Below are 271935 nucleotides of genomic sequence, written 5' to 3' on the forward strand. Positions count from 1 at the left end.
TAAGGAGACGCTTGTTTTTATCGTGAGAACAAGTGAAACATCCTTCGCGTCTCATCGCTCATCTAAATCACTCAGGACTTGTCATATGTTACATTTACATGCGCACGGTCTTTCGAGCCAATTTTTACGACTTACCGATCTCTCAACGTTCACGTACGTACGTACTGGAATGCTGATTCAGCCCGCAGCGTCACTACCGATCGGCCATTAAAGGGACTCGATCTTTGCAAGCTAACACATGACCCATGACCGTCGAATCTAACGCAAAACTAACAGAAATGGTCACGGGTTATGTTACTTTTACAAAGATGTAATCTGTATCGAAAATAAATAATTTGACGGACATGGGTTACATTATGATTAAAGAGATAACCTAACCCAACAACACAAAATTTGACGGTTACGAGTATGTCCCGGATTAATATGTAAATTCATATTTTTTATTTAACCCTTCTTTGACATGCTTCTGACAACGAATTTAGGGATGTACCTTAAACATTCCTTAATATGTCAGCAATATTGGAATTCGGAAAATGTAAAGTTGAATGGTTTTCAAAATTTATTGAAAATTATTAATTATGGAAAAGTGAGCATTCAATGAATAATTTCTCCGCGTCAAAATGACTCGAGGTGTCAACGAAGGGTCGAATCATTTTCATTCCTTATCAGGTACTCCATATTTTAGTTTTTTAAGTCTATATTATACGAGTTTTTTTAACGTGAAAATAGCGGTCCCTCTCAGTTCTAAGATGAGTATTTAATGACCATTTGCAATTTTTTTCGTAATTTTCTACACCTACCTAATTTTTTTATCTTCGTTAATTCTTATTCATCTACCTCATCGCCGTCTTGTACAGCCGGGTACATGCATGTTATTATGATTTACCGCAAGCACATTTTCCATTAGTATACAGAATACCTTTTTCAGCTTGATGAGGAAACGAGCGACATGTTCTTGTATTTAAAAGAAGAATTTTCACTGTACTGTTTTAATCTCCCCCCCCCCCGTAAAAGTACACAATTTTATTCTGTCTCATCGAATAGAAAAATTATGCAGGTTTGGGTTACAAAAAAAAAAAAGAAAGGGTGAAAAAATGAAGGAATTAAGAAAGTAACAAGAAATACAATCGAACATATTAATTTTCATATTATGTTCAGCCAAAATAATTGGTCAAGTTGTAAACAGGGGTGACTTCAAAAAATAGGAGATAAATAGGTATACATTATACATATACATATATTTATTGTGGGTACATCATCATTATGTACAATGTATTGATATTTTACAAGGATCGTCGTCTCGCGTAAATTATCAGGTAAAATTTCTCTTTCATTCACTGCGTAACGTTCGCAATCCCTCCCCAACTGCTCCTTTCTATTTTCTGTTTCATATTTTTTATTTGATTCTTCTTCAAATTTTCCTCACCTCTGACTCATTTGCGATGATGTTCACAGCCTTGACGCTATCTAATTACTCCCTTCAATCTTGTTGAACTTTTCCTTTCACGTAAGGTATACAGGCACGATATGATATCTGCATGTTTGCGGACGATCTTTGTTTTCCCCGTTGCGAGCGACATTATTCGTTCCCTTTGTTCTCCGTTTCTTCTTTCTTTTTGTGTTTTTTTCTTTATTTTTATTTTTCTTTTTTTTTTTTTTTTACATGTATAAAATTATTTTTCTTTACTTCGCTGTTTGCTTCTTGCACGAGTTTGATTGAACGAAAGATTCTAGTCGTATTCAATATTACACGGGATTTATTCATGCGTCGTCTTATACAAGTTACAAAACTAATATCGAAGTTGGATGTACACACGTAGGTATAGGTATAATATTACGGTAAACGAGGGACTTTTGAAGGCGGCAGAATTTCGAAGTTTGTCCCTTCGGAAAGCCCTGTACGTTAGGCAACGACGTAAAATTAGTCTCTTAGTGGCCCCCGGGAAAATTTCAGGTGGGAATGATGAAGAGGGGAAAGCACGCGATTAGGGAATTGAAAGTATCGCGGGAAGAGACGGGACCTGGATATTTAGGAGAATTTATACACTCACCCGTTTACCTTAAATCTGCACCAATTTTACTCCCTGAATCTACTCCAAACTCGGTTTGCTTTATCGAATGATCGCGTTTCATTAGAAAAGTGGTCAAACTTTGTTTGAAATAATATACCTTGTAAACTGGTTTACATCTTGAGATCAGAATTAATGAACACAAGCGTATAAATATCAAATCGAATCGGTCTAATTTTTGCACGTCCAATCAAATCACTCACGAAGAAAGGAAAATAAATTTTTAAATTTTTTTGAAATATATTTTTAACGGTCTTTTCGAAACGTGGTTTTCTTAAAACGGTGGACACTGTAAAAGGAAAAGCTTTCCAAACCATCTGTCTCAAATTCGCACACGACATTCTTCACGCCGTTCTTTATCTTGCTATGGAAGCTGTTTTTATTTTTTGAAATCGTCATATTTTTTTTTTTTTTTAACGAAAAACTGTCGAAAAAATAGGATAAATTCGATACTTTTTTTTCAAACTACTGCCATTTTGCCAAAAGGAAAAAATATCGTGTTACAACAACTTCTTTTTGTTATGACTATCGAATAAATATTCTTCTAATTTCCCGAAGAGGGCAGCCTTCAGGGCTGAAACGTTAAATTTTGACTTTCCCCCTTTGCTTGGCCTTCGCCACCGAGAATATTTATACATTCCATACAACCACTCCAAAGGCTACACGTTCAATCCCAATGTTACCAGACAGTTTTTTAATTTTCGCTCATTCTTTCATTTCAGTCTATTCTACTCGTGTGGGTAGAAACGTAATTCCCGACGTTCGCACTAACCTGGATTTGGATTGTTTGAATCCTTTCTCCTTGTTTCTTTTTGCGCTTTCGTTTGTTTTTGATTTTGATGATGTTTTATTTTTTGCCGACTTATTCTCATTTCTTTTCCCAAACCACAACCTGGCATTTTATCCTTGGCTACAACGGAGCTCGGTATTACAGCTCGTTGCTTGGTCGTCGAGTGATTAATCCGAGCGAGTAACGAGATAATTAGTACGCCTTGTGGGTGAGGAGTGTATTTTTACAGAGCATGATGTTGACTGTCTTTTTGTCCTTTTTCTCTTCTTCTGTGATAACGGGGCCGGCATTATTACCAAGTATAACATTTTACTTTACGTTGTAGAGTCCGGTTTGTGGTCTCGATGTTTTCGAAATTTCTCAAACTTCTGTGAAATAAATACCCCGCCGATTACACTTGAAACATTCAGAAGCGCGGAGAATGAATCTTACCTACCTTTTCGGTAACGCGACTTACGTTGAGCAAAAAAGAAATAACAATTTTTCACCAAGAATTAGGAGAGAGGATCCTTTTCGTATCGCTGTTTCTATTTTTATATAATTTTTTTTTTTCTTTTTTGTTTCGTTTGGTAATTCATTCATTATCCGAATGCCAGACTATTCGTGTCACCATTTGTCAAAGTTTACTAAAACGAGCCTCTGCAAGTGAAAAAACAGAGAGAGTGAGAGAGAGAGAGAGAGAGAGAGAGAGGATGAGCAAATTAAGAATAATAGAAGAAACGCGTTTGTCCTCCATCGTGGAATAGCTTGAGGGGTGACCTCTGTCAGCATCGTTACAACAGCTGCAGAGACCTTTGACCTTCTCTTTTTATTCACGATCGTATATACTTCAAGAGAACAGAGTTGTAATATAACCGGAATTCGAGTATTAGTTTGAACGATTTAAACGTGGATGGTTGCGTTGTTTCGGTGAAACGGTGGCCAAGATTGTGCTTCTATACGCATAAGGAATGCCTTTGGTGAACGGACAAACGGTGGAAACATAGTGAGTCGCGAGGTTACCGTAAAGGGGGGGTTACGACTTGGACTATCATACCTATTTTCAGGAGATTTTTTTTTTTTAATGAAAACACTTGGAGCAATTTGAGGGGTTCGAGGGTTTTTATTATTTACAGTTTCGAGAACATTGTAGAATTTTTTCATTGAAATTGATAACAAAATGGTGGCACGAAGGATACGAGTAGCGAACGACTCCGAACCCGAGGACTTTTGCGGTGGCGCATCTCCTGACGTCACTGTTTAACTTGTAACGGATAGTAAAAGTTTTTACAGTTAAAAACATCTTTTCGAATTCGAGCTCGTGACTCACATGTTAAAACAAAAATTTATTTCAAATATATACGATTATGATAAAAAAAATTTCATTTTTCGACTAAAAAATTGTTAGCAAAATGTGTATGAAAAAAAATGTTGGGATCAAAATTCAAAAATCTAACTACGAGTTCGAGTCGATAAACAGGTTTTAAGAATTCTACAAAATTCTTGAAAGTATATACATATAATAAAGCCCTCAAACTCGAATCGCTCAAATTGGTTTCGTTCTCTTTGAAAAAAAAAAGTAAAGAAAAAAACTCCAGAACGCTACGCGACGCGTTTTCCTTTATCCATCCGTCTCGCTCTTCATTCGATCGCCTTGCCCCAGTTAGCCGATCTGTGAATGAGCCAGACCCTTCCATAACACCATACGCGTCGAGGAGCCGGGCCTGAGCCCTCTGTTTCCGTCTCCATCGTTTATACAGCGATTTTATTGCGGACGAGCTTTTACGATCGCCGATCAATTACACCCTTAGCCAGTTGCCGCCACCGGGCTGATTGACCGAAAAGTGGGCATGGCTCTTCTCCGTCCGGAGGGATATATTCGTTAAACCCTATAATTGGCCCGATCGCTGCAGGAGGACGGATACGTGCAGACCTGTCGGAGCCGTTGACTGTGGGCGTGGGTGGAAGATTCGTGACGTTGAAACGCAGTGACTGTTGAATTTATTTGTCGGAGAAAAGTAAATATTTTTTTACGCCGCGAGGAGGAAGAAGAATAAGACGTCATCGTGTGCGAGAATCCGCTGCTTCACGTATCTTCCACACCCTCGCAACATGTGCCATCCGCATATTACGTCACTTCGTAGTTTCGCGATCGCGTTGGCGTCCGGAGAGAGACATCGTGGCGTCGGTAGCGCCGTCAATGGAATCTACTCCGATATTGCGGGGGTTCCACTCATAGCAGTCGGTCTCTCAGCCAGTTTCTTCGTAATTCTATCGGTGCCAGACCAGTCAGGTCGGATATCGCCTAGTCATCGGGGGAGAACACCACCACCACCGCGACCAATCAGCGAAATCCGTGGCGCTGAGTCTCGTGGTTGAAAAATACCAAACCGAGCAACACGAAATGACTCGGAATGTATCGTACCACCCCCGTTTCTATATCGTTCTACTAATGGACCCATCGCCCACTCTCTTGTCTCTCCATCGCGATGCACGAAAGCTCCGGGAAGACCATGTATACCAATGTCGTAACGTAAACTAGCCGAAGGCTAGCCAGGGATCTCTTTGATGCTTCCCAATTTCCGGTCCGAAACGTTCTCGTTATCACTCCGTGTACCTACCGTCATCCGCTCGGGACCACGACTCGGGGCTTGTCTTAACGGACCGAGAAAATTTCTGGCAACCTAGACTCAAAGGGAACGCTAACCTCGAGGCACGGTCGCTTGTACCCCGCGCTGGCGCACGAAACCCCTTAGGGGTCACGGACGTCGCGATAGCAGCAGCGGAAAAGTCCATGACCAGTAACGAGACCGTGAACCTCATCCGGAACGACGGGGGTCGGGGAGGGGGGAGGATCGGTGAGCAAAGCAGCTGCAGGCTACAGTAACGACGGAGAATATTCGCGTGTGTTGGTGGAGAGCGTTGTTTTTTCTTTTCGTACTTCTCGCAAGCTTTTGACGGAGATTCCCTCTTCCGACACTCCGCGAAGGCTGGACCTTGCGGCCGTGACACGTGCCGTCGTCGAGACGATTCTGAACTCTCGGTGTTTGCAAGAAGAACGAAGTACGAATCAGAGGAGTAACGGCAGCGGCATGAATCGTATTTTTTTACAACCCCTGACATTTGACTTTCGGTGATATCTCTCTGTGCCTATCGGGAATTTTTGATTATATGGACGAGGGGAGGAAATTTCCAAGATGTTGAGAGAGAGAGAGGGAGAAGGAGAGAGAGAGAGAGAGAAGAGTTAACTCGCCCTCGGACAGGAATCCGGATGGTACATACAGACGGAATGGAAAAGAAATTAATAACTTGTAAGGCGAATAGTCAGAAAGCAACATAATTGAAATAGGCACCGGACAAAGATAGTAGGATGAAAGAAAAAACAGAACGATAAGTGAAACGAGTAGATATATAAAAAAAAAATAAATAAACATCGTAACATTTATTGTGACCGAAACTCGCAGAAATTAAAAGATTGGAGAAATGCGAAAGAGAACTGTTTTTGCGCTATTACTGGTCAATTTTATAACACACGAGAGCTCTTATATGTCTTTTATCTATGATGACTAGTGGATCGTTAGAAAGTGGGTTAAAACGAGTGACATCACACATTGTAAGAACGATAAAAATGCAGAAATGTTGAAATAGATATAATTAAACGTAAAATATAGAAGTAAAGAAAAATATAAATAAGCAGGGATGGACACGTGAATAAAGTAAAATAAGAGAGAAAGAGAGAATAGAATGCTATGGAATGTAGATGTATCACGTCCGTGACAATGTTGGACAATGGGTATAATTAAGAAAGATACAGAGTTCTTAAAGCTACTTACAGGCTACCTGCGCAAGTACAGGGCTCGGAGCGAGATAGCGCGGGAGAGAGGAACGACCTAGCAGGCAAATTAGAGAACTCGGAGCTATTGTATATCTACAGAGAGAGAGAGAGAGAGAGAGAGAGAGAGGATGAATCGAAGGAAAGCTCGACAGGCAGGCCGGCAAGGGTGCAAAATTCGTCTTGACGGAGTGATCGTGAAACGGCGAATAGCAACAATAACGATCGCTCGCGGCCTTGAGCCAGGAGGTGACGTCAGCGCCGGAGAGCCCCAGGTCCCGCTCATCCCTTGGACGCCCCGCACCCCCCGCATCCCCCGCAACCCCCTCTTCAACCGACAACCACCACGACCACTACCCAGGAGGCTGGAGCAGCGCCAAAACCCAGGCTTCATTCATCGTTCGCGCTCGCCGCCCCCCAAACGACCCCTATTTCCCTGGCATCCCTACCCTACGGCTACCCCCTATATCACCTTCCCCGCCGTCTAATCCTGCCCTGCTGTGTAACCTGCGAAAACCTTTTTCGCCGGATAATGGTCGGGATAGATGAATGGACGGATGGACGGACGGACGTGGCGAAGCAGAGGAGGAAGGCGGAATCAATTTGTTATTGCTTGTAGGATGGAACCGTACTGACGACGATACTGATTCGCACAACGGAAGTCTCGCGGAGATTTTTTGAGAACGTTACGATTTATGTATCCGATTTGAAAGCGATATTGTACCGCAGGCGGTGGACGAACGGTCGAGTCTTTCTGAGGGTAGGTGAGGTGAGGTAGGACTGAAGGGTCCGATCGGAAAACTGTCTGCTCACGACATTTGAACGTCGACTGGATGTGAAAAATTTCGAACCGATCGACCTGCGTTTCCGCTTGACGCTCGCCGAGCTGGGAATTACTAACAATTAATCATCGTGCAAAACTGTTTATTCCAGAGTCGTAAGCGTCTTTTTTTCGCGCCGCGTTATGAGGGGCGACACCACTGTAAAAACAAAAGGAAAACAATTGTTTGACCCGTTTTTTTTCTTTTTTGGGTGGAGAAAAAGATATTGACACAATAATATCCAAGGAAGTCATTTGGTACGTATTTAAGTGTGGTAAAAAAAATTATTGTAAACAAATATTCAAAAATGGCGACACCGGAGCCATTCTTGCGAGACATGTTGAATTCTGCGGCACGCGTTGTAACTGGTGCAAATTTAAATCTGGAAAATAATGTTTTAAAATCATTTAATTCGCGTATTAATAGCTACAGAAATACGTAGAGGATGTTTAAATTATCGATTGTTGTGTGATTGACGTGTATTTCAATGAAAATGGTTAAAATTCGATAAAAAAAAGGGCACTCATTTGTTAATAAATAGTGTTTGAATCAACTTATCGAGAACCCCATACGCATATCTGTAGCTATATTAATACGTAGCTGAGGTGATTTGTTTTTATCTTCTTATTTTCAGATTCAAATATGCGCCACCACGCGTTGATGATAATTTTTTGCATCATACTTAAACGCATGCCCGATAACTTCTTTAAATATTATTATGTAATTACAATTTCATCCTAGAAAAAACGAAATGGTCAAATTTTTAGATTCTTACAGCAGAGTAGCTCCTCAACCCGAAACTTATTACTTCCAACCGCGTAACAAGAAGGTAGAGTTCCCACGACTCCTACGCTGAAACCTGCCTACCTACAATCTGTGGATTAACAACAAGACAAAGAAAGTTAATGCAATTTCAAGGACGGCGTAGGTATCTTAATGCAATCTCAGGGGTATCCTTCCTACCGTATTACACGGTTATACTCATTATCTCTCGGGGTGAAGGTCTGGGCGTAGGGAGCCGCATGGCACGCCGGGAAAAGCGGAAATGATGAAGCGCTGGGTCGTCGGAGAAGGATGGGCAGGATACTGACACCCCGTGTGACGCAACGCCAATGGAAAAACGTCCCGTCATTTATAATCCTACGCGGTGTGCGTATATGCACGCGGGTGTGAACCTGTACAGTAGCGACGTGACGAATGTTAATGTTTAAGTATTTTAAGTAAATTTTTAAACCTGGCGCCGTTTCTCTGCATGACTAGACGAGCGCCGTTTGCATCTTGTTGCGGAAATTGCCGAGCTGATCCGAACCAAGCCGATTGTTTGTTTGATTATTTAACGACAAATTGATAACGAAAAGAAAATTCATTTTTAGCCTAGAGTGTGATTCAAACGTAAGGACAAACTCTTGTAACAAAAGTTCGTTATCAAACTAATGTTTTTTTGTCTCATTTAATATTGTTCTCACAATTTTGTATAAGCAAAATATAAAGTACTCGTCACAATCACGTTCGAAAAATATTCGCACGATTTTTGCGAATGCGAATACGAATATTCTTTACCTACATCGCTACAGTGTATAATAGATATTGAATGTCCGTCAATCGTCAGGTCTAGAGGACGATAGATGCATACACCGCACTCTCGCTTACACTTTTCATGCGCGTACACGTATGTAAGCACATACGTACGTGGTACGTATTATATGTACCTACGTACATACCTACCACTACACTATGTCTCCCTCCGTCTCTCTCTCTCTGTCTCTCTCTCTCTCTCTCTGTACAAAAAGATCGATATTGCTGGATATTATCGCCCGCGTTCCTGGGCTCGCCTCCAGGACTTATACGCGCGTGTACCTCTAAACCTCCACCTCCACCTCTCTGCCTACGTGCGTTGTCACGAACGACCGGAAAATCGCGCTGTATGCGCGCGGGTGCTACACCCCGATGCGATACGAGGCGAGGCGAGCCGACATGACGTTCACTTCACGTTTATTATATGGCAACCGAGTGGGATTATCCCCCGGTAAAATAAAGGCATCCTAGATTTTTTGCCCCATTTTTTATTCTTTGTTTGTTTGTTTGTTGGGTTTTTTTTTTTTTTTTTTTTTTTACAACGTCTTCGTTCGCTTTTTCGTCTTCTTTGAAAAATTTTGGTACGCTGATGCGAAGTCTCAGCTAATGCGATTACATCGTAATACCCAAGCCAACAAGTTGGAGGATGGTTGTCTGTTTGTCCGAAGGATGTACATACACGTATTGGCGCAGTCCGCCACATCGTCGGATTCAAGTCACCTGATCCGTCGACTTGATCGATCGACTACCGATCGGCTGATCAGATACACGCAGGAATCGTCGGTTGATTGGTACGGGTGTACTTGATTCGCTGTACTACACGGATTTCTTACAGTCTTGATTGGAAAATACCGGTACTGTTTTCTACTCTACGCGTTGTTTGACTCGGCAAAGTGACGTTTGTGGAAACTTGCGGGAAATGGTAACTATTAATACGACCAAACCGTCACGCTGACTCAGAAACGAGCAACGATCTTTGCTGGTTGGGACTCGTCGGGTGATGAGATACCGACTATCGGCCCGATTGGAGGAGAGATTAAGAAAAACCAGAAGAGAAAACAGCGCAGGTGCCGTTTGATCGGAAGGCACTTGACCTGTTATACGTGTATAACCATCCGGAGATTCGTTTCGCAAGCTTTTTTCCCACCGGGATCCGCTATCCGTTTAACAGGAAATATTATGAGCACATTTTTCTGCCCACGTGGTAAGAGTGACGGTCGTAAGGGTGGGTCCAGGAAATGAGTCAAGACTACCGGGTTTGAAATTTTCGGGATGTAGGTTAATACGACGATAGAATTATCTCCGAGTTCTTGGACTTGATCCCCGATTACGAGAATAATATCTCGCGGAGAGAAAGTTGAAAGAGGGAAATAAAAAGAAATTCGACGTAGCGAGGGTGGCATCTGAACTGCGCGGTGACGTCATATGTTTACTCTTTCCAATTTCTTGATCGTTTTGCGCTGACGCCGCGTGCGTCGTAGGGTGGTAAACAGAAAAAGGTTGAAGGGTTGCGACCGATTCCGCGTGACGCATCGTCTGAAAATAGTTGCAGGGGAAACGGAGTTGTCGCGCCTCGCGTCGTCGAATCACCCTACATATCCGTTCCTCTTCGCATCCACTGCCGCCGCCTAGTCTTCGCAGTTATGTTTTTCGTCTTGTACAAAGCGCTGCATTTCGTAACAGCAGTAAATTATTGCACAGTCGTCTTTATCTCCTAGGTTGACGTAATCGCACGGATTAATACCGAGCGTACATTCGCTTTATCACCTAGGACACGCGTCGGTTCAAAGGTTACATATACCCGGGACGATTAAACTAGGCTTATGGTTTAAGAATTTTTTTACCCTACCATTGTACGTCTTTTAAAGCACGACAATTTTATCTATACTGTGTGATGTCCCGATCGGTCCGTTAGTGGCGAAGATTTTTCTGGTACCGATTTTAGAAACACTGTTTCGAGAAAAACGCGTTTAAAGTTATTAGATACAGTAGTCTACACTGACGATGAAATAACCGATTTATTTCAAACTTGCATGAAATCGTAGATTCCTGGACCATATGACGGATCTTCTTGAGCTGTCGACCCTTCCGTTCGATCTTTCTTTGGTTGCCTCAACCTTGTTCTTCCTTCTTTCGATGCCCATGTCGCTGCTCACTCGGTCGGTTGCAAATCATGACTGCGAATTTCTTTAGGAAATTTTTCAGTTTGACACTCTGAGGATCGTATCGAACTGAAATCACGTAACTCGGTACAAATGTACATACAAACCGAGTTGCGTATTTAGTCGGCCGGAAACCGACCTCGTAACCATGAAGATAAGCGGTCTAAGAATTTTTCATCCGCCGCATAGATATGGTATACCCACGGCGAAGTTAGAATGTGACATAGCCCCGTCTATTACGATTAGCTGTCTCGCACAACCCTGCAATTGTACATGTTGAACCCGCGCTGTAAATTAGCGGCATTCTTGTTCACGTTTTACAGTCGTTAATCCTAATCTCTGCGTGGACATTTTAGTCACGTTTTAAGGTCATAAACTATTCAACTGCTGGAAGTTCCCATCTCTTATGGACGAATTGCGTCGACTGATTTGCAAAAAAGGATACTCCTTACGCCGGTCTGCCACATCTGGCAGCCAGTCTTGCAATCTCGACAAATTCTCTACTTTCTACTCGTAAATACCTTTGCCTACCTACCAATCCTCTAATCTTCACTTTTCGTTCCTTGTTTTTTTTATGACGTGTATCCTAAAACGCCCGCACGTGCATCGCACATTGGGAATGTACGTTTTTGCTTCTGGCTCACGTGCTCACTCCCACTCCCAAGCAAAATTCATCCCTTCTCTCAAGGGACAATCCTACCCCTTCCAGTAGTTTTTTGGCCATCGGAACTTAGCTAATTTTTAAAACCTACCTTTAAGATCAGATTCGTTTCGACCAACGCGAAGAGAAGACCAACTTACTCTACTGCCACAACTTCTTCTCACTACCCCGCGTGAATCTCATACAACCGAACTCAACAGTGTAAACAAATTATTTCAAGTCTGTTAATAAATCTATTCGTTGACTAAACCTTACAACATTGAATCATCTTTGAGTCAAACCCGATTGTCTCAAGGAAGCCAGTGCATCGAAAATCTTTCCCGATTGGTTTGACGAGGATTTACAACCCTCGTTGGTAAAAAATCTCTTACCGCCATCGATGCCGAGCGCAAACAGTACACGAGCGTCGTTATTTCACTCAACGACATAACAAGACAATAATACCGAGTTGCGTATTCGGCTTATTGAGAGGAACTTGACTCGTAACTCGGCCTTCCTCATGTACGGCATAATCGTCTACATTTAGAATTTATACCCGGCTACCGATCGCCGATGACTGGACGAGTCGATCGTTTCGTTACGAAATCCTCATTGTCACGATTTCCATCAAATCTAGTCTAGCGGTTACTTTTCTCTTACTTCTCGCGTCTCACATTTCTGTCAACGATTGAGAGATTTTTGCAAGATTTTCGTTAAATCTAAAATTTCCCCAATCGAGTGTATAACGGACATTGAATCGTGTCCCGAATCGGAGCAAATCACAGACGTTAGCTTTACCATTTTTTTCCTTTCCCTCGCTTCTTTTTTCGCTCCTCTTCTTCTTCTGGCATGTTCTTTCTTTCATTCTCTTTATTTTCATTCTTCATCCACCTTCTTTTTTTCTTTTTTTTTTTTCTTCTTCTCTTCATCATCGGGTTTCTTGAGGTAGGGGCTGGGGGCAAGGCCGCGAATTTCACTCGGGGCTGGAAGGGTGGTGGGGAATCCTGTAAGGGCTGCAGCGACGGCGGGGCACGTGTTTGTGAATGGAACTGAGGCCGGTGGCTGGGTGGGGGTAGAATCAATATGGCGGGCCGCACCCCTTACGGATTTGGTGACGTCAGCCCCCGAGGGGAAGTGGTAAGGGGCCACCGCCGCCACCGCCGCCACCGCCGCCGCCACCGCCGCTGCCGAATTCTCGCCACCCCCGGGGGCTGAGCGTGGGGAAAAAGATGACGACGCCTCGCCTCGCTCACTCGCTTGGCTTGTTAAAATCCTCTCAAGGATGGCCACTTAGACTTTACCCCTCGCGCCGCTGAATCGTATTCAAGTGCGCTCTGCCACTTCTTTCCAGGCGTCTTTGTAGTTTTTAGTCACCTCTAATCTCATCAACTCCTTGTCGAAACCGCGTAATTGACGGCGAGCAGAGGAAAACGGAAAGAGAGAGAAAGAGGCGAGGGTGGGGTGAGGGAGGGATGAGAAACACCTAGTTACAACGTTTCGTGAAAAGTTGTGGCAGAACTCGGCGGTGGGCGTTTATGCCGCCCAAATGCAAATGCATATATATATATATATATGTGTGTATGTATATATATGTATATATATATTTCCAATTTGCCCGAGACGCGTGATATTGTGTAGGCAGCATCCATTCCGATGAGCCACATCCCTCGAAGCTTCCCCCGCGCAGGATATCTCGAAACGTCGATTTTTCACGGTTTCCACCGCGGTCATTTCTTATTTTTCTCTTTCTCCTGTTCTTTTTCCTTCGTTTTATTTTTCCCTCACGCCCTGGATATTCGTTTGAAAAACTTTTTATTCCTCGAACCAATGCCGAGCCTTGTCATGTCCCAAGTGAGCAACGTGTGGAATTTGACAGATTAGGTCCATTGTATGACCTCTGATGTTTTCCTCGTCGTTAACCCTCTTCAGAACTCGAAATCTTGTTGAATTTTCATTCTGACCCGTGGATTCGTGGCCAAGCTTTCCCCTTTCGTCTTTAGTACCGATATACCAGAATTTTCCAGTTCTTACGACTCGTCGAACATCGCCTGACGGGAAATCGTGCCTTCTGGAGCTAAAGATATATTATCGATTTTTAAGCCGGGGGCTAATTAAACATCCCCGCACGCAGAGTCGATTCTCTATCGATCGATAAAAATATCATTATCTTATATTGCGCGAGCTTTGCTCACCTTCGGCTTACTTACGTCACTAGATTTCTACGCAGGTAATTGCAGCTTACCATCTACGGTAAGCGTACCAAATTGCAAATTGGGAATTTCTCGATGGTTGAAACCAGTTGCTACATAGGGTTAGATGGTGCAAATTAATTTTTTTGGCCATTTCGGAACCGAGCATCAAACAGATAGAACCAAAAAAGGTCAGCGATTGGGACAGGGTCGATATGTAACCGGTACGCTTGCCTTAAACCTCTCGCGTAATGTCGCGATGAGATAAATTCGAAGCCAGGTAAATGCTGATCCCGACATTCTCTCTTGGTCTCTTCTTTTAGTTACAGTTTCAAAGCTTTCATACATCCGCAGCTCTGTGACAGTGGCACGATTATGGTTTGTTATTGCCCCGCAGTTAGTCAGCCAGCAACGCGTCGGTGACTAACCGAGTGACACAAACCGGGTTGCACTTGAAGTCGCGGTATCGGATTACCTCCTCCCTCCTCGCAACGAGCAATTGCTGATTCTCTCATATCGTAGAGCAGACCAGCCGATTGTATGTTTCATCGTTTATAATCCTCTGCGAATTGATTGAGCATGCTGGAACAGGAGGGGAATGACCAACTCGTTTGATATTACGTATGCTTATACCTATATCGGGATTCTTGTTGTTCTGACTCACTAAAACGTTTCGTTATGCATACGGCTGTGCGATACACTTTGTAGCGCCGCTTAAACTCGTGTTAAAGTAAAATCACGGTTCCTGGTAATACGGCTATGACGATGGATGACGCGGAGGATTGACGTGGGATCTTCCACTCTGAACGTTAATTTCTAGTTTGAGGTACCATTTCGTTCTTGTCATTGGGATCGCAACGCCACATTTCAAACACCATCTACCGGTGCTGTGCGATCAATCGGTTTTTCGATTCATTGTTTTTCCGATTAATCGATTAAACGACGATTTTGGCTAGTCGTTTTTCCAATTAATCGATTAGTCGACGGTTTCGATTAATCGTATTTTCGGTTAAAGACGGAAAAATTTATATAGTCGCACAATTCTCCCATAAAAAGAATCTTAAAGAGACTGTCTTAAACCCTGATAATTAACATAAAAAAAAATCCATCCGTTGGCTGTCTGGTTGGTTGGTTACTGTCAAAAAAAGCTCGCGAGTTCCGGGAAATTCCTGGTATCGGTTAGATAAAGCACCTGTGAACGACCATTTGTAACCGCTTGGGACATACACACACACACACCGATTTAAAGAGCGATAAGGAGGGAGGAGAGCCAAATAAACGACACGATATTTCGAACGTATGCACGTGTCGTGTGTATGTACGCAGACTTGCACTATTAGCAATCCAATTAACGCAAAACGTTAGAGATATGCGAATGCTGGTATCTGTAGCACGATATTAGCGGGCTGCTAAAAGCTTGCGTTGCATGTCACATGTACGTATGTATGCATGCACGTACGTGTGTCTGCGCGTGTGTCGTACCTGCATAAATGAAAGGGCGAAAGGCCGCCAGCCTCGATGGACTAAATATAAACATTACCTACCCACCTTACTCCGACCGTTGGATAATACCTATGGTTTTCGAATGTCGCGCGTGTCATGACGCGTATGTCTAAAACCGAGTAGGCGGAGTATAAGGGGTAGGTGGGTACCGGGATTTCTGAGAACTCGTGCCGACTGACCTTATTACATTATTTCATTCATTACCATTTCCCATTTCGCACCGTCGCACGATTTAAACCCTCTTGTAAACTTCTGTCGATAATACTCGCTTCAAACGGAACTCGCATCCGAGGGCAGAAAAAATAATTCAAGCGAAAGCGGAACCCTGTCCCTTTCCGTTCGAATTTATTCGCGAATCGATACGGTACGGATGGAGAAGAAGAGGTAAACGACACGACGAGGAGAGACGGTATATGCTTTTCAAACAAACGAGACAGGCCTCGCGGTATTTTTACGAGGATAATCACTGAAACGAGATTGCATGTAATTCCTCTCGACGTGACAAGCCAGCTAAACAATTACGTGTCAACGAATTGTTCGTCCGAGTTCCTCGCATACCTGATCACACGCGGTGTCTCGAGTCTACGAAGCTGATGCAACGACTGCCTACCTACGAATCCAGTATTGGTTTTTCGAGCTGACGCGGTCCTTCCTGCAATCGTGTATTTCGTCCAAATGAACGGAAAGGAAGGAAGTGGACGAGCGGAGGTAGGGATGGAGATGGATCGTGTCCGATTGCAGGAGCCGGGTAGCTGCCGTGGATTCCCTCGTGGGGAACGACTCGCAACTGACATGTGGAAGCGGCCAATTTTTACGGGTACGTACACCTGCCTGTACCCATCCTCGTACCTACTTCGCGAACAAACGATGCCACGGATTTGCGCTCCGGAAATAACCTCGGGGCTTAAACTCACACTCGGCCACGTTTTTCCTTATTCCGGCAGATCCGTCACCCGGCTCCCTCCGCCATCTGGTTTTTGAATCTTTCTTTTTTTCTCTCCGAATCGTACGTTACGCGCGAAAGAAAGTCGCGTTGTTTCCCGGATCAGTGTCGTTCATCGGATACTTTCGGTATTCTTTTCGTTTTCACTCTTCATCGCCGTTGGTGATGTAAGAGAAGTATCGGTTTCGGTCGAACGTTACGTCCTCCGGACTTCGTATTCCTTTCCCATAGTCTTACAGTCACTTTACACCCTGCATACTCTCCTCATTTTCACCGAGTCAGCAAGTTCATCTCTGAACTGCAACTAGCGAGTCTTCTACCTTCTCTGAACCCGTCACTCCCATCCCAGCTTTCTCGCGATTTACTCGTAATTACATCTTTTCATCCCCATCCAAGCCCTTTCCCCAAGACGACTTCTGATAAACTATAAGTGCAAAAGAATTGATAAAAAAATGTTTAAAAATTAATATTATTCGCACTTATTCTATTTTCGTACGGACCTTCTCGTATCAAACCCCAAACGTAGTCACCCATCACGCTCACATTATACTGCAGATGATAACGTTAATAACGATAAAGTAAAAATATCAACGTAAAATAGAGAAAAAAGAAACTTTATAAGTAATAAATACAGGGTTTCGGTTATCACTCGATGTGTAGAATCGAAATTTATTTATCTCGATAGAAACTCGAGAGAAATTTTTCATTTATTTTTTGTTAACCTGTGCAATTTAACAAATACTCAATGCACGACTATCGCGTAATAAAGTCGATCATCGGTAAAGACATTTCGGCCAACGACAACCTCCTTGAGAAATCTTTATCAATATCCTCGACACTCTCGCATCCTTTGACGTATCCGGTGGCTGGCTCACCCAGGTGCAGCCGACGCCTTGAGCAAGGACATCGATCGGCCATAGGCGTTACACACGCGCCTTATACGCGCAGGTACACACGACGATGGCAGTGTCAGTGTGCCAAAGGATTTGCCGAACTCAAAAGGGACGATGACGACCGGAAATTGGAAGAAGTTGGTTCGGATATTAAAGGTGAAGGAAATAAAATCGTATAAATATAAATAATATACGCTCACTTTACCAAGATGTGTTTAGAAGAATGACGTGGACTCGCGATGTTCTTTCCTTTTTATAAATCCATCCCGCTCCAATCGTTTCACCGTCAATTACATCGCCTAAAGCGATATGTCAGTTCTACTAACCGCAGTGGGTACGCAATATCAAACGATCGGAGCGAAACTTCGGACTTTGATATGTGGCGGTGAATGCAACAGTTATTTCCTCTTTTTTTTTTTACCCACTTTCCTTTCATCCTCGCATCAACCATTGACGCACGGTGTTGCTCGCCGTTGAGCGCGCTTGTAGTCGATGCATGTACGGATATTCACTGGACTCTGGATTATGTATGGCATGTAGATGCGTGATACGTGTGTGTGTGTGTGTGTGTGTGTGCGTATAATGCAAAGTGGTTAACGACGATGTGCGGAATAATTCATCGAGCCTCACATCGTGCATGTGTGACACAGGTAGGGGTCCTTAGGGACGGTCGCGTATCAAGCTGCTCCTCCTCCTTTCGACGGTGTAACGCCGCTAAAACCTTCTATAAAATAACGGAATAATTTCGCTTCGTCGATACTTTGTCCCGCATACCCAGGTGTGAAACATCTGGTACACGTACGTACCTATACGCAAATCGCCTTCTCTTTGGAAAATATCGAGGAGATGATACTCTTATCCAATTGTAAGTCTTACTCGTGCAGTCGATTTAATGACGATCAATTTGCTGCACCCCTCTTTAGCAGCGGAGACTGCACGACGTGTTTATTTATCTTTTTTTCCATTTTCATAAATAAATTGCAAAACGATGGGGAAGAAAAGTGAGAGAGAATGCCGATCGGTCAGGTTACACAGCGGTAGCTCTTTCCAGGGTGGCGTAACACCGGATCGACGGCAGGCCGCAGAGGCGTAACGGGTAACCTGAACGGGGTCGAAGCGGGTATCCGCTGCACGGCGCCGGGCATCAGGGATCGACGAGGGACAAGCGGCAAGAACCTCGGGAGCCAAGAGCCAAGAGGCGAGAAACAACGGTCAAGGGAACACGCCGCCGCCACCACCACCACCACCACCACCACCACCACCGGCACCGCGAAGGGGGAAGGTTGGAAACACCTCGCCAGTGGAGGTTCCACAGGTTGCAGCCACCCGATCGATAAGCAAACCAAACCGTCCTATCTCTCTCTCTCTCTCTCTCTCTCTCTCTCTCTCCTTCTCCCTCTCCTGCCATCCCCTTCCCCGTCTCTCTCCTCGCGTCTCTTCTCCTCTCCTTCGTTGGGCCCCGGCTATCCATGACCCCACCTGTCCACTTCCACCCGCCTGGCTCTGACCTTCACGCACGTCACCAGGTGTGAGGCAGCGAGACGCGGGTATAACGCCCTGCGACCAAATCCCCGAATTTCACCACTCAGCCCCATGGGGCGGTTTCACTCGGCTCTGATTCTCTTCCTCCTCTTCTCCCGATGTACCTCGGAAGAACTGAAAACTTGGGATTTTTATCCTAACAGCAAACCTGCAAGGCAACGCGTTCGCCGATTCGCATCGAAGGCAACATTTAACAACATGACAGTTTCAATGATTCTCTGACGATAAGGAAACTAACGTCGCTTGAAATGGTGGAAATGAATTATTGATATCGCGTGTCTAATGGTATAAGGACGTATGTGCGAAAAAGGCGAATTTAGTCGTGAAAGGGCGTGTAATTTTTTTTTTTTTTCTTTCTTATTTATCGCGGCTTTTGCTACGTAAGCACTCAAAAGGCGTATCTACTCTAAAATTAGTCGAAAAAATAAATAAAGGTAACAGGCCTAATTTTTAGTGGATACGCCCTTTCGGCACTAAAATATATTTTTATTCATCACATTTGTCAATGGTATAAGGTCACATTTGCCATTTTTCTGTTTTTTTCGCAAATGAAGCCCACCCTCCAAATCAACTTCAGATAATTAAAAAACAATTGCCTATATTTTTCAGATTTTTACCTCAACTCTAAGAATAAGATCGTTCGCTTTGTGATCGAAAATTCTTGTGCGAACAACATGGGAAAAACATTTTTTCTCATTATATATATTTTATCGTAAGAGTAACAATGCTTCAAAAAATCTGTACCTCACTGCGAGATTTTAGTGGGCATTGGTGCTTCTATCTGAAAAAAATATACATCATCCTACCGGGCATTCTAGGCACACGCGTCCTTATACCATTACAAACGCGATACACCGAATCTTATTGTTAGATAGTAACAACGTTTAAAGTCTACGCAAGTGAATCGTAAGATTTCTAGTCTCTCGAGCGTGAGCTGAATATCATTTTGACAGATGAATAGGTATCTGACGAACCTATTATACCTCTTGTCGGAAATTGATTACGGATGCAAAGCTTCGCGTTACTGAAACCAACCGTCGACGATTAGATGAAGCAAGTTTCGCACTCTCGGAGCAAGTGTGGATCTAGAGGTTAACCTGCAGCCCGATTGAAACTTCCTTTGAAAACATTCGAAATTCGTAGAGAAAATATCCCGCAGGAAGTCGTTGCTAAATCGAGAGTTCTTCAAATCTGGTAATCAACACAAAGACCGAACTGTGCGGTGAAAGCTACTTGACGCTGAAGGTACCAGTGCTTTTGCGATTAATCGATCAATTAATCGATCGTCTTACCGATTAATCAATTAATCAAAGCCGTCCCATAATAATTCTGCGGGTCAATTATTTACTCGTATCTGACCGACGTAAACAGAATCTGAGTCAGGACTCACATATGTATACGGAATTCGTTTACGTGGGTCAGATACGAGTACAGTTCGAAATAGAGTCCCTACAAGACAGAGTCCCGTTAATCGCTTCCACCTTGGTCGCCATCTTCCTGCGAACCGAAATTTTGAGAAGTTTTAAACACGTTATAAGTAGCTAAAAACGCTGATGTTAAACGACGAGCATATTACAATATTAGCTTATAATATGTTCAGTCATCAACATCAAAGTCTCTGCATACTTACGTGTGCTTGAAACTTGCCACAATTTCGGCTCGTCGGAAAATGGCGGCCAAGATGGAGGCGATTGGCCGGACTACGTATCGTAGGGGCTCTAGTTCGAACGTGGTAAACGAGCTGCGAATCGCGTACCGATTGACCTGCAGAGTTATTAGGAGAGAACTTGGACGAACCGATTGGTCGAAAAAGCGATTAATCGGTTAATCGATTGATTGATTGGAAAGCGGACAAAATTCGAGATGGTGAACGAAAATGAACCAAGAACGTGTAATTCCGGTTTTTCGACTTACAATTAGGTAAACTGCATATGCCGCCGCCGCCTTCGCTGCGTGGGCCGGAATGACAATGTTGAAACGGCTGGTTATGTACGGGGCGGAAAATGGGCCACCGGGTGAAGGTCGTCGGCATGGTTGCCCGGGAGGCAGCCACCCTGTAATACCCAAGGGCTTTCGCAGGGTTGGACCACGGGTAGGTGTATCACCTTATACCTTACCTCGGTGGAAAACAAGTTGTCGGGGGCTCGGCTGGGCAATCCGTCCGCATCTTCGGCCACGACTTACCGGCCTCTTTTTATCTCATCTTCCTTTTCCTTCATCCCTTTAGCCCGAAGTTCGCCTCTACAGCCGCCCTCTACCTCCCCCTTGGCTCCGCCGCGATGTCTCTTTTTCTCCTTAGCGACGACAACCCGGATGACCCGGGCGAAGAAGCTTAGCCGGGACCCTGCACCGCTGATTCAATTCAACGCCCGTTTCATCCCCGAGGACAAAAAAAAAAAAAAAAAACAAAAGAAAAAATAATCACCCGACCATCCAACGTCCGGGATGATTTTTTTTAAATTTAGTTACCAACAGGTCCTCGGGGATATAAATTTTTATACATACAAATACGAGCTCTTCTCTTTTCAACCGTCTTCGTATTATATGTGACGAACTGGTACTTGCAATTATCAAATACTACGTACTTGAAAGCGAGAGGTAATTCGAAAAGTTAAAATTCTCAAGATTCTCGCTATGTTGGGATGTGTGAGGAAAAATTTGCGAAATTATATATTGTGAGTTTGGTAAAACAGGTCTCTCGCTCCCTTTCTCTCGCTCTCCTCTCTCTCCATCTCTTTCTCTCTCTCTCTACACGTTGACTGAGAAAAAAAAACCAAACAATCAGCGGTAGGTGTGACTACAATTTGTACCAATTCTCCCCGTGCAATGTATTTCATTTCATCCCCGGAGCGATGCACGCCCTACGCTCACGTTTTTCACCAAATAAATCCTCGCGCTTGACATACAACCGAGGATATTATTATAAACGTACGAGATATATATATATATATATTGATTGTATTACTTTACCTTTTCATTTCTCTCTACCGAGATTTCAAAGTGTTTTTACCCTCACGATAGTTAAAATTTCAATCCTATTATCGTAAGACAACCCAGTTATTTTTTATTTTTATTTTTATTAAATTTATTTCACACACTTCTTCGTACAGTAAAATCATCGGACGGTATTTTATTTGACAAGTGTATTATGAACAGTTTCGAAATTTGTCTAACAAAACAACGAGTTCAACCGTATGGAATTGTTTAAGTTTGTTTCAAATGTCTTCGCCATAACTTCCGCCGACTGCGAACGAGCAATTGAATTAGGTTTACGAACTGCACACAGTGAAAATAATATATCCATTACAAGCACAGAGACGTACGTCTAATCATCGATTGTCAGGGATGTCAGTTGTATTCCTCTGTACGCTCTGTTGATCCTTTGAATCGTGCGGCTTCCGTTCATCCATTCATCCATCAATCCATCCCTCGCTCGCTTATCGTTTCCCTTTCCCATCACTGTTTCCAATTACAGGACTGAGTCTATTACTGCGTTACATAATTTCCACCGCACAATATCCAGCTTATGTTAGAAAAGGGCGAGGGTTAGGTATACTGCTGAAGCGGGATATGTGTAATAAGCCCCTTACGCGGCGTTGTCATTTTTTTATCACAAATTTCAGAGAAAAAAGTGACGCAACGATTCGGAAAATTCAACGTTGCGCACGCAACTGATCGTTTCTCGTTCATTCCGTGATGTCATTTCGATTGCGAATTACTTTTTCATCGCTACGACTCTTGCTTTTCAGTTTTCTTTTTGTCTTTTTCAATTTCCTTTCTTTTCCTTTGCAATATAGAGACTGGAACGCGTCACCCAACCGCGAACGAGGCAAAAGGATAATTACGCGAAGGGGCGGGGGTGCAGGGAAAGGGCAATTATGAACCGCCGAGCACGACACACCCTCGAGACTGCTGCATGCACCCGTTGTATTAATCATATCTTTTTTAAAAATCGGCCGCTCGTTATAATTTATACACGTATATGTATACTCCTACGTCTCCGTGTATTATAAGCTATTTTATCCAGGGTATGCATGACGTATCGTAGCGCGGGTCTAATGGCGTAAGGTCGTAACCACCAGAAACGCGATCTTAGTGGCAGAAGGGCGGATAATTTGTTTATTTTTTATATATATATATATTTTTTTTTGTTTTTTTGTGATTCTTTTTTACCATTCGCTCTCAAAATGGCCAAAACGTATGATTCAATTAAAACCAAGCGTTTGAGAATATACAGGGAAAAGGTTGTAGGATAGGCAGACACAACTTTTTTCCGTTAATCGTACGTGACAAAAAAAAAAATATATCAAACAGTTACAGCAGTTTTTTGTTTTACTTTTGCAAACGCTTTGAAAACCATTGAGACGAGTACGTCGATTTTCTGAGTGTCGATTATCCGAATCGTCAATTATCAAAATGATAGGAATAACATTAGTAATTTTTGTCGGTTACGCCCTTATGCAATTATCGTAGTAGACCATTTTTTCGATTTTTATCAGGACCAATAAGTCGTATCTACCAGCACATGCGACCCTTTGCTCCTAGTTGAAATTTTATTCAATTTCAACGTTCCTGACCATATTTTTATGTATTAAGCCTAGATACGATCAACAAAAAAAAAAAAGGAAAGAAAAGTATAAGCCCTTTTCCCTTTTTTCAACAGCGAAAGGTGGTAAGATAGCGCTTACGACCTTACGCCATTGGACACGCAAGAGTATACGTGTTAAAAGCAATACAATTTTCGAGAACAGTAATTAATTTTCGTTTTTTCATCATGGTATATTATATAAATTATGTATCTTTCTTTCAACAAAAACACGGACAGTCAAGTTTTAATACAGTGTTTAGTAAACGGAGAAGCAACGGAACAGGGCTTTCTCGAATTCTGGGATAATTATTTTGTACAACGATACGACAGCTGCAATTATACAATGTGCGTATTGTGATTTATAAAACGGCCGTTAATTCAAAAATTGACCGAGAATACGCGGTGCGGGTAATATTATCACGCGTTAACTTCTCTCAAAATGTTTTCTCTTTCATTATATATTGCGCCTCAGCCCCAGCCGTCAAAGATTTGGTACGACGAAAGAAAAACGTAAAAGAAAATGAGTAAATAAAAATAAACTAAAATCACAACAACGCGAAAGCTTTGCGAGGATGATGAGGTGAAAGCATGAAAATGTAATCCGTTTACCCGTCGGAGGATATATACGGTTTTCTTTCATCCATTTTTTTTCCCCCTTCTCTTTTGGTGGAAAAAGTACGTACATGTACGTACAGGCTAGAATAGCGAAAGTATTTTAAAAATCCCTGTCACATCCCTCGCACGCAACAATTTTCTCATTTTACCGTTCACAGCATCTTTGTGTATTATATACAAATTTTCAGGATTCGTTCCTACCGTTATAAGCAAAAACTCTGCCACATTTCAAATCGGTCTCTCAATTTATACCAAAGTCATGCAAAACGAAATAACTGATTATAAAAACTACGCGTACCTTACGTTTAAGACTTTCGGAGCTTTGAGGCACGTGTTCCAATTGACGCAGAGGCTTGAAACTTGGCACAAATTTTCTTTGAATGGTTTGGAACAGATCTGAGAGGCGCCGTCGAAATGAAAATTTTTCCAACCCCCAACTAAGGACCACCCTAAATTGTGTAAATGTTTAACGTACGCACGTGTGCGAGTCTACCCGCCAGCCGCAGGTTTTACCGTTCAAAAATCTCATTTCCCAACTCCTCGCTCTCTGCTCTAACGTCATCCCTTTACGCTGTAAGAGCATCGGTGAAAATCCACTTATGCATACACACGTGAATACGCCATAGCGAAGATGTTATTACAGCTGTGCGTTGCAGTACGACGCATGGGAGATGAATTTTTGACGCGTCTCACGGCGAAGTTCCGATGAAAATTTCAATCCTTTGTTATTTACACTCAATTATTCAATATTCCACGGACGATGCGGGGGGCGAGGCATAAATACGCTATGTATTATATACCTTATACAAGAAATTGGAAGAAGAAAAACTTTACCGTTCAACTATTACGGACTGTTACATCTACGGTATATACCTATAATAATATTTGCGAATTGCGTGGGATATTTATGGAAAATGTTGGTATACAATTGTAGTCAGAAATAGAGAACCTCCCCTTCCCGTCCCCGCCAGAGTTTCGGGAGGGTCGCGAAAACGAGGCTCGGTGGAAAACACGCGAGAATGACGTCAGTCGTAGGGTTCGAAAGTTTTCCTCTTTTCCTCATCTACCCATATACGACAGTCGTTGTTGCTGTTGTTATTATTAATAACGCAATAATCAAGTAGTGACAATAATCAACACGATCGCGAACCCGTTTTGTGTCTCTGACACGATTATAAAATTCGTCGACTTTTTTTTTCCAACAACTTTGTCACGTCACGTGCACCTTATACGTATTATATCCAAGTACGATTTGATTTGTTCCTCTAATTTTTATTTTTCATACACTTACGCTTCTACCGTTTTATCATTTTTCCTGGTAATTATTTAAGCCGAGCAGGAATGTTGAGGTCGTGCCTCAGGCTCGTTAATTTAACCTTTCCTCCCTCCCTTTACTCCGTATAACAACTACATATACATAAACGTGCCGTTTTACTTACTGTATTGTACCGTTATACCGTCAAAGCAGAACGAGTGAAACGACCGTCGTCGGTGCTTCTTTCCTTATTTTTCCGTTGTTCGGTAAGCGGAAAGAGTAAACATTTTTTTTTTTTTTTTCTTCTTCATCACCATTCATATTTGTCATTTTCGTTTCTCGTTTCGGTTTTCATTTTTCTCCCCACGACCGACTCGACTCGACGAGAAAAATAAAAAATAAACATAACAGGAAAATCATTATTAACTTACGATATTGATATGAGTATGAGGAATTCCACGCGAATCCAACCAACGTCTGACCCTTGCCATTTTTTATATTTTTTCAAAGATATTTATTTTTCACCAATTGTTCCAATTCCGACACCGTACCCCGAGGTTCTTCCGATTTTTTATTCAACCGGCTAATTATTTATAAATATTGAGAGTCTTGTAAAAAATCTATTTCTCAAAATCACTCAGAGTATTTATAAATAATTGAGCGGTTGAAAAAAAAATTGTGAAAAAATTCAGGCTACTGTTTCACAGTTGTGACAATTGCATAAAAAATTTTAATCGATAACAGAAACGGCGAGGATCAGACGTTCCTCGGATTCGCACGGAATCCCCCATACGTATTAATTTTTTATTCTTCTCAGGTCCCATCCTACGTGTATAATTGCGTTATTTTTCGTTCAACTTTACTCGCAATTTAGAACTTGACGCGTCGAAGATCTCTCGACAATTCGAAAGAAAAATATGGAATCACAAGTTGTTATAACGCGTGGCCGAGCACGCGCCGTCGGAGTTGATAACACGCGGCGTATTTAACGAGCAGCCAGCAAGTAGACCGAGTCGACGCACGGTCAGCCCCGTTAGCTTCCTCTTATCACGTAAAGGCGTCGAGGGTGCCACCGAGGCTGGTGCTACGCGCTCTGCGCTTCGGTAAATCTGTCGCGGTCCAGGTTGCAGAAATTATACACCACCGGGGGACGTGCGCGAATTTACACTCACCCTATTCTCCTCTCACCCTCGAATACGTCATCGTTAACCGTCATTAGCCACTACTTCGTCCTTAGACTGACCTCGAAACGAGCAACCATATACATATATATATGTGTATACATGTATACCCTCGTTTCACGCGGCAAGCGGCAGGGATATATGTGTATCGTTGCAATCATTTTCTTCCCCATTTTCGCGATATCCTTAACAATAAAAAAAACAACAACAACAACGATACCGTATCGGTTTCGAGTTGTTCTTATTATACACCCAGGTTTTGCGTTGCGAAGAGAAAGAAGAAAACACGTATATTACTCGATTCGATATTCAAAAATTGTATATGCATGTACAGTAAATGCGTTACAAGGTGATAAATTATCGAAGAAGAAAACCTCCGGAGAACCTTCTCCATTATCCATGGTACATGTGTATACGATTGTGTGTACGTATATACTTATGCATGTATATAAGGTCTGTGTTACTGCACTGTGTGCGGGAACGTATATTTATGTAAGTGTGTGCGTATAGCCTTACAAATGGACCGCGAAGAAGAGGATATCACCATTCAACTCTAGGTCTTCGTACACCTGCAGAGCGGTTGTGCGCACGGCGTCGGATGATTAAGATAATTGATGACGCGCGTCATTATAGGCCCCGCTGGCCCGTGGACAAACATATTAATAACCACCCCCGCGGGGCGTCGCGACGCGCCGGGAGCGATGCTGTACCTGGTGTGTGTGCGTTTATATACGTATACATGTATACATATGTATATATAGGCGCACCTACGCAGGTATACCGAACCGCAAGCATTATGCGATATGCGTTGCCCGATGCCTGCGTGGGTGGCACGGAGGCGAGGACGCGAGGAAGATGGGGTTTTCCTAAACCTGAAAGATGGAGCCTGCTCGGTGCGAGGGCGAATTGTAGATGAGGGGGATTAAGGTGGCCGAGGGGGGGGAGATATAAAACCTAATTCTCTTATCTATTTTTCACAATTTTTATGCCAATGCTATATCCCGACCACGTCGCCCACCCGCTTTCTTCCTTGGCTTTATACTCTCTGAAGCTTTACGGGTATTTCCCTGTATACCGCGAGAATTCCATGTAATATATACGTTATAACAATAATGACTAAAGTAATTTTAGAGCTCCGCGTCTCAGGTCTTTTCGTTACAGTTGCAGCACTTTTGTCTATCCGTATGCGTTATAGTACCGAAGAAACGACATACATGTATACCTGTATATACTTAATCCACAATGAAAAATGAGTTTGGGTATATAAATTATATGCACACACAGAGTGTTTCGCAAGACAAGAATTGCGTGGTGAAGAAAATGGCCAGCTGCAAGTTTTATAGTGCGTAGCAGATGGTGGTTATTTATCTAGGCTTCTATGTTTTACTTTATTTCCCACTGTTTTTATTTATTTTCTTTTCTTTTTTTTTCATGGCACTTTGATCGTTGAACAAGAAATACAGCAATGATAATACATAAGCTTTTGAAAATTCGTTGGCGAAAATGGCATCCGAGAGACAATACAATAATATATTATGTGTAGTACTTCATATTTGGGTATGTATACGTATACATATAAGCGGGTAAAACTCTGCAGTCACGCGAGAAGTTTTCTCCTTCATTTCCATACGTATGTACGTATTATGCGTAGGATTATATACATATTGCGTAGTTTTCCGCGATTCGTTGCAAAAAGATTCGAGAACCGAGAATAGAGGTACTTTATAATGCTTACGAGACGCCTCTTCTACACAGCCGAAAATATATTCTTCGTTTGTGCCGCGGATGCAAGGTGTACCTACGTTTAAAAGAGATTTTTCTCTTCATTGTTTGAAATTTGTTTATACATTTTGTGCTGCTTGTAAGAAGCTTGCAATTCAGCGAGGTAAGAATTTAGTTGCGATAAATTGAAAGAAACATCTATATTTTTCATTTTTCGTACAAATTTCATTCACCTTTCATCAAATCAATATCACATGGTGCGATTCCTATTTTTCCTTTGATTCGTTGTACGTATTCGTATTGCCTTATTTCCTCAGGAAATTCGGCTCTTTCCTTTCCTCAATGGTCTAAAATCATACCTATTTTTAGGAGTTTTATTTAAAGAAAATGAAAACACTTGGAGCAATTTGAGTCTGAGGGCTTCATTGTTTATAGTTTCAAGAACATTTTAAAATTTTTTCATTGAAATTAATAACAAAATGGCGGTATGGCGCACATAAGTAACGAACGACTCCGAACTCGAGGGCTTTTGAGGTGGCGCATTCTAACAGATGGAAAGAACTTTTTCAGTTAAAAATCCCCTTTCGGGTTGCAGCTCGTAGTCCAAATGTTGAAATTTTTTTTTTCTCAAACACACAACTAAGGACAAATATTTATTCAAAAAATTTGCATAAAAAAATTTCAGGATTGAAATTCAAAAATCTAGCAGCCACAAGCTCGAATCAATAGACAAGTTTTAAAGTTTGTGTCAAAATTTCGAGTCAATCGGATAGAAAATGAACTTGCGTCACCGGATTGAAAACGTGGTCGTTCGCTACTTATACGCCCCATGCCGCCATTTTGTTATTAATTTCAATAAAAAATTTCTGTAATGTTCTCTTGAAACTATAAATAATAAAGTCATAAAATTCAAATTGCTCCAAATATTTTCGTTTTCTTTATAAACAAAAAAAACTCTCAAAAGTAGGTATCGTTTTAGAGCGTCGAAGTTGCGACCCCTCCTTCCCCCCCCCAATAAATTTTTTGTTATCAAAAAATCTTATTGGATCGCGTGTCAAACGGCTCCGCCGACAAAGAAGCTACCGGACTGCTATCACGGCTTCTCACACGACCCCGGATCCAAACGTGGGACTCCGGCAAGCCTCCCGCTGCCTTTGTAAAATACTGATCGGCGGGTGTCGGGTCGTTGAGCGCCATCTGTCGATGTAATCGAGTACCACTCGGAGATCTGGTAGATAGAGGAGAGCCCAGCTGATCGCAGTTAAATGGCGTTTTGTAAATAGAAGACGGGAGGTCCTGCCGACGCGTCCATTACATCAAAAATAAAGAAGGACAACGGGGGAACGAAAACGGACGCAAAAAACAGGAAAAAATGGTTTGACAGTATTTCGAGTTGAAAAATTTGTGTTTATGTTACTCCCGGTTTATTCCTTGACAATTATACTTACGAACACCCGGCCTCCTCTCATCAATTATTGCGATCAACATGAACTGTTGACGAGTTTTCGATACAGCAGCTATTATTTCAACTCACGCACACCACGCATCCGTCAAGTCAACAACGGCGACGTCGAGTGCCTCCCGTCTTCTAAAATCACCTATTTCCACGACGCGCATTTCAACCAACCGTCCCCTCAATCCTTTGACGACACGTAGCTCTTTGGCTTTGTCGCAACGCAAACCCTCAACGCGGATCCGTCGCCTCCTCTGCGCCCTCTTCGATGGCCATTCTACCTCCGGACCCAGTTTTCCTTCTGCGGGGACCCGACACCGGACCCGTCCACTGTCTCCTCTTTCGGGTATCGCCCTACGTCGAGCATCTCTACGCCGGTGCCGAGTCCGGAACCGTACACATCTGGGATCTCAGGGTAACATTGTCGCCTTACTCACCTTTTGTTTGGACAATCGTCTCTTCTTTTTTGTTTTTTTCTACTCTCCGACATTCATCATTGCCGATGTTTTCACACTTGCCGCCAAGTGGCAAGACGAAACACTTGAATCTATCGCGTTACATCTTTTTTTTTATATACAATGTTGGACCGCTTACAGAAAAGCAGAGAAACGTCGAGGCTAGTTGTCGGACCCGAGCCATGTCTGGCTCTTCGCTCTATTCTCGACGAAACTCTGGTTACGCAAGGGAAGAATGGGACTTACAAAGTATGGAAGGCCGATGGTTCTAATTGGATCCATGAGGAGACTTTGGATAGCGGGCATATTAGCTTTTGCCGGTATTTGTTAATTGATTAGCTTCGTTTTTTATTGTTGAACAAAAAAGTCCCCAAGATGCAAAATAATGTGCTTTGTTTGTATTCCAATTTTATTTGGCAGGTGTCAAACGCTCTCGTCGGATCAAATATTAATACCTCTTGAAAATTCTGTGATTGGTGCTCTCTCTCTGAAGACCTTGGATGTAGCGTACAAGCTCGATCCTCATCAAGTTTCTTCTCCGAAAGCACTAGGCGAAGTGATGTCCTTCAAGCCTCTCGATGTTCAGGGAAAAAAATTAGTTATCGTCGCCTATGAAAGTGGACAGATAGCCGTGTGGGATTTGAACGCGAGAAACATTCTCAGCTGGTTTTCTATCGAAGAATGTCCACTCACCGTGGATTTCGACGTTAACCTAATGCGAGGAATAGTCGGTAGCGTTACCGACAAATTACAGGTAGACAAGAAATGGGGATGTTGAAAAGAATTGTAGCTTTAGCAGTAGCTTGCCAAATGAAAATTTTTTGTTGACCAGGGATCAGAGTTCACTCGTTCCGTATCAATGTCAACAAGTAATAATTCTCCCTTCCTCGTAACAGGCTTTTAATTTAACCAAGGCTCACACTATGAGTCTGAAATCAACAATTCCACTGAAGAACGCTGGAACCTCGGTAGCAGTTATAAGGCCGGATACAAAGGTGTTTGCAGCTGGTGGATGGGACGGCCGTCTGAGAATCTTCTCGTTCAAAACGTTGCGGCCCCTCGCGGTGCTGGATCAGCACAAAACGTCGGTCCACGACATCGCATATTCGGACTGTAAAGTCGAGGCATGGGGTAGTAAATGCCTCATGGCTGCGGCCGGGAAAGACGGCGCTGTGTCTCTCTGGGATCTCTATAACAATTGAAGGAAATTCGCCTGTATAATTTGCGAGTGTAATTGTTTCTATACAATTAAAATAATGAACGAAAAAGGAAAGAATATAGTTTTTCTTGAAGAATGTTTAGATATCACGGCAAAGGCATGACTGCATCGTTAATATCGAACTACTGACGACTATTTGAATATCTCGACAAAATACCTCCAATAATCCTAAGTACCTAATTGATGAAAGTTGTGAAGAGAGGAAAAAATTCAAAATTTATATTATCAATGCGATTTTTTCGAAAAATATATTAATCTTTCCTGATGGCATGTGTTTTCAATTTTGCTTTTTCTTCGTCGTCTAAATCTAATAATGCACTTTACGCTTTAAGGTTTTGAAAAATGAGGATCCCTGTTATTGCTACTATAAGTTTTTTAAATTTTCAAGATCCAAAGCTGCTGTTCGAAATCCGGTCAGTAAAACAGGGTCGCTCACTCGATAACCGTGAGGGCACAGCGATAACAGGGATAACAGTAAGGCAAACAGCTCGAAACTTAACCTCAATGCGTTATTCCTCGATCTATGGTGCTTTGCAAAATAATCGCACGTGATAATCTTTCACATATCTTATTCCCTAAGGCTTATCGTGGAGGATCGTGGAATTATTAAATATTGAAAAATGTCATCTCTACTCGAAAGTCAGACGCAACTTGCCAGAGAAAGTGATGAGTCTCTTAACGAAGCTGACGTAAATATTCTTATACTGTTAAAAAGCTGTTAAAAGTACACATATGTCAAATCCATTGCAATTTTACTGACTTATCACATTATGAAATCGATTATGTATTGCAGGATTTCGCATTATCCAGAAAACTGAAAAGCAAAATTGAGGCATTTGCGGTGCTCAGTCAAGAATTAGATAAATGCAGAAAGCAGCGTGATCAATTCAAACTGATGGCTGAACAGATACAGGACAGATTTTTAAAACTCAAAACAGAATCCTTGTCTAAGACTGAGACTGCATCGAATGGGTTGGTATTAATTTAAAAAACAAGACAAGCCTACACTAAGAGCACGTGTTTAATGAAGACGACAGTATTGAATCTTGTGAAAAAAAAAAAAGTAAATTGGAAACTCATCGATCCACAGTAAAGTTCAGTTAAAATTATACAGTTTCTATTTCTAATCCTAGAACATTTAGAATTGATGACGATTCACGAGCAATCGAACTCTTGGCAGAAGTCAGAGAGCAAAACAAATGTCTGCGTGTTCAGGTGAAGACCTTACGACAAAAACTGGGGGATGCGCAAGGGGATATTAAAGTATTAAGAACAACTTCTCACTGCAGCATTGATCAGCCAGAGACGCAACTCGCCCCTGCCGTTCATCAGAGAGAAGAGATGATAGAGCAATTAGAAAAACTTAACATTAAAGTAAATCCTGCAAATTTTATAGTTACGATTTAGTAGGCTGGTAGCAAATCGCTTTTTGGCAATTCAGATGGTCTTTAGTTTTTGCTTCAACTCAGAGGCCGAATTATTTTTTCACTTATCGCGAATAACTCGAACGTTACCAGCCTGGAATTAAACACAAAATTGTAAAAGTCCCTCCTATGATCAAGTACCTACGTACCTAACATGACTTTGCAGCAACACGTTAAATATCTACTCGATGATCATATTTTTTCTATTCCCCGTAGTGCGCTCAACTACAGACTGATCTTCAAACTCTGCTCGACGAAAAGCATGAATTAGAAATAGAACGAGACGCGTTTAAATGCAAGTCACATCGCCTGAATCACGAATTGTCCAAAGCTCTGAATGCTACAAAGCCAGTCGATCTGGATTCTTTGATCAACGAGAATAGGTATATAGATGAAAAGTTATCGAAACATATTAAACGCTGATAAGACAATAGTGTTGGCACATTTCTTACAATAACACAGCAGTCACAAAATGTATAAAATATATAATTGTGGCAGGTATTTGCAAGAGAGATCGCAACAATTGCTAGAAGAAAGAGAACTTGCTCAACAATCTCTTGCCAAATATAAGGTACATCTTTTTGCAAATATAGCATTACATACTTTGTGCCTTATATATTTTCTGTTTCTAAAATCATTAGCTAATGTTCGCAATATTTTTTAATTACTATTTTCAGAGCATGTTGGATAGTAAAAGAATAAAAGGAACAATAAAACTGGGAGGAAATTCAGCTGCTGGAACTATCATGACTCACAAGCAAGGTGATTCGTGTTCCGTAAATAGACTAACCGCCCATACTGTTCTAATAACTGAATATCTCTTGTTAGTTGAACAATTACTGCAACAGGGATCTCAGCTACCCGCTCAAGCTTCGGCAGCAGCCGTGAACGATCTTCGACGGCTTTGCACAGCCTTACTCGAAGCCTTGAATGACAAAACGTTGGCTCTGGCTCATCAGAAGAAAGCAAACAAGTGAGTGACTAAAATTACAGTTCAGATAACTGTTGTTATCGGTTTACAACCACCAAATCGAATTCTTATCGTGTTACTTGAAAATCGTTGATATTGTTTAGGATTTTGGCGCTAAGAATATGCGAATTGGAAAATACAGTTCAATCGCCAACATCAAAATTGCTCGAAGGATACGCTGGCTCAGACGTGGATACAAGATTAGGTAGATAAATTATTTCGTGAATATTATTGGGCAAAAGAAATGTTTGCCAAAGTTGAAAAACTTGAAAGTACATCAAAGTCGATTTCGTGCATTTGAATGAAGAAATTCTATAACCCTTTGTAATATTATGCTTCGAATATTGCCACATTGTTTCTGAAATTTTTCAGGATTCGAGGGCTATGATGAATACAGTGAATGTACCAAAACGATGAGTTCAAAGATAGGAAAAGGCAGAGACGAAGAGCAAGATTTAGAAAGAAGCAATAACATACCAAAAGATAAGTTATCATACACAGAAACTCATTTTCCGTCTATAGACAGTCCGAGGGGAATAGAATTGCCAAAAAACCTAGATGCGCTGGTTCAGAAAGCTTTGATGAATTTAAATGGAGACACTAAAACGAATCTTGGTTCATGAAAACTATGGAAAGTTGACTGAAATTTTATGGAAAGTTTGAGATTGTTACAAAACCCATTCCATGCCAATTATTATCGATTCAATTTTATACGAAATTTGGTGCACTGGTTCGGAATTAGCATTCATCTCTTACGTCGTAAAGAGTGGAATTAACACTTTGACCATTCCGGGACTAGAGCCAGGAAAATTAGGTTTAGTTGAGAGAAATCGGGTGAGACAAACATTCATGAACTTTATTTACCACATCATCGATGAAGCGTTGCAACATTGCACATTTCAAAGCTGATTTGTATGTTTGTATTTCATTTGCTAGTCTGTTTTTTTTTTTTTTTTTAAAGTACTGTGTTACTTTACCAAAGATTTATGATTAGTTATAAAAGTGTAAATGAAACCAATGTTTTATCAAGATAGAAATAAAATAGGTGCGTCTTATTACAACTAGCAATGTCTGTCGGGTACATAAAGGTTTCTTCTTTATTAGTGGTGTGGATAGATTATCTCGTGCATAACGCCGCAGTGCCAAAATAAGCCGGCTGGCAGTAGAACGATCGAACAAGATAACGTCGTTCTCGCAAATACTTTTGATGCAACACACAGTCCAATTGATCCAACCACATATTGAAAGCAATATGAGCACCTGGCTTAGGTTTTTGGGGCTTTATCTGCTGTTCCGGCGTGTGTTGTTGACCATACGCCCTTGAGTGAGAAATTAAACGCGACTGAGCGAAGCTATTCTTTACTTACACCTTAGGCATGTCTGATTAACAAGCTCATACATAGAAAAACTACTTACATCATGTACGTTTTTCTTTCCCTCAGTTTGATGTCCTTCTGCCTTTTCCAGACTTTAAAAGCTTGGGAATTGGCAGAACGTTTCTCATTTGACTGAATTTTTTTGGATTCTATATGCGCCAACACCCGTTTCTTTGCATTAATCAATCGCCTCTGTCGAGCATCTTGCTGTCTTCGCCAGTATAGGTATGCCTGGGGGATGAAAAATTGAGAAATATCATTCGTACCTAGGCGAATAAAACAAAAATTTATCTGTGTTCAATTTTTACTCTAGATAAAGAGATTTCACCTGACTCGCAGCCTCCCTTTTTTCCATTTGCCTAGCCTCAGCGGCTTGCTTGAGCTGTTTTACCTTCTGTTCTTCTCTGATGATTTGCTGATAAGTGTTGGTCTTTGCTTTTTTCCAATTTTCGAAAGTTATTTCCCCCTTGCTTTTCAACTGCACCAGAGTTTCCCTAAATTGATGAACGAGAATCAAACCGCTGGTAGAAAAATATCTCAAAGCATCTTAAAACCAGTTTGAGAATTAATTTAAATGGATTCGCTTTAGCTTACCTTGTTTTCTCTACTTTCTTCTCCATTTCACGTGGAACTTTTTTGCTCGGTGAGCTGTTCGGACGTTTGATTATTTCAATTATTTCTACGTTATTCCATGCGTCTCTCTTGGTGTTTATTTCTTCTTTGCTCTTTGTTTCAACACTGACAACTCTGCTCGAGGCTCGAGTTAGATCTGTCGTGGTATGATGATTGGTCAACCTCAGAGCGATATCTGATAAGCTGCCGATGTCTGATGATCGTTTGACTGCTTGTGAAACTGTCCGACTAGTGCATTTTGGCCTCCTCACAACACGTACCACTGGGGCCTCCAGAATCTGCAGTGTAAAGTTCAACATCGTGAAATGTAGATTATCACAGAGTGTTTTCAAAAGCCATGGATTACAGCAGATCAATTAAGTGCAAAAGATACACATACATCACTAGAATCCTCTCCATGGGATTTGCGATCGACAATTTCATCCTGAACACTGTTTGCAGCTGTTTCGTGACCTTCATCTTCAATACCTGCAGCGCCAGACTCTAACGAGTGTGCAACGACGAATTCGTCATCCTGACATGTCTCTTCTGATTCAGAAACATCAAGTGTGCAAGAACACGTTTTGTAAGAACTTGTTTTTTTACACAAATCACTCTTGCAGAGAAAAGGATCGACAACATCGTCATTCGCAGAAATATTGACAGATTCAGTCTGTGGAATGAAATTTTGCCCGTAAGACTTGGTCCATGGTATACAGTTCTGCATCCTGTAAATAGTCGTACACTCATGGCTAAAACGAACCTGGGAAACCTTTGCTTCTTGGACAAGTTTATCAGTATCAATTTCAGCCTTTTCATCCTTCAAGTCTTCCATTCTCTTGCGATAATACTCCTCGAATACGGCTTGATGCAGTTTTGCGACGTGGTCTGAAATATAGAACCACCTGTAAAATGTATCTTCTTTCGAAGTTAGGGAAGAGGAAAGTTTTACCGCTGTCTTCCAGGACTCCATCGATCATTTGCTTCACAATTTTTCCCAAATTTTCAACAGATACACTTCTCACTTTTTTCTTAATCGCCGGCATGCTTGCTATTGCTGGACTTGATCTACAATGGATCACCAAATAATGTACATAAAACGATTTACTCTACTTTGTTCCCATACCGCAACAATGTTCGAGTAGTCGATTTAATACACACACGGATTTCCTGACTGACTGACGTATCAGAGGTTTTTCTTTATTGGCTTTTCTTCTGACAAAGAGTGCGAAGCTCTTCCCTATAAGTTTTAACCGTCGCCTACACTTAACAAATCGAGACGTTTCTCCTTCAGATTTTAAGCGGCTTGTAGAACGGCGTCCCTGTACGTTACCCTGGATTACAGCAATAGAATAATATTTGACTAAAATGTTTGGGAAACTTCAAAAGCTTGCTTGGTTTCTCAATCTCTTGATGCAATTTGAGACGAAAAGCGTAACGGAGAATACCTCAAAAGTAATAAATGGTTAAAATAATCAAGACTTGAGGGTTTCATTGAGATTACTATACTGTACCTTATCTAATCGCTTGAGGCGGGTTTTATCCATGTGACCTACACCACATCTATCCAATAAGTTTTAGTTTGCTCATAATATTTGTCTATTTTCTACAGTTTTTCGTTTTTTATTTTTCTCAAATCCTTTTACTCATAATTATTTTATTGCGAGATTTAAATACTGTATTTGATTTCCTTACTTCAAAACTACTAACTTTAATTATGGGAATGTAAGTATATGCATGTAGATACGCGTCGAATGTAAACAACATCATTCTGCGTAATTCAATTTTTTTCAACTACTCGTTTGTTTAAAATTTTAATGATATATTCAGTTCGGCTAGTTGTATGTATATCAAATCAATAACTAAATGGAATAAATTAGATAACAGTATGTACTATATCGCTATGCGTGTCAAGTTGCAGCGTTGTAAATTTATATGGCGCACACTGAACTTTCGAATCAGCCTTATGTTACTTTCAAAAACCACCCTGCAGTTAGGATTAATATTACAGTAAAAAGTATTCATATATTACTCAAATTAACTTCTATGAAACATTTGAAACACTTCATCAAACACGTTTTATCGAGAGCACGAAAAACGATGCCTAATCCTATATATATGTACATATAATTAGTTACAGTACTTTCATGTGATTGTTTAGCCAGCATCAAATTAAATCAGCTGTACTTTACACGGTTGTCAAAAATGCAGGCTGCTTCTACTTGCGATCATTATTATAAAATCACATCGAAGCCGAATTATATTGTTGTCGATTGTTTAACGGATATAAAAATTAACTACAGTAGCGACACGTTTGATAATCGAAGCAATAAATTATATCTTCATTAATTTTCCGCAAGCACGATATTTCGTGGATAGAAGAGATCTTAAGTTTATTTCTCATCACGTCGCTTCGGCAAAACATAATTCTTCAACCAGAAAAATCTAATTCGCCATGGAGACTCTCTGACGAGGTTCAGAATATCCAACGATACTCAGAACATAGTAGATTTCAATAAATATTTTCCTTTATCCAGTCAATGTATTCGGTAACACGGGTATATACTCCTGGATATCCGGGCTCCCCGCATTTATTTCCAAATGAAACAATACCGACTTGCATCCAACGACCTTCGGTCCTGAGCATAAGTGGACCGCCAGAATCTCCCTGGCAAGCGTCTTTGCCTCCCTGACTGAATCCCGCGCAAAGAAAGTTGCTGGTTATCGGCTGGAAGTAGGCGGCATTGCAATCCTCGTTTCTCCAAACAGGCAACACAGCTTGACGCTGGACCGTGCTCTCCTTACCACCTGCCGAATGTTTTAGTGTTATTTCGAACAGTGGCAAAGTTTCTTTGAAAATTACCGTAATACGTTGTCCCCCAGCCCACCACGGTTGGTCTGGCACCGGCGAAAGGCTCTCCTTTGAATCGCGCAGGAGGCAGACAGAGCGGTGTTATATATGGAGTTTTCCTAACGGGTCTGTTCAGCTCCAGTATCGCTATGTCGTTGTAGAATCCAACCCTAGAGAATTTCGGGTGCGCTCGAATTTCCTTCACCTTGTAAGTCTCCGGTGTGGAGGGTTCGTCGTCACGTTCCAAGTCAATGTCACCGAGACGAACCGTAAATTGTCTCGCCGCAAACCTGTGGGAGGTAAAAAGTTATTCAGTTCCATACTTGTCGCGGACTTATACTTACAATCGGTCGAACATGAGGAATAATTGTAATTACGGTCGCTGCCGCTGATCCCTTGTGCAATGGGCGGCGGTCAAAATGTGTCGAGGACCCACCAACGACCCTCCGCACCAGAATTCTGTGCGCCTCGCACCGTGTAGGAATATGGCAGCCATCCATGGCCACCGCCCCGGCAGAGCTTCCTCTCCACCCACGACTCTGTACTTGCCGGCATTTCGTACTCCGCATTCTGAAAATATTGTCTAGTGAAGTAGGATCCTCGAGGAATTAATCACAAAGATTGCGTCTCCGTTGAAATATCAAACTTTGCAACTTTCTTCTATTCATCAATTTTTTATCGATTAGTCAGGGGTTTTCACTGTTCAACTACTACCTTCGTCGTCTTGGATATAGTTGTTATCTATTGTATCTATAATCTCAGAGCCAGTTGTATTACTCGACGGAAATGATTCGGGAGTAGAATCCGTTGTCAAAGGGGCCTCGGAAGTTACTGGGAGAAGAGGGATCGGCCTGGGAGTCGACGGTCTGGTTGGACGTTGATACGGTGGCCTCGTGGGGCGCGTACCACTACCGCTGCCAGGATAGGTGCCGTCGGTACTTGTAGGTCTGAAAATACGAAGCGGCGAATCAGTAACGGGGCAAGTTCAACGGATACAGTATCGAGAAAAACTTTGTTCCCAACTTGCAGAGTATATTTTTACTTACCTTTCATCAGGCTGGGATCCGCCGTTCATAGGACAGCAGACTCCGGGCACAAATAAGCTTTTGAAGCACAAAGATTGCCTGAGTTTAGTGAGGTCCAAAAGAAGCTGAGGACAGTTACTCAAATCCTGACATTTCCCTGGCCCTCCCTCCGCAGTCGTGCATTCGGACGGATTCGAGGACGAGTCTTTGTTGGCGAGTTCTTCGCTTAGCGGGTGTAGCTGTGTAGTTGAGGAACCGCCAAGTCTTATAGGCATCGTCACACCACGAACCAGAGGAGCTATGCTGTCAGTTACGTTTCTGCCAAGAATGTTTTTCGATATCGTGTATATGGCTGACGGCAGCTCCTTGGGTGGATTGTCCGACGATTCTACCCCACGTGTCATGTTCACTATATAACTTCCTACTGTGTTTAGCGCGCCCAGAGTTTCAGATATCGTCACTAGGGGATCGCTCTGCTCCGTTTCTCTCGTCGCCTGGATGTAGTACGTAGACGGCGGACGATCCTGCGTGTCTCTTCGCAGGATTACTCCCCTCCTCGGTCCGCCGTCCCAGCCCGGAGAGTCTGGTGCCCATCGTCTGACCGGTGTCAAGTATCGGGATTCTTGAAATCTGTAGCCACCAGGTGCTGTTTATTGAAATTTATACACGCATTGGTCATTTTTCATCGATTGTCAGGTATTCGAAGGGTTGTTACAAATAACTTGTCGTTAACGAGAAGGATATTCTGAAAATAATGCTTGAAGTTGAAATCGTACAACCGTGTGAAATGTTCTTAAAGTACAAAATTTTTAAGAGAACATTTGAAAAAAAGTTTGAAAATGGCAAGATCTGTGCAGTATGTGATTGTTCGAATATTGTTGAAAGATTTTTCTCAATTTCTTTGAACAACTCTGATCTAATAGCGAATATTTTTTACTCACGTTGATTATAATAGTAGTTTAGATTTTCCTGAGCGTGTGTAATCGTCCCTGCAGTTACTACATTCCATATAATAAACAAATCTGAAATAGAAATACAAGCTTATTGTTAGATACACAGAAAAATTGCATTTCAAGATGATTCAACCACATACTAAGAATTTTTATAGAAATTGGGCCATTTCATGTTATTTCGTAAAAAAAAGATATTGAAACGTTACGTATTTTCATAAAAAATTATAAAAATACATAATTTTTTTATAAGAAAATGTAGATATTCATAAAAAATTATAGACTTCCATAAAAACTAGTATTTTTTTAGTAAAATATGTACGATGTACTAAAATTTTTTAGGAGAATCTATGAAAAACTATGCGTATCTGCGATATTATACGAAAGGAAAAAAAAAATACGAAACTGTTCCAATTTCTGTAAGAATTCGTTGTCATAGCAACTTTCATCGACATGAATGTGAGAATTATAGCCTGGTATAAAAGTTAAACAGATCGTTCGGTTCATTTTCGATTTAAACGAAAGGGAACGAAACTAAACAGCGATCCGAAATTGAAAATAGTCAGTTTTGCTTGAAAATCTGCAATTCGACCTTTCACTTCGAAATCTGAATATTTCCATCCGATTAATTCTGTTCAGTTTTAATTAATTGCGTACGAGGATCGTGAGGATTGATCAGCTGTGCGTGGAGAGAAAAAGTAGCGGCAACAAATAACTTATCGCTGTATTTATAATAATAATTACAGGCGGTTTCATACTACTTTCACGTTCGTTGTTGTTGTTGTTATTGTTGTTGGCTTACTGAACATACACGCGTTACGATATGATATTATAATACCGTGACCGTTTGAAATTGGAGCATTTTAGAAAACCAACTGATCTACCACTGCACCAGCTGTACAACCATGTTACAGGGTAAAAGTCTTTGTATGAATAAAAATAGGTAATGTATATTTTATTTAAAAATTTTTCTAACGCACGCCATGCCGCGTGACAATTGTGTACAGACGCTAATCATATTTCCCTCGGGAAGTGGTATCGGCGAAAATAGGTCCGACACCGTGAATGGATCTTTTTTAAAATAAAAAAAAACGACGAGTTCGTTCTGCTTAATTCTTTCAAGTCTTTCGATACAGTCTCGGGAAGAAAGAGAATAAAGGCGTTTCGGTATACGAGCACTTATTCGCGTGCACGCGTTTTATTATATTACAATCTATGCATCTATGTATATATTGATTCAGCGACGAGAAACTTCGCCTTTGCGAATTGTGTAGCGAAACCGCAACTTTCCAGTCTTCCGAGCATTCATCGTCGAGCGTTACATTTGCTTCAATGAAAAACCCTTACGATTAGCTACAGGCATATTGTAATAATTCTTAGTACTGGAATAAATCGGTATATTTCTCAGGGACTCGTTTCGTGCCCGAAACCTCACTCGTATCATTGATATTGCGTATAAACATCTTTTTTACAGATCCGCGTTTGCATACGGATATAATAAGAAGTGATCGGAATGACAGCGAGTTTCATTGAAAGAATTAATAAAGTACACAGAATTTAATCGTCGGTGACGGGTGACGCATCATGCTTATTTTCGATCCGATGCACGGCATATAACGAGTAAACAGAAACACACGTACAGATACGTATGTACATAGATCGTACGACTTCATCGACGGTGAAAGTCCTGTGCCACGCTCGAGAAAGTGTGCCTCACGGTTCACTGTCGATGCCACGTTACTACCGTCATTGACCATGCGAGGTACATCAGCGTAAGGCAGAAGCGACGAGAAACTATTGCTTTTTAACCGAGTGGCAAAAGATAACGAATAATTACTACCGAGTTGTACGTTGGGAGAGATGGATGTCGGGATAAGACTTTCAGAGGCGTTGTGAAAATTAAAGAGAGGAAAGAGAAACGCGGTGAAGCAAAAATCACACGCCTAAATGATAAAAATGCAGTGGTAAATAAGCGTTCGAGGAGATTCCGATGCGCCGAGAGCTTGCGGAAGGCACGATCGTGCTTGTAATTTTTAAATTTGTCACGCATTTGCATAAGTAACGATAATTGATCCGCAGCTCAAGGATCCGGCTGTAGCACTTACGTTGATTTATTTATTTGTTCATGCTTTCGTTTCTCTTTTTTTATTTTTATTTTTTTTTTTTTCTTATCTTTATTATTACGAACCGCGCCATGAAACGCATCCTGTCGAAATTTTATACTCGGAACCGATTCAGATTGGTCAACGATCCGTGGTAATTTACAAGGATCCACGAACGTTGAAGTTGCTGTAAATGAGAATAATTCTCCAACCCGTCCGGATCTCTGACCTGATTATCGTATCCGGACACGGAACTACCGGGCTAAGAAATTTCGAACCCGGATGCACCGCATTGGCCGAAGCGTCTGCAGTATAGGTATAAGAATCGCCTTCGAATGACATCATCGCGGGAATGTGTCTTCTTACGCTCTCGTATACTTTTTACGTTCGAAGAAAATACTTTTCTTTCATCTTTTCAATCAGTTCAGCTCCGGTTCAATGGAATTCTTACGTTATTGGGAGTAGTCTCACATCTCAATGACTTTTTCTTATCGTAATAAAATTTGTTAGATAATTTCAAATTTTTTACACATAAGAAAGGGGTTTACAAAGTAGGAGGGAAAATTTTTTTATTCGTTTTTCATAGTAAATCTCGCTGTTATGGCCGCCCGAACTTTTACCCTATCTAGCTGACACGATACCTCAACTTTCATGCATCAGAAACAAAAACAAAGAGATTGTCAAAAAGTACGCTTTGCGCCGTCGCCTGAAGCAAAATTATGCAAATTTGATTTTTTTTTTATTAAGAAAAGGGAATTTTAATACTGCTTCGGACGATAGCGACAAGTGTACGTTCTTCGAACGAACAAAGAAAATTTTCCGCGTTACTTTATGGATTCCTCTTTAATGTTGAAAAAATTTAAAATTATCGAATGAATTTTTCTACGCAGAAAAAAAATTATCAACAAAAGTTATCGAATGCATTGGGCTTACGGCTGGCGATCCAACCAACGTGAGAGATCGGTAGTCATTATCACATTATTCGCATGGAATCGAACTCGCGTTTAATTTCGGTCCGAGAACAAGTTAGCCGGGGGTCCAAGGCATTAGTGAACTTATCCTACGTAAGCACGTACATACATGCGCGAACTGCGTTTACGCAATGATTGCGATCAACGCGGCTCATGCGTTAATCATGAGGCCAACAAGAATTTGACGTATTATTATAGTATACTCACGCCGGTTGTATAACGTCAGCTCAAACCGTTACGAATAACCGGAATCATTGTTTCAGAATTGAAAGAAACGAGGAACTGCAACTGGGTATTAAAACTATGAGCATCTCTTCTTTTCAACGTTACGTGACGAATTCATCGTCTCGTTGCTGCGGTAGATAAAATTAATAAAATCCTTAGAAGCTATTGAAACCGTTCTTTTTTTTTTTATTCATACATGAAACGTCGTTTAAGTTATACGTTTACGCTGTTATGTTCTATTCAAACCGTTCGCGGAGTGTCTTACATAGAAAGTCTCGGGGCCTCGCCCCTAGATTGCGGAGAGAAAGATTACAACAGAGGACGCGTGAACCGCTCGATGAACTCCGAACTGCCCTGTTTTATTTTCTCCGTTTTAGTTTTTTACTCGTCACTTTTTCAAGTCTTTTTTATCCCTCGAGTTTAACGTTTCATGTGTTCTCAGAGGCCAGAGAGCCAATCTCAAACCAGAAGAGCACATTCCCAGAGAGAAATCCGAGTCTCTGGTTCAACCTCACTGGTGCAGGTACATCAGAACCACGGTTAACCGCGACTCGGTGAAGTTTGTACGGTACAATAGAATTTAGGTTTAATTAACCCAATTAACTCGCTTCTATTCTCATTTCTTTACCGATGTACGCGTACGATTTTCCTACGCGTGCAGCATGCGCGTGTGTAGAAAATGACCCGTCAAAGTTGAAACTCTTGTACACATTATACGTACACGACCACGTGTTTCGTTCGCTGTCTTTTTAAGATGGAACAAGTGTACGGGTGTATATATACGTATAACAATTAGTAACAATCGATCGATCGCAGGTTGTAATTATAAGTGAAATTTTAAATTAATGCAAAGTTCCGGGCTGCTGGTTTTTGCATATACGCGCGGAGAAAGTATTTTCACTGATAATTAATTATGTACGGTAACGGTATCGTAATATCGTGAGTAATAAAAGGAAATTAAGAGATAATTACATCCCGGTGATGAAAGACTAATCGGTCCAGCTGGATTCCTCTAACATTTTGGCCGATAAATAAACGATTCGTTTCAGATCGCGGTCTTAACGTTGTTACGTTAAAAGAGAACTTTGAATCAAATATTTACTTACCGATTATCACTGACGGTAAATCCTTCATTATTTCAAATTAACAACGATGATATCTCGTCACTGACATTCCCAGATCGATATCAAATAACGCACTTTTGTCACCGGTGAACCGCTCACTGTATCCTCCAGCAACGCGTGTGTTGTGCGTGTCTATTCGTATCGCACCAGTTGGACGTTTGATTAGATATATTGTATAACCCGGCTAGGTCTAATCTGTGAATGGATAGAAAATATCGTTCATAGTCGAATTACCTTTCGCGAATTTATTCTTAATCTTATATCGATATTGTCACCTTGCGTAGAAAAAAAAAAAAATGAAAAGAAACAGGTTTAATATACCGACTATTCGCGTAACACCGTTGCATGCGGGAAATAATTAATAATTTTAACGTAATAAAGGCCTGCAGCAAAGCTCAATGCGATTTATAAATAAATATCCCACGGATGATCCTTACGTGCTAGGTACTATGCGACTATGACGACTGTCCGTGAAGAGACCTCGACATACTTACCAGTTTTACCACGGTTACTCTCTCTCCTTTCCTTCGAGCATCGAGGAGGTGCCATCCCTCACCTCTCTCGTTCAAATTTACCAAGGGAAAGTGTTCCCTTCTCCTCCTCCTCCTCCACCACCTTTGCTAGCATGCTTTTCGGATCGTCTGGCGATCGAAACTACTCTTCTTCAAAGAAGGGGGAGAACCCGCCGATTTGTCATACAGGCAAATATGCACTTCGACTATCGTTCTCTTTGTGAGTTGCAGAGGCAAACATCCTGCTGCTCGACGATTTTTCGCAATTGATATCCTCTTTCTTTCTTTCTTTCTTTAGTCCTTCTTGTAGTCGGTTTAGTACACAAGTATAGAATCAACTCTGTACCAATCACCTGTAAGCAAACTTCAGTTACAGAGATCGAGAACTCGTAAATCTTCACTTTCGAATTGGATCCTACAAGTTCCTGTGGATATAAGACCCTGAAGCTTTGCTTTAGCTTATCGCATCGGGTACGAGTGCGTAGCACAGATTATAACTTCGGAGATTTCACTCGTATGTTTTTTTTTTTTGTCTTTTATTGACTACATTTAAATTCCGGACGAGACGTTTCACCGTGTTACGGGGTAGAATGCGTAGGCTCCGATGAGCGGTAATCGGACCTTACTCCACGCCCAGCCAAGGTGTTATTTGGCTATTACAGGGTCCGTTCGCGTCGACTAAGCACTCGCGTGCTACTACTACTCCCAATGCAGGAAGTGAATGGAATAGGAAGGGATCGGTTTTAAGGGAAGGCAAACGATTTGAAGTATATGATTGTTTTTTATTATCAAGTAGTTAACGCAAAGGAGTCGGCCGAGGGAAAAAGGTGTGGTTTTGGTTTAGAGGGACAGGTGTCTTGCTTGAGCGCTAGGATGGATCTGCGGAGTTTAGCGGGATGTAGAAAGCAAGCTAGCGGACGATAAGGGCAGACTACAGAGCGTAAGGTAACTAAGAGTGTGGGAAAGGAATATGAAGTCTGGAGGACGTAACAACCGTTTCGAACTCTGGCGAATGGTAGTTAAAAAAAAAAGTTTAGAAAAACTCGGAAATCATCTATTTCCTTGGAAATTTCATGATATAGGATCTATTCGCTGTATAAGCGGTTTTACAAAAATATCTCATCCTAATTTGTTGGTCCTCGTTTCGTCGGAATTGAACACGCTAAATTGTTTAATGCGCATTATGCGCATATAACAAATATGAGGAAGGGTAGTTTTGTTGTTCAATTAAACAATATTTCGAAGGAATGTCGGATTTGTCATTAATTTAGGGAGAGACAAGTTATGCGTAATTTTAGTCTCAAATTATACCGTTGCATAACCACTGCAATGGCTCAAGAGAGAAAGAGGGAGGGGAAGAAATAATGAATGGAATGATAATCATGAGCTTGAAATCATTCGCTTCGGGTCGTTGAAGATTCCCCGAGACGGTGTGAAAGCAGGAAACGTGCTATATTAACGCGTTGAATAGAAATCCGCTAGCAATTGTATTGTGGGTGAAGGTCGCGGTTTAAAGAGAGTGAGACTCAAGTGCGTGAACGAGACCCTGTAAAGGAAAGGCAAATAAGGTACCCATTGACCTTTTAACGGCGGGGAAATATCAGTTCAAATCAACCTTTTATTAGACGGGAAATTTATAACTACGTTCAACGTGGTATTTCTTACGTGGAGTCCCCAGCCTGACTGCTGGGGAATATATCGACCAGCCCCACCGTTAACAGGTTAAAATGGGTAAGGAATTGAGCGTTATTGCTACAATCAGTGCATGTTCGAATTTCACCAAGAAAAGGAAATATAAATAAATCAATGCTTCAATCAATCGCTTGTTAGACAGCTCTACGTACTATAGATTTATTGAAGTTGTTTAATCTTAGTTATATATGTTTATAGGTACTTTGCACGATTGATTCACACTGTAATGTGCCATCATCCGTTGCGTAAGTTCGTAACTCGATGGATTTCTTCTCTCTCTTATTCACTTAATTGCATATGATATACACTATTTTAAATCGATATCTAGATTTACCTATTATTATTGATATTATAGTGTTGTTATCATTATTATTCACAATTAATTAATCAATTAGGAGGTCGGTAGCGAGACTATGATTTTCTTTTCAGTGTTTAGTAGAGTTATTTCATTTTCACTTCTTTACCTTCGTTCGCGTCTTCATTGCTCTTTTCTTTTCTTTTTAATTTTCAGTTTTCGACTCAATGCCAACTGTATTGCCCTAATTATTATTATTCGACTAATAATTGCATTTTGCGATCCCTGAGTACGTATCCATTATCGCGTGAAACATTTCTAACCACGTAACGATACCGATAATGGATGCAGACGACGGATACGCGTTCGTTAGCTTTTTCATCTTATAAAAAAAAAAAAAAAAAAAAAAAAAGACAAATAGTCGGTAACACACTCTCGTATTCTAGGAATTTCGATAACTCCATCAGTTTGATAATTCGATGACTAGCTCAGCCGATTTCACATTTTATGAGTAAACGAGAATTAGATGTTAGCCTCGAAAACATAAAGTAAAATTAATTTGACGGCAGATGACATCGAAGTAAATACTGAAAAAAATAATAAAAACAAAAGAAAAGAAAAAAGAAAGTATTTTTTACTCTTCCCCACTGATAAACTATATTAGCATGACGATAACTCAAAGTTTGAAAACAAATGTGTATATCATGCCAATTAAACTGTGTCGTTCCGGGTTATCGTTTTAAAATGTTTCAATTCACTTAGGGTACGTGTACTATTATTATAGTATGTGTACACATGTATACTACTATTATTAATATTTTCGCATGCTTGGCATCGACGATTTGTAGGGATCAAATCTATCGTAGGATGGACCTGTTCCTGGGGGAGCCAAAGTCATTGACGGCATTGGCCCGCCACCCTGGTAGAGAGGCGGACCTGGGTGTCGCATTGTGCTGCTGATGCTTCCGGAGCTGCTCCATCTGTGAAAAGATTTGAAAGATGCTTTGGAAGAAGTGAATGGCAGAAAACGAAAAAAAAAAAAACAAAAAATAAATAAACAAAAATATCAAAGCGATACTACGAGATCGTGTTTTACATGAATATTTCAAGTCATCTTTTTACACAGCATACCTGTTTACATTTTCCGAAGAACGGCTACTCCAACCTGATATTTCGTTACGAGGATCGCGAGGTCCACTGCTTGGTACAGAATTGAAAGACTTAGTCGACGGGGGTCCTGCGTGCCATCCGGCAGCAGATCGACTACTTTCTGCATACCGACTCTCACCTATGGACAGGACGATAATTTTTCAATCAATCAATGTTACTGACCTAGACCGGTGCTAAATTCTACAGTTGTTTAGTAGGAATTACTATTCCAATTTTAGCTTACAATCTGTCGAGCAAAAACGATGATTGATTTATCTTAATTATACCGATATAAACGCCAGTATGCTTTATTATATGCGTATGAATGTCAGGAAAAAAAATTACGGATCGCAATAACACGGAAGAAAAAGAGAATAGATGTGTGGCAAAGTGTAAGCTAACGGGACTCAAAAATGTATTCATCCGTAAATTGAACTTGGAAATTGGAAAAGGAGAAATGAGATATTGAGCGTGAATTTGTCGCCGGATCAATAATGAGAACTTGATTATTGAAACAATTCCAACGGAAAAGAGCTGAATCTTTTTTTCTTTGGCTATAGTTAATTTTCGATAATCTCCTTCTTTGCCATAGGTAATTATCGCAAATCTAGACTGATGATGGGTGCAACATACTACAAGAAAAAGCAAAGCGTCACAGTATGAATGAGTTTTTTCTTTTCTTTTATTATTAATAAAGCATACATGGTCGTAATAATCCTGACACAACACGTCATCGTCGATTCAAAATAATCTTATGATGAGATTTCTTGTAAGGAGGTGAATTCCTCAGGATATAACCTGCGGTAAAAGAATTGTATTTTTTTTTTTTTCGTTTGTTCAAGTTTTTACATTTACGATGTATAATTCGACGACGATTTGACAGCGAAATTCTATCGTTATCTCTAATATATAATGTATGAATATATTTCACATATGTATATACGCTGTATGGATGATCAGCAAAAGTTTAAGACTTCTGTTTGTACAAATTGTATCAATGACTGCGTTAATCGATATCACAGGTACTGTAAATTTTTGAATTTGAAAAGTAGCCAATTATATTTTACCTGCAACTCACACAACAGATATTAATCAAAATTTGAGAAAGCATCGACAGGTAAAACTGCATCAAACATATTCAAATTACAAAAAAAAGAAAAAAAAAAAATCGTATAATTAATAATTTCGTATGCTTTGCGACGAAAATAAACAGTACACAATGTTAATAGACGTCTGGTGAAAGAGATCAAACGCAGTTTGATGTATTTTGCGAAAGGCGAATGCACGGAACTCTTTTAGATATACAAATCCGAAAACTTACGAGGAGCGGTGGATCCGGGCGGTTTTGTACTCTCGGTGTAGCGTGTGTGACCGTCCCGGGTACTTCGGTGGGATTCTGTTTCAGACCTTCGAACCTCTCGCTCTCTGCCGTACGTGGTCGAAGTAGTTCTTTCATACCTATGAGAATTCATTGAAACTTAACCGAGTATAGCAGCTTCGTGTACTCAGGCTATTTTTGAAAAAGAGTCCGTGTTCTTTGATTAACGCCCGCATGAGACTGAAGAAGTTAGAGTTGACGCTTTTCTAACATATTCTCACATATTCACCTGTCTTTATTCACTTGTCGAGGATCAATGGATGATGACGGTGCAGGAATCGTTTCGCGACGCACGATTACTTCCCTCCCTCTCGTTACCTCAGGGAATACGTCTGGCCTGCTACTGCGGGACGGGAACTCGCTACTTCTCTTAAAATCCTTCTTCAACCCCAGATCCTGAGTTGATCTACTGCAACAGGAGCACAAGATTGAGCTTTGATCAACATGTCCGAACTAGGATATGTAATTTCCTGCTACATATCCCAAGAAATATTTTCACCTGTTCGATTCGTATCTAGAAGGCGGCGAGGGATCTAATCGTCTATCTGAGACTCTTTCCAAGATCTCTGTGCGTCTGTCGGAAACTCTCTGGGGGCTGTGACGTCGGCTGTGTTCGGTAGTGATGCGTTTTCGTTCCGGTTCCGGGTACAGGTCTCTCGGATCCCTTCTATCGCTCGATGTTCTTTTGATAGAAGGTGGCGGCGGAGGTCTTCGGCTCTCTTCTAACCGCATCTGCTGCCTCTTCAGTTCCAGTCGTTCACGCTCTAGTTTTTCCCTCTCCAACTTTTGCCGCTCTCTTTCCAATCTAAGCAGCTCCGCCTTCTCTTGCTCGATCCTCTCTCTCTCCCTGCGTAGCTTTTCACGCTCTCTTTCGAGCCGTGCAGCCTCTTCTCTCTGCCTACGCTCGATCTCCCGCTGCCTTTCCATATCCTCTCGTCGCCTCCGTTCCTCCTCGCGTAATATTCTCTCCCTCTCTCGCAACCTCTGACGTTCCCGTTCTTCCTGTAGAATAAATCGATTGTCAATTAAATCAAGTCCAGGAAATTGGACCGTCTCTTTCCACTGTCGCAGGTCACTTTAACGCGGAGTTTGTAATGAAGCGAAACCCTAGAGTTTAATAACTCGAATAAACCAATTCCTATATCCGCGAAATCCGCCCTGCGTTATAATCTCTAGACTAACCCGAATCTTAGCAAATGTTAGTACATCGTCGCGCCTGCGCCGCTCCCTGCTCCGGGAGCGTGTATGAGATCTATGATGTTCCCAAGACCGAACGCGTTTGTCACTGCTGCGCTTCCCTCTTTCGCTCTCTGGCTTCTTGCTTGTAGATTTGGTCGAACGAGCGTCCGAGTCCTTGACAGGTTCATCCTTTTTCTCTGCCGCATCGCTTTTCTTTTCCTCTGTGGCGTCTGACTTTTCCTCTGCCTTCTTGGTAGCTGCAGAAACGAAAGAAGAATGGCTCGATGAAAGTGTTGTAAGTACAGAAGAATCGTTTTAAATTTTTTTCCAAGATCTGTATATAAAGATTTAGATAGAATACAACTCACTTGGATCAACAGTTTTCTCCTCGGAATCTTTTTTAACGTCCTTATTGTCATTCTTCTCGCAGATTTCAGAATTTTCCTTCGATGATTTCTCCTTGTCGTCTTTCTTATCGGACTTAACGCTGTTGGAGTCCCGTTTCCGCATATGGCTTTGTTGCGAGTCCCCCTTTGCCTGTTGAGGATAAAATTTCAAGTTTAACACAAGAATGTGTCAAGTTTCCGATTCTAACATGTAGCTCGTGGCAGCGCGTGATAGAACAATTGAGCTATAAACGATGTCAACCATTTTTCTCCAATTATCTTACCTTCTCAACGGAAATGACGCGGCCGTGAAGCTCCGTCCTGTGTAAATGTTGAATACATTTAGCCGCGTCTTCGCTAGTGGACATGGTAACATAGCCGTAACAACGAGCTCCAGGAGTCCTCGCATTAGTAACGACTTTAGCTCCAATAACTTTTCCATACTTAGAAAATACTTGCTTCAAGTCTGTGGCACGAGTAGTAGACGATAATCCGGAGACCCACAAGTTCCTACTGCTGGCGTTGATTGAACTAGAGGGTGATGTCTTCTTGTCTGAAAACGACCAACAGACATTTTACATTTAAAGAATATTCTTACATTTTTATTTGCAAGCAAACGATAGTAAAACTTCTGAGATTTTCGAGTAGGAAATTTTTTTATGTAAACAAAAATGTAAGAGTACCTTTGTCGTCCCTTTTCTGACCCTTGGCTGTAGAATCAGTACTGAAAATTAAGACCATATTTAAACATAATATAAACTAGTTACATGGTGTATTACGTAAGTTGAAAAAAATTTGAAAACGCGGTAGTGTTTTGCTTAGGCTTAATAAGTATCTCTGCAACTATGTTAAGTGAAAAAAATTTGGCTAGCAACTTTTATTTTAAAAACACTTTTCGCCATTACACAATGTCAATTAATCGGTGTCAAAGACTTTGTTTTCTTTTAATCTTCTGTTTTTACACCAGTATTATCACACATGTTCCGGATTTCGTTACGCCACCATCTTGGGTGCTCGATTGAGTACGACATTGTTGTTTATAGATTTATATTTGACACTGTGATTTTTAAATGCAGCAATAGTGGTGCAATCTTCCGCAGGCATATCAATTTGTACTCGCGCAACCGAGCACAATGCGAAATGTTTAGAGAGTCGATATCTCTTCTCAATTATTCTTTAGAGATATTTCTGGGCTGTTATTAAACATTTATCCAGAAAGCACAATGTCGCTTTGTGCAAATGCAATTTACACAAGATACCGTTACATGACGAAGCGTCATCTGCGGGCAGCATGGTAATAGTCTTCAATTGTCTTTCGATTATCACCTTCAGCGATTCTACCTTTGAGGGGTAAAATTCCACTTTTGGGATGCTGGCGAAGCTTATTTGGCGCAATTCAACACACGCACTGCACACATATTATAGGCAAGTTTTTAGTCGTATTTTGTTTTACTTTTTTTTTTTTCTTTTACTTAAGAAAGTAAAAAATAACTTTTCGAAGCTTGCTAGCCAATTTCCAAATATCTTAACATATTTCCCAGAGCTAAGCATCAGCCTAATTATAAACTAAATTATACGTACGATAATATTACGGTCGATTGTAATAGGGAATATATTATATGTATATATGTATAGTAATTAATATTCTTGCGTGCGTGATACTGTCGGTATATTGAATATCTTGAAATAAATCATCGTGCGAATGCGGGTTGCGTAGCGGCATATCCAGCAGCAGATGAACACCAACGATAATATAGTCGTGTGTAACTTTAAGAGTGTCGAACCAATCCGAAGTTTTTTTTTAACCAATGCGAGACCAACCTCTTGCTTCCTCCTTCGCCTCCGTCTCCCTGCTTGCTCTTGAGCCCGTTGGCACTGGCTGCACCTTCCTTGCCGGCTCCACCTTCTGTTCTGCCACTCCCTTTAGAGTCTCCCTTCTTGTTCTCTTCGGTTCTCTTCTCACCTCCATCTGCAGGGACAATCAAGGTAGCAATGTGGTCACTCTATGACGCCCGACAATTCTCCTTCCCTCCCTAACGCGATCTCGTAGATAATCGCACACAATCCATTTCTCCTGTTTTTTGGGGTGGTTTTTTTTCCGCATCACTGTCAAATACTTTACACGAAACGTAGTGAGGTCAGGAAGCGCGAAAATTAGCAAAGACTTTGAGACTCGTTCTCTGCAACTTGACGTTACTGGTAAACCAACTTCAACTTGGAGCTTGGGTAACAAGAAGAGACACTAAAAAGGGCAAAGCAGCACTGCAGAATGCGTTTTTTTTTTTTTTTATATACGAAACGTAGGCGGGTATGTAGGCATTATTCCAGATATCTCAATGATCGTAAAAAATTTGCTCGACCAGAATTTCTAAGTTGTTGGCGGCTCCTTTGCACCATTTCACAGTAAATATCGTCCGATCGGCTTGAAGGATGCAAAATGTCGTTCTTCTTGAATTCCGTGTAGCAAAGAGAATTAGCTGATAAATATCCAACGATGCTCTATGCGGCAGGGTATAAATAATGTAATTGTGTAAAATACTTAAAAGACTAGGGCAAACTTAGTTGCTATCACCTGCAGAGTAGGCAGAAAAAAAAAAAATATTCGACTTCATATGCTAGATCATGATCCATATTATGAAAGCTGGTCGTTGGTTGATTTCCCATCAATAGAAGTTTCTTCTTTGCTGATCGGCTTGCAGGCGAAGAGTTCTTGCCAGCATCCCGTTGAGACAGTCTCAACCACCCAGATGATCGAAAGAACGTATGTATCCTCTCCAAATCCATAGGGCAATGTTGCAGGTTGTGCCATAAGCTTTTGCATCTCATGATGCTCGTCGCAGTTCCAGTAAGTTTCGGTGCAGGAATCTCAGTAACGAGATTTAGAGGGTTGGAAGAACGTCCGAATGATTTGATGATCGTAATTTTCTACGTCTTCGGAAGACTTATAACTAGTTCTCTTTACATTACAACTACTTAAATGTTACAACTGTGAATAAGACTTACCCTTGCGCCTGTCGTGAGTTTCCGTCTGAAAATAGAGCATGTCAAAATTTAGACTAGTCGATTGGAAATGTCAAAGAATTTGGATACAATTGTAAATGAATAACTACAGAAATCAACGAGGAGTAAACAGTAATCATACCTCTTCGGCAAGGAGATTCTCTTCGTCTTCGCCAATTGTCAGATTAATCGAGTCCTCGTTATCAATTCCGTTTGCTTCGACAGCGGTAGGATTGGACAGAACTGGTGGTGGGCTTGATTCAGTCTTAACAGTATTATCGACATCATTTTGATCATTCTGATCCTCATCTGCTTCGTTTTCGATTTCTTCTTTTGGCTCTTCTTTTTTGACCTCTTCATTTTCAATATCTTCCTTCTTAGTAACCACTTTCGTCATATCCTCCATCTTGATATCCTCTTTTTTGATATCTTCCTTCTTAATATCCACAGCCTTGACTCCTTCATTCACCTTGTCTTCTTCTTGTTCCTATTGAGTAAAATTGGTTATGCCAGTTTGCAGATGCATTGAGGACTAAGATTGGCCAAAAATTATTTAAAGCATCAGTTTGAAAAATTCTATCTTGATTTCTATATCACCTTCTTAACTTCCTTCTTGACTACATTCTCAGAGATTTCTTCACTAGATGGGGGTGACGTCTCTTCTTTGATCTTCATTTCTGAGTTTGCTTGATTTTCCAAACTTTCATCTTTTCGATTATCAGACCCTTCCAAAGCTTCTTCTTGGCCAGGTATGCCGGTTACTAAAAGTGCAAAGTGATCCCATGCAATAGTTACTTGAAATAAGGAAATAGACTGCAACAGCAGACATCAGGGCTAAAAATCTCACCACTGTTTTTTCTTGGTATAACCTTGTTAGGTCCACCACTCGGTACAATTAAATACTCGTCAGGTTTGCCTCCTTCCTCTGTGATCGCCTGTCAAAAATATCAAAGATACGTGATACAAACTATTTTGAAAAAAGGATAAACACCATTGTGTATCAACTTCGTCTCGAGGAGTGGGAAAATATTCAAGATAAACAGCACGTCGGGCCACGTGATGAGCAAAATAATGACTCAACGAAGAGTGGGTAACAATCGTTGTTATTCAAATACGCGCTCATCGAGTGAAGAAACTGAGAAATCGAGGAGAAACACCGGGAACCATGGGAAAGTGGTTTATCTCTATAGGCGAAGACAGAAGTCCTGAGCAGAGGGAGTAAACGCCGGCTGTTATCGCGTTACGGCTGAAAATAGTTGAGGCAACACGAAAGGCGATAACGCATAATAACGAGACCGAGGTGACAAAAAAATCAATAGCATAAAAATGGCGTCTCACGCGTAACGTTTGCCGGACGATTCGTCATCCCACGCCCGATTTGATAATCGGTGTAGAGATTGGGGATCTTTATAATTTAATAGCAACTGTTCTTTTACCTTCGACAAGCGTTCGAGAAGAGCAGCTTTATTGCCGGTCTTGTCAAGCCCGCGTCTCTCCAGCTCGGTTTTCAGATCGATCACGCGTAGCTCGACCAACTTTTTCCCCTCTGTTTCGGCCATTGCTTGCAGCTATCCGTACAACTTTTAAAACGTACGCGGATGCTGATCTATACCGGAGTTTGATTAATGACGTGTCACGGTCTCGGATGTTGACGTTTCAACTTTTCTCTGTTATATCACCTAATTAATACTCTGTGCGGCATATCAATCTTGGCATATTACAATGGTGAGACACTTGTCGTTAACCCAAGATTGACACTGGCGGGCAGCGGTCACTAGTTCACGTAGTTCAGTGACAAACCGGAAACGGTGCCGTCGCCATTTAATACCTCGCGTTACGAACACGAGGCGTCACTAGTGCAGTGGAGTAGTATTTAACCTTGGAGCATGTACTATCTAGAGAGAGCAATCCATTCTCTCGACATCGCGAAAAATGCAGCCGAAGTGATGAGAGAGAGAGAAATATATATTAGGGTTACTCCGTCTCTTTCACTCTGCATTTGATGACTGAGAGAAAATGTATCGAGCAAACAAGAGTGGAGCAGGAGAAACAGATTGACATGTATGTCCACTGTATGTATGTAGAACCAGAGATGAGTAGGGAGATCTCCAACGCTCGGCTTTTCGTGATACCAGCTAAGTTGGAGCGTCGACGTGACACCTAGGCGGCCACGCACCGAAGGTGGCCCATTTCCGACCTGACACCAGGCGGCCATGCACCGAAGGTGGCCCACAATCGTGTATATATAGATACACTCGGTTGCTCGAGCAAGTGGTTGCCAATCGCATCCTTGTCCCCGCTCGCACAGATGTTTCCAGGAATGCAAGAATTGGGATTTTTTTTGTTTCAGTTATGAATGTCAGCGAATAAAAGTATCTGCAGATTTGATGAATCTTGGATTCAATTAGCGGACGCTGAACCAAATTAATTAACTATTCCCAGTCCGAATACTTTTTTTTTTTTTTTTCTTAATATATATTATTTTTTTACTGATATGAAAATATGTGACGCCTGGTGTTCTTGAATATTTGTACACGCAGTCTATGGAAAAATATACGAAGCCAGCTCGATAACATTTATGCAAAATGTGCAATGGGCAAGTGGTTGGGGGAAATTTTTTTTTCTCGAACTGAATCTTCCAGAGAAGCATCAGCGAGTTCCAAGCAAGCTCCATAAACATACCGAGCAAACGCGCGCTCACGGACGTAGCTGTGGTGTGGCTGAGTGGATACCACATGAGGATGAATTTTCAATCACAGGTTTTTGCGCGAAGTTTCCCTGTATTTAAGTTAATTACTGCTGCCTTTGCTATAATACTGCATTCAAGTCTTAAACAAAACACTAAAAAATAAGTTAACCACTTAATGTAAAATAAAATGTTAGATTGAGCTTAAAATTTAAGCCGGAGTTACATAAACTAAGATAATTACAAGTGCAACATTGTAAATATTGTACATTTATTGTTCATCTAAATGAATATGGTTTCCTCCTCAAAAAAAAAAAAAAAAAACATGAGGATGGAGTGATGCGGGACACGGGTTCGATCGCAGTTCACTCTTTTTATTTTTTTTTTTTTTAAATTCATTCCCGGCTTTTGTTTTTGTAGTTTCGGAGAGAAAAAACAAATGAAAGAAAGAAAATTTCCAGAGCCGGTCGATTTTTTCCTTCTTTCCTTTTGCTTTTTTTTTACTCAACCCACCCTTTTTGTAATGGGGGTAACCCAGAAGAGAACAAATAATTGAAACAATAAAATTCCGAGAGTGAATCGATTTGTTCCCCGTTTTTGGCGCCTCTTTTTTAATAAGGAAAAGTTTTGACAGTAATGAAAAATAGAGATTACTAAAAACAATTGTATTGTTTTTTAATAACACCGGTTCACAAAAAAAAAAAAAAGAGGTCTCTACTTTTGACCGGACCTTTATGTATTTTGACGCACTGAATCCGAATCTGAAGTCAGTTTTGCCCGTACACCCTCAAAATTTTGAGTAAATTGCAAAAAACCATAAAAATCGCCAAAAATTAGCAGTTTTGGTAAGAAAAAAATTTGTGGAACTGTAGACCAAGTATGATTTTTATGCATTTTGGTCCACTAAACCCAAATCTGAAGTTTATTCAACCATAAGCCTTTTAAAATTTAATTGGGCCGGTGTTATTAAAAAACGATACATTTGTTTTTAGTAATCTCTATTTTCCATTACTGTCAAAACTTTTCCTTATTAAAAAAAAACGTCCATTTTATATCAGTCTTGACGAGCATTTCTTAAGAATTTTGAGAGATGCGAGATCGGAACGACAAAATTATTTCAGTAGCAACAATGTATAGACCCCTCTCCTTTTCCGATATCGGCAGCCAGTTAAGAGGCTTCACAGTGTTCAGTTTAGTGCCAGCAGCTCTCGAGGTATCAAGATGCTAAGTGAATTACATAATTATTTTACAATTATGGAAAAACCGGCAGGTTTGACGATCATCTATTTACTTTATAGATTAAGAAGAGAAAAAAAGGGAAGGAGCTGTAGTCGTATTTTATACTTTATTTAATTTTCCTTGAATTGTCAGACGTTTTTATTTTTGATTGTATAGGAAGAAGATGTGTGGGGAATTCCATTCTAGTGCCCAAGAATATAGTACGCATTTTCGATCATTTTTTCTTTTTTCTTTTTTTTTTTGGGAAACATTTTCCTCAATTTTCAAATTTCCTTAATTTTTTGGTATTCAAATCGATTCTTAACAATTTTGCGCACAGGTGGGATTTCTTTAATTATTTTTTCCCTAATCCTGAGGATATTTCCTATCGGAGACCACTGTCAATAGGCGAGATTCCGGAAATCGTAAAATTACCTTTTTTTCTAATTAAAAAGAAAATCACATAAGGCCACTAAGAGCTCGAAATAAAAATCTGAAAAAATTAGAGATGTTTTTTTATATTCGAAGCCATTAACGTAAAAAATCCGTTTAACGACCATCCTAATAGATATACATCGTATATGGGGCATTCCGCGTCAAATTTGCAACCCATGTACCTTACCCTCTTCGATTTTGATAGTTCTTTAGTATGATGTTGCAACCACGGTTTCAATCGACTTAAAACAGTGTCGGAATTTTTTGCAGATTTCTTTAGCCACCACTGAAATAGAAAAAAATTGTAAAACCAATTCCGAAAAAGCTTCTTTTAAAATTCTGAAAAAATTCACACTGATTTTATAATTAGGAATATGATTTGCAAGCACGACACGGTAATGGGATCTCAACATTTACTACTTTTCTAGCAAGTTTTTTTTTCTCATGCCGGAATTGGAGTTTCTATTTATTTGTTCGGTCACAAATTTCTCTATTATTAATGGATTTCAATTTTTCTGAAATTTAGAGGAATGCCAGAAGGCCTGAATACAGTTCATACCATTTTATTCTTTTTTTTTAAGTTATCCAAAGATCCAAGAAAACTAAAAACTTGCGAAAACAATAGTAAATGTTGAGATCCCATTACCGTGTCGTGCTTGCAAATCATATTCCTAATTATAAAATCAGTGTGAATTTTTTTCAGAATTTTAAAAGAAGCTTTTTCGGAATTGGTTTTACAATTTTTTTCTATTTCAGTGGTGGCTAAAGAAATCTGCAAAAAATTCCGACACTGTTTTAAGTCGATTGAAACCGTGGTTGCAACATCATACTAAAGAACTATCAAAATCGAAGAGGGTAAGGTACATGGGTTGCAAATTTGACGCGGAATGCCCCATATACGATGTATATCTATTAGGATGGTCGTTAAACGGATTTTTTACGTTAATGGCTTCGAATATAAAAAAACATCTCTAATTTTTTCAGATTTTTATTTCGAGCTCTTAGTGGCCTTATGTGATTTTCTTTTTAATTAGAAAAAAAGGTAATTTTACGATTTCCGGAATCTCGCCTATTGACAGTGGTCTCCGATAGGAAATATCCTCAGGATTAGGGAAAAAATAATTAAAGAAATCCCACCTGTGCGCAAAATTGTTAAGAATCGATTTGAATACCAAAAAATTAAGGAAATTTGAAAATTGAGGAAAATGTTTCCCAAAAAAAAAAAGAAAAAAGAAAAAATGATCGAAAATGCGTACTATATTCTTGGGCACTAGAATGGAATTCCCCACACATCTTCTTCCTATACAATCAAAAATAAAAACGTCTGACAATTCAAGGAAAATTAAATAAAGTATAAAATACGACTACAGCTCCTTCCCTTTTTTTCTCTTCTTAATCTATAAAGTAAATAGATGATCGTCAAACCTGCCGGTTTTTCCATAATTGTAAAATAATTATGTAATTCACTTAGCATCTTGATACCTCGAGAGCTGCTGGCACTAAACTGAACACTGTGAAGCCTCTTAACTGGCTGCCGATATCGGAAAAGGAGAGGGGTCTATACATTGTTGCTACTGAAATAATTTTGTCGTTCCGATCTCGCATCTCTCAAAATTCTTAAGAAATGCTCGTCAAGACTGATATAAAATGGACGTTTTTTTTTAATAAGGAAAAGTTTTGACAGTAATGGAAAATAGAGATTACTAAAAACAAATGTATCGTTTTTTAATAACACCGGCCCAATTAAATTTTAAAAGGCTTATGGTTGAATAAACTTCAGATTTGGGTTTAGTGGACCAAAATGCATAAAAATCATACTTGGTCTACAGTTCCACAAATTTTTTTCTTACCAAAACTGCTAATTTTTGGCGATTTTTATGGTTTTTTGCAATTTACTCAAAATTTTGAGGGTGTACGGGCAAAACTGACTTCAGATTCGGATTCAGTGCGTCAAAATACATAAAGGTCCGGTCAAAAGTAGAGACCTCTTTTTTTTTTTTTTGTGAACCGGTGTTATTAAAAAACAATACAATTGTTTTTAGTAATCTCTATTTTTCATTACTGTCAAAACTTTTCCTTATTAAAAAAGAGGCGCCAAAAACGGGGAACAAATCGATTCACTCTCGGAATTTTATTGTTTCAATTATTTGTTCTCTTCTGGGTTACCCCCATTACAAAAAGGGTGGGTTGAGTAAAAAAAAAGCAAAAGGAAAGAAGGAAAAAATCGACCGGCTCTGGAAATTTTCTTTCTTTCATTTGTTTTTTCTCTCCGAAACTACAAAAACAAAAGCCGGGAATGAATTTAAAAAAAAAAAAAATAAAAAGAGTGAACTGCGATCGAACCCGTGTCCCGCATCACTCCATCCTCATGTTTTTTTTTTTTTTTTTTGAGGAGGAAACCATATTCATTTAGATGAACAATAAATGTACAATATTTACAATGTTGCACTTGTAATTATCTTAGTTTATGTAACTCCGGCTTAAATTTTAAGCTCAATCTAACATTTTATTTTACATTAAGTGGTTAACTTATTTTTTAGTGTTTTGTTTAAGACTTGAATGCAGTATTATAGCAAAGGCAGCAGTAATTAACTTAAATACAGGGAAACTTCGCGCAAAAACCTGTGATTGAAAATTCATCCTCATGTGGTATCCACTCAGCCACACCACAGCTACGTCCGTGAGCGCGCGTTTGCTCGGTATGTTTATGGAGCTTGCTTGGAACTCGCTGATGCTTCTCTGGAAGATTCAGTTCGAGAAAAAAAAATTTCCCCCAACCACTTGCCCATTGCACATTTTGCATAAATGTTATCGAGCTGGCTTCGTATATTTTTCCATAGACTGCGTGTACAAATATTCAAGAACACCAGGCGTCACATATTTTCATATCAGTAAAAAAATAATATATATTAAGAAAAAAAAAAAAAAAAGTATTCGGACTGGGAATAGTTAATTAATTTGGTTCAGCGTCCGCTAATTGAATCCAAGATTCATCAAATCTGCAGATACTTTTATTCGCTGACATTCATAACTGAAACAAAAAAAATCCCAATTCTTGCATTCCTGGAAACATCTGTGCGAGCGGGGACAAGGATGCGATTGGCAACCACTTGCTCGAGCAACCGAGTGTATCTATATATACACGATTGTGGGCCACCTTCGGTGCATGGCCGCCTGGTGTCAGGTCGGAAATGGGCCACCTTCGGTGCGTGGCCGCCTAGGTGTCACGTCGACGCTCCAACTTAGCTGGTATCACGAAAAGCCGAGCGTTGGAGATCTCCCTACTCATCTCTGGTAGAACTACATTTCAGTGAAAGCAACACATACCTCTTTTTCTCACTTCTCCGCTGCACTTTCTGTACACGCGAAGCTACCTCCAGCAGCTCTAAAAGTAACGAAACAAAGTTTTTTGCTCGCTATTGGCATCCAATTTTCCAAACTGACATATAATCAATCTTTGAAAAAAGATAAGGAGAATTTCTCTTTACGTAATAAGATTAATTTATTGTACATACATACACAAAAAATATCGTACATTACGCAATAGAGGATATAATAATATAGGGTTCACAATGTAGATTTCACAATTCTAAATCAAGAAATCTGACTACATCTGTATTTTGATTTTCGTAACAATGTACAAGATAGAACGTAAGTAAAAAAAGGGAATAGTGAGTGCTTCTTTCTGACGTTTATTAATTTATTTATCAAAAGTTTAATTTCTCTCGAATTGAATTTACTTCGCATATTGTGCGTGAAAAAAAGAAGAAAACACTTTTTGAAGAAATACAATATATCATGCATGCTGATCTCTTACATCTGGTAATCGTCTTCGGGTTATCGAAGCGTTTCATCCATTATTCATATTATTGGTACTAGTGCCCAGAGTTGCTTACTGGACGAACCAACACATGTTAAATATGTGAAGTAAAACTGAAACCTTATATTTTTTCGATGTATAAATCTAGGGTTGATTATCCTTTTGAAATTGTTTTTGACATTCTTATTATGATGCATGCTTTAAGCAACATGCGAGATGGTGTAAGTACAAATTCCTGTTCTTGCGATGCATTCAGCTATATCATTCCCATTGTCTCGTCTCGTTCCGCTTTTCTGCGATTGTCTGAAAAAAAAAAAAAAACATTCTTTCACCTCCAGATTTAATTAAAAGAAATTTCAAAACTTTCCATTAAAATCTAAGGTTGAAAACTGTTTTGCTGTATTAAAAATACCTCGTGATTGATTCAGTGGCGGCAATAGCAGCAGCATGCTCAAGACGTGAAAGCGAATTATCTAGTTTGATTTTTTGTCATCCAGAGCTTCTAGTCGCTCAAGTAACGGGGGATGAGAGTGATGCCATCCTGAATAGAGCTTGTCAAATACAGGAAAACCCAGATTGTCTTTGTGCAATTTAACTAGTGCACTTTTCAGGGGGACAGTGTGTCCTAAGGTCTTTGCAAAATTATCTGCTTGAAATTCAAACTTCCGGCTGATCACAACGGAGACAAAGCCCATTAACTGAAAAAAGTACATTTGGACCAGGTGTGAATGAAGTCGGAAAAGAAAAAGGATTACGAGAGAGGTTAATGAGATTAATATCAAACGACAGAAAATAATCGAATTAGTTACCGTATTTAGCGGGATCAGGATGTACATCATTACGATAATTAATCCAATGAATATTGGCTGCGAATCGCTGAATCCAAATGCAGTGTACATTGGTTGATAGTTGAGCAGTTTAGCAAAGATAATGAATATTAATAGAATGTTGACCTGTAATCAAAGAATGCACGATCAAAATTAGAGCGAGCTGTGAAAGAGAAATACCTAAATACACTTTAGTCTTACCTGAGACAGTACAAGACACTTGAAGGTGTGATTCAACTTCCAGTGACCAAGTTCGTGGGCTAAAACGGCCACGACTTCGTCAGTTTCACAACCTTTGTCTTTATCGGTGTCATTGGCGTCTGGTTTATAATATTCTTTGACCAGGGTGTCGAATAGGACAATTCTCTTGTGCTTGTGAAAACCGTAAAGGTACGCATTGCTGTGAGAGGATCGTTTGGATCCTTCAACAATGTACAATTTGTACAAGGGAAAACCAAGGGATGATGCGAGCTCTTCAATTTTTGTTCTAAGCTCTCCTTCGGGCAACGGAGAGTACTTGTCAAACAATGGAGCTATAACCTCTGGGTATATAATCAGCATAAACAGAGTTACGATGCCGGTAAAGACCCACAGATATACAAAGAAATAATCTCCTCCTATTTGAACTATCCAAACTACTCCGCATTTCAGCGGAATCACAATTATTTGTAGCACGATAAATTTCTTTATCTGGTCCTTTATATAGAATGAAACAGTCTGAAACAGGATAAATATTTTTATTGCTTGTGAATTCAGATGAAACGTAGCACAGCTTTTGGAGCACATTTGTCAAGCTTGACTAGTTATTTTATAAACATTCTTACCTGCTTATTGAACCCGTGCTTGTTTTCAAGCCAAAATGTATTGTAGACAGAAAATGGCAGGTCAACGATAGTGCTAAGGATGTTCATGATCAGCATGCAAGTACCGCCAATCAGTATTTCGTTATGCTTGCTAATTCCGCACACGGTAGAAATTTTCACCGCCCAATCCCAAAAATGACGGAAGGCAAAAAACAGTATCATCCCCTGAAGATGATGAGTTTTAGATGCATGAACAACCAGAAGACAAATTAAAATTGCTTGCTTATACCCACCGTGGTGACGAATGTCGAAAACAGACTTTGGATGTTTGAAAAATAATTGCAATCGATGGCGTAGAGGCGTGCCTTATTATAAACCTCCGGCGTGATGAGGTCCTTCAGTTCGCCAGGGACGTCAACAAGTTTGTTCATTAACTTTGTCTGCAGGGAATAATCATGCAAATCATTTTAAGAGACTGAGGATCCAGTCACCCTTGGAATGCTTTGAAAAAACTGTTCCTAAGGGTGATGAATTTAATTTGAGGGTGGTACCGCATTGCGTGTCACTTAATAAGTCGAAAAATTGGGAGGTATAAACAGGGACTGAAAGCTAACCTGGCGAAGACTGAGATAAAACTTCCAGGACCAGAGAATCCATATTAACGCGAGCAGCTCGCATCTCAGGTTTTCTCCAACGAATTGTTCAATGGAAGATGACATGGCTGTTGTAGTCGTCTAAAAAATCTCTCCGAATTACTCTTGGCGTAAAAAGGACGACACACTGTGTTTCGCTGGTCTCATGTGTGTTCCCGGCCTATAGTCTCAAACACTAATATATATCAGTGTCAGTGGTCTCAAATCACAAATTGGAACGAATGATGCGACAGTAGACAGACTTGAAGTTGTCTCTCTCGATTTTCGATATATCCAACGTCTTGATCCAAAGATGTCGCGGGAAATTTGAATTCGACGTAGTCGCAACGTTTGGGCGGTCTGAATTCGATAATCTCGACATATTACAGGAAGTTAATGAACAAAAAAAACTGTAATGATGTTGTCTTTGTTTTTTTTTTAATTCGATGCAAAACACTTATCATAATATCATCCAAAATATACAATAGTACACATCTTTTCTTCTTTCATCGATTCATGATTGTTCAACCGGCGTTTCGTGTTGCACGTTAAACTTTTTTTGTTTACCTGGAAGCAAACGATCGGAAGCTGAGAATGTGGTCTGTGAAACACATCATACATGAAAACATTGGCTGCTTTAGTGTGAAGTGATTGAAAGAAAAATTGGTTTTTACCGCGCTTTGTGTCGACGTGGTTAATGCCTGTGGAACGCTCGATTGCAGCACTCTGCAAAGTCCTTCCACGGCCTGGCAAACCTCCTCTTCCGCGACCTCGTGCACGGCCCTTTCCACGTCCTCTTGGATAGTTAGACGCGGAGATTGAGACATGTTTTGAAGGATAATACGTAGCAGGCATTCTTTCGCTGAATGCGAAGGCCGGAGTTACAACCATTGTGTCAATGGGAGGCCAGGAGGGTTTGGGTATTATTTGAGCGTAATTCTGGGAGTAGACCGAGTGCAAGTCGAAGACATTTTTTCTGCAAGTAATTCAAAGTTAAAATCAAAAAACTGCAAAATGCAATGAGGAGCGGTAACAACATGTTTTGATGATGCAACAGTAACAGCTTACGCGGAAAATTCTGCTTCTTGGTAAATTGTTGCGAATGCACCATTACTCGGAGTATGCCTGAGAAGATAATTTCCAGGTTTAAGCTTTTTTAACTCATGAACAACGTTATGCAAAATGACTAGGCTATCTTCGCCGTTAAGTCCGTAGAGCCTTTTCATTTCGTTGTTTATCGATCCTATTGTTCTCCTTTCTACTTGGATAATATCCGAGGATTTCGCAGATATTCTGACTGCAGACAATACCTGATTAGTTTCCTGAGAGAAGGGCTGCTTCAATTGCGTCCTTTAATTGAAATTTATTTCAAGTTCAAATTGCAACATACCTCGAACGAGTGATGTATTCGGTCTGTAGGTCAGCATTGTCCACTGTTTCAATGCTTCTTCTGCTGTAACAGCCTCAGCACCAAGACTGACTTGGTGCTCCAGTTTAGGCACCAACATTATGGGGTGAAGTAAATTTTTATTCATTCTCTGGAATTGTGTAAATCTAAAATTATGAAAGACGTATGCGCAGGCAGGTTTTCTGCCAACAAGCTACAATTACCTCAACCCCATCTATTTTAGCGCGAACCAATATTTTATACTTCTCAACCATAGTCTTTGAGGAATCGATATCGCAGTTTTCAGGTGGACAAAGTGAAAATATTTTGTACGTGACATTATTTCCAACAGGTGGAGATGCAGTAGCCGAAATATTTGTTTTCGTCCAATTTTGAGTATGTGTTTCTGTATCTGGTGCATCATGCTGAACGCTTTCTACATTCATTTCATTTTCCTTATCGTCGTTATCGTTTATTGAGTCCAGTTTCATAGACTGGGCAATAGAAATAGCAGAGTGATCCTTTTCCTCTACACAAAAGTCACCAGAAGTGTATTGTTGCGATAATTCTTTACTTGTGAAAAGGTCAAATTCATCTTCCATTTCGTGACTACTTGGACCACCCATCGCTTGCTCATTTTTTATCACAGCTTTGTTTTCCATGGCTGTATTTTCGGATGTTTGAAACATATCTGATTTTGGACCTGCACTATAGATGTCACTGTTTTCGTCTTCTAATTTCAATAGATCGTCAGAATATATATCCCCAAAAAGACTGTGATCAGTCACCTCCTCCTCAGTTCCTTGTTTGGAAAAGCTGAAATTTAGGAATGAAATTCTCTTAATTAAAATTCAAAATCCGTTGAAACAACGGACCGAAGGAGTTTGGCCTTTTCAGGATCAATAATTACTTGACCGAAGTATGATGTTTTGGGTGAAGAATTTGTGACCGTAGAATATACTTGTAAATCCAAGAGTTTCTTTGAGGTATAGTCATACTTGTAGGTGGTAATGGCTTGTCGATGTAAATAATGTTTCCTTCCTCGCTCCCTTTCACAACAATTGGCAGAATCCAAGAACTTGTATAATGCGGGCCAAAATTAGTAGCCAAACAATTGAGTCCTCCTGACGAAATTACCACATCTACCCCATTAGACGTGGCAAGCTTCTCGCAGTTTGGATCCTGACTCACCGTTAATTTTTGAGATGTTTCATTGCTGTTGTCCAAATTGGTGAACACCGGATATAGGGCATAGAGTTTGTGCAATTCAGTTGATAAATAATTTCGCTTGTTGCAAACTGGTATGAATGCCCTGGGAAGTTGACCCTGCAGAATAATTTTGACCCAGTAAAACGATAGCAATAATGCATCGACAACTCAGATATAAATTACCTTTTCCAAGAGTGTGGCCTCTAGTTCAGCAACAATTTTTTTCTTTTCCTTGAAAGCTATATTTCCTCCTGCTACGTAGTATCTAGGAAGCTTTCGAGCGTTTAAAAATTTAGATTTCCACCGTGCGTTAATGTATTCTTTTCCAATAACTTTTATTTCAGAACCATTCCAATTAGCCTTTGCTAAAGCTAAAAATTCCTCCTGCTCTTTGCGTATCACTGGTAACAGTTTCTGTAAGTAATTCAACACAGTTACAAAACACTAGTTAAACACTATAGAATTTGGATGTGTTTTTTATTTATTAATACCATATACTGTTCCAGTTCGCTTCTATTTTGTTGATTCATTTGCGGTTTTTCTGATCCTGAAAATTGCTTTAAAACTTTCAGACAGATGGCATGTTCTTCTTTGGTCAAGACTGACAATCTGGGAAATTGGAACGGAGGTTTTTCAAGGCCAGGTACCCATTCCCATTTTTTTACAGTCAGCGGTGGCCGCTTAGATTCTTTGCCAGCTACCCGAACTCCATCGGAGTCGTTGTCACTTGAACTTCCATCGTCTTTATCCCTATCATCGTCATCGTCGCTTTCAAAGTCTGTAAAAGGGTCGGTGAAAACACCCTGCATTATTCTATACATCGCACTTTCGTTCTTCAGTCTTTCTTCGTGGATGAACACGTCGTCTATCATATCTTCCAGTGGAGGGTACCTGAGAAATTTAAGGATGGTGAAAAGAAATCGAGCTATTCATCATTTCATTAAAAAACATAAAGCCCTTATATCAAGTGAGATTCTTTCGACACGTTGCAAATTCACCGGAAAGATGGAACTTGGAGGTTATCTCCATTATTTGCATGAATTCTACCTACCAATCAATGTTGAGAAATTCCTCCATGCTGATAGCTTTTGCGTAAAGACGACGTTGCGAAATTCTTGCAATATAGTTCCAAATTTTGTCTCCTCAACAACGGCTGACAGTGAGAGTCTTTCAACATTTTCAAATTCGGAGCCTAAAAAAACCTGTGAGAGAAAGAGAGAGAGAGAGCAACTTTTATCGTGTTCCCGATTTTGTAGCGGCCTCTGCCACTGAAATAGGTCTTTGGAACTAGGCAACACTGATTTACTTATAGTTAATTGTAACAGTTATTATAGTCAGAGAATTTTCGTTATCCATATTTTCATATTAATAATTAATCTTATGACGCCCTTACGACGGCACATGGTCATAACGTTTACGTAAGGATAAATAGTTAGATTCGCTGTGATGCCAGAAGTTAGGTGGAAAATTGGGCAAATTGTAAATTACGGAGCGTTTTGGAACACTTGGGATAGTATTTGAAATCCCGCTTTATGCACTAACTGACAGAATTTGTGTCAGTTCTAAGGCCTGGAGTATCGTAATAAGTGATATGAAATTTTTTTCGAATTGTAAAGATTAAAATTCGGCTCTAGCTTGACTGGTTTACTTGACAGGGGCTGGAATACAGCAGCATCAACTAAACGTAGGTAATCACCCGCAAAGTATATCAAGTAACGCATTCGTCAGCATTCTTTAAATTAACACCGCAAGCAGAGAGATGGTTCGGCAAAATTCGTCCGAGTAGATTCTCAGTTATTTTCTACTCAATATAAACATCGGCGGAAGCTCACTATGCTTAACAGAATCATACACATTTATTCGTGAAATTTGCAGGCAACAGTCATGGCACGCCGTAAGACGATCAATGCAGTTAGAATGGACGAATCATTCTCGTTACCTGCAGTCTCATCTCCGCTGCGACGAAGGTCACTTGCAGCTTCAGAATTCTCTAATACACCGAAGCCCTTCACTCAAAATGACGACGAGAGTGAAAGATTGGCTCGTCGCGCGGTTCCTGTGTCGATGGACAGCTCGTCGCAGATCGATAACTCTGAAATACGTGCTTCTATAGGACTTGGCTCAGGGATCGGGGAGTTGTCAACCAATGCACTGATGGATCATTATAACAAGTGTATAAAACTATGCGCAGAGAACAAAATCACGACGAAAAATGCTTTTGCTCTTTCTGTCATCGACTACATGACTGTGCTCAATAAGCGAGATATAAATTCAAACAACATGCAGAGTGCTGGGACAACCCTGGATGTCAGTACAAAGATATATGGGGTTAGAGTAGATTGTGTTCACACAGACGTTTTTAAGATGGCAGGCGATCCTGGCAAACAGAATAAGGGCGAGGAGCAGAATCAGGGGGTAAACGACGCCAATGCCAGTACCGTTCAGGAGCCTGAATCTAAGAGAAAGAAAAAACCTCGCTCTCAGAAGATCCTCTGTTCATTGGAAAGTCTCGAAGGCACCCCTGAAACTATTAATCTGTGCTCGACTACTAACACCAGCGATTCTCAGACCACAGACATGCTCTTTCAAGTCACATTTCCCATTCATGCTACTAGTGGGCACAGATTGCACCTGCAAGAAGATGTTATACTTGAATTTGCCGCTAAGAAAAAAGCTGGGGCTGACACTGTCTATACAGGTATTAACGTTTTGGATATCGAAGATTTGGCCGACTCGAATATGTGTCCAATATTAGCTGATTTTCACATTCTTGGTTGGTCTGAGACTGATATACCTGATTCCCCACCTCCTGCATTCGGTCAGGAAGACAACAACTTGAGATTCGATTTGAATGCATCTGTAGGTGACCTCTGTGACAATGAAAATGTGGGAATGAATTACTTTGATCTGGACGAGGCTAGTCAGGAGAATATTGATCGCTGTACAAGGAAGCCTGAGCATGTTGAACACATCGTAGATTTCAGCCAAGCGGTCTCAACCACAAACACAAACAAGAGTAACACTTTGGAGTACTCATACTTGCAAAAGAGCGTTCACAACTTGCATTGGGCAGGCCCGATTCATTGGAAACCAAAGATATTCTCTGGCAGAGTTGTTGGAGCTTGCGGTCAGGAGGCAGTCAGAAAAAAAAAGGAGGTGAATTTGAAGTTCACAGTCAAAGCGTCGGAAGATAATGTTGAGAAACTAGAAGGTAAAATTTCCCACAGACTTCAAACCAAAACCATGAGGCAGACCTGGCAGGATGATAAACTCACTTTACCGGAGGATATTCATTACGAGAGCACTAATCCTACCAAGTTTTATTATCATTCGTCAATGACTAAGCAACTACTCCCACTGGACAAACCTAACGGCGAAGCTGCGGGAGAGGAGGGCAATCTTGATGCTACAGTACTCGACGATGACGTGGACTATGATTATGACAATCAAAACGATACTCAGAATTATTGCTCACAGAATGATGATGGGGGCAGAGGGGATGCCAACTGTAACAGCAGTCCGGATATGTTTCACGATGAAGACGGAGACCCACATCCTGACGGGGAATTATGCACTCAGGCATTGACCGGCGAGAATCTTGTCATTGCTCCAAAATCAACCACTCAAGTTCAAATCAATTATTCGACTCGTGCCAAAAAGATAAACATGCGCCAATTGAAGAACAGTATTTGGAAGACGTTGTCGCATAAAAATACCTTGTACGAGAATGGCAATGGTGACACGAACGAAGAGGCATCAAAATTGAAAGACGAGCGTAGCTTTGGCAGTGTTTACAAAATATTACCAAACACCTTGGGCAAGGATAACGCTGCAGCTCTTAGCCCTGCTCTAGCTTTCGTATCTCTTCTTCATTTGGCCAATGAGAAAACACTTTGTATTACTACCACTCCGGATATGTCAGATCTCAAAATATCTCAGGGTTAACAGAGCGATTGCAATATTCGTAATCATCTTTTTATCCATGTGCATTCACACATTAATATAAATAAATACTTTATAATATTTTCTTTTTGTACTGAAAGAGTTTATTAATTTGTTGGACCATCGTCTTCACCGCTCCTCCCCTGTCTTCTTATCTTATATCTAATTTTATCGGAGGATATCTGATTTCACAGATATTATTTTATGATTTATAACTTATTTTTAAATATTTTTCGTCTATGCGAATTATATAAAATAACAATGACATGATCTTCACAGTCCCATGTGGTCTAGTGGCTAGGATAGCTGGCTTTCACCCAGCAGGCCCGGGTTCGATTCCCGGCATGGGAAACTTTTTGCCTTATTTCTTTTTGTAGCTACCGCTACTCTATGTTTTAATAGTATCCGGATAATATGAATACATATTATATACTAGTGTCTATTGGGTCAAGTTATTGAAACAATCAATTAATAATATCAATGTTTGGCATATTTTAAAATGAAGTGATATAATTTACAAATGTGGAACGAACGGTTTCGCCGAAAAGTCCGATAGACACATAAAATATTGAAATGCAAGATAAATTTTTACTTTATAAGCTAAAAAATTCTAATAAATGGCTTGCATTAATAAAAGCAACATTTTAACGACATGATTATGAAAGGCAACTAAATGAACAAAGAGCAGCATTGCTCTAAACGTCTGTCCAGGCCTCCTCCACGTCTGTACGCAATGAGGGATTGTCTTCCTCACGCGGTAAAGCAGTTTCTTCCCTTATCCCCGTTCTGTCAAGAGAGCGGAGCAGCGTGAAGCTGCGCGCACGTGGTTCGCGCACACCACACTCAAAACAAATCAGCTGATTGACTTTGCCTAGTCAATTAGAAAATGGACGTTAGTGTGATATCAACGTAGAGAACAGCGTACGGCTCTGTGGGATAAGTGGGCTGTACTCGAGGCGTAACAGTATTCCCGAGGTTCGCTGTTCGCGGTAAGTTGATCGATAATAGTGCCGATCGTCCGACGATAATCGCGGCTCGCTAAAAGAGCCTCGCTGACTCGTGATTCGGAACGATAACATACCCGAGGAACAAAAAAGAGCGAACGTATTTCTCCTGGATCGCGGGGGAGCGGCGGAGCCAGCAGACGTGTTTGCTAAATTGATTTTAATCAGTTCGTGCCAATTGCTGCGACCACGAGCGTTGAAACAGTTTACTACCAGCCTGCGTCAACGTAATTCGGATCTGGAAAGTTGAAAAGATCAGGGAACGTCAGGCTTCGTTCGTCTCGGGATGCGTGAAACGCGACTCTGTGGCAGTGCAGCGGATCGTTTGACAGTTCTATTCTTGTTACGACTCGACTCGTATCGAAACTTCGTATAATTTGCCAATAGCGTATAACGATTATCTTTGCTCGTGACGTCTGACTCTCGTTTTATTATCATAACACTCCGAATGGATTAATAAACGATTCGATTCGTGACGTTCGCTTGACGGGCTCAACTTTACACAGTCGCAATTCCGCCAATTATTCAGGCTAGTTTTATCTGCTGCTTAATTTAGTCACGTCGGCGGTTAAATAGTTAATTACTTTTTATTATTCGCTCCCACGTTTAGGACGTTTCAAGATGACGGCAGGCAACAGTTTGGTCGTACCGATTGTGCTGTGGGGAAGGGTAGCTCCGACTCATTGTATCTCCTGCATATACTTGTCGAGGGATCAGAAAACTCTCGTGACAGGATGCTACGACGGGCAGATATGCTTGTGGCAAGTCGACCCCGAAACTCTGAAGGTAAAATCGAATCTCCGAGTATTGCGTCTTATCATTTTATCCCGGGCCAGTATCAATAATAGTTGTAAATCAGGCCCCTTAGGTGAGTCGTAAATTTTTGCACGCATCCTCCCGACCGTCCTTCATATTCTGTCCCAGTGATGCTGATTAAGACTGTTTGTTCTAACGTAATAATTGATAAGATGGGTAATCATTAAAATCGCAAACAATTTCTCAGGGTTCGGCTGTATTTTTTTCCTGAGACTTGTAGTTTATTAACATTACAACTCATTCGTAACACCAAGAATTTAGAATATTCACCTCGCTATTCAATCCGCGGCTCGATGTGGTGACAGATAACGACGCAGGATTAATGATGATGCTTTTTGATTTATCAAGATGACTCCACGTTGTCTGCTTGTTGGACATACGGCACCGATAATGTGTCTGAGCCGAGCAAGCGTGATAATGGAGCAAAACTATATAGTCAGCAGCAGCGAGAGCGGGGAAATGTGCACCTGGGATTTGATCGATGGAAAGTGTAGGGAAGCTGTCAAGCTCAATAACATTCACACTCAGATGCTTCCTTATGTTTCGGCTGGAGGCGAAGACATCAGGCTATTTTGCTCTGGGTGAGAGACAGAGCGATACCTACTAAGTGTCATAAGATTTCACAACTTTGCAGCTAGTCGTGCGAGTTTTATCTAGAAACCGTTGATCACGCTCTTGCTTCGATGTTTCAGTTATTATCCAGAAGTTTTGGTCATGGATCCCTTCAGCCTGGAAGTTTTGTTCACTCTAAGCTCCCGCGTTAATCCAGATTGGATTAGCGCTTTGCACGTCCTGCGACCGGCCAAACGGAAAGGTCGGTTCCTCGTGCATACAAGTTAGTTACACTTCATCACACATCTATGCTTACCATCCTAACCCGTATTATACTTTACCGATACCTATTTTTGTCTCTATCGGCCTTAGAGGATCTATTTGTTTTCTCAAACTTTCTCGCTGACCTGAGTTACCTGAGGTATAATTTTTCATTGATTTTCCCATGTAACAATCGATCGGCACTTCCTCTATTGTTTTAGTATTTCATCGAGCTTTCCAAGTTTGTCACTCCACGGTCTGATATTTTCGTTTTGTATATCGCTATCAAATCTGTAAATAGTTTTTAAACATTAGAAATATTAATAACTTGTGAATTTAATTTTCTGGTGATATCTTCTTTTTATTTGCAATAAACGTATTTGAGATTATGTATCTTGTTTGAGATAATAGTGCACTCAGCATTTTAGAATCTTGCAGATTATCTGCGGTCAACTTTTTTTGGTAGCACTGCAATACTTAAATCACGAGAAGGTTTGTTAGAAAATTTCATTCACATTGGGAATATCAGACGGAGGCTTGTTCAGTTATATATTTAATGATTTTTCGTTTTGGGTTTCAATTTATTAATTTTTGTATTCTCTTTTGCCTCTTTGAATAACTCGGTTTTAACTGAAAATTTTTTGCAACTTTTAACTTTTTGTTATTTTAAATAATACTACCAGAATATCTTCTTGGGAATTACTTGAAAGCTCTGTTTTTTGTTCAGTGTCAATTTGTTAAACAGGATCTTTGAATTTTATTTTGCTCTGGAAGAGCCGTGCAAACTCATAAATTAATGACTCACGTTCACGTTAATTAATTAGTTTTCAATGAATTAAGGTCAATGTAACAATATTTTACTTATACCGTGCATGTTCTTAATATTATAAATTCTACTGAAGGTTCGATTTAATTGTGTTGTCATGTTACAGCACGTAGAAAATCTGGATACAGGGTGGTTATAGCACATTGGTAGAGACTGTAGTACTTCTTTCATTTTAGCGTCACCGAAGTTTCGGAAGACAAAACAGAAAAGAACGTACACTTCTGTCGCTCTGTTTCTTATCAGTTTGTTGTATCGGTAGTTGTTGATCTTTGATTTACCAATTACTTTACTTTGTTCCTACTTTTATCGATGAGTCTCTTTCAACATCAAGTCTGCTGAATCCTTTTACCCACTAACGCTCTAATCCTCTGTTCATACATCTATCATTTGTGCGATATCTCTAAGCTGTATACGCTCTAACGTAAGTATAAATATTAAACTACATATTATCCTAGGATCAGATTTTTCGTAATAAAATTATCTAATTAGGTATCCCTTGTTTGAACGCATGTTTTACATTTAAAAATTAACTAGGGCAATGTTTATTGCTAAATTTATTAACAACGATTTTAATGCTTTCAAATTAACAAAAAGCCTAGCTAAGATTTCGTAAAAAGTTGTTCAGTTTAACTTCAATTTCATAGGCATGCAAAAATTTTACCATCTCATTATACGCTGCTAATTTGTCACTGCAGAGTTTTAATCTGTGTATTCTTGAGCTTACTCTGCAGCGAGGAGAAATTTTCAATGCGCAGTAAAAAGACTTTATCTATTACCGTAACAGAATAATTGTATTTGGGATGAAAAGCTTTTTAGTTCGTGGTGTTATTTCAGTTAACAGAAATTGCGCGTAATTGGTAATCACTAACTTTTGGACAATAGCATTGTTCCGGAATTTGTACAGTTTTACAGTTGTGTGAATATTAATTGTCTGTAAAACATAAAAGAGCTGACGCTGATCGATCGTTGTGCGTATTTTAAATACATCAATGTTAATTTTCAAGACTGAGAAACGGAATTTGACAAAGTAATTCAAGTCCAGATGTGTCGATAAATGAAATTATCTATACATTTATTCGGCTTTGTTTAATATGCTGCTTTGAATGCTATTTTGTAAAATCTACTATTATCTTACAACAGCTAATTCGTTTTTATTAAAGACGACGTAGTCTTGGCATTGACTACAACGGGGACAGTGAAAGTCTGGACTCTACTGGGCCATGAGAACCGCCACAGCGAGCCGTTGTACGAGCACGAAAGCAAACAAATTCGCTGCCTCAACGCATTGGCGATGACGTGCTGCCCCTATAATCAGAGAACAGTACTGATAGTATGCTCCAAGTATTGGCAGGTGAGACGATCTTACGACTCATTTTATCATCGTATCAATATTGAAGTTGTAACTATAGGATATTACGGTTTGGTTTGATACCACTTAGAGAAATCAGAATGTAATAACAGTAACATAAAAACATCTTACTATGCGTTAGATATTTGACGCCGGAGATTTCTCAGTTCTCTGTTCTGTAACGGCGCCTCGCGGCGAACGCTGGATGGCGGGAGATTTTTTGGCCGCTGACAGGGTCGTTCTTTGGAGTGACGAAGGTCATGGTTATCTCTACAAATTACCCGCCAAGTACGTTTTTCCCATGTAGACGTAAATTATGGTCCAAAAGAAATAGCATCGAGCCAGTTTCTATAAAAATTCTGCTGAAATTAGTTAAATTTCACATTTCATTAGCAATTTCACAGGGTTTAGTGATTGTCTGATATCACATTGCCAGGTAATAATGATTTTCAAATTATTTTCTTCAAAAAATGTATGCAACGTTATTTTCAAAATACTTAAATTTATTCTTTATAACAAATTATACGAAATGGGAATAATTTTAGTCATTTTTAAGACGTCGACTGCAATTTAGATCTTTGAGTTAAAGTGTGAAATGCAGATTTGATGAAATGTGTGAGAGTAAATTATAAAATCAGCGATATAGACTATCTATGTAAGATGTGCACTAAATTTTCGTTAGATAAAAATCGTGTCATTCAGTATGGCCTGCGACACCGTGATAGATGATTACAATTGCATTTGATTTACTGTGTTATTTACAGCAAGACGAATCCCAGAATTTAATGTTACCTTCAAATTTTGACTTTTCATTAAATTCGGTACCGCTGTCGAGTAGTAAGAAATATACACCATATGTGACGTTCAATCAAATTGTTTTCTACAGTTTTAATCTTTTACCAATAAGGTGCATCGCGCATGAATGTTTTTAAGATATGTATATCTTATGGTCCTGCAACTTATTTATTTATTTCATACCACTGGAACAAATATATAGGACACACGGTTCAAAGTATACTTCCTGACGGGAGTACTATAAGAAAGCTCTCGAATTCAGGAGTGGACTTAGAAACTAGTTTATTGCTAAAATTTACCTAGCTAAACATAAAAGTATTTATTCACTATAAAATTATTTAACAGTTTATCTTTTCGCGAACAGCAAAGTCATAGAAAAAACAAAATATGCCGTTTCAATTGATTCAAAAAAAATTTATAGCAATTTTTTTTTTCCTCTACTTATATTTAGTTCATTCCGTGTAATATTTTATAATCCATTGTTTCGGTTTTTCCTTAATAGTATGCAATTTTCTACTTTGGAAAATCTTAAATTTTTCTTCCTTCTCCGCCAACAAATTAAAAAACCCTTATTGTTATGTACTTATAACTTATTTTTGAGTGCGTATATTAAAACTCTTGGCATCAAAGTCACAAGTGCATGTTGATTGACTGAGATATGGTAACATTCATTCATTTATTTATTTATTTATTTATTTTCTCTATTTCACACATACGTAGAGAATCGCAATTTTTATACAATGTAAGACTATGCAAATTATACCAGATTTGTTGTGTGGAATGTTCCAAAAACTAGTATAGCGCTTTAATTAGAAAGTTTGTCATATCATATCAGCATTTCTGATTACAGTATGATTCCAATCATGTAGTCAACAGTTATTTATATCACTATTGTATCGCAATCCTGGATTGGACTGTCCAAATGGAAATAGCATGTAGCTTAAATTTACCTTCGTGTATCAATATATATTTTAGTGCATTTACTCTACAGTTCCACATTTTACATTTTACTCTTTACACGTTACATTGAAATATATATTCCACATTCAAGTAACAAGGTCTAATTTGCTGTTGCTACTTTATTTATTTTATTTACAGCTAGGATACAATAATAATAATATTAATAATAATACATGAATGAAAAATTTACGGTATAATTGATTGGTTACATTTATATTTAAGGAGTTGAAATAGTTTCAAATCACACACAACTAGCTGAAATTAGTTTGCAGTTTTTTTTCCTTTATTGGTTTTATTTTTGGTCTCAAAAAATAGCAACACTTTACAGGCACCTGCAAGCAAAGCACTGTTTTACGTTATCTTTTTTCAATGAATTCATTCGATACAGTTTGTGGCAGGTATTGCGAACCTTGTAAAAGATACAATTTCTCCTTTCTTGCTACAAATTTTCACGGGTTAACGAGCTCTCAAAACGGCCGAAGACAGTTCATTCGCAGAGTCCGTAGAGTACGCATTTGTTGGAAAGCAAGTAGTTTTTGGACACGGTTTAGACAAACTGAGTGAGATTCGGCTCTTGTACTAACAGTTTTTATTTGATTCTCACTTAAATGAAGCTACATCTTGACAGTACTATCGCGTTTTAACGAGGAATTGTCAACGAAACATAAGCAAATTACAGTTTATCAATCATAATTAATCTCTAAGCGAGCTTTCGTTTTGCGTAAAAACGTTCACGATTTGTTATATTTGTGCAGATTATGTGGCGACAAATTTCGTCAATGTCATTTTTATTTTTTTTTTCGAAGCGTTACTATCTATACCCTAACTTTATTTTTGTTTATATTGTCGAATATCTTTTATCTCTGGATTTTTTTTTTCTTCTTCGACAATTGTTTTCACAAATTTATCAATTCACCGTTTACAAATCGTTACTGCACATTGATTAACACATTTATCTGTTTGATGGTGATGTTTCGTCTTACATAACATACCCTCTACCACATACTACGAGAGATCCGGTCTGTTCTAGCAAGCTGAAGGGCAAGGCTCTCAGCAGGTAACGCGAAAATATATTTTACCTTATTCATATTCATATACGTATATCTCAATTTTTTTTTTTTTTTAATTCTTTATATTTATTCATATTCATCACGCTTAGATATATTTTCTATATCACAATCATACAGACTTCAGTGTGCCTTTTGTTCATCATTTCTGCCTATACGTACAATACATATTTGTATTTATATGTATACTAACGAGCGGCTATACAATAATTTGAATTCCATCTTACAAGCCTCATTAACTTCAACTTCTTGCGTCCTGATAATTTTTTATAAGTGTTCAAACAATCCAGGTAACGCATGAGTTATTATACTTGTCATATAATATCATTCATATCGATAACGATCATAGACAGCACGTTAACTGCAGTTGCCTACAGTGCGAAATCAGCAGTTGGAAGGCATATGTTACTTGCTACCTTCAATTAGTAATCAATTCAGCTTTTTATTAACAAATTTTCATACGCCAGCTCTGTACATGGTTCACGAACCGTAGATTAGTGGCAGATTAGGCAATTCCATTGACTTATCTCATCACAATTTCACTTTATTTACTTCTCAGTACCGCAAGTCATGCTTGCTAATATATTGCTTTTGCTTAAAACTGCTTTCTAGCTATTGAACACAATTCAATCGGTGTAAAAAGTTACATTGATGAAAAATACAAAGTGGTACATTACTACGCACACACGTTGAAAGGTACAGACATCGTTAGCTCTTATTACATTGCCTGGTCTTCTTTCTTACATTCTTAGATATGACAAGAAATTCGTAGCTGCAGCAACCGATTGGATCAGAATGATAAATCCTTTTGAATTTCTAATTCAAAGTTGAATTAGAATTTAAAATACGTCTCAAATCGATAGTTGAGTCTTCTCCTAATTTAATACAATTATTATATCTTATACATAGCCCGATGATATTTGTAGAATATGACTAAGTAAAGTCGGATTGTTTTCAGAATAGAGCTGTTTTGGTAAAATTGTTAATTTCGAAGAAATAAGTACTTTGTGCGTCTGTTGTTATTTTTATCAAACAATAGATCGAGCTTTCAGCTATGACGAAATACTGTTCCCAGAACTGGTAGCAACTTCTCGTTCATTACATTCTCATTTCGAGTGAAAAACTGTACACCTTTCAGTCATAAACTTTTTCCGCAGCTTGAAATACAATTTAACTGTAATTAACACATGCAATTGACATTAGGTTTGAGATTTGATTATTTTCACTAATTCTAAGACGATTTGATGCTACTAGCTCTGTATTCTTCGCTTTAATGAAATCGATGTTCATACTTTATTTATGACTTCAGCATTTCTTAGCATTAATTTTGGCACATCTGTGTCTTTGCTCTCACACATAAATGTGTATGCAATACAAAGTTATTACGTCTTAATTATAATACTTATGGAATATTTGCAGTAATTGATAATGTTTAAAAATCATGATGTAGGGAATTAAATGCATCTTGCACACATCAATGATTCTAGCAATTGACCAGTAGCTTCGTGAACAGTAATACTTGACTCTGTTCAACGCAAATATTAATCTGATATCCAGTTAAATGAAAGACGATAGAAAAACAGTATTCCATAATTATTGAGTATATGAAAGCAAATAATCTTATATTTGAATTGGAATTTGCGTTGTCGTAATACGTTTTTTTTCTCGGATCCATAGTAGCGTAGCTGACAACAAGGAGTTTCATACCCCTGCAGCTGAGTGTGATCAACCATATTTGTACTACACTCTGACGCAGCCAGGCGATAAGGTATAAAATTATTCGAACTGTTAATAAGGCAAGAAGGTTCTTATGCCAGAAAATTCATTTCAGCCATTATCGTGTCCTCCGGCGATGCGACTGGTCACAGTTCAGAAGCACAATAAAACTTCGAAATATTTACTCCGAGGCGATAGCGAAGGTGTCGTTGTCTTATGGACACTGCCCGAGATCTCATCGCAACAACTTACGCAAATCAATCAAAACGATTATAAACCTACCAGTCTACCGCCGACTATAAAGACCAGTCTAACGGCTGCCTGGGAAGCAATGAAACCACCCCCAGTCGGAATTCTTGATCAGTTAGACTCCGGCGATGGTCACGGAATTAAATTGACTTCCAGCATTTACTTGCCGCAGCAAAGTCGGCTTGTTTTGGGCAGAGAAGACGGTAGCATAATCATTGTTCCTGCTACCCAAACCGTTATGCTGCAACTTTTGCACGGCAATCATCAGCAGTACGACGGTTAGTCGCCAAAATCCATTGTCAACGCTACACTGCAGGAAGTATCCTCGATTTACGTCGTTCAAACAATGCATTTTGGTTTTAGACTGGCCACCTCATCAAGTTTTACTCGGACATTCTGGCAGAGTAAATTGCCTGCTGTATCCGCACGGGGCTGCGCCGAGATACGATCGGACGCATTTGGTGTCCGGAGCAGTTGACTTTGCCGTATGCTTGTGGGATTTGTACGCGGGTACACTGATCCATCGCTTCTGTGTTCATGCTGGAGAAATTACTCAGCTAATGGTGCCTCCCGACAACTGCAGTGTGCGTAATTCAGCCGTTCACAATGTATTTCTTAATCAACGGACGGCATAATACCTTTCGACTAATCGAACCAACTTATTCTGTAGCCTCGACTACAAAAATGTGTCTGCAGCGTTGCCTCGGACCACAGCGTTACGCTGCTCTCCCTGGCTGAGAGGAAATGCGTTGTTCTAGCTTCAAGGCACTTGTTCCCTGTCGTTACGATAAAGTGGCGTCCACTCGACGACTTCATGATCGTCGGGTGTTCCGACGGTGCCGTTTACGTCTGGCAAATGGAAACTGGACATTTGGACAGAGTTTTACATGGTAAGACTGGTAGTGTCGTACTACACTCGTGAGACAAATTAACGCCCCCTGTTTTTGACCGAAAAAAGGTCCAATTTTGAAACACCATAACTTTGCATAAATTGCTATTAGATGGTTGAATCAAAAACAATTTTGAAGCTAAGAATTTTTATATGTACTTTTTCTCGAGTAATCCTACATCCTATCTTTAAATCCACTCATGTCAAATTTGTAAATTGAACCTTCAACTTTGCGCGATCATATTCGATGAACAGAATTTTTGTTTAGATTTTTAAGACAGCCATTTTGTAGCTTGGAATTTTCCCTTCGACATTTTTTTTCTTAAAATTCTGTCTGCGATTTTTTCTTGTCAAGTAGTCCAATATCAATAGAAATAGTGTCTGAAAAAGTTTTATTCTGTGTAACAAGTGAATTTTGATTTAACCTTCTACTTGCAATCCACGCAAAGTTACAGCGTTTCAAGATTGGACCTTATTTAGTCAAAAACGTGAAAGCCCATTCATTTCTTTTTCCACAAGAGTATACAGATATGAAAAAAGATGGTATACATTATTTGGAAAATGATAAAAAAAAATTTTTAAAAAACATTCTATCAGGTATAATTGCCGAGGAGGTCCTTTATGCTTGCGACGAAAATACCATAGCAGCTACCGGAGGCACTGCAGCTGGAGGTGAACTGGGACTGGCAAATCCAGCCGTGCATTTCTTCCGGTAAATACAAAACGTCTCGTCGTTAAATTTACTTTCACCTATACCCATTCGCGCTAAACTGAATCGAAACGGCTTATTACTACAGGGGTCTGCGGCACCGAAATCTTTCGGCAATTAGACACGCTACTCAACGTGGATTACATCAGTTGCAACAACTTCACGGAGGCGCTGGAAGCGATCATGGTAATCAGATAAAGGCAAAGGGTGCGCCGCTGATGATACAGGGACTCAGGACGAACCCAAAGGATCCTGAGAGCCACATACTCTTCTTTGACATCGAGGCACTCATTGGTGAGAAATTTCTTCCCTTAATCAATGTTGTTCATTCCGATCACGTGGTTGTCTACTAATTATTATCAAAGAAATATCTTTACCATCGTTCAGTGCAACTGTTGAGCGACGAGTACGGATCCATGTCACCCGGATCACTCGAGGCTCAGGGTCTGATATCTGCGGCTGAATACCACAAGGTTGCCGCTCTTACGCAGTCAGCTAGTCCAGATGCTCACAAAAAAATAGCTGGTATGTCTTCCAAGAGTTCGATAAATTCTCGTTTCTGTCCTGGCGTTGTGTAATTAATCATTATTGAATGGTAGTGGGTTATTAAAAATAACACTTGATGAAGGTCCAATTTGCGAATTTCGAACAACAGTAGAGACCGGTGTATATTATTTCACAGTTGTGTATATAAAAATTATGAATAACAATACGAATTTTCTCAAATCTTTATGAACGTTGAAACTAATGGTTTGTAGATTTTTTCGGCCGTGTCAAGGATAAGGCCGGAGACGTTGAAAGAATTCTCAAGGAAAAGGATCGACACGGTACCGTTTACTGTTGTGTACTTTTTTTTAGCATTTGTCAATGAATCACTTATTTTTTTATTTCATATTATTATCGCTATTATTGTTTCTCTTGTTGTTGTTGTTATTATTACTATCATCATTGATATAGCACCGCTTTTGAACTACAATAGTTATTATTTGCACGGCCTTTAATCATTTTTTGTTTGTCGCTTTTATCAAACAGCTTGTGCAATCGTTGTCGTTGATTAAATATCTAATATTGTTTGAAAAATCAACGATATTAATGTCAATGAACAATTTTCACTTAGTTATATCTTCTCTATTTCAGCAAGACTGAACATGAAAATAGAGATCACTAATCTGCAGCTACTTGCGCTCGTTATTCACCCGCTTTTATTTACGTCAACTGTGTGTGCGCGCGATAGACTATAAAACGAGCAACTTTACTAAAGGACGGCAGCAATTTTAATCTTAATTTTTTTTTCAGAACTAATGAAATATTGCAAAGTACACACGTTTACGAACACCCCAACACAGAGTGATGAAACAATTCGTTGTCTGCCTAATAATAATCATTTCACCTTTATTTAGCAGTAATGATTTTTCTATCCGTTTCTTTGAGATCGCTACTTTGATTTATGTGAGCAAACTAGATGTGATTGTCTGATGTATTTGATACCGATGTTTGTCATATTTATTTCCACTAAATAGTTTTATTTTAATGCTTTCTCTAGGTTGATACGTAGATCTTGCGTAGGCTCGTTTTGTCGCCGTTTGATATCTAGCTCCAGTTCACTTGGCAATGCGCTTGCACCAAATAAATGTACATATTTATAATACGACAATGTTGTCTACAGAATAAGTATCTCTTTCTCTAGGTATATTGGCTAAAATGAAGGAGGGCGCCGAAAACGTCCAGACTAAGTTGCAGGCCAAGGTTGAAAGCGTTGGTTTAAAGCCGTCCACTCTTGACGGCAAAGGTTAGCGCAAACCTCCCCAGCGTAAACTGCAAGATTATTCGTTACTGCGCATGGATTTTTACTTTATTATTATTATTCCTTTTTTTTCTCTTATTTCGGACTTTACATTTGCGAGTTTTAATCTATCCACATAAATTCCATTTCTCACAGCTTTTAATCGAGTGTAATTTTATAATTTTTCTACCTTTCTGCTCTACCACTTCACCTTGTATTATAGCTCCAGATCCACGGTTTCCATTGAGCTGATTTTTTTTTCAACTAATGTGCGATTGCGAGAACATTGCGACCGATAAATGAAAAGACATATTTTTATTTTATTACGCTATGCACTATTGGTAATTCGAACCACGCATCATATGTTTTTCTCATTATTTTCATGCTTCACTCCAGTCAGCAATGAGTTTGACGAAAAACTGATAATGTTCAGCCATTCATTTTTTCTTTTTATTCTCTCTAAAACATTGTTTTCTTATTTAGTATTTATTTATTTATTTATTTGTAATTTTTCAATTACACCGTAAAGAAATATTTTCTGCTGATATTTTATTAAAGAATCAATGTTTTTGCTCAGGTGAGGGTTGGAATAACAATGATTTACCGAAAAACAGTTTGAAGAGAAATGGAGCTTTCAGCGAGCCAAACGCTGCAATGGAAGTAGCTCAGTTACTGCTCAGCCTTCTTCACGCTTGGGGAATGGATCCTGATCTGGACAGAGTGTGCGAAGGAAAATTGGGTCTGCTCAGGCCCATGGTACCTGTTTCATTCGGCGTTTTATCCAAAGGAGGTTTGTAATGGTCGATAACTCAATTACGCAATATTCGCAGATTTGAAACACCGTGCAATTTAAACCACCATCATTATATTCCACAGGATACATGTCTCTGCTACTTCCAACCTGGCAAACTCAGTTGGAGCCAGCTGGTGAGCCTGCGACTCAATTAGAACAACGTTTGCCGGTTGAATTGGTGAGGCAAGAGCGCCTCACAAGAGCTTTCACCGCTCGAGCTCACTGGGAATTGTCTACAACTTTGACGAGTAATCATCTGCTCGCTGTCGTATCACTGGCAAACACCCTAATGTCCATGAACAATGCTACGTTTGTTCCCGAACAGGAAAGAAATCGTAAATTGCATAGGTGAATAACAGTACTTGATTCTGCATAACGATACTTGGTGAATGGTTAACTCATTGTCCACCATTTGCCAATCTTCCTTTTATTACAGACCGGGAAACAGAGTTGCAGTGAGCTGGAACAAAGCGGAGGAGGAAAACGAAGAAATGTACACCGTTCAGCAGGCTCAAATCAAACAAGGCTGGTCGCTTCTTGCTACTCTACATTGCGTTCTTTTACCTGATAAAGTTGCAGCCCAGGGAGGAGCGAAGAGCTTCAAGCGACCCCAAGTCGAAATGATGGCTAGACGATGGCAACACCAATGTCTGGAGGTGTGTAGATTGTATATTTACACTTACAATTCCGCTTGGGTTCAGGAATTAATTTTATTGTTTTCTTATAATCTTCAATTATTCTTCAGGTCAGAGAAGCGGCTCAGGCTCTTTTATTGGCAGAACTTGGCAGGATGGGGCCAAAAGGCAGAAAGGCACTCGTGGACAATTGGTCACAATATTTACCCCAGTACAGTACACAAGAACCCATTGCCCCACAGTCCCAAAACCACAGCCCTCCACCAGGCAGCCCAGTTCCTACGATAGAACAACAACAGGAAGAGGAAGAAGAGGATGAAGAAGGTGCGGAAGGTACAATTTACACCCAACTTGCTACAGTACAGACATATTTGTACCGTGTATTAGAATGTGTCAGACTTTTTAAGAACGGATATTTGTTCAGAAGTACCAAAAATATGAATATCCGAATTACTTCTTTTTCCAGAATTAAGTATAGCGAGAAAACCGTCGAGCATAGCGGAGCTGAAGCAAAAACAGACAACGGCAGTTGTACTGCTCGGTGTGATTGGGGCGGAGTTCGGACAGGATGTGACTAACGCCAGAGAACGAAGAGACAGTGAGCAAAGACGAAAGAGTTCTGTGGTCGAGGGATTCGGAATTGGGAATAACAATCTTGCCCGGCATACAAGCATGGCTCTGACGCATTTACTCCACGCGCCTCATTCCTCGAAACTACCGATGCACACAGCCTTGCGCAGAGCTGCGATAGACCTCATCGGCCGCGGCTTCACGGTCTGGGAGCCATACCTCGATGTTTCGAAGGTGAATTTCAGCGTGAGATAAAAGTTTCTTGTTAAGATCGTCGAAGGATGAAGTGCAATAGTTTGTTATGCGTTTTTTAATTTTCGTCAGGTCCTGCTTGGGCTCCTCGAAATGTGTTGCGATGCTGACAAGCTAGTGCCCAGCATGACTTACGGCTTACCGCTAACGCCTCAAGCTGACAGCTGCAGAACCGCGAGGCACGCTTTGATGCTGATAGCAACGGCCAGACCAGCCGCATTTATCACAACTATGGCGAGAGAAGTTGCGCGATTTAATACTCTCCAGCAAAACGCACAGACGTTGAATGTCAATCTCGCTGCAAGCGTACTCGCCAGAGCCAAGCCTGAAATACTGAGAATAGTTGAACAATTGATTGACAAAATGCAGAGTGAAATGAGCGATTTACTCGTTGAGGTGAGATATTTAACCTTTCAATTATAGCTATTATACGAAACATTGTGTTTTTTTAAAATCATATTTCATCGCTACTTGGTTCTTCATATTATCTTCAGGTCATGGACATCATACTCCATTGTCTCGATCCTGGTCATCTTAAAATGAAACCACTGAACGACGTATTTCCTGCTGTCTGTAGGTTTAATCAAGTGAGTGTGGAAAAAAAGGTTTCATTTGCTCCAATTGATAAGTAAAATTTGTAAGTTGTACTTACCGGATGAAAATATTTATTAAAAGGTAAGCCATTGTCCGACGACTCGGCGGATAGCAGTCGGAGGTCGAGGAGGGCAATTGGCGCTCTATGAACTACGAGGAAATGTAAAATGCCAAACGGTTACTGCTCATCAAGCCCCTGTAACTGCGCTGGCATTTTCGCCCGAGGGGAAATTTTTAGTTAGTTATTCATGTTCGGAAAACAAGCTGTGCTTTTGGCAGGTAACTGTCTTAAAATAAATTGTGTATATTATTCTTAAACTTATTTCACCGACTTCAACTGACTTTGTTTGTCTTTATCTAGCAGACAAGCAGCGGGATGTTCGGACTAGGAAATTCTCAAACCCGTTGCATCAAGTCGTACAGCACAGCACCTATCAATGATGTTTCACGTTTGAATCCAATGCGGCTGGCCCGTTTAATATGGATAAATAATCGTACCGTCACGTTGATGTTAGCCGATGGCTCGGAAACACGATTCAATGTTTAATTGATTGGAATTTTTCGTTGAGGTTGAGATCGAAATGCGACCATGCAGTAGTTACTCAAGCCGGAGGTATTAATCAGACCTTTCTTGTAAGTAGCATGCTTCGACACATCACTGCTGATTATCGCTGTAAGTTACATTGCGCCGTTACATATTCAACGATCATAATACGCGGTTTTGTTCCGTTTTTAAACGCACCCGATCAATTCCAATCCGCATTTTAATTGTTAATTAATTATTTAAATAAGCAGTATGAGTTGCACAAATCGTTTATTTTTTTCTATGTTTTAAACAAAAGAAATCCTACCATGCATGTTGTTATTTATTTTGTATTGAGCTTCAACATCCTCCGGCTTGATACATTGAGCCTAAACTGAGGTGAGTTATATTCGAAAATGAAGAGATAAACTATAAATTATTATCAGTTCAAGGTTTTTGAGAAAGTATCTCCTCGTTTCACAAAAGTAGCTGGGTAACAGTATTACTATCGTCTTCATAGTTCAACTTTTTGATTATCGCACATTCGTGGCTAACAATAAAATGCAAATAAAAAATAAAAAAAAAGAATGGAGAAAATTGACTAATGAATGATACGGTGAGACCTCGTTAGGGTATAGTAATTGAAACTAAATAGTCAAGACTGAAATCAAACGCTTACCCGCCTGAGAATTGTAAAATGATGTGTATAAATCAATAGAAATCTTTCCACAAACTTTGAAACGACAATAGTTCTTCATTTTTAATCATTTGTAATAAAAGTATTAATCAGCCTCATCGTGAAAGTATATACCAAAATAACCGCCCAAGGATATAAATGTATATATTATATATTTCATAATCTAATTAGTTAATTAAATTTACCTATTTATTTCGGTGATTATAGTTCATGTCTTAAGCTATAATTTGGAATAGAATAATTGAAATCCCAGATTCTTAACGCAAGGTCGTCGATTAATAAGGCTAAAAGCAACATTAAGAAAAAAAGAAAAATTTGAAAAAAAAAAAAAATTTGTTCAGGATCAAACTACTAATATTAGAGAACAGATACTGATAGCGATATTTTTTTTTCATAAAGGATTTAATTCGCAACCGATATACAACAATATGATAACACTGTACATAGTGATACTTAACTTATAGAAAGAGTTGAAATTTCTGCAATCACTAGTCTATTTCTTTTCTGTTCTATTTCTTCAGTTCCATACGTCTTTGTTGAGAATTACGAAAAAAAAAGTAATCACCTAATAATTTTTTATATTCACGTTATCGTTATATTTAATCTTGAGTCAGGATTGTATTTGAATGTTTTCAAATATGCTAAATATACTATAAAAATTATTCTGAAATAATCAGATCCAAACGCCGACATTGCAGAGCATCTAAACACACACACACACACACATATACACAGAGTAAAAGCGTACAAATCCCAACAATATTCAGTTTTTAATATGGTAAATCATGTGGTTCAGTATCACATCCAGGTTGTAACTTATACGCTAAGTATAATTACGCAGCGGAAAGTCCCCTATAATACTGGCATAAGTTTTCTAAAATTTGTGCGCATTTTGTTTGGCCAACTTTCTGTAAAAGTACTTATTAGCAATTAATTGCACGTCATTCTATGCGTATTGAATTTAACGGCGAGAACAATGTATAGGGTAATTAAATCGCCTTTAAAAATGTTGGCGGTGTATCGCGTAGTGCAAATTTACAGACCGTTGAATAGTCTTTTATAAGATTTTTTCGTTAATTTATTGATAGCTTTATTTAATCCATCTCACCTGGAGCCCCATGCATGAAATAGTATTACATTTCAAAACTCTTAAATTAATTGCCATGAATAACAATTTATTGTTTATAATAAATGTAACGACGAAAGCTAATATGTTAGTACATTGCGGTAATCAATTCAAATGCATAGATATTCTTTGTCTTCGATGGTTACATTTATTAAATCAATAATAGATATGAAATGAAATTTGTTACATATTATTCCATGTTCTAACATTTTTTTCTTGCGAATCGTATGGTTTTTAAATCGCAGATTATTTGAAGTGCGTATAATATTGTGATAATCTCCGAAACCGTACGCCAGATTCTTATGATTGTTGCTGCAGTAATAATAAGTATACGCACTTTAATTGTAGAGAACAGAAATACGAAGAAAAGAATGAGAGAACAAAAATTTCCGGAATAATATATCATAGAACAAACTGTATTGTTGATATCATAATATATTGAATGTATTTGATGAGTCGATTTATTATCACTGTAATTCTATATGAAATAATATTCTTAATTATATTGAAAGGAAGAAAAGTTGAAAAAAAATACGTAATATTGATGGAATTATAAATGTATGTATGCTCAGAGAAGGTGTTATGTATGATATATTTCAATCTTGTTATTGTCAAAAAATGAAGGAAAGAAAACAGCCGACTGAGGTAACTTAATTAATTTATCGTTCATCCATCGTTCCATCTTCCTTGGTCATACCAATAATATTATTTTAGTTGTTTCACAATTCTAGAAATTTAATTTATAGACACTTTTATTGATTATTTTATAAAATTATTAAACATTAAGTATACCAATTACTTCTAAATTAACCGCGAGAAAACGGTAAAGAAGATTTCATATTGTACTTCTTCACCGTCTGTTGTTCAAAAATGGCGGCATAACTTTTCCACGTATGGTATGTAATTTTAGTTAACAATCACAGATGGCGTTTCCGACACGAATGTGGAAATCACCCATGAAGCACGTGCGGCTGCGAAGTTAGCCACTTGACAATCGCAACGTGAAAAAAAAACCTCGTTCGCGTCGGTGGCTACTATTCTGATGATTGTGTGTATTTTAGGATAAGAATATTGTTCAAAAACGATCATAAGCCGTTTCAGTATTCGGCTTTTAATCCAACGAGGAGATTAACGCTCAGAGCGTGGGTAATTATAGGTTTATAACAGATTATGTACCAGACAAAATGCATGAGAGCATCCTTGACGAGCATTCAAATCAATTGTTTACTCCTGCAGTCGATCTGAATGATCTTACGAGTATTATTTATTTAGTTTTCAGTTCGTTAGAACATCTTTTGAAAGTTGTCGAACTATCTGAAAACCTAGCTGCTCATTCATGTGCAACGCAATCGACGTCTGAAAATGTGTAACGGCATATAAGATTGGACAATTGCATGGTATAACGTAGTATTTTTTTTTCTATATTGCCGATAAAGGCGTGAAGTTGGAAAAAATTTTCACTCATCAGCGACAGATTAAACCAGTCGAAGGCCTGTCCGATACACGGCAGAGTTCAGAGCCGATGTTGATTCTCAGATGTTTGGTTGTGTTTGCACGATAAAGTAAGTGGACAAAGTTTCGACAACAGTTTTCGTTGTCAAAGTCCTCGCCACTCATGAATCGGTCAAAACCGTCGCGATATCCGATTCTTAGCGCAGTTCAGATTAGATCCGGTCGTGAACGGATCGTAATCGCATAAACTTCGGTCCTATGAACGTGGATTCAGTCTAATTTTGCCGGCCCAAAGCGGGGAACCGTTTACGTAGCTTGTGCGATCAAACAGCAGCTGTGTTTTCGTTCGAGTTAAGGAGTTGTAAACATCCGACTAATTATTACGCGAGCAGTTGTGTTCGGTATTCGACGATCTTTGCAATAGATTGAATTTGTTTTCTTTTGATCGTGCAAATTCCAAAATCGGGTATCATAGCTTTCGAATTAATCTTGTTTGGAACGCGATCGTTTTGTGTGGAAGTATTTTCCAGGTATTGTGACGTCACGTGATAAACAAGTGACGGACTATCGTCGTTGGACCAGCGGCCATCTTGAGAACATATCGCGAGTTAATCAGTTTTTCGCGACGCGACAATCAATGTGCGGCTTTAAAATTGAACGAATGTGCAAAGTGTACGTGGATACGTCGGTTCGTGTTAGTGTTTGTAACGTGTAGAGACAGTGACGCGTTCCAGTCGACTTAAATCACCGGATTTCGGCGTCGTCCCGTTCGATTTTCTGTTTTCATCACAATTGCGTGATGGACGCGAGTGAATTCGGGGAAGATCGTGTCAGTGTGGCAAACGTCGTTGATTCGAAGTTACAGGTTAGAGTCTTTTCACTTTATTATATACATTTATATCCATGTAACAACGGCAAACGTATATAAACTAGCCCTGTGAAAACTTTCACGACTTCATTTATACAACAATGTGTTTACTAAATTACAGTGAACAGTGAAACGCGGAAGAATTCGCGGAAGGATTCACGGAAGATTCTCGAAGCCGACGATCAGCCGAAGCCGAGGGGATGCAACGATGGGTGAGTCGCATAATTTTGAAAAATTGCCGTCTAACATTCTCTCTTCTTTTCTGTCGTGGGTGGCGTGACGACAAAATTTCCGTATGTAATATGTACAACATTTTATGATAGCGTTTGTTGAAATCATAAGATTAAACTGCAGAGGGCATCGCTTACGATCTCCTCCCCTAATTGTAAGTTCTTCCGCAGACGCGAGATAATTGCAGTTTTATTGTTATTTTCTTTGTTCCAAAAAAGGGGAAAAAATATATCTATAGAAATCGGTGAGTTTAGTTAGCGATGTTCAATTGAACGGTGCGCATAAATGTATATCTTAGAAATTCATAGAGGCTAAAAACGTGCTTCATAGTCAACTTGCGAAAAAATGTCGTGCGCTTAGATATTTTGCGAGTTGTTCATTTCGGATTCATCTACCGCGATTCGGTGACTATTTAAACGTATTCTGAATTACGCTGCATGCAATTCATGCACTTGCTACACTTTATCTACAGCTGCGTCGAACAATCGCAGTCCGTTTATATTCACACTTGGGTACGTTTTACTTTTAAATTTTCTCATCAAAGTTTTAAAATTGATTATACACGGGATGTGATTATCGCTCTTAATTGCTTATAAATGGATTCGTTTTATACATTGAATATTATTTTAAATCGCAAATCGAGGGGGTAGTTGCGTCCAAAGACGTAACGTCGAAGACAATTACCGGCAATCAGCTTTACTCCTTTTTACTCCACTTTTTCTATCTTGTACGGCTATCAGGACCATTCTGCTCTTTGCATTTTCCTCTTGAAACACTTTTTCCGTTTTTTTCGTTGTCCTTAGAGTATCAGTTTTACAGCTTCATTTCGCGACGCGTTGGAACATAACAAAATAGAATCCACACCAATTTCGTCACGGACTTCACCGTTTATCAATTCCAAAGTATGAAAAGGTACTAATTTAACCTTGTTCAATCATTTCTTACGCGGGTTGTTTTCTTTTCTTTTCTTTTTTTTTTTGTTTTATTTTCTAGCTGCTGTATTATTTTATAATACATGTTGCCTGGGTGTGCGTATATAACGTATACATGTTGGTATACCTATACATATATGCCTATACGTCCGAAGTGACGTACAATGAAGCGACGAGAGATAGTTTTTTCAATGAATTTACGGTAAAGCAAAGTTATTCCGGATTCAACGTGTTATTCGTTCCGCGCGTCAATATTTGACTCATACTGCATTAATGTGAATGGGAAGCGATACAGACGCTGACGAATAGACGCCGCCCGCGGCGCCAAGAGAGCGACCCGCGTACCTGCGTAACGCGAGGAACAAAACACAAGCGCGGTTTAAGAAAATAATACAATTTCCGAAACCGATTTATTCTTCGATATATATATACGACTCACGATCCTCGTATTTAGGTTTTTTTTTTTTTTTTTATCTTCCTTTCCTCATTTCGATTCATTCTTCTCTATCGGCATTCTCCACGCGCGGATTAAACGTTCAATTTGATACCCACGACGCCGTATATGTATAATACATGTATACATGGAAAAGGATAAAAATATCCGAACGTAAAGATCGACAAGTTAATTTTGTCTCATCTTATTCGATTTACTGTTTACAATTATTCGATCTAGATTAGAGTCGGGTCGTTGGTAATTTCACAGTTAAAAATCACCGCGAGAATTATGACGTTTTATCCTAATAATCACAACAATATTACAATAATAATAATAAGAATGCAATTTGAATAACTTCGTTATATTCAAATACGCGTATAACATACTTCAACACCGGTATAATATAGAGACGGGCACGGACGCGGAGAAAAATCTGTTTATAACTAGGCAACAATAATTCGGCGTGGGCGGGTGACTCGCCGCGATGTTTATCGCTTGTTTGCTTAGATAATGGAATATATCCCTGCGCATAGGAGACGGATTGACCTATCTCCATAGCGGCATCTACGTCTATACACTTTTATATATATATATATATGGATATATAAAAACTCCCAGGCAATATGTATGATAATTTTAACATGCCCACACCTTATAATAACCCCCCCACTCTATCGTTTGTCTCTTCTTTTAAACTATGCGAGAATGCTTATATAATATTTTAATGTGATTTCTACTACTCGAAGAATGTATCGCGCGATAGATATACACATAGAAGAAACGATCTGTAGATATCCTAAATTGAACTCCGATTGATATTCGGAAATTCGTATACCGCGTAATTATACAAGGCGCTTTTCTTATTTACCGTATCATTTCGTTATTATTACTATCATTATTATACGGGTTCGGATTGCCTAATATCGTTCATGCAAGGGGCGAAGGGGGCTAACTGTGAAGTAACCATCAAGGGCTATTATTAACGATACAAGTGCGCATAATCGCCCTGTCCTCAGGCCCGATGTGCACTCTGCACTCCTCTGTGACCCTTCTCACACGATGCACGCCACCCCGTCTATCTCTTTCTCTCTTGGCCTTTTCATTATTCACGTGTGAATGAAAGCCCGAGTTTCGATTACCCTTCGTGTCGTTTTGCTTCCCCACCGTATGCGTACTATGATTGTAACCCCTTTTAACGTGCAGGTAATAACGCCATTGCCTGCGCATTCACGTAATACGCTGTAATATATCCGTAATGTAATCGGCGTTTGAATTACCACGGAAGGAGTACGTAAGAATAACAGAGAATGTAAGATAGCGAAAATAATGTGTCAGTTTATTTGCTCGAAAATGTGTGGTAAAATAAATGGTCGAAGATGCGAATTTGAAAACTTTTTTCCAATGCAAATGCAGGGATGTAAATTGAATTTCGTCGACGTATATTGCAGACAAAGTCTCCGTTTGACAATTTTTAGCTTTTCCGAGTCTCTCTTGATTATAATTTATAAATTCGAGTTACGACCGCGTGTATGTAACGTATACGCCTCGCAATATGACTATTCGTTTGCTGCGCGCCGCCGCGGGACACCCGAAACGCACTCCGTCTGCATACAAAAATATATCATGTAGGTAGGTAGGTAGGTAGGTAGGTACTCGTGATCACCGCAGTCCGCAGCTGAGATGATCGTTTAATGTCTTTATACGGATGTTAGAGATATATGCACTGCGTTTATTATAGGCCCTGAGGGATGCATCGCGCGTACTTACGTGCAATTGATTGTACTCGGTATACGATAACCGGTTGGGTGGTTTATTCAGAGAATGCAAGATAACTCACCGAATCATCGTATATCTGTCAACAAAAGTTGAAACAGGTATACAGTGTCGCGTTTGGATGCAGATTCCGTTACCGACGCCTCGATGCGCGAACGTTCTGGAAAAAGGTTTGTCTCTTGGCTAATTGTGGATGAATCGTCGGTAACGGAATCTGTAATCAAAACCGGTACCGTATTTCCAACAACAAATGTCATATTCGCGGTCTTTAAGTACAACGGAAAGTCTCAAGCGTAGGTATTACAGTATTAAAAATTCTCGAAAGTAACGAGGTTGTGAAGTTCCTAATTTTTCTTATTCCAACACTACCGGCAAATAGTCATAAACGAATCGCTAGCTCTCGGCCTTTGCCTCGTATCGTTGTGTGGGTAGGTTGTAGATGCATTTACGCCAGGTCACGGCGTTTCATTAAAAGGGAAACGCGATTATACCACCAGATAAAAAACCGTCCCGAGGACCTTATCGAAAGTTGGGTGGGCGGCCTGGCACCGGAGGGTCGATAGGGGGATGAATTCTTGGCAAATTGGAGTAACGCCCACCCGATGCTTACTTATGTACATGCGCATACGTAATGTTGTATATCCGATTCCGCTCGATATCGATGGATAAATATTTATGGCTAATGGGACGCTGTCTGCACGTACTACGCGTTGCATTATATTATTTAAAATACAGTTGCCAATGATTTTCATAGATTTTTTTCTTTGCACACCGTCGTACAGAATTTGTTTGATCGTTCGTTTGCCTGGACTTTAGATATATGTATTTGCAAAAATATGTATCTTACGATGCATAATTGTTTAACTTGAAGGCGTTTAACGAGTTTATTTACCAACGACATCGGGTGAGGTCATAATTCCGAGAAATATCTTCAATCTTGTATCTCGAACATAAGTTGTAAGGTTTATACGCATGCGGTATATTTATATATCTATATACACAATCATGAATAACCATTCGCAACGTCTGCTGCGCAGTTCGAAAATTTATATACGTATATATATGTGTGTGTATGTCTACATAGGTATGTACACGTCAATTAATTATTCACTGCATAATGTTATCATTGCCAACGTCTCGTCTGCGTGCAGAAATTATCATTAGGATGCAAATTATCGAACCTCGGTACAATCGTATTATAAACACAGTTGTTGGTTAATCAAATTTTTTACAATACCCAATGTTATACCGCCAAGCGTATTTTCACGATTAGTTCGTTTCAAAATTAAAACGCGTACTTTCGTTGCAAAAAGTTAATTTCAAGTTTCGCTGAAACATTTGGTAGGAAGTTGGAGACATCGTTTCGCGTATAAAAAAAGGTTTCATTAATTGGATCGCCGATCGTGAGAGTCGCGACGATTAGAGACGACGAATTGTTGGCTCGGGTTGTTTGGGCTTGTTCAAATAGCTCGTGAATCGGTAATGGGTCGGGTCCGTTAAACGCTGGCTTCTCTCGTAATTCCAACCCACAAAAACGGGTGGTACTAAACAAGTGAACAGCTTTTTAACGAGGAAATAATCGCTGCTTACGTCTATCCGAACTGCTCTAATTACCGCAAAGTCGGTTCGACACAATTTTCGAGGTATAAATCTATTATGAAAAATATAAGCGAGCATGCTTGAGCCAATTAGAAACGAAGTTAAAACCCCGATCGTTTTGTCACTTCGAAATGAAACTCGGGTTGCTTGGAAATAAACTTTTTCGAAGCATTAGTCAATTTCACGTGGTTCAAAGTTGGGTAGAAAATATGATAGAAAATTCATACCACCTACAGGGACGTCGAATCCGAATGAAAAAGCTCTTCCGACTTTACTCCCTTAATTCGATCTTATCCCTCGCAGCTACCGAAAGCTCACAACTTTTGGGCCGCAACAATTTACCCTGCGGAGTAAAATCACCGAGTGTCCGATTCCCCCGTCGATTGCCATGCCATGCCATGCCGTGATTACAGTGGCAAGGTAAAACATTCCGGCTTCTCCGTCGGCGTCGGTTGGTCGACGCCCCGCTGACTGGACTCTTTTTTTATTACGTTTCGCGGGTTAAAATCGACGGAGATGAAATCGTCTCCGTTTTACGATAAGACCGTCATTTATCGAAGGTGACTATAGTTTCTCGGCACCAAATTGCGGTTGGTCTCATGTCACGTATATACGTATATATACATACATCCATACATACACACATGTATATAGATCAGGGAAGCACGCGGAGGAAGGAGGAGGATACTCGCCTCCTACGTTCCTTCGTCCTGCGGCTCGCGGACATCCCGCAAAGCTTGACTCAGCATCGCTCGCGGGATACGGCAAAATTGCTATCGGACCACGCCGGATAAATGTCGCATAAAGAGTTGTGCTGCACGGCAGTATTTTTTCGCCTATTTCTCGTTTTTTTCCACTCTTCTTCTTTTTCTTATCCTTCGTCTCGTCGCGTTAGCGCTTTGCGTTTTCATTCCCCAACTATCATTTCCGCCTGGTCGTTAAATTTTAAATTGGGTTCCTCGTTCTTTTTCAATATTACTTTCCCCCGGTGTGAACCGATTTTTCAGGGTTTACGTATGTAACGTATCAGGGTACTGTATTTAGTCAAATTTCGGAGTTACGATTTATGTATGTAAAAAAAAACAAAAAACAAAAGCAAATTAAAGAAATCTTCGTCGCGTGCAGGGATGACGGATGGGATCGCGCCTATGACTGTGAAATTTGATTATCAAGAGGCAAGACATTCACGGACATCGCACCCTCCGTTGCACTATTTTGTGTATATATATATATATATAAATAGTTTCCGGTCTTGTCGACGGGCTGTGGTATAGTATAATATGTATAGCTCCCCCTTTGCCATATACGAGCTGCTGATCAAATTTATCTTGTAAGTATATGTATTATACGTCGTATTTGGGGTTGTTACTCGACTTATGCGGGTGTCAAGACAATTTAATCAGACTTGATCCTAAATTAAATCAACGATCTTCTACAGTTGTCGCAAGTGTTCCTTTTTTTTTTTTTTTTTTCTTTCTTTCTAAATTCTTCCATAACTGCAAGCTGTCAATTTTTGAAAAAGAAAAAAAAAACGTACAGATGCGGAAGTAGCGTGCGAGAGATATTTTGCAAAAATGTTATACCGGCGATACTTAAATTCAGGCTGAAATTTTCTTTCTGTCGGAAAATAACCCCGCGGAGAAAGAATTACATGTTTTATTTTCGAGATAGTGGAAAATATGTGCAAAGAATATTGTATAAAACTATTTCGGAGAAGAAAAAACACTTCGTACGGATAAATCTTCTTTTCGCGGTTAGAAAAAAAATGTCCCAGCAGGTCGGCTAAAATTTTTGGGTCGACTCGATCATTTTTAAATGTATTGAGTGGGAAAAAAAAGTACAAAGTACAAATTAAATGCTTACACGACGATTCAAACGTTAAAGTTACAATAATTTGTGTCATATATATATACTAAAAGAAATTTAACAAGTAACCTAAACATAAATTGTACCCGCCGGTACCTTGTTGTTTAGTTAAACGTTTCTAACAGCGTAAATTTGCATATGAAAACACGATCGTCGTTACAGTTACATGCATACGTAAATATCGTAGTTTTGCCTACCTGCGGTAAAAAATTATCGCGATCGTGACTAGCAGACGACGTGATTCTGAAATCTTTTTCATCGCGCGGACTCGTGCAAATTGCGCCGTATCCTTCCTCCGTTTCGTCGAGGATCGAAGTCCCACCGTCATTGGTATAACAATAATATTAGGGTTAGGTTGGATTCGTCGCGGCGGCGGCGGCGGCGGCGGCGGCGGGGGAGGAGGAGGAGGGTTGGTTAGCGGCCGGGTCGTCGTTCTTGATCGTCGAGTTGGCCAACTCTGCTGTTTCAGCTTCGCGGACAGCTTATGTAGCACAGCGGCAGCGGCAGCGGCAGCGGCACTAGGCGGCAGGATATTCGGCACCGCGGGCAGGCACAGCGTAGCAGATATCACCGCGGTATAATCAGACAACCACGCCTCTCGGCACGAAGCTTTGCCCGGGTCCGCCTACCGCGGCAATTACATCCAGGGTTCCTCCCTCCCTCCCCCGCCGAAACTCGTCCCTCGTCCATCCACCAGACCTGCGCCTTCCTCTTCCTCCGTTATCCCTTCACCTCCACCTCCACCTCCCACTTTCATCTCCTCGGCTCAGCTCCGTTATACCCTCGACTCTGTCGGGTCCAACCTCTGTAATCTCCCTTCTTTCTCTTATACTCACTCGTACGTCTCTAATAACACCACGGATCCCCTTTCTCAATTAGAACTCGGCGACACCGATTAGACCCGAATCTCGATTAGTTCCGAAACCTGATGAAATACTCATCGTTTTCGTTGAGGTTTTTAGTTACATCGAATATTGGGTGATTTTATGAATACGGTAGGAATCGAGGACATTGTTTTTTTTTTTTTTTTTTTCTTTGCCACTTAGATTAAGTATCGCGACGGTTTGCGTGGGCGGGACACGAGATCCGGAGGCATTACCTTACGGTGTATGGATTTTCGTAGGCTTAATTTTGTATGTAGGTATAGTCCAGCGGGCTGTTGCTTTCAGAATTTGGAGTTCGCGTGTGTACATATATATATACAATATATATCGGTTCGTGCAGACGATGCGGAGTGGCGAATAGCGGAGGACTTTAATTAATATTCAGCAAGTGGCGCGGAACGATCATTCCAGTGTGTACGCGAGTGTGGCGGTATTATTCTGTAGCAACTTGGATACTAAGGGAGTCGGTGTCTGTGTGTGCAGCGAGTCCAGGATCCTTCTTTGCGTTTTAACTAACCGAGCGACCCGTTTACCACTCTCCGTTGCGTCGATACGCATGCAGGACGCGTGCGTGCAGATATTGCACGATAGCGAATGCCCGATACTCACCTGCTGCTGCTGCTGCTGCTGCTGCTTTGCCTCTCGCACGATGATATTGCGATGATGCGTGATGCGTGATGCCAATGTGCGATATAGAGGCCCGACAAATCATCGCTGAACGGATTCCCGTGAGGACACGTCGGGACTCGAATCGTTCGGTATTCGAATAACAAACGAGCGAATATTATACATCCCAATCATGCCTGTACACACGTAATTTTTTTTAATTATGCGATCGGGAGAAGGAATAAAAAAATTATAACATTCATTAGTAACGCGAAACTGCGTCGCGATGTCGAGGCTGCTCCTTTTATTATGTTTTTTTTTTTCTTTTTTTATTCTTCCTTGGTTTTTTTGTTCCTCCTCATCGTGTATCTTATATGTCGCGGTACGTTATATATACATACTGTGATATTAATGACGAGACTGGACTGTGAGAATATATATCTTATGTATCTACCGTTAACGCGCTGCGAGGATCGGGAGGTCCAGAAGTTATTACGGCTCTTCCGACCACAAAGCCACGCTAAGTGGAAAAACTAGCCGCGTATATAGTTTGAGAGTCACGTGACCTTTATAGGTCCGGAGGGATGTTTCCGGGGTTAACCGTTAACCCCTCATTTTCCGTACATATGTGACGCTAAGTAACGTATATGTACTCTGCGGATCGTTCCGTCCCGCGTCGATCCCGCCGACGATCCCTGACATACCTACTTTTTACAATGTATAATATAATAACGTGTCTCGGCGGGTGAAGCGTAAGGGGTGTCTGATTGTGGTTTAATCTTTTAATAAAATTAAACAACGTCCTCTTTTCAATCTCACCCCCAATCCGCACCATCGGGGCCAAGTCTAGAGAAGATTGAATCACGGTCTAAGCGTTATACTCTTGTAACCATAGTCATTTTAGGTATAAACTTTTTGGGTGGGGGTGAAATTTACGAAAGACGAAAAAGTCGATTGGACGAGAACTAAAAATTTTTTAAGATACGAACTCTAAAATAACCCAAGATCGGCGAGATGAAAATTTTACTTTTCATAAATTACTAACAACAAGTCGAGTAACTGTTTTACCGAACGGTCGTTTATCCGAAAAAGGTTTTTCAGAATAGTTTGCATACCGAATGAACGATATTTATGAATTTGAAGTTAAGAACGGACAATACTTTGAAAAGACAGTGAACCTAAAAAAATGTGCCGAAAATAAATGTTCGAAAGAAGTAGAACGACCAAAATCCCCGAGTGCCATAGCTCCGAATGACAGGGTGTACTTGTCCCTGGTACAGTGCTAATAGTCATCAAAGCCGTGAATGAATTTTCTTAAAAAGTACGACTCTGAAAGTTGAATGCTCGACTTTTCCAGCCCACTCGATACTTGTGTCAAATCGATATTTTGCCCTTCGCAATCTTGCTTATTCTTAAGAGTTATATTCGGTATGAATTTACTTCTACATACCTGTTCGCGTTCTCAATTTTTATTCTTTTACAATGCAGCTTTGCCTATTGAGCTTTCGGACATTTTACCTCCACCCAATTTCTTGACAGAAACGCCTCTCGTGACTGCGTCGGCTTATAATCAGAGACGTGAGCATAAGCTGATGATCGTACATCAGTCTCTCGGTGAAAGTATGTACAGCCGGTAGTATATGTATAATAGTTATGATATTATATGTGTAGCATACGTAATACCGCACGTGACGTTTGTCCGTAAAACATGAATTGGGTGGTCGTCTGGAGGAGATGTACCGGGAATCGGATATATATATATATATATCAGCAGCAACGTACATAAGTGATTTAGCTAAACGATCATGCAGGGGACGGATATCTGCACTTTGCGTTATACTTGGGAATAATAAGTTGAGGTCGATTTCAGTCGGCGGTTGTCGACGTGCGGATGCTGCGAACAATGCACAGCGTTGTGTCACTCGGCTGAAAATGTATCCGGGATTTTGGTGGGGAGGGCGAGGAAGAGTAGCGGAAAGTTTACACCGAGTATTGTAGCCGCTTCTTCCTCTTCCGTTTGCAACTTCCACTCGCTTCGATTCTTGAATTATAATACTTAATGTATTATACAACAGTCGGCGGTTTCAGCCAACCATTCGTCATCCAAGGTTTTCGGGTGCCGACAATGAATTTGGCCAGATTTCTCTTCCTCAGACGTCGCCAAGAACCCTTCTTCGGATCGTTGGTTCTTCGCTTTTCCAAGTTCGTCTTTTATGCATGGCACGCTCTCGTTTCATCCCGGTGTGGAAAATTTATTTTCACGTAATGTCGGACAGTCGAGAACAATCCCGAACTAGTTGTTACATGTACTTGTAACATCGCGTCTTTGCGTTCTCAATATGAGATGTTAATCGAACTTGTCGCGCAGGGTTGAAAACAATGTTTTCTCGTTACACGTGTAACCTATCTTATGTCACAACGGCTGAAAAGTTTTTCACCGAAATTTGTCGGAGGTTTTTTAGTGGACACCGTGAATTTGGGACGGTTAATTCATCGTCGATCGATCATCTCGACGTAACGTAGGTACGCGTGTATGGTCACTGTACGCGAATACAGACGGTGAAGAAGAGAAGGGTTAGAAAGAGAAGAAGTTGAGGTTGCTCGCCGCGGGATGTACGGAATATTCGATGCTGCACATGTGTGTGAAGAAGACGAAGAAGACGACAAAGTCACGCGATGCTTGCTTGCGTCTATATATCTATAATAAGTGTACACGGAATATATACGCGCGGTATTGTTTTATTCATTAATTGTAAGAAGGCTGGGTTGAGTAGGTGCCCATACAGCACATAACGAAACGGCGCGAGTCTAGGCACGCCTCGTAAATCACGGCTTGATGGTGCTGGGATATCGTACACGGGTACATGTAGTGTGGGCAAGGCAGTAAGGCAGACAGTTGTGCCCGGAGGTTACGAATTCGTCGTGCTCTTGAACCGTTTGCCCGATTTCACGGCCACTAGAAAGCAAATCGGGGGAAAAATTTTCATCCTCCTTCTCCTTCTCCTTCTCCTTCTCCTTCTCGCGACGATCGTTACGAAAGCCCTCTCAAATCCAAACACTCGCGCTTCGTATCGTTGTCAGTCACGGTCAACAATCTGCAATTTCGGATCTGGAACCGCCTATACCTATATGTATAATGGATACAACTGTGGGAAAGACTCGACGATGTGTCGCGAATCGAAACATTTTCGCGTGTCGATATGCTTGTACGTGTATTAGCGATGTGCTTGTAGAATGTAAAGTTTTTAAGCATTCTCGAATGCGGATAAACATTTTCAAATCTGGCGCCATTTCTCTGTACGGCTAAATGCTGACGATCGATCGAGACAGACAGAGAGGGTACACCGTGTTCGAACCAAGCAGATTGTTTGTTTGACTATTTAACGACAGATTGACAAAGGAATTGACAGAGATTCGAACGTGAAGACAAACTTTTATCTAATAAAAGTTCATGGTCGAGCTAATGTTTTGTTCATAAGGAAAATGTCGCATGATTTTTGCGAATGCGAATATTCGTCACACACACACACTAATTACAGGTATACCAACTCACATTTCCTTACCAGTGTAAAAATTTGATAATCTTGTATAATCGTCCATCCTTGATACCCGAGTGTTGTTTCGTCCTTTGGAGCTTTACGTTACATCATAGACACGACATCACAGCAGAGTAGTTCATGTTACGTTTTTGTGCAGCTTCGGCCGTATATGCTCTGTCGGTATATGTATAACCGGAGGTATATATGCAATACATCCCTACGTATAACGCACAATGGATCCGCAGTGCATTATGATCAATCCGCAACCGTGGTCGTTTACAGTAGATCTCAGCAGTTACGACTCCCGGTAAGAAATAAATCATCTCCTCGTTCTGCCACGCCCACTAGGGGACACCGAACGAATCTGCCCCCTGGTTCTTCTTCTCCCTCTCTCCCTCCCTCCCTCCCTCCTCGAACCCCTCTACTCTTCGCTCTCTGCTTCCTCCTTCTCTATCTCCTTCTACTCGTCGTTCCGTCACGCTTTCATCCCTCGTTCTCTGGTACCAACAAGCCAAGTTATACGCGTACAAGTTATTCGGGCTACAACTAAATGTTTCAGAGATTTTTCACTCACTCTTGCAGTATGTTTGTGCATTTTATTATCAGAGGTGATTTTTTTCTCGAGACGATATTAACTTGTATCGGTTGCAACAAATGTTTGTGGATTGTTTAATTGAAATTATTGAGCTACAGATATTGTGTAGCGTAGGTTCTTCTGTTACGCAGGTCAGGGAATTTTACGGTAATGATATAGCGAACGGACAGTTTTCTGGCTGATTCGTTGGTAAACGGATACTTTCGAAAATGATCGTAAGATTATATTTTTGCGAGTAATCGAAGCATCGGTAATGATAAAATCGACAAGTTGTTTAGCTACGGTTTGACGTTCGGTTCTTCACTGTATTATTGTGTACAGGGTGTCTCTGCTACTCCTTAAATATCCTTATATCCTGGAATTATCCTGGAAAACAAAAATTTCTCCTCAAGTCCTGGGAAAGTTGACACGATACATTTTTTTAATTACAAACAGCGATATTTCCATTTTTAAAACGACGGACCGTGCAGTCGTTAGCGATTCACTCCGTGTATAAACTCCTGTATAAATTTTTGAATTCAACATCCAACCAACTTATCCTATCGTTGAAAACTCATAGGAAAACGAAATTAAGGTCCTAGAATTTTTCAACCAAGTGTCTCGGAAATTCCTGGAATAGTCGTGGAATCGAAATTCTCGATTGCAGTAGGACACCCTGTATGTAACAGATGCACATTAACTTTTGTCGCATATCATGCCGACTTGCTCCGCGACGTGGAAGTGACGACACGTTAACAGTCGTATGCACGGCTTTTCGGGACGCGAGTGCAATGAGAATAAATCGAGGACACCTTTGCGAAGATTAATGAACGGGATTTCATATTATTGGTAAATCGATCATCGAAATCTTGGAATGCATACGTTTAACGCACCTGATGTAAAAACATTTCTAATCACAGAACCGTACAAAATTAGTTGGAGGAAGAATATATCGAGTTTCTAGAAAATTCATCAGGACTATTATTATTCGAAGTTTATTGTTAGGTCAATAACAATCTGGCGTCAAATCGTGTTTGCATCTTCTTACAGTCACGCTTGTTTTTATTTATTTATTTTTTTTGGTTTTCGTTTTCAAAGGAAAGGGTTAAGTTTCAATGCCCGCATCTCATCTCACGTGAAGTTAAACTTACCGTTCCAACGACTTGGATAACAGTATATATAATGTATAACCGTTGTGCGGCAGCATTGCAGCAACAGCAACGGATTGCAGGGTATAAAATTTCTGCGTGGATACCCTTTTGTGCACCGTTTAGGCGGAACAGTAGCGTGCGTACAAACCTAATTCGGGCCTAGCCGAGCTGCGCGATGGTTCCTAAGCGACTGATTGTGAGTGCGGCTGCAAATTTTCACTCCGACTAACCGCACCTGGCGTTCATTTTGCGTGAATGCAAACCAGCGAACTGCCGTGCACAGTGCGATAATGCAGGGTTACCAGCTTCCACGAGCCTCTCCCCCCCCTCTTACGTGAGTATATCGCTTCGGAAGCTTTGTTATTATACGTATTAGATGAATTAGGCATTGCACGTCATCACGCTTCAACCCGCAGTCAGCCCTTATTATTTATTATGCACACATTGCACGTATGTAGGTACATGCAGGTTCGTGCGTATCTGCACGCATCGCGTAGCTACTACACAAACCCGTAACTATAATCTATACCGGCTAGCGAGGGCGGATCGCTTCCATCGGGTACCCCGCAGTCAAGGGGTCCCATGGTGGCGCGGTATGGAAAGCATGGAAAATAACGGGGAACGAAAAGATCACTCACTGCGCGATTCACGAATTCAATTGATATCTTTGAGCAGGAATTTGGAATTAATCATTTTTACCACGAATATCGGGGTGTCTCTGTAGAATCTTGATGACCCGGAATAAACCTTGGAATTTTTTTTCACAGCCTTGAGAACTTGTATGTAGCCTGGAATTTCAATACTGACCTTGTATTTTTTTCTATAAATGTTTGAAACGACAAGAAAAAAAAAAAAAAAATCACGAATGAAAATTGTTTGGCACGAAAATTCTTCAATTCCTTATTGTTAACGCGACTGTAAAATTTTAATTTCTATGTCACGTGTCATCTGGGATCAGACCGCGAATTTTTTTCTTCGTTACACTTACGATTAGTCGTGTATTTTATGGGGTGCACCGTGAGACACACAGGGTAGGTGTATACATACGCTTGTATCGTAGGTATACCTATAAGCTCGGTGTCAGGCGCGCATTGCGCGCATAAAGTGGCATATGGGTGTCACGCCCACGGTGCATTGGATAGCTGAGAGAAGGCCTTATGTCAGGGAGCCAGCCCGAATAGTTTTTTTTTTTTTCTCCTTCGGTACGATCCCTTTGAAACGGGACACGGATGGACCCGTGCGCCTTTTTTGGGAGGGGGGGCATTATATACCACTGGCGGGAAAAGGTGCGTCGGGCCCCGAAGAGAAAGAGAGAAAGAGAGAAAGAGAGAGAGAGAGAGGGATTCCCCGGGGAATTACGAAAGTGCGACGCGATCCACGCGCTCGAAACAGAGAGAAAAGTTAAGGGAGGAGGGAGTCCGGCAAAGTCGAAAGTCAAAATTGACGGCACGACAAAAGTCGCCTATGCACCGTTGAACCCTGCACAATTGGGATTTGAGGGATCGACGGCGATGCTTTCGTTCGTAGAAGAGGATCCGTTTTGTACCTTCCTTTCTATGATCTATGATAGTTGCCTGGCTCTCGCCGATGTATCTATGTATACAATTACACCCTTACCTTATTCGGACAAATTGTCAAAATATACGAATTGTTTGGCCCGATTTGAAAACGGCCGATGCGCCGCCCACTTCACGCCCCGTGCAGTTCTTCTTCTTATACTCCTTGCGCCTTACCGTAAACCGATTTTTCGTCGCACTTTTCACTTCACGTTCGACCGTTTTTTTTTTTTTGCTATTTTCAGATTTGCCTCTTTTTTATTTTTTTTTATTTTCTTTTTTTTTTTTTACTCACATCGTCGGTCCTAAATAGAGAATTATTCAACAGCCCTCTCTTTCCGATCTGATACAAGTTCAGAGTTTATAGTTCGGGTTGTACTGAACAAGGGAGGAGTGATTGATCATTAAATAAACACCGCTATACATATATAAGCATTATTTATATGTAGTAACATAGTGTTTTATTGCATGTATACATAATATCACGTAAGGTATTTTTCGGTTTCTTATTACAATACTAATGTAGGTAATAATAATTATCATCGTCGATATAATGGTAATAATAATAGTAATAATAATAATAATAATAATAGCAATGATGATTATTATTATTTATTATTACATTAATCAATAGAAATATATTAAATCAATTATATCGTACATAAACTCGTTCGTTATAACAAATTATTACCACTATTATTCGCCATTCGTTAATATCTATTTTAGAAATTATTACATATAACTGTACAATAATATTGTTTGATTGCGTTATCATTTGCCAGTATACGATTGGCTGTAACGGTTATTGTACATACGTTTCAAATTTTTACCTCTGCAGTAATTTTCAAGCGCAGACTCGAAATGTTCGGACAATTTACTGACTGATAGTTTCTTTAATTTTTCAAGGATTATAAACGGCCGGAATTGTTTTTATCATTATATGCAAGCTCGTGCATGTATAATAGGCAGGTTATGTACAGTCTCGGCTTGAGGATATATATATATAAGTTCTCTTTTCTCCAGCTCGCGTCAAATCTAAATTGGTTTTTTTCTAAATCCTCTTACCGCGTGGAGAGATTATATCGGACACCGATCTTTGGGTGTGTCTTCCTTTGAATATATTCATGTTCTTCCCTTTGTTCATCATCGTCTAATACCTTTGAGGTAACAATAGTACCTTTAATATACAATGTTCGGATTATATTATATGTATAATATACATACTTTGTTTATTTAATTAACTTTAGACGGGCTCGCGTACAATATCGTACGTGTATAATAGAGGTAAATTAATCCGTCTCTTGGTAATGTGTTGTACCTAAAGCTTTCCACGCTGTAAATTCTCAGCGATTATAGAAAGACATTTTTTCAATCCCTGTTACGTTCAACTCGCTGCAAGCAGATAATCATTTTCGTCGTTGAATTTACCGCATTATAGGTTTACAAACAATTTTATTTCAGACTGTAGTTGACAAAAATTTCTGTCTATATCGTGCAACAAACGTCATTCTTTGCCAACATCTGCGTTCAGGATTATATACATTATAATGATCGTAATAATTGCGCAACAAATTTGATCGTACCAATTTTATTACATATTTTCGCGAGACGAGTTATCATTTATCGTAATATTTATTATATCGTCGCGGATGTAAATTTATTTTTTATTATTGTACCGGGATTTTTCTTTTTCTACAGTAATATATATATATATATAATTATAAGAAATTGTAGTATTGTCCCCCGAGATATGTACAAAGGTTATATACACGTACACATGATACTGTACGCACGATAATTTGAGAGTGTCTGTACAACGGAACAACGTCTTGCGTTAAAGGATTTGAATTTGTAAAATGAGAATAAAAAAAACCTATACACGATCGTACGATCGATTAATTGGCACAACGCTATTATTAATTGGCCATGATTCAATTATACGATAAGTCGGAAAGCTATAAATTATAATCGGCTTCTCAGTTATTCCTCTCCGCAGATTCAGTAGAAAAGCAACGCCGGTTCTGCTCCGAGGGATACGTCCGACCCTCGATCATTTTAGATAAAAGGTTTGCGTCTCGGCTGAGGGTCGGTAATATGTCGGTAAGGGAATCTCTCTCCAGAACCGGTATCGCTAGTCTACCGGATTGTAACAATACGAAGGAAAAAAATGGGATAACCGTGGTAGGTATACATCATTTTCTTTCTTCTTCCTTTGTGTCGAAATATCGGGAAAAAACGCACCTGTAACGTCGGTAACGACATTTTCCGCGACTACCTTGCCGACGGCTCGCCGTGTTGGCTGGCCGAAAAGACCCTGCGAAGTCCGCCGAGCGGTCCCCCCGGGGCCTGAATATTCGCGTTGAGGCAATTCGCGAGGCTCGGACCGAGGCCGCCGGCCGATCCCGGTGTCGCCGGCTGCGAACACTTCTCCATGTGATGATGGTGCGATCGGACGGCGAGTCGGCTGACGTGCACGGGGATCGGGACGACGATTCGGGGCCCGTTTCCGGCGTGCTGACCGGCCGAGTTCCGGCCCGCGGAACCTGCGCCGCTCGTCGTTAGGCCAGCCTTGACCCTCTTCCACTTTGCGCGCCGGTTCTGGAACCAAATTTTCACCTGGACCTCGGAGAGCTTCAGGGCGTGAGCAATGTGCGAACGTTCCGTAAGGCTGAGGTACTTTTTCGCGTGGAATTCACGCTCAAGCTCCAGCAGCTGTTCCGAGGTGAACGCCGTTCTTCGACGCCGCGCTTTGCTGCCGCTTCCGCCGCCTCCCCCCGATCCTCCGCTTCCGCTTCCTCGCTCTCCGGAACCGTTTCCTCCAACCTCGTTTCCCATTGAATCGTCCTCGCTATCCGCCGACACTCGGCCGCTCTCCGATTCTGCAATTTCAATTCAGAGGCTCGGGGGTAAAATAAATTTGCATTGCCCGTCGACGGTGTAGAAGGAGGAAAAAATATCGAATCTTCGATTGAACGCTGATCTAATTAGTATAGAATTATTTATTAAATCGTGACGAATTCTGACGACTCTATATTTTGGCATTTTATACTTTGACATTTCTATTCTTTTACTTCGCCTTACTTTGATTTTCCACATTTTTAAACTCTGTGAATTAAGTTTTCGCTTGGTAAAAATATTCGATATCGTGGTCGTTCTGTTTCTTGATCTTTCTATATTTTTACCTCTACCGCAATTCAGACACATACATCGTTCGACATCTTTTTTTATAGATTATATTTTCGGGGATCGGATTGTTGGATCCTTGTAGAGTTATTGTGGAGTTTTACAAGAGGTTTCAGTATACGTGAAAAGAAACAAATTTCAGAAACCTAAAGCATGAAACCGTCAGAATAAATAGAACAATAGCCAGGCTCAACACGGCGTGGATTGTATATTTTACAACGTTGAAAATGGCGCGCCGTCTTCGACTAATAAACAAAAATTATACGGCGTGGATTACTGTGTAGAAAAAGCTTTTTGCAGATCGAATCGTGAATTAAAAGTCGGATAGTTTCGGATTGACAATGTCAGGTGTAGTGTGGGACTGACGGTAATTTATTATGATCTGTGAAAAAAAAAAAATGTAGCGTAACTCTCACCATATTCGAATTTTCCTGCTTGATTGTCTACATTATCAAATTTTCTGACATCGTGATTCGTATATATTACAACGTACCAGTTTATCCTTTTCAACTCCACAGTCCAAAACCGTAATAATAATTCTACGATATCGAAGAATAATATAATCACAGACAGTACGATTAATTTGATTTCTTCGCATGATTCATTTGCGAGAAAATTAGGCCCAATTGCTTTTCGAGAATCATTTCCTTCGGCGTGACGCTTCGATCCTTCGCGATAAATGATAGTCAATGAAATTCAAGTATCAATTTGCCGGACTACCGTTTTATCGACGTTCGATTTCATCACGTCGGTGATCCTCGCTTTTATACACAGGGGCGAGTGGCTTTTTTTTCTTTTTTCTTTTTTTTTTCTCCTGTTTTTTCTACGCCCCTTCGCCGCCTGACCCCCGGCATGATAAAGTTTAGTCTAATTTTCCCTACGACGGTCTCCTCTATTCATTGGTCTGCCCCACGTGGCCGACACGGTAAAGGCGGGTCGTTATATCCTCTGGTAAAAAGCAAAGGAATTCAAGAAAAAAAAATAAACAATCCCCTCGTACGATCAAGTCCGCGTTCTTGTCCACGCGTACCATCCTCTGGTGCATCTTTTCGTGTATGAATTTGGCGAAAAGTTGACGCGTCGAACCAGCTATCGGTGTTACAAATTTGTTATTATACGTGTTAACGTATAGTTAAAGTTAGCAACGTTACGCCGCACGTACGAAATTCGAAAGCACGGATTCTTTTACCGAGCCTCCGTCACGTTAACGTTACCAATTTCAACCTCGTTTATTTTAGCTTCTGCATGAAAATTGGAGAAGCCGTTAAGTCCTCGACGATAGTTCTGATAAGTTTCTCTCTCCTCGCGTGTTTCAGGGATCTACCGTGAGACACTTGCCGTTTAAGCTCGAATTCAAGGTAAGAGGCAAGCAACTCGAAGTCTCCTCTCGTATATGAGACATTTTTTTGTACGCCTACTAAGATTGACGACATCCCTGATCGGTTATGCAGGCACTAGCATTATCGGTCCGCATTAACAGCTACTTTATTACACTTGTGCTTTGTCATATGCGAATCGCATACCTATACAACTCAGCTATCCTACGGTCACGTAATTATAATTAAATACGCTTATAGCTTCATGAGAGTATTTATCCCCCTCCCACGTCGCAACGGCCGACAATTGAATCGTTGCCTATATGCAGTACGTGTTGCAGTTATATCGTCTGGAGTCGCGGTGTTTATGTAATGACAATCATTTCGTGCGCGCTCCGCGTCCGAGGGGATTGAAAATATATTTTTATCGAGCCGATCGTGGATTCGGTGAAACTTGAAATTTTGTATAAAATTAAAATTGTCAGTTTGAAAGTTGTTATCTCGGTTAGGTTTACGTACGTAATAATATGTGTATCGATTTCGACGTTGACGTATATATATTCAAATATCGAAGTTGACGGTAGGTACCTACATCGTGCGCGAAAATGTGAAAACACTCAAATACGTTTTCATTTGAAGCAGAAATAAAGAGACGGCATTAATTTTACGAATTTAATAAAATGATATCGTAGAATTCGGGGCATATATTTATTGTAGTTTCGTCACTTTTTCCTTAAATCTTGTACGATGAACACGAAGGATAGTAAAAAAAAAAAAAAAAACGAGAAGATGACGGGCAAAGCCCTGTCGAAACGTCGTCAAAAAATGAAGAAACATTTTTGAGTTCGTTACTGACCTTCCCCGACGAAACACAAAGTTGTATACGTAGAGGGGTTAACTTTATCGAAAATAAATTATTCCTTCAATTTTCACGATTTTCTTCGAATAAATTTATTTTTTAACAATAATAATTTTCATCCCATCACGACAATTACTCTCGAGTATTGAAAATCTCTTGGCGCGCTGTCAGAAACAGCGAAAAAAAGGGCAAAGAATTGCGTCTTCCAAGTTGTCTATAAATATACAAAAAATGGACGTAAAATCGGCGGTAAGAATACTCACCGCTATGGCTCAAAGATGGTTAATTAAGCCCTTTTTCGACTTCGATATTCGGTGATATATACGTCAACGTCGAAATCGACCATCCGGGCAACCCCGTTGTGGCATCGAATTAGTCGTCCAGCCCCCCCCACCTCCTCCACCTTGACCCCTCGCGATCGGGACGATGCGATAATCGATAGGCACAAATACCGACGTGGAAAGGGAGGAGGAGGAGGGCCTCTTTATACGTACCCGGCGCTTTGCCATCGCCCGCCGCGTTGCGTGCGTGTGCCTAGGAGCAAAGAGCTTCGGCTATATGTGTAATAATATTAGCCCTGTGCATCGCGCAAGTATCAAGCAGTTGGCGCGCTTTGGTATATCATAAATGAATGATAGGTTCTCAGAACGATTCCGACATTGAATACAAAATAGTTGCGGCAACGGCGGCGGGACATCAATTGCAGCCGGTCGGTAAGAGACGACACCGGCCGTTTCGTTTCGTTTCGTTTCGTTTCGTTTCGTTTCGTTTACGTTTCGTTTCTCGACGTGAAGCTGTTCGCAGGCGTCGCGTCGTATGTATACCTTACGTACCTTTCTCCCTTCGAATGACAATATCTCACTCACACCGACGGTAGTACCCCGAAAATACGTGACCGATGATCAACGTCTTATAATCCCTGATCGTGTAACACTTTCTTTCTTTTCTTCTTTTCACTTATTTCTCTTTTTATTCATCACCCTTATTCATTTCGATTTTAATTTGCATTAATACCTTACCCTCGTAGGCGTCAGCTTGAGTAATCATGAGGTTGACGATGCATGTTCAGAAAAAATCGTGACTCGAACCCTTTAGGATTTTTTGAAATTTAGATGGTAAATAAGTAATGAGAGAGAAAATGTGTAGTTATTTTGAAAAGTGAAAACTACTTGAAAGTCGTTTTAAAATTTTACAATAATAATTTTTTTTTTTTTTTTTCACGATGTTTCGTTACGATAACGTTACCAACTTCAGCCTTCAGCGAAGGAATCATTTTTTCCTAACGTAGATCTTTCGCTCTCGTTGATTAATTATTGTCGGTGTCAGGCATGTTGTACAGATCTACTTGAATCTCGAGTTGTCGGGTCGGGTATCGATAGTTGAATACTCCGTGAAATTTCGTAACTATCGAATTATACGGATGCAGATTTCTTTTTTTTACTTTACTTTACACGTCAAGATCTTCAGACTTTCACCCTATCTCTCTCTCTCTCTCTCTCTCACTCTTTGACCCCTGTCATACTCCGCGCGCTTTCGAAATTTTGTAAATCCATCGTACCTTTGTTACCTTTGTTTTCGTCTATTGATCGTCGTTATTCAAGCATGTATTACTTGTCTATCCATTGTTTCGTCTATAATTACAATTACATACTTATATGTTCTTTCCTTTGCCTCAAGACCCGGAATCAGGTTACGGTCTAAACAAACGTTATCTATCCATCTACCCTTCCGCAGAATTGAACGACGACGTCGGCTTAAGATATCGAAGGTATTCCTTACAATTTCAAGTCCCGATACATAAAAGTCAACGATTTCGAAGACGGTCCTAAATTCTGCCGTAATTAATATCGTTGTCAGTTGTCCGCACGCGTCTCTTGCATCAGGCGAATTTCCACGTCTCGATCGAAGGTCATCAAACCCTCTGCAAGGGCTTCGTTGCATTCCAAGGCGATGCGTCGTCGGCCGGTTAGTTACGCCTCCGTATACCTATGCACGCGTACGGTCAGCTGGTTATTTGGGCGGTTAGACCGCAAGCTGCTGCAGCGTGTGTGCAGGCATGCTGGTTGTGGGTGTAGGTACGGGTACATGCACCCGTGCTTCATTCACCATTTAAATTGTTTATGCTTCCGGTTGTAGATGATGACGTTTAGCCACCTAGGTGCGCACAGTTTCCTACACTTACTATAGACAATATATGTCGTGCAGCTTTTCCCGTATGTCCGTTCGGTCGTCGTCGATTATTTCGAGTTACGCGTTGTTTTTCTCGAGAGAGAAATAACGAGATGTGTCGATGCGTCGATTGGTTTTTCAATTCGTGATAATTCGCATGCACGAATGAGTGTTGGGCAAATTATTAAAAATTGACCGAAAACGTGAGAATTGATTGAGAAATAAATGAGTTATGGAAAGTTGAGTCAGGTTCGTTTGAATTAGGTCGGATTCAGGCCAGTTTTATTCCGTTTGCAGAGAAAAAGAAAGTTGTATGAAAGTTAAGAAATCAAGTTGCATTGAATAAATTAATGAGAATTGACAGGAAATACAAATGAGTGAATCGAAATTTTTTCAAATCACTTAAATTGGAGCGATTTATCGAAGAAAAAAAAAAATTGAAATTCATTAATTGAAATTAGGTATAATTGTAGGTTGAATTAAAGAAATTTATTTGAATTAAAAACATTAATTTGAAGTTTAAAAAATTAGAATTGAATTACATGACTTAATCGAAATCAATTGAACTCAAGAACTTACTCTGCCGCTAAAATTTTTATTCATAGCTGGTTCGTTGCACAGAAGGTCGAATTTTCAAATTATCGGCAGGTAAAATCGTCACGTTGAATTCTGTAAATATTGAATTTTTGGAGTCGCTAAAAACGAATCTGACATAAAAATTACTGAATTCAAAATAGCGGATCCAGCATGACGGACTGAAAATATAAAAATTGATCCGATTCGTTTGAAATTTGTTACTCGGGGTCGCTGCAAAACGAATCCGACCTCAGAAATGTGTAATTTCAAAATTCAAAAATGTATGCCTCGAAGAGTTAAGTAACTCCTGTATCTAAAATTCCCGGAATGTATGCGTGTACACTTTTCTAACACCTAAGTGAAAATCTCCCGAATTTCAGGCACATGCAATTGTAATTGTAATTACAATCGCGTCCCTTTGAACATCGCGCCGTCGCTTATAACAATTACACCGTACCTACATTATTATACGAGTATCTAACGCCGATCCGTAGCTGAGCTTATAAGGTTCTGCATCGGCAGTTAAATTACGCGCTGTATGTATAAGACGTCGATGTATAATTATTCAGTTGCTTACAGTCGGGCGCCAATCCATAATTGCATTTTAATTGCGATTGATTAACCGACTGCCAATCGTGAACACAGACATCTAATATAAGATTCTAATTCGCGATTAACATTGTTTAATCGAATTGTACAGGTAAATTTTTTGTCGAGAAACTATTCAAAAATCAATTGTCGGTTGTACCGATAATGACGTGATTATTAAGGGGACTTCAGCGTCGAAGAATCATCTTCTTCATTTCATTTTTTTTCTGCGTTTTTACACGATTTGTTAAAAACTGATCTTCCGATCGACTTGAAATTTAAACAGCATCTTCGTTACCGTGCGTTATTTTCGGGCCATGCTCGGAAATTGTCGCGATAATTTTAGTATCTCGATTATTAATCAGCAGAGCTTCAAATTGTGGTAAAAAATCTAATGTTCTTACGAATATGGTCTAATTTTATTATAATAAATTTAAATACCAAATATAGAGTCATAGAAATTGACATTGACAATTTATACTTCTACGTATACAACACATATGCAATATATTTTTATTACCAAAAAATTTTATCGCCTGTTTCAACCGTTGAACTCTCGACTCGACGAAACATGAATCAAAACAATCTCAATTTGTTTCGATACAAAAATTTCATATATTTGAAACAAGTTGAATGAAATTTTTAGTAATCTCAATCACACATTTTCTTGATCAAAAAGTCACATTATCGGTAGGAACTCGTTCCGTGTTATCTCGAATTCATAACAAGCACGGATCATTCAAAGGCTTGATTCAATTCTCTAATCAAGTCACCGCAAGTATTTCGACCGACAAAGGTATTTCATTGACTCAAGCAAGTGGTATATATTGACTCTAGAGGATTTACGAATATCACTTGACTCGAAAAATCCCCCCCCCCCCCCCCCTCCCAAGCATATCGATGATCGGACGAACTCGATTCTCTCCGTGGAATCGCGCGATCAGCGTGAAAGCTAATCGAAATTACGTAGGCAGAACTCGAAGGACTCGATGATCGGCTTACCGAGCTGGGACTTTGAGAGGTCGTGGACCGGGGATGCCGGGGAAAGGCTCCTGTCATCCTCGCTCTCGTCGGTCAGGACTCGTCCCGGTTGATTGACGTGTTGACTAGGAAATCCACCTCCGGCCTGCAGATGGTTCAGGCTCAGGTTCAGATTGGCCAGCTGCTGGCTCTGGTGGCTCGGCTGGGAGGAAAATGTTGTCCCCGTAAGGTGCGGCGGCAATCCTATCGAACTCCCCGAGGCTCCGCCGCCGTACATTCGCATCGGCAGCCAAGCGCCGTACAAACTCAACGGCATCGCGAATCCTGGTTGCGGGATAAAGCAATCGTCAATTCGCGGTCGAGTGTCGATTTTTTTTTTTTTTTCTTTCTCGAATTGTATCGCAACGAAGTCGCGAGTTGGGTGAGGAAAACTATAACGGATTGCATGCAATTGCAATTGCAATCAAATGCAAAATGCAATTTCAATGACGGAAGTATAGGATGATTGGCTGTTTTTTCTCTGGACGGTTTGAATTGTGATTGTTAATTTCAATTGTTGCGATTGTAAATAAAGCAATTACAGTTTTTTGGGAGCACCCCCCGCAAAGGGCCGAAACGTTAATGAAACACCGATAAAACATTACTGGAATAGTGGAACGGCTGGACCAACCCTCCGGATTTTATACCTATAACACCCTTTTAAAAATTTCTCTACGGAACTTCTTACACCGTATCGAAAGTTTCATCCGTCGTACGTTTAATGTTTGTTCAATTTTCAGATACTGTAGATTTTTACTACACAATTTAGTACAAGTTCAAGTTACGTTTTTTTTTTCTTTTTCGTTGTCTTTTCCTTACAAATTTTGGTCAAATAAATAACTTACACTGTAAATTTACGACGAATACCTAAAATCTAAGCAAATTCAAGAAACCTAATTTCGTAAATCGCCAAATCTCTTGTCGTGAATTGACAATAATTTTCAACAGCGTATTTCCTTATCGTTTCACCAAAATCGATCGATCGATCGAATTACCTGGCAGGGCGTTCGTGGCCGTCGCGAGGCAGTGCTGCTGATACATGATTTCCCTTTCTCTGCCCTCGAGGTCCTCCTGATTACCCGATCGATTAATCGCAACGCCGCCGTTGCTCTCCGATCCGCCTCGGTTTTTAATCTGACAAATACCGCCCCCGACGCTCTGATCCAGATCACTTTTACAGTAATTATTGCCGATCAGGCTCTCGATCGTAAAAGGTCTCGGTACCGGCCTTATTCGCGCCGGTTCGACGGACTCGATCTCGTCGCTAGCCGAGCCGACGTCCAGCTCGGTTTCCTCCATTTCTGATTATCTCACACTCCCCTCCCACCCCTCCCGCCCCTGGCCCCCCAGCCTCAAAGAATTCGATGAGAATTAACACGTTCCCGTACGATTCTCACTGTCTCGTCTCACCCTTTTCTTGGTTGTTTCGTTTTGTTTTTTTATTTTATTTATTTTTTCTCTCGCTCCTTTTCGTCAAAAATTCTTTTCACTGCCGCACGTTCGTCGATCGGTATAAATTATATCGCCGCGGTAGATGGTGTTCAAAAAAACACGTATCGCGATGATTGAATTATAATCATCGTTCGAGTTTATTTCACACCGCATTCACAATTTTTTGTATAATATACGTCGACAGTTTTATTCCTCGATTTTATTCTCAGGCTTATACGGTTGCAGTTTACTTTTCTTTTTTTTTTTCTTTTTTTTTTTCTACCGTACCTAATGTAATCAATTGTTATTTAACGAGCAATTTCATCATGTTTCACCCACCCTCCCCCCCCCCCACCCCGCACACAGTTCAACTCGCGCGGTGTCAACAATATTCGCACACTGAAATCTTCGGCACAACAATTTCAGATGTTAATTCATCTCACCGTCCGCACTGTAATTGCGCGTGTATAAATTTTCGTAAAAACGTTCATTTCCATGTTTCCGACACTACCACGCACTCGATCACGTCAGTTCCGCACACTGCATAATACGAGACAAATAATTCATAATATGCGTATTGTTACAGTTACCATCGAACGATCACGATACACGATAAAATATAATTTCATTTTAGTAACTAGAGGCTTTATATCCGCCGGTGTTTCTATTTTCGAATTTCCTTTTCTTCTCTCCAAATTTAGCCAGTTTTTTTTCTAGGTTATTTTATCGCTTCGTTTGCACACATGCACGTATACACACGCACGCACACACACGCGCACACCGCACGCGTCACAAACGGAATTGATAAAGAGGATAATCGGCGTATCGTCGGTTCCCGGGATTATCGCATCTTTGGCGAATTAACGCCGCCGCAGCAACTCGACTCGACGCAAGGTTTACGGCAAACTGCACCGGCTTTCGTTACACGCTTTTAAATCCGTTTCTTTTCCACCTCCTCCTCCCCCCCCCCGTAAAGAATTTTTCCCTCCACCGCGAAACCCCCTCTAATTTAGTCTCTCGGTCGTGTGGGCGTCGCTCTGATCGATAACGGAGTCCCGGGATTCGTCGGAAAGCAGCCAATCCGTATGACGGAAAGTTTTACCCCCACCCAGAAGTCGCCATCTTTATAAATCGCCGACCACTCTTGTCACTATCTCTCCCACTCCACGATAATCGTATCGTTCAACTATGCGGGCTACAAATTCCTGTCGATGTACGCAAGGCGTAATTATAGGCTCGTTTTATACGTCACGTGTATAAAGAAATCATCCCCCTACGATCGTCTATATTTTTCGAACGTAATACATATAACGAATGCCTGGCAATTATTTGGCGCCGTTTGCTGTACGAGGGTTCGTTCCACGGTCTATATTTATAGGTTGTGTTGTACGGTATTGATTTTGAATCACTTGCAATCACTTTGGCAATTATTGCGACGATATTCGCTTGTGGGAGTAAATTTTTGCTGACGGAAAAAGAAGAGACCGCAATTTTTTAAAGTAAAAAAAAAAAAAAAAAAAAAAATAATAACAATTTGTTTCGGGGTTTCGGATTTGTAAAGCTTCGTTGGATAATATTGTGTTATATGGATTTGTTGGGTTCGGGTTGGCGATAAATTGCAGAAATTGAATTTTTAAAGGAGGGAAAATCTAACTTATAAAGGTAGAATTTTAAAATGTAGGAAATCTTGCGATACATGAATGCCAAAATGTAGAAAGGTTAGAGCGGCGGAGAAAGCCGAATGTTCTGAATCTGACGATTCCGTGGTTTTACTTTTCATACTCAATTTTTTTTTTATATTTCACTTTTCTAGAGGTATTTTGAAATTCTGTATGAATTAGATTTTGATATCTTTGAAAATTCGATCTCACGACCCTTCTAGTTTTTTGTTTTTTCTCCATTTTTTCCCTCTAAAACAGCCCCATCGGTTTATATTTTCATCACTAAATTACAACGTTACAATGAAAACCATAAATGTAGTATATGGGGAATTCCATCCAAACCCAACCGACCACTGACCCTCGCAATTTCCGATTTTGTTTAATACAAGGTCTGAAACGGTACCCTTAATTTTGAAAATTTTTTTACTCGACAGGTCAATTATTTATATATATTGATTTATACTCAAAACTTAAATTTTTCACGCCGATTATTTATAGACCGGTTTCATCGATAATCTAGCACTCGGATAAAAAAAAAAATGTTTCAGACCTGGGAGAGTTGTAGAATATTTTGGATAAAATCGCGTTGCATTTGCATACAACACGCCATGGAACTACTCCTTGTACGTATAATAGAAATTATCGTCTCATTTCTTCGCATTTTGGTATACGGTATTAGATACAACGCACTGTATACAACGATACATAACATACCAATACAGGTACAGGTAAACGCATGTCGCGCTCCGTTCTTTGTCGCACCGCGGGACCTTTTTCGAATAACTGCAGACCCCGGTATTAAATAGAGATTAGCAATTACATTACACAGTTTCGCTTCGCGTTCCTGCTTCCGTCGAGGATACACGGGCCATGTGCAGTTGCACATATAATAGATGGATAAATTTACGAGAGATCGGACGATGCTACGCTTACGGGTATCCTATACGTACAACATAGTATCCTATGTATGCAATACGCCTCTTGACGATTTCCCGAACTAGCAGCAGCCGCAGTTTCACGTCGCTCGATATAATGGGAAACACATTGCCCCTGCCGCGTGTATATATATATATATATAGAACATCCTCTTTCGCGACTCGTTAACTACGACGCTGCAAGGTGTAGGCGTGTTATACGTGCAACGACGATCACCTAGCGTAATTTTTTCTTTTTTTTTTTTTTTTTTCTTTCATCTTTTATATATACACGAAACCGCAACAATACCTCGTTAGCGTAGGTATATATAACTAGGTATAATTCAACGACGATCTGTCAGCACATTATGCCAGTGTTTCAACGGAAATTATTATCATATTTACGAACGTGTTTTGTCACGTATGTATATCTGTTTCTTTTTCGTGTTCCTTTCTCTACGGTTGTCGTTTATCTTTCGATTCGAACATATACGTATGCATCGTGTATGTGAATATTATTGTGCAGTGTAACGACAAAGTATAAGAACGATTCGACAAATTTTTATTACTAACTATTGTCTGAAAATCTTGTTTTTTTTTTTTTTTTTTATTCTACGAGTTTCACGAGATATACTGGATATTAAATAATTGTCAAGTATTAGGTATATGAAAGTAGGGGTGGTAAATTTTTACCGACAAATCGATTGCCGATATTTATTTCGTAGAATTATTCTCACGTTGCGAGCAAAAATGCGAATTTTGAGAGAGAAAAGAAAAACAAAAAAAAAAAAAAAACCATCAATTTCTGAAACATTTGCAAAACGTCTGAAAATCTTTTAAAAAATGTTTCTTTACTCATATGAACGCACGTCAAGTCAATATTTGCATATTCTAAACGGTGAACGGGTTAGTACTCGATATTTTAGTAAAAGAAACGATGAAAGAAATATTTACCATACAGGCGTATGGGAATAAATAAATTTTTTCTTTCTTTTTTTTTCTTTATTCATCCGTGATTGTTGCACCAGCTAATTCACGTACATTCAACTGACGCCACGTGGCGTAAGAGAGAGAGGGTGAACATTAAGTTACACACACACACGCACACACATATATATATAGAGTAGTCATCTGTGATATAATTGCACGTAGAGCGAAGCAATTAGTCGGAGTCGCAAAGCCAATCACTGTCGCGTTATTTCGGCAGCTCGTTACACACGGTTTAATTAGACTCTCGTTAGTTTGTACTTTATAAGTCGACCGTGCTGCTGCTGCTGCTGCTGCTGATGATGTCTTATTATACCTACGTATATGCGCGTAATCTACCAGATACGAGACGACGAGTTACGGCGCTAGTCGCGAGGAGAAGTCGTTGAATGCCTGCCAAAAATTTGTAAATCACTGTCATTATACACATCACGGAAAATTAGTGATATATTTATAGAGACGTTTAACAAACGGTTTGAAATAATTGCTGAATTTATCGTATCGGTGGATATTTTCAACACCTTTATACCTATAAACTATAATTAATTTATTCCGGTTGATTATACCTGGTTGTAATGTGAAAATTAATTCATCATCGATAATTGTATATTGATATATTTGTTAACGTGGGTACCTGCTTGTTATTTTTGGCAAGAGTTTCTTTTCCCACGATTTTCAAACGATTCAACAGCGTCGTATCGTAAGTTATGTATTTATAAGATGCGAATCACATTTCAAGGAAATTGGGCGGCCGTTCGGTATTCAAGAATATACGACGTGCGAATTGCATCGTCGACTCAACCCGCGTTGCAACCGCAGTACGAAATACGAAATGCGAAATACACGTAGGTACACGTATGAGGAAAACATCGATCGCAGAGAAGACGTAATTCTGAGAGTCGCTTCGGTTCACCGAACGTAATTCACGGCTTGTCGCAACGTCCCGTCGATTAAGTAAATCGCGCGAAAGTTTCGCCCGCGTGCATCAGTTTTATTTATCGAATAAAATATACCGAACTCTCTCTCCGTAACAATTTCACCGCTTCGTTTAACCTCTGTAACAAGGTAAAACGACTGTGTAATGCAGAAATTACGATGGCACGGGTCGGGATCTGTAAATCCCGTTCGATTTTGGCGATAGTTCCCAAAAAGCGGGAAGTTACGCAGAGTGACGGTTTTTTTACCATTACCACGACTCGCGGACCTTGTATACCGACCGACTTCGGCGACAGCCCCGATAGCGGGAAGTTACGGAGAGTTTTGGTTCGAGCCCGTTTCCTCGGCTTCGAAGAAAAATCGAGTGGTTCGTGGGGCGGCTGGGTGGTCGAATGTAATGAATAACGAGTAACAAGGGAGCAGAACCGACGCGGCTGCACCCGCGAGGACGTAAAACGTCTCTTTTCTCGGCTCATAAAGTAGCAGGCAATTAAAAGCACGCCGACGACGTTTTCCGAGTATAACCACGCTCCGGGGTTAAAGGCGGGACAAAAAGCCCTCCTTTGGGAAGAGAGAAAAATCACGATCCATGTGTCGTACGCACCTAACCGAGAAGATGCAGCTTGCTTATCTTCACACGTGCGTAACGCTTAAATATCGCCCTCGCTGCTCGGATCGACGCCTCTTGGTTTCGGTTTATTATTTTTACCATTATCGTTGTTATTGTTAATCGTTATTTTTATTGTCACAGCTTCAACGCGCTTGACGAATCAGTCACGAGCGAAATAATTTCACCGCGTACGTAAGCGGATGATTTATTATTGCAGTTTTACCGCAGCCGTGGAAACGTTGCATATTTTTGCGGATTTGAAAAAAAAAAAAATTTAAGACGCGTACGGTAACGTGTGTTGTAAAATGTTGCGTGAAAAAATTGCTGTCAACTTTACCGATTATTTACATCGTTGAATTTGAATTATTTTTCGCACCGAGTAGATTGATAATATACGGATACAGATATAAATGCGTATCGTACAACCCTTTTTCATCGTTAAGTATACACGAACTACAAAGCGATCGATACAGAAGGTTGCAACCTACCATTTTTTTCTTTCTTTTGTTGCACACGTTCTCAAAACCGTTGAAACGCATGGATGTATCGAAATGTTTAAAAATTTTGTAATCTAGGAAAAAAAGTTCCCGAAGATAAAAAACAAAAGGTCGTAACCGTGAATATTTGTCGAGTAATTAAAATTTGGTGTAAAAATATTTTGACAATCGATCGACAAAGTTTATAAATCGTCTTCGTCGACGTTTGAAAATAAGTTTTGCTCACAGTGGGAAAATTTTTCGACATATTTTTGTAATCCTTGTACGGAATTTTCGTGAAAAATAGCGTGCAGAAATATTTAACGTCCGAGCATTCGTCGGCCACGATTCTACGCGCATCCTACCTACTGCGGATTTTCTCTTTTTACGAAACTCGCGACTATCGCGCCTCGTTTGCCGCACGCAATTCGCGTACATATGTATAAATACATATGTTTATATATAACACGTAGCGTACTCTCTTTGAATGGATTGACCAATTTGTTAAGTCGCCACTCGGATTCTCAACACGCTTTTCCGTCGGTATATTTGTAAGGGGTTTCGAAGTTCTTAAACGCGCGTTATTTTCATCAGCATAAAATTCTCATTTTTCATTTGTCGGATTAAATTTAGTTTTTGTTAAATAAAGAACAACTCTTCGAATCGCAAAAAGATATCGCACGTACAGGGTGTCTCGTTGTTGAAGAACATACTGAAATATATCGCAAACTGCGCATTAAATAGAAAAATGTTGTCGAAATGTCGAAAACGAAAACCAAAACACGACTGGGACTAAAACTTACTCACTCTTCGATGATAAATAAGAAAATACAATAAAAAATAGGAGGTTCGGTACGAAAAACAAAAGTCGGGCCTCAATGGACCCAGCAGTAGGTCCCAGACCCAAAAACTGGGATGCTCAACCGATGAGCCCGTCCTTCGTACGAAGAAACTTTTGTCCGACATTTTTTGTTTTTTTTTTTTTTAAATTTAACGTCCGGTTTTCGATTTATTCGAGCATATTTCTTAAAATCGGACACCCCGTATATTATATTAAACGACTAGAGATTAATCAAGATTCAAATCTAATAAAATCTAAGAAGTTTGAAAATTGAGAGGAGGCAAAGCAGCGATCGTTGTCTGAATGTCATTTGCCGTATAATATAGCCGATTAATATTTATACCAGAGATAAAAAAAAAAAAAAAAAAAAATATATAGAGAGAGAGAATACACAACGATAAATTAACCTAGGCGCCGGAGTTTCCGACAAGCGTGCGCGTTTGCATTGCACGTGTGTGTGTATGCACGCGTACAGGCATCGGTATCGTAGAGATGCGTAAAAGCGCAAGGTATACATAAAAGCAGACGTTGAATTCAATAAGTCTAGTCGTCGCGTGGCCTTTGTCGGCGCCACACGTGTTCCCGTGTAGAGACTCTGCACTACGATGATACGATATGATACGGACGGAATATTGTGGGAAACTTGCAGGCGGGGGATGCGTACTTTTGCCGCGTCTTCGTTTTCTTCCATTTCCTTCTCTATTTCTTCACCGTAATCATCTTCTTCCCGTTTCGTCCGATGCCGAGCCGCCTCGCTTTAAACGCATCGCCGCCTTCATTTCACGCACAATTGAAACCCCGACCCGTTTCGTTTAGTCCTCTTGCACAAGGGACTTCTCAACCTTCTCTTGATCTTCTTCGGATTTTTGTCAGAAGACAGCCAGAAGTTCGGTCCCGAGTTTAACACGCGATTAACCCTTCGAGGCATAGTGGTGGTGGGTGTTCTTACCACCTATTTTATATCCATTTTTTTTTTTTTTTTACCTTTGGAGAAGTTTGAGAATATATTTCTTTGCCGTTTCAATTTACGGAAAATAACTATCGATCGAGTTTAGCGCGTTGGCATTGGCGAAGCGATAAAATCGACATTGTATCTCATTTGTTCCGTTTCTTTTTTCGCCCCCCTTCTTCTAGTTTCTTATTCACCCCTGCTTGGCTTCTACCTTTGATTTATTTTTCTCTTTTACCAATTCATAAAAACTCCGGCTACCGCGTACACGCGCGGGTCACTTCAAAGCGAGTCCCGCAAAGCTCATTCTCATTCAGAAACTGACTTCTTCTCTTCTCGTCCTGCGCTCCTCTCGTCGTCGGGTAATTCGTGTCTCTCTTTTCCTCTTCTTCTTCTCTTTTTCTCTCTACCATCGCCCGGAGATGGATTCACCAGATTATTTCGTGACTTCTCGTCGAGAGAGGAAGAAATTTCGGAGGGTTTGCTGCCGAGGGAAAAGTAGAGAGAGAGAGAGAGAGAGAGAGAGATGCGGAGTTTCTTCGACAGAAATGAAGATAGGCATTCTTCTAATTTGTCGGCGGGAACCTTTGGCGGCGAATCAATTACACTCGTGATTAAAATACCATTTTAGTCGTAACAGCACGCGTATCTTATACCACTCTTGGAGCTCTTTATATACGTTTCTACGCGCCGCTCTTGCGTCCCAAATCTCACTTCGATCCTTGCTTGTGACATTTGAAATTTTTTTCCCTCCTCCCTTTTCTTCCATCCCTTATTTCCTTTCGCTAACTAGCTGTACATGTATACATACAAGCAAGTTCCGGCTCAGATTTTTTTTCTCCTCACTCGAGATTGCCGACAAGACGAAGAAATAAAACACGTGAACGTTGTTGTAATTTTGCAAAATTATAATCATAATTCTATGTTTTTATTATACTCAACAAGCTGTATAATAATACAATTCTCTCGCGGTTTAATGGAAAGAGTATCTTACCATTTTATACGTACAATTTACATTATACCGACTTTACGCTTGTGCTTACGACGTATATATACTTGATCGAATGCGTTAAAAAGGAAGGAACAAAACACACTCGACGCGACGTCGTCACGTATAAAGAATTAAATTCAAAATGCCATCGTTTATTTGGTGCGACGATGCTGTTTCGTCCTTTGAAGCTCCGATGCAACGTCGTGATCTGTGCTGCGTACATGCATACCTATATATATATATATATATAAAAACTATCCGTGCACTTATATATATTTATACGTGTATACATGCCGAGTTGGACGACAGCGGAAGTGGTAACCAACCGTGAATATCACGCGTACAAGGTGTATATACGTGTATGTAATATAGCTTGTAACTTCTCTTCGCATCTCTCGCACATGTTCAGTTTCTTCAATTTCTTCCCCTTGTTATGTCTTAATTTAATTTCACGGAGTATGTAATACTCGCCTACGTAAATCTTGTTTTTTTTTTACACTCGCGTTGAATCCGTTTTATCTGAAATTTCAATCCCGTTCGGTATACGCAAAGTGAAAAATACGTTGTTCCGTGAGGAAGGAACTCTGCATCTTTCGGACGAAGTGAAATAAATATCATTCATAGCTGCATGTATAATGTACGTACATTCGATTCTTCGATCGCTGTTTATACGTATGGTACGATTTATGATAAGGTACCTCGCCTTAACTCTTGTACGCCCATGGTTACACATTTTTCGCGATGTTATAATCGCGTAGGGAAATTTACATTGTCGTTATTCTTGCGGTGGACGGTGTTGTACACATGCGTGTTATATCACGCGAAGCAGGGGGATTCGTGTCGACGCGCTTCATTGGGCACATAAATGCGATGCCTGGTCGAGCGTGTGCGTGTTTGCTGGTCGCGTCAAATATATACATATATATATATATATACAGGCATATACGTCTCTTTCATAAATCCATATAATATATTATATATATATATATATATGTATCGAAACGAGAAAGTCGGAGTCGAAATTTTGTTCGCAAAATGTTGATGTTGGTCCGAAGGAATGATTTAAAAGAGGGAACGATAGACCGGGAAAAAAAAGCGAGTTGGTATAATATTATGAATATTTTTTTCATCTCTCTTCTCTCTCGGTCCCCCCCTTTCACGCCTGATTACCCGCTTACAGATGGGCTAGGCGCTCAAGTTATACAGCCTACATTTCGACGTTTACACATCTATACTTTTACGCGTGTACGTGTGACGTATGCCCTAGATCTGTATCGTATTCAATTTTCAAATGTAATACATTTTAACGCTCAGTAACCGGTATTCCCCACTTTCTCAGATCTGCATAAATTATTATTGATATATATGTATATATATATGGCAGCCGATTACATGAATATCCGATCCTCTGGAAAATGGTATTCACGTATCCACTTTTTTTTTTTTTTTTTTTTTAAACTCGAAGACGATCGAAGCGTGTATCGTCGGGTTAACTTTGGAACACGGCACGTTTATGGATTCACAAAAATTCTACGGTATGTTATAACGTTGAAACGAATTATTCTTTTGCATAATTGCAGCAGAATACGAGTACAATCAGCATAGAAATGGAATTGGAAACGGGTGGTATTTTACACAAATTTCAGTTTCCTAAACGTAGAAATTTCCGCAGAGCGGTTGCGTTGATGACTTTTCCATCGGGGTACCAATCTGTCGCTATGGCAATGACTCTGTAACGGATGTTTTCGTCTTATGGCAAATGATTGCAGTTTTACCCTGAGTTCGTTAGGCCGAGTCAATTACAAACCGCTTTGACCTGCTGTTTTTAACCTTCGAACGAAGGAATTGGTCGATTGATCGCAAGCACATATCGGCACGAAATTTCAACATTTTCGCAACGCGTATTGGAAAAGTTGACGATTCAACAACGATACGTAAACTTTTTCACACACCGTCGAACGAACTCTGTATCAGAGCGACGAAGATACGCGCGAAGACGACGCTTCTCTTCATTTTCCTCTTTCCTCTCTTATTTCTCGTTCAATTCCGATGCTGACAGCTCTTCAAAATATCACACCCTCACGACTTGATATTCCACCGCTTGTGCAGCCCCGGAGATCTTCTTATATAGCTTTTCTCACCCTCGGCTGGGCTTCGCGTCGTTCTCGCACAAACACGCGATTTTCTTTCTCGTCTTTCGGCTGGTTTGATTTATAAACAACTGAATATTCATGATTCAATCAAATTGCTAGAGCGTCGCAATATTTTGAATGATCAACGTCTGGCAGAGGATAATAATTGTCCCTCTACCGATTGTAGAATCATTAAGTCATACATGTATATTAATTCGTGTGACGACAAAAATTTTTTTTTTTAATTTCTTTCCGCGTATACTTGCTAGAAATACTCCTTGGGGTTTTTCGGCCACTTGTCTCTGTCGACAATCGCGTGACATCAAAAGCCGTCATCTTGACGGCGGAAAGTCTCTTTCCTATATATCAGCGGCAGGAACAGAGAGGGAAAAAAAGTTTTCGCAAGAAATGGCCGACTATTCCCGCGTTCATTCTCGCTTATTTACGAAAGTGCGAAAGTGCGGTATATCATGTATACATAATATTATAACACGAATTGAATTGACGGATTTTTTTTACCCGTTCAATCGTAAATGTTTCATTACACTGACGCAGAAGGTTTTTTTTTCTCCTTCGCGTCTAAAATTTTGTAATTTTCCGTAAGAATCGATGTCCAATGTGACTTTTGTCGAATATGAAAAAAAAAAAACTGTCAAACAATTTTCGTAGACAATAATTTTAGTATTTCGGGAATCTGCGCGTGGCATAATAAAGGGAATGATAATGAGGAAAATCGAGGCGAACTAACGGCGCCTTCAGGATTGTTTTCTCTCCCTTTTCTCCCAAGTAAACAGGGTGAAAACACAATGGAATAACTCCGGGAGAAGGATAAGCAGCGGCAAAGCATCCTTCGTTAACATAATCGCATCAAAAATCGAGTTCTTATTTCCCCTCGGATCCTTTTACGCTCGGTGGTTTCAGCCCCGCGGTTTTTTAAAATTTTTTTTTCGCGGGGCGTGTCGAGTCGCTGTTACCGTTTTACACCATTTAAATTTCAACACGGAAGCCATTAGGCTCCGCGTGTATACCTCGGACGTACAACGATCGTATAATCACGCGTAAGGCATGATACGTACGCGCACATACCCTGGCTTAGTTTCGCTTTAACCTAAATACGAAATTATAAAGTAAGAAGAGACGAGTAACGGCCAACGAAAGGAAATATATCAGCTTTAAGTGATATTCGAATCATCAGCGTAAGTAATTGATATGACGAGAGTTGACAGTGGATCTCGAGGGGTTCTCTTCGTCTGTCTGGCTTTGCGACTCGAGAGTGAGTCCATTGTGCGTTCGGGGTGCGTGCGATATGAGTGACGTCAGTGGAGACTTACATTCAGCTTTTAACAAGTGACGAGCGGCGTGGCGAACAACTGACAAGCGTTGCGAATCGGCCCTAGGCCCTATTTTTCCCTCCTCTCTCTCTCTCTCACTCTCTCTATCACTCGACGCACGTCGGATTCAACTCGGTAACTTTTCTCGATCGATTCATAGGTACGGTGCGATTGATTTGCAAGTATGCTGAGCGATTCGAAGAATAGACTTGCGGAAGGGTCGAGTCTGGTTTTATTTATTTTTTTCATTTGGGTTCAGTTCTATAACCGTGGATTCAAAGAAGCAGACTCGTAAGGTTGAGTTAGTTCGGTGGTTGAAGCGAGACTTTGGCAATTCGTGCGGAATGGATAAAAATTGATTTATCCAGAAATGCGAGGCCGGAAAAAGCCTGAAATTATCCAAGATCGAACCTAGATACCGAATAATTTTATTTTCATTCATTTCGTTGATTTTTTTTTTCGTCATTTCTTTTGCGACACCGAGGCGGATTAACCGAAAGGGTTGCCGATGAAATCGGATACCCATTAGCGTCGTTTTTCCCTTTCCGTCGCAGTCGCTGCTCACTTTTAATACGATTTCATTTTTCCTTCCTTCCTTCCTTCCTTCCTATACCGTCCTTTATTCAATCCTCGGGGGAGAGTCGAGCGGAGAGAAATTATTTCCTCCTGCAGCGGGACATTTTTGAGGGACTCACCCCTCAGGCATCAGGCGTCAAAACGTAACAGTTCACTTTTCTCCCTTCCTTCCTTCTCTGCACATTGTTTGTTCGTTTTTTTTTTTCTTCTTATTTTTATAATTCCTCATTTTCGACGAAAAACTCGCCGCCGGAGACGCGGAGTAATGGTGGAAAAATTCAAATTTTCGAACCTCTCGAATATCGTGTAAACTGTTATCATTATTCATGTGTAAAAAATGTAAAATATTCGCTTCAACTGCCTGGCGGTTCGTCGTTGGATAAATCAATTTTGGGCAAATTCTTGACGTTGTTTAGAGCCGACTTTTTCTATGGCGGATTTTCTTGACAATGTCACGGGAGAACAGAATTTAAACTTTGAACTGCGCGTTTTTATTCTAATTTTACGAGAGAGTCTCGGAGAATTTCCAAAATGCCAGAAATAATATTCAAATCACATATTTCAGTAGGAAATTGATTCGAACCTTCTTCAACGTTAATTTTTTCACTCTCTCAATGACTTTTTTAAATACCTATTCCTTAAAAGCGCGTATCGGAATAACGAATAAAGATTTTCCAGATTTTCAAACGCGAAACGAAAGATTCGTTCTTCTGCTTTCGAGGGGAAAAAAAGTTTTTCAAAATCGGTCAACACGTTTAGATTTTATCCACGTTTCAAATCGTCCCCGTTTTTCTTTTTTTTTTTCTCAGTCTGCCCTATATATACGCATACATACACGTTTGAAAATACAGCGAATGACACGAAGAGTAATTCTTTGTTACCGTCATCTGAAAAAAAAAAAAAAAAAACCGTAGCGACGCGACTATCGAATTAACGAAGATTAAGAATCTCGATTGTGTAATTCCCAAGATGTTGTTTGTTCCCCTAGGTTTTTTTACCGTCGACGATGTAAAATTTTTACGCGATCCGTTTTTTTTTTTTATTTTATTTTTTTTTTGCTACTCGCTTTCAGGGTTCGCGAGTCGCGCTGAAAGCCGGCTTTACATTCGCGCGCGTAGGTATTCGGCACAACAAAGTGTTCGTTCGCAACGCGTATTTGTATATTGTATAATAGCCGACGTCAAGTCGACTTCCCACCGACTGACAGGCTAATGCACGTGCATTTAGCTCACAATGTAACCGACCTCCCTCACCCCCCTTGCACAATACGATCTTCGCTCGCGGCGAACCCCCCTTCTGCAAATTGACGCCACAATGGTAAACGCTACATATTCATATATCTCATCATCCCCCGACGGATACGCAGAGGCAACTATTATGGTTTCCGCTAGCTTAGACCGTGGATATACGTGTAATATTTATGGATATGTATGTGTGTATAATATACACGGAATTATGCGAGTAGTTTACTACGTTGCGAATTGAATATATTATACGCAGCCTGATTCGGGCGCAAGAAATCGTTGCGTGCGATTCTTTGCTACGTCGTGAAACTATCTTTTTTTTTTTTTTTGTTTTCATTTTTAATTTAATTTTATTTATCCGTTTAACAATATCGCGTCAAACGGTGAGGAAATTTCGTCGGTACGACGCAAGAGAAATACATTTTTTATAATTGTAAACCCGACAGCAAAGTTGATATTTTAGTTATTGTTCGACTTATTTATGCATGATCGATTGACACGAAAGAATGTTTATCCGAGCAACATAAATCAGATGATATTTAAAAATTGTAACTCTTTCGGGAGATAACTGAGAAAATCTAATTGCAAGCGAACAAACAGGCGTAAATAAATTAAGCAAGAAAGATGCTTTTATTGTGACAATACGTGTTTTCGAGTTAAAGTTAAAGTCTGAAAGAGGAATGTGTGTTACAATAATCTTGGTTGACGCAGCAGACTTATTTTTTTGACAACATTCGATGCTTCGCGTGTATCTTTTATCTATGATTACTAACAGATCGGAAAAAGGGGAGCAAAACAGGTGATTTCACCCTTCATAACAATATATATATATATATATATATATATATACATATATTTAAAATTGTATTATTCTTTTTTACGGGGAAAATATTTATCAACCTCAATTCGGAATGCAGGTATTGTTAAATTCCAAGAGATGGATACAGTTTTGAATTTTATAAATTTTTTTATACCTAGATGTATCTGCCTACACATTTTCTACAATTTTATTGTTTGAGCAGGCGCCTGAATGCCGAAAACCCGCAAATATATTTGTAACACAAGTTGCCTGCGGTTAGGTGCGCTCTACCTTATCACAGGATTTTAGTTACTTCTCAACGGTCGGAATGCCGAAAGATTATTGGCGCGTTTGGATGTTGTTATTATTATTATTATTATTATTACTATTATTTTTATCGTTCAAATTAATTTCATATTTAATGACACTTAATTAGTCCACGTCATTAGCTGATTGTATCATTTTTTTTTATGCCGATGGTACGTAATTTCGATTCACGTGTCAACTACAAACGGTAAAGTGGAAAATTGTGCGAAAGAAAAGGTGTTCTGAAAATAGGAGAAATCGAAGGGCGCGTAATTTTTAAAGAGTCGAAAGCTTTGACTGATTATTTTTTAATATTATCAAGCTTATTGTTAGATAATTAATGTGAATAATTTTAGAAAAATTTTCATATTGAAATATGTAAATGCCGTCGAGGATATCGATGAGTCTCATTCAACGCCTCGCCTTGAGCTTAGACGGATGGTGTTTCCTGACACGAAATTAATTATTTCCGGTTCAGGCTGTACGGACATAATACGTGCGGCAGCACGTGGTCCACTCAAGACGCGGTCACGATCATAATTCTGAGAGGAAAATATGTGGAAGGAGAGAGGGGGGGAATTAGCTATGAGAATTTCATCGGCATTTTCATTTCTCCCATTATACATATACGAGAGGTATTTATTGCATTATTTTGGATACAAGTTATACGCACGAGCCTGATTCGTAATCCCGGTTGCGACGTCGCGTTTATAAATCGACGATTGATCCCGGAAAGAAAAGGTAGTAAAGGAAGAAAGAGAAAAAGAAAGAAAAAAAAAAGACGAAGAGGAAGAAGAAGAATTAGCTATTGTCCAATTTTATTAGTGATATTACTTTGTCTCGACGCCACTTCCGCCTCTTTCCTTCGTCGAACATTCCACTGCGCATTGATGACATTTAAGAAACTTTCAAACTTACCATAAACCATTCTCGACGATGGTACAAGTACGTGTTTATGCACGTACAGGCTGACGGTCAGTGGATGAATAGTAATCGTGAAATTAAGGTGGGCGCTTGTATGATTTAATACGAATCGTGTGTGTTCCTTGCCGGACATGTGATTGGTCGAAGTCTTCGCTCGAATCGAACGCAGGATTGCTCAGAACCTTAATAATGATAGGCTGGCGATAATCTTGTTCAAATAAAATTCCCTGACCTTACCCGTCGAAAAATTCAGAATTACATCTCGACGTTTTCACACGAAACTCGGGTAACGTTGGGCAGCTTTTATCGCCAAAAGTTCCAGAAGTTGTGCACCTTTAATATATAAATTTGGATCTAAAAATACACTAGTTTCTGCTTCGTTTCACATGAATTATTATAAATTTAACAATACAGCATAGCTTAAGTTTGAAAATGATTTGTAAAAAAAGTACCTTATTCCCTATGGACTCCGGGTGGCTGCTAAATCTTCATCACGAAATTCACTGACTATTCCCGATTTTTCCGGTCTGTCGCATCCTGAATAATAATGAAACGCGCTATTAAATGAAATACAAAAGAAATGAGAAAAAGAAATTTTGGGATTATTTATTCTTCACGAAATGTTGTTACGAAATGTTATTCGAAACCTTTGTTTTCTGTAACCCTTTTAATTCGCTGTGAAATTTTAAATACTGGTATTTGATTTTTGTTGCCTTTACTTGCCGGTTTTGTGATTTGAGGTCTTTAAAATACGAGTAATTGAGAGAAAAAAAAAAAAAAAAAATTTCCGACTTGCGTAGAAAATCGACGAATTAAACAGGATCGCGAGTATTTTACATTTTATTTTTATAATATATAATCGTTCAATATCTCTAAGGCCAAAATTTATCTAGTTGGAGGTTTTTCACACATTTATATTATAATAATCATAATAACTAAAGTGATATTTGATTGTTTATTATAGTTATATACGTATGAATATTTAATTGCGAAATCGATAAAAAATATTTGCGAATACACGTTAGTTGTCGTTTAAATAGCAGGCTCCTTGACGATCTTCATGTTAGGTTTCCTCAGGTGGTGATAATTCGGAAATACTCGCGTTAGATAATCGATCTGTCCAACTTGAGGCTGTCGGAAAAAAAAGAATAAAAAGAAATTAATCAGTCACGCATAAGGTTCGTAATTTGTCGACGGTAATGATTACTCACATACGGCTTGTCATTCATCTCTCTCCGCTGACACTGGCGGCCAAAAATTATGGTATTCTCGGACACGGTCTCAGGTTCGGTGAGAGAACAAGCTGCTCCGACGACACAGCCGTTGGTCAGTTCCACCTCCCGGCTAACCGAGGCTGAGAATAAACTCGAAATGACGAATCGATTTCCCTGGTAACACGGAGCGAATGAAAAAGCAGGTTTCATTCAAAGCTGCAGGAGAAACTGGATACATCAGGTTTTTTTGGTAATATATACTTTGTAAAATGCAGATCTTACTCTAGACACAGCGCGAGACTTTTGACTGCAGAGTAAAATCTGCTACATTTCTAGTAAAACATATAGTTGACACGTGTATCTTTTACCAAAAACCTTGATCTGTTCGTCTTTCCCTGTAATTTTGCGTAAAATTTGCTCTTTTTCTTCCCTCCGTGAAAGATTCTCTCAACAAGTGGAAACTTTTAAAGATTCTGCGAAACTACCTTTCATCTCCAAAATATTGTTGTCGCCTACTTTCAATGCCTCGCATCTACTGTCCGTTTCGAATACGTTAAAGTTTCCAATAATCATGACAGGGGTTGACGCAGGCTCCGGGGCTCCAGCCGGCAGTCTGTAATTGTTCAATCATTCGTCTCGATGTTCGAATCCGAGTATTAATTCCTCGGAAAAACCAGGTTCCGAATGTCGTTCTTACCTGTTCGCTATCACCGCCATTTCCTCGACTATGTTTCCCTCTCCAATGATTATCGGACCAGCTTCGGCGATGATACTGGCCCTTGGATGTACGACCGTTCTCGAACCGATTGTTATGTGCCCTTTCAAAGTGCTCTCTTCGCATACGATAGCGCCTACTGCGATTTTTATGCTGTAAAAAGGAGTTTAAAGAATCACTACAAGTTCGAATTGAAATCGTAATTGTAATTTAGCAAGTTCGTTTGGTTTCTTATTTTTTTCGAAGATTTTTCAAAGCGTACATCTGACTCTTTTCTTTTTTATCTTCGATGACAGCTCATGCTAACCTCGAAACAAAAGTACAACTCCAATTATACAAGTAAATTTTTCGGTTTTTAATTACAACTTGTAATGAATATAAACTAGGAATCAAGACGTTCGATTCAGGGGGTTGATTAACTCGTTAATCGTTACGGTTGTTATTGAAAATAATTAATTAGCATCTTACTTCGACCGACGACTGACAGCGGAATCCATGTTGAGCGTATGCTATATTGCTCGAACCGACCAGTGCTTCCATCCAGTTGTGAAATTTCACGATATGTTCGGTGAAATGGATCCTCAGTATTCGTAGACGCAGTTGCGCGCAATAAGGCGCTTTCAAAGTCACGTGCAGAGTTGTCTATTATCAGGCGCTTTAGGACTATGTATGATAATAATTATAATATTGAATATTTGAAACCCGTTTCGCAATATCTAGTCGAATGCTGTAACTATAATTACAGATTAAGTTTGTACTAAATGTAGCGAAATTGTGTCACCTCTTATAACCTTATCTCGTGTTTTTTTTTTTTTTTAATTTTGTTTGCTCATCGCAAATAGCTAATTAATTCTGTGCACGTCTTTGCCGACTTGGTAGATTTCCATCGCCTATGCAGGTTCAAATTTTGTCTAATTCTGACCTGATCGAATGTTGCGACGAGTATGGTAATTCGGCAATGAAAAACTAGGACACAATTATTTGAGACACCCATCCGATTACTTTATACCTACCCGCGTTGTTGAAATAAAAAAGAAACTTGTCTGGTGAATGGTTTAACGCTTCATGGGACCGAGAAGGAATCATTGAGTTTCGCCCGAGTCGTTGAGAATGCGTCGCTTCGTTATAGGTTGACTTACGTAAAGCATGCCTGCATAAGCCCAGAACTTTGTTGCTCGAACAATAGCCAATGGGACGACACGTTCATTCTGATGTTAAATAAGTAGCCAAGTTTTATTTGGTTTCGTTTAGGCGAAGAGAGAGAGCGGAGGACGGGGGATCTCCGCCACTTGCCACTGTCTCGTCTTGACTTTGACTATAATCATTGTCTTCTACCGCACTTCAAAACGTTGTAGTCTCTCTCAGTCCATCCTGCAGTTCGCGGTTAGGTATGTTTGTATGGGTAATCCTACAACTGGGTACATATACGCGATGTTAAACAGTTTTTCGTTATTATTTTACCGAGGCGTGTGCGTTGGTCTCGGTGTTACGTAGTAGTAGCTACGTATAACAGGCGCGAAGCATGAGTCGCCTCGCATTTTTCTTCCTCTTCTTCTATTCTCTTCAGTTTCATAGACAAAAGAATACTTTTAGGCGTCGCAGCCGCATAGGTGTAACCGCTGCACGCACGCACCGTGCGGAATTGAAATTAGTTCGCTTTGTGAAAAATTTCTTTACACAGTGTATTTGGGTCAACGTTGACAGAGAAAGAGAGAGAAAGAGAGATGTTCGAATTAGCTTCGGACACGTTTACCGTTTACCGCTACCGGTTTTCGTATCGTTAAAAATTTTACACCTATCTGAGAAGGACGCGTTGCGGTCCGACGGTCTATTGGCTTAAATCAGATTCCATTGAAGAATGGTCTATGTTTATTTTTAAAATGGCGTCCTAAAAAATTATTCAAAGGTTCACAACTTTCCCGACTATTGATTAGTCGCAATGAAATTCGGCAGAGCGATTCTTGCCGTCCTCGCGTACGCTTGCAAATTTTATCAGAATTTTTCAACCCCGTGATTGAAAATTGCTGTTGTTTAAATATTCGAGGTGGACCGACGTATTTATATGAAACAGTTTTATTGCAGAAACTGATATCGATGCCGAAGTTACTTATCCAATGAATTGAACTTGGAAAAATGATCAAATCCATTGTACCGACAGCTTCCTGTTTCCCGCATAAGATTTCCACGTAATTCGAGTAGAAGAACCGAGCGGTGAGCGGGTTGGGCAGGTATTTTGCAGCCCAGGGCGTGGGAGTTGGCGAAAAATTGGCATCAGGCTGGGTGGCCGTGCTTATCGGCGGAGCGGTAATTAACCGGAGTTATTTACGACCCTTGCAGGTTAGGACGGCCATCTTGTTCCGGCGCCATTTTTGTTTTATTGCATCGACCAGGGGCATCGGTGTAATAATAGTCGCTAGAGCTACCATTATCATCGCTGATATATCTCTCGGTGTTTTATATTTGCTGTCTGGTGCCAGGAGCAAAGCGCCGAAGGTCTCGAGCCGCGCTTGTTGTCTTATTCATAAAGTAATTGAAACGTCTTCTTTTTTTCACACCTATATAATCCATCTACGTGCCCTGCGTGTGTCTTCTATTATCGTTCGCATATACACGCTCATTTCTATACATAAGCAGCCCTCTTCTCCCGGCGCCAAGGCGAATACCTTAATCGTGCCTTGCCCCGTGTTTATTCGAGGATAACCGCGAGAGTCTTGCGTAATTAACGCGTTCAGGAATGTGTGACGATGATGTCGCGTAATATGAACCAGAAACCGACGAATGGCGTGTCCCTTTTTCGTTCCCTCTGTCTTACTGGTCATGCCATCGGAGTTAACGATCCTCCGATGGTGGCATTAATTTTAACAAAAAAAATTTTATTTTTATTGTCGGTAGAGTCAGAAATGTACCAGAGTCGAGGATGTTACAGACTCGTCCATAATGTCAGTTGTACCGCGTTGCGTAACTAGCAATTCACCTGCAAGTAGCATGTAATACAGCTTCTGCTGGCTTCGTCCTGGTAAAGTTGTATATCGGTTGTGTATCGATTGTTCAACGTTTATCACCGATTATCTTAGAGGTGTTACACAGTGTCCGTGTATTACACTCCGGTAGGAAATCGGTGTTTGCTTTCCTTTCACATCTTCGCGGTATACGTGCAGCAGCGGTACAAGTCGGTATAGAGCAATCGAATGTGTACACGTTGCGTGAAATTTACGTATATAGTAACGCAGTTTGCGAATTTCGCAAGATCTAGGCAATACTTATGTATGATGTATCCGTGACAAGTGACACTTGGTTAATTTATATTTTATCGTTTGATTCTCTTTCCATGTATGTTCTTAGCGAATTGCGAATCGATCGTTATGTATAATTTAACGTGAAGAAAAAAAAGAAAAAAAAAAAAAAAAACAACAAGTAAATAAAATAAAATAACGAGGCAACTGTTTATTCTGCAAGCTGAGTACAAACTGTCGGTGAAGTTTCAATAACGATAATTATTGCGCGTGCATACGTAACACAGAAGTGTATTCTAGACTCTTTGTATACCTGTACATAATTTTTAAACGACTCAGACGTCAGATGATGTGACGAAAAAGAAACAAAATAAAATATTTATGTGTTTGCTAGACTGTATTGTACGAGTTTAAAAGTATTTCTGATCTTCGAATACGTAACTGCATTTTTATGAATAAAATGTGCTATTTTTTATTAGCATCGGACGAACTATGTTGCTGATTATTTGGTGTAAAAACTATGTGAAAAAAATGTTACTTCTTCGCTAGCACTGGTCAACGAAAGTTCAGTTTTGTGTTTAACGTGAAAATTTTTAACCGATTATGTTAGTAACAAGGTTTAGTTTATACAATTTATATTGGAATATTTTATATACGAATAGTTTTATTGTAATACGATTTTTATTTTTTGCGTTAAAACTACTACCAGTAAAATTGAACGTTTGTCATTTCGAATTACCTTTCTGGATTCAGGGTGTTTCGTTATTTATTATAATTAATAAACTGGTATTTATTGTAAATAACAACGCATCCTGAATGAAAAAAGGTAAGTCGAAACGACAATCGAAATAAATATGATTTTATAATTAGGGCAGATTACGAGTGTTTAAAAATTCGTAAGTACTTTCCTTCTTTAAAAACTGTGTTTACCCAGTTTGGTTGGAATTCAGCGATATCAGAATGTCTTCCGTATCGCAAAGACTTTCTGAAGTTGACAATTAAACTTAATCAGCGACTTGACTTTGTCGAAAACTTTCTTTTCGTCGCGTTTCCGACCCGACCTGTACGTTCCACGGATCCTGAAACGTTTCCGCCCGCAGGATGCTTGCTTAGCGTTTCCGCATCTCGAACCGCGAGTATTTTATAACGCAGCGGCAGGGACGTTATGAGTTTACTATTAGCATACAGGCGAGTACAGGCATACAGGCGAATGCGAATGCGCGTGCATGTCCAACTGTAACAAATTAAAGCCGCAGAAACGTCCAGCGTACAGGTACACTTACGCATCTACAAACGCACGTTTCTCCGTAAACCCTGCGCTCACAATCAATGAAAGAAGGTCAACGGCCCTTCGCTTGACGCGCGTTTTTATAACCGTGTACGCACTCCGCAATCGCTGCGCCAACGCTTTGCTTAGACGGCTCGGGGTTGGCCGTATCTACTCTATACAGGTATGCTATACGTATACTCGGTGATCGTATAATAACGCAGGTACTAATATCCGTTTCCACATACCTTACGCTCGACTTTCAGCAAGCAAGAGCAGCGTTTACTTGTACGATAATCTGCGAAAAACCGACGGTTTGAACAAATTTTAATCAGCGATATCGAGGGTATTATTATTATTTCTTTTTTGATGCAAAAATTTGCGGAATAAAATTATGTAAAAAGGTATTACAGCGAAATCTATAAAATCGCGATTCTTATCGACGACGAAACATTTCACAAATGATATCATCGGCGTGAAAACGATTAATACAGAATGAAATTGAACCCAGCGGTAATAAATTCTTGCTACCGATTTTATTTTTGAATCTCTTCTTTTCTTTTTGTTTTAAGATCGTTTAATTTTTTTTTTTGTCATCTTGTTCTCATTCGCTTCCTGGTTCATAATTACGGCGAGACGCGCGCGCGCCGCTGCGGTGATTCAGACTCGTCTCGATCGGCCATTCGCAGTGATCTAGGCGAGTATTAATCCAGACCCCTTCGCTTCTCGCACGCTTATTCGCTGTTGTTTCATCGCCGCAGTGATCTAGACCCGTCTTGATCAGCCCGTCACAGTGATCTAGACGCTCGTTGGTCGGCCGCCTTTTTATGCTTGACCGATTCGCTGCGTTCCCGTCGATACGATTTTCAATTGCATTGTGTTTATAGTCGTGGGATATTTTATCTGGTTATTAACTGTTCCCGTTTCTCTGTTTTCAAGGGAAAAAAGGATGTTATTGTAATCACCCCGAAAATGGAAAGTTGAGTTTTTCAATTTTTTTTTTTGTCCGCCGATATCTCGAGAACGAGTTGCCGGATTTCAATGATTTTTGTCACGATCAACGCGGCTTTTTCAAACTTGGAACTGATTAGATTTTGGTCGTTTGATCGTTTCGGTATTTTGTGAATTATTTAAGTTGAAAAATTCCAAAAAATAAAATGATAACGATGATCGTGAATTTGAATTTGTAGTTCAAAATTCGAATTTTACATTTATATTTTTTTTTCTCTTAACTTTGAACCTGCAGTTTGAAAACGAAAGGTGCGAGGCCTTTTAGATCGGTGCAGAACACTCTTAGTAATCGACAATTAGTACAAATTTCTTTGTTAACCACGAGAAAAAAAAAAAAAACAAACAACAAAAAACACCAAATCGGTAGAAAAATGTAACGAGCACGTAATTTCAATTCAAAAGATGCATATATCGTAAAGTATCGTAATGATAAAAGTATACAGTTGTTCTGGCGATTTTCATCTTTCATCTCGCCGGGAAATCTTTCCAATTTCTTCTTCTTCGACGTTCTGCTATAATGACGTACGATACAAAGACGTGAGTTGAATCAGGCGGCGTCGACAAAGAGAGCAACTCCATGACAGTGTCAAACATTACCATACTGTCGATGGATAGCTCTCTTCATAGCGCCCGCCACTTTGCTGTATTTATTTCCTTTCCTCTTTCCATCGGCGGTAAAATTTCTTCTCGTCGGGTATAATTTCCGATCTGTAAAACAGGAAGAAATTATCACTTCTATACTTGCCTATTCTTGGTACGCCTACATCAATTCACGAGATTGGTGTGAGGAACGTTAACGTCATCGAAACATCAGGGAAAAATTGGTTATTTTCCAATTTTCGAATAACTTTCGAGCAGTTATCTTTCGAAGAATATCGTTACGTTTGGTTCGGTACGGCATAATAATGGTGCGAAGTTAGGTAAGTGTAGCAGTTATTGATACGTTTAGACCAAATTATTGACCATTTTATTTTCTAAAATTGTTCAATCGACGACACGAATTGTGAATTTCTCCATCACTAAAACAAATTGCCGGAGGGTTAAACTCTACGAGTTTCTTTTTGATCAATTTGTCAACCAAGGATCAAACGGATACAGTCAAAAGAGGTCAATAATTGGGACATGGTCAAAAACTCGTACACTTACCTTAACGGTTTTTCCGCAACACGCATCGTTACGGTAACGTTTCCAACTTCAACCACGCGTCAACTCATGTTTTAAATTCCCATGTCGCAAACATTGCTGCAGCTTATTTATATGATAAACATATCGTAAGCTTCGAGCAGCATTAACTGTGTTACACAGGTTTAGAAGTGAAACGTGGGTTCTTTCTTTCCTTCTCTCTTCATTTTTACTCCCTTTTCTCTTTCTCCGATACCAAAGTACACTTCATCCTTCTTCACTTGCTCCAGCGGAACCGAGTCCAAGTCTCGTTATCGGGGTGGTGCGAAACCGCCCCGTCCTCTTAGCGCTCATCCTGATTGCAACTCAAACACAAACTCACTACTTGCTCAACTTACGTTATACCCAGCGTTAGGTAATCGCGGTACGGAATAGGTGTGGGTTTGGTGTCAGAGAGAGATGCGTGTGGTATGAAAAGCCTCGTGCCCGGATTCGTTAGCACGACGGACATACGCAAACTTCTTATCCGTATGTAGGATATGCTTTTTAATACACGTTGCGTTGCGTAGTGTTACAGGCATATTATTTATACGGTACGTACGTCTACTTTTTAATTTCGACGAAATGGAATATTGCGCTACGAGCGAGGAAAAGTGACGATGATTCTAAGCGAGTGTGAAGTTAGCCATATATTAGGTAGTAGAAAATCCTCTACATCGTACAAAAATACAACCGTATCCCGAATATTTTTAATTCAGATCTATTTTGGCTCAACTTCCATCACGTTCACTGAGTATCTTTATTTTTCACAATAAAAATGTACAATCACCTGCTGAAACGGAACGAAACACGCTAGTTCTCGACGAATGAAGCGCGGTTGGGAAATGGCGAACCATTTTTCCACTAGTGGCGAAATATTTTTTCACCAGTGGGGAAAAAAAAAAAACAGTTTTTCCCCACTTTTACGAGTGATCGAAAATGACAAAGTTAATGAATTATTCTTAATCGAGAATTTGTAGCGTTTATTGATACCTGTAACCTTTTCTTACGATTACAGTTTCACTGTGGGATCTAGTCGCGTGTATGGATTTTGTTCTTCGTAATTACTTGCGCACCTTTTTCCAAATTTTTTCAACTTCTTCGACGGCTTGTCCAAATAATAATTAAAGCGAGAGAAAAAAAAACGGAGAAATAAGAAACAAAGAGAAAACACTGTAATTATAATTACCTGGATATTATTAATACCACTTTGACCCGACACTTGCTTGTTATAACTGTACAAATAAACTCTCCGCGCGAGCTGAACAATCATGGTATACGTACGTGTGTAAGGTACCGTTTTACACGTATGTGAATGAAAATACAATTGAAAAAATAACTCGCATTAATCATGAAGGGGAGGGGGGGGGGGGGGGGGGGGGGGGGGATAAAAAAAATATCGAAAAAAACTTTTAACTATAACAAGATGAAGAAAAATTGTCCTTGATCGAAATTTCATCTTTTGTTTCCTTAATCTTGCAACGTGCACAAAGTTTGAGTGATAGAAAAATACGTGAAAAGAGGACGGAGGAGCAGGAAAAGAGAGAGGGAGAAAAAAAAAAAATGAAACAAGCAAGAGAAAGACAGAGAGAGAAAACGTATCTTCTACTTTGGTATATAGAAACTCGTTAAAATCGCCCCAACTAAGTCTCATTATCAGCAGCGTCTTAATCTCTGAGTAAACCAAACGAAACCGAACGAACGAACGAACTCCGTGAAAAATCTACATCGAACATCTTCGTCGTGTAAGTCGAGTCAACTATAACACAACTCTTGCCTTACCCGTAACCGCCTATCTATCCGCACATTGTTTGTACAGACGATATTTTTCACCTGTTCTACGCAACTGTTTAAACACCCGAATATAAGCGAACAACGAGCGTTTTTTCAAACAAGTATTTTCATCCCGTCCGCGTGCGTATGAGTGTACATGTACATTTTATACCTCATTAGGCACGTGGCTTGTAAAAAAAAAAAAAAAAAAAAAACAAACAGAAAAAAAGAAGAAGAAAGTTTAATAAAGAACAGAAGCTGTTGTTTGACCACTGTGAAAAAAAAAAAAAAGAAAAAACCGCTTCTCCCAAGTTTCTTTATTATTAGCTTAGATATTCTCAAAATATGTTGTGCATCCATGTGTGAAGGAAACAATTGAAAAAGGAGAATCGATGTCTCGTATAAATTAATTTGTGATATTAAATCATCAACTTGTATCGAGTCTGATGTTCTCGAAGTATGGAAGTAGTGGAACAAAAATTGTGTCCAATTTTTATTTATTTTTTTTCTTACTATTTCGTTTTCAATTTCTTCATAATAATAAATTGACAAAAATGTAGGTCACCTCGTATCGCGATGCAGAAAACAATACCATTATACACTAGAATATGAGTTACATCATATGTGTATATATATATATGTATCTATTTACTCGCTCTCCGAAGAAGCAGCATACATGTAATATAAAGATAGAACTCGAGTGCAACCATTGTGCAATTACTATTCCATTTCCCCTTATCGTTATCGTGTAATTTATTAATTGTCACAGAGTGAGATTGTTGTTCGTATTTTTCTCCTCTGCGTTGAAATTTTCAAAATTTTTTACCGTGATTTCGAAGGGAAAAATTATTTTACCAATTTTGTTCGATGTACGTTATAATCGCAACAGTCAGACACGGCGTGCGCGTTGCGGACCTTTGAAATAATCATAATTGTATCAATAATGTAACGGCAAATTCTTTGGCCATTGCGAATTTCGCGCGACATTGGCAAAGGTCGTTATTTTATTATCACTACGCGTAAACGCGAGTCGCGCTTATCGTCGACGTTTCAATTTTTCGATACGCGAAACTCGCTCGCAACAATAACTTGTCGTTGAACACGTACGAATTACGAATCTGTATCGTAAGATTGTTAAACACGCGTGGCGTTGCAGCAGTCATTGCACTCGGTAAAACGAAAAAACAGACGGTTCGAAATATGCACTGTAAAAAAAAAAAAAAAAAAAAAAAAAAAATGGTAAAGGAAAAAGAGGTAAAAAAATTTTTTAAAAATTTAGAACTTTCCGTACAATCTTATTCTCCAATTTTCACTCCAGCTTTATTTTCCTTTATTATTCTTGTTTGATTCGCTGTGTAATTTAAGAAGAGGAAAAAAAAAAGATTTATAAAAATTGCTACGAGTTATCGTCAGCGCGTACCTTGAATAACGACGATGAATGTTCGATTCGAAGCGAAGCTTTTGAACGCAATATATTTAGTGCTTAGCTGCGAGATAGCGTTCGTGCCAACACTTGACGGGTTATAGATTGAAAAGTTTCAACCTGACGAAACGACGTCGATTCAGTTTTTTTTTTTTTTTTTTCTTCTTGTTCTTTAACGTTTCACTCTATTCCGGTCTCTTTTTTCTATTTTCTTTTTTTTTTCCAAGTGGGGGAGGGGAAGCGATGATATTGTATCAAACTCGGACGCGATATGATAACGTTGCGAGATAAGAATGTTATACCGTGATCGTGTAACAGGTAAGAGAGGCACGTGAACGAATTTTTCAATTGGCTCATCACCGCGGCACCTTGATAACAGAAAAAAAAAAAACAGTACGTTCGTACAGGTATTATTTATTACTAGTTCGTATCGTCGTATAATTTTCCTTGTACTTATTTTTTTTTTTTTTTTCGCACCTCTTAAGAAATACACTTCCTACGAAACAAAGTTGGCGAATTAATATAGAGAATCAGAAGTAAAAAGTTGAAGAGAAATATGTCTACAACATTTGCTCTATTCGAATTAAATATTCTGAATTTTGTCGAAACATTCATTTTTTTTTTTTTATTTTATTTCTGCATCGCATTTTTTTCTCGACGGATATTTGCTCGTACGTGGTAAGATTCATCGATCAATGAAACCATCGGCAATGCTTGTGACGTAATCTTGTGCTCGAAACAAAATGGCCTCTAGATACATTTGTAAAAATTTTATCTTCAATTTTGCGTCTGTAAGAAAAACTTGGAATTTCGATTCTCGTCTTGTTTAGAATGAAAAATTTTTACGAATAAAAAATGCAAGAATCGGACGTTGTTTTTTTTTTTTCGCAGTGTTAATTCCCCGCCGAAGATTGTGCGTCGAGCGATTAATTTCAATGCAAACATCTTACGTATATAACTATCGTCTCGCGGTTGCGCAATTACAAATCTGTAAGATGGCTGCAGGTTATGCCAATTGGCAAATTCGACTCATCAATAATCACCGTGCATCACAGGATGCCGATCGATATCGTGACTAACGATCGATCGGTGTACTTAAATCGCAAATTTTACTATTTACGGAGAAATTTGTCAGTTGTAGGTACGCGTTTGTTCCTACGCATGTTTATAAAATACTTATTTATCAGGCGTATATATTTTTTTTCGATTATTTATCTATCTCTGTGTTTTGTTTGACGTAATATTTTAACGCTTGTTTAATATTGCGAACGTATGTCTATGATAAACGATATCGTTGAGTAATTGTTTTTCACATTGAAACAAGTTGCAGAGGTGTACCGTATAAGAAATAAATTACAAACGCTCCGTATTTCATCCTGCACTCAGAATCGTTGAGAGTTCTATAAAAATATATTGAAACAATTTTATCAAACTTTTCCAACGTAGACGTGGCGACGATGTTTGACTTCTATTTCTTTTCATCTTATTCTATTATTTATTTATTTTTTTTTTGATCTCTCTCGCAGAAATCTGCAGGATATCAACGTACGTACGTAATCGAATAAATATAAACTCGACTGTGGCAAATATGGATAATTTGAAAAACTTACCGGATGGATGCCTGACGTTTCCTTGCGAGGGAAAAATTAGCGCGGACGATGAAATTTCAGGAAAAATCGGCACGTCGGTGTGGATAAAAATAAAAAAAAAAAACAAAAAAAAATACGATTTTACTTTCGAAAAGTTGTACAGACATGTAACCGTGAAGTTTTAACAGTAATCTCGGATCGATAAATTGTATCACAAACGCGGTGTTATTAAGGCGATATGAAATAACGTACGTTTTCGGTTAATGAAATAACTGCTGCTGGCGGTTCGCGTGCGGATTCAACAGGTGGTCGACTTCTTGTTACAGCTGCGTAATCTATGAAAGATCCATGGATCGCGGGGATCTAGGATCCGCCCTGTATCGACGATCGAATCTTACGCCTTTCCTTGCCTCTTGTTTTTAATTTTTTTTTTTGTTTTTTTGTTTTTTTTTTTTTTTTTTCTCATCGACGTTACTTGCGAAATTATTTTTACGTCGCGGCGAACGAAACAAACGAAAATCACAAGAACGAGTGACGTGGACGTACCTCCGGCTTCCCTCATATACCTCCTAGGCGCCTAGTGACGTCACGCCTATACTCTTTTCTTATCACTCGACACACATCCAACTCACGGGCGAGTGTGAATATACGGAATATAGATTACGGCCTCTGCCTACCTGTGCGTGTACCTCCTCCTCCTGTTCCTCCTTCTTTGCCACAAGAGGAGGGTGGTGGGGAGTAACGCTCTCACCGTACGTTTAATATATATACATATTTCCCCCGTTCGAGTAACTACCTCATCGTCTCGTTGCGTCCGACATTTTTTCATTAGTTATTTATTTATATATTTTTTCTTTCATATTTAAACTCAAATTTTCAAAGTTTTTAGTTCTTGTCCAAGGATTTAGGTGCACGCGTCACTGTATAAATTTTATAGCCGTTCGTTTTAATTTTTTTCCGTGAAATTACTTTAGCAGGATTTTTATTTTTGGTTATAAAATACTAAAATTGAAAGAGAGAAAGAGAGAGAGAGAGAGGAAATATGGATCGATGATCTTATCGATCAAGCGGGAAAAAAAATATCCACCTTTTTTGTTCAAGTAATAAGCATTTATGAACAAAGTTATTTTACCTTATTCAATTGATCGAATGAATTTAAGTAGCGGATATTAAATAATATAGATATTTCTTTTCCCCGGGGAATCTTGAAAAGAATCATTACTTATCGCTAAAAGATGTGTTTCATCTCCATATGCGTACAATATATACATATAGGTCATTGTTTGATATTTATAGATATTTATCAATCCGAGGACTGTAATGAATGATTTTTTATCTCTAATTTTCTGAACGATTTTTTTTTAATTTAATTTTTTTTATTCAAGAGCCTTGCCACGACACTTTTTTTTACTGTCACCTTCTCCTTTTTATTTTTAATTCACAGAGTCCGCACAGGCAATTTTGATTACTTGACGCACGCTATAATAATTTACTCTTCGTCGGGATTGAACAACTTTGTTACTCGAACCGTCAGCGCGTTCGTATCTTCGTCGTCTGCTGCCTCGTTCTTCTTCTTCTACTCGTTCCTCTTCTTTGCGTATATATTCGATGAATCGTAAGTATATCGAAGGTGCTAAACCAAGGCAGCTCAAAATTCGAGGTGCGAACGAACGAGCGAGCGTTTATAACGGAAGTACGCGTTACATGTGTGAAGGAAAAATTATCACACCCTTGCAAAAAATGTATATGTGTACAATGTAGCCGTATAACCCGCCTTAACTTTTCATTCCCGTTCTTGTATTTTTTCGGGGGGAAGGGGGGGGGGGGGGGGGGGTTAAAAATATAATTCGTACAGAATACTGTGTGAAACAGATAAAAGCGTAATACGTATATCGTATAGTACAGGTTTCCATTTTACAATAAATTGCCGAGATTTTTTTTTCTTCTTTTCACCGTTTTCTTGTTATCTTTTTCCGTTTCTTTTCTTTTTCGCTCCATCTCTTTTCCGTACGCTTTATATTGATGGAATAAATCTGAGGGAAAACGGGGGATGAATTTATGACATTGAAATGAGAACGCGGGCGCCATATTAAACTACATTATCTCTATGCGAGTGTAAACAATTATATAGTCAAGGTGTGCGGTATGTATGTATGCACATGTGTATATTCGTACACGCGTAACGCTGTATTATACGTATACCCGAAGCCTGTAGCCGTTTACCTCGTCAGGCAAACACGGCGTTATATAAAAATTAGGGAGAGAGACACGTAGACACGGAATGATACTCCGCGAACGCTTCTTTTTATTGTACCTCCTTCTTGTACGCGGTATGCATGCAGGTATCTACGTTATACGTGTATGAGTATCGTTTGTGTACACATGGGTATTATGTTACAATATTAGAAGAGATGAAGTGGAGCGCGTGGCCCGTTTAAAACCGGGATCCTGAGCATCTTATCGCCGGAGAAGAAGAAGTGGAAGAAAGAAGCGACGAAGGAGTCCGAGAAACGCGATCAGAGACTGAAAAGAAAAAAATGGATCGAAAAAGAAAATACAAAAAAAAAATATCGTTTAATTTTTGTTCAACGTTAAATATTGTGTAACGAGAAGACAAGGTGAATCGCTTTTCATTCAGTCATTCGCATGTCAGTCAGTCGGCCATCGTCTTAATAATGTAATTAGCTTTCTCATTGTCATAATTTATTACTCGCGAAGAATTTCAGTCGTCTTGCTAAAAAAAAAAGAATAATAACCTCGACGTAAAGACGCGTCACTTTTCGATCTCTCTCGTCTGCAGCTAGTTCATTATCGCCACTCTTATATTATTATGTTTACTCTAATTTTTAATCGAACCTCTATAAGTCAAAGACAAAAAAATAGAAGGAAGAATTAATATTAAGGCGTGTGTCGGAAATGTTTTCGACGATGAATTCTACACGCTAATTACGTCCTTATAACCGCTGCAGAACACTCGAGGTATTCAAACAACCATTGCGCTGCGCGTACTTATACAGGTGTGATAGGGATCTCGCTTTTATTATACACATACGTACGTATGCACGAGGTCTTAAGGCCAGCCTCGTCTTAGGAAGAATTTCGTAGTCTCCGGAATTTAACTCGTATTGCATTATCTGTCCGCGTATATTTGCACGAAAAGAAAAAAAAAGTTGTTGTTTCAAACTATTCGTCATCGTATATAATGCCGGTTGCTCTTACTCAATTCATGTTACAATTTTCGTTATATAACGGGCGAAAAATAAATAATTCTATACGGATGTGAAAATTGCGTACACAGGTGTATACGAATATATTTTATTCGCATTTTTTCGCGCTATGCACGCGGCCAGAGTTAAGCCGATTGCAAAAATCGTCGTATCAACTTTTCTGCGGCGTTCGTTTCAAATCGTTACGCTCGAGTGGCTGCAAGAGTTTGGTTTTCCCCTTGGTGAAATGATAAGTATTAAATTTTTATTTCTCCATCTTGAACAATCCAATTCTTTACTTCCGTTGTTTTTTTCTTACGATCGAGCTCACCTGTAGGCGTCTTGGAAAGTTTTTCTTGCTTGATCCAACATCTGTTTGTAAGTAGCGAGATCCGCGGCCTTATCGCGCTGCACGGTAGCCAATCTCGTCTTCAGAGCGAGACATTCTTCCTCGAGTAGCTCCATTCTGTGTAAAACCAAAAACAAAACAAAAAAGAAATCTATTCAGCTCGAGACTTGGTGAAAGAAAAAAAAAAAAAAGAATAAAAAATTGCAGATTTTTAAATCGTTGGTGTCTCACTTAAAACGCGTTTCATCGTTCGCAATTTCTTCTCGACTCCCACCGGAAATCGTCGATGATTTCAACGAACGCGGTTTGTATCCGCTGTTCACTTTGCTCAGACCGAATCTGTCCAATTCCATTCGTTGCAGTTTCGTTTCCAGCCTAGCCAGTTTGCTCCGCTCCATTCTCAGCGTCTCCTGAATTTTACGACGATGACGCGAATGGGGTTCGATGATGAAAACGAAAAGGTGAAAACCTAAAAGGAGGAGGAGAAGCTTCTCCAACGTTTTTTTTTTACCGCTATACCGTCCGTCGCGAATCGCTCCTCGTCGAGACGTCTGTTCAAAACCGCGACCAGCTCCACGAGACGTTCTCTTTCCGCTTCCGCGGCCAAACCAAGGGTCACGTATTCGTTGTAATCACCGTTTGTCCTGGATCTGGTGGTGCCCGCGGGACTGATGCTCTTGCTTCCCCGCGAGAGGGGCAAGAATTTTCCATCCCCTTTGCAGCCGGACTCGTTCCTTCGCGTCAAATCAAGTGGTGGTGGTGAAAATGTGGAAGTTACAAAGAGGCGAGAAACTCACTTTCGGGGGATTTTAAAATTTAGAAAATTTAGAAGACGATACGGAAAGGCGGAGTGTACGAAAAACCGGAGTACAGAATCGTGAGAATTTTGCTACACATTTTTATATTCATCTTGACAATTCCATGTTACGACTGTCCGAGCTTTGACTTGTATTATTTATTTCTTGTTTTTTCATTTCTATAAAATGTATCATCGCCCTTTTCAAAGTTCGGTATCGTTACCCAACCATCTTACAACGCTTCTACCATTTTCGCCCTCTTTTGGTGAAATGAGAATAAAAATTGTCGAAGCGTCGGTATAAGGTCGGTAACAGAGACCTGCTCATTCAAACTTGGATATCCGCTCACCTCAACGCGTCGATCTCAGTTTCCCTCTCGTCGATGATTCGCCTCAAGTGCTCGTTGCTCGCTTGCAGTCTTTTCACCTCGTCGGACATTTTTACGCACTCATTTTCCGCCCTCTCCTTAGCGACGAGCGTCTCTCTTTCCCGTTCCCGAAATTTATCCTCTACGGTTTTGAGCCGTCCCTGCAGTTCAATCAAATTTCACGTTACAGTAACGGAGCGATCGTTAATTTTCTGCTGAATGAATGTATATATGTATATATATATGCTATTCCCGAATCGATCGTACGTTCAGTGCCTGTATCAACTGATCGTCGTGGGATCTTTTCTCGTTGAGGAGCGCTACGCTCTGCTTGGCGTTCGTCAAATCGTTTTCCAACACCTTTATCCGCGCCTTGGCAGCGTCCTGTTTTCGCCTCGAAGCTTCGAGAGCCACGCTCATCTGGCGCAATTCCCTCGCAGATTCCTCGGCTCTCTGTCTTCGCTCTTTTTCCATGTTTCGCAGATTCGTTATCTGCCTTTTGTCCGCCGTTGACGTGGTCGTTGTCCCTGTAGTTAGCGACGTTAACTAACTTAACCGTGTCTTTTATACTCGTTACCTTTTCTTTATGGCTTTTATACTCAATTACCGCTCGCAGTTCCTCGGCAAGTTCCGTCCGACTCGCTCAGCTTCATCTGAAGCTCAGCGATCCTTTGATGCAACTGCTGAATCTGCTCGGCTCGACCTCTCCAACCGCTTTGATGGGACGACAGACTGGAAATCGTCACGTTTTCGCCCACCTCGCTACATAATAACTGAATTTCAATAATAGTCTGTTCAATACACTCATCGGTCGTTGTGCAGAAAAAATTATCCATGCATAATTTACCCAATTATTGTTCTTATACGTGAAAAAAGAACTTACCACTTTAAAACTTGATATGAAACGAATCTACTACATTTTTTTTTCAATTCAAAACCGATTTCAAAAGTTCGTATAACGTTAGTATTTTATATACTCTTTGTTCAAACATTCATCTTGGGGGAAATTGTCGTAGCTTAGGAATATATTAATTCGAGAAATCCTGAACGCGAGACTGTATCGTGATATCGAGAGAGAGAAGAAAAAATGTTAACTTCCGACTCACCAATCTCTTCAAGAATCAATCTCACCTTCTGAGCCTTGTTCAATTCTTGCCTGAGCGAAGTGCAGGTGTTCTTAGACTCGTACAGCTTCGAACTAACCTGCTGAAGTTTATCCTGAAGCGTCTTTATCTGCTCTTCGCGATTCTTCATCTCCTCCTCGATGGTCAACGGCCGTTTTATCTCTGTCGCGTTATTCGTTGATCAGAAATTATCGCTATGCAGTAAAAGTAACTCCGTTAATACCGTCGCTCCGCGAATCGCTGCAAGAGGTCCGACGAACGACTTCCAAATTTTCCGAATTCTTCCGCAGTTCTTTCTCATTCTCAGCGAGCTTCGACTCCAGGGTCTTGCACCTCGTTTTTAGCACTTCAACCTCGGCCGTTTGCTCCCGGCACTTTTTACTCAGCTCGACAATCTTAGAGGCTGCTATTTCCCCCGCTAGACCCGAGCTTAAAGTGACTTGCGAATTTGCTTTTCGGATGTGTGATTGCAGCTTCTCTTCGCACTCTTCGAGCGCGCGTCGCAGACATCCGTTCTCGCTTGACAAGTCCTGGACATCGGGTCTGGTTGATTTTATAAAATATTGTCAAGTTTAGTGTTGTTTTACAAAACAGTTTATCTCACCCGAATTTGATCCCGCAAAAATCTGTTCAATTCCTCCGGGAATATTATCTCTTGGGGCAGAGATTCCTGAAAGATTTCATTACGGGTATTGAAACTTTTGTCGCATGATAATATTTTGAAAACATACAATCACTTATCCCTGAAAGATCGTGTCAATTTACCTGTAAAAAATCATCGTATCCAACCTTCTCGGTTAGATCAAAGGTGTCGGGTGTCTTGGTTTCATTCCTTTCGGATGTCGATGCAGGTTTCATTTTTGTCTATGGGATGTCTCGCCGAGAAGTTTTACTTTGGGATCACCTCTTAGCCTTTTTTGTGTAAAATCCACGATCTCTTATCGTTCCCTGGCTAAGAACGCGGAGTAAATAAATCATCGTTCAACCCCCATTCGGCATTTTGACATTTCGACTTGTATGCCGAAACAAAATGTTACCGGCAATTCGATTCGTCGAGCGTTGTGTCATTTAACCATCCATGAAATGTCTTGAAATTTTTCAACCAACGTTGCGTACGTGAATCGTAAATCTCGATCAATTGGAAAGATTAAAATTTTCACTCTCTCACCGCGTTTTATTTCACGCGGCAACACGGAGGATTCTTCGAGAAACTCGCACCTTGTCACAGAGACTTCAGGCCTGAAACGCGCAAGAGCCCCTGTGGCCTAATGGATAAGGCATCGGTCTCCTAAACCGGGGATTGTGGGTTCGAGTCCCACCAGGGGTAGTTATAATTTTTATAACCCTCCCCTCCCCAGAGAAGATGATTTTTTTAGGAACTAATTTTGGCTTCCGTTCGGATAAGTTGCTTCTAAGTTATATCGGGAGATTAAAAATTGGATTTACGCTTACGGAATCATCATTCTACGCGTTGTTTCAGTATTCTGCGTCTATAATAATCCTGCGATTCGCATGCGTGGAGTTTCGTGGAGGGGAAAGTGGAGGAGTGAAGACGATTGAGTTTTGTATCTTTTTTTTTATTCATATACGAGATGAAGATTAACAAAATAATGTATAACATGCAAGTACAGCTTTACGTGTATTTGGATTGCACGTATTAGACATCGTCATCTTATTATTAGATATAACGATATACTTAATTAGTGTTTAGTATAGTCTTATCAGTCACGGAATTATAACATTTTGACGATAAACTGAAATGCAAAGTAACAGAGTGTAGCCAACAAACTTTCGTAATAACTTTTCATTCTTCTGTTCCGTCAAGTCTAGCGTGTAAAATATAAATTCAACTTCGCTGTTAAATTAACGTCCTTTGATATTTCTCGCGTCACGTATTTGTTGAATATATCCAATACGGTGGTTCTTATTTGGGAGTCGGAAAAATTTTCTTTACGACGTCCCCCAAAGTCTGTGCCTAATCATTAAAAAAAAAAATAAAAAATTGTGTCAAGTTTCAAGCCGCAATGTCAATGGGAAAACGTGCCGCTAAGCTCCGAAGTTTAAAATGTAAAATACATGTAGTTTTTATAACCAGTTATTTCGTTTTGTATGACTTTGGTATAAATTGAGGGATCGATGTATAGTTCAGCGTAGTTGTTGCTTATAATGATAGGAAGAAACCCTGAAAATTTCAAAATTTTATATCCCACTGACGTAGCAGCTTGAAACTTTACACAGCGTTTTATTTTTTGAATGATTTGGAACAGATTTGGGGGCGTTGTGAAGAAAATTTGTCTGACCCCCCTAATATCCGTGAATATTTTGTCATCTTTCACCGACTATCATTTAGTTTGGTTTGCGCTCTTGTTCCTTCTTCTTAAATCGTCTTACGCTTCGTTTCTGGTCGTGCTTTTGACTGCCGGCCAGTTGACCAGCTTTTCTCATAGCGTGTAGCTTCTGATTTTTCGACACCAATTCTTGCCTTTTGACCACCTGCTTCGAACCCGCCAACGTGTATTCCACGTTTATTCTCCTGCCGTTTACCATCGAATGGTGAAGAGACAGTCCTTTCTGCAAAACCGGAATAATAATATTTGAGAACTTGGTTTCTTGTTCTATTGTACTCATAATCTTGGCGTATTTATATTTATAGTTTACGCATAGAAGAAAGCGAACTAGATTTCAGTCGTACCTCGTAGTCAATGTTATTGGTCACTTCGACGTAAGCAAATCCTCGTGGAATCTGAGTTCCCTTTTTTGTTGGTATCCGAACGCTGGACACTTCGCCAACCTTGGTCAGGAAATGTTTTTCTAAATCCGCCGGCTTTAAGCTGAAATAATTTCGAAACTTATGAACAAGGAATCAAAGTTTCTCACAGAATTGACAAGAATTTGTTTTCTTTCAGTATGGCATAATAATGTTGTTGTAATTTTGTCATTTCAGAATATCTACGGCTACGACTGGATGTTACTCAGACGGTGGATACTACTTACTCAAATGGTATGTTTCCAACAAACAAAACATATCTTTTCTTCTTATCACCGTTCGCTTCCTGGCCTTGTTGTTTCTTCAAATTCGTTTGCTGTTCCTTCTTCTGTTTACCTTCAGGCTTGGAAGCATTTGTCGCTTTCTTCTTTGATGGATGGTCGTCCTCATCTTCGTCTTCTTCTTCTTCCTCATCCTCGTCTTCTTCTTCTTCTTCTTCTTCTTCTTCTTCGCCTGCATCTTTCTCTTTAAACTGGTTCAGAGAAGAATTCAATCCATTGGATTGGGTCTCTTCTTCCTCATCGCTATCCTCTTCTTCTTCCTCCTCCTCCTCCTCGTCATCTTCCTCTTCATCATCGTCGTCGTCATCTTCACTGTCTTCTCCCTCCTCTACTTCAGCAGTTTCATCTTCACTCGCAGACTCCGACTCTGCTTCCTCTTCATCGTCGTCTTCATCCTCATCTTCAACGCTCTCGCTGACTAACTTTGTCTTTTTCACTATCTTGTTGCCAGGCTTGCTCACCTGTAGAACGATTGCACCCTGCTTCTTTTCCTTATTCTTCTTCTTGTCTGCCCCTTCTACTTCCCCCTTACTTGGCTGCGCCTTGTTCAATTTAGCCTTCTTTTTCTCGAATGTATGAATGTTTACCGGCTTCTCAACATCCGGTTCGCCGGCTTCCGTTCCCTCCGCGTCAGGAGCTCCTTTCTCGCGTCTCAGCCTGCGCTTCTCAGCCTTTGACAATCCCTTGTTGTCGCTTTTCTTTTCCGTGTCTCCCTTTTTATCGCTCTGGAGTGCGACCCCCTCCAAAACAGCCAATTTTTTTTTCAGTACAGCCAGCTTCCTTCGCGCCGTTTTAGTCAACTCCGCTCTGCCCTTGATCTCCTCGATTCTCAGCCTTATTTCATCCGGCGACAAGATGATCTGGTCTATTTTGTACTGACCCTCGCTGAGTCGTTTCTGTTTCCTAGACTTTGTTTTTTCCGCTCGTTTCTCTTTAGCCTTTACCGTATCTCCGGATTTCTTTTCTACCTTCGTTTTGCCCTTAGTACTTTTCTCTGCGGCTTTGGCAGCCTGATGCTCTTTTTTAGCAGACCACAGAGACTTCGGTGTTCCTCCCTCAGCCTTTATCTTCTCTATCGCTTTCAGCTTGCGTTGTTTGCTTTTTAGTCTTTTACGCTGGCTGGTGGTCAGCTGCGTCGTTGCCTCCGAACTGCCGTTAACTTTGCTAGTCTTCTCCTCCACGTTTTTAGCATCCTTTTTCTGCTTCTTTTTTGGTGCTGAATCTGTCTCAATACTTGCTCCGGATTCTACCAGGCTTTCGCTCTTGGAACGCTTCTTTTGCTTCGTCAAACTCATCATTGAGACGATTGTTTTGTTTTCTTGTCTATCGGATGAAACACAGAAAGAGACATTGATGTGAGAAATTTTGCAAGAAACAGTTTGCTCCGTTTATTTTATTTTTTCTTTTTTTCAACTTTCATATTGATTACAGACAATATTTTACGTCGTCAATTTCGATCATCGTTAATCAAGTTTTAGAGCAATCAAGTTTCGCGTTAAATTTTCAATCAGACAGATTGTAATGACAAAGTTTGTTACACCGATCTATTCCAGATTTATCCGTAATTATATACTCACCGTAAATTAACCTGCAAATTCTATCGGGCACCACGTGTAGTCAACGCTTAAAGTTGACGCTGGGAGTTGGAACGCGGTATCGCTTGCGGCCGACTAGAGCCAGCTAGAGCCTAGTAACACAGTTTTGTAATTTCATGGTAGATGTCGCTACCGATCGGCTTAGCTTCCAATCACGAGTTAAAATTATCTAGATGGATCGAACACGTGACTACCGCTCAATTCGATTCAAAGGGTTATAGCTAGTCGGAATGTTTTCAAAAACCGATTTTTTTTTCAATTTGCTATTTGTAATGTACATGTATTAAAGAAGCCGCCGTTTTGTTAAAAATTAATATTTTGCTTATCCCTTAGATCAAAGACGAGATAATACCTTGTATTAACTAAATATTTTTTATTTTTTCATTTCGAATGATTCAGTCCAGAGATATGTATCTTGCTCGCCGCGAGACGCCTTTTTTTTAAAGGTGCTCTCGGAGATTTGCTATAGCAGCTTTAAAAATTATATCGTATCAAATTGAATTGATTTTTGAAAAAAAACTTTTGTCGCCGAGTAATTTATTTACATTAAATATGTTTGAGAGCTTATGCGTAGATAGATTATGCGATATTTAGTAAAGAGAAACATTTTCATTGACTATTCATCTATGGATGAACAATTGTTGGTAAAAATTTAGGATTTCATGTCAGTAAATGGATAATGATTTTTTTTGGATAATAATTAAATAGGATACAGACGGGTATGTCGATCGTTTATTTATATTATATTATATACAGCTAATCTATTTACTTCGAAACGTGTCGAGGGGCGTACAAAGCTTGTATTGCATTATACTTATCTAACTTTCATCGTCAATACATTCGAAAATCAATCCTCAATTTCGCGTACAACAGAAAAGATAAAAGAGGTACAAACTCGCTTCGTTGAATACGTAATTTATGTATAATTGATCCATATAAATAATTCATAAATTTCCTCATCATTTTTTCCTTCTCACAATTAAAAACTCATATCTGTATATAATTAACCCGTGAATCAAATATGGATATTCAAATTACTCGACGTTGACGATTTCGAAGTAATCCTCGAACGTTTCTTCCTCCCTAGTTTTATTCGGCGATATAATTGGCAGTTTTATAAACGTAGTATCACTTCCGGGTACCCAGGGTGAATCGGTATCGTTATAATCGTTCCTAATCGCATAATCGCTGTCATAGGAATCTCGTAGTCTCAGTATCTGGGCTAGCTCCCGATCCTCGTTGTCCTGAATTTTCTCCGTCGTATTTCCCGCCACGCCTCGACTCGACGCGATAATCGACGAGGAGAAACTCGAGGACTCCTCGTTCCTTCCGGAAGTTCCAGACCCGCGGAATCCGGTTATCCTTTCGATCTTGCCTGAGCGAGTATGCGAAGTCTCGGTACCGCCGTCATTGACTATGACGACGTTCCGGTTACCCCGGAGCTGCGATTCCTTCGACTCGATCCCTTCGGATCCAGCCGAGCTCTGATCCTCGTGAGAAACGTTTAGCTCACGGTTTCTTCTGTTGTCTGCGGTGGCCAAGGAGTCGGTTGCGTTCGGCGGCGCCTCTCGGTGCAGATAAGCGACAGGCCAATGTCTGCCGAGTAATCCCGGCCTCGGCACTTCTCCGTAAGGATTTTCCTCCTCGTAACGATCGCTCGTCGGACGACCTGGCCGAGGATTTGGCAGGTAGGGGTAATAATTCTCGCTGCACGGCCTCCACTGTTCTTGATCCGGCCCCACGTAGCACCTTAACAACAAAGGTTATGCGTTCACACAGAGTACGGAAAAAGACCGCGTGATCGATGAAGGTAAATACTAACCATGGGTAATGGTAACCCTGCGAATAACCGCAGTGATGCTGTGGCTCGCAGCAGTAGTCCCAGCTTCCAAACTCACCGCCTTCTGGCTCGCAGGACCAGAAACCGGCGATTTTGTTCCTCTCGCATCTGGTTCCCCGCCTGCAGGGCTGGCCGTTTACCGTGAAGTGCTGGAACGTTGAGCCTCCGTATTCTGCGAATCGCAAGATGAACAGTTTACATCTGAAGGGATAGCATCGAGATTCATCGGGACTCTAATTCTTACTGTGCGAAAAGTGGTATTGATCTTCGGTGTCGTATAAGGAACCTCCGCCGTAACCGCCTCCTCCAAATTGACCTCCGTAACTCGGTCCGACAGGGTCTGGTCTATCAGGGTTCAATGGACGGCGGTTGTAGTAACCTTCGTTGTCGTCATTGGGTCTAGGAACCGTACCGTAGGGTCTTCCGGCGTTTCTATGATCGTTGAAACCCGATGGCGGAGGGTACCGACCTCCCCCATGAGGTCTTCCTGGTCTAGGCTCAAAGTCGAAGCCACCGCCTCCACTCGACGGGTCGTAATGCCCGGGAGAATTATGTGGACGAGAGCTTGGACCTGGCCTGGGTGGTTCGTGGCCGATGCCCGGTCGGCGTGGGGGTGGAAGTTTCTCATGGTGGAAGTAGCGGTCCTGATCCTCGTCATCGTCGAGGTATATTCCTACGGAGTAGCCCGAGTCGCACTGAGGCTCGAATTCCTTCCACACAAAAAGCAGGTGACCGTCGCCGCGGATGTAATCTATTCCAGGACGCAAATCGCGACGCGGTACGTCGCTCATGAAACAGTTGTGCTCGTCCCTGTCGACTGAAATTCTGAAAGATACGAGATATCGACCTTCTTTATCTCGGATTCATCGTCAGTGATCAGTTTCCGCGAGGTTTTTAATCACCTGTAGCTGAACGCCATGCACGGCACTCGACCCCTCAACCGCATCTCTGAACATCGCTCTCGACACTCGATCTCGGAGTCGACGTATATCGTCAGGATCACTGCGCTCGGTGTCAATCTGCACGGTTTGTCGTACTCCGCGTAACACACTGCGTACAAGATGTTTGATCACGAATAGAAATATTTCAGCAATGGTTTCATTCAAATTCATCAAGAGCATCAAGAAATCACCATGTTGGATGCCCCTCTTTGGGGGTGGTTTTCGCCCCCTTTTAAAGTGTTTGATGGCAGATAAAAAAAAAAAAAAAAATACGTGTCGGCTAGTTTTTAGTCTACTATAACATATTACAAAAGAAATCTAATCGGGGAGCTCGACAAGGGATACCTTCCTTGCGAGTGACTTTCGTGGATAATGTGTATATTTCAGTTGCTCGAATTATACCTTCGTCCGGTTTTGTCGGCCTTGTGTTAGGCTCTGGTCTTCGCCAACGGTGATTCAGCGGTGGGAAAGGATACGGTTCACATCCTCGACCGAAACTTCCTCTCTGGTACAATTCGGCACCTTCAACATCAATCAGAGACAGTGGATCCAATTCCTGGGTTGGACAGTCGCTCAGGAAACAATTCGGAGCACCGTCTCTGATCGGTTTTTCGCCGTATCTGACGAGAATAGCGAGGTTGCAGTGGCGCTGAAGAAAGCAATGTCGATATTTCGTCGACAACGATATTACCTATAAACGAAACTCCTGCACGTAAACGAAACGGCATCTACACACGCGGCTTCGCACTCCCCGAGTCCGTGAACAGCGAATGATTTTCTCAGAGCTGCAGGCGGGATTCCAAAGCCGCTTCTGACTCGCCAGAAACACTCTGAAAAAAAAAAAAAAAAATTCCCGATGTCAGAACAGAGCATCGTGGGATTCGAGGAAGGTCAAAGCTTAATTTTGCTCCTGTCACCTTCTTCAGCGGGACGGTGGCTGATTTGTCCTCCCTTTTCGGCGCACGATTTTGCATTTCCGGTCATCGAGTAGATGTCGTAATCGCGGTCGGGTTCCAGGTCGGTGTAAAAGTCAAGGTCCCTGTAGGATATCTCGCTGAGAAGACAGTTGTCAGTTGGCGCATCAGCGGTGACGCTGTACCTGATCGCAAATCATCGTATAAGTACAAGAACGAACAAAACAGATCAATGGTCGTCGTATCAAATAAAGGGAGGGGACGGTTTCTTCAAGTATCAGTCCTACAAATTCGACTGTTCAATTTGAGTACTGATACTTGTATAGGAACGATACCATCTCCAAATAGATGTACCTGTAGCTGAAGGTCACGCAGAGGCAGTCCTTCTCAATAGCGCAGAGATTCTCGCAGTGGTCCAAACTCGGCGTAAGATAACTCTTCCTGACTATTCCTCTGCGCAGTTTAAACCCCGCCCCGGACCTGACCGAGCAGTGTTCGGGTCGCCTAGAAGTTCCCCCGTAACCGACGTCTCTATCGCCTGGAACGTAGTTGTCCCCGTATCCAAAGGCCCCGCCGTAGTTGTAGACGTCAGCCGCGCCCTCGAACGGTCTCTTCTCATGACCGTAAAAGTTACCCCGTTTCGGTGGCTCGTGACCGTCAATGTGGTTCGTGGTGTAGCCGTAAGCTCCCCCGTAACTTTCGGCTCCCCCCCATCCATGGGAGTAGTAATGGTGAACGGTGTCTTTTCTCCTCCCGGGTTTGTCGTACGGTTGAATTTCGTTCGCACCAAGGTCCGGAGGACGCGGTCTGAATCCGTAACTCGGTGGCCCGGGTCTGTTGGTTTCTTTGGGCAGGTAGGGTCGTCCCGGTCTCGGGTAATCGAATCGGACCTCGTCCTCTATCGGTCGAATGCTTATCGGCGGGTAGTCCGACCCGTCGGGATGCCAGGGTGGCGGTTCACCCTGAAAACGGTGCGGCCTCGGCTCAGGGAGGAAAGGATGAGGGACCAAAGGACGAGGCACCTCGATCGGTCTTCTATGGTCCCCTCGCTCCGGCAGGTACGGACGTCTATCCTCGTGCCCTGATACCGATCCGGGCCTCACGTCTATCCATCCGCTCCCGCCTTCGCCGTACGACGGACGCTGCGGTCGTCGATTAGCGTTGTTCCGACAGCCCTGCTCTCTCTCGTAGTAGTCGTAGCGAGGCTCGTGCTCCACGTCGCGACCGAAGTCTATTTGCGTCGGTCGCATCGACGTCAGCTCGCACATCCCGTGGCGACTCCGTGATCCCGGGTGTCTGTGAAGCCGGGTAAAGAGTTTTTTGTCGATTGAACGATCATCGGTTTTCGTCCTCTACAGCTGTTTTAGGGTTACTTTGACAATTTCATTGTCGTACGTGATGCGGGTGGAATGAAATTGGAAGACGTCGGTAAAGGAGTGAGGATACGTGGTCTCTCCTTTGTTCGTGTCAAATTGTCCGTGGTGATGTAATGGGAGGTCGATGTCTGTAATAGCACGACGATGTTGGCAGTAGGACAACCCAGATATGCAGCGAAAAATGCAATCGTTATTACGTTACGGGAAGCGTGAAAAATAAACCGTGTGTAGGTATATGAAGCATCGTCGAAGTGCACGGCGTATCGTTTTTTTTTTTTTTTTTGACATTTCGTTCGCTATCGTAAACGATTATTGAGCTATGCAGTCTCACCTGTAGTTGAACCCTTCGCAAGGGAACCCCTTTTCGCTGTCGCATTCTCTGCCGCACTCTTCTATCCTCTCACAGTTGACGGCTTTTCGAATGTGAATCTCGGCCAGTCTTTTTCCCGTGAACAATTTACGGTAGCATGCTGTAAATTGATTAATTTGTAATTCGCAGTTCGCATCGATCACTCGCAGCCATTGTTGCGTACTGTAAAGATGCTGGAAACTTTTGAGTGACCATCGAACTTACGCTGACAACTGCCACTGTTTTCCTCTACGATTATTATCGAACTCTGATCAGTCCAAACCAAGAGACACTGAAGTATTACGAACAGGTTGAATTCGCGATGCATATTTACAAGATATTGGTAATAAAAAATTTATCCGAGACGACCGATTTCGTTCATCGTTTTGCGGAGGGATTATCACAAATATAAAGGATTTTTATATTATAATTTTTTGAAGATGTGTGTGGAATTTTTTATTTCGAAGCAATTCATTGCGCGAATCTTCTACCGAATCTTTCCGACATTAGGACCACTGGTAAACTCGATGACGAACCAAAGTTGAACAAGGCATACAAATACCGGAATGCAAGTAACCGTCAAATTGGAGGAGCGCATCGTTTTATACAGAAAAGTGAATGTTTGAGTGAGAATAGTGGGAGGAGATTGGTGTCCATGGATGGTGGGGCCTCGAGGGGCGATTATCGTTACGATCATTACTAAATCGCGTCGTTGTGGTTAATTCTAATTGTTGTTGTTACCGCGTAGTATCGTAGCAGGCAGGCGTAAGACGTCTCATTAATCAGAGGTGCCCGGTAATTCGCTTGGCAGGTATTATACCCATTCAAAAGATAGCCGAGAAACGTTTACCGAGGCAACAATTAAACATCCTTGGAGGCAAGGAACAAACATTGCCGATGTAAACCACTAGCGGTGATGCATGTCAGGCATGATAGCACGATTTCGGCGAGGACCGGAAGTCGGCAATTCTCTTTGCTCCCATCCGCAATGCCGAACGAAGGAAGGAACCGCACGTCTACACTGCCGTGCGAAACGTATCTGCGGGCGGTGATATCATTTTCAGAACAGGATTTTCGAGCAGTTGCTTGCGACCTTGTCGACCAGCCAAGGTCCCAATTAGGTACATATCGCGAGATCATTTTTACGTCTTACGTACGTTTTATACCTACTACCCGCGTCGTTTCAATTCTGCGGTGAGCAATAGCAGCGAGGAGGATATTTTTCTTTCTCGATCATCGGCATCATCACCGTCATCGCTGTCATCCTCGAGTTTCGTGCGCGCTTCAAAAACTCCACCGACAGTTGCCTCATCGTCGGAACCCGGGTGAACGTGATATTGTCATTGCATAAAAATGAAGAGCAATACTCGGACGAGTTGGGGGACGTTCCCGTTTCCGGTTCTATGTACATCGCGTGTTTCTGCGTGCCTGCAAAGAGCCGAGACTCTTGCTTTCGATCGTTTAATAACGCCGCGGTGTCTTGCCATATTCAGCTTTAATTAACCATCAGATTACGCGAGTTTAATTGGACTATTTTCATCAGCTGCGCAGTATTCGTTCATTTTTCTATTACACAAAAAAAGCGACGCTTTTCCACGTTAGAACCTTACGTGTTTTTTTTTTTTAGTTTATTTGTTTGTTTTTTTTTCCCCTCTTCTTTAACGTTTCGCTGCGAGCGGATCAGATAACCGCGATGCACCGAGCTTGATGCAGGAAATTCATCCGTGCAACGGGAGCCGTTTTCTATAGAGCTTAGAATCTGTGTCATTGCCGTTCATGTTTGTTTTCCCTTGTCTGATGCTGTTTATTGTATTAGACGTACCAACGACGAGCTGATTTCCACGTTTACAAAAATTCCGTGGCCTGTGCCGTGCAAGAATGAAACAATTTAATTTTGTTTGAAATTTGGAAAACTGAGAATTGTCAGGAAATTTGACAAGACATTGGCGCTAGGCGCCCTAAGTTGAGCTATGAAACAAAAAACAAAATACAAAATAACAAATAGTGGCAGCGGTGGGATTTGCTTACAGAACTCAGCAGGTGTTGGCCTGTAACCGTTCATTTCATGTCGATTCCCGTGTTCGACGATATGCAGATAATAGTCTCGGTCCTGATGATGCCGATCGGGGAGAGGAAACTCTTCTTCCACTCCGTAAAAATCCCCGGCATAATTTCCAGGGCCACCGTAACCGACGTTTTTGTTCCCGTAACCGGTGTACGGTGGATTTGGATTCGGATTGTCCTGGTCGTAATCGGGGCTGAAATTCGGCTGATGGATGATCGGATAATTTCCATAATTCCGGTCGTCGTCGGGCATCTTATCGGCGTTGGGTTCGAAGGGTGAAGGGACCTCATCCGGGGGCTTTCCGGCAATCGTGACGGTCCCGAAACCGGCTGGTCCCGGAACGACGCTGGTTCCGATCGGTCTTCTTCCGTTCTTCCTCTTCTTCCCGGTGTCTTTATCATCGTCGGTTTTTACCGCCGTCTCCGAGGCGCCATTCACGATCGTCGGGTTTCTCACACCGCTGCCCAATTTGTAAACCCGGTCCGGCATGCAGCTCGGCGAGCTTTGCTGACGGAGGTAAACGTCATAGTCCGGATCTGCGATCAGCTCGTCACCGTTTGGTATCCGGTTTCCCAGCAGGCAAGACGCGTTTCCCTTCGGACCGATGCTGCGCAAATTGTACAAGGTTTTCATTTTTTTTTCCTTATTTTTTGCTCGACATTCATACGAGTCAATTATGTTTTTAACTTTTTTTTTTTTTTTGAGGTACCACTCGAAAAATTTGTGACAAATGATGAGAAAAAAAAAAATTGCACGACCTGGAGGAAGTAGGAAAATATTTACAAGTCGCTAACAATTGTTGTAATATTTTTTATTTACTTTTATGTCCACACCTTACGGACTTATTTGTATGCGATAGTTTATTTTTTCGTATCGTGGTCCGATTGATCATTGTTCATACAAATTATTACTGAAAACGAAATAGGGTCATTAACGTGATGAGATACTACTTTTTCGATAGGAAAAACTGTTATCCAAATTTCTCCGAAACGATTAATCTTGCGGATAAAAGACGAGAACAGCGAATTGCGGAATTGTCGGGCGCAGTTTGATGTTGATTGGTGAACGATTAATTGGACCACGATACAAAATAAAAATAAACTAATATGTATATAAGTCCGTAAGGTGTACGCATAAAAATAAATTAAATATTACAATAATTGTTAGCGACCTATAAATATTTCCGTACCACATCCAGCCTTGAAGACAATTTATCTTCGGTACTTGTTACTAATTTTTCGTGTGGCACCTTGAAAAAAAATTTTCAAAAACGAATCACCCCACTCTACATACATGATTAGGAACCTAATTTCAAGCACGATTTATACCACCGATACTTAGACTGTAAAGAAGCGGGAAAGAAGTTTACGGAGAAATGAAAAATGTGGATAGAATTTAACGCTTACCCGTAGCTGAATATTTCGCAGAGATTTCTTTGCCGCGAACATTCGTCCTCGCATTCGGAAACAGTCTTCGCCTCAACACTCGCGGCAACGTCTTTTGAGGGTAGAATCGATCCTATCGCTATTCTCGTGTAGCAATCTGTGTGCCGGAGAAAAGTGTGATTAAAACGGGGAATTGGGGTGATTAAGTTGGGGCGGGGGGGATTCCGGTGAAATTTCGACAATATCAAGTTTTTAGTTTTTCAAGTGACTAAAAAAGATGTGGTCAAAAATGAAGAAAATTTCCAGCTCACCGCCGTCAAAAAGTAATTCCTTGCGCATTACACTTTTATCGCAGAAGATTGAAATTTTTTTTTCAGAACACACGTACTGTCGTGATATAAAATTTGTCGGAAGAAATTTTTGATCGTATACTTTTTAGTCATTTTAAAAACGAAAAACTAGATATTATCAAAATTTCATCGGACCTCCCCTCCCTTAATACCGTATCGGGACATTATCTCTGTTTCAACTTTTTCAGATCATCGTAGTACAGATTTATTTGTATATATTTACCGTTTGCTATTATCACAAGCTGATTGTCTATCGTCAGGCTTTCACCGTGAGACGCTAAGATAAGGATGAAAAAAAATTTGGTCAAATACTCGAGGCTCTTCATATCGTTTTTCTTCAATTTCCCAACGCGGGGAAAAGACAGGCGCACGTGATCTCTGCCGCAAACGTCAACGAGCAAGCAAAACGCCGGCTTGCAATCTCAGGCACTTACGATAATTCCCGAGCGGCTATGTACTTTCCCTTTTTTTTTTTTTTTTTTTTTCCACTTGCCGTAATTAAATTAATTGCGAATCAACAGCGAGGCGTGGAGAATGAAGGGAATATCGTTAACGTTGGATAATTTTCGAGACACGTGTATAATATCCCCACCAAATTATTCCGGTCCTCATCTCTGACCATTTTTTTTTCTTCTCTTCCTTCTTCTTTTTACATTACGGTAATTTTTAACGCGGATGTGAGTCGATTTATTCAATAATATTTTCTTTTTCCTAACTCGACGAACACTCGTAACAATTATAACATCCCGTCAATATATATTATTTATTTATACCTCAACTTGCACACGTCGATCAACGTTTTATTTCTTCCGAAATTCTATTCCGTCAAATCACACGTAATATACACCGATATTCATCGTTAGAATCAATTATCGGATCGGTTCGATCAATCGACTGGTTAAATATAACGAGGATAGAGTTCGTTACACCGAGATCAAGAGGATGGTGTTTTAATAGCAAAAGGGGCAAGTTGAGCCTCTTGCGATTAGCCTTCGACTGAGAGCTCGAGCTAACTGTAACAGAGTCTTATATGAGACTTGGGATCGTTTTAATGACTTGTTGGTTCTTCTGGACAGCGGTACGGGGTACGTAGTATAAGCTACTCTGTTCTTAGTTTATGATCACGTTTCGCGCTACTCGGGATAGTTTACAACCATACCTTAACTCTTGTTACACACGCGAAAAAGTTAACTTCATCCTCAATTCCTCGTTTAATCTTCTTCTCCTCCGTTCGTTCGTTCTAAAATCCATCTTTTCCCTTGTACCATTGATCGTTTATGTTGGATGTTGATTTTTGCCTGTGGGCAGTCAATTTTTCACGACGATTTCAAGCTTCTGTCAAATTCTCATCTAACATGTAATTACAAATAATTGTTCGCAAAAAAGGTTTTAAAATACACGCGGGGCTAAATACATACATACATACATACACTGATAATGTATCATACGATGATATTGTAATTTTAACCCTGAATTGTTTTACCGCCCATTGTCTCGCATATTTATTTATATATATATATATATATATGTGTGTGTGTGTGTGTATTTACGAACGAACAAAACTGTTGTTGCGTTAAAGGATAAGGTAGAATTTTTTTTTCTCTCTTTTTTTCGTAATTTTCTCGTCCCACAAGGTGAAAAACGATGTCGCGATTTTTTTTCGGCTCTTTCTCTCGTTCTTTTTTTTTTCTGCAATCATCGCAACTTTCTTGCGGGCCCTTCGATACCGTTTGCTCTTGTACTCGGAGGCTCGCCGGTGTTTAACAGGCCTGGTTGCATGGTGAATAGAAGGCGGGTTATATAATGAAAATGGGATGAGTTCCGCGCAGACAAAGCTGGGACTTCACGCTTCGAGTATCAGCTGGCAGGAGAGTGAGAATGACTCATTGTGCAATTACCGTATTCCCATAGTCGACGATCCCCTTCGTACTTACAAGATTTTCGTATTCGATGTACCTGCTACGTGTTGTGCGAGCGTATATCTGCAGCGGTTTTAATCACGAGATTGTTTAATCCCAGGCATGCAGCGGGATCGTAAAACAGTTAAACATAAACAGCGCAGGAAATTGTCTTCTTTGTCAAAGCATTAACATCCGTTTGTCGGTATCCGACATCATCGATCAAGTTAAATTGACTCGGTTCATTACACGTGTCTGCAATCAAAAAAATTTCACGGATTTTTTTTTAATTTTTTTTTTTTTTTTTTTTTTCCATACCGTCTCTTACAGATTTTTCACTCACCGAAACCGAGAAGAATACACGAAAAGTTTCATCGCGTTAGGTTGTTTTTTCTTCAAATTGTGTTTGCGGTTTGATTTAGAGTTAAGCTACCGTTTAATTCGAGATCTGATGTCGTATTGTTGATTATAAAAATTTTATGCAAAAGTGATTTCTTACTTCTGTTTAATATACATTAGAGCGAGACTCAAGAGTGAATAAAATCGGGTAAACGGATAATGGAAAGCGGAAGCGTGTTCGGAAAAGAATCAAAGAGAAGAAGGAAAGGTTTCGTAAGCAAATAGAACGGACACGGAATGTCAAGTACACTTCGTGAACAAATTGCGTGCTTAATTTTATAAGAAATATTGTTTATTTCATTGTAATGAAATGGTGTTTTTTTGTTGTTTGTTTTTTTTTTTTTATTCGTTATTGTTGTTATGCTCTTTTGTTATTCAATATACCGAACGTCATTGAGAGAAATGGAAGTCATTTTTGGATTGAGGAAACTCGCAAACATAATATTTACCAAACATATTCCGTGCAAATGAAAAAAAAATTTTTTTTTTTTTTTGCAGACCCGTATTATTCGAATCCTCTTCTCGTTCTTGCGTGATTATTTCTACTCTTGTTTTTGGGCTATTTTTTTTTTATTTTTTCTTCTTCCCTGCCTTCAGTTCTGTCCGATCGAGAACCCGAAACGATCGAGTCATTGACCTGGTTGTCTTGCCTCGACGAAGGTCATTTCCCTTTTTCTCTAACATCACCGTTGTTGGTTTTGTACGAATTTCACGTCGCATTAAGATCACGTTTGGGATATAATCAACTGTGCAGGAAGTCGGATTTGATACGAGGAATTTCAAAATCGTGCAAACTCGCATGTGAACATTAATATATTTTCTTTCCCCCAAATTTTTTCTTCTCGTAAAAAGAAAAAAAAAAAGAAAAATAAATAAAAATAACCGATTCATTAACTCGCGGCACGGAATTTCGCAGCAGCATTTCTTTTTCATTCGCGTGACGCATTTTTCGCACGCATATAATTGTATATTATAAAATACATTATTATACTTTATATACACGCAATCGGTCTCTTTGCCATTGTTATTGTAATATTATACGTGTTATAATTTCATCAAGTCGCAATATTCGCATCTATACACGCTTTTCATTGTATATGAAAACAGTGATCTATGTATGTAAATATGCGATCGGTACAACAGAAACAGATCGATTAACATTGAAGAATGATAAAAAATTGATCCTTGCATTCGTCAAATGAAACTACGGCATTTTATTGCCCTTTCGTCTTTGTTATTTCATTTATTTTTTCTTCCTCTTCACGCGTAATTTCGCATGGCATCCGGTTTAGGTAAGCAGAAAATTATTATCTCCCCGGTCAATCTGCGCAGCGTATAGGTACATGCCGTGTATAAGACTTTATACACCCTGTCCGTTCGCATCTTGTGTCGGGAACTCGAGATGCTTGATGTCTTATAAGCCTGACGCCTTTGTGTTTCATTTGGTGTTACGCTATACGTAAGGAAATTAAAACAGGTGTAATATTGTTGATATTTGCAGGCACTGAGAATAATTTTTACAGTTGGTCTTTAGTTTCTCAGAGCGTTATACGCATTGTGTACGTTTCGTTATTTTCGTGTTGTACAGTCGCGTTAGAATATCGTGCCTTTTATACTTTTCGTTAATTATAAATCGAACCAAGCGAGAATGTTCTGTATCGAAAGATCAATTTGTCCTCTCCTGTAAAAATGTGAAGTTTAATTTTTTTTTTTTTTTCTATCTCCTCTTTTCACATATTTTACCAAATTATTCGCAGCCAAGTGTTGGAAAAAAATTTAACAGCCAAAAGTCGTTTTTAATACGATCTGTAGAAGTAAACTAGAGAATTTTTACACAAGATTATTTTACTGTGTACGATGTTTAAGTGTTAACCTTTTTCTTTTTATACCGGAATTCTTAATTATTCCGTGCGATTCTGTACTTAACTGTATATTTAACCAGTTGAATGAGAATTCGAGTGTACTAGCATATGCGCGTAGATGTGTATCTATGTATGGCTGATCCCAATACGATGCGGGGTCCACTATTCGCAATCCGTAAACGCCTTCGGCCACGAATATGATGTGGGTATTTGAGTAATGGACGGTTCCGTTAGAGGCAATAATAATCGCGATATAAATTGAATTTTCCTTCTCTCTCATTTCAATCTCGTACCTTCTTCTTTTACCGCAATTTTTTCCCTCGCTTTTGCACGCGGGTCTTGTCTCTGTTGTGTCGCGAAATTGGATGTCGAATTGATTGTAGAGAAGAATCCGGGTCCTCTACTTTTCCTTTTTGTTCTTCCATTATAGATTCCTGTATCGAACGAATAGCGGGAAATTGCAAAATTCTTCATCAAGACCAGACGTACAGATTTTTTTAAACAAATTTATTCATCCATACACTTACATACGTTTCTTTCTTTATTTTATTTATTTTCTTTTGTTGTTTTTTTGGTATCAAAGTCTGTACAGTTGTTGCATTGCAAGTATATGTAATGTATTTATTGAACCTATTAGTCAGTGGAAATGGTGCACTATACAATATATATATATATATATATACACACACATATAAAACAGAAAGGTTAATACTATCCTCATAATATTACGCGGATCATGGAAAACAATGTAAAACAGAAACGACGTATGTATAAAGTTGACGTAAAAATTCTAGAATGGTAAAAAGACAAAGGGGCAGTGAAAATAGTGAGTAATGTTACTTTTTTTTTTAACCCTGAAATCATCAGCTTTACGTTACTAGCTTCGTTTCGATTTTCTAAATAACCGCGCTATTGATTCGTCAAAAAGTAATAATACAATGATTTTTCTTTAGTTCAATTCTTTCATCGAGGTGTTAATCGATGATTATACTTAACGCAATTTACTAGTATATATATGTATAATATTTGTACATTTTTCTTCAACGTTATATATTGTTAATACCTCGAAATGATTTGAGCACGATAAAAAGTAGTTTTAAAAAAAGAAAACTTGGAACAGTTTAAAACAATTTTTTTCATCTTCCAAGTTGACCAATAATCGAATTCACCAATTTTATAGACTAGATATTTTAACAGATGAAACTTATAATTTTCTAACAGTTTACAATTATATACAGATGCACTTAGGTTCTTCAACTTACCCTATCCTTATTATTGAAATATCTGTATAAATTTTTCTTACAAATGTCAGCCGCAATAATTTTTGCTTCGTTTCTTTCGGATATTTGTATATATTCTTTTTTCCCTCGTAGACACAAATTCTCTTTTTTGTTTTGTTAAAATTGAACTTACGATTAATCAGTACAAGTTACGCGTATCTAATGACTCATCGTTCGTAATTATAGATCACACAAAGCTTTGTGATTTTCTTGCTAAAATACAAAAAAATATCCTAGATATTTTTTATTGTCAATATATATATATATCGGTTGCTAGATGAAGTAATGAGCAAGTATAAACTGTAATAAACAACGCTAGCAAAAAATGGAAGAAATGGAGATGGAAGAGAAACAGCGAATGAAAACGGATAAAAAAAAAAAAACAAATGTAAGTAAGAAAAGAAACCGCATGATTTGGAGCGAGTGTAACGATTAGAGCGGGATAACTCCTCTCCGATTCTCAGTATTACTCCAAGTAGTTGTGAAAATTTTAACGCTCGTTATTCATCCGTCACTAGCAGCACATGTGAGGTTTTTCGTGTATACCGTGAGCTATGCTTCTGTCAGCCAGACAGCAGTCTTCGCTGGATGGACTGGCGGGTTGATCGTCGCTGTTGAGAATAGACCTGATGGAGTCGTTGATCCTCAGGCTGTTTAGGCGCTCGTGGTTCTCTTCGCTGAGGTCGTACAGGCCTGCCGCAGCTGCGACAAAGACGCTCTCCACACCTCCGTCGTCGCAAACAGCCGACGTCTCGTGGTAGCTGGCTCCTATGCTTGTCGCGTACTGGCTCGCCTCCTCCGCGTCCACCGTCCTCTGGCTCACCAGGTCGCTCTTGTTTCCAACCAGGACCAGTACCATCGTCTTGTCCACATTCCTCTTCAGCTCCACCACCCAGGATTTAATCTCATTGAAAGAGCTGTGCTTCGTCAGGTCAAACACCAGCAGCGCCACGTTGGCGTTTCTGTAATACATCGGCGCCATGGATCTGAACCTTTCCTGACCGGCTGTATCCCATATCTGAAAGGAAATATTTAGCGGGTTTTAGAAAGAATTTGGCTTCGTTTGAGAATGTTTTTTCAGACTAGTTTGTTTGGATTTGACGCATGTTTTGAACCACGATTGCGGCTAACGACGTTTAGGCAGTGGGATATTACCTGCAGCTTCACTTTGACGCGTTCCAAGTTGATGTTGCAGGTGTAAAACGCGGCTCCGATTGTCGGGGAGATGCGACGGTTGAACATCTTTGTGATGTAACGACAGATTACCATCGTTTTTCCCACACCTCAAAGTAACAGATAACTAATTAGTGGAAATAGCAGCAAGGATAGTAAGGAGAAAAGGCGATAAATCTATACAGTACGGTGTACTTCAAGTTTCCATAACGGTTCCACGAGAGAAGAGAAACGGTAGAGGAGTAAGAAAGGAATAGTAACAAGCGCTTTCGTTATTATTAATATCGTATGAAAAGCGAAGATTAAATAATCAGGTCAAAGCTCTCAGAGTTGCATCATCTTGAGAGATGGTACTTATTTTACGTCACGAGTGTCGAAACAGCTGATTTCGTTCTTTGATGTTTTGTTTTGCTTCGTAGGTTATGAGAAGTTCTCGAGTTCAAAATTTCATCTCAGTCAAAGTATCGTATAATCGATAATCAATTAATTCCAACAGCGTAAGATAGAAAGAAGAAATTCTTAATTTATACGATTAGCCTCGGAGTGTCGGTTTGCACCGGTTTTGAATAAGTGAACAGGTTGTTTACGGTTTATTGAACAGCTTATTTGTTATCACAAGATTTTCTCACCCTGTGCACCGAGAATGACGACCTTTCCCTCAATCGTTTTCATCCTGTTTATCGTAACAGTCGTATATTCGCATATCCACGAGTCCTATGAACGCGTAACTAAATCCGCGGGATGATCGATCACTCGGCAAAAGGACAACGAACAATAACAACACTCGGGCAACAGCGCAACGGAAAGTCGTACGTACCGCATCCTCCCAGTTTTTTCCCCACGTTATTATCATTATTATTCTGTTGTGTGTTATCGGACGACTCACGTCGAACGAAACACGTGACGCGCTTTGTATCAGTCCGTCTTTCTTTGTCGACCGTCGGTAAGACGTCGACTTGTCTGTTCTCCCTTTGTTTTTCTCCTCGTTCTACGTTCACGTCATCTTCAGAGCAGTCGACTTGTCTCATTTTTAGCGTTGACCGAAGATACGTGAACACTCTTAATCCTACAGGTTTCTTTTCGTAATGGTTCGATGGGTCGGGGCGTTTTAGGGGTTATTCGACAACAGCAGTTGCAGACTCTTCTTATGGGATCTCAGTGTAAAATCGAGTCGGCATATAAGAATACCGCAAGTTTCAAGCACCCGTTAATATCCCTACGTTTGTAAAACTAGCAGTTTATATATATATTTAGCAGAGGTTCTCAGTTAAACTGCCTCCGATGAGTGGCGTCGGTTAGGAAAATGGCCGGCAACGTTACTTGCTCATCGACCGTCGCTCGGCGATTCGCGCGTTCGTTTCATTCGGTCACTGACGGTCGGTAGAGTCGGTTCCTTTCCCCCTTCCCGCTGCCAATCAACTCGCAATCAATTTACTTATTCGGCCTTTTTTTTCAACCCTGTTGCAGCAGTGCAGTGTCACGTGTGTGAGTTTGTTTGTGTTTGTGCCGGATCTGATGTCCAGTACCAGATGCAGTTTGGCGAGGATGCAGGAGGTCAATCATCTAAGAACCGAAATGCTTCGTGATTCAGCGGTGAGTAATTTTTTACCACAGCTTAACTGTCGCGTGATATTCCTATTTATTCATATTTATGTGCACAATATATTTCGTTTCAATTACTTTCTCCGATAAGATGAAATGTATTGAGAAAAATTTAATAATGCGGCAATCGGAAAACGGTTGCATAAACAGAATCTTCGAAATGAATGAAATCTGATGTTTTTTTTTTTTTATCTGTTTCTAATAATCTTGGGCTTATTTTTCTCACTGAGCAGATCTCCAAACTTTGTTTGAAAAACATTCCGGGAATCTTGCATTATAGTACAGCGATGATGCGTTAATATGACTGCACACTTAGGTAAATTCATTTGTATTAACTTCAGAGATAACTTAGGTCTGTAAAATTTTGTCCTTAAACTTAAGAATTGGATTAAAAACATCAGAATTTAATAACTGAACGTTATAATGATCTAATCCGTTGTCTAGTTATTCACATCTTACAATTAGCTTGTGTCCTTCGAATTTGCTCAGATCAAGTTTTTTTTTACATGATATCGATGTTGTCGCATAATTCCTGATCACACAATATTGATACGAATGTCATTGCTGAAGAGGTTTTCAATACTCGAGAGTAATTATTGCGATATAGTGTAAATTAATATTGTTAGAAACAAATTGATTGAAAAAATCGTGAAAGTTGAAGGAATAATTCGTTTACGAGAAGGTTACCCCTCTACGCGTATACATGTTTTACATAAATTACAAGTATTTAGAGTAGCTGATAACGAATCTGAAACGGGATTTAAAAAGTTCAGGATGGTGGACCAAAGGGTTAATCGTATAGCGTAGAGAAAATCTTTCTTTCTCATACAGCGCATTTATTATTATACAAACACGCTAAACGTACAAAGTCGTAAAATTTCATCATGCCTCTCGCGACTGTCTGTTATATATATGTATATAGGAGGGGTGGGGGGGGGGGGTCCGATGCGATCCGATCTGAGCGTTGCTTCTTGTGAAATGAACCGTTTACCGGGCAAGTGTGCAGGAGGGGGACGGTGGATCGGGTTATACACCCCACTTGAGACTGAATTTTTATGCGATGTAATTTTCTGTGATTCGAACCGTCTGCCTCATCCCCTTTTACTATACCCCGCTAGACTCTCCGTTCGTCCCCGACTCTATGCGCTGGTGTCGGTATAGCGAAACAAACAAAAAAAAAAAACAAAACGATACAATCGTGAAAAAAAAAGATAAGGGAAATGAAAGTAAGAGAAATATCACCCCGCGCTAATATATCGACTGAAATAGACTTGTTATTCAGGTGCAGAAATTCCCTCCCTTCCCCCCTAACAATCCGACGCCACTCGGCGACTATAGTGAAATTGGCTCGTTTCGTACCATTTGGATTCTTGTCGACTGAAACATGTATATTGTATATACATACATATATGTTGCCATGTATAAATAGAAATCACCGCTATGTTTCGTACATGTAAATTTCGTAGAGTCATTTTTACTGCGCATTCATACGTCGTGATTCACATATGTATCCATATACAGTGCAAGATACGTGACTCAGAAGGTCGAAATCAATCTACCGAGTGAAATTTTCTCATTTAAACCTTTTTCCCATACGTGCTATTTTCTCGTCAATATTTTTTCCAAAGTCTTCGTTTTCTATTTTATTTTCATTCGTCGCAGAGACGGGCAATTACATGTTTATACATATACTGTACATATACAGCACATATTTTCATTTTTACATTTTAACATTATACCTCTAACCCACTTTTTAATTTTAATCCGACGTATAATACATACCTGCCTACATCACGCGTATTACTTGAGTAAATATGCAATTTGACGGTTAAACAAATTGTTACGTACGTTACGGAGTATATATTTCGTAAATAACCCTCTGCGGGTTAAAATTCTTTATTCGAATTCAAATATGCTAATTCGGTTTATCGAAATCTTTGCGCACCTTGTACGACAAACCGATTATCACTATCGTCCTATATACATATATAATATATTGTATATTTTTTTGCCGATATCTCGTGAGTTTCTCGAGAGATCTTAACTTTGAATCGTTGCGAGTAGGCACTAAAGGATAATGTAAAAAATTGCAGACATGTGTACGCACGTATGATGATTATTATATATACGCGTGGGTAAAAAAATGTCCACGTAACAGGTGCAGGTACTCGTTTAACTCGCATGACTAGTTTTTATACGCATTAACTCGTATACGTTATACGTACTAGATCGAGGATATTTGTTTTGTTGTTGAAAAAAAAAAAAAAAAAATGAATAAATAAATAAAAAAAACAGTGGGGGACAGAAAATCGGCAGAAACAAGGAAAGAAAGAGACAGGTATAACAGCTCGTTTTACAACCAATTAGGCAAATTCGATGACTCTCTAAAAATTTTTCAGAGAATATATTATTATTTCATGTGTGGGGGAATGAATTTACATTGACGATATAAACGTGTATATATATATACCTACTCTCAAATCTGATGAAACAATATTGTGCTGATGTGCGAAACGCTTTTTCATCTTAATCTTTACTAACGATTTACTGACTTACAGTCTTTGTAAAGATCGATTTTGTCAAGATGGGGGGGCTGACGTAACGTACACGAAGAATCTCGCCTCTTGCGTATTACAAGAATATTAAGGTACATACGCACCTTATTTCGACAGTTTCATCGCTTGAATAAACAATCTTTCCGAACTGTATGAAAATTTTCACCATAACTACATGTCGTAATCGTACATGCTATATATTCAATCATTCTGATCGATGTAACAATTCGATTCTTGCTTCGTTTTCTCGCGTGAAGGAATCACTTTGTAAGCATATCGAAATTTCTTTTTTCAATATACTTTTTCTTCTTAAAGTCGTTGCATTCGTCGGAATCAATTTTGTCCACGGAATTATATACTACTTGTATGCTCATTCTCGTACTTCGGTATAATCGATGAGATATTTTTTTTTTTTTTTTACTCTCCAAACCACCGTGAATCAAACCTCTCACAGTCTAATATCCCAGACTCTTAATCATCCAACAACTTGGACATAAGTAGCGGAGATTTAATGATAATTGTATAACTCTCGTCGGATGGGGGAGGTAAAATCTGCTGTGCATATCAACCCTTTGAGAAATATACACATACGTACACACACACACACACACATATATATATGTATATATCTTACACGTATAAATATAACCCTTAGCGTTTAACCCGAATCACCCTGCGTATAACTGTACAGAGATATCGTGTCTGTAATTCTGTGTGTGTTTGTGTGTTTGGCTGTATGATATAACCGAGGGGAGGGGGGTTGATGCCGATGTGGAGTAGAGTGGAGTGGAGTGGAGTGGTGGAGGGAGGGCGATCAACAATGGCGGCGTGACCTCAGGAGCCTCTGTTCCCGGCGCCATTTTACGTTGATTAGGATGCGGTTAGCTCCTTCCAGCTCCCGACTGCTGATCCCACGCCTCCCTCCCTCCCTCCCCCTCGCCATCACCCTCTTCACCCTCTTCACCCTCTTCTCCCACTCCTCCCTCTCTCGTCCTTCTCGCTCTCGCGCCCGGCTTCAACCACTTACACACAATCAACTATCGCCTCTCCTTCGGGAACTGCGAGCCTGGGATGGAATGGAATGAGATGGGATGGGATGGGATGGGATGGGATGGGAGGAACCACCTTCGACTAACTCGCTCGGCGTCTGCTGCCGACCGAACTGGAACAGCTCTTCACGGTGATTCGGCCACTCTCCAACTCTCGATCCGTGCAGCCATGATCTATAGCCATTTATATTTACCGGATGATGATGCTGCTGCAGGCCGACTCGCCCAACTTACCCGTTTATTTATCACACATACGCCGGAACCTCTGAATCCCAAATCCCAATTATCCTCGAGTCGAGATCATATCTGTGCGGTTTTAAGAATCTATGGGGGTGTTTAACCCTTTGAGTTGTACTTTACTGTGCCGAGTCAAATTTTGATGACAAGATGGCATTCTCTGGTTTTTGGGGACGCTGATTACGAATCTGAAAGCAGATATCAAAAATTCGAGATCGCGGATCCAATATGGAGGACGAAAATTTCGATTTTGATCGAATCCGGTAGATGAAACTCTGTTTAAAGGTTTTTGGAGTCACTGATTGGATCCGCCGTAATGAGTTTTGAAAATCTGATTTCAGATTCGTAATCAGGGAATCCAAAGACTTGTAATTCATGTAAAACATGTATACCTACGCGTAGAGGGGTAACCTTCTCGAAAATGAATTATTCCTTCAATTCTCACGATTTTCTTCCAATCAATTTGTTTCCATGAATAATAATTTATATTAAATCGCAGCAATTACTCTCGAGTACTGAAAACCTATCAGTATACTATCAGGAATAGCAAAATATGGCAATGAAATATGTTTAAAAGTAAGAACAATTTGTATAATTTTCATTCACCTGGCACCATTTCGATCTACACTATCTGCATATAATACATCCTTGACGTGTATTGCAATATTTTTTTAAAATCGAACAGCTGTGTTAGGTGTAATATGTAATTTACATCGAATCGGTTGAGAATCGCGTGTCTTTCGAAACCCCGAAAGCGATTTTTGTAGTCGTCTTGACGCTGGCTCCTGCCCAACGACAGTTGCTTATTTTTTTCCTCCTGATTCACTTTTTTCATTACATGCTCATGTGTGTCCGATAATTTCCTGCGCCAGTCAAATAGTTAACGTTTCAACATCGTGCAAAGTACAACGTTATATAAAGATCGGTTGTACAAGCATTTAACTTGTCTGGCTACATGATGAAAAAAAAAGAGAAAAAAAAGAACTATTACTTGAGTATTATACGTGCAGTCACATACCTACTCGTAATTGTTGTAGAAGTAAAATAATCAGTATTCTCGTATCACGAAACAACGCATACGAAATTACCTTTATGTGTAAAAAATTTGAGAAAATTGATTTTGAGAAAGAATTAGAAACAAGTGGAATAAAAAAAAGAATCGCTGACTTGTGAATCAATTCGTGAATCATCTTCCGAACGGGTGCGGAATACTTATTATGTATCAATTTGAATAAATAAACGTACGGATTGAAAAATATGTCTTGCTATTTCTAAAAGAATATGGTATCATAGGTATTATCCGTGAAGATTTCACTGTATATAGAAAATTAACAAACTTTCCACAAATTCGTTATTATATGTATAAAAATGATGTATCAGACGATTAACGATGATTATAGCCAACCGAGCCAGTGAATTTATGTTTTCTTACAACAAGCGTGTCCATAGACGAGTAGATGATTTGTGAAAGTTTAGCCGGACGTACGGAAAAAAAATTGTATTCTTGCAACGAAAGAAAAAGACGGTGGTTTAATAATTTCGCGAAACTCCTATGAAATCGATCCCTTCTTTTAATTGTGATGAAAAGAACCTCAAATAACTTTTGAAAGAGTAGATTTACCGTAAAATGATAAGAATCGTTTCTTTTGTCTAGCGTTCAATTCCCTACAGAAATACGTTCTGATTTTATCAGTACACTGATTTTTCCGTCATTTGGAACAATATTTTAGTCGTTAATATTGAAAAAAGAATAGTCGATACCGTCCAGTGTACGCTTGGAAGCGATGAATATGAGACGGATAATTTTTTTACACCAGACAGTTACGTTGGCAACACAGAGAAACCTACAGCGCCACGGTCGGCCGATCGCGAAACAAACTCGATCTCAATAAACGTAACATAACCCATGACCGTCGAATCTAACCTTAGAATTGACGTGTCAATCCAACAAGTAATCATCCCCGCGGTATTGCAAGGTTAGATTCGACGGTCATGGGTTATGTCATGCTTATTGAGATCGAGTTCGTTTCGCATTCGGCCGACAGTGGCGCTGTAGGTTTCTCCGCGTTGCCAACGTAACTGTCCGGTGTAAAAAAAATCAGCAGTCTCAGATTCATCGTCCCCAAGTGTACGTGCACGTATGTAGAGAAGATAGAGATAGAAGAAGTTAGGTCCAACTATTGGAATTGACGCTGCACTAGAACGACGAGAATGGGGTTGACTTTGCCCAGGCACGGCATACGGACATTTAACGTGGCGGACGTCGCCCGTTTGTTCCCTCTGACAACGACTGCTTCGCGTATCGTCGACGTCGTCCTCGTCGCTGGGTTGATTGTCGCAGATCTTATTATCCCTTCCTTTTCTCTCTCCTTCTCTCTCTCTCGCTCTCTCTCTCTCTTCTTGTTCTAGGGACGACGACGGCGGCGATTCTAGCCGGTAAGGCAGGTATATCTGTATATTCCGCAGCGTAGACTGGGGGCGCTTTTCACCCCCCAAGGGGGGTGGGGGGGGGGGGTAACCTTGTTAGCGCTAATGACGACGGCCTCTGCCGCGAGGTGTGCGCGAGCCAACTCGATGCAGGGCCGTATTCGTTCCTCGTACAACCCCCGCACAGTAATGCAACATTGTAAGATTTATAATCATATGTGAAAGAATCAAGAATTAACGGCTTGAGTCGCAGCGGTATGTGTATTCTTAGCAACATTTTTATAACCTTATTTTTTTTTTTTTTATTATTGATCTTTAGAGAACTTTTGAAAAGATATTTATATTTGCCGTTTTTTGATATTTCCGATAGTGTAACAAACAGGTTTTTGATACTCGACGGTAATTGTTGCGATGTAATGTGAGTTATTATTAGTGATGGAAACAAATTGATTGCAAAAAAAATCGTGGATATTGAAGGAATAATTCATTTACGAGAAAGTTACCCCTCTACGCGTATACGTGTTTTGCATGATTACGAATTTGAAATCAAATTTTGAAAACACAGCACGGCGAATCCAATCAGCGATCCCGAAAACCACTGCCTAGAGTTTTTTGATCGGATTCGATCTATTTTTAAATTCTCGTTAACCATAACAGATCCATCAGCTTGAATTTTGAAAATCTAATTTCAGATTCGTGATCGGCAACCCCAAATATCATAGAATACTGTCATGCTACTAAAGTTTACCCAGCACAATAATGTGTGACTCAGGGGGTTGAGTACATTTTCTTGCTCTGGTTGTGTTAACACTTGAATTTGCTGTTCGAGTGAATTATTTTTCTCGTTTGAACGGTAAATTATGGCAAAAAAAATTACCTGACAGAACGTTGCAACGATTTCCCGATTCAAATTTGGGGTTTGATTTGTACAATTCGTGATAATTGATGCGCGAAAAAACAGAATAGAAAAAACAAAAACATTGAAACACAAAAAGTTATCGAATGATAATTATTGTCGATTGAAAAAAAAAAAAAAAAAATCAAAAACCGTTTGTTTCACCTATCAATTCACATTTTAACGTACACCTTAAAGATTGAGGAATGTCGATCTTTCTTCCGCAAAATTTGTTTTCTTTCTCGTAAGCCCGCGCGGCTGAAAATTTATATCGGTATACGAGAGTAGGTACATATATGGCCATTCCTATTATCCATCTGCTGGATAGGTGCACGTGATGTGGTGGTGGTGAGTCGGAATCATGAGTGAGGGAAAAGTGATGAGAATCGTTTATCCGCGCTATTCTTTCGCCCGTGTATATATATACATACACATATATGTGCGTATGGATATATATGTATATATATATATATGTATGTATGTGTACAGGCATACGTGCCAAACACGAGAGATAACTCGCGGGGGTTAAGCAAATATAATCCGGCTAAAAGGACCCTCGTTTTTATATCTAATTGTAAGTATAGTACCTGATCCCGTACAGAAGCTGCTCCTGCTCCCTTCTTTTTATATTGTACACGCGTTTCTAATTTTACTCATCATTTTACGGAATGACATAACGAATATCTTATTATTTTACCGCAAACTTCTTTTCCAAGCAGCATCGATACACACGTTATAATATATTCTTTTGCTTGGTTTTGTTATTTCCGTTTGCAAATTGTTCTTTTTTGCAGAAAACCAAAAGTGATCAGGGTTGGAGGTTGATCGGGTTCGCACGGGATTCCCCACATATTGATATCACAGTTAATGCAACGATTCTCCTTTTAATTTTACTTTTCATATTTCTCGTCGAGTCGTGTTACATTCATCGTTATTGCATTATTTACGTACATTATGTTTGAGTATAATAACGTCACTGGTAGGATGTAGCGCATCTCAACACATACGCAATACGTAGATTGAAACCGCAATGGCGTCTGGCGTCTGGAAACAAACGATGACGACGCCCGGCGTAACGCGTTGGTACCGTCTGCACACATCTCTACGCTCACGCGTGTTACACGCGCACGTATGCACGTAAGAGCATATATACCTATATATGTATGTACATACACGTGTGTGTGTGTATATATTCCATTCCGCATACCTACCCACCTACCCACCTACCCACCTACCCACCTACCCACCTACCTACCTACCTACCTACCTACCTACTGCGATAGAATCGAGCAAGCAGTGAATCACCTAAGCACTTGTTTACCCAGAGAATCAGAGATGCCTTCCAACTTCCCCGCGCGTCGCGTCGCGAGGACGGCGTAGAGGGTGGAGGAAGATCCTGCGGAAGGCCGAGAGAGATGAGAGGTGGTGGTGGAGGAGCGCCGGGGAGAGGAGAGGAGAGGAGAAGAAAACTCGGCTCTCTTCCATACGACCAGTTTCTCGTCTAGCTTCCTTCTGCGCATCGCCGTCGCTTCCATCTCCTTACAGTCCTGATCCGTCTCTCCTTTATACATCCACAATACGTACGCATACATGTATGTATGTCAGAGGCAGGTATGGGTATCGCGCGTATGTCGTATACCCGGCATATCCTCGCCGCATCCTCCGCGACGCGAGAAGCCCGACGACGTTCGCGAGGAGGAGGACGACGACGACGGGAACGAGGACGAAGACGGCGGCGGCACTAGAATCGCTAAATGTAATTCGGTTAAAAGGGTTTTAGCAATACAATGCATATAAACATGAGTGCCTCTTCTAACCCCTCGCCGCCGCCGCCTCCGCCTCCGCCTCCACCTCCACCCTCTTATCTTGACTTCCTCTTTTTTTTATACGCGTCCCATCAACCCCTCCCCCGCCCCCCCAAATCTCACTCCGCAGATCATTCGCCTTTTAGTCATTACGCGCTGTGTAGTCGTTATTGATACTATATCGCGTAGATTTTTCATGCCCATCATTTTCTTGTAAAAAAACTTGTGTTTCGGATTCTCGGGGTTTGAAAACCTCGAGATTCGTTGAAATTAGAAAAAGTAATTTACGACCCAATTAAACCGATGCTTTTCTTACATCATCGAGGGTGATGAAAAGTAAATTGAAAAGTGGACAAAAAAAAAAAAACTGTCAGCAAAATCGTAGATAACGCAGAGGATCAGAGGATCGTTTGAGTTTAGATGGATCGCCCCATACATGTAATCTATTATACAATATCTGTAATGCATGGTGCTCTATGGTACGAGGTATGATATATGGCACATGATATATAGCGTTCGGATGCAGCTATTCACCCGCAAATATAATCATCGTTGATTATATTTATCAGGATATTTGTGTCTACGCGATGTATACATGAGCCGTACACTCTCTCTCTCACTCTCTCTCTCTCTCTCTCTCTTTCCAATTTCTTTCGATTTTCTCGGCGAATCAATTACCCAAAATGCTGCAACTTCGTGGATAGATGTGGATTTATAGGTTCTGTGCAATATCTATAATATCGTCGTGAATGACGATACTCGTTTTTCACGTTTTTCACGGTTTCCACTTTTTTTTTTTTTTTTGATGTTTCTTTTTTTTCGCATTTAGCGAATGCTTTGACGTTGAAAAGTTTCGATTACGTAACAATTGTTTATGCCTTTATTTGTACCTACGCCTGCGAGAAAATGTTAAGAAACGAATTTATTATTCTATCTTTGCCTTTTTTTTCTTTTTTTTTTGCTAATGGTCGGGTTTGAGGGAGATTGACGTATGATGCCAAAAAAAAAAAAAGATTTCAATATTTTCTTACGTTTTGTAAATATTGAATTTTCGCCATTCACGATGAGTGGATGGTGAAAAGTAGGATAACAAGTATAATGAAAAAGCAAAGTTCAAATTTTTTGATCTCTTGCCTTCTCGAGTTATGTATATAACGGCAAAAATCTTTTGGTATGATATAACTACGCGTCTCTACCTGTACAAACAACGCTTGCTTTGGACGAGTGTTGATGATTCGAGTCGTATAACATTTGCGTTTGATAAATAAAGATTTACGGTTATATTCTCTGCCGCTGCCGCTGCCGTTGATGCTACTGCCGATGATGATAATGATGATGATGATGATGATGATGATTGTGGTGGTCGTCGTAGTGCAAGCTTCTTATTCTTGATGGTTATCACGTCATATATAATACCGTATATGGTTTGCCACTAAAAGATTCCTGTATACAGTGATCATTGAAACATGTGATTGAGGCAACAAATCCTCTGTATTAATCAGGGTCATTTATTACGAACATTTATTATTAGGTTAATTATAGAAAAAGCATGCGATAGTACCAGACGTTTCAAACACACTTCACAAGAACCATGTAAAATCATCGATCACGGTCACGATCTGCGTAGATCATCCGATAGATCAGTCGAGAAGGTCTGACGGTTAACCTGCATCGACGGTCTGAACAGTTCATCGAAATTAATGGGTGAATGACTTGATCATCCTGACAAACTGCGACACTGACTTCAACGGTATGAAACGGGTGTTATTATTGGCCGATTTGACATTGCCTCGATCGCACTTCCTCAAAGGAGTCTTCAAAACTGCGCGAAGGACTTCGCGCAGTATCCTCTCAGCGAAGTCAAGCCTACATCGAAGATGTAAGTTCATGGTCTCTCCGCGTCGTGATATCACTTTGAAAAAACGAAACCTGAGTTACGTTTATACCGCCGTTATTGTCAGTGTCCAAAGTTCGTCAATGGATTGAGATGGTCGTTCGTCTGGTATTTTACCAATGAACTCGTCGTTTTGAAACAACTCACCCGCGGACTATCTCGTTTGATTCGATCAATGATAGTCAGTGCTTGTTATGAATTGACAATGATGATCGTTCTCTTCTGGTATATTTTATTATTCCTTGATCTGATTCGTTCCGACATTGAGTATCAGAATTACATCCGATGAACTACACCTACGCGTACCCTGGATATGTAGTTACTTTGAAATGTGTGAATATAATCACAACCAATGAGGTTGAACCCGCCGTGTGGTAACCTCTTCGTCTTTAACGAATCATGAAACGGTTCGAACGATGTGCCCTTTTTATTTGTTTTCACGTTTATTTTTATTTTTATTTTTTTTTTACCTTCTATCGCGAGCTTGATAATATTGATGAAGTGAAAAAGGATGAAACTCTGGATCAAGTTTCAAGAGAGACAGAGAGAAAAAGATATAAAGAAGTAACCGGATGATCGGAAAGGCTGAGGAATGGGACGGGAAATGCGGGAAGACATTGATCTGTATTCATCAAATATAACTTTCCTCCTTCTCCTCTACCTCCTCTTTCTTCTTCTTACCTTTCTCTTGCTTATCTTGGAACCTACCGGAGAATATAAGCAAGGCCGCGTTTCCGAACGACCGACTCTGCTCCTTGTACAATGGCAAACGAAACCTGCAGAGCAGAACGGAACATGGCATGGCATGGAATGAAATAGAATGGCGCAGCATGTACCAGGGCAGAGTAGCTTTTACTGCAGGTTAATTCTATCTCGTGCTATCGGCATTTTCGACGCGAACACCGCGCGCGCATTCATCCGCGTCGTCGCAGAATTCGTAACTGGGGATTAGCATGTCATAAATACTGATAGCACACCCCCTCCCTCCCCCGGTGGACCGTCTCTACGTAGGCAGACAAAAAGGTACGTGTGTCTATAGGCATTTCAGGTGGGACGATTGCTGCAGACAGTCGGGAAAGAGAGAATCTCTCTCCTCTTTCCGTCACTCTCTCTTTTTTCTCCTTCCTTCTGTATCCTTCTATTGGTATTGTCGCTTTGCAATACGCGCCATCTGGTGGAAAAAAATCAAACCAGTGCAATAAGGCTGACAGCTGACCCACGGAGACCGAACTCAAATGGGAGAATTGAAAAAAATTTTTTATTATTTTTTTTTTTCACCACTAGCGTCGCCAGTGATCCGACTTTTGCATCGAGGTTTCATTGGCTGCAGGCATGCCAATCGATGATCTTCCAGTGAGATTGGTCAGAAAGTCTTCAATTCAAACTGCAGCCTTACTTTTTTTTTTGGTTCATACGGAACGCTAGCGCCATCTTATTTCAGGAAGATATTTGTTCGCACGGAGTTTGGTCTCTTTGTGCAGTCTCCGTGAGTCGACCGTGTTTTTTCGCGCGTGGATGGTTGAATAGGTATATTATTGGTTATGTCTCGTTAGTTTAAATATGACACTCCAAGAATTACGATTTGCTTCCGTTGAAGATAAAAACTTGGGTTACGCGACGATAAAATGGCGCCGACTACCAGGTTCTGACGTCACGAGGACATTTTACAATATTCGTGAATTACGGAACGATTGATTCGGCCATCGTGAGGGATCCTTGTGGGATTCGAAGACTTTACGAAGATGTGTAATCTGTGTTAGTCGAGTAAACGTACACGCTTTCAGTCATACATTTTTCAACTCAATATTTTGGGCCTGAATTTTGTTACTCGGGGGTTTTTTTGGGGCCGCTTATCACGAATCTGAAGTCTGAATTTCAATATGGCGGGTGTAAAATCGATAAAAAAAAACATAACTCGATCATTCTGGCTAAAACGTGTTACTATGGGTTTTTTGGGCTTATAAGATGTAACAAAGATCATTTGAAATTGTAAATAAACTGTGATTAGGCTAGGACGTGTAAATTTTTGAGGTGGGGCGTTGAAACACCATCGTCGAGGGGATGGCGGGCGATGAGGAAAGGCAGACGGGGTTACAGCTCTCATTTACAAAGCGTATATCCAATCAGAGACCACATTATGCAAATCTTGGCACAATTTTCGTATCCGAGCGATGCCTGCAATGCTAAAATCCAATGTTGAAAATTGAAATCCCCCTTCCTTTACCTTCGTTTTTGCTGGTACAATGTTCCTTGTTTATTCAGTCAAGAGCGTTACTAACTTCAAGGTATTGTTGTTACTATAATTTATCCATTGGTCGATCTATTATTTCGCATAGGATATAAGGGGGGGGGGGGGGGGGGGGGGGAAATAAGAAACCGGTCTTCTTGGTTTTTTTTTTTTTTCTTTAAACAACATACGTTGCACAAGTAATGGAAAAATTCGGCAACTTTTCGATTTTATTAAAAGAACAACACACGCATAATTTGAAGTACATTAATGTAGATTCGTAAATGAGAAAAAGAAAAAAGAAGACATAGATCCATTAGTGCGGACATCGGAGAACTTATACATAATATATAAGTTTCGGAAATATTGTAATTACAAAAAGATTTCTCTTACCTTATAGTTTCGAGATGGATTTGCAAACGAACGTCAAGTTTTCGTGAAATTCGATAATTATTTCCTGCGTGGTTTGATGTTATACTTTTTTTTTTTTTTTCTTTCCTTCATCTTTCCACAATGTTTTGCGATCGATCGATGATTGGGCTTATATTTATTATGCGAATAAAAATATAAATCATACAGCTGGCGAAATGTTGTACAGAATTTGCTTTTTATATAATTTATTTATTATACTTAGGAACTTCTGTATAATATTTATATTATTTATATATATGTATATATATACACAGTTCGGTTATGTAACACGCAATCTCACGACGCTCGTGTTTTGCAATTACACGCGAAGCGCATGCACGCGCACTTTCCTATTTTTCGAAATATTATATCTTGCATTGAAAAACGAAGAATTGTGCATTCGTACCTCAGTAGCCTTGGTCGTTGTCACCCCATTCAAAATCAGTTGAAAACTTTGAAAATATTTCGATACCTCGTATAAGCTGTACTCACAATTTACAATTGAATATACTTTAATGAGATAATTATTTCCCATATTCTGCTCGTGCTTCGTGAAATTTACACCATTTTTCTTCATCTCTTTGTTTCTTTCTTTCTCTTTCTCGTACGATTACTGGTATTTACGTTATTATAATATTATAATGAAATTTATTTTATTCGTTCGATTTTTAATATACAAACACTACCGTTCGAAATCATATATATATATATATGTATATATACGCACTATACATAACCTATGTATTTATATTTGGCATTGCTTTTGAAGGTTTCCTTCTTCCTCCCTTCAAAATTTTAGATGTGAAATTTATTTTTTCAATTATTTTTTTTTTTTTTTCTTTCAAATTCCTCCTATTCCACTCGCACGGTTGAATATTATTTATCAGTTACACGCATAGTTTATACTGTTAGGTATATCTTAAATTGCAAAAAAAAAGTGTAGCCGGATATTATAGAACATTAGGTATATTATTATACATGTAATAAATATTTTTTTTTCTTCTACCTATCTATCCATCCGTCCGTCTATCTATTTATAAATGAATGTTATAATATATCAATGCGCGTGATGATATTACGGATTTTGTTTTCTCTCGCGAATCCTGATGAATCGTAATTATTGTTTATATTATAATTGTAGTAATTATTACTTTTTACACCAAGTACATCTCTACATACCTATATATATATAAATATTTACATATGATTTAATTATTCGTATGCATATAAATCCGGTTAAATCGAATGTGGCTAAATTGTATTTACATCAAGTTTATATGCCTGTGTATATACGTTGAACTATATACAAAGATCATGAATTTTCCTATTGATTAAGATCGAAGAAGAAAGGAAAGGTAATTGTTGAAATGACGGATGTAAGAGCAAAGAGAGAAAAAAAAGAAAGAAAAAAAAAAGAAGAAAAAACAAGAATTTGTCACTCGTCGAGAAATTAAACGACGTAAGGACGATAAAGAGTCTCGTGTAATTCCGTGATCCCTCTCTGCGTCTCCTGCGAGGTCCTTCGGCTCTCCTCCCCGACGCTTGCCGCGCTTATACTTATGTCACTTCCGCTCTCTCGGTCGCCGCTTCGCGTGTTTCCGTTATCCTCAGATTTTCCAACGGCCGCACCGTTGCTCCCTCGGGCCTCGTGCTGGGCCTTTTTGCTCCTCTTCCATTTCATCCGACGATTTTGAAACCAGATTTTCACCTGTGAATTTTTAAGCAATTTTCAACACCGTTATTACAAAGGTGGTCAAAATTCGATGCGCGTTTGTACAATATTCGCTCTATGGATACTTGCATTTGTAAACGAAAGGTGATTCTGTATGTATATATATAACAAAGTACATTCACAGATACACGCGTCGTATCTGTTCCCCGATTGCCGTTGCACGCTCACGTGAATACGAAAACGGATTTTTCGAGCTTGAGAGGGTGCCTCATTTCCTATCTCTTTCCTTCACCTCTCTCGACATTCTCTCCGCGATCTCTACTGTACATGCAATATGCATACGTAACATTTCCCTCCGCCGGAATTCCCCTCCTGTTCATGATTTTTTATATCGCGGGGGGAGAATCGCGGTGTGTATAAAAATAGAAGGATGTATCAAATTTGTGTAAACTATCGGTTGCGTTTCCCTGATTCCGTATGTATATATAGAAGGAAGGAAGAGAAATAAAAAATTCCTCTTTTGATCTCTCGACAATCCTGGTCTGATCGGAAAATTTTCGCGTAATTTTTTAACCATCCTCTAAAATGCCGCGGAGTTTTTACCCGACTGATTATTTAACTTGTAGTTTGTTTGTTTTTATTTTTCAACCGAGCACGAAAAATTGCTACGCAAATCGACTTTACTTATCGCTCTTCTTACCTTTAAAAACGATGTGTCAAAATTACAAAAAACCCGTAAAATTCTCTAATTTTTCATTGATCAAAATTTGTCAAAGACTCGAGGAAAGGTCTTTTTCGACACGATAAACTGCTTTCATCAATCGCGCGATTGAATATTATTGCTCGTGCACTTTTCGCAAGTATACACACACACATATATGTGTGTGTAAACGCGTATCGGTGTAAAAGAGGAGTGACGGGGGGGGGGGGGGGGGAGGAGGAGGTTGTAGAATCGGTAAAACATCGAAACAAATCAGAGGCTGAGCCGTAATAACTCAGACTTTCGCATCCTCGTCGTGTTTGCCGAGCTATTCGTCAGTCGCGCGTATAAGCTTCCGAGTTATGTTTAAGTTGTTGAACTATGGGAGATTTAGAGAATGGGGGAAACTGCCGCGTCGCGAGGACGAGGACGAGGACGAGGATGAGGGGAAAGACCGACCGAGTGAGATGAATTATTTGTCATGCAGCTCGTGCTGACGACGAGGCGATTTAAATTCGTGTCGTCTTGCGTAGGCCGGTTTTAATACATATAATTGCACTTGTAATACCCTCATCCTTCAACCTACTCTACCTCTGCGCCGTCATTTATTTCACCATACGTCCGAGGTAGTAAAGTATTTGTCCACCTATTATCCCCATAATGATAATGGTAGAACGAAATTTGTTCATTTATTTATAGATATTTGTTTTTCCTTTTTCTTTGCTTGTTTGTTTGTTTGTTTCTCAATTATTCCTCCTATTCTCATTCTCATTCTCATTCTCATTCTCATTATTATTAACGTTATTATTATTATTGTTGTTGTTATTGTTTGACTCGTGTCTTACATTGTATGTATAAGTAATATATTTTCATATTTATATATTTACCTGGGTTTCCGTAAGCATAAGCGATGTCGCGACCTCGAATCTCTTTGGTCTGCTGAGATATTTGTTCTGACGAAATTGTTTCTCAAGTTCCAAAAGTTGCTGCGACGTGAACGCCGTTCGCGGACGTCTTGTTTTACCGAGAAGAGTGTGCTGAGCCGCGCAACCTGGAACACGTTATTGTTTATTGCTTTTTCTTTATATTATCGTCATTTTTCGTTTTCGGTCAGTTGTATTCGGTATCACGATACATCGTATCGGTAGGTAATCGACAATAGACGTTTTTTTGTTGGTTTTTTTTTTCACAGTTTGAACCGATAGTCGAAAAACGGGGCGGTGTTGAAATTCCGAATTTGGAATATTTCGAAAGCGGCAAATTTTGAAAGGACAAAATTTCGGAACGGTGTAACTCGGACAAGTTAAAGGTTTCGAAATTGTAAGGAATCTAGTATTTCGGAACATCCGACCGATTGAAACTTTTTACGTTTCTTCAAAGTTTGATTTCTTTACTTCAAGTTTCGCCACGAATTAATTCGAAATTAGGCGCTTTCGGAACTTATCAAATTCGGAACTTCGACCCCTTCACCGAAAAACTAATCATTTATTTTCTTTTCATTCACCACCGAAGGTCAGAATAATTTACGATTGATCAAACAAAAACAAATACAACGAGCGAACCAATATTTTCATAAATATAAATGAACGAAAATTGAATATTATATATTATATATGTATTATATATGTAGGTATGTATACGTATGTATATAAATAAGGCATATATAAAAATGATGTCGAGGATGAATGCTAATGCAATTATCGGCGATGCGCCCGTTCCCCGGGGACTTAACGAGGGATGGATCGTTTGGGGTTAGGATTGCTAAAGTTTCGCCTGGAGGGGTCAGAGAGAGAGAGAGAGAGAGAGAGAGGCTTAGGTTGGCTTTCGTGCCCTCGACTACCGCCCCAACAATTAGCTACGCGAGTGACTCTTGGCTCGTCGCGCGTTTCGATGCCAAGGGATCGAAGGGAGGGAAATTCAAAGGAATTCAAGGGAGTTCAAGCCTCATCCTCATCCCACCTCCTAATCACGCTACTTCCATTCGCGTAAAGAAATGAGGAACGATTCTATTCTCGAAACTCATTCGGTGGTGAATTATTTTACATCCGTTCGTTAATTTGGTGATTAACTGATGTATTTTTTTTTTTTTTTTTTTTATCCAATCCAACGGTCGATCGATTCATCGATGAAACGATCCGTCGTAGTAACGATTGCGTTCCTCACGAACTAGTGTAATTTTAAATTCGTTTCTTCCCCATTTTTTATTTATTTTATTTTCAAGTCGAACGTTTGCACCCCCGATTTTTATGTTGTTCGATTAAACAGCATCGCTTGTATCTACTTTGGTAACTAGCTGCAGCTTGGAGGCGCAAGTGCACATATATATATATATACATATAAGCATAAGCATGACCACCGTCGGCAACAGCAGGAGTTTCGAACCGCCTGTCACTGTTTGTACACATGCCAGTATTTAGCTCAGGCATTACAGGCACCTACGTACGTACGTACATGCATGCATGCATACGTGTAGCAGCCGAACGAGTGCAGCAGTGAACGGGAATCACACCTCGGATATATAATGCTTTCGGATTACTGATTCACTTACGATCAGCCCTGCGATTTATGGATAAACGAGGGGCAGGTTTAATTTTGGCAATTTATTAAACCATTGTCATCGACAAATTGCAGACGGAGGGTGGGAATGTAGAAAGGTCCTCGTAAAATCTTACGCCTCACATTTCACGATGAAAATTTACCGTCTGCGTATAGATATTCGTAATGCGGGCGTGAAAAGATTTTTGAGAAAATTTTATTACAATTTATTCACGGTGGCCGGATATCTGGAAAATATGGAAAACCTCGGATCGTCGGAAGATTTTTAATTTGGTTGTGGAAAAAATTGGAAATATACGTTTTTTTGTCACGGGAATTGGAAACGATTTTTTGAGGTAACGAGTTTACTTTTTTCTCGTCGAGAAAAGAAATTGGTTCAAACCGTTTGTGTGTTGATAAGCCGAACGATTTAGGTTTTGGGTCTTGGAAAACCTGGAAATTTAATGGGATTTTTTTTGTTTTACAGAAATTTTGTGGCCACCCTGTTATTGAAAAACTTGTACCTAATAATATCACCGTTTACGTAGATTCCGGTTATCGGAGGATTTCCAGAGCAGGATTTTCAATCAATCTTTTAGTTTCAGGGTATACATAGCTCCGCAGGTCGCGTAGGTGACGATGATTGATACCTAAGCCTTACAGTGATTGTGCTGACCGAGAACGCAACAGATTTTCGAGTATTTATTCTGCGCGCGTGCAGCCATTATGTCAACTATCGTATTTATTTAATTGGGACAGCGCCGTATGGCGCTCTCTTTCCGGCACCTCGCACCGTAGATTGTGTAATTCAGGATGAACCGCAAGTGTCGTCCATCAACGATTCGTCTATGCTATGTACAAAATAATAATCTCGACGTTGTTTACTTTGAACACTAGTTTTCCTCGACTTGTTTTGTACGCTAAAAACGTAGAGTAAACATCAGAGACTGATTTTGCGTTGAAATAACCAAAAAAGGATCGACGATACCGCAAAATGATTAGGCGTACCTCGTTTTTCCCAAACACGATACACTTTTTAACGAATTTTTCTAGTTACCTATTTCTATATACCGTATGAAATTTTTCTCCCTGTAGCAACAGCAACGCGAACGGTACAGATAATGGGCGATAAATTGGCACCGCGTCAAACGGTTGTGAGAAAATGTATTCGTCGGTTCCGTTATATGGATACCGCGTTCGCATCGGTACGATACAAGGTTCGGATGATGACGCGATCTCCGGTGCAGAGGCCATATGCGAACCCTGCGGGAAACCCCTGCCGAAATTCCCCGACCCCCGCAGCTAGGCAATAAATAGCCTGCTAAATGCTAATCCCACCACCGATGGTTCCGGTGGTTCAACGACGCCAAAAGGGTCCAACCGCTGTCACCGCTTTTACTCTCTTCCCGATACTTTGTAGCTGGGTCGGTTTTTACGCGCAGAAAGCGTATCGAAACGCATCGGCGACAAGTTCGATGGACGTTGATGCCATTTTCTTTCATTTTCTCGACAGTTCGTTAATTGCTCTTGTACAGTAGGTACCGAACGTAACTGCGAGATATATTTTCCTCGACTTCTTTGTTTCAAATTGTTTTAAAATCTTTGAAAGTGGTGTGGGTTTGATTTTACTCTACGACAACTCGTTTCGATAAGAAGAACATTTTCTATCAAATTTGCGAAAATCCTACTTTTCGTATCACCTTGGCGTCGTTGGGTAGTCAATTTGAAAAAAAATTGAAGCGTCATTGATGACGATGATCAACAAATCGCAATACCGAATTCCGTGTTAAAAAAAGAAAAATGAAAATTTGCGTTCACTCTAAGTTTTCATGGAGTGAAAACTGCGGAACTTTGCACGACGGAGTGAATATTTACACTTCAAGAGTGAACTTTTTCACTCGAAACGCTTGGAGTGAACAGTATCACTCATTCGATTTAGAGTTGTGCAGTTTCCGCTATCGCTTAGTGACTTTTCACTCCGAGACATTGAGAAAGTTAAATCTACACTCAGGTTGAACATAGTAATTCGAACGATGATTCCTCGTGTACTTCCTTACGATAATAATCTTTTCAAACCGACGATCAATTACGGCGATTATGTAACGTACGATGACAATAATGGGTGAAATTATCAGGCTCTCTAACCGTCGAGGAAAATCGTCACGACACATCTAATAAATAACGAATCTGGAGGATCTCCCTTTTCGAATCGAGGCCTCGATCTCTCTCTCTCTCTCTCTCTCTCTCCCGCGTTAAGTACCAGCCATTATACATATACGGATAATGGTCGGTGTTTACCGCTGTGATGATTGGGACACGATTCAAGGGTGCTACGCGGCCGGCAGGCTTTAAATGGCTAATGGGGACCAAATAAATTAAATTATCATGATAAAAGCGGAGGGTGCCTCGGGAGGGAAGGAAGGAAGGAACCCCGGGAAGCCAAACCGGGACGTCGAATAAGAGCGTGAATAGTGATTGTCCACTCGATAAAGCCGCCCTCCTTGTTTACTGACATCTGTCACCGTTTATCGAGGTGCTGGGTGTGCGCGGCAGGAGGGGAGATCGCTCCGTCATTCTCTCTCTCTCTCTCTCCTCCCCCTTTGCTTCACTTCCGCCTTACGGTGGTCTCCGATTGGCCGTTTCCCCCGAAGGCGACACGGTTATTCGGTGAAAACTGACCCTGCTGATCTGTCCTAGATGACCGAGCTCTGGAAGGGAATTCATCCTGCAGGTACCTTTCTACAAGCTACCCTTCCTTAACGCCGGACCGTACCCCGGATTTATATTATTTATTTTGCCACGGTCTATTTGTAGTTTGTTAGCGCCCTATACACACCTTCCTACCTTACTACCACCGATTCTCCACCCTCTCCGCAGCCTTATGTCACCCTGTTACTAAATGCCAACCCATCCCACCCTACGGTTCTCGCTCACTGATCACTGCCCGTCTGCCTGCCTGCCTGCCTGCCTGCCTGGCTGCTTGCTTTTGCTCGACCAGGAAAATAAACACCGTCAGGTCCAGATTCTCGCCCCTACAATAACCGAGTGAAATATCATTCGAGATTTTGAAACGAGAAATTCACCCTTCGTAAATCTCTGCGGCTGATGTTCCCGACAGGTTGCAAGGAATTTATAATCGATCGGGGGAGTTTTGTTTTCGTTGACGCGCCGAGAAACGACTTTTGCGGTTGTTGGTTTTCTTTCTTTTTTTTTTTTTTTTTTTTTTAATATCGCTGAAGAAGTTTTCGACCTTGTCTCGAATTATGGGTAGACTTTCTCGGTGTCGAAGGTTAGTAAAATCGGAAGTCAAAATTTTAACGGTCGCTTCTGAGGACAGGTCCTCCTCGGAAAATTCAAAAATTACTTATTGACGGAGGTAACAACGGAATATGGTTATTGATAAATATTCTTCTGTATAGAAAAAAAAAAAAAAATCCGCCGATAGCGGTAACATTTAAGACACAAAATTTTAGCAGAATTGTCGTCCGTCAATCAATCAAGCAAATCCAACTGGCGGTCAAGTCGTCACCCAGTGAATGACAAGGTTAATGTTAACGCTTGCATCAAATCCAATATAATACATAATTCGATGAATTTAAATGCTTATCGACAACGAAGGGGAGCTTAAGCTTATTTGTCAGGTTCAATTGGTGGCATTGTTTAACTAAGAAATTATTGAACAATAACGACGGTGAACAAAAGTTACGCCGCAACTGTACGAAGGAAGGAAGCGAAGAGGAAGATGGATCGTTTATAGTAATTTTTCAGTAATTTTTTTTGTTTTCCGCAGCAGGTTACAGAGCCACAAATTTCATTCTCAAATTTTTGTACCCTGAATAAGGAGAATATTTTCCGATTGTGGTAGAATCATCGGAATCGTATTGTTGAACAACGTTACACATCCGCGAGTGATTCACCAATCGTGTAACAAAATTTGAACAAAAGATGAAAACAAAAAAAAATTTTTTTTTATGTTTTTTTCGCTTTTTGGAAAGTTCTGATTTCGCGGGTGATTTTTTTTCCCCCATCGGTATGCGTCCACGGATACACTATAAAACGCCCTCCTCGTACCTATAGGACGAACCCCTCGTTAGCCAAGGGTTCGTTTAATTCCCAGCTAATTACTCGCTGGTCCCACTCTCCTCGTCTCTTCGTGATTCGTGCGCGGTTTGCTATTTAACTCGTAAATTGATGTAGGGTGGTATCATTTGGTCGTGTGCACGCGCGCGTGTGTCTGTGTGTGTGTGTCGCTCTTTTTTCTTTTGCTCTTTTCTTTAAACTTCCGCGCTCTAAATTTCAACCGTGAGTGCGAATGTTTGATAAAACCAGATAACGGTGGTTGTTCTTTGGTGAGGATGACGTTACTACTTCGCACCTTTAGAAATATCTAAAACTTATAGTAAACCGTGATAAATAAAATACACTAATATTTTGCAAAAACAACTTCTTGATAGTCGTTCTAAGATTGTGCAACAATGGATTTTTTTACTGACCCCAGCCCCGTGTTCTTTTGCTCGCGATAAATTGATCGGACTGAATATCGTGTGATACAGCCACTGTATTGATTTGTAAAAATTTTCGAAATACCGTAAAGTTCGCGCGTATAATAAACAAATTTCTTATTCTAGATCTTTTACCGCGTTAAATGATTCGGTACAATAAGAAGTAACGGACACTGGGTATCAACAACGCGTAATCGTTACAAGCGTACGGGGTAGAGAACGAGCAGAATTTTTCGTACGACGAAAGACCGAATTTGAACGACGGAGTTGGTAGGGCGGCAATTCGTCCTCCCTGCTCGAGGCTCGCTCTAATGGGGACCAATTATCCAATCGTGAATTGCAAATTGGGATTACCGTTCTAAATCACCGTGTATCCCTAACCGCCCGGCCTAACCTTACAAGTTGCGGGGGCGCGAGAAGCCCCGCCCTCTCTTTCTCTCTCTCTCCCTCTCGCTCGATCCATTCGTCTCTCTCTCTCTCTCTCTCTCTCTCTCTCTCTCTCTTTCCCTCGGCTCGCCCCGCCCAAAAATTATTCTGCACCCTCGGAGCTGCGTTAAACGAATCTAGCATCACTCCCCTCTTCTTCTTTTTCTTCATCTTCTTCTTCTTCTTCTACTTGTTCGTCTTTTACCCTCCCACCAGACCGCTTCGCTCCCTATCTCCCTTCCTCCCTCCTTGTCGAAGAAGTTAGCCAAGTTTTATCCGGCTATTTTCCTTACCCGGAATGGCCGAATTTAATCCCAAACTCGACTCGCCACAAATCACGCCGTAAACATCCTTAGGAGGATCGTAGAGAACGTCTAAAACCCCGATCTCTCCCTCTGCACCTCTCATCGCTCTCCCTTATCCACCCTTATTCACCCTTCCTTACTTCTCATTCCGATTCCCGATTCTCAGATCCCGGAGGAGAAATATCTCTTCACTTTTCTTTTCCCTTCACCGCTATCTCGCTTATGCTGTTCAACTTTTGCGATTAGGGTAGGTATTATACCAGCTTATACGAGGTACCTATAATGCGGATGTCTGAGGGACGAACTCTTTCACGTTTTATGGGGAATTCCGTGCCAACCTGACCTGAAAGAGAAACCTCTGAACCTCGCCATTTTTTATTTTGTTTTCATAATTTTTTCTGCAATCCTCCCAACTCTGAAACGGTACCCTGAATTTTTTCAGATTTTCCATTCAACTGGCCAATTAATTATAAATATTGTGAGTCATTTTGAAAAGGAACTTTTTTAAACGTTCTTTGACAATTCTGAAATCAGATCAAAAAAACTGCAAGTGCTCAAAAGAAAAAAAAAATTAAAAAAACTCGTCTCATCATAGAAATATGTGGAACCGAAAATACAGTTTCTGACAATTGTTTGAGAATTTCGAATAGGTCTCTTTCAAAATCACTTGAAGTTTTTATAAATGATCGACTAGTTGAATGAGAAAATTCGTAAAAATTTAAGGTATCGTTTAGGAGTTGAAACAATTGCAGAAATTTTTGTTTTTCATACAAAATCGGAAATTGCGAGGTTCAAACATTGGTCGGGTTCGCACGGAATTCCCCATAGATACGTATAATAAATATAACCTCTGCAGAAACTCACCGCGTTGCTCTTCCGAAACTCGAAAAGTTGGTTTTCCGAAAACTGCCGCTACGTGATCAGCGAATCGTTGGAGGGATTTAACGTTCTTTTTCTTTCGCTTTCTCTTTCTCTTCCACATTTTGCCAGACTGTAATATAACGTCCCTACATTCGTAAGATTGCAAAAATTCAACCCCCACGCTTACGCTTTTCCTACCCTGTATCGAACGTTACGTACACATAATCTACACACGTAAGCTGAACTGCAGTGACCGAACGAATTGGCAATCCCGTTTTGCTACGATAACCGAAAACTATCCGAACGAACACGCTATCGGGTGTATAGGTGTATGTGCGCGTAGAAGCGGAAAAAAATGAAAATGCGTACACCACACGTACACAGGTACGCAGATACATGGATACATGGATACGTGGATGCATATAGAATCGCCATTGCCGTATAGTCTGACGTATCGCTGCAATGTCGTCTGCTTTAATCCGGACTGAGAGGTTCTCATCAATCAGTTACGTAGCGTGCTTTCATTCCGTACGTGTGCGTATGACGCATACGGATTCAGCGCATCGTAGCATCGAGGCGTCGATTTGGTATCGAACCGCATTATAAATACATGGGACGAGTTTGGGGGTGTGTTGGATCATGGCGAACGATGCGGTGTCGTGGTGCTGGTGTAGATTACACCGGTTAATGGTGTTTCTGAATTAGCAAGCTAGTTTGGCCTGCAGCCGCATGCAAACAGATCTTGGTTACCCGATGTGTACATCCCGCGGTATCCGCACTGACGATCGTTCGATCCGCGTATCTGTTACCTTGTACATATACGTGTAGGTACGCGCGTAACTTGTACCTACGATATTTCAACACTTGGTAAGTTTTTCACGCGTGCACGCGGAGGTGAAGGAATTCCTCAACCAACAATGTAGATCATTTTGGAGTCCTTTCGCTTCGATCCGGTATCCCTTGTTTGTGCCAAATACGATGACTTCGATTCAACAGTTTCGATTTAATTAGTTTCTCAAAATGATGGTAACTGGTTGAATCGGTCGCACTAATTTGTTTACGGGGTAAAAGAAACACCGCATGCTTCGAAACAAGCAGAGAATATATTTGTCATCGACGTCGGTATATTGGTACTATAAAACGGCCACCAGGCGGTGAACTTTCTCGCTATGGAAGTAACTCCGGAGATTGTTATAAAACCGGGTAGTCGGCTGTGAAACGGCTAGTTAGGTTAGGTTAACGTGAGATATAATATCTGTCATCAGACCTGTCGCAAACGAAGAAAGCATAACACCAAGGTACAGAGTCATAGAAATTGACATTGACAATTTGTACTTCTACGTATTCAACGATAAGTTTTCGGGTTTTACTCGTTAAATATCGGATAAATGCCACAAAAATTTTTAGTCAACAGAATTATAAACGATATATGATTCGTGGAATAGATTTTGCGCGCTTGGATAAATCCAGTGTTTAGTCAATGCAATAGATTTTTGTAATAACAAATTTTATTGCCTGCTTCAACCGTTGAACTCTCGACTCGACAAAAACGTGAATTGAAACAAGCTCAATTTGTTTCGTTACAACAATTTCATATTTTTCAAACAAGACGATCGAGGTACGTTCAATCAAATTTTTAGTCATTTCTATCACGCATTTTTTTTTTATCAAAAATTAACATTATCGCAAGGAACTCGCGCCGTGTTATCTTGAATACATCGATAGCCAGCATGGATCATTCAAAGGCTTGATTCGATTCCCTATCGTGTCTTTTTTCCCCTGTTTTTTTTTTCTTCTCAATTTAAGAGAAATTATAACTAACAGCGATAATTGTTGTGAAAAAACTTTACCAGCAACGCGGAATTATTTTTTTTTTTGTCTCCAACTTTGCATCGCATGGCAATCAGTAATTCGTATAAAATGATAAGGGATTTAGTTTCAATTAACATCTGTCTCTCTGTACGTACACGTATACGTATATTGTAATATACGTAATGTACGCGATACCTGCAATGCAAACAGAAATAAACTCAGCGGGCAAAATCGGTGAATGTTCACCATATGCCGAGGAATGATTGCATTCGGTTGTTCGCCGCGTTACAATATCAGCTTCTCGTTATTTGTTTGACGTATAATTCAATAAACTTTGTTTTAGAGAGAAAAAAAAAAAAATAAAATTATCTTTCTCTCTTTTCATGCTTAGCCGCCACCAGCGCAAGATTGGTAAATAGATATATAATATTAATTCGTATAATATGTAGGCGTATCCGTTCAAACAAATCACAGATGGAACGAAACCTCAGGTACAGGTATAATATACGTCTAATCAATAATTAATGCGATTACATAAATTTATCTGTCGCTTTTTATGTATACATATAGGTATAGGCACCAAATCGAATCTTGCAAAATGTCAGGTATTTATTTTTAAAATTGAAATATTCACGGTTTTAATAACAAACTTTCGTCAATCTGTTGGTAATTTTATTACGCAGGTGCAGTTCGGTTGTTGATCGTTATTTTTACATATCGAGACATAAAATCATCAGTTGTTATTTTCTAAATAGGGAAAATTGTCGTACCTTGAAACATATTGTCGATTTCGACTTGTAGTGATGTTAATTGAAAAAAAAAAAAAAAAACGCGATACTTTTCTACGAATATTCAGATGCCATGAAATACTAACCTAAATTTCGGTTATTTGCTTCGTCATCTTGACGTATAACGTGATTTAAAGATTCGAGTATTTTTTTTTTTTCATCTTTTTTAGGTTCTTTATCAGAACGCCACACAAATATACGGGCTAAGAAATTCGGTACACCGATTTAGGAAATAATACGATACAGAGATACTCGATAAAAATGTTCGTACGGTTGAATAAAGTTCGTTCATCTTGTAATTCGATAAAAAAATAAAAATAAAAAAAAATGATCACGATTTTAACTATAAATGAAGTTTTAAACAGAAATAATAATTAATAGCTGATTTTACAATAATTAGTTTGCGGTAAAACTCAATTTACGCATCGTATTTCAAGGCACACGAGGGTGTTTTACGCTGGTGCACATTTAAATATTTTTTCTCAAATTTCGTCAAAAGTAAATCAAGTTGTTTGAACAAACAAATGAAGGTACGTTTTGTTACGGAAGGACTGCCATTTCAGATAATATCAATTTTCGCATAAAAATTTTGAAAACCTCCCATTTCATAACCTAAAATCGAAAAAGCGTCCCAATGTACAAGGTAAAACACTTTTTTCCACTTGAGAAACACTGCAGGCATACTGAAATTTTCCATTTAAGAGTATTTTAAAGCACCGTAACCATGGTGACATTTCATGGAGGAGGAATGAGGGAAGGAAGGAAGGAACGAAGGAACGAAGGAAGGTGGAATGGCAGGAGCAGCAAGTGAGTTAGGAAGGGAGGTAGGGGGGGATGAATGGACGGATGGATGACGCACAATTAACTAATTAAATCATCCCCGACTCTCGAACCATTTACCAGCGCGTCCCCAGAGTATCCAGCTTCGAGGTTCCCCCTTTGTTAGTTGACGGGGAAAAAAATATCCCTCCACCCTCCACCACCACCACCCCCCCCCCCCCCCCCCCCCCCCCAAACTTTTAGCCTCAGCCAACTCTCTTTATCTCCGAAAATTCGTTCGCCATTTTTATTCGCCTTATTATACCTTTCCCTTATGACAACGGACGATAAAAAGTGCAAACAAATTCTCTCTCTCTCTATCTCTCTATCTCTCTCTCTCGCTCTCGCTTTTTCAATCCTGCAACTCTTGAATATAATTATCAATTATTCGATTTGATATGAAAAATTTTTTATTCCCCTTTACAATATCAATATTTTCATCACAATCAGGTTGTCTATATTTGTATCGATTTTTAAAATTTGTCCTTTACGAAGTGACGGATGAAAAAAAATCTTATAATATTACAGGGTGTTTGACGACTTGAAAAAAAAAACCGAAAATTCTTAAATTTCATGAAATTTTAGTAACGAATCTGATATTTTCTTTTTTCAATTGTTGAGTCTCTTGTAGAGATGGATCGATGTAAAGAAAATTTGACGATTTTTTTTCGTCGTACGTACGGAATTTCATTGCGATATTTATTGCGCGTGTTGCAAAGGTGATGTGAAAGTAGAAAAATCGAGATCTTAATGTAAAATTGATTGCTATACTTTAAATACTTGGAAAATCAGATTCAAAAATTTTCCAACGTAGTTCTAGTTCCTCCAAAAGGTAACGAAAAAATCCCTATTTCGTTCCTGAAAAAACCTCTAATATCATGAAAGTAGTCAACCTGAATACGCGAGATCGTTTGCGATGAAGATTATTCTGTTCGAGTGAAGATCGTGTATTTATTGGTAATTTGTTTTCTTCATTTTTTCTTTATCGCAACCTCCGTGACTAACGATCGAATTTAGGAAGCTTATCGTCATCGGTATATAAACCGTAAAGAGTCGATAACGCTCGGACAAAATTAACGCGTGTATTATTACAGACGTATCGCGTATAATCACGAATCGAACGAGGCTGAGGTTGGACGTTTAATCGTCGTGTAGTGGAATATTGCTCTTACCTCATATATTACAGACAATTGTAAGTGGGCGTATGTAATTATTTGTTTTCAATGATCGCGTGCAGCCGCGCTTCGTAACGTTGTGCTGTTAACAAGTTTTACGACCATCGAACGACGATCTCAGCGAACCGATAACGCGGCTATAAGATCGTAAATTACGACCGATACGATTATGGAAGGATTCAACCTACTTGCAATTATTTTCAAATCTCTCGATCTTCTCCTCTGCTAAAAACCAAACTTAATCGCGTATCGTTAAATTATTTGACGATTAATTATATCGTAATGTTTCCCGTGGGATATCTTTTCTCCTTTCTTTGCCACGGGCAAATTATTTGTCGACTCGCGTTACATGGCCTTCAACATATTTCTCAAATGAAAACTTTCTCGATCGGTTTATCAAGGTGTTTCAATATTTGATATTCGTTGTCAGCACGCTTCGTATTTCTGGAAAATTAACTTGACATTGTAACAACCCTGGTTTTTATTCCAAATAATTTCCACCGCGGAAATTGATAATTCAGCATGAACGGAGAACAATCAAGAGCGTGTTGAAAATCCGATGTATAAAACGAACAAAAATTACTGCGAATGGTAATGAAAAAAGAAAAAGAAAATGGGGGGGGGAAACAAAAAACAATAACGAAAGTGCATCACTATACGAGTATACCTATTTGCATACATACGAGTATCGGGTTTTCCAATTTTTTTAGTCAAGTTTCGCGTACATCACGACTGCCGAGCGGAGCAGGTGGTGATCCACCACCCCCGTCTCCTCTCCTCTCTGTCTATCTCTCGTTTATTTTCGATTCGTGAATTAATGCTTGACAACAACCAATCAGGATTCGTCTGACAGGTAACTGCAGACCAATTCCCTTCTCCCTCCGTCCCTCATTCCGACGTGTCTAACGATTTGTTACCGAAAAACGAGGACCGATTCGGCAGACTAGACCGTGCTTGTAATTCAGACCCTTGCAGAGTCAAAAAAATATACTTGTAATATGGTAAAAGTTCAATTTGACCGGTGATAAAATTTGAATTATTCATCAGTAGCGAAATTTTTTGACACAAATTGTGCATGTGGTAATAAATTGTCCTAAGCAATGATCGTTCGTTCGTTGTTTTTACAGCAGTCATCGATGCTCGACGACGGGCAACTGTGAAGGACTGAATCCTTGGCGATCCGGCAGGCAGGTCTTCCCGATCGTTCACCAGTTGAGAATAACGTGAGTGTTGATCTTTGCCTATTCGTGTAATTTGTATAACCTAAAACTGTTCGTCAAGATGAACTCCTGCTTCAACCTTGCGTTGGCACCTTTATCCGGTATAACATTGCTGGGACTTTGGGGTCACGTACCAAAGCAATTTAATATTTTGACTTGAAGGTTTTTTATTTGAGTCTTCACCAGAGTGTGTTTTACAAAGTAAAACAGTTGGTAACAATAATTTTTAATTCTAAGGTAGTAAAAAATGTTTTCAAAAAGCAGTAACTTTCAAGTTACGATAATCTCGATGAAAAACCCTTGGGTCAGGAACGAAGCCAAGGCGCCAGCCGAAGGTTAATCGCGACGAAGAATTTGAAACGAAACACGGTACGCGAGAGGTTACAACAAACCTACCGCTGCACGCCCTGAAAATTTATTATCTTGACGAAAGGGCGCCGAGTGCCGTACGTTCCAGCAAAAACATGCGTAGGTCATAACGAGCAAGCGTATAAAACGCTATACGCGGAGTATTAAAGCCGGCACGGGTTGGTTGGTACCTACTCTTCTCATCGTCGCAGAGGCATGAAGGTGGACAAGTAGACAGCGGCTGTCGAGGCTGCTCGCTATTATCATTACAGCGATCGTCGCGGTAGCGTGCATGTTGTTTGTTGTGTTAGCTCTTAGCGGCTATTACAGCTATTAGCCTGGACACAGAAGTGAGCCTCGTGTGTTGAAAGACAGATTGTGGCGCTACTGATGGACGGATAGGACCGGTGTTGACATGCCTAATGCACTGCTAAGCTAACCCATATTGGTCGGACACTCAACTTTTATAACAACCGACTGTTCATGATCCCCACCGTTCATGCTGGGGATAGATAATCGGCCAATTGTTTGCAGGTATTATAGGTGTACGTTCGCCCGTTGTATCTAACCCCTAGTTGTAACATTTTTTCCCTGGGAACGAAGCGATCTCGGTGATTTATGATGGTCCGCGGAACGTTTGGCCTGGAATCAAGTCAACCACCACCTTGGCGACTCAACGAGCACACGAGAAACGCGCTTGTCGGGAGAGGCGAGCCTCTTATCGGAGATTATATTGCACCTATTACGGGATCGATTCGATGCCTTGTCATTAGCGGCTGATTGGGAGAAGCTGGTGGTTGTTATACCTTTGCTTAATGTCTTTCCTATCCGAACGAATAAGAGGTCGCGAATCAACTCACCGACCAGGTCAGCCGGCAGTCTCGGGTACAGCATTCCGGTTCTAGCGAGCCACTCGAGTTGCAGAGGGTGGATGTGGTGCTGCTGAGGATGCGGCGCCCCGGATTGCGGATGACCGACGGGCTGGCCCTCCTTGTGTATCGAGTGAAAGGCACTCCCTCCCGCCGGGTGGTAGTAAAGTCCTCCGGGATGAATAAGCGGTCCTCCGGGATGCAGGAGGAGGCCTTGTCCCTGCCTGACTACCGATCCCGGATTAACGCCGTAGGGCGACGGTGCGGGGTTTTGCTGACCCGTCGTCGTTCCGTTTCCCGTTGGGTCTTCGGATCCCGGTGAAATCGGGGGACTCGACGCGTGGCTTCTGCAGCTGGCGTTGCTTCCGGGACTCGCGCTTCCGGTTCTATCGGCACTGCCCTCGTCCTCCGTGTTGTCCTGACCTTGAAGACGATCACCGCTGCTCTGACGTCTACCCGTGCTTTCCGACAAACCGAACTGCATCACCTGAAGACTGCTCTGCATCCTCGGTTGATGATGATGGTGATGGGGATGCTTGACGTGCTGCTGCTGCTGCTGCTGCTGCTGCTGATGGTGATGATGATGATGATGGTGGTGATGATGGTCCTGCTGAATCAGGGCCTGGAGAGGATGACCTACCTGTTGGTCCCTGGAGTCGTGACGTCCTACGGATGTCAGGGGTGACTCGGACCTACGATTGGCTTGGTCCATGAAACCCTTTTTGGTCGGGACTTCGGCAGTGACGTGACGATTCTGGTCGTCAAGGTGAGTCGCTTCGACCACCGTCGTACTCGTCGTTATCGCTTTGCCTAGTAGCGCGTCGATGCAAAACGACGTCTTTCCGACGGTGTTGTGACTATGGACCACGTGGTTAGGGGTGCTCTGAGGACTTGAGGTGAAGTTGTTCGAATGTTGTAGATTGTTCGGTGAGGCTGGTGATTTTGCTGGGATTATTTCGTCCTTGAAACGTTTTGTACCCTGATTGTGCTGGTGCTGCTGCTGCGGCGTCGTCGTCGTCGTCGTCGTTACCTCGTCGCGAAATCTTACCGTTCCCCGATCATCGGACGGGTCTGGTGATCTCACTCTCAGGTCGTGGAGACGTTGCGGCGACTTTGTCTCTTCGTCGGAACACGGCGAACTCGCTTCGGACTCTTGGAGACGATGTTGGATACTCGTGTAGATGTGCTGCTGACGCGACGAGTGCTGCTGATGTTGTTGTTGCTGTTGCTGCTGGTGGATGTGATGCATCTCGTCCGATGTTACCATCTGACTATTCGCGCCCACGTAGTGCATCGCACCTGTTGACGCTGCCATTTGTTATAATATGTATCTACTTCGATCGTGGTCGTTTTAATGAAAATTGATCGATACAAATATTTTAGGAACTGCGAACACGTGAGAAAATAACACTTCCCAAAAACCCACGCACGGAATATCGAAGCGAATAGGACGATCTGAGAGTTTAAAATACGGGTATGCGATAAGAAAACACGTACGTGAGTTCATTCACGGACAACTTTGAGTATCTCTACGGATTTACAGCTAGTCCATAAACACTCTTGGAATACGCGCGCCTACGCTGGTGATTCGAACATGTTACTTTGACCAAAAGTTTTCGATACTATTCACTGTCTCTATTTATTTTTTACGCGTTTCTTTCACTTGCCTGATGAAGCATTGTTAATCGTGACAAACGGAATCCCGTTTCGCGGTTTTTAAGACGCTGTCGTTAAAGCACTTTGGCAATTCTTCTTGTACCTGTTATAGGTTTAATAAAATTGGCCAAAAACGAATTATACTCGGTATCATCAGTTCGTTACTGTAACAAATGAATTAATTGTTATCAATCGTTCAATCTATGTGCAGTCGTACAGTTGTGAAAAAATTTTTAATTTTTATAATATCAACACACACGCACACACAATTACGCGTTACAATAAGTTATTATTAAAAATACACTCGCACGATATTATTCTCGTTATGTTCTTCGCTGTAACTTGATAAATTATCTTTAATTTTCGTTCGCACATTCACGCACGGCGGGTTATCGAACAGGCTAAATTACCGTAACGATATCATTGCACACATAGTTTGATCCAGCTATACCGACGTACGGACGAATTCACGCTTCCGCGGAACATCGACGAGTGATGCGGCATTCCGCATTATACAAACAATACCGCGCACTTCAAAATCTTTACAAAACTATACGCATACATGTATGCACACATACGTATGTATACGTACATATACACACATAAGGTATGTAATATACAACTAACCGATCGCGATCGGATTGGTTCGGTGTCGTGAGTCAAAGTGAAATCGGGGATACGCAACCGAGACGATTTCTGCCTCCGTTATACAGACTCTGTACTCTCCGCGGGATATGAACCGTTGATGGTGGTGGTGGTGGTGGTGGTGGTCATGGTGGTGGTGGTGTGGTGGTGGTGGTGGTGGTGGTGGTGGTGAGTTGGTAGGATACGGTTTTCGTTGTCGTTGCCCAGTCGCCGGTTGCATGCAGCGTCGCTGACGTGTCTGCGCCTCGGTGTGTACGCATCAAAAATCTCCGGTCTCTCTCCCCCACCCCTGATTTTCACCCCCCCCCCCCCCCCCCCCCCCGCCCACCCTCTGTCTCTCTCTATCGCTCTCTCTTCTGTCCGCGTATATATCAGCGCGGCGCTTTCATGCGCGCCCCGAACGATTAAATTTGGGGTGCTCCGCCCCCGATTCGCTTCCACGGACTCACGGCCACGCCCCCAAAACTCTGTTAAATGGTGGGGAGTGGGAGGAGGTGGAGAGAGAGAGAGAGAGAGAGAGAGTCAGAGTCAGAGGCATCAGATCCGACCGGACGAACGGTAAGCTTCGCGCTCTCTCTTTCTCTCTCGATCTGCGACTACTTCTTTACAGGTACTGCCGAACTGCACTTGCGCTACGTCAAGACGTGTGAGAAATGGAGAAAGAGGGACGGATGGATGGATGGATGGATGGATGGACGGACGATGATTGTTCGCGATATCGGACGTCGGTTTAGGGAGGAGGTGTTTCAACGTTACAGGGAACATTATATCCTCGTACTCCGGGCGTTGAATTAACGACGAATCTGTACCACCATCCCCCCCTCCTTCGATTCTAACCTTTCACGATTTTCAACATTCTCGAGTATACCCAAAAAAATCATCGTGCTGCATCCGGTGCTTAAATCGATTCAATCGATTATACAATTTTAGATGTACAAACGGATGGGTTGAGCTATTTTAATTTTTTTTTTTCCCCCAATAACGTCGTCTTGATTTAGTCGATCATTGATGAGAAATTTTTGTTCTTGTACACAGATTGATTGAAGATGAAAATTAATAATGAAAACTAAACGTGTTTGGGAGAAAGTTGGAATGAAATTTTATTATCGAAATTGTTTCTAGCGGTAACCTCGTTCACCGAGGATTAAAAAACTAGTTTATCAAAGATGTTGTTTTTTTTTTTTTTTTGCGCAGTATAACCATCGTCGGAACTTGGCTTTCCATTGACGTTAAAAAATTACAGAATTAGTTGAATACGGTTGAAAGTAAATTCTCGATGCATTTTGATCCCGAACGGAATGAAGTTTGTCTTTAAAAATGTAAATTTTGCAAACAAACAATCAATCAATCTTAATCCGATCCGTATGTGAAAAATAGACAGTTGTTACGCAGTAGAAAGTAAGAACGCGTAAGAAATGGTAATATTTGATTTGATTTTCCGACACTATTAAAAATCGAGTTTCGCGGCGGTGCGATTTGTATCATTATAAAACCTTATACATACCTGCAGTATCTCTACAAACACCACCGAGGTACCCATGCTGTATATTTGACGGACAAATATTGATTGATGAAAAGCGCTAGTCCGCCTACCGCTGTACTTACAATGCTGCAACACATATACCCGTGTACATACACGAATCGAATCATTCCGAACATTATCGCCTTTATCGTATAACCTGTAATCTATCCATCAATCTATCTATCCTGCATCTATATCTTACACTCTTATTCGGTAGGCGCGATATATATCGCATCCTCTATATATCTCACATGCACATGTAGGTGGAACGTCGTATATATATTCTACCGATATAAATATATATATAAATATATATATATATATATATATATATATATCAATCAGTAATGTACATCGAATTATCTGATACGTAATAACTTCGGGGTAATTGCTCACATTATCAAGTTATTAAACACCGTTGCCTTCCTATCTCGGTACACATCTCGCTTTTTACTTGCCTCCCCCCCCCCCCCCCCCCCCCCCCCCTATCCCCCCTATACCCCCTCACTCCTCCCTCCTTTCCTAGTTTTCCCTAAAATCCGTTATCTCGAAGGCATGTTTACTTCACATTTAAAGCTTATTTTTCATGTACCTGTACTACGCAATTGAAAGAAACGTGGTCACGTCTATCTGCTTTTGTACCTACAAAGATCTCGGGTTTTGTCATTATTCTCGAAACGGATGATTTGTTGTTTCTTTCTTTAATTTTTTTCTCTTCTTTCCTTCATCATCTCTTCCGTACATCGCATCGGCGTAATAACGGCTACCTGAATTTCCTATGTTGTCTCTGTGCAAAGAGACACCGGTCGATGCATGAACACCGTGCCAATGCGCGCCGCTGACTAACTTAACGCATACTTATATACAGTGTGTGTATAATGTATAATGATGTACAGTCTCGGTCTGTTGGTTTCTGTAACGGGTGATTCGGATGTTGTACGGAATGATTGTTTTTTTTTCATTGCAATTGTCGAATTGGAATAACCGCGGTAACTCTTTACGCGTGATATACCAATCCTGTCATTTTTCGGCTTCTGTAACTGAAAAGGAAAAAACTGAACTTTGTTGTCCGTATGTTACTCGCGACCCTTTTTTCCCTGAAACGAGTAGAGGTATCAAGTTGAAATCAGTAAGAAATACTAAAGTCTACGATCCCTTGGAGGTGTAAAAAATTCAAGCTTCCGAGTCGATGCAATCAAAAGATACGGCCGTTTATGTCACGTATTTTAATTTGCGTTGACCTGGCATCATGAAATTTGGAGAAAAGCAAGATCTCACGGCGGAAGTAAAGGAAAACGTGGAAGAATAGTTCATTTGTAGTCACGTGAGATGAGAAAAAAAAATAAATGAATAAAAAATACTCAGGGCGCCAGTCCTACTCGACTTGTCAGGTTCGTTTTACCGTACCATGATCATGGCGACTGTTATACTTTGATCCGATCCATCGTCACGTGTTCTACACCGTCATTCGGAAGCCGTGATATGAACATTGACTCAGATTGATCCGGGATTCGTAAAACCGCAGTAGCTTGTCGTCTCTTAATCATCCCGTGTAAGGTTGAAAATTTCCATCTACCAAAGAGAAAAACTGACAGTCGGACATCCACGTACGATATGCGCACAAAGTGCAGAGATACCTTTACTCAAGGGGACGAGGATTTTTAAAGATACTCGAGAAATTTCTCTCTCCGCGGTCTTTGCCCGGAGGTTTTGCTTCCGCTGGTGGTGGTGGTGGTGATGGTGCCGTTCGAGTATTTGCCCTCCTCTCTTCCTCTCGTTGATGGCCGATGATGGATCACCACGAGCTATCTTCTTCTTCGGGGCCTCGAGACACGATGCACCCAAGCAACATCACAGGCATCGCCAGTATGTTTGCTTTGATGCCGAGGCACGTTTTCGACGCCCATCGTCAAACTTTTGGACCGCGACAACCGCTCCTTCTTATATTCTTTTTACTACCTCGTTCTTATTCTTATTCTTATTTTCGCAGCTCGGTGATCGTGACCGGTAGCCAGCCTTCATCGTCGTCATAATCGTTGGCCTCCTTCGTTTTTTTTTCAAATCGAATCAAACACCGGAATCGCACGACTCGTGCAAGCTGGTGTACAATTTTGTGCGCCTGTACGATCCGATATGTGTGTATCTGATGGAAAATAAGGGACGTTTTATTTTATCGAGGGGCGAAAGATTTCGTGGTGAGAAACAGAGAGAGGGGGGGGGGGGGGGGGGGGGGAGTAGAGTGGATCGAGATGGCTGAACGTCGTCGTCGCGTAGCTGATGCCTCTTTCTGTTTACCGTCGTCTGCGCTGATCAAATACCCGGTTATCCCCTAACTACCGATTATGTATTGTCAACCGATAAGCTCAGGCTTTACCTTACAAGATATACAGCACGGTATGCATAGCGATTCGGTTGGTTCTCGGGAATTCTTTTTTCTCCTTCTTCTTCTGTTCTTCATATTTTATTTAGTTGCGTTTTTAGATTTTTTGATTTTTTTTATTCCGTCCAGCAATATCAGTATCGTTCGCAGTGAAACGACCTTTCATTCGTCTTCTTATCATCGATAATCCTGGTCACGAATTCCCAATGTATGTTTTCGTTCGTCGTTGTTCTTCTTTTTATTGTTATCATTGGACAAGTATGGACTTTTAATACGCTACCAAATACGAGTGCGAAAATGGAGAAACCCGGTTCATGCGGTCCAAATGCTATCTGGTTGTTGAACTATTCAAACTTATGCAACGACAAATTAGTTATCTTCTTACTTGATATTCCCAATTTTAGTACATTGTCGGTGTATAATCGTGTCAAAGTATTTGGCGTAACCAGACGAAATTGGCAACCGTACAAGTGTAAACCGAAACGCATGTTTATGGACGCAACATCAACTACCCGAATTAAACAAACGAACGTTTTCGACATTATTGAATTACCTATATTTTTTATCTCAGTGTTGATTGTGTACTACATATGGCTGATACCGCCAGGTTCGGAAAATTCGATTTCGCTGCAAATTCGGTACGTCATCGTGTGTACCGAGACATGAAAATCCTTCAAATTTCAGACAAATTTCTAGGCTCTACCGTTTACGAGAAACGCGTTGATGAATTTTCACTTTTTTTCGATCGCATGTTTTACTTAGAATTTTCAGCACGTCTTGTCGTAGGAAACAAAATATGGACCACTACGTGTTTTGTGTAAAATGAAGTCTGATCTTTGAAAATTTTGAATCCATTTTTGGATATGTCGCAATGAAAAGCAAAGACACAACGTGTCTTTTTTTTTTTTTTTGGCTGTCGTTGACGATCTATCCGAAAATTTTCTTTTCACGAACGTGTATCTCAACAACGAATACAGATTTTTCAGATCTTCAAACGCGAAACGAAAGATTCGTTCTTCTACTTTCGACGAAAAAAAAGTTTTCAAAAATCGGTCGACACGTTTAGATTTTATCGACGTTTCAAATCGGTCCCGTTTCTATCGGCTCATCCTGTATATTTAACATCTTACATCCAAAATCAGTTTTAATACTGTACTAAAATTTCGCAATGAAAGATGAAAGAATAATAAGTACGAAGAGAAATTTTGTTCTTCAGCCAGAATATTATATTACACATTACGGTGTACCTGCATCCATCTATACCTTTGCAACATATGTATATATATATATATATATATATTCCGCAATTATTACACATATTATATTTTAATACACTGGGCACACAGCTTTTTGAACAAATTGTCTTTACGCGTATGTGTGCGTGCGCGTGTGTCGTGCGCGTACCAAGCTTTTCACCGCACGCACGCACGTACAGCAATATACGTATAAATGCAAGTTTGTTTAAGATATTGATTGTAAATATTGATAATGGGATATTGCGTAAATCGCTAATGGGTTCTTCATCTTGTGTTCATCTTTTCTTTCTTTCTTTCTTTCTCTCGTTACCTTTTTTTTTTTTTTCTTTGTTTCCTTACCTTCTTTCTCTCGACTCGCGCGTGTATGTATACGTACGTACAAGGCATATAAACATACACGCATGCCGGCGGTATACGATATCGTATATTACTTGTCCCGCGTAATTAGTGCGCCGCCGCCGCCGCCTCCGTGTTGCTTTTAAATTTTTATATTTATACAATGCACAGATATATATATATATATATATAATACTTATACGTACACCCATATATTTTACATTACATATACGTACATTCGTAAACTCCCACCTTGCAAAGCGACGCTGATATTTTCATCTTCTCTTCCTTTTCACATTTACACGTGCGTTAATATGGACGCGCGTCTATTTATACATACATAGTACATACATTCGTATACATTAACAATCGACCATCCTACGACTGGAGAATAAAAAAGAATAAAAAAAAGAAAGAAAAAAAATAAAGATACACCCAGGTACGGTATTAGAGACGGTAATATATAGGTTTGCTTAGGGTTACGCGATATGTGGATATTATTATATTATTATATTATTATATACATATATCGACGACGAGTAGGTATTAGGCCAACGAAAAAGAAACGGTACCCGACTCACGTATGCGGTATTGAGGCGTGCGTGTGTATGCACAACGCACGTGTCGATCATTCGAAAATCTTATAGGCCGGCATTTCATTTGGGTCATTTATTTTCGGCTATTTTCGAATGTTTCGACGCGTCTGTTGAACAGCGACTGTGTGCATTGCCACATTCCTATGTGTGTGTGTGTATATATATATTGAGAAAAAATTCATCTAAAAACGAATAGAGAAAATTTGAAATTTAAGAAACGAAGCACCGCGCGGAGAATTTTTACACAATACGCGTGTAGATTATATTTATTCGCGATCTAATTGCTGGGTGAAATGAAAAATGAAGAGCGTTTTGAAAAAAGGAAGAAAATGATTTTTGTTGGAAAACTTATCCAGCACGCAAACGTGTAACAATGACTTGTCTGTTAATTACTTAAACTCGGTGATTGGAAATTGAGTAAAAGGATTTGTTTCCATTTCATTTTTGCATTCCGCTCGTCGAATCTTTTATTTATTCGCCAACAAATTACACGCGGCATAGCAGTGAAAAAGAAACGTTCTTGTTCGACCGACGATTTTTATTTCAAATTGTAGTTGGGCGATATAAAGATATAAAGCAAAGTAATCGAGTATGTGAAATAAAAAATTGAACCTCGAACCTGACTATAGCAGATATATTTATACATCGACATGTGTTTTAACATTATCTCATACATATCTCATACCATATATACATGTATGGATATGTGTGTGTGTGTGTAATGCCATAATCTGCGAGGCAATTAGCTAAGTATAATTGATTCGGATCGGTTCGATACATGCCTATAATACAAGATGATTACTCGCGTTGCGTTGACGATATTTAATTAACGGTCGATTAGCCAGTCTGTCTGATACAAAACATACACTTGCCTACATACATTTGACAGATAAAAGTGTTGCCGTGAAAATTGTCGTACACATTGTGACAATGTCGCGCTATATAGTAAATTACATCAGATATGCGCGTTATATAATTGTTATTTTTATTTTTTTTCTTTTTCACATCTTTTCCAATTTCCGAAGAAACACCTTGTCGCAACCACATCACTTATCAATTCTTTCCCTACATTTATATTCGACCCAGTGATCACGATTCGTAATACAACGATACGTTATCCTGGAATTTGATTCGCCTGGATTAAAAATTCATGTTGAATTATTGTAACTAATTTACGAGATTGAATAAATAATGATAAACGTCTCAAACGTCAGATGAAGACTCGACGTTACCAAGTCTGGGTCATCTTTGTGACGTAAATTTTTATTATGATTGACGCAAGCGATAAAAAAAATTTTTTATTCACGATTCTTCATAAATTTGAAGAAAATTTCTGAAAAATCAAAAATCAACCGAGAGCGATCCTCCACATAACGTAGAACGCTCATCTTTTCAGACAACCTTTCTTTTAACCTGAACAAACTTTTTACGGGGGAGCCATGGTGGAAAATGGCAAATTATTATTTTCCGATACACCGTAATATATATTTATATATTGTGACGAAATTCGACCATCGTTTATTGTCTTTCTCTATCTCTCTCTGTCTTTCTCTCTCTATTATTCTCTACTCTTGTATCTACCTCTATATATTCTCATACCGCGGCGAATAGTAATAGAGTGGTAATTTAATAAGGAAAAAACAAACTTTCGTAAATTGACTTTCTCCATGATCGGGCAAACAGGAATTTATAATTCACTAGACCGGCGGCCAGGAGTTTGTCATAATCATGTTAAAAGCATCTGGATGTATGTATGCACATACATGGACACGTCGGTTGATTATTTAACGCTGTGAATACAGATTCTTTCACGTTTCTCCATTTCTTATTTGGTTTTTTGTTTTTTTTTCTTCTTCGAATCTCATATCTTGTTTTTCTCTTCTCTCTCTCTCTCTCTCTCTCTTTTCATTTCTTTCCTTACGTATTCACACACACGCATCTGTACAACGGATGATTGGAGTAGAATCTAGATTTCACATTTTCCATATACGGAAACGAATATGTCGTAAGATTTTTCGACCTATCCTTTCGTCTAATTATCACGCAATAATTTATCTTCTCGATAATAATTAACTACAAGATGTCACGGAGAAGGGGGACAATCGATCGTGCGGATCAAACCGTATACAAAAAGGAAAGGAAATGAAAAAAAAAGAGATTAGTACGGATAGATTCTGCGGTACGCGATGGATTAAGGTTATCCGTTAATAAGCCTGTAATTACTGTGAGATTAAACTTATCCGTTTGTCACTTTTAGCTCGGTAGACATTTTACACCTGAATACGTATATGTTCACACATACGCATGGCTATTATGTATAATAATGCGATAAAGCTATCCTGGATTACTTGTTTATTTTATTTTTTTTCTACTATTTCGATGATGCAGTTTCTGCGAATCCCGTATTAATATAATATCGATGAATGTACGGAATCGCGCTCGTATCTCAGGAACTGTCTTTCTTTATCGGAGAATTTATTATAGTATACCTTTGTAGAGTATCTGATATATATATATATATATATATATATATATATATATATATATATATGGGGCATTCTACATCAAATCAGCAGCCCGTGTATCTCATCCTCTGATTTTAATCTAAATTTTTAGTACGATGTTCTAACGATTTTTTTTTCAGATTTTTTTAGCCGCCGGTGAAATTTTTTAAAAAAAGTTATTTTTTTTTTTCGTTTATTTTTCTTTCTACGCCTCGATCTAAATAGAACACGGAATCATGAAGATAATATAATTCTGCAATTCATTTAGTTGCGGTATGTAAAAATTAAACAAGCAAAAACAATTCCCAAAATGGAAAGACAGAACACTTGCGAAAAAAGTACCATTTTGAATCCTAGAATCTGTGTGAATTATTTTTTTAAAGATTTAAAAAGATGGCGTTTTCGTCATTAGGTTTGCGATATTGTAAAAAATTTCATACAGGGGATGAAGAAAATCCGATGAAATTCCCGAGAACCTTTTGCTTTGGTACAGGAACGTCGTAATAAAAAAAAAAAAAAAAAAAAATGATGAGAATCAAAGGGGACGTGGTACGTGGGCTGATAATTTGACGTGGAATGCCTCATACATTCGCACATAATACGTGTAAGAAAAAGAAGATTGCGAAGCGAAAGGAAAAATAAACTGTCAAATTATATGATTAACGGAAGCCATAGAATGACTGTAATGTGTGATATACATATATATAATACACATCATATATTTCTACTGGCTGTTGCCAATAGTTAATTAAATTTTATAGATAACGGGGAAACACACACACGCATTTGTATATATGTATATTATGTATACATTCTCACGGCGAAAAATCGTCCTGTCATTTTATTAGAAATAAGTTTAAACGACAGACTGGCTGAATGAATGAGTGACGTGTCGAGAAGATCAAACAGCTCCAAGTACCCAGCAGCATGTGATGTGATATGCGCCGTGATTGAGCGGTGGATTAATAATGGATCGGATGATTCTTTGGGTGTTTTTTTTTTTTTTTTTTTTTTTCTTCACCTCAAATTCTAATCAATTATATGTTTAGCCTAGGCGCCTGCAGATTAGAGATAAAAGTTTTGGGAAAAGTCTCACAGCGAGGCCGATCTTACGCCCACGTAACTGTAAACTGAAAAAAAGTTTCCGTCATAGAGGCGGCAAAATTTTTTTCAGACACATAATTATTATAACATAAACTCTTGAAAACTAGTCGTTTCTTTAGATTATTTTTTTTTTCATCGGTGGATACGTGTTTCTTGTCTCACGTATCACGACGAATTGGCGAAGAAAATTTTTTTCCTGCAAATAAAGTTTTGAAAAGTATCGTTTTTATTCGATTTTGTACGGAAACGATGCGATGAAAAAATTATTGCAATCGTACGATTTTAAAAGCAATCGTTTGCTGATCGAACGAGTAATTTTTGTCATTTAAATATGACAAACGACATTGAATTTTCTACGATGAAAATGATCGTGGAACAATTAGTTTTGATTATCAGTATTTTAAAAATTAAGAAGACTCAAAATTTAAGTTTCTAAAAGTTGTTTTACTCGGTCACGTTTTTCGACTCGTTATTTTTTTTGTATTTTATCGTATATCCGATTCCTCTTCTTATCCGTTTCGATCACCTTGCGCGATAACGCGTGAGAAAAATGCGATAATGAGATCCGAGGACGAGTCGAATTCAGTTGAAACCGTAAGAGTAGAGGGTAAAATAAATACACGCGAACCCAACGTGTGGCTACTTGACACGATAATGATATTGTATCGTTGATAGGTGTAAGTTTTTGGGGGAGAGCCATTACCTTGTTTGACTTGCGTACAACCCCATGCGTGCGGATGACGATTCTGTCGAGACTTGATACCGCCGGCTCCGATAACCGAAACGGGAGTTGATCAAATATTTGAAATTTCAGTAAATAGGGCCAATAGGACTGGACAAATATCAACCGCGTTATTATATGCCGCGTAATATCGCACAATTTGCTACTTGACAATTTTTATATTTTATTCAAATCTTCTCAAATTGAAAAATGATCAATTTCGGAGGACTTTATTCTACCGTTTGGTATGTAGAAAGTGCAAGTTCGAATATTTTTAGTATATAAACATGAATTTTATCAAAATTCAAGAATTTTTTAACGATGAATGGATTGAATTTTTCAACCCTCGCCATTTTTGATTTTGTTTAAAAAATATTCTGCTATTGTCCCAACCCTGGAACGGTACCTTGAATTTTTTCAAATATTTCATCCAACTGCTCAATTGTTTTATAAATATTTTAAGTGATTTCGACAAAGGACCTTTTCCTTTTAAACATTCAAAAAAGCCTATGAGGGGTCGATTTTTCTTAATTTTTTTTTCCAGTACTTTTAATTTTTTTCATCATCTGTTTAATTTTTATCTATTTTTTTGGCTCATTCGATTTTTTTTCCATCAACTTCATAATGAATTTACCGGTCCAAAAAACTTCCAAGTGAAAAATACAAGTTTTGAGAATTATTCGCGAATTTTCACACCGTTTACACAATTTTTCACGCCGGTCAAAATAATTAGAAATGCTAAAAAAATAGAAAATAAATTTCGGTTTTCAAAGGTTTGGAAAAGAAAATACAGTCTTTGAGAGTAGTTGGAAAATTTTAAAAACGGACATTTTCAAAATCAATCTCAATATTTATAAATAATTAACCAAGTGAATAAAAGATTTGAAAAAATTGGGAAGTTACAAATGTCGATGGTGAAAAAAGAGAGAGAGAGAGGAAAAAAGAAAAAAACATTGTCACGACTCATTTCAATATTTATTCTTCTTCTTTCCGACGTAAGGAATCAATTTCGGTACATACTTAATTTTCATTACATTTGTTTACAATTAATCACAGACTCTGTAACAGGTACACATAATATATTATTATCTAGTCGTACATTATACGCGTTTGTTCGGACAGACAGACACTCGAACAATTTTCTCGAGTGTCAAAATTGTTAATCGACGTGTTACAACGGTATCAGTCCAACACACGGACACAGGCACACACGGTCGTGTTGGTAATAATTCTGACCGCCTTGCGATACGCGTATTAACCTTTGTATCGAATAATTACCTTGTGATTGAGCCTCGATTTTCATCGGGAAAAACAAGAATCATTATCAATGGCAGAGTTTAACAAACGCGTATGACCGCGACAAGGGAAATTATTGCGTAAAATATAACGATAATAATTATATCATTATCAGTTTCAGCGAGAGAGCGATGCGGTGTGAATAAATAAAAAATCAACACCTGTTAGGCGCTAAAAACGTTGAGCGTCTTTTTTCATTTTTATCGTATAATCCTTGTCGTCGTTATCGCGTTGATCTTTCTTCCCCAAAAATATGCAATATACATGTTGGATATGTAATACGAATATTGATCTGTGCTGCATATTGAAATAAGAACAGGAAACGCGAATCGTTTTTATAATCGGTTTGAATATTTCTCTCGATACTCTCTTCAACGCACCTACCTAGAATATAATTTCCGAATATCGATCGATCGATCGTTCGTTCGATCGCCACGCGGTATAGATGCGAAATCAGCGTGATTGACACTTGAGTGACAAGATGACAGGCCGTGATTACGCCCTCGCGTTTATTTTACGGATTCTCCTTGTGTGTTGTACACACATGTACGGAACCTCGAAAGCGACAAATATAAATCGTGACTTGACATTTTTTTTTTTTTTTTTTTACCACCAATTACCACCGATTAACCGATTTATTTGTTACCAATTATCTCAACGATGACCAATTTTCCTTCTTTCTTTCTTTCTTTCTTTCTTTCTTTCTTTCTTTCTTTTTTCCCTCTCTCTACAATCGTTTCTAGTACCTCGAAAGTTTAAGTTGAAAATTTTATCTCGTCACGTTTATAGTTGACAATGAATTTTTTCTCAATTTTTTCTTTTCTTTTTTTTTTCACCGTAATTACAACTACCAACCAAACCTTTTATTTCGAAATTTCATTTTACCTACAATTACATCAAACTCACAACGAAATGTTGCAGCAAAAGTTTTTTTCCACTAAATTTCTACTCTTGTTGCTGTTGTTGAAATTCGTCGAGTATAACATTCGGACAAATTTTACTCTCGTAAGAAAGCGTTTGTTTAATATTGTTTTCTGCCACAGTATTAAAAATCCTCGTTTTCACGCATCATATATTTCTTACATGCTACTCTCAAAATGTTTGATGAAACCTTGCTTTCTTTATTTTATTTTTTATTTTTTTTTCTTCGGTAGTAAATAAGTAGTATTTAATCTTAAATTCTCACGCAGTGCAGACATGTATCAAAGGAGAGAGAGAGAGAGAGAGAGAGGCTTTTCGCAAATTAGAATTACAGTTTGCCGAAAACAATTACCCCGGTATTATCCCTCGAGTACAATTATGCCGCTTAACCGGTATCATGGCGTCTTCTGGCCCCCTTCTCCGCCCCTCTCTTCCCTCCTCTTCTCTCCTCTCCTCTCCTCTCCTCTCCGCTCCTCTTCGCCCGCCCTTCTTCACCCCCGACGAACGTCGTCCGCCGGCGTAATTAGAATCTCCCTCGACCGCCCTCGTCGGTGCCTTCGGCCTCTCCCCCCCCCCCCTACCCCCCACCCCCCGCCACCCGCCACCCTTCCCTCCTTGCCCCCCCGCCATGCCCACGGAACCCCGGCCATTACTTTTAATAGCGTTGTTAATGAAACTAGGTGTCGCCAAATTAACCCCTCATTTCTGCAGCAGCGCTCAACGATCGCCTTTGCCTGCAGCGGCCGTTCATCGTCACGAATTATTATCCGAGATGGAATTAATCATTCTTGCAAGCTGTGGTCTCGGAATTTTTTTTCACGTACTAAAAACGAAACGAAAGAAAAAAAAAATTAATTTTCTGATATTAGATTTTCTTATACAACTGCTGCAATTATTTATAAATATTTAAAGTGATTTTGAAAAGGACCTCTTTTTTAATTCTCAAAAAATTCTCCGATACTGTATTTTGTATTCTAAACATTTCAAGACCGGGCCCACGGTGAATCGATTTTATTCTATTTGTTTTTTTTAACACTTTTAATTTTTTTCATCAACTAAAACATTGTTCAATAAATTTAAAAATTCTTAAAAAATTCTGTCAAATTTTATTTTTCACTCAGAATATTTCTAGATCGTTTTCATTATGAAGTTGATGAAAAAAAGAAAGAAAGAAAAAAAAAAAAAAACCAATTGAATGTGCCAGAAAAATAGACAAGAATCGCTTCGTAATGGAGCCGGTCTAAAAATGTACTAAGTGAAAAATAGAAGTTTCGAGAAATATTCGGGAATTTTCAGGCCGTTCGAACAACGCTTTGGTTAACCAAACAAATGAAAAGTGTTTAAAAAAGAAGAAATGGAAAAAAAGTCGGGCCTGGTCTCGAAATATTTGGAATGGAAAATACGGTTTCTTGGAATTTCAAAAAGGTCTCTTTCAAAATTACTTAAAATATTTATAAATAATCGAGCAGTTGATTAAATAAAACAAAATAATGTGAAAAAATTCATGGTACCGTTTCGGATAAAATTTTAAAGAAAATCGGAAATGGCGAGCGTCGGATTCGCGTGGAATTCTCCATCTGCATCCTTAGGCTTATCGCCAAGTTTTCAGGATGAGAACCACTGAGTTCCGCTGATTACCGCGGTAACCGCCCCCCGAGCGCCAATTAATCTTAACTTTTACGGGGCAAACACTTTTCATTAAGCCCTCCCTATATCCTCCGCCCCTCCCTGCCCCATTCCCCATTTCCCATTCCCCTTATTCTTCACCACCGTCACTCTCACCCGCAACACTCTGACGTATTTCCTGCAACGGTATATAATATATCACGTAATAGTCGCGGGGTCCGGTATCCTCAGTTTTTCCATCACACGTCCTATATTTAAAAATATTATCCGTAGTTTAATTTTTTTTTCAAAACCTTTACGCGTCTCTGCTGCTTTTTCTTATTTTGTTTTTTTTTTTTTTGTTTTTTTTTATCCACTTGACGCTTTTGGTGAACTTTTTTATGGGGAAAACTGAGGGGGTAAATATTAAGCGATGCGACCGGCAAAACCTCACGCGGAATGAGAGTGGGAGAGGAGAGGAGAGGAGAGGAGGGGAGAGGAAAGGAAAATGGCTCCCCAGACAAGCGTTTAATCTGGCGCTAATTAACAACTTACCTCCCCCCCCCCCCCCTCCCCCCGATTCACCCCCTTATATCACGAGTCTGCACGCCTCCCCTCATCTCCTCTTTCTGCGTCCACTTTTAATGCTCGTTTTCCGTTTATACGGAGATTCATAATTACGAGTGTATACTGTATTATAGGTACATTTTTATACACGTTTGTAGAATTCACTATTCGATATACATTAAAAAAAAAATATTTTTTTTTCTCATTTGCCGATTCACAAGGAGAAGAATCTTGAAAAAAAAAAATGGAATAGCAAAACTAGCGAGTAATTTATGATTTTCGAAACTCCGGGTGAAGACGCAAAAAACAAAAAAAAAAAAAAAAAAAAAACAAAAAGAAAAAGAAACGAACACGAGACAAAGCTTTTATCCCGAGGAATTGTTTTTTTTTTTCCGATCCTTGAAGTAATTTTTTATTACCACTACGATTATCATTACTATTATTGTTATTTGTATCGTTGTCATTGGTTTAACAACGTTGGATGTGGAGAATATGACGTTTTGAAGGGTGTATGTTTGAGATTAGGATATAATACGTAGGATAGTCGGATCTTGTAATTGTATGACCCACATTGTTGGCAGATCGTTGAATCGTCGACAATGACGGATCGTCGGGCAATCGTAACGCTGTTTAATATAAAATCATACACGTACGTATATTCGTATGAGTTGATATCGCGTTATAGACGTCAAAAATCGTTTTATCCATCAATATACCCCCACATCCTGTTTACCCTCACTCAACAGTATTGATCTAAATCGTAATTGAATATGTCGTCGGTCGTCTTTGTCGAATACGCATCGCACCGACAAATAATAATTGCATTGTTAAAAATGATTGCGCCTCGTAATACAGATTTACCGTTTACAAAAGAATCGTCAATTTACTTACGAAATCAGTTTGCAAATTTAAAAATTCGCAATATATTACTATCATTTTACTCAAATTCACCGTCAAGTACACGAATATTTTTTAAGAAATTTTTTAACAGTGCACACGTGTGTAGAATACGTTAACGTACAACGCGAAAGGTATAATACAAGAACACTATAGCTGTGAATTAATGTCGTTTCAGTCACTCTGTATGTTGTATATAATTTATATAATATAGAATAAAGACGACGATTCGTATCCCGGCTTACGATCGGCGAAATTAGCCAATCGATCAGAGAGAAACTGTCCTGCAATACAAAGAGATAAAAATCTCGCGTCGATCTTGTGGCGCCTATCGTACTTGCCTCGCGATGACTTTTACGGATGTATCTCTACACGTATTATACGTATTCACGTCAATTTAACAATATCTCACAAATGCGGATCAATTTGTCAAATTCGGTTTTGATTATACAATAATAAATCGGACAGACTTGTTGCGTGACACATGCCGCGTGCTATATATGTATATATAAACGTAACGTACGATCAGTCGTCTGGATATTGATTGGTCGACAAAAAAATCATGTAACACGTGCAACGATTATTTTCACACGCCGTTAACATACGTGTTGCAGGTTTTAATAATTATTTGGAATTTTGTTTTTTTTTTTTTTTATTTTTTTTATTTTGGAAAAAAGGGAAACAGCAACGTTTTCCTTACCGAATGTCGAGAGAAGCGAAGCCTCTTGTTACGTCAATTCCATCGTATTGTTGTACCTTCCGTAGATAGGCGAGAAACTCCCGGAAGCGTTTTACCAATTTCTCAGTAAACCCTCCGAAGGTAAACCGTGATGTATAATAAAATATAGTGGAATATAATAGAAGTCTGGATTGCTGACTGGGTTGCAGGAAATATCAATTTTCCTACTCGTTATACAGAAATTATTTATTATATTGTTATCGATTGATGTTTTTAACTTTTTATTCCGGAATTATGTCAATAAAAAGCATATCAAAATCATAATATTAGGTACGCGGTTTATTTAAGTGGAAAAAGTATAATCCTTGTTTTCGTGGCATTGAATATTTAATTTTTCATCACGTTCTTTATCCACGGTACGAAATGATTTATCTTCGCGTAAACACCTGGCGAGTGTCTTCGACCGCAACCTTTTCCCCACGTCACGATGCCGATAAGGATTTTACTTCCGTTTATTAACGTGGTTAAAGGACCGCCCGAGTCTCCCTGCGAAAAATCACGAAGCCTTTGTTATAATTTTATATTAAAAAAAAAAAAAAAATCGATGATTTTGAAACAATCTTTAATTTCGTTTTTCTCGTACAGATCGTGTGATCGAAATACGCGTTGCTCACCGTGCAAGCATCTTTGCCTCCTTCTACGCGACCGGCGCATAATTCTGATTCAGAAATCAGTCGGTTGAGTCCAACTTCGGAAAACCACTCGTTGCATCGCTCGTTGGAAAATACCTGGAATAATGAAATACGAGTGAAAAAAATGTGATGATTTTCTTTTCTTTTTTTTTTCCATGCGAGTTGTTGATACAATCATAGGTACGAATACCTCGATATCGACTTGGCGCAACACGGTGGTACGGGAATTTCGAGAGTCTTCGTTTATAAATCCCCAGCCAGTGACCGTCGCTGTTCGATTAACCAGACTTAAATCCTCGCTCGGAAGGCAAACGGGAATTATGTGCTTGTCGAACTTAACGACACGGTCAAGTTTCAGCAGAGCAATGTCGTTTCGAAATTCTATCTCTTCGTATTCCGGGTTTATCTGCAATCGCAAAACAATGTTTCCCGTGTCGGCATAAATCGGCTCGTTATTGGATTTTTTATTTTATTTTATTTTTTTTTTTATTTTTCATCAATTCATACAGGCTCACCTCTATTTTCTCGACTTTGTACTCCTCGGCTTTGAGCGGCTCTTCTTCGTTTTCCAAATCGAACTCTCCCAGGCGAATAGTTAGATCCTCGATTCGAGCTCTGTATAAACACGTTGGAAGAAAATAATTACGCGTTGTCATGCAACGATTATCGCTCGGCGAGTAAATTGCGTAATTTCGTATTTGTCTATGATTAGGATCTTCACCTCCACAAACAGCTCGCCCCAGTGACGATCCATCTGTCCGTCAAAAGCGTTCCACCGCAGGACAGAATATTCGCTCCGAGAGTCGATCTAAAGATCGCTGCCTGAAACCAATTCGATCCCATTTTTTGTCCGTCAAAGTTTGACCCGTCTATTGTAATAAAGGTACGGTAAAGTTTATTTTTTTCATACCTGCCACGGATGATCGCCAAATTTTGCATCGTGGCCGCCTATGATTCGCTTGAACCGTGAACCTTGCATCTCTGCTTTACCGCATTCTTGAATATTTCACAATTCATTCGCAATATTTGAGTCACGCTAGTGATCGTACAAAGTTTCATGCGTACGTATTCCTACGTTACCGACACTTAGCCCTCGGACAAAAACCTTCGTCGCGTGAAATGATCCGATGAGCGATAAAGGTTTATGTCTGAGAGCTGAGTGTCGGTAATGTAGAAATATGTATCCAGAATTCTCTATATATGTATACCTATTAAAATTGTCGGTTGAGTACGGAATCAGTGGGTGGAGAGTGTACGGTAATTGTAAGATATAAAGTAAAAAGCTTATGCAGTGTATTATATTTCTCAAATGTTACACAGTGAGGAAAACTGTAATCGGTTGATATATCGAAACAAAGTTATGTCTGTAACTCGACTTGAATTTTTTTTCATTTTCATTGGCTTACAATTACGGACCTTCACATTTCATTTTACGCAACTCACCAATTGCGGACGAAATATCGAGATCGTTTTCCGCGGACCGAACGAACTTTACCACCATAACCGTCATAAATACCGTCACGCTAAATACAATTTTCAGAGCCATCTTTAAATACGAAAAATATAACAAAAAAGACAACACCGATTCTTTGTGAATTCGATAATTGTTAAATTTACACCGCGATTTTATGAAGTAAGTCTTGTATCGATTGCGAGACGTTTTAAACTGCATTCCCAATCTCGCTTCAAACGCTCGTCTCCTCGTTACGGAAGACTAATTTTCGTTTGAGTAGATTTTAACGATTTCCTGTTTTCAAATGCAGATTTATCTTTGAAATTCAATTACGAGCTCAACAACAGAAGAGAATTCCTCCGAATTCTCGTATCTTAGCTTATGGCTCCCGATAAGTATGACATCATTTCTACTAAATAAAAATATTCTTAACATTAATAATAATAATAATGATGATAATAATAATAATTTATTTATTCATTCAACGTCATGTACGGTTGTGATAAAAGTTGCGTACACGTCAAAAGCATACAGTTTTGCATGTAAAATAATACTATTTACTCTTCACGCAAGTCATATTAGAATATTGGTATTTTTGTGACGAATCGTGCCTCGCGTACAGTCGTCATTAACACGATTAAAAATTAACGATCCAGCCAGCCTCTGATATTATAAATCTTCGAAAAACTGCCAAGGATAAAAAATTCTCATCAACATCCGCACACGCGGGATAAAATTGCGTATAATATCAGTCACTCGAGTTCACAGTTTCACATTTAATTGTCGAATAATGGATTTTCTCGATAAATCCGGTCACTTCAACTCATCACTTTGTCTATCCAGGGGACGAATTTTTGTATATTCGTGTAAACGCCGGGCAAATGCTCCCTTCCGCATCCGATTCCCCACGATACAAGACCGATTAGAACGTGTCGTCCTTCAACCGACATCGTCAAAGGACCTCCGGAGTCTCCCTGCAGGTAAAAAATGAAACGAGGTTCCGTTTGTTTTTAAAATTCATTATTTCCCACTATCCCAGTCTCCTGCGATTTGTCATGTTCATAATTTTTACCTGACACGAGTCCCGGCCTCCCTCCTTGTAACCGGCGCACAAAAATACGTCATGGATCGTTTCTCTTCTTCCCGCGGCTCTGAACCACCTTTGGCATCTCTCGTTCGGAATAACCTGGTTGGAATGCAAAATTTCGTTCATTCGTTTTTTCGACAAAGTCATTTAGACCTTTTTAATTCCATCCTCGATAATTGATGTTCGAGGCTTTTTCAATGTTGGAAAAATCACCTCGACGTCGACTTCCTGGAGAACGGTGGGCGCCGAGCTCTGACCGTGTCTTGTTCGCCCCCAACCAGCAACGGTGGCGGTTCTGCCAGCGAGTTTGAGATTTCTGGCCGGCAGGCAAACCGGGACAATGTGTTGCTTGAAGGTGACGGTTCTAGAGAGTTTTACCAGGGCAACGTCGTTCCGAAAATCGGTTGGCGAGTACTGCGGATGAACCTGCGAATGTGGTCGAATTTTTTATTTAATTTGAAAATTGATCATCTATCGCTGTACGGAATTGAAATTATCTTGAGGAATGGTTAATTTTGATCAATCACCTCTTTTCTCTCTATGTTGTACTCTTCGTGAAGCAATCGTTCGCCCGTATCTCTCACGTCCCACTCGCCGAGACGAACTTTTAAATTGTTATTCGGAGAACTGCGGGTTGAAAAGAGGAAGGATTTTTTAAATCTTGAATTAATTCTTTTTGTTACTCCTAAGAAATTAATCTTTCAAACGATACTCACGTCGCCACGCAGTGAGCAGCTGTAACGACCCATTTGTTGTTCAGCAAAGCTCCACCGCAGGATAATTTTTTTGACAAAAAACCGGACTTTATTATGGCCGCCTAAACGTTGATCAATATCAGATATTTAGTTAAGTCTGTGCTGTAGCAGTTGATTCTAACATTTTTCACTTATATACCTACTCGAAAATAGTGATAAGAATAATTAGAAATTTGAAAATGCTTGGAAAAGAGAGCGACTCGATACGAAATTAAATTACGAATGAAATTGTAATAAATAAATTGACCAACCAATCAATTGGAGGGAAATATATTTCTCACCTGCCAAGGGTGGCTACCAAAACTCGAACTGTGTCCACCGACGATTCGATTGCTCCTCGTGTACAATTCTCCGCAGCCTGAAAAAAGGGTAATATAAGTATTTTTAAATTGTTCACAGAACGATAGGTTGACAAGCGACAAGAACATCCCCCAAAGCTCACAATTTCATTCGTCGAGTCGTCGAGTCTTTTTAAATAGAAGAAATATTCATTCGCGTCACCGTGTCACGCAACAACATGCCCAGGGTTTTGTAATCGAAACGTGAAAGCGAAATGGCGCAACTGAGTCGAGATTCGGTATGTTTTTAACGTATCATTCGGAATTTGTTTACCCTGTTGCGTAACGCGGTGATTTTAAGATCCGAGAAGAAAAATAGACGGATAATAGAAAACAGCCGTATATGCAGCGTGCTGTGGGGAAAAGAAGCTTTTTAGAAAATTTTGGATCATTTTTCAAGTTCGAAAAACAAAAAGTCTCTTCGTCATTTTTGCAATCTTCGTCAGTTGCGTTATTAACTGTAAAGAAGTAACGACGAATGTTCAATATTACTTTGAACCGCATCCTGCGGTAACATGATTAAAAATTTTCCCGTTCATCGTCTCGTTCCAGCAGAAATTACCAATCTCGAAAGAAAAAGCCGTGCAGATTTTGCTAAATTATACGTGCAAATTTAGCCTTTTAGATTCCGCCCCTCTTCTTTCCATATTACAGAATAATAGATAGGTGTTTAAATATGTGCTTCAATACGTGTAGACAGATGCGTGATTTCATCGTGCAGCCAACGTCGTTCCGTAATCAGTGCTGCGGTTGTTTATTTTTTCGTATCTCTTATCGTTATTGAAAGTCAAAAATTTTCTTCTCCACGTCTCTGTTTCTCTCTCTCTCTCTCTCTCTCTCTGTTACATCCGTTGCAAATTATCGCAAATACAAAAAAAAAAAAAAAGAACAAAAAATGAACAAAAACTTTAAAAAATACAATCGTCCTGTTCCTCTATCGATCACAGCAGCAATAAATCGTCAAAAAAATCTTGAATCCAGTCCGGGTCTCGGTCCCTTCGTTTTTTTTTTATTTTTTTTTTTATTTTACCCCGATAACCGTGCGAGTCAGCTGCGTCCACCGGATACTCGGCCTCGTCGGGAGGCGGATAAACCTCGTGGTAGTCGTCGGACGGATAATCCACCGGCTGATAAGACGACGCCGTATTTTGGGGACGGCCGACGACGACGACGTCGTTCGGTCGGTCGTGCAGATCCCAGTGCTGCGTCGGGTAGCTTATTCCAGGCTTCGTCGCAACGACGTGGGGAATAATTCCGCCGACGCCCGACGAGGGGTAGTCGTAAGGCTTTTCACCACCGAATTGCGGATTCCCGTCGTGATGCTGCTGCACCGGCGGACGGTGCAGATGGATAACGCTCGTGTAACTCGGCTTCGGACGACCCGACGATGCCGTCGACGGCCTCGTGTTATAGACGGCGACGTCGTCCTCGAGGTACGGTCGCTGGTGTCCGAGGTTTAACGTAAATGCTAGAATTTTTCGCTCGTCATTTCGTCTTTTTTATTTTTTTTACCCTCCCTCCACGTTTACTTTCTTTTTGACTAATTTTTTTTTCAGTCCCAGTTTCAAGTTATCTTTGCTTAACCCTGTCAGTCACACATTTTTCAACTCAATATTTTGGCCTGAATTTGGGTCTTTGGGGTCGTTGATCACCGATCCGAAGTCGGAATTTGATCATTTCTAAATGCAAGATGGCGAGTCCAATATGGCGGATGTAAAATAGAACTATCCGCTTGTTACTCGAGGGTTTTTCGGGGTCAATGATGATTTTTAAATCCAAGATGGTGGATGTAAAATCTAAAATTTCGAGCTGGGACGCTGAGCATCCCACTGTGACTGAAAGCGTTAACGATCGATCGTAAAACTATACGTGCAATTGTGGGGTTTTAAACTTTGATGGTTGTGAAATTTAATCTCAACTATTTTTTTTTTTTTTACACACTTTGTTGTTATTAGTTTTTTTTTTTTGTCGGTAAAATTTATTCGTAAATGAATTCCGCACGAATCGTCTGGGGCAGATTTTTTTCTAGAGCTTATCAGTTTGCCGAAAACATCCGATAGGTACTCAGTATCGTTTATGTGATTAACAGCTGATAAACTTGTAATAATGATTCGGCAAGAAATTTTTTATCGTTATTCAAAATCTAACGTTTGACGATTTATAGGGGAATACATTTAAGAATAAAAAGAGCTGTTTTTCATCGGATTCGGAGAATGAACATGGTTTTGAGATTCAAAAAAAAAAAAAAAAAAAAATAAATGAACAATGTGTAAAATAATGTGATTTCTCTGTTGGCTGTTGAAATTCAGCATTGCAAAATGTTTTCACAAATCATAAGAAATTTTTTAATTAGGTGTGACGTGATCAGCTTCAGTGACACTTATAAAATCTTTGTTTTATCACTTTCGTTCTTGGTCTCACAATTTTTTTCACCTGACTGTGCTCGTCGTATACTCTTAACCGTATAGAACACTAGATTGTAAAGAAAAAATAGTTACACATACTATGTATTAGGATTTTCGATAGAGTCGTTAAGAAATAATTGAATCTTGCAAACAAAGTGGAGTCTTTTTTTGAGTAAACAAAAAAAAAACGGAAAAAGATAATTGAAAACAATTTTGAATCAACACCATTTAAAATTTGAGTTGCATTTTTTTTTTTTTTTCGAGGAAGAAACTAATAATAACGGACAATACACAATTTCTTACGGCAATTGGATAGAACGACGAGATAACGAGTTGTGTGAAGCTATAAAAGAGTAGGAGTAGGATAATAATAATTGTCGTAGAATTGGGCAACGGCGTATATAAACCATAAATCGTCGGCTGGATGCCCCGAATGAGAGAAAATTGCGCTCGGCCTGGCAGAGTGACAAGTGTGGGTACAACGACAGTCACACGAGGATGATGAGAGAAACGTTGCGAAATTTTGCGGATGCGAAAACGACGATGCGTAGGTATTAAGGTAGAAAACGCCGCGTCGTTCCGGCTGCAACGTTTACGTCTTCTCTCTTTTTCTCTCTTTTGTCGATTTTTTCTTTCATTCGTACAAAAGAAAAAAACAAAAAAAAAAAAAAAAAACTCTTAGGCAACAACATTAGGACAGTGATTATGATTGCGATTATATTTAAGCGGCAAGCTACGCCTGAAGAAAATTATTTTTCCGTATAATTCGAATCGTCCTGTAATCTCGTATGGTTTTATTACGCTTGCTTATTTGTTTTTTAGTTTATTAAACTTACTGGCGTTTTGCAGAAGACCGACGCTGGGCTGAGGATCCTTTTCCGGTATGTCGTCGTCGTCGACGCAGCAACTCCATATCAGACCGCCTGAGCAAAGATCGACGGGTCTTCCGCCCCCCAAAACGCAGCTTATGCTCAAACCGCAGTCAAATTTTGTACCCTTGTACTTGCATGTCTGCGGAATCACTGGAAAAAAAAAACGATAAAATTTCTCTAAAAATTTGAATGCTTGATAGATCGTGATTTGAAGCACTGAAAAATCGAAGGGAATTGTATTCTTACCAATCTTAACAGGGTACGACACGGAAAGACAAATAGTTTGCAACGTCGCGTTGTAGCAAATAAGAAGAACTTTGAAACATTTATCCTGAAAGTCTCGGTGAGCGAGTTCTCCGCATGTATGTAGGTAGGTATGCACCTACGTACCTTCTCAACTATCCGCGATACATCGCGAGTATAATTCTGCGCTCTGTTTCCCATCCTAACTGACAATGAACAAGCTAAGCAAGCAAGCAAGCAAGCAAGCAAGCAAGGCAAGTGAGTAAAATAAGCGATCGAGTTTTGTTCATCGAGGATTTTTGTTCGCCCTTGTTATTCTGCCCTTATTATTCTTCCGCTACCTTTTGCTACTTCATTTGATGACGATGACACGGGCGCATGCATGTATACACGTTTCTGTGTGTATATAATATGTGTATGTGTGTGTGTGTGTGTGCGTATACATACAGCACGGATGTGATTACACATTTGTGTATTAGAGTATTAACCACTTTCGTTCCGAATCGGAGTTTCGTAAGTGAAATTTATAATGCGATGCTCTTATATGGATGCGTGTAAGTGTGCGCGTGTGTATGGGAGGCACTGTCCGAAGAACGTGAAAGTTCAACTGCAATGCCGACACGTCCACCTCTCGCTATGCCTCAATTTCTTCCGTCTCTGATATATTTATTATGTTTATTTTTGGCTATCCGGTATACATCGGTCGATTTTTATCACGCGCGTTGAACGATTCATTTTAGAACGGTGAAATTTTTCGTTACATTATCCGATACATGTATATCTGCTGTAAAAGCAGCTCGGCAAATCTATGAAAAAAAAAAAAAAATAGTAGAAGAAAAAGAGAACCGAAGAAACAAGAGAACGACGTTAAAGTCTTAATGGTGTGAGAAATGACAGAATGAAGGATCTTGTACGGTTGGAGTAAAGATGAAAAGAATCCGTAAAGTAAGCAAGAATACATTTCAGACCACTCAATCTTCGCGACGGAAGTAAATGGATGAGAATTTCCTGTCAACATTTGATCTCAGACCGAGGAATGAGGGCACGGTCACAGTTCCGGAAGCGAAGGGCCTCGGGTGACTGAACTCACGGAAACCGTGCACGTCGTCGTCGTCCGTGTCTCACAAAGAAGGTATCCCAGGTCGATCTTTCCGATTCGATTTCCTTTGCAGTATGTTAAAGTGGACTAAAAACTAAGCGACCCATATTTTTTCTTATCTGCCATTAAACACTTTAAGGGGGTGAAACCATCCTCCAAAGTAGGGCACGTCAAGGGTCGATTTGCCAGATTCACCCACGAGAACGTAATATTTTTCAACCGATTCAACTGGAAAAGTTTTCTCAATTGAAAAAAGAAATGCCAAATCGCCCCTTGACGTGCCTTACTTTAAACGGTGGTTCCACCCCCTTAAAGTGTTTAATGACGGACAAAAAAAAATAAATAAATAATACGAGTCTCTTAGGTTTCGGTCCGCTGCAACGTATTGCAAAATGAGATGAAATCGGAGAGATCGACCCGGGACACCTTCCCTGTACCTACATACGTGAGTAATTATCTCGGAGTATCGTAATTTCGAAGTGAGAACCGTGTTCGTACTTCTCCCGAGCATGTCCATGATGCTGTTCTGAACGGTGGAGCTCTGACCCCTGGGATCCTCGTACGAGGAGGTATAATTCCGTCGTTTCCTGAGGGCCTCGACGAGGAGAACGCCCTGTTCCTGACTGGTCAGCTTCCTGCGTCTTCCCTGACGCTCGGAAGACGTGGACATAGACGAGGTGTCCTTGCCAGCGGCGATCCTGAGCTCCTCGAGTATTTCGGCGGGGTCGACCTCCGGTCGAAGTTCCTGCAGCGACTGGCCTTGACCCGGATCGCCGTAATTTTTATCGGGAAAGTTGTCGGCCGGTCGGCCGTTGCTCGTCCACGAGAAAGTGTTTGTGTTTTTGGCGTCGCCCCGCTCGACGATGTTCTTCAGGGTCGTTTCTATCGCTCGGTTTTCACGCACGAACTGCACCACAGCCGTCGGGCTCTTCTTAGCTGTTCTCAGTCGGTTCAGCAGATCCTCGCCGCTTCCGCTGCTCGCGTACCTTTCCATGTCGTAAAAATCGTGCCGATGCCCAACGACCGAAGCGAGCAGCGCCGTCGCCACGGCCGTGAAGAACAAACCGTTGATCATCCTGACCCACATATCTATCCCTATGTCCGTAATTCCTCGCTTCTTTTCGAATACCGGATTACCTATCTTTCTTTTTTCCTCAGGCGCATCCGTGCTCCAGGTTCACCGTTTCCATGTTCAACCCTCGTTATCTTCTCAGTGTCTATTTTTTTCTCCCCCCGGTTCGTCGCCTTGTTTTCTTTCGAGTATCACCGCGTTACCGACTAGATCAGGATACTTGCCTCGGTTTTAAACGCGGTTTCGTTCAAACACGACCGACTGACGCCGTTGCACTCTCGGAATTTCACTTCACTGCGGTATGGTAACGAAGACCCGGTCATTGTGAGGAAAGTATTTCGGAACTGGACTCTGAGGACTCTGTTCTTCTTATTCTTCTTCCTTGTTACGTTTCCAATTTTTATCCACCACCCCGAAACCAATATCTCAATAAAAAATCAACGAAAATGAAAACAAACACCGTACTTTTGGATCGCTCGAGTCCCAGTCGCTTCTTCGGCGAACTAGGCCGACTCCAAGACGCCTTTCGGGTCTTTGACGAAACGGCTTTCGCACGTGGACTGAACGACGCTGCTCCGATACCGCGAAGAGAAGTCGACGTTGGTCGCACTGTTGGGACTCCTCGTCTTTGCCGCCTGCTTTCACCGCACATTGCACCAGCTTTCCCGAACCTTTCGGCTGCGAATTTCCCCTCCTACTTCCCAAAATACAACCTCCGACTTCTCTCGCTTGCTGTCCAAAGTTTTACAAATATTTTTGCAAAAAAAAAAAAAAAAAAAAAAAAATTGTATTTTTTTCATTCGCTTATAGGCTAATATTTAGCGATGAAATTTTTCCAAGTAGGTGTATACGTACACATAGTTTTGGAAGGTTACCTCTTCGTTCGAAAAATTTCACCGATCACTCGGCGCGGAAAAATTCATTACAAGCGGTTTATTACCTGGTTCGAAAATCGCAGTGCGGAGAAAGAGAAAATTCGCCTCTGTATACGTATATCTGCATATAATACAGCCCGTGCGGTGACCTAAATTTTCATCGCCAATTTCACCGAAACGGTTTTCAATGCGCGCTGTATATCTATACACAGTAGTGGTTAATAGCGTTAATTATCCAAGTTTAACGCGGCTACGCCTAGGCGCCAGCTGGGAAACCTTCGTTGACAAGTCCCAAAAGTGAGAAATAAGAAAGGAAGAAATAAAGGAATGTAAGTATAACAAGAAAGGAAAGGAGGAAAGAAAGCGGCGTCGTTGCAGGTCGGTTACAATCAACGTTCGAACTTCTTCTTCTTTTCTTTATTTCACTTCTTTATTTTTTTTTTTTTTCTTACTCTCGTTTAATCGTTTCATTTTAATCAACGGGCCAACACGGCAGCATCATGCCAGATGTTGATATCCGAAGCGAGAAACGACGGTGAAATTATACGTGAGAAATTGGCGTATTCCTCAGCATCTTTTTTATCGCCGTGTAACGATTTATACGTTTTTGTTGCTGTTGCTGCTGCTGTTGTTGTTGTTGTTGGTGTCGTTGTTGTCGCAACTTTCATTCGCCAAGTGCAAAACTGCGCAAAACTCAGGCCTTGTAGTATCACAATGGTGTTTTGTCGCACGTGGCGGAGAAAGTGCAGCCGTGACAACTTTGTGGTATTATACCCTACGTGTGGCAGAAAAATCGTCAGAAAAAATTCGCGAAATCGTGTTGCAATTAAGTTGTTTTTTTTCTTTTTTTTTCCTCCTACCTTTCTCTCCTCTGATACCTGACGATCCTCTCTCTCTCTCTCTCTCTCTCCTGCCTGAATTTCTCCAATTATTGATAAAACCAGAGCGAACCAACCAACGATGATATTGTATACGGTAAAGAAATTTGCATTCGCGAAAGTGGCTATTGCGCAACAAGATCATATTAGAAAAAGGTAAGAGAAAGAAACTGCCGGTCAAAAATTCTACCCTCGGGTAATGATTAGTCGTTTTCTGCGTGCTCCTCGAAAATTGCCATCTATAGATGAAAAATGATTTGACCATCGTGTAGAGTGGAAAATTCTACATCATCGAATTATGTAGATACTTGTATGTCGGAAATGGAGTCGGATTAACATGTTAAGAAAAAAGAAATTCTTCATCGCATCGACGGCATTTCCGAAATTTTGGTGAAATAATTTATTTTTTCTTAATTTGCTAATCCGACTCCGTTCCCGACGTATAAGTATCTACATAGTTCGATGATATAGAATTTTCAGCTCCATACGATGGCCTAATCAGTTTTCAGTTATCGATAGCAGTTATTGAGGAAAAATACAGCTCAAAAATGACTTCAGATTTGAGTTACTTGGGTTCGAAAATTCCTGCCTACAAAAATGCAGTCGCATCTAGAGTATTTTGAATTCAGACTTATTTCGACTCGACTACAACCAGGATAAATGTACTTGAAGCCGGTAAAACACGCCACCCAGTGTCGATGACGCCTTTCTCTTTCACCCGGACATAACGCATCTCCGGTTCAGCGCTATTTTTACAATTAAAAAAGATGGAGGAGGAGGGGAAACCTCGAAGACGTACACTAACACCGACACATCGGCATACTCACGTCCAAGCTCGTCGAAGAATCTCATCTGCCCGTTTGAATTGGGCGACGATCCGATCGTGTTCGACGATATCGATGAGCCCTTGTCTCCTTCCGGCAAATCTGTGGGGAAAAAAATAGAATTGTAGATTGGTTATAAGGACCGGTAAACTTGAACTTCCGCTTGTGAAGATCGTAACACGCGATCGTTCGCCGATGGAACAAAAGTAACGAAAGTATATTTCTCTATGAGTTACCCGAACCGTAACGACATGTTAATTTCTCTCACGGATCCTTTCTCCTTCGTATTATTATAAACTCTGCACAAGAGATCCGGGAATAGATTTCTCACGCTGAATCGATACACTATCTCATTATTTTTCATCTTCTCGTATCTTCTCTTTTCTTCTCAATACATTTTCTAACTCAATTCTGACGCTTATTCGTTCTTCGGTTTATGAACGATGAATCTTTGCATAAGAATTTCGTCGAAATTATCACTAGCAAAGGGGGGGGGGGGGGGGGGGGGGGACTTACCGAAAATCGAAAGATATTTGTCGTTACTCCTGTAACTCGCGACATGAGACGACAAGGATAGGAGAATAAAAAAGCCGGGAGTGAGCCACAAACTCATTGTTTCGTTTGTAATTCTTCCGGGCTTATTTACTAAATGCACTTCTGCGTTCAGTCCTTGATCATTGTTATTACTTTTTCTCGCACTCTCAATGAATTTTTTTTTTTCACTGTTATTATTATTTTACTCAATCACAAACAATACAATTTTTTAAATTTTCCGTTACGTTTAATTTTTTTTCCAAACGAAAAATTTCAATCTCGTTTGGTCATTTGGCTTAAGACATTTTTCGTTGTAAATTTTTTTTTAAATTCAACTCAACACAGATCAGTCAATATTCCATCGACGCATTTTCAATTTATCTGGGAATATTGTTTGTCTCGCGTTTGATAGAACGTTGAAATTTTCACGAAATCCTCGAATCTTGTCATGATTTTCGGTAACGAAATGGTTGAAAATAATTTTACGGTAATAAAACTTGTCCCGATAACGTTCACTTCGGACACCGTGTATAACGCGTAAACAGGCTGGGATAAAAAACCACACGCATGAAATCAAAGTACGTACGAGTAAGACTTGTTCGGTACAGTCCGGTGTAAAATTAGGACACGAAACCAGGCCACGGAAACAAGTGGAACGCCTTTTAATGTTCGTAGTATTTGACTCGGCCGGTCTATGTCGAGTCGCGTCGCGTTATTAGTGAAAGTTAAGGAGAGTAACAGAGGTGACAAAAACTTTCAAGTTTGGCTGTACGCGATGTCAAAGACGAGAATAATGTCTTATCATTTTTTCACAGGCGGTTCGTTTTACAAGCCTCGTTCATCGTTACCGAGAAATTCCTCATTCGTACAATCTTGCGGAGCTATAAGTTTTCAATTATAATTCAAGCATCTCCTTGTCCGCGTTTTTTTTACCTCCGCGAAAAAAAAAAAAAGAAAAAGTTATCCCTATACTCCACGATTAGTTTGGGCTTCGGTTGTTGCACCAAACTGCAAGCTCCAGCCGTTCCTGAGAGTACTCGACGCAGCTTTACGCTCTCTTAACGTCGGCAAACTAGAGCTGCACGCAGCTGCATCATATATCGCATTTCAATGGTGACCAGAAACCAGGGAAGTACTTGGCGAGAAAATATTAAAAGACAGAAAAGTAGAATGAGACAAAAAGGTAAATAAATAAATAAACAAATAACGGACGTAGCAGAACAGAAAGAAAACACCGATCAACCGGTATATTTTCTCTTCTTAGGGCGACACTTTGCTTTATTTTATTTACGTATCAGGTTTTTCATCTCTTATTCACACCGACGCATCGGGAATTCGATCGGCGCGTTGCTGCTGCACGCACGGATAAACCAATAGCCGGGACCACGGTCTATGCACTAAAAAGGCCAAGGGCGCTTTCACCGACGATATTACAACGATCAGCTGATACGGCTCCGTGTAATCCAAGCTCCTATCGTGCGTTAGAAACGGAAACGCGGACGGGACCGAACTTTTATGATTATTGTTTGTACTCTTCTACCTTTTTTCCCGCCTCGATCGTTTAATTATTCTTCACGGTTTTACAAGCTAGCTCTCTTGAACCATAGTCGAGGTTCCATAACTTGTTGCACGTAACTCGTATATTTTATTCATATCGCTTTTACTCTCCGTGTCTATGCGCAGAATTTTAACAAAAACCAACGAACCGACGATTTTTTATTATTGCTTTTGAGTCAGCCACTGAACGGGCATGTTTAATTTCATTCTTTAGGATTCGGTGTCTGTCACGATGTTACCGTAATCGATGCACTGTAGTGATAAATGATAAATATTTCAAACATTCACTCGACGAACTTTAGGAACTGAGAATAATCACCAGGAATATTTCTTATGCCGGGTAATTATATTCAATATGCGAATTGGCTTCTTGTTCACTTTTTAATCGTGTCTCAAGCTTGACGATTGAATATTGCTGAGAGTAGACCGCCGGAATATATCAACGTCTTATTAGAGATGGAATATTTGATGAGGATGTTTGAGTCCCGCTGTCCGTGGCTGACTACTGATCGGCGGCAGAAATCACGAGGCGCCGAGTAAGCGTCGAATGGTCACAGCATCCGACACTCTCCTCTCTCCACACTCTCTCCCATGGACCTTGATCCTGCCCCTGCAGTCTCCGTGCTCTTACTTCCTCGATGGCTACAGCCGCATGTATGTACAATCACCTAGCAAGCGTACAAAAACCGTGTCTCTTCATTCTCCTACCATGTATAACTACAACTACGTATTAAAATTTCGGTTTTTAATCGTGCCATTGATTTTGTTACATCAGAAAGATTTTGCCGTTTCGTATACCGATGCATCGAAATTTTTATCCGCAATATCGGTTGGAATAGACTGTAGAATATGCTGCGATTCTAGTGCCGATTGCATTATCCGAGTTCTCGACTACTCCAAATACTTTTGCACCAGTTCTCTAAAACGATTTTCTTGTCTCGACCCAGACAATTTTTTCCCGCGCTTTTACCGCCGCGCAAAAACTCTGTTTCGTGTTTCTGCTATCAGAAGTATTAGAGTGCATCTAAAATTTCTACCCAATATCAACTGAGGATAATAGATGCTCGGATGGATTATTCATTCTGATGATCGAAAGGGTTCTGCAAATATTGAAACAGTCAATGGTGTACCGACTTGGTACTTTGTCGCGTTCCCTAAGTATTATAATGACATGCCGTTGTTGCGGCAAATATACCAAAACCGTAATAACCTTTCCATTTATGTTTTTTTTCACTTATGAAACTTTGCGTTTATTTCTTACAAACGATCGTGACGATATGCAAATATACGTAATACGATTTGCCCGAGTTTCCGTTTAAATAGATTGAATAATAAATCCTCATTATCTCTCGAATTGTCAACCAAGTTCATCATTTCTCTGGAATAACTCCAGCCAGAATGAAGTTCGTTGCCATGCTATTGCTCGCTTATGCATTTGACGGGATCTTAGCGAGACTTAACATTGTCACACACAATGAGGATGCTGCGGTATCATCCGCTGTTGTTAGGGCTTCCTTATAATATCTGATTTAGTCTTGCTGCCTGTGAAACGCAACCTCTACATTTGATCACCTTGCAGATGAATGTCGTTGACGTATGCTTCGGAGCTCCAGGAGATTGGTCGGACATTCTGTTTTCGGAAAATATGCCGATTCATGGATACAGACGAGCTCACAACAGTTCGAAACATGGCATATTCACTGTAACCCGAAACGACCTTGACGTTATCCCAACTGAAACGTCCGCGGAACTTTTATTGAGACACCATGATCATTACCTCAAAACACTTGGAAAGCCAAACGCTGTTGTGATGCACGTTGAACGAGTTGACGACCTTGAACCGATAATGGCAAACTTGAAGTACTCTACTTGGAGAACGTGGAGAACCAGGATACGCTACCTTCTTATTGTACCAAGTATTTTGAGAATACATTCCAACCCTGTTACACTGCACTTTGTGCTTGATCCATTTTACTTGCACTGCGTGATTCAGCCTATTTTATTCTCTGCTACATATTTATGTATATACTGATACTATTCATAGAGACAATATGTAACGTGGCAGATTGCAACAGAATGTTCAAAGTCATTTGGAATTACTGGATTCTCAATGCCGTGATACTGTGTTCGTCGAACGACACCGAGGACTTTGTGAAATCGGACAGAGTGAAGTTATACACTTATAACCCGTATTCGTCGGACCACTCGCAACGGTGGGAAACGGTTCTTCAAGAAACGATCGAAGTCCCTATAGAACCGGATAATTTTAACCACTCCTGGCACGTATTCAGGAAAGATTTCACCGACATCCAATCTCTGGCAGACTGCGAGGTCTTGTTTTTTGACAAAACCCTAAACATGGATGGATACTTGATCCCGATCAGTATGTTTTTAATTCGACCTAAGATACTTTTGGACCCATACAAACCCGGAATCGGAAAATGGATCGGACCGGATGGTTTGCTGCTTCGTACACTTGCCACAAAATTAAAATTCAACGTAGCCGAGGTACGTTCCATGCAAAGTGCCAGAGATGCAGCACTTGAAATCGTCACTAAAGTACCCAACAAATGAAATGCGACCATCAAAAGTATTCACGTGGTATCTTCACAGGTCTTCAACGGAGAACCCGATCTTTATGGACAACTACTTGCAAACCGTTCGTACACCGGTGAATTGAAACTCACGTTTTACGGGCTGTCCAACATCGTGACCGACGGTCATCTCATGGGGGATTTACCTGGTCTGGAAATGACGTATCCCCACTCATCGACCGGAGTGTGCTTTGCATCTCGTGTGGCCGGCTTGTACCCGCAATGGACGAATATTTTCGTCGCTCAAAATATATGGATTGGACTTGGGCTCGGCACGATACTGATAACCATCATTCTCTATCTGCGCGATAAGTCGCAGGGTCTGATGCCTGCTCTTCTCAACGCCGAACGATTTATTCTTGGTAACTCAATAATTCGATTACCAGAGTCCATTGAGTACCGATTAATTTTTGGATCGATTTTTCTCGCGTTCATCGTTATCGATGGAATCTTCAGAGGTAAACGTCACACATGCAACTCGCTTACACACTTATCCAGACTCCTTCGATCTTTCACGATTATATAGTAGGATCTCTGGAATTGTATTTTCAGGTCGTTTTATATCAATCCTAGCAATAGCACGACGACTTCCGAATTTAGACACCCTCGAGCAGGTCAAGGCACAAGGAGTGGAAATCTACGGTTACGGGCCTCTTGTGGATTTGATTGACGATCCTGTCTTGAAGAAGGGTTATCACGACCTCCGCCCGGAACGTTGCCTCGCTAGGATCGAACAAGACGGTCAGCAGAGAGCCTGCCTCGCTCAATGTTTAACGTTACCAGCTCTTACGGCAGATTTGAATATGGCAATCCACAAAGCTTCGACCGTCATCGGAAAAAACTATGCAGTGCAAGTTCTCAATTTTATTCCAATTACTTTTTCAAGATATGAAAGAGACACCGTAAACATCAACCAGTTACTGGCGATCGTGTCGTTTTTAATTTCAACACGGTTGCAGGTACATTTCAACACTGAATTGGCCAATGACAGACCGTTGGAACTTTGATATACAAAAACTTGTCGAGGCCGGAGTCATTAACAAATGGCGTGAGGACCTTGGCCGAGATATGGAACTGAAATCATGGAGAACGAAACGGGCGGCGGAACAGCCGTACTTCAGACCAGTTGAGCTTGACAGCTTGTTTAGTGCTTTCGTCATATTGGTCTTGGGACTCCTAATTGCTCTGATCTCTTTTGCGTGGGAGATGAGAGCCCGACGTTGGTACGTCCCATGAATTATCTCACACATCATATTTTGTAACGGTGCAGATATTTGCGCTACGTAATTGTGCGCGATTTGTACCGGTGCAAGTTCATCCTACAAGTTCACTTTCTTGATAGGGTAACTGGAGAGGAGAAAAAAGCGTATACACAGAAGAGATCGACTGACAGGAATACGAAACAAAACGTCGATCAAGCAACAGTGAATTTTCACTGACGAGAGAAATCATTTGCTATTGCCATTTTTATTGTATTTCAGATAGCACCTCATCACTGTAATGGACAGTTGCAATATGTTTTCGAGATCGCTCACGAAATGAGAATACATAATGTAATGTTTTATCATCGCTATCCGCAGAATATCACTATGCTTTACGTAAACTTTTTGTATCGTGCACTGAAGAACTTTACGGCTATTAAAGTGTAATATTTAGATTGGAACACATAAATCTAGAAAATCTTGTTTCTTTCCTTTGTTTCTCTTATAATTATTTTGAAATCGCGATTCAGTAATTGCTTGAAGTTTTGGGACTAATAAATAACTCTAGGCAAACAATGATGAACTTTTGTTTATATCCCTGAAATCGGAGGGCAATTATTTGATCATTTGTCATCCCCCTGAGAGAATGACCTAACCAAAGTGTCAGTAATATGGTTGATACTCTCGAGTTTCCGAAGTACAATTATCTTACACAGGCTGATATATTTAATTCACTTTATTGTTAGTTTACCCTATAATTTATCGCTTACGAAACTCGGCGCGTGTTTCATGTATGAATGTTTGATAATCTGCAAATGTTCACAGCACGATTTGTCGAGCGTTTATTCGCGAACACCGTTTTTTGTATCGAAACATGTTACACTTTGTTTCATACTTGCAAACAAAATGCAGCTCGATGCGATATTTCTTCTCGCCGCATTACCCGGGCTCTTGACGACAGCAAAGATTCTCTCACGAGACGAGGAAGCCGATTCATGGTCCACCGCTGTTAGAACTTCTGTCGATTACCTTCAATTCAATCTCGTTTTCCGTTTAACGTAACACTACATACGCAAACTTTCCAGGTAAATATCATCGATGCATGCTTCGCGACGTCAGAGACTCAAACAAGTATTTTGCTATCGGAAAATCTACCAATTGAGATGTATCGTCAAGCTTACGAGAGCTTCAAATACAGCGTCTTTACTGTAGGAAGGAAAGACCGCGGCTTTGTTCGACTCGAATCGCTGGCGGAAATTATACTCAAACACTACGATCATTATCTAAAAACACAAGGAAAGCCGAACGCAGTTGTGATGTACGTAGAGCGGATGGATGATCTCGAATCAATATTGAATAACATGAAGTTCTCCGCGTGGAGAACTTGGAAGAACAGGATACGTTACCTCATCATTGTGCCAAGTATTTGAAATATGCGTTTATGTAATTACTATTTTGTGGTTTTCATGCTTCATTAATTATTATTGAATCAGCCGATTCTAATCGTTATAATCCATGGATGTGTGCTTCTCTTCTGAAACAAATGATTTTGTAACGGGTCATTCACAGGGACCTTGTGCAACGCGGAAAACGCTGATCAAATGTTCAGAGTTATTTGGAGCTACTGGATCCTTAACGCGATAATACTTTGCTCCTCCGATCATACTAAAGATTTGACCAAAAACGAATTGTACACTTACAATCCGTACTCATCGGATCACTCGCAACTGTGGAAAACGGTTATTCAAGAAACTGTCCAAGTTTTTACAAAGCCAAAAAATTTCAGTCACTCCTGGTACGTCTTCAGGGAAGACTTAATCGACATCAAGTCTCCGAAAGACTGCGATAGCTTGTTTTTCGACAAAACTCTGAACCTCGACAATTACCTTTTACCAATAAACATGTTCGTGATTCGTCCTGACCTATACGTCGATCAGAAGAAATCTGGCGTAGGGAAATATACGGGGCTGCATGGTTTGACTCTTCAGACACTCGCGAAAAAGCTGAGATTTAACGTGGATGAGGTAATGTTTGGACTTGTAATTTCCCGAGCCAGCGCGATAGCAGTAAATTGAAATGGATGTTTGACATACTTTTGAAGCCTTGCAACGACGACATTGACAAGCACGGACAATTAATTCAAAACGGCTCGTACACTGGGGAATTGAAAAATGCGTTTTACGGACGGTCGAACATACTAACCGGCACCCATCTTATGGCGGATTTCCCTGGTCTGGAAGTGACCTATCCTTTCATAACGAGTGGAGCGTGTCTTGCAACTCGTTTGGGTGACCCATACCCCCTGTGGACAAATATTTTTGTCGCTAAAGAGATATGGATCGGACTTGGGCTCATCACGCTACTCGTGACCGTCGTTCTCTACCTGCGTAACAAATCGCTGGGAATGATAGCTGCGTTTCTGGACGCGGAGCGATTTATTGTTGGTAATTCAATAATCCGATTGCCAAAGTCTATCAAATACAGATTCGTTTTTGGATCGATATTTCTCGCCTTCATGGTTCTCGACGGAATCTTCAAGGGTAAATATCAGACTTTGCGAAGCTTCGTTAGAGTTGTATTTGGGAATAATCGACTGTTTGAAGCATCATGAGGATTTTATTTGTGAAAATTATAGGATTTATCATTTTGTGTTATAGGTCGTTTCGTATCAACTTTGGCAAGCGATCGCCGATATCCAACTCTAGATACTCTCGAGCAGGTCAAGGAGGAGGGGGTTCATCTCTACGGTTACGGGACTTTGATAAATTGGATCGACGATCCCGTTTTGAAAAGACGTTTCCACGGCATCGTTTCCGAAAAGTGTCTTGAAATGATAGCACTTGATGGTAAACAGCGAGCCTGTTTAGGTCATTGCTTGACATTACCATTAGTGATGCCTAACTCTTCGATGAAGATTCACACAGCTGTAATTCCGATCGTAGAAAATTACGCAGTGTAAGCATTCAATTTTGTTGCAGTTATAACTTGAACAGATATGGAAAAACTGCGGTATCAAAACGTATTAATCGCTAAATACCGCATTAATTTTGTTTCATACTGATTGAAGCTTCATCTCGACGCTAAATTGGCCCATGATGGACCGTTGGAACTTTGAAATTCAGAAACTGGCCGAGGCTGGTTTCATGAAGAAATGGCATTCAGACGTTTTATTGGAAATAGAAATAAAATCATGGAAAACGAAGAGGGCGGCTGATCAGCAGTACTCCAAAACAATCCAGTTTGACAGTTTGCTCTCAGCTTTCATAATATTACTTTTTGGTCTTGTGACTGCTCTCCTCACTTTCGTCTGGGAGATACGAGAACGAGGAAGATGAAGTGACCGGAGAGTTTCAGCAGCTAATATTATATAACAATAAATACTCGCGGGGAAGTTTAAAAATTTCTGACACACTCTAAAGTTTCATTTAGAATTGGGCTGTATAAATATAAATTTGTTTGGTGAATAATATTGTGTTTTGACCGTATGTTGTAGATTTTGTATCGGATGGCTTACTATAAGTCAAATTTTTCACAGTATCGGTGGCTCGATGCTTTATTTTTGCGGTAATGGAAAATGAATATTAGTACATAAACTTAGTTTTCTTAGATTCTTAGAGCTATCCCATCTTTCTCAATACTTCTTACAGGAAATTCATTCAGTAAATAGTTATTGTACATACATAACATCATATAATCTGATTTCAATAAAAAGATGTAGCGAGAAATCAACTTTTCTCCCGTATTTTCTTCGTATTCTCTGAGCTGTTGATTCTACGGCACTCTTAGAAGTCTGTTTTTGTCTCCTTAGGGTTCAATCAGTGTAATAAGATTTCTTCATACCGATTCTAATTGTGAGTAGAAAAATTCGTTACATTGCAATCGCAGAAAAAACGTGATGCGAACCCCTTCGAATTTTCCCAGTCACAATTTGGCTCATCTCGAATAATGCTAGAATCAATTGTTTGTCACCCCATATCGACGTTATTTCTCGAGAGAAAATATCAATCGGAGTATTAATTGGCTGCCAGTAGCGGACGAAGCGCTGCAGACGAGAAACGAAAATCTTCGTCGATCTTTCGTACTTCGAACATTTTCAACCACTCTCAAAAAATAAAAAATAATTCTAAAAACTTCCAATTTGTAGCATCGAGCATGGAGTCGTGGTTTTTTTCTCGTTTATTCAAGGTTAATAATACAATACACACTTCTAACCTATGTTTGAACGATCGTTTTTTTCAATTGAGTATTTACTCGTGATTACATGTCGTTTGTTTAAACGTTGAGTCCACGTTCGGCTAAATCTTACTTTTATTACGTCCTCGCGGTCAATTTCCTGGCTGATCCGTTACCTTGTTGGGTCGACATGCTAGTCACTTGAGTAATTATTGTATCTGGTGTTACAAACCTCGCCTGTCACATAGATTTATTCTTCTCTCATAAATTGGTTGCTTTCTTGCGGGCATGAAGTGATCGCTATTCCTGGAAGAATGCAAAATTCAACTTGTGGTTATTATACCAGCGATGTCGTAGAACAATCATCGCGTTATTCATTCTTACCCTCGTGAAATATCATAATTACGCTGTCAAACGGTGCTGTTGATACTCTCGAGTTTACGAAGTACACTTATATTACACAGGCCGATATACTTCTATCCCTTTATTATCAGTTTACTTTATACTTCATCGCTTACGAAACTCGGCTCGTGTTTCGTGTATGAATGTTTCATAATCTGCAAATATGCATGGCACGATTTCAGGAGTGTTTATTCGCGATCAACGTTTTTTGTACCTAAAAATGCCTCATTTAGGTTTATACCTGCAGATAAAATGCAGCTCGGTGCGATATTTCTACTGGCCGCATTACACGGGCTCTTGACAACAGCAAAGATTCTCTCACGAGACGAGGAAGCCGATTCATGGTCCACCGCTGTTAGAACTTCTGTCGACTATCTTCAATTCAATCTCGTTTTCCGTTTAACGTAACACTACATACGCAAACTTTCCAGGTAAATATCATCGATGCATGCTTCGCGACGTCAGAGACTCAAACAAGTATTTTGCTATCGGAAAATCTACCAATTGAGATATATCGTCAAGCTTACGAGAGCTTCAAATACAGCGTCTTTACTGTAAGAAGGAAAGACCGCGGCTTTGTTCGACTCGAATCGCTGGCGGAAATTATACTCAAACACTACGATCATTATCTAAAAACACAAGGAAAGCCGAACGCAGTTGTGATGTACGTAGAGCGGATGGATGATCTCGAATCAATATTGAATAACATGAAGTTCTCCGCGTGGAGAACTTGGAAGAACAGGATACGTTACCTCATCATTGTGCCAAGTATTTGAAATATGCGTTTATGTAATTACTATTTTGTGGTTTTCATGCTTCATTAATTATTATTGAATCAGCCGATTCTAATCGTTATAATCCATGGATGTGTGCTTCTTTTCTGAAACAAATGATTTTGTAACGCGTCATTCACAGGGACCTTGTGCAACGCGGAAAACGCTGATCAAATGTTCAGAGTTATTTGGAGCTACTGGATCCTTAACGCGATAATACTTTGCTCCTCCGATCATACTAAAGATTTGACCAAAAACGAATTGTACACTTACAATCCGTACTCATCGGATCACTCGCAACTGTGGAAAACGGTTATTCAAGAAACTGTCCAAGTTTTTACACAGCCAAAAAATTTCAGTCACTCCTGGTACGTCTTCAGGGAAGACTTAATCGACATCAAGTCTCCGAAAGACTGCGATAGCTTGTTTTTCGACAAAACTCTGAACCTCGACAATTACCTTTTACCAATAAACATGTTCGTGATTCGTCCTGACCTATACGTCGATCAGAAGAAATCTGGCATAGGGAAATATACGGGGCTGCATGGTTTGACTCTTCAGACACTCGCGAAAAAGTTGAGATTCAACGTGGATGAGGTAACTTTTGGACTTGAAATTTCCCGAGCCAGCACGATAGCAGTAGATTGAAATGGATGTTTGATTTACCTTTCAAGACTTGCAACGACGACACTGACAAGCTCGGACAATTAATTCAAAACGGCTCGTACACCGGGGAATTGAAAAATGCGTTTTACGGCCTATCAAATATACTAACCGGCAGTCATCTTATGGCGGATTTCCCCGGTCTGGAAATGACCTATCCTTACATATCGAGTCAAGCATGTTTTGCATCTCGTTATGCTGACCTGTACCCTTCGTGGACAAACATTTTTGTCGCTAAAGTGATATGGATCGGACTTGGGCTCATCACGCTACTCGTGACCGTCGTTCTGTACCTGCATAACAAGTCGCTGGGAATGATGGCTGCGTTTTTGGATGCGGAGCGATTTGTTGTTGGTAATTCAATAATTCGATTACCTGAGACCATCAAATACAGATTCACCTTTGGATCAATTTTTCTCGCCTTCCTGGTTCTCGACGGAGTATTCAGAGGTAAATATTACATTTTATCAAGCTCGTTCACAGTGATTTTTTGAGACAATGAACTGCTTAAAGGGCTTCTAAACAACATGGGATTCATCGATCATGTTGCGTTCTAGGTCGTTTCGTATCAACTTTGGCAAGCGATCGCCGATATCCAAATCTACACACGCTTGAGCAGGTCAAAGCGGAAGGCGTTCATCTCTACGGTTACGAGTTTTTTATGAATTGGATCGACGATCCCGTTTTGAAAAAACGTTTCCACGGCATCGTTCTTGAAAAGTGTCTTGAAATGATAGCACGTGATGGTAAGCAGCGAGCCTGCTTAGCTCATTGCTCAACGTTACCATCAGTGTTTCCGAATTCCTCGATGCTGGTTCACAAAGCTTTAATTCCAGTCATCGACAATTACGCAGTGTAAGCATCTAATTTTGTTGTAATTCTCAACTGAGCAGATACGGAAAAACTACGTTATCAAAACGTATTAATCGCTAAATACCGCATTACTTTTGTTTCATACTGATTGAAGCTTCATCTCGACGCTAAATTGGCCCATGATGGACCGTTGGAACTTTGACATTCAAAAACTGCTCGAGGCTGGTATCATAAATAAATGGCATTCAGACGTTTTATTGGAAATAGAAATGAAATCATGGAAAACGAAGAGGGCGGCTGTTCAGCCGTACTCCAAAAAAATCCAGCTTAACAGTTTGCTCTCAGCTTTCATAATATTACTTTTTGGCCTTGTGACTGCTCTCCTCACTCTCGTCTGGGAGATACGTGAACGACGAAGATGAAGTGACCGGAGAGTTTCAGCAGCTGATATTATATAACAATAAGTACTCGCAGGGATGTTCAAAAATTTCTGACACATTCTAAAGTTTCATTTGGAATTGGTTTGTACACATATAAATTTTCTTGGTGCATAAGAATAAGAATGATATTGTACTTTAACCGTAAGTTGTAGATTTTCTATCGGTTGATCCGCAGTAGGTCAAACTTTTCACGGTATCGGTGGCTTGTGTCTCTGCTTACATGCGAAACGGATACCAACAATAATTGCTTGAAACATTGTATAATTCGATGATTTTTACGGTAATAACAAATAGATATCAACTCACGAATTTAGTATGTTGCACACTGCAGAAATGAATAAAGAGCGAGTGAATGAAGATTTTTTAAATTATCCTTTTTTTCCTGATACTTTTTACAGGAAATTCATTTAACATACAGACGACAAACGAAAATCTTCGGTGACCTTCAGTACTTTTAACATTTTCAATCTCTGTCATTGAAAAAATCTTTAGTGAGTGATTTACCTAATCTTCTCTACACTAAATTCCTGCGGCAATCGAACACGGTTAGGGCTAATACACCAGATAACATAGGAAGTATAATTCATCGAAGTTATGCTATGTAGACACAATTCTAAAACGATCATATTTTTCAATTGAGTATTTGCTTGTGACTATATATCGTTTAATTAAACGTCGAATCTATGTTCGGCTGAATGTTAGTTTTATTACGTCCTCGCATTCAATTTCCTGGCTGATCGATTACCTTGTTTCGTCAACACGCTAAAATTACTCGGGTAATCATTGTATCTAGTGTCCCAAACGTCGCCTGTCACAAAGATTTACTCTTATTTCATAAATTGGTTGCTTTCTTGCAGGCACCGGCAACGAAGTGATCACTATTCCTGGAATAATGCAAAATTCAACCTGTGGTTATTATTCCATCGATACCGTAGAATAATCATATCGTTATTTATTTTTACCTTCGTGAAATATCATAAGCACGCTGTCAAACAGCGTTGTTGATACTCTCGAGTTTCCGATGTACAATTATCTTACACAGGCTGATATATTTAATTCACTTTATTGTTAGTTTACCCTATAATTTATCGCTTACGAAACTCGGCGCGTGTTTCATGTATGAATGTTTGATAATCTGCAAATGTTCACAGCACGATTTGTCGAGCGTTTATTCGCGAACACCGTTTTTTGTATCGAAACATGTTACACTTTGTTTCATACTTGCAAACAAAATGCAGCTCGATGCGATATTTCTTCTCGCCGCATTACCCGGGCTCTTGACGACAGCAAAGATTCTCTCACGAGACGAGGAAGTCGATTCATGGTCCACCGCTGTTAGAACTTCTATCGATTACCTTCAATTCAATCTCGTTTTCCGTTTAACGTAACACTACATACGCAAACGTTCCAGGTCAATATCATCGATGTATGCTTCGCGACGTCAAAGACTCAAACAAGTATTTTGCTATCGGAAAATCTACCAATTGAGATATATCGTCAAGTTTGCGAGAGCTTCAAATACAGCGTTTTTACTGTAAGAAGGAAAGACCGCGGCTTTGTTCGACTCGAATCGCTGGCGGAAATTATACTCAAACACTACGATCATTATCTAAAAACACAAGGAAAGCCGAACGCAGTTGTGATGTACGTAGAGCGGATGGATGATCTCGAATCAATATTGAATAACATGAAGTTCTCCGCGTGGAGAACTTGGAAGAACAGGATACGTTACCTCATCATTGTGCCAAGTATTTGAAATATGCGTTTATGTAATTACTATTTTGTGGTTTTCATGCTTCATTAATTATTATTGAATCAGCCGATTCTAATCGTTATAATCCATGGATGTGTGCTTCTTTTCTGAAACAAATGATTTTGTAACGCGTCATTCACAGGGACCTTGTGCAACGCGGAAAACGCTGATCAAATGTTCAGAGTTATTTGGAGCTACTGGATCCTTAACGCGATAATACTTTGCTCCTCCGATCATACTAAAGATTTGACCAAAAACGAATTGTACACTTACAATCCGTACTCATCGGATCACTCGCAACTGTGGAAAACGGTTATTCAAGAAACTGTCCAAGTTTTTACACAGCCAAAAAATTTCAGTCACTCCTGGTACGTCTTCAGGGAAGACTTAATCGACATCAAGTCTCCGAAAGACTGCGATAGCTTGTTTTTCGACAAAACTCTGAACCTCGACAATTACCTTTTCCCAATAAACATGTTCGTGATTCGTCCTGACCTATACGTCGATCAGAAGAAATCTGGGGTAGAGAAATATACGGGGCTGCAAGGTTTGCCTCTTCAGACACTCGCGGAAAAGTTGAGATTTAACGTGGTTGAGGTAATTTTTGAACTTGAAATTCGTCAAGGCAGCACAATATATCACGATTTGAAATGAATATTGAATATATTTTTCAAGGTTTGCAACGACGACATTGACCCGTATGGGCAATTACTTGAAAATGGCTCGTACACCGGAGAATTGAAAAATGCGTTCCACGGACTGTCGAACGTACTAACCGGCGGTCATCTTATGGAGGAGTTTCCTGGCATGGAAATGGCCTATCCTCACGTAACGGATGCAACATGTTTTGCATCTCGTTTCGGTGACCCATACCCTCTGTGGACAAACATTTTTGTAGCCAAAGAGATCTGGATTGGACTTGGGCTCATCACGCTACTCGTGACCGTCGTTCTCTACCTGCATAACAAGTCACTGGGAATGATAGCTGCGTTTTTGGATGCGGAGCGATTTGTTGTTGGTAATTCAATAATTCGATTACCTGAGACCATCAAATACAGATTCACCTTTGGATCAATTTTTCTCGCCTTCCTGGTTCTCGACGGAGTATTCAGAGGTAAATATTACATTTTATCAAGCTCGTTCACAGTGATTTTTTGAGACAATGAACTGCTTAAAGGGCTTCTAAACAACATGGGATTCATCGATCATGTTGCGTTCTAGGTCGTTTCGTATCAACTTTAGCAAGTGGACACCGATATCCAAACCTGGATACGCTGGACCAAGTCAAGGAACAAGGGGTGGATATCTACGGCCACGGCTCTTTTCTAAATTGGTTCGACGATCCCGTTTTGAGGAAAGCATTCCATAGTGTCATCGCTGAAAAGTGTCTCGAAATGATAGCACTTGACGGCAAGCAGCGAGCCTGCTTAGCTCATTGCTTAACGTTACCATCCGTAATACCGAACTCCACCGTGACGATTCACAAAGCTGCAATTCCGGTCAAAGAAAATTACGCAGTGTAAGCTTGGAATTTTATTTCATTTATTATTTGAACGGATGTAAAAAAAATGCGTCATCAGATCTCAATAATCTCTAACCGTTGTATTATCTTTGTCTCATCCTAATTGAAGCTTTGTTTCAACGCTAAATTGGCCCCTGATAGACCGTTGGAACTTTGAGATGCAAAAACTGGTCGAGGCTGGTTTCATGAAGAAATGGCGCTCAGACGACAGGCTGGGTGTGGAAATGGAATCATGGAAAATCAAGAGAGCGGCTGATCAGCTGTACTTCAGACCAATCCAGCTGAACACTTTGCATTCAGCTTTCGTGATATTATTTTTCGGCCTTGTCACTGCTCTCTTCACTTTTCTCTGCGAGATGAAAGAACGACGGAGATGAAGTGGCTGGTAGATTACAGAAGGTGATAGGGAAGAAGAATAAATACTTGGAATAAAGCTGAAAAATTTCTGCTCCACGAAACGGGTGTAGCGAGAAATTAATTATTTTTTTATTATTTCCTTCTTATTTTCTCAGCTGTTGATTGTACGATGCCCGAGATATCTTTCTTAGCTTTCTCAGGGTCCAATTAGCCTACTAAACTGTATTTAATCGATTCGCAAAGCATGAAATTCTTGCTCTATAGATGAAGAAAAAAGTGAGCCTACGAATTAATTTGGATTTTTTCGGTTCGCATTTGGACATGTTCGTATAACACCAGAATTGAATCTTCGATGCTCTATATCGACGTAATCTAGCGGGATTATTCAATTGCGCGCAGTCTCGGGTCGTTGCAAACAACAACTCAAAACTTACGACCGGAATACACAAAATTTGCGTTAAATTTTTAGAAGGATATGAGAACAATCATAAGTTCATAGCTACAAAAGTTCAGTCTAAGTTCAGTACAGTATATTTCATTTATATTGATTCTGGTACGAGTCTTCGGGTGCCTGTGTGTAGTGATTACATGAGTTGACAAATAGAATTGCAGTGAAAAACAAAAAGAACTGCAAGAATATGTCAAAAGTAAAAACTAGATATCTGATAATTACATCAGAAAATAGGTCTGAAGTATGCATTGCCTCTAGCAAAATGTGAACAATATTATATCGGATAGTTATTATTGAAATTTTAAGTTATAGCTTATGTTTGAGACAACGTGCAAGTGGAACACACCTCTGCAGAAAACTGTGTGTTATTGTATTGTCACAATGTTATGTAACCTGACAGAAAATTTATGAAATAAACTATATTCTTCATATTTCCTTCGTATTTCCTCAGCTCTTGCTTCTTTGGTGTTCGATATATTTTCCCCGTTTTCTGGAGTCCACTCCGTTTGCGAAGAATCATGTGATTCAATTGTGAAACAAATGATTATTGGCCCGAAAGTAGAAGGCCGTTTAATACGTTTCGTGACTATTTCAAAGATTTTGGAAAGTACAAGATTAACTATATGATGCGGCTTGTCGACGTACATTTGCAAGAATATGAGATGAATTAAAATGAGTCATGAAAGGGTCATACAAATCAAATCTGAGACCAAAAATAATCGCCTCAAAAAATGAAGAGAAAGTAAGGCTAACCCCTTTGCATTTTTGGCGGAAGTTTTCGCAATTGTGAAAAGTGCTGGAATAAATTAGTTTGAGCACTATTCTGACGTAACTTTGCGAGAAAAATCGATTGGGCGCAGTCCCAATACGCTGCGATCAACTGATCAAAAGTTAGAGCCGAAAAACGAGAACCTGCGTTTTCGACATTTTTCAGCAGGTGCTTTTTCCTCCGTAACTTCTCTCCTGTTGATCCCACGCCCTTTTCGCTGCGTTTTCTGAGTTCCTGGGTGTCCAATTAGTCAGGAGAGGGTCATTCAAATCAAATCTGAGACCAAAAGTGTTTTGCCCAAAAAAAAAGTAAGGCTAACCTCTTTGCATTTTTGGCGAAAATTTTCGCGATTTTGAAAAGTGCTGGAATAAATTATTTCTGGCACTATTCCGACGTAATTTTGCGAGAGAAATCGATTGGGCGCAGTCCCAATACGCTGCGATCAACTGATCAAAAGTTAGAGCCGAAAAACGAGAACCTGCGTTTTCGACATTTTTCAGCGGGTCCTTTTTCCTTCGTAATTTCTCTCCTGTTGATCCCACGCCTTTTTCGCTGCGTTTTCTGAGTTCCTGGGGGTCCAATTAGTCAGGAGAGGGTCATTCAAATCGAATCTGAGACCAAAAGTTTTTTGCCCGCAAAAAAAGTAAGGCTAACCCCTTTGTATTTTTGGCGGAAATTTTCGCGATTCTGAAAAGTGCTGGAATAAATTCTTTCTGGCACTATTCCGACGTAATTTTGCGAGAAAAATCGATTAAGCGCAGTCCCAATACGCTGCGATCAACTGATCAAAAGTTAGAGCCGAAAAACGAGAACCTGCGTTTTCGACATTTTTCAGCAGGTCCTTTTTCCTTCGTAATTTCTCTCCTGTTGATCCCACGCCTTTTTCGCTGCGTTTTCTGAGTTCCTGGGGGTCCAATTAGTCAGGAGAGGGTCATTCAAATCGAATCTGAGACCAAAAGTTTTTTGCCCGCAAAAAAAGTAAGGCTAACCCCTTTGTATTTTTGGCGGAAATTTTCGCGATTCTGAAAAGTGCTGGAATAAATTCTTTCTGGCACTATTCCGACGTAATTTTGCGAGAAAAATCGATTAAGCGCAGTCCCAATACGCTGCGATCAACTGATCAAAAGTTAGAGCCGAAAAACGAGAACCTGCGTTTTCGACATTTTTCAGCAGGTCCTTTTTCCTTCGTAATTTCTCTCCTGTTGATCCCACGCCTTTTTCGCTGCGTTTTCTGAGTTCCTGGGGGTCCAATTAGTCAGGAGAGGGTCATTCAAATCGAATCTGAGACCAAAAGTTTTTTGCCCGAAAAAAAAGTAAGGCTAACCCCTTTGTATTTTTGGCGAAAATTTTCGAGATTCTGAAAAGTGCTGGAATAAATTCTTTCTGGCACTATTCCGACGTAATTTTGCGAGAGAAATCGATTGGGCGCAGTCCCAATACGCTGCGATCGACTGATCAAAAGTTAGAGCCGAAAAACGAGAACCTGCGTTTTCGACATTTTTCAGCAGGTCCTTTTTCCTCCGTAATTTCTCTCCTGTTGATCCCACGCCTTTTTCGCTGCGTTTTATGAGTTCCTGGGGGTCCAATTAGTCAGAAGAGGGTCATTCAAATCGAATCTGAGACCAAAAGTTTTTTGCCCGAGAAAAAAGTAAGGCTAACCCCTTTGTATTTTTGGCGAAAATTTTCGCGATTCTAAAAAGTGCTGGAATAAATTCTTTCTGGCACTATTCCGACGTAATTTTGCGAGAGAAATCGATTGGGCGCAGTCCCAATACGCTGTGATCAACTGATCAGAAGTTAGAGCCGAAAAACGAGAACCTGCGTTTTTGACATTTTTCAGCGGGTCCTTTTTCCTTCGTAATTTCTCTCCTGTTGATCCCACGCCTTTTTCGCTGCGTTTTCTGAGTTCCTGGGGGTCCAATTAGTCAGGAGAGGGTCATTCAAATCGAATCTGAGACCAAAAGTTTTTTGCCCGAAAAAAAAGTAAGGCTAACCCCTTTGTATTTTTGGCGAAAATTTTCGCGATTCTGAAAAAAGCTGGAATAAATTCTTTCTGGCACTATTCCGACGTAATTTTGCGAGAGAAATCGATTGGGCGCAGTCCCAATACGCTGCGATCAACTGATCAAAAGTTAGAGCCGAAAAACGAGAACCTGCGTTTTCGACATTTTTCAGCGGGTCCTTTTTCCTTCGTAATTTCTCTCCTGTTGATCCCACGCCTTTTTCGCTGCGTTTTCTGAGTTCCTGGGGGTCCAATTAGTCAGGAGAGGGTCATTCAAATCGAATCTGAGACCAAAATTTTTTTGCCCGAAAAAAAAGTAAGGCTAACCCCTTTGTAGTTTTGGCGGAAATTTTCGCGATTCTGAAAAGTGCTGGAATGAATTCTTTCTGGCACTATTCCGACGTAATTTTGCGAGAGAAATCGATTGGGCGCAGTCCCAATACGCTGCGATCAACAGATCAAAAGTTAGAGCCGAAAAACGAGAACCTGCGTTTTCGACATTTTTCAGCAGGTCCTTTTTCCTTCGTAATTTCTCTCCTGTTGATCCCACGCCTTTTTCGCTGCGTTTTCTGAGTTCCTGGGGGTCCAATTAGTCAGGAGAGGGTCGTTTAAATCGAATCTGAGACCAAAAGTTTTTTGCCCGAAAAAAAAGTAAGGCCAACCCCATTGTATTTTTGGCGAAAATTTTGGCGATTCTGAAAAGTGCTGGAATAAATTCTTTCTGGCACTATTCCGACGTAATTTTGCGAGAGAAATCGATTGGGCGCAGTCCCAATACGCTGCGATCGACTGATCAAAAGTTAGAGCAGAAAAACGAGAACCTGCGTTTTCGACATTTTTCAGCAGGTCCTTTTTCCTTCGTAATTTCTCTCCTGTTGATCCCACGCCTTTTTCGCTGCGTTTTCTGAGTTCCTGGGGGTCCAATTAGTCAGGAGAGGGTCATTCAAATCGAATCTGAGACCAAAAGTTTTTTGCCCGAAAAAAAAGTAAGGCTAACCCCTTTGTATTTTTGGCGAAAATTTTTGCGATTCTGGAAAGTGCTGGAATAAATTCTTTCTGGCACTATTCCGACGTAATTTTGCGAGAGAAATCGATTGGGCGCAGTCTCAATACGCTGCGATCAACTGATCAAAAGTTAGAGCCGAAAAACGAGAACCTGCGTTTTTGACATTTTTCAGCGGGTCCTTTTTCCTTCGTAATTTCTCTCCTGTTGATCCCACGCCTTTTTCGCTGCGTTTTCTGAGTTCCTGGGGGTCCAATTAGTCAGGTGAGGGTCATTCAAATCGAATCTGAGACCAAAAGTTTTTTGCCCGAAAAAAAAGTAAGGCTAACCCCTTTGTATTTTTGGCGAAAATTTTCGCGATTCTGAAAAGTGCTGGAATAAATTCTTTCTGGCACTATTCCGACGTAATTTTGCGAGAGAAATCGATTGGGCGCAGTCCCAATACGCTGCGATCAACTGATCAAAAGTGAGAGCCGAAAAACGAAAACCTGCGTTTTCGACATTTTTCAGCAGGTCCTTTTTCCTTCGTAATTTCTCTCCTGTTGATCCCACGCCTTTTTCGCTGCGTTTTCTGAGTTCCTGGGGGTCCAATTAGTCAGGAGAGGGTCATTCAAATCGAATCTAAGACCAAAAGTTTTTTGCCCGAAAAAAAAGTAAGGCTAACCCCTTTGTATTTTTGGCGAAAATTTTGGCGATTCTGAAAAGTGCTGGAATAAATTCTTTCTGGCACTATTCCGACGTAATTTTGCGAGAGAAATCGATTGGGCGCAGTCCCAATACGCTGCGATCAACTGATCAAAAGTTAGAGCCGAAAAACGAGAACCTGCGTTTTCGACATTTTTCAGCAGGTCCTTTTTCCTTCGTAATTTCTCTCCTGTTGATCCCACGCCTTTTTTGCTGCGTTTTCTGAGTTCCTGGGGGTCCAATTAGTCAGGAGAGGGTCATTCAAATCGAATCTGAGACCAAAAGTTTTTTGCCCGAAAAAAAAGTAAGGCTAACCCCTTTGTATTTTTGGCGAAAATTCTCGCGATTCTGAAAAGTGCTGAAATAAATTCTTTCTGGCACTATTCCGACGTAATTTTGCGAGAGAAATCGATTGGGCGCAGTCCCAATACGCTGCGATCAACTGATGAGAAGTTAGAGCCGAAAAACGAGAACCTGCGTTTTCGACATTTTTCAGCAGGTCCTTTTTCCTTCGTAATTTCTCTCCTGTTGATCCCACGCCTTTTTCGCTGCGTTTTCTGAGTTCCTGGGGGTCCAATTAGTCAGGAGAGGGTCATTCAAATCGAATCTGAGACCAAAATTTTTTTGCCCGAAAAAAAAGTAAGGCTAACCCCTTTGTATTTTTTGCGAAAATTTTCGCGATTCTGAAAAGTGCTGGAATAAATTCTTTCTGGCACTATTCCGACGTAATTTTGCGAGAGAAATCGATTGGGCGCAGTCCCAATACGCTGCGATCAACTGATGAGAAGTTAGAGCCGAAAAACGAGAACCTGCGTTTTCGACATTTTTCAGCAGGTCCTTTTTCCTTCGTAATTTCTCTCCTGTTGATCCCACGCCTTTTTCGCTGCGTTTTCTGAGTTCCTGGGGGTCCAATTAGTCAGGAGAGGGTCATTCAAATCGAATCTGAGACCAAAAGTTTTTTGCCCGAAAAAAAAGTAAGGCTAACCCCTTTGTATTTTTGGCGAAAATTTTCGCGATTCTGAAAAGTGCTGGAATAAATTCTTTCTGGCACTAATCCGACGTAATTTTGCGAGAGAAATCGATTGGGCGCAGTCCCAATACGCTGCGATCAACTGATCAAAAGTTAGAGCCGAAAAACGAGAACCTGCGTTTTCGACATTTTTCAGCAGGTCCTTTTTCCTTCGTAATTTCTCTCCTGTTGATCCCACGCCTTTTTTGCTGCGTTTTCTGAGTTCCTGGGGGTCCATTTAGTCAGGAGAGGGTCATTCAAATCGAATCTGAGACCGAAATTTTTTTGCCCGAAAAAAAAGTAAGGCTAACCCCTTTGTATTTTTGGCGAAAATTTTCGCGATTCTGAAAAGTGCTGGAATAAATTCTTTCTGGCACTATTCCGACGTAATTTTGCGAGAGAAATCGATTGGGCGCAGTCCCAATACGCTGCGATCAACTGATCAAAAGTGAGAGCCGAAAAACGAGAACCTGCGTTTTCGACATTTTTCAGCAGGTCCTTTTTCCTTCGTAATTTCTCTCCTGTTGATCCCACGCCTTTTTCGCTGCGTTTTCTGAGTTCCTGGGGGTCCAATCAGTCAGGAGAGGGTCATTTAAATCGAATCTGAGACCAAAAGTTTTTTGCCCGAAAAAAAAGTAAGGCTAACCCCTTTGTATTTTTGGCGAAAATTTTCGCGATTCTGAGAAGTGCTGGAATAAATTCTTTCTGGCACTATTCCGACGTAATTTTGCGAGAGAAATCGATTGGGCGCAGTCCCAATACGCTGCGATCAACTGATCAAAAGTTAGAGCCGAAAAACGAGAACCTGCGTTTTCGACATTTTTCAGCAGGTCCTTTTTCCTTCGTAATTTCTCTCCTGTTGATCCCACGCCTTTTTCGCTGCGTTTTCTGAGTTCCTGGGGGTCCATTTAGTCAGGAGAGAGTCATTCAAATCGAATCTGAGACCGAAATTTTTTTGCCCGAAAAAAAAGTAAGGCTAACCCCTTTGTATTTTTGGCGAAAATTTTCGCGAGTCTGAAAAGTGCTGGAATAAATTCTTTCTGGCACCATTCCGACGTAATTTTGCGAGAGAAATTGATTGGGCGCAGTCCCAATACGCTGCGATCAACTGATCAAAAGTTAGAGCCGAAAAACGAGAACCTGCGTTTTCGACATTTTTCAGCAGGTCCTTTTTCCTTCGTAATTTCTCTCCTGTTGATCCCACGCCTTTTTCGCTGCGTTTTCTGAGTTCCTGGGGGTCCAATTAGTCAGAAGAGGGTCATTCAAATCGAATCTGAGACCAAAAGTTTTTTGCCCGAAAAAAAAGTAAGGCTAACCCCTTTGTATTTTTGGCGAAAATTTTCGCGATTCTGAAAAGTGCTGGAATAAATTCTTTCTGGCACTATTCCGACGTAATTTTGCGAGAGAAATCGATTGGGCGCAGTCCCAATACGCTGCGATCAACTGATGAGAAGTTAGAGCCGAAAAACGAGAACCTGCGTTTCCGACATTTTTCAGCAGGTCCTTTTTCCTTCGTAATTTCTCTCCTGTTGATCCCACGCCTTTTTCGCTGCGTTTTCTGAGTTCCTGGGGGTCCAATTAGTCAGGAGAGGGTCATTCAAATCGAATCTGAGACCAAAATTTTTTTGCCCGAAAAAAAAGTAAGGCTAACCCCTTTGTATTTTTTGCGAAAATTTTCGCGATTCTGAAAAGTGCTGGAATAAATTCTTTCTGGCACTATTCCGACGTAATTTTGCGAGAGAAATCGATTGGGCGCAGTCCCAATACGCTGCGATCAACTGATCAAAAGTGAGAGCCGAAAAACGAGAACCTGCGTTTTCGACATTTTTCAGCAGGTCCTTTTTCTTTCGTAATTTCTCTCCTGTTGATCCCACGCCTTTTTCGCTGCGTTTTCTGAGTTCCTGGGGGTCCAATTAGTCAGGAGAGGGTCATTCAAATCGAATCTAAGACCAAAAGTTTTTTGCCCGAAAAAAAAGTAAGGCTAACCCCTTTGTATTTTTGGCGAAAATTTTGGCGATTCTGAAAAGTGCTGGAATAAATTCTTTCTGGCACTATTCCGACGTAATTTTGCGAGAGAAATCGATTGGGCGCAGTCCCAATACGCTGCGATCAACTGATCAAAAGTTAGAGCCGAAAAACGAGAACCTGCGTTTTCGACATTTTTCAGCAGGTCCTTTTTCCTTCGTAATTTCTCTCCTGTTGATCCCACGCCTTTTTCGCTGCGTTTTCTGAGTTCCTGGGGGTCCAATCAGTCAGGAGAGGGTCATTTGAATCGAATCTGAGACCAAAAGTTTTTTGCCCGAAAAAAAAGTAAGGCTAACCCCTTTGTATTTTTGGCGAAAATTTTCGCGATTCTGAGAAGTGCTGGAATAAATTCTTTCTGGCACTATTCCGACGTAATTTTGCGAGAGAAATCGATTGGGCGCAGTCCCAATACGCTGCGATCAACTGATCAAAAGTGAGAGCCGAAAAACGAGAACCTGCGTTTTCGACATTTTTCAGCAGGTCCTTTTTCTTTCGTAATTTCTCTCCTGTTGATCCCACGCCTTTTTCGCTGCGTTTTCTGAGTTCCTGGGGGTCCAATTAGTCAGGAGAGGGTCATTCAAATCGAATCTAAGACCAAAAGTTTTTTGCCCGAAAAAAAAGTAAGGCTAACCCCTTTGTATTTTTGGCGAAAATTTTGGCGATTCTGAAAAGTGCTGGAATAAATTCTTTCTGGCACTATTCCGACGTAATTTTGCGAGAGAAATCGATTGGGCGCAGTCCCAATACGCTGCGATCAACTGATCAAAAGTTAGAGCCGAAAAACGAGAACCTGCGTTTTCGACATTTTTCAGCAGGTCCTTTTTCCTTCGTAATTTCTCTCCTGTTGATCCCACGCCTTTTTCGCTGCGTTTTCTGAGTTCCTGGGGGTCCAATCAGTCAGGAGAGGGTCATTTAAATCGAATCTGAGACCAAAAGTTTTTTGCCCGAAAAAAAAGTAAGGCTAACCCCTTTGTATTTTTGGCGAAAATTTTCGCGATTCTGAGAAGTGCTGGAATAAATTCTTTCTGGCACTATTCCGACGTAATTTTGCGAGAGAAATCGATTGGGCGCAGTCCCAATACGCTGCGATCAACTGATCAAAAGTTAGAGCCGAAAAACGAGAACCTGCGTTTTCGACATTTTTCAGCAGGTCCTTTTTCCTTCGTAATTTCTCTCCTGTTGATCCCACGCCGTTTTCGCTGCGTTTTCTGAGTTCCTGGGGGTCCATTTAGTCAGGAGAGAGTCATTCAAATCGAATCTGAGACCGAAATTTTTTTGCCCGAAAAAAAAGTAAGGCTAACCCCTTTGTATTTTTGGCGAAAATTTTCGCGATTCTGAAAAGTGCTGGAATAAATTCTTTCTGGCACCATTCCGACGTAATTTTGCGAGAGAAATTGATTGGGCGCAGTCCCAATACGCTGCGATCAACTGATCAAAAGTTAGAGCCGAAAAACGAGAACCTGCGTTTTCGACATTTTTCAGCAGGTCCTTTTTCCTTCGTAATTTCTCTCCTGTTGATCCCACGCCTTTTTCGCTGCGTTTTCTGAGTTCCTGGGGGTCCAATTAGTCAGAAGAGGGTCATTCAAATCGAATCTGAGACCAAAAGTTTTTTGCCCGAAAAAAAAGTAAGGCTAACCCCTTTGTATTTTTGGCGAAAATTTTGGCGATTCTGAAAAGTGCTGGAATAAATTCTTTCTGGCACTATTCCGACGTAATTTTGCGAGAGAAATCGATTGGGCGCAGTCCCAATACGCTGCGATCAACTGATCAGAAGTTAGAGCCGAAAAACGAGAACCTGCGTTTTCGACATTTTTCAGCAGGTCCTTTTTCCTTCGTTATTTCTCTCCTGTTGATCCCACGCCTTTTTCGCTGCGTTTTCTGAGTTCCTGGGGGTCCAATTAGTCAGGAGAGGGTCATTCAAATCGAATCTGAGACCAAAAGTTTTTTGCCCGAAAAAAAAGTAAGGCTAACCCCTTTGTATTTTTGGCGAAAATTTTCGCGATTCTGAAAAGTGCTGGAATAAATTCTTTCTGGCACTATTCCGACGTAATTTTGCGAGAGAAATCGATTGGGCGCAGTCCCAATACGCTGCGATCAACTGATCAAAAGTTAGAGCCGAAAAACGAGAACCTGCGTTTTCGACATTTTTCAGCAGGTCCTTTTTCCTTCGTAATTTCTCTCCTGTTGATCCCACGCCTTTTTCGCTGCGTTTTCTGAGTTCCTGGGGGTCCATTTAGTCAGGAGAGAGTCATTTAAATCGAATCTGAGACCGAAATTTTTTTGCCCGAAAAAAAAGTAAGGCTAACCCCTTTGTATTTTTGGCGAAAATTTTCGCGATTCTGAAAAGTGCTGGAATAAATTCTTTCTGGCACCATTCCGACGTAATTTTGCGAGAGAAATTGATTGGGCGCAGTCCCAATACGCTGCGATCAACTGATCAAAAGTTAGAGCCGAAAAACGAGAACCTGCGTTTTCGACATTTTTCAGCAGGTCCTTTTTCCTTCGTAATTTCTCTCCTGTTGATCCCACGCCTTTTTCGCTGCGTTTTCTGAGTTCCTGGGGGTCCAATTAGTCAGAAGAGGGTCATTCAAATCGAATCTGAGACCAAAAGTTTTTTGCCCGAAAAAAAAGTAAGGCTAACCCCTTTGTATTTTTGGCGAAAATTTTCGCGATTCTGAAAAGTGCTGGAATAAATTCTTTCTGGCACTATTCCGACGTAATTTTGCGAGAGAAATCGATTGGGCGCAGTCCCAATACGCTGCGATCAACTGATCAGAAGTTAGAGCCGAAAAACGAGAACCTGCGTTTTCGACATTTTTCAGCAGGTCCTTTTTCCTTCGTTATTTCTCTCCTGTTGATCCCACGCCTTTTTCGCTGCGTTTTCTGAGTTCCTGGGGGTCCAATTAGTCAGGAGAGGGTCATTCAAATCGAATCTGAGACCAAAAGTTTTTTGCCCGAAAAAAAAGTAAGGCTAACCCCTTTGTATTTTTGGCGAAAATTTTCGCGATTCTGAAAAGTGCTGGAATAAATTCTTTCTGGCACTATTCCGACGTAATTTTGCGAGAGAAATCGATTGGGCGCAGTCCCAATACGCTGCGATCAACTGATCAGAAGTTAGAGCCGAAAAACGAGAACCTGCGTTTTCGACATTTTTCAGCAGGTCCTTTTTCCTTCGTAATTTCTCTCCTGTTGATCCCACGCCTTTTTCGCTGCGTTTTCTGAGTTCCTGGGGGTCCAATTAGTCAGAAGAGGGTCATTCAAATCGAATCTGAGACCAAAAGTTTTTTGCCCGAAAAAAAAGTAAGGCTAACCCCTTTGTATTTTTGGCGAAAATTTTCGCGATTCTGAAAAGTGCTGGAATAAATTCTTTCTGGCACTATTCCGACGTAATTTTGCGAGAGAAATCGATTGGGCGCAGTCCCAATACGCTGCGATCAACTGATCAGAAGTTAGAGCCGAAAAACGAGAACCTGCGTTTTCGACATTTTTCAGCAGGTCCTTTTTCCTTCGTTATTTCTCTCCTGTTGATCCCACGCCTTTTTCGCTGCGTTTTCTGAGTTCCTGGGGGTCCAATTAGTCAGGAGAGGGTCATTCAAATCGAATCTGAGACCAAAAGTTTTTTGCCCGAAAAAAAAGTAAGGCTAACCCCTTTGTATTTTTGGCGAAAATTTTGGCGATTCTGAAAAGTGCTGGAATAAATTCTTTCTGGCACTATTCCGACGTAATTTTGCGAGAGAAATCGATTGGGCGCAGTCCCAATACGCTGCGATCAACTGATGAGAAGTTAGAGCCGAAAAACGAGAACCTGCGTTTTCGACATTTTTCAGCAGGTCCTTTTTCCTTCGTAATTTATCTCCTGTTGATCCCACGCCTTTTTCGCTGCGTTTTCTGAGTTCCTGGGGGTCCAATTAGTCAGGAGAGGGTCATTCAAATCGAATCTGAGACCAAAATTTTTTTGCCCGAAAAAAAAGTAAGGCTAACCCCTTTGTATTTTTTGCGAAAATTTTCGCGATTCTGAAAAGTGCTGGAATAAATTCTTTCTGGCACTATTCCGACGTAATTTTGCGAGAGAAATCGATTGGGCGCAGTCCCAATACGCTGCGATCAACTGATCAAAAGTGAGAGCCGAAAAACGAGAACCTGCGTTTTCGACATTTTTCAGCAGGTCCTTTTTCCTTCGTAATTTCTCTCCTGTTGATCCCACGCCTTTTTCGCTGCGTTTTTCGAGTTCCTGGGGGTCCAATTAGTCAGGAGAGGGTCATTCAAATCGAATCTAAGACCAAAAGTTTTTTGCCCGAAAAAAAAGTAAGGCTAACCCCTTTGTATTTCTGGCGAAAATTTTGGCGATTCTGAAAAGTGCTGGAATAAATTCTTTCTGGCACTATTCCGACGTAATTTTGCGAGAAAAATCGATTAAGCGCAGTCCCAATACGCTGCGATCAACTGATCAAAAGTTAGAGCCAAAAAACGAGAACCTGCGTTTTCGACATTTTTCAGCAGGTCCTTTTTCCTTCGTAATTTCTCTCCTGTTGATCCCACGCCTTTTTCGCTGCGTTTTCTGAGTTCCTGGGGGTCCAATTAGTCAGGAGAGGGTCATTCAAATCGAATCTGAGACCAAAAGTTTTTTGCTCGAAAAAAATGTACGGCTAACCCCTTTGTATTTTTGGCGAAAATTTTCGCGATTCTGAAAAGTGCTGGAATAAATTTTTTCTGGCACCATTCCGACGTCATTTTGCGAGAGAAATCGATTGGGCGCAGTCCCAATACGCTGCGATCAACTGATCAAAAGTTAGAGCCGAAAAACGAGAACCTGCGTTTTCGACATTTTTCAGCAGGTCCTTTTTCCTTCGTAATTTCTCTCCTGTTGATCCCACGCCTTTTTCGCTGCGTTTTCTGAGTTCCTGGGGGTCCAATTAGTCAGGAGAGGGTCATTCAAATCGAATCTGAGACCAAAAGTTTTTTGCCCGAAAAAAAAGTAAGGCTAACCCCTTTGTATTTTTGGCGAAAATTTTCGCGATTCTGAAAAGTGCTGGAATAAATTCTTTCTGGCACTATTCCGACGTAATTTTGCGAGAGAAATCGATTGGGCGCAGTCCCAATACGCTGCGATCAACTGATCAAAAGTTAGAGCCGAAAAACGAGAACCTGCGTTTTCGACATTTTTCAGCAGGCCGTTTTTCCTTCGTAATTTCTCTCCTGTTGATCCCACGCCTTTTTTGCTGCGTTTTCTGAGTTCCTGGGGGTCCAATTAGTCAGGAGAGGGTCATTCAAATCGAATCTGAGACCAAAAGTTTTTTGCTCGAAAAAAATGTACGGCTAACCCCTTTGTATTTTTGGCGAAAATTTTCGCGATTCTGAAAAGTGCTGGAATAAATTTTTTCTGGCACCATTCCGACGTAATTTTGCGAGAGAAATCGATTGGGCGCAGTCCCAATACGCTGCGATCAACTGATCAAAAGTTAGAGCCGAAAAACGAGAACCTGCGTTTTTGACATTTTTCAGCAGGTCCTTTTTCCTTCGTAATTTCTCTCCTGTTGATCCCACGCCTTTTTCGCTGCGTTTTCTGAGTTCCTGGGGGTCCAATTAGTCAGGAGAGGGTCATTCAAATCGAATCTGAGACCAAAAGTTTTTTGCTCGAAAAAAATGTACGGCTAACCCCTTTGTATTTTTGGCGAAAATTTTCGCGATTCTGAAAAGTGCTGGAATAAATTTCTTCTGGCACCAATCCGACGTAATTTTGCGAGAGAAATCGATTGGGCGCAGTCCCAATACGCTGCGATCAACTGATCAAAAGTTAGAGCCGAAAAACGAGAAGCTGCGTTTTCGACATTTTTCAGCAGGTCCTTTTTCCTTCGTAATTTCTCTCCTGTTGATCCCACGCCTTTTTCGCTGCGTTTTCTGAGTTCCTGAGGGTCCAATTAGTCAGGAGAGGGTCATTTAAATCGAATCTGAGACCAAAAGTTTTTTGCCCGAAAAAAAAGTAAGGCTAACCCCTTTGTATTTTTGGCGAAAATTTCCGCGATTCTGAAAAGTGCTGGAATAAATTCTTTCTGGCACTATTCCGACGTAATTTTGCGAGAGAAATCGATTGGGCGCAGTCCCAATACGCTGCGATCAACTGATCAAAAGTGAGAGCCGAAAAACGAGAACCTGCGTTTTCGACATTTTTCAGCAGGTCCTTTTTCCTTCGTAATTTCTCTCCTGTTGATCCCACGCCTTTTTCGCTGCGTTTTCTGAGTTCCTGGGGGTCCAATTAGTCAGGAGAGGGTCATTCAAATCGAATCTGAGACCAAAAGTTTTTTGCCCGAAAAAAAAGTAAGGCTAACCCCTTTGTAGTTTTGGCGAAAATTTTCGCGATTCTGAAAAGTGCTGGAATAAATTCTTTCTGGCACTATTCCGACGTAATTCTGCGAGAGAAATCGATTGGTCGCAGTCCCAATACGCTGCGATCAACTGATCAGAAGTTCGAGCCGAAAAACGAGAACCTGCGTTTCCGACATTCTTCAGCAGGTCCTTTTTCCTTCGTAATTTCTCTCCTGTTGATCCCACGCCTTTTTCGCTGCGTTTTCTGAGTTCCTGGGGGTCCAATTAGTCAGGAGAGGGTCATTCAAATCGAATCTGAGACCAAAAGTTTTTTGCCCGAAAAAAAAGTAAGGCTAACCCCTTTGTATTTTTGGCGAAAATTTTCGCGATTCTGAAAAGTGCTGGAATAGATTTTTTCTGGCACTATTCCGACGTAATTTCGCGAGAGAAATCGATTGGGCGCAGTCCCAATACGCTGCGATCAACTGATCAAAAGTTAGAGCAGAAAAACGAGAACCTGCGTTTTCGACATTTTTCAGCAGGTCCTTTTTCCTTCGTAATTTCTCTCCTGTTGATCCCACGCCTTTTTCGCTGCGTTTTCTGAGTTCCTGGGGGTCCAATTAGTCAGCAGAGGGTCATTCAAATCGAATCTGAGACCAAAAATTTTCGCCTCACAAAACGAAGAAAACGTAAGTCTTAAGTAAGAGGGGAAAATCAAAAACGCAGGATGAATTTGATCGGAAATATCCATACGTTCTATTCTTTAGAGAAAACTGCCGATTAAAATCTGTTCGGTCAAAAAAACAGTTTTTTTTTAACTGTATTCTTGTTTAAAGTTGACGATTCTGAAAAGTTACGGAATAAACGATTTTGTGCTTCATAATACTGAAATTTCGTTGTGTCTTGTGTCGCCGCGAACATTGGGCGAAAAGTTATTGGTGAAAAACATAAAATCCGCATAGGAGTCGTAAAGAGTTGGAGGAAAAAATTACATATTCACAGCTACAGAAGTTTCAAGTTTATTCAACATGCTCTGATTTGAGTACAAGTGTCACCATACCAGTGTGTAATTATCATGCAACTTCACAAACAGAGCTACAGAGATAGTTGAAAATACGTACAAAAATGCTTCCAGAGAACACATGAGATACCTTATAATATACGAGGAAATAGGTTTATAGTGTTCATTGTCTCTAGCACAATAATAAAAGTTATACATGACATAGTTATTTCAATATTTCTCAAATGCAACTGAAGTTTAGCCTTTGAACAGGTGCAGCACACCTCTGTATCGTCACTTGGATAGTAATAATTCAAAAGTCAACTGATTTGTATTTTTGCTGTATCCACTCAGTCGTCGGTCTGATGCGGTTCTAAGAGTCGCTGGATTAAACGTCAAGTCCATTTTCGATTGAATGTGGCTTTTTTCACGTCTCTGCGGTCAATTTTCTTGCTTATTCGTCACCTTGTTTAGTCAAGTGCTGAAATCAGTTAGGTAAATAATGTATCAGTTGTCACAAATGTCGGTTGTCACACCAAGATTCAATTCTATCTTACTCTTTCGGTTTCTTTCTGGCAAGGACCGGTAATGTAGTAATCACTATTTCTGGAACAATGCCAAATTCAATTCATACCAAAAATGCAGTAAAATAATCATCTCGTTATTCATTCTTACCCTGGTGAAATATTATCGTAACGCTGTCAAACGGTATTTTCTATACCTACTTGCGAGTTTACGAAGTACAATCATCCGGTACAACCCGATATACTTAGATCAATTTACTTCATGTTATGCTTTCTTGTTGACGAAACACTGTGCGTGTTTCACATATGAATGTTTGATGATCTACAAATGATCGACTGCACGATTTGTGGAATTGTTCTTCAACAACATCGTTCCCTTATACCGTTTCTCGCGCTCCGAAATGCGTCATTTTCCTTGATGAAATGCAGACCCATACAATATTTCTGCTGGCTGCATTACCCGGGATCTTGACCGTGTCAAACATTCCCACACGAGATGAGAAAGCCGATTTATCGTCCGCCGCTGTCAGAGCTTATTCCAATCACAATTCATTTAATTCTTTTCTTTGTCGAAAGTACCATTGATATGTGTCCAACATTTCAGGTCAATATTATCGACGTTTGTTTCGGGACGCCAGAGACTGGGAGAAGTATCTTGCTTTCGGAAAATCTACCGATTGTGATATATCAACAAGTTTACGAGAGTTTTAAATTCAGCGTTTTCACCGTAAGGCAGAGAGACTTTGATTTTGTTGGAACAGAATCACCGGGCGAACTTATACTAAAACACTACGACCATTATTTGGAAGTACAGGGGAAGCCAAACGGAGTTGTAATGTACGCTGATCAGGTGGATGACCTCGAGTCTATATTGCATCATATGAAGTACGTAGCATGGACAACGTGGAAGACCAGGGAGCGTTATCTCGTCATTATACCAAGTATCTGCAACATATTACATTCGCTTTTATTCATATTATCAACTATATGTATCCTAACGTACCTTTTCAGTTATTTTCGTGAAGTAAAGGGTTGTAATACTTGATTCACAGAAAGCATGTGCAATGTGGCTGACTGCAACGAGGTGTTCAGAGTTATTTGGAATCACTGGATTCTCAACACGGTGATACTGTGCTCGTCCGATATTACAGAAGACTCGTTAAAATCCGCTAGAATCAAGTTGTACACTTATAATCCATACTCGTCTGA

General features: G+C 40.2%; 22 protein-coding genes, 1 long non-coding RNA gene and 2 other non-coding genes across 56 annotated transcripts; 10 read left to right on the forward strand and 15 right to left on the reverse strand.

Moving 5' to 3' along the window:
• Window positions 1–29555: 29555 nt before the first annotated feature.
• LOC124215658 (guanine nucleotide-binding protein subunit beta-like protein 1) lies at window positions 29556–31691 on the forward strand. Its single transcript, XM_046619317.2, has 4 exons — window positions 29556–30167; window positions 30349–30527; window positions 30628–30961; window positions 31104–31691. Exons 1-4 carry the CDS (start codon window positions 30021–30023, stop codon window positions 31407–31409), a joined length of 966 nt encoding a protein of 321 aa, XP_046475273.1. The 5' UTR covers window positions 29556–30020; the 3' UTR covers window positions 31410–31691.
• Window positions 31692–31774: 83 nt separating this feature from the next.
• On the forward strand, window positions 31775–47973 carry LOC124215657 (coiled-coil domain-containing protein 149). Of its 3 annotated transcripts, XM_046619314.2 has the most exons (10): window positions 31775–31900; window positions 32007–32115; window positions 32220–32398; window positions 32560–32800; window positions 33067–33233; window positions 33349–33421; window positions 33528–33612; window positions 33679–33823; window positions 33925–34025; window positions 34193–47973. In XM_046619314.2, exons 2-10 carry the CDS (start codon window positions 32047–32049, stop codon window positions 34441–34443), a joined length of 1311 nt encoding a protein of 436 aa, XP_046475270.1. In that variant the 5' UTR covers window positions 31775–31900; window positions 32007–32046; the 3' UTR covers window positions 34444–47973. The 3 variants fall into 3 exon arrangements, with proteins under 3 accessions (XP_046475270.1, XP_046475269.1, XP_046475271.1); XM_046619313.2 differs by lacking the exon at window positions 31775–31900 and having other exon boundaries at window positions 31907–32115; XM_046619315.2 differs by lacking the exons at window positions 31775–31900; window positions 32007–32115 and having other exon boundaries at window positions 32275–32398; window positions 32607–32800.
• On the reverse strand, window positions 34938–36781 carry LOC124215656 (microtubule-associated protein 9). 2 transcript variants are annotated; one of them, XM_046619312.2, is made up of 6 exons: window positions 36572–36781; window positions 36209–36481; window positions 35791–36107; window positions 35525–35690; window positions 35237–35427; window positions 34938–35139 (listed from the first exon to the last, which is right to left on the reverse strand). In XM_046619312.2, exons 1-6 carry the CDS (start codon window positions 36779–36781, stop codon window positions 34938–34940), a joined length of 1359 nt encoding a protein of 452 aa, XP_046475268.1. The 2 variants fall into 2 exon arrangements, with proteins under 2 accessions (XP_046475268.1, XP_046475267.1); XM_046619311.2 differs by having other exon boundaries at window positions 36209–36781.
• Window positions 38318–45502, reverse strand: LOC124215574 (proclotting enzyme). Its single transcript, XM_046619120.2, has 8 exons — window positions 45378–45502; window positions 45039–45251; window positions 40626–40706; window positions 39706–40330; window positions 39374–39606; window positions 39037–39229; window positions 38672–38949; window positions 38318–38616 (listed from the first exon to the last, which is right to left on the reverse strand). Exons 2-8 carry the CDS (start codon window positions 45064–45066, stop codon window positions 38321–38323), a joined length of 1734 nt encoding a protein of 577 aa, XP_046475076.2. The 5' UTR covers window positions 45067–45251; window positions 45378–45502; the 3' UTR covers window positions 38318–38320.
• On the reverse strand, window positions 47391–56459 carry LOC124215655 (SAFB-like transcription modulator). Of its 7 annotated transcripts, none has more exons than XM_046619308.2 (16): window positions 56084–56458; window positions 55495–55582; window positions 55245–55408; window positions 54790–55134; window positions 54651–54675; window positions 53469–53616; window positions 52331–52371; window positions 52107–52200; window positions 51932–51968; window positions 51630–51798; window positions 51265–51518; window positions 50582–51084; window positions 50312–50491; window positions 50026–50162; window positions 48687–48843; window positions 47391–48535 (listed from the first exon to the last, which is right to left on the reverse strand). In XM_046619308.2, the coding sequence occupies exons 1-16, from the start codon at window positions 56204–56206 to the stop codon at window positions 48367–48369; spliced, it is 2634 nt and encodes an 877-aa protein (XP_046475264.1). In that variant the 5' UTR covers window positions 56207–56458; the 3' UTR covers window positions 47391–48366. The 7 variants fall into 7 exon arrangements, with proteins under 7 accessions (XP_046475264.1, XP_046475262.1, XP_046475261.1 ...); XM_046619306.2 differs by having other exon boundaries at window positions 52092–52200; XM_046619305.2 differs by having other exon boundaries at window positions 51289–51518; window positions 51932–52200; window positions 56084–56459.
• Window positions 56460–56724: 265 nt separating this feature from the next.
• LOC124214859 (condensin complex subunit 2) lies at window positions 56725–71700 on the forward strand. 3 transcript variants are annotated; one of them, XM_046617587.2, is made up of 3 exons: window positions 56725–56743; window positions 62298–62377; window positions 69540–71700. In XM_046617587.2, the coding sequence occupies exons 1-3, from the start codon at window positions 56740–56742 to the stop codon at window positions 71607–71609; spliced, it is 2154 nt and encodes a 717-aa protein (XP_046473543.2). In that variant the 5' UTR covers window positions 56725–56739; the 3' UTR covers window positions 71610–71700. The 3 variants fall into 3 exon arrangements, with proteins under 3 accessions (XP_046473543.2, XP_046473541.1, XP_046473540.1); XM_046617585.2 differs by lacking the exons at window positions 56725–56743; window positions 62298–62377 and adding an exon at window positions 68534–69352; XM_046617584.2 differs by lacking the exons at window positions 56725–56743; window positions 62298–62377 and adding an exon at window positions 68534–69348.
• Window positions 62535–65277, reverse strand: LOC124214867 (CAAX prenyl protease 1 homolog). Its single transcript, XM_046617596.2, has 7 exons — window positions 65051–65277; window positions 64730–64876; window positions 64458–64661; window positions 63835–64350; window positions 63616–63759; window positions 63219–63504; window positions 62535–63109 (listed from the first exon to the last, which is right to left on the reverse strand). The coding sequence occupies exons 1-6, from the start codon at window positions 65153–65155 to the stop codon at window positions 63280–63282; spliced, it is 1341 nt and encodes a 446-aa protein (XP_046473552.1). The 5' UTR covers window positions 65156–65277; the 3' UTR covers window positions 62535–63109; window positions 63219–63279.
• Window positions 65490–69080, reverse strand: LOC124214857 (little elongation complex subunit 2). 3 transcript variants are annotated; one of them, XM_046617582.2, is made up of 9 exons: window positions 68716–69074; window positions 68156–68555; window positions 67848–68078; window positions 67366–67781; window positions 66680–67271; window positions 66459–66606; window positions 66137–66365; window positions 65743–66044; window positions 65490–65669 (listed from the first exon to the last, which is right to left on the reverse strand). In XM_046617582.2, the coding sequence occupies exons 1-9, from the start codon at window positions 68739–68741 to the stop codon at window positions 65632–65634; spliced, it is 2382 nt and encodes a 793-aa protein (XP_046473538.1). In that variant the 5' UTR covers window positions 68742–69074; the 3' UTR covers window positions 65490–65631. The 3 variants fall into 3 exon arrangements, with proteins under 3 accessions (XP_046473538.1, XP_046473537.1, XP_046473539.1); XM_046617581.2 differs by having other exon boundaries at window positions 65490–65635; window positions 68716–69072; XM_046617583.2 differs by lacking the exons at window positions 65490–65669; window positions 65743–66044 and having other exon boundaries at window positions 66260–66390; window positions 68716–69080.
• A 185-nt stretch (window positions 71701–71885) lies between the features above and the next one.
• Window positions 71886–71957, forward strand: TRNAE-UUC (transfer RNA glutamic acid (anticodon UUC)). The gene has a single exon. It is a non-coding gene; the product is annotated as a tRNA-Glu (tRNA).
• A 487-nt stretch (window positions 71958–72444) lies between these two features.
• On the forward strand, window positions 72445–90408 carry Rbcn-3B (WD repeat-containing protein Rbcn-3B). 15 transcript variants are annotated; one of them, XM_046617562.2, is made up of 25 exons: window positions 72445–72595; window positions 73221–73396; window positions 73775–74007; window positions 74119–74261; window positions 76226–76416; window positions 76556–76701; window positions 79199–79225; window positions 80913–81003; window positions 81067–81478; window positions 81564–81784; window positions 81871–82090; window positions 82687–82801; window positions 82887–83092; window positions 83186–83323; window positions 83557–83625; window positions 84486–84587; window positions 85159–85371; window positions 85458–85722; window positions 85811–86030; window positions 86120–86342; window positions 86476–86813; window positions 86904–87227; window positions 87326–87418; window positions 87507–87704; window positions 87787–90408. In XM_046617562.2, the coding sequence occupies exons 2-25, from the start codon at window positions 73232–73234 to the stop codon at window positions 87970–87972; spliced, it is 4539 nt and encodes a 1512-aa protein (XP_046473518.1). In that variant the 5' UTR covers window positions 72445–72595; window positions 73221–73231; the 3' UTR covers window positions 87973–90408. The 15 variants fall into 15 exon arrangements, with proteins under 15 accessions (XP_046473518.1, XP_046473520.1, XP_046473521.1 ...); XM_046617564.2 differs by having other exon boundaries at window positions 87790–90408; XM_046617565.2 differs by having other exon boundaries at window positions 86120–86333.
• Window positions 90409–107596: 17188 nt separating this feature from the next.
• On the reverse strand, window positions 107597–118248 carry LOC124214868 (homeobox protein GBX-1). The gene is made up of 3 exons (XM_046617597.2): window positions 117945–118248; window positions 116932–117234; window positions 107597–110117 (listed from the first exon to the last, which is right to left on the reverse strand). Exons 1-3 carry the CDS (start codon window positions 118246–118248, stop codon window positions 109510–109512), a joined length of 1215 nt encoding a protein of 404 aa, XP_046473553.1. The 3' UTR covers window positions 107597–109509.
• Window positions 118249–134995: 16747 nt separating this feature from the next.
• DCTN6-p27 (dynactin subunit 6) lies at window positions 134996–136575 on the reverse strand. Its single transcript, XM_046617601.1, has 5 exons — window positions 136455–136575; window positions 135969–136139; window positions 135757–135884; window positions 135269–135411; window positions 134996–135188 (listed from the first exon to the last, which is right to left on the reverse strand). Exons 1-5 carry the CDS (start codon window positions 136481–136483, stop codon window positions 135090–135092), a joined length of 570 nt encoding a protein of 189 aa, XP_046473557.1. The 5' UTR covers window positions 136484–136575; the 3' UTR covers window positions 134996–135089.
• Window positions 136576–139405: 2830 nt separating this feature from the next.
• On the reverse strand, window positions 139406–147890 carry LOC138190675 (uncharacterized). The gene is made up of 2 exons (XR_011176704.1): window positions 147696–147890; window positions 139406–142205 (listed from the first exon to the last, which is right to left on the reverse strand). It is a non-coding gene; the product is annotated as an uncharacterized lncRNA (long non-coding RNA).
• A 1540-nt stretch (window positions 147891–149430) lies between these two features.
• Window positions 149431–154144, reverse strand: LOC124215575 (coiled-coil domain-containing protein 13). The gene is made up of 11 exons (XM_046619121.1): window positions 154052–154144; window positions 153891–153956; window positions 153510–153816; window positions 153294–153448; window positions 152770–152935; window positions 152430–152689; window positions 152145–152323; window positions 151510–151732; window positions 151230–151408; window positions 150981–151115; window positions 149431–149476 (listed from the first exon to the last, which is right to left on the reverse strand). Exons 1-11 carry the CDS (start codon window positions 154142–154144, stop codon window positions 149458–149460), a joined length of 1782 nt encoding a protein of 593 aa, XP_046475077.1. The 3' UTR covers window positions 149431–149457.
• A 396-nt stretch (window positions 154145–154540) lies between these two features.
• Window positions 154541–154613, forward strand: TRNAR-CCU (transfer RNA arginine (anticodon CCU)). Its single transcript has one exon. It is a non-coding gene; the product is annotated as a tRNA-Arg (tRNA).
• Window positions 154614–154855: 242 nt separating this feature from the next.
• LOC124214862 (nucleolin) lies at window positions 154856–158020 on the reverse strand. The gene is made up of 4 exons (XM_046617591.2): window positions 157912–158020; window positions 156281–157657; window positions 155979–156117; window positions 154856–155857 (listed from the first exon to the last, which is right to left on the reverse strand). The coding sequence occupies exons 2-4, from the start codon at window positions 157630–157632 to the stop codon at window positions 155633–155635; spliced, it is 1716 nt and encodes a 571-aa protein (XP_046473547.1). The 5' UTR covers window positions 157633–157657; window positions 157912–158020; the 3' UTR covers window positions 154856–155632.
• Window positions 158021–158317: 297 nt separating this feature from the next.
• Window positions 158318–168150, reverse strand: LOC124214856 (uncharacterized). 2 transcript variants are annotated; one of them, XM_046617579.2, is made up of 12 exons: window positions 167373–168150; window positions 166821–166956; window positions 165378–166021; window positions 163332–163470; window positions 161979–162920; window positions 161628–161809; window positions 161402–161540; window positions 161113–161330; window positions 160672–160819; window positions 160014–160594; window positions 159752–159941; window positions 158318–159678 (listed from the first exon to the last, which is right to left on the reverse strand). In XM_046617579.2, exons 1-12 carry the CDS (start codon window positions 167473–167475, stop codon window positions 158964–158966), a joined length of 4137 nt encoding a protein of 1378 aa, XP_046473535.1. In that variant the 5' UTR covers window positions 167476–168150; the 3' UTR covers window positions 158318–158963. The 2 variants fall into 2 exon arrangements, with proteins under 2 accessions (XP_046473535.1, XP_046473536.1); XM_046617580.2 differs by lacking the exons at window positions 165378–166021; window positions 166821–166956; window positions 167373–168150 and adding an exon at window positions 163575–164272 and having other exon boundaries at window positions 158321–159678.
• A 3673-nt stretch (window positions 168151–171823) lies between these two features.
• LOC124214869 (RAS oncogene family member RabX1) lies at window positions 171824–174599 on the reverse strand. 2 transcript variants are annotated; one of them, XM_046617599.2, is made up of 3 exons: window positions 174391–174599; window positions 173744–173871; window positions 171824–173606 (listed from the first exon to the last, which is right to left on the reverse strand). In XM_046617599.2, the coding sequence occupies exons 1-3, from the start codon at window positions 174431–174433 to the stop codon at window positions 173103–173105; spliced, it is 675 nt and encodes a 224-aa protein (XP_046473555.1). In that variant the 5' UTR covers window positions 174434–174599; the 3' UTR covers window positions 171824–173102. The 2 variants fall into 2 exon arrangements, with proteins under 2 accessions (XP_046473555.1, XP_046473556.1); XM_046617600.2 differs by lacking the exon at window positions 174391–174599 and adding an exon at window positions 173950–174354.
• Window positions 174600–189813: 15214 nt separating this feature from the next.
• Window positions 189814–210735, reverse strand: exex (extra-extra). Its single transcript, XM_046617590.1, has 4 exons — window positions 210701–210735; window positions 206887–208203; window positions 192123–192286; window positions 189814–190571 (listed from the first exon to the last, which is right to left on the reverse strand). Exons 2-4 carry the CDS (start codon window positions 208187–208189, stop codon window positions 190314–190316), a joined length of 1725 nt encoding a protein of 574 aa, XP_046473546.1. The 5' UTR covers window positions 208190–208203; window positions 210701–210735; the 3' UTR covers window positions 189814–190313.
• Window positions 210736–225967: 15232 nt separating this feature from the next.
• LOC124215585 (serine proteinase stubble-like) lies at window positions 225968–227251 on the reverse strand. The gene is made up of 6 exons (XM_046619143.2): window positions 227183–227251; window positions 226994–227094; window positions 226788–226887; window positions 226463–226678; window positions 226255–226368; window positions 225968–226126 (listed from the first exon to the last, which is right to left on the reverse strand). The coding sequence occupies exons 1-6, from the start codon at window positions 227249–227251 to the stop codon at window positions 225968–225970; spliced, it is 759 nt and encodes a 252-aa protein (XP_046475099.1).
• A 931-nt stretch (window positions 227252–228182) lies between these two features.
• LOC124214866 (serine proteinase stubble-like) lies at window positions 228183–240392 on the reverse strand. Of its 2 annotated transcripts, XM_046617595.2 has the most exons (10): window positions 240248–240392; window positions 238690–239253; window positions 238177–238275; window positions 233147–233332; window positions 229849–229925; window positions 229529–229629; window positions 229340–229439; window positions 229026–229238; window positions 228798–228911; window positions 228190–228699 (listed from the first exon to the last, which is right to left on the reverse strand). In XM_046617595.2, the coding sequence occupies exons 2-10, from the start codon at window positions 238784–238786 to the stop codon at window positions 228544–228546; spliced, it is 1143 nt and encodes a 380-aa protein (XP_046473551.1). In that variant the 5' UTR covers window positions 238787–239253; window positions 240248–240392; the 3' UTR covers window positions 228190–228543. The 2 variants fall into 2 exon arrangements, with proteins under 2 accessions (XP_046473550.1, XP_046473551.1); XM_046617594.2 differs by lacking the exons at window positions 238177–238275; window positions 238690–239253; window positions 240248–240392 and adding an exon at window positions 235023–236202 and having other exon boundaries at window positions 228183–228699.
• Window positions 240393–240633: 241 nt separating this feature from the next.
• Window positions 240634–244675, forward strand: LOC124214860 (uncharacterized). Of its 2 annotated transcripts, XM_046617588.2 has the most exons (7): window positions 240634–240918; window positions 241844–242180; window positions 242309–242772; window positions 242878–243316; window positions 243411–243708; window positions 243818–244081; window positions 244201–244675. In XM_046617588.2, exons 1-7 carry the CDS (start codon window positions 240856–240858, stop codon window positions 244295–244297), a joined length of 1962 nt encoding a protein of 653 aa, XP_046473544.1. In that variant the 5' UTR covers window positions 240634–240855; the 3' UTR covers window positions 244298–244675. The 2 variants fall into 2 exon arrangements, with proteins under 2 accessions (XP_046473544.1, XP_046473545.1); XM_046617589.2 differs by lacking the exon at window positions 244201–244675 and having other exon boundaries at window positions 243411–243712; window positions 243818–244016.
• Window positions 244676–245199: 524 nt separating this feature from the next.
• Window positions 245200–247778, forward strand: LOC124214863 (uncharacterized). Its single transcript, XM_046617592.2, has 5 exons — window positions 245200–245482; window positions 245630–246084; window positions 246162–246600; window positions 246718–247015; window positions 247128–247778. Exons 1-5 carry the CDS (start codon window positions 245224–245226, stop codon window positions 247393–247395), a joined length of 1719 nt encoding a protein of 572 aa, XP_046473548.2. The 5' UTR covers window positions 245200–245223; the 3' UTR covers window positions 247396–247778.
• Window positions 247779–249170: 1392 nt separating this feature from the next.
• On the forward strand, window positions 249171–251306 carry LOC124215590 (uncharacterized). The gene is made up of 5 exons (XM_046619154.2): window positions 249171–249403; window positions 249551–250005; window positions 250083–250521; window positions 250629–250926; window positions 251039–251306. Exons 1-5 carry the CDS (start codon window positions 249298–249300, stop codon window positions 251304–251306), a joined length of 1566 nt encoding a protein of 521 aa, XP_046475110.2. The 5' UTR covers window positions 249171–249297.
• A 1660-nt stretch (window positions 251307–252966) lies between these two features.
• On the forward strand, window positions 252967–255838 carry LOC124214864 (uncharacterized). The gene is made up of 5 exons (XM_046617593.2): window positions 252967–253072; window positions 253220–253674; window positions 253753–254191; window positions 254299–254596; window positions 254709–255838. The coding sequence occupies exons 1-5, from the start codon at window positions 252967–252969 to the stop codon at window positions 254974–254976; spliced, it is 1566 nt and encodes a 521-aa protein (XP_046473549.1). The 3' UTR covers window positions 254977–255838.
• Window positions 255839–271935: the final 16097 nt, after the last annotated feature.

Source organism: Neodiprion pinetum, chromosome 3 (genome assembly GCF_021155775.2).
Source record: "Neodiprion pinetum isolate iyNeoPine1 chromosome 3, iyNeoPine1.2, whole genome shotgun sequence".
NCBI lineage: Eukaryota > Metazoa > Arthropoda > Insecta > Hymenoptera > Diprionidae > Neodiprion > Neodiprion pinetum.

Coding starts and splice junctions, on each gene's coding strand:
- exex (XM_046617590.1), bottom strand. CDS start 208,189: ATGCACTACGTGGGCGCGAATAGTCAGATGGTAACATCGGACGAGATG. Junction 192,287..206,886: donor ACTGCCGGCTGACCTGGTCG/GTGAGTTGATTC, acceptor AACGTGTTCCAG/GTTGCGCGGCTCAGCACACT. Junction 190,572..192,122: donor TTATGCTTACGGAAACCCAG/GTAAATATATAA, acceptor AAAAATTCACAG/GTGAAAATCTGGTTTCAAAA.
- LOC124215575 (XM_046619121.1), bottom strand. CDS start 154,144: ATGAAACCTGCATCGACATCCGAAAGGAATGAAACCAAGACACCCGAC. Junction 153,449..153,509: donor CAGCGATTCGCGGAGCGACG/GTATTAACGGAG, acceptor ATAACGCGACAG/AGATAAAACGGCCGTTGACC. Junction 151,733..152,144: donor ACTGAGATCGACGCGTTGAG/GTGAGCGGATAT, acceptor TTTGACGCGAAG/GAACGAGTCCGGCTGCAAAG.
- LOC124214860 (XM_046617588.2), top strand. CDS start 240,856: ATGGACCTTGATCCTGCCCCTGCAGTCTCCGTGCTCTTACTTCCTCGA. Junction 242,181..242,308: donor CTACCTTCTTATTGTACCAA/GTATTTTGAGAA, acceptor TACTATTCATAG/AGACAATATGTAACGTGGCA. Junction 243,709..243,817: donor ATCGGAAAAAACTATGCAGT/GCAAGTTCTCAA, acceptor ACACGGTTGCAG/GTACATTTCAACACTGAATT.
- LOC124214868 (XM_046617597.2), bottom strand. CDS start 118,248: ATGGAGGAAACCGAGCTGGACGTCGGCTCGGCTAGCGACGAGATCGAG. Junction 117,235..117,944: donor GGCCACGAACGCCCTGCCAG/GTAATTCGATCG, acceptor TCCCGCAACCAG/GATTCGCGATGCCGTTGAGT. Junction 110,118..116,931: donor CCTCTCAAAGTCCCAGCTCG/GTAAGCCGATCA, acceptor TTGAAATTGCAG/AATCGGAGAGCGGCCGAGTG.
- LOC124214864 (XM_046617593.2), top strand. CDS start 252,967: ATGTACGTAGAGCGGATGGATGATCTCGAATCAATATTGAATAACATG. Junction 254,192..254,298: donor TCTCGACGGAGTATTCAGAG/GTAAATATTACA, acceptor GTTGCGTTCTAG/GTCGTTTCGTATCAACTTTA. Junction 254,597..254,708: donor GTCAAAGAAAATTACGCAGT/GTAAGCTTGGAA, acceptor TCCTAATTGAAG/CTTTGTTTCAACGCTAAATT.
- LOC124214869 (XM_046617599.2), bottom strand. CDS start 174,433: ATGAAAACGATTGAGGGAAAGGTCGTCATTCTCGGTGCACAGG. Junction 173,872..174,390: donor CGTCATTCTCGGTGCACAGG/GTGAGAAAATCT, acceptor TGTTACTTTGAG/GTGTGGGAAAAACGATGGTA. Junction 173,607..173,743: donor GCGTCAAAGTGAAGCTGCAG/GTAATATCCCAC, acceptor ATTTCCTTTCAG/ATATGGGATACAGCCGGTCA.
- LOC124214863 (XM_046617592.2), top strand. CDS start 245,224: ATGTATCGTCAAGCTTACGAGAGCTTCAAATACAGCGTCTTTACTGTA. Junction 246,085..246,161: donor TGAGATTTAACGTGGATGAG/GTAATGTTTGGA, acceptor ATACTTTTGAAG/CCTTGCAACGACGACATTGA. Junction 246,601..246,717: donor TCTCGACGGAATCTTCAAGG/GTAAATATCAGA, acceptor TTTGTGTTATAG/GTCGTTTCGTATCAACTTTG.
- LOC124215574 (XM_046619120.2), bottom strand. CDS start 45,066: ATGAAGGATTTACCGTCAGTGATAATCG. Junction 40,331..40,625: donor AAACTACTATTATAATCAAC/GTGAGTAAAAAA, acceptor TTCAATAAACAG/CACCTGGTGGCTACAGATTT. Junction 38,617..38,671: donor CTGGGGGACAACGTATTACG/GTAATTTTCAAA, acceptor AACATTCGGCAG/GTGGTAAGGAGAGCACGGTC.
- LOC124215590 (XM_046619154.2), top strand. CDS start 249,298: ATGTACGTAGAGCGGATGGATGATCTCGAATCAATATTGAATAACATG. Junction 250,006..250,082: donor TGAGATTCAACGTGGATGAG/GTAACTTTTGGA, acceptor TTACCTTTCAAG/ACTTGCAACGACGACACTGA. Junction 250,927..251,038: donor GTCATCGACAATTACGCAGT/GTAAGCATCTAA, acceptor TACTGATTGAAG/CTTCATCTCGACGCTAAATT.
- LOC124215657 (XM_046619314.2), top strand. CDS start 32,047: ATGTCATCTCTACTCGAAAGTCAGACGCAACTTGCCAGAGAAAGTGAT. Junction 33,422..33,527: donor AATCTCTTGCCAAATATAAG/GTACATCTTTTT, acceptor TACTATTTTCAG/AGCATGTTGGATAGTAAAAG. Junction 34,026..34,192: donor AGACGTGGATACAAGATTAG/GTAGATAAATTA, acceptor GAAATTTTTCAG/GATTCGAGGGCTATGATGAA.
- LOC124215655 (XM_046619303.2), bottom strand. CDS start 56,206: ATGGCCGAAACAGAGGGGAAAAAGTTGGTCGAGCTACGCGTGATCGAT. Junction 52,372..53,468: donor GGCGAAGGAGGAAGCAAGAG/GTTGGTCTCGCA, acceptor CTTAATTTTCAG/TACTGATTCTACAGCCAAGG. Junction 52,201..52,330: donor TCAGAAAAGGGACGACAAAG/GTACTCTTACAT, acceptor GGTCGTTTTCAG/ACAAGAAGACATCACCCTCT.
- LOC124215656 (XM_046619311.2), bottom strand. CDS start 36,781: ATGGAGTCCTGGAAGACAGCGGTAAAACTTTCCTCTTCCCTAACTTCG. Junction 36,108..36,208: donor ATGGAGAGGATTCTAGTGAT/GTATGTGTATCT, acceptor TTTACACTGCAG/ATTCTGGAGGCCCCAGTGGT. Junction 35,140..35,236: donor GAAAGAAAAACGTACATGAT/GTAAGTAGTTTT, acceptor TTCTCACTCAAG/GGCGTATGGTCAACAACACA.
- LOC124214857 (XM_046617581.2), bottom strand. CDS start 68,741: ATGGAGGAATTTCTCAACATTGATTG. Junction 68,556..68,715: donor GAATTTCTCAACATTGATTG/GTAGGTAGAATT, acceptor TAAATTTCTCAG/GTACCCTCCACTGGAAGATA. Junction 68,079..68,155: donor GCGAACTGGAACAGTATATG/GTATTAATAAAT, acceptor AATTACTTACAG/AAACTGTTACCAGTGATACG.
- LOC124214859 (XM_046617587.2), top strand. Junction 62,378..69,539: donor TACCTCCAGCAGCTCTAAAA/GTAACGAAACAA, acceptor TGAAATTTGCAG/GCAACAGTCATGGCACGCCG.
- LOC124214862 (XM_046617591.2), bottom strand. CDS start 157,632: ATGATGAGTTTGACGAAGCAAAAGAAGCGTTCCAAGAGCGAAAGCCTG. Junction 156,118..156,280: donor GTTGGAAACATACCATTTGA/GTAAGTAGTATC, acceptor AAATTATTTCAG/CTTAAAGCCGGCGGATTTAG. Junction 155,858..155,978: donor CCAATAACATTGACTACGAG/GTACGACTGAAA, acceptor CCGGTTTTGCAG/AAAGGACTGTCTCTTCACCA.
- LOC124214867 (XM_046617596.2), bottom strand. CDS start 65,155: ATGTCATCTTCCATTGAACAATTCGTTGGAGAAAACCTGAGATGCGAG. Junction 64,877..65,050: donor TTTATCTCAGTCTTCGCCAG/GTTAGCTTTCAG, acceptor TATTCCCTGCAG/ACAAAGTTAATGAACAAACT. Junction 63,505..63,615: donor TCCTGATCCCGCTAAATACG/GTAACTAATTCG, acceptor TACTTTTTTCAG/TTAATGGGCTTTGTCTCCGT.
- LOC124214856 (XM_046617579.2), bottom strand. CDS start 167,475: ATGAAGAGCCTCGAGTATTTGACCAAATTTTTTTTCATCCTTATCTTA. Junction 161,541..161,627: donor CCACCGTCCCGCTGAAGAAG/GTGACAGGAGCA, acceptor TTTTTTTTTCAG/AGTGTTTCTGGCGAGTCAGA. Junction 159,942..160,013: donor TCAATACCACTTTTCGCACA/GTAAGAATTAGA, acceptor TGCGATTCGCAG/AATACGGAGGCTCAACGTTC.
- LOC124214866 (XM_046617594.2), bottom strand. CDS start 235,611: ATGTGGGTCAGGATGATCAACGGTTTGTTCTTCACGGCCGTGGCGACG. Junction 229,630..229,848: donor TTGGTAGCCACCCTTGGCAG/GTGAGAAATATA, acceptor ATCAACGTTTAG/GCGGCCATAATAAAGTCCGG. Junction 228,700..228,797: donor GAGGCCGGGACTCGTGTCAG/GTAAAAATTATG, acceptor TTTTACCTGCAG/GGAGACTCCGGAGGTCCTTT.
- LOC124215658 (XM_046619317.2), top strand. CDS start 30,021: ATGGCCATTCTACCTCCGGACCCAGTTTTCCTTCTGCGGGGACCCGAC. Junction 30,528..30,627: donor GGGCATATTAGCTTTTGCCG/GTATTTGTTAAT, acceptor TTTATTTGGCAG/GTGTCAAACGCTCTCGTCGG. Junction 30,962..31,103: donor GCGTTACCGACAAATTACAG/GTAGACAAGAAA, acceptor TCCTCGTAACAG/GCTTTTAATTTAACCAAGGC.
- DCTN6-p27 (XM_046617601.1), bottom strand. CDS start 136,483: ATGGATTCCGCTGTCAGTCGTCGGTCGAA. Junction 136,140..136,454: donor GCTGTCAGTCGTCGGTCGAA/GTAAGATGCTAA, acceptor TCCTTTTTACAG/CATAAAAATCGCAGTAGGCG. Junction 135,885..135,968: donor ATGGCGGTGATAGCGAACAG/GTAAGAACGACA, acceptor GAACAATTACAG/ACTGCCGGCTGGAGCCCCGG.
- LOC124215585 (XM_046619143.2), bottom strand. CDS start 227,251: ATGCAAGGTTCACGGTTCAAGCGAATCATAGGCGGCCACGATGCAAAA. Junction 226,888..226,993: donor GGGGCGAGCTGTTTGTGGAG/GTGAAGATCCTA, acceptor GTGTTTATACAG/AGCTCGAATCGAGGATCTAA. Junction 226,127..226,254: donor GAGGCAAAGATGCTTGCACG/GTGAGCAACGCG, acceptor GATTTTTCGCAG/GGAGACTCGGGCGGTCCTTT.
- Rbcn-3B (XM_046617562.2), top strand. CDS start 73,232: ATGACGGCAGGCAACAGTTTGGTCGTACCGATTGTGCTGTGGGGAAGG. Junction 73,397..73,774: donor TCGACCCCGAAACTCTGAAG/GTAAAATCGAAT, acceptor TGATTTATCAAG/ATGACTCCACGTTGTCTGCT. Junction 81,785..81,870: donor TGCCTCCCGACAACTGCAGT/GTGCGTAATTCA, acceptor CTTATTCTGTAG/CCTCGACTACAAAAATGTGT.